General features: G+C 41.8%; 3 protein-coding genes and 1 pseudogene across 6 annotated transcripts; 3 read left to right on the top strand and 1 right to left on the bottom strand.

Annotated features, from left to right (window-relative positions):
- Positions 1-33,997: 33,997 nt before the first annotated feature.
- KDM7A (lysine demethylase 7A) lies at positions 33,998-118,175 on the top strand. Its single transcript, XM_067536035.1, has 20 exons — positions 33,998-34,369; positions 65,854-65,939; positions 74,559-74,676; positions 75,586-75,746; positions 84,228-84,369; positions 84,630-84,816; positions 85,398-85,560; positions 87,115-87,202; positions 87,937-88,043; positions 94,724-94,815; positions 98,192-98,281; positions 99,060-99,269; positions 101,801-101,925; positions 102,591-102,751; positions 105,414-105,511; positions 106,868-107,013; positions 107,166-107,371; positions 110,517-110,602; positions 111,847-112,123; positions 112,847-118,175. The coding sequence occupies exons 1-20, from the start codon at positions 34,251-34,253 to the stop codon at positions 112,939-112,941; spliced, it is 2,757 nt and encodes a 918-aa protein (XP_067392136.1). The 5' UTR covers positions 33,998-34,250; the 3' UTR covers positions 112,942-118,175.
- LOC137145353 (cystine/glutamate transporter-like) lies at positions 112,771-142,889 on the bottom strand (annotated as a pseudogene).
- A 1,095-nt stretch (positions 142,890-143,984) lies between these two features.
- Positions 143,985-169,121, top strand: LOC137145352 (cystine/glutamate transporter-like). 3 transcript variants are annotated; one of them, XM_067536037.1, is made up of 14 exons: positions 143,985-144,400; positions 149,320-149,446; positions 151,332-151,644; positions 156,051-156,177; positions 156,990-157,105; positions 158,030-158,155; positions 160,593-160,692; positions 160,805-160,849; positions 161,047-161,170; positions 161,539-161,642; positions 163,271-163,367; positions 164,185-164,334; positions 167,250-167,424; positions 168,955-169,121. In XM_067536037.1, the coding sequence occupies exons 3-14, from the start codon at positions 151,449-151,451 to the stop codon at positions 169,017-169,019; spliced, it is 1,425 nt and encodes a 474-aa protein (XP_067392138.1). In that variant the 5' UTR covers positions 143,985-144,400; positions 149,320-149,446; positions 151,332-151,448; the 3' UTR covers positions 169,020-169,121. The 3 variants fall into 3 exon arrangements, with proteins under 3 accessions (XP_067392138.1, XP_067392137.1, XP_067392139.1); XM_067536036.1 differs by having other exon boundaries at positions 149,320-149,449; positions 151,333-151,644; XM_067536038.1 differs by lacking the exon at positions 143,985-144,400 and adding an exon at positions 145,035-145,241 and having other exon boundaries at positions 149,320-149,449; positions 151,333-151,644.
- An 11,856-nt stretch (positions 169,122-180,977) lies between these two features.
- LOC137145377 (protein mono-ADP-ribosyltransferase PARP12-like) lies at positions 180,978-196,728 on the top strand. Of its 2 annotated transcripts, none has more exons than XM_067536081.1 (8): positions 180,978-181,109; positions 183,306-183,458; positions 185,145-185,265; positions 186,270-186,366; positions 187,637-187,715; positions 188,727-188,857; positions 193,028-193,179; positions 196,364-196,728. In XM_067536081.1, the coding sequence occupies exons 2-8, from the start codon at positions 183,399-183,401 to the stop codon at positions 196,642-196,644; spliced, it is 921 nt and encodes a 306-aa protein (XP_067392182.1). In that variant the 5' UTR covers positions 180,978-181,109; positions 183,306-183,398; the 3' UTR covers positions 196,645-196,728. The 2 variants fall into 2 exon arrangements, with proteins under 2 accessions (XP_067392182.1, XP_067392181.1); XM_067536080.1 differs by having other exon boundaries at positions 181,018-181,113.
- Positions 196,729-217,699: the final 20,971 nt, after the last annotated feature.

Here is a 217,699-nt window from a genome sequence, read left to right as displayed (position 1 = left end):
CACAAACTTAATGACTCTTGGTCTAAGGTACATAGAAAGATTAGTTAACTATTTCAATCTGTACTTCTGGCCTTACCCCACAGTATCAGATTACACACTGGATACTGCCCCCGAGGAAGTTGTGTAGGATGGGAGGAGCAGACAAGGAAACATGCTGGAGAAGAGCTGGCTCGTTTGATTGTCTTCACTGTGCTTGGGTGAGGTTGCCCCCAAATCCAGGAATTCTGGCGACTAACAGCTGAGTGACAGGAATGTATCACCACTGAAAGCCGTGTGTTGAGGCTGAAGTTAGTATTGTTCCGCTAAGATGCCAACCGTTCTAAACAGACATGCCCACTGTATCATTTTGTTCCTTGGGGGCTTGCCTAGTAAACTGCTGCTGAATGGGGAAATCCACAAGCATTGTTAACAGCTAGACTAATGAAGTTCAGCCAGTGCTGTTCCTGAACAGCAATTGGAAAATAGATGCACATCACAAGTACCTTATTAAACCTGCGGTTTCTCCTGAAAGGGAAACCTACATAAAGACGTCTCCTTCTCTCTCTGTCACTTTTTCAACTGGTTGTCCTTGGACTTTATATAAAATTCAGAAAAGGACTCACCTGCTCTCTTCCCAGTGAGGTGGCTGGTTTCCTGTATTATGTAAAGGAAGATCATTCTTGATTTATTATATTTTTGTAGATTGGTGCTATGCAGCTTAATGTACTCTTTTCCCTATAGAGTGTGTGTGTGCGTGCTTGTCTGTGTACTGTACTGTTGACTTACAATAAACTTTTAGTTTTAAAACAATGTTTTTGGTGTAATACATGAATCACGTGTTCCTTCCTTCAAGACATTATCTCCTCTGGCTGAGAACGTATGGCAGTCTGAAAGCATATATGTGTAATGCCACTTTCCTTCCATCGGATGGAGACAAATATTCAAGGCTTTCTGCTGCTTCTGCATTTCCCTAGTATTAAAAGGTCAACAACTACCCTATGTATGTCCATTATTAGCACAGATTTATTTCCCAATTAAACTGATACACTGGGTATAATGCCAGTATAAATAACTGAGGCGCTTTCATTGATTTAATTCTGTACTGAAGAATCAAACAGGGCTTATGTTTTAACAGTGTTTCAGGTTTCATTTGCTGACTTTCTCAAGAAAACAGAGAGATGAAGCCATGTGTGCAAATGTGGGTGTGCGCTGATATTGGAGTGGCAGCGAGCGGGTAGAGCAAGTTTAGCTGACAATCCTGGGGAAGAGCAGGAAGTGGTTTAGGGAAATGAGACTGTGAGTAACACAGTGTAGAGGTGACACATAATTGTTCTCACGCTAGAAAACAATATGTACAGTACACCCAGAGAAAGTGACACACACATAATACTGAGTTCACACGCTGCATTTAAAGGGACTCTGGCAAGGTTGTTTTTTTCCCCCCCGATGAGTTTAAGACACAAAACATAGATTGACCTTTCCCTACAGCTTGGGTGTGTCCTAGCTTGCACAGTACATTAAGAAGTACTGTAAATGTGAGAGTTTTTTATTACTGATCACCTCCCTCTTCCCACAGATCTGCTGGGGCAAATAAGTACAGTATATGTCCCACATTCAAATATGGAAATATACAGCACAAGGCTGTAGGGTAAGTGGCAAGGAATGCTGCTGATGCCCTCTTTCCCCTGCCTGTACCAGTGTTGCTGCTATCGATCTAGAGAGGCAAAGTGCGGTGGGCCTGAGCCAAAGCCGACTGATGTCAAATAATGAGTCTTGCCATTGACTTCAGTGGGGTTTGGTCAGATCTTTTAAGTATTTATTCTCAAGTCTGCACACAAGGGCAATTCTGATTGGACTGGCGGCTTAAGATCCAGCAAAGAGCATCTTGCAGGTGAGGCAAGTTTACCTGGGCATGGAGAGGAGGACCTCTTTTGGCTCATGTGATCCAGCTGTTGCTCGCAAAGGACCAGGGACCCATTTTGACTTTTGGCTGCTTTGATGTGTTCACAGGTGCCTCCGCAAGGAACGCAGCGGAGCTGAAAGCTTGATCCAATGAAAGGATAAGTACTTCTTGAGCATGCACTGTAGCTTACTTTTAAACTGTTAATAATGAGTCGTTTTGTTTCTAAATTTCAAAAGGACTAAGGTCAGAGTAAGGGGTCAATGCACGTGGGGAATTTCCATTGCGGCTAATGGGAGTTGTGGATGTATATCAGCCTTTGCAGAGACTAATGATTAATACATAGCGCTTTAGCCTTTTAAAGCACCGTGCAAACATTAACTAATCCGCTCAAGACAACTGTGAGGGAGGGAAATATTATACCCCTTTTACAGGTGGAGAAACTGAAGAGGACAAGTCAAGTGACTTGCCCAAAGCCAGAGAGGGAATCAAAATGGGGATTAAAATTCAGGAGTTCTGTGTGTCTTGCCCTGGGCTCAGATCACTAAACTAGGGGGGGGGGGGGGCCACTCATCAAAATTTTGTGTTAGAATATCAGTGTGGTGTGTAGGGGGCAATGAATGAGAAGGCCAGTGAAATCCAAGAGGAGTCCCCAAACAGTTTGTCATTTGCGCACCAATATGTTGCAGTTGTAGAAAAGTGCTGAGCTCCAGGTATGTTGCAGGGTCATCTATGATCATAAATGAGAATTAAATGTCTATTCAAGCATCGGGAAGGGGGAAACTAGATTTTTCAGGAATCTTGAAACATGCGTGAAAGATTTCATTCCATTTTTAAGGTCAACTTTAAGGCAATGGGTAAGTATGAGAAGTAGCCGGTAGATTCCAATATTGTCCCCCTGCTCATTCATAAACCTGAGACTACTGGAAGATGTGCCTCTCGGGCTTACACCAAGCAGCCATGCTTTAAAATCAGTGATACATGTGGGCTGCAGTTCTGGGTTTGTTTATTTTTAGGCTTTACATAGAAGATACAATGACAGGAGGTCTTTTGTTGGCGGCTTTCGAGGGAAAGCTGAGAACTAACTCCAGTCAGCCTGAATTGATAAAAGCGTTTGTTTTTATTGCCGATACCAAGCTATGAATTTGCCTTCCAGCAGACAGTGGGCTATGTGATGAGCACACAGAGGGGTGTACATGGGTGTGGGTAGAGGGCATCATGTAAGGTTGGGCAATTATTTCTCGCTCTTTTTTTTTTTTTTTTTTTTTTTTTTAAAGGGACTTAATGAAAATGTCTTTTCAGGGGTTTGGTGTTCTGGATATGCTCTGTGGAATTTGCCAGTATGCCCTTCAAGGCTGGGCATTCTGACCACATCCAGCGTGCCTGTTGTTTCATTGCACTACTCTTATTGTCAGCGCTCTCTCTCGCCAGTCTTCTTGGAGCTGTTTCCCCCACCCTCCCATTCCGGTGGTACTTTTGTAAGTTTCACTACCCTTTCATTTATTTATTTATTTTGTCATCCAAGGCGCTGAGCCTGTCAACACTGAACGCACATGAGTAGCCGCACTTAACTCAGTGGAATGACCTGTGTGAACAGCTACTCGCATAGGTGTTTGCAGGGTCAGAGCTGCAATCTGGGAATATAAATTCACTTGGAAAAATGTAGGTCTGAGGTATTTACAGAACAGTCTGTGACGTTCTGTCACTCCAGAGCAGTTGCAGTCAATTGGACTGTCCTTGTTTTTCACCTGTGATTCATTCTGGATTAGGTAGGAGGCAGAGCATTGTCTGTGACACTGCCTCCCTTAAGGATGTTTATCAGGCTCCATCTGTTTTCAGAACGCTCTGGAATGCCTCTCCATTTGATTCCAGGGCCATCTAACTCCCCCTACTCCCCTGGATTACTCTGCTAGGGAGGGGGATGAGTGGAAGGCTGGCTGCTATGTTTAAGTAAGCTGGGACACGGGGGTAGATTTGTATTTTTTAACTAAATTGCTGCATAGCACCCTGATGTCTTTTCAGCAATGGAGGCTTCATTTTTTACTTAAAAAAAAAATAAAATTCCTTCCTGACCCTCTCCTCAGGCTCCATATTCCAAGGGTGCTGAAGATTGTGAGCTTTAATTTAACACTTGTAAAGCACATTCTGATCGTTAGATGTGAGATCTTATAGAAATGCTGAACACTATCCATGCCCTGAATTGTGGTGATGTTTTTATCTCCCAGTTCTTTACTTATTAGCCAGACTAATACATATTGTGGCTTCTGTCTCTCTTTCCATCTGCCTGTAACTTCAGTTTATTCACTGTTCTGTAGGTATTGTACAGTATTCCATTCTTTTAGTTAACAATTGCTTTGGAAAGTTTCCCTTTGATGGTTCTCTTTTTCATTTTCTAGATTTCATTGACAATCGGGTGCTATGCATGTGTTTCCAGTATATACCTTAACCATCTGCTGTATTTCATTTCCATGGTGTCCAGGCCAAATTCCAACTCTGGTAATTACATCCTACGTGCCCATATTCCCTCTGCAGTTTTAACCAGCTATGATGTCTCTTTCACTTTCTGTCCTAAAGTACTGTGTAGTTTTACTTCCCCGTTTTATTGCAGCAGGGATGGATTTGGTGGTTGCTTTTCAGTAACGAACAAAATGATCACAATCTAAAAGTACGTTCATGGGGAAGAGATTTCTGATAGCAGATGACTCTTTCAATCAGAAATAGGCATGACAAGATCCAATGGCTGGAAGCTGAAATTAGATAAATTCAGACTAGAAATAAGGTGTACATTTTTAATAGCAAAGGTAATTAAGTATTGGAATTACTTACCTATAGATGTGGATTCTCCATCACTTGAAGTCTAAATCAAGACCAGATATCTATCTCAAATATATGCTATACTAGCACAAATAGAGATTCTTGACTGGATGCAGAAATAATTGCTGGAGGTTCTTTGGAGGAGGTCAGACTAAATGATCATATTGGTTCCTTCTAGCCTTAATATCTATGTATTCCTGTACATCGGTTAAGGGCCCAATCCATATGGGTGACCTCTGTGCCCATAGGAACTTTCATTGATTTCAGTAAGGCTTTATATGTGTGGTACGATATGTCAACACAGATCCAATCGCACAGTCAGGTGCTCTGCTCCTCTGTTACTGGAGCCAATGTGAGGTTTGGCAATTGATTCAAGGGGGGCAGAATCAGACCCTTATGGTTGTGGGGGTGAAAGGAATGTACTTTAAAAAAAAAACAAAAAACTGGGCTCTCATCTTTGAAAAGTCTTATGCTCAAAATTAAAGTGTATTTTTCAATACTGTCTTTTTTAGTATGGAAAAATCCCTTCTCCAGACTTTCAACCCTATTATTCTGGCATGATTTAATGCCACGGTTAGTTGGGAGTGGGCTGACGATAGCATAGAGGCACTGCATTGTGTAGTTTGTCATCTCTGGCTATGATTCCTTGATGTTAAAACTCTAGTTGTGATATTGAGTCAGGTACATGAATACTCCATGTCTGATGGGTATTTATGCTCTCCCTAGGTCTATTGCTTGTTAATGGTTAATAATTAATCTAATGACTGTCTTACTATAACAATCTTGTTCAGGCTGGAGTAAACAATTGACCCCTATCCCCACCCCAATAAGGTTAGTTTGTTAACTTGTTCTGTTTGTCCAATTTGGGATGACAGCTTTGAGAAATTCCCTTCTAATCATCTTCAGGAGCGAAGTTTACAACACAGATGCAGAGATTTCTCCCTCCCATTAATGTCCTCAAGAGCATTAGAAACCTAGAATGCCAAATTATCTTTGGAGGCAGCCACTCCTCAGGCTTGCAATGAGTATGTATTTATTCTACTTGTAGGCAATTTCTATGGTGCTCATCACCGTAGAAACTGAGTTGGATGAATAGTAACAATTTCTTTGCTGAAAGGGATAGCTGAATGCTCTAAGCATCAGGTCTGAAATTCCTAGGCGCCCTTCAGGAGCCTCAAATTCTAATCCTGGTTCCATTGACTCAACCCTTTCATTCTCTGAGGTAAATACATGGAGTTCCTGCAGATTCCTGTGAGAGAGTCTTTTGCATCAGACATTAAAACCAAAATACTGCCTATTCTGTGTGACAATTAAAGATTGCAGGACTCATTTTCTAGGAGAAGGGTTTTGCCCTGGAGTCCTGGCCAAAATTTAACTCTGTTTCCCCTAGTGTTATGCAGTATGTTGGTTGTTTATCTGGCTGATGTCCTCCACTCCAAGGTGAGTTTATCCATGATCATTTAACGTCTCCTGTTTCCTTTCCATTTACCCTTCTCTGCAGATTGAGGGGTGGTTTGGGTTTGGGATTTGGCCCGTTTTATGCTTTTTAATTATTGGTTCTATTTATATTGATAAGTGCCTTTTTAGTTATCGACACTGCATACATGTATTTACATATTAGCATAGCATGTTTTATTTTCAAAGCATTTTGCAGACATTAACTGATACTCCCAACACTCCTGCAAGGTAGTTATATTAAGATAAAAAAAAACCCTGTAATAGTACCTATCACTTTTTGTTGGATTGTTATCTTCATTCTACAGATAAGGTGTAAGTGACAAGACCATAAACAGAGTCTGTGTCAGAGCTGGGATTATAATTTGCAGCACTCCTTACCTTGTGAGCAAATTCTCTACAAGGCTTCAAGCACCTTGTAGTTTCAGTTGGTTTGGAAATACGAAAGGAGGAAGTGGGACTGTGGGATTATAAGGGTGCCACAAAAAGTCTCTGGGTCTCTACTGAACCAAGGAAAAAGACTCCTAGCCCTTGTCTCAGCAGACTTCCTCTCACTCTTTCCTGTATGGTAATTCATGGCCTTCCTTTAATACCATTAAGTTGCCTACCCTGCCACTATTTTGCAGTTAAGGGTGCTATATTAGCTCTATCAAGCAGGAAGATCAACCAGCGGCTCAGAAAAGAAAGAAAAGACTTTGAGGAGTGAATGTATTAGACTGCCTGCCTGAGCAATAACACTGTGACAAAGTTCAGTGTGAAGTAGGGTGACCGACCTTGTAGGTCCACATCTGATCTATGATCTTTTATTATTTATTTGTATTCCTGTGGGGCCTAAAGGACCTCACTGAGATGGTGCCAGGCTTCATGCTTGCACACAGAAGAGATTGTCCCTGAAGAATTTAGAATCTAAATAAACAAGATAAGATGGATCATTATTCCATTTTACACATGGGGAACGGAGATTAATGGCTATCTTTTAAAGGTATTTAGGTGCATTAAAGATGCAGATAGGCACCTAATAAGATTTTCTTAAGTGCCTGAGCACCTAATTCCCAATGGGGCTCTGGATGGAGTATTATCCAGGCCCCCTCTGCTAGAAGGAGGGTAGCTGCAAGAGAAGGCCTCTGAGGACAGTCAGAGCACACAGGAGGGAGGGAAATGGCAGCATACTCAAGTCTCCCAAGATCTTCCCTATGGGGGAGCAATAGGAAAATGAAGGCTGAAATGGCCCAGAGAGAGAAATGTCCAAGAGAAAAGACTCTGGGCCCCATCTACTCTACAAAAACAGAGCGTAACAAAAGACCAGTTGTTGCTCAAGTATGATGTAAAATGGTTCAGCCCAATCAGTGTGGCAGGGCCCAACTTATTTTAGAACAGGAATTTTAACTCCTCCCGCAACTCTCTGCCCAAAGTCTCCTTGGGCTAGATGCCAGTTTCTGAACCCCTTTGTTGTAACTTTGTTAGGCCTCCTCAACGCAGGCCAGGGCAAACTATTTTAGATCCTGCTTGGGCAACAACTGCATTTAACAGAGTTGCTGACCTTTGTGGTTTGTGTAGGGCAGGCGGACCCTTAAGATTACAGAGCTGAAAGCCAATCTCCGAAGAGCAGAGCTGTTCAGTGCACCGAAGAGTTGAGAAATAGCAGAGGTGTGAGCTGGCTGAACGATAACCGGAGTTGCTGTCTTACCTCTAGACAAAGTCTTCCTGCAGCCCACGACTGAGGCCTTGTCAGTGCTGAGGATTTGCCCCAATTCCACTGCAGTTATGGGTTTGCCTTGGTGCTGCTATGTTGGTAACTGGCCCAGAGTGGGTGAAATTTGAGCAAATCCCCAAAGTAGACAAGTCCATAGACTGCCGTTCCCTGCTCTGCACTGTAATACATCTGAATGCAAGTAATGGTATTTGTTGTTCCAGGTCAAATAGCAGGACAGCAGCGACTTGCTGATTCTCTCCAGCACCTGAAGTGTTTAATGATCAAATTATTTCTATTGTTTTTTACACATTCCAGGCCAGTGCCTTGAAGTGTTTCCTTTGTAACATAACCTGTGATTTACAATGCACGACTGACACCCAACCCTAAGCACACATGTTAGGCCCCAGAGGACACTGCTCAGCTACTTTGCCCAGCAGCTCTGGTGTAAAAACAAGACAAAACATTGTTATTAACCAGCGGCTTCTAGGTGGCACATTCCAAATCCTGCATTTTCAGTCATAAGCATGGACGTTGTAGGCCATTAACTTCAGACTCTGCCTGAAACGCAATAGCATGGTGGGCAACTGTTTTTAGACAATCCATCATGCCGCATATCCATGCCAGGCATAAAGGATTTAATATCCAATATGGGGCAGCCACATCTCTTCCTTTCATTCCTTTAACCCCTGCCCATCCCTATCAAAGCAACAGGCAAGATGCCCATGAGGTGGCAGAGGCTACCAGGTTCTTTGGTAGCAGTGCACAGATCTTTTGGATGTGTAGGAAAGTTGTTGGTAGTGATCTTTCTCCTTTCCTGTTCCCCTCCCACCAGCAGGATCATGAGAAAGGGCGGCTGTTAGCTGTCATCACCTCCTGAAGACCACAGGATTATGGTTAGGTGTCAGCTCTTTTCTAGAGACACCTTCTCCAAACGATCCTTTTTTTCTCCAATCCGCCTTCCCCCGCCCCAACACTTCTCCAAGAGAAACTTGCTCTCTCATGAGCACATCCTGAATCTGCTGAAACAGAGATGGAGTAGTACGATTTGTACACAGCTGATGGCTGGAAAAGAATTGTCACCCCAATGAGTTTGATCTCTTTAGCTAAGTCAAATGGAAGGCTTTACTGAGAATTCTTGACCCTGTTAGATATGCAGTGTTTCTGATCTTATTAAATAAGTCCTGAACCTGAAGTCCTGTAGGTTGGAGATTAATGCTGTGATAGGCAGTTCAAGAGACGACAGAAAAAATCAAACTTTTAGAGCGCTAACTCCATATGTCCGCTCACGTCACCAATATCCCCTATGTTGTATTCCTTCTGTTAAGGTCACCATTATGAGTGTGAATACTTACAGAGAGATCTGAGTGGCCCAACTCTGAATTAAGTATGTCCACATAATAATTAGTGTCAACCACTGCTTTGGGTCATTCGTAAGATGTCTGCACCAATTGAAGAAAGCTACAGCCAAATGGCAAGCATCCACAAACCGCAAACTAAGTACATGCTCTGCAGTGTCAAAAGCACTCTTAAAATTCAAAGAGAAAACCATCCTAGCTGACCTCCCCATCATAGACAGCTCAAAACATGGAGAAGTCTCCTAACGCATAGGATACAGAGGTACTCCATTACAGACACCTTCCAGTCTGCCCTCAGAATCAGGAGAAGAATATCAGAACAGGAGGCCAAAATATGTACTGTTAGTTCAATATTAAAATGAATGAGGGAGATGGTAGGATGCACAGCTCTTTGGCTCTCCATTTGGTTTCAGAGTTATGGAAATGCATCCAGTGCTGGAGAAGATGGACAGGGTGGGGGAAGGAAGAGGATGAACTCTAGTCAGTGAATGTTCTCAGAAGCAGGGTCATGAAGCAATAAGTTTATAAAACTCCATTAGAACCATCTGAAGTCCTAGCCGTGCCTAGCCTGAGCTGATTGATGGAGACTAGGATACGTAGCGTTCTACCTATTCAAAGCACTCTACAAATGTTACATCTGACCCCGCAGATTAGTTTTGTTGCTCTTTCTGCTGTTTTATACAGTATAAAGAAGCCTTGAATTTTTTTGTGTTTGAACTTTTTTTTAAACTTGGAATATCAACTCTGGTTTTGCTTGCACGGATGTATACTGTATACTGATAGCTCTCACACGTTCATTGAAGGGGCAGGGTATTGAACTGTAACAACAATTTCCTTTCTCCAAAGTGTGAATTATTCACTGAGGTCAAAGAGGGGTTATGAAAAACAGCTGAGTTAAGCAGCTGAATTAAAAATCCCTTTCAGTTGCTCAGCCTCCTCTCTTGTGATGTCACCATTTTGATCATTCTCCAGTCACCATAGAGTCTTTCAGGCTAGACAGGACCTGGCTTTCTAATATAAAAGACAAGCGGAACCCTCTTTACTCCACACTTCTCTTTTTGGGGGTGGGGATAGACAAGGGTTTATTAAAATGGTTCTGATATTCTTTATTCATCATAAAGAAGTAAAAAGGGTGCAAGCCACTTTTTCCCATACACAGATCACCTTTAATTTGTAAATTAATCCAGCCAAGGGAGATGTTTCCCTTCCCTCAGTGCTTAAAACATTGTAGTAGAAGTCTAGTCTTGACTGAACCCTTATAGCCTTTTTCTCACCCAAGTAGAATAGGCTCTATGTCTGTATCTTAGAGAATTCAAAGATATCAAGGCTCTCTGACTGCCCTCCACCTTTCTTGTCTTCATTGTTTTCTGAATTTTCTTGCAGTGTCCTTTTTCCCCACTCATTTCCCAGAGATTGAATCTTTATTTGAGGTCCAAGTTCCTCTCTCCTCTTCTGAAGTAACTGGGAAGCATGAACCCTGGCAAGCAAGCCAAGTAGGGAGATTTAATTAACAAAAAATTAACAGAACAGCCTTCTGTATGTTCAGGTACATGGCTGTAGAAGTGTAAGTCAAATCCTCACTCTGATTTAAACTTCTCATTAGAAGTGTGGGAGATAGGGAACATTTGTCCCTACAGACACAAAGTACAATTAGAAAGGTGATGAATATGTTATAAACAATCCCATTAACAATATACATAAAGAACACAGCTTCGAGCCTGTTCCCTTAGACCTGCCAGTTGATTAAGACTGATTAAAAGTCCACATATTATGTGCCCCCATGGGCTTGGAAATAGGCATCCTAGTGACTATCACTGCAATTAGCATCTAATTTAAACAGGACTAAAGCAATGGCCCCTGCTGGATCCAAAGTAAATGATACTCGGACGTAATAATTCCATCAAAAACCTGTTAAAAGAATATTAGGCTGCACGGGTGTACACTCAAAAATCAGGAACTGGCTAATAAGGCTTGGTCTGCACTTACCTCTGCAATTCAGTGGCAGTCGAGGGGAGTTACGCAAAGAACTTGCGTAACTCCCGTCGACTTCTGTGCTTCTCTTCTGCGCGCCATCTTCACTGCACTGCGCCGATGGGAACCGCGTTCCTGTCAACGCAGTGCTATGACACTTGTGGGGGTGGATTAATAGCGTTGACTTCTGGATCGATTGAGCGGGTCTTCACTGAGTCGCCGCCGTCAGTGTAGACATAGCCTAAGATAAGGTTACATGCACACCTTTAATTCTGTCCTTCTGCATGTGTGTATTGCAAGAAGCTATTACTAGCATGATCACATACTCTCTCCGAGATCAGTATCTTTGCACAAGCGAAGACACACGTATAGTGTCTTGTAGGACTATTGACTACTCTGCATGCCTGACCAACAGGAACCATGAAAAGCCACTGGTGTCCAAGATGCATAGTGAATGTGGATGTTTGCGAGGCCGTAGAAAAACTGCATGGTGCAGTGTATGTGAGAAGCAGTCTGAGATTACTTAAACTGTGTATCTTAGGGCTCCTGTACAAGGGGAGAGAGTTAAGCTTGTGTGCGCAGCCTGAACTTTGTTTTTTCCAGAGCCGAAGTGATAAAGCTGCAGGCCCTAACACAACCCAGGGACAATAAAGCAGAACAATCATGATTCAGTGACCCCTAAGACAAACAGGACCAGATCTGCCACCCTTAATCATTCTGAGTAACTCCTTACCTTGGAGTGGTCCTGTTGCAGTCAATGGAACCAGTGTGATTAGGAGTAGCAAAATCTTGCCCTGAGGACGTGGAGGTATTGGATTTACCTTGCGTTCCAGTTTTGTTGCTCTTTCTTTTACTGCTTGAAGGAGAAAGTGGTTCCCCTGCCTCAAACCAATGGGAGGATAGCAGCTTGGGCTTCTGCCTTCCAGAAACAAACTGTACTAGACCCTATGAGCCAAGGACTTAAATAATTACAATAGCTAATATTTTGGTAGAGTCTCAGTCTCATAGTGGAAGCCAGGATTCAAAACAAGAGACCCACTCGTTGACTCTGTGATCTGTCAGAGTCTCCTGGATGCCCAAATTTAGCCTTGAAGCTTTGTTTTTCTTAAGTCCCTCCCCCTTAAATACTCCTCTTAGAATATCAAGTTCACAGGTTCATCCATTAGTGCTTCTATCCTAACTTAGAGCAACAACTAACCTAGCATTCTCCTCCTTGATTCGGTTAATAAGTAGTCTATTGACACCCAGATTCCCCAGATTTATCACCTAGGATGTAGGTAACATATTTAGTCATTTTGTTAATGATCTGTGTATTGCCATCATGTGCCGTGGAAAGTCACTGGAGGTGCCTATAGTCTATTTTCTCCTGTATTTGCCGCAGTTCACTTAGGCCATTCTTTTTTATTCCTTTCTTGTACTCAATGATCCTATGTCTCTTTGAACCATTTGAATCTAGACCCACTGCTGTAAATGTCCAGGAAAAGGTAGGTGAAAAGAATAATTTGCACTCAGCTAGTATCTTTCATCCGAGGCATTGGGTCCAGATCCACAAAGAGACAGGTACTGCAAAATCACAGGAACAACACTGCAATCCACAAAGCCTGAGTTAGGCACCTGGGCTCCCTGTACAATGAATGAGGAGAGAGAGACACCTTAGAATGCAATCCACAAAAGCCAGCCATGCTAGGTGGGGAGCTGCCTAAGGTAGTTGATGGGAAATGCTGACGAGTGGGTGTGTCCTAAGCGAGGGTCTTGCAACGTTTTTCTTTCTGTGGCCCCCTCAACATACTGTAAAAACTCTAGGGCCCAGTGGGGCAGGTGACTCAGGGCTGTAGCTCCGTGGGGCTCAGGGCAACAGCCTGTCTAATGCCAGTCCTGCTTTGCAGACCCCCTGAAACCGGCTTGCAGCCCCCTAGGGGGCCGCAGACCCCTGGCTGAGAACCACTGTCCTAAGCCTTGCCGTTTTGACAGAGAGAGATGCCTACGTCTGCTTGTAATCCATGAATGGGAACCCATCTCCTGGCATCAGGCAACTTGGGCACCTAAGTCAGTTCTTGCAGGAATGAGTTAGGTGCCTGCCTTGCTCCACACAAAACAGCTGGAGCAAGTGGTGGTTATAACGTATAGCCCAGTGGTTGGAGAGATGGGGTGGGGGGAATTGCATCTGGGCTTGCCACATCCCAGGTGAGCGCTCTAACCACTGAGATAAAAGTACTAGGCTTGGTACCACCACTGGCTGCCGCTGCCACATTTTGAATGGGATGCAGTCCTGCAGCCAGGCTCTGAGCACAGACACCAAATCAGGCCCCACACATGAGATAGGGTGGAGCCCCCCAGTTTGGGATTGCTCTGGGGCTTAGGTGGGAGAAAGGCATCAAAGCACCTTGAGTGAGGCAGCGGGGCACATGGCCAGCGGCAGAAACACAGGCGCTGAGGGAACTTTTACCTTGAAAACATAGGCTTCGAGCGAGTTCAGGCACCTACAGGGGTCAGTATGACTTTTGTAGGTCACCATGGAGACACAACTGGGATGTAGGCAACCAAGCCCCAGATTAGGCACCTCAGGACCTTTGTGGCGTAGTGTCTCACAAACAGCACTGATGAAACTCACAACAGACCTGCGAGGTGGGTAAGTACTGTTATACCCACCAGTGAGAACAGGCTGCCCTAGTGGTAGCAGGGCTTGTGTTCTTTGTGGAATGTTCATACACTCTGGATGGTGATGCACAAGTTAGCCAGTAGAGGGTGACATGGTCTTTCTGGTGCTCTCTCAGGCAGGAGGGATTCCATCCAGTAGCAGGGTAATCAAGTTGTGAAGCATCCCAAATAATTCTTTCTCTTTCTCTATTAAGGAGTCATTCCCGTTGGCTTAGTGGTTAGTACAATATGTAGACATACGCAGAGTCTCTGGTCTCTTAGCTCTGAATTTCTAAAGTAGATAACCAGTCTGTGGGGACTGAGTGGACCATTAGGTTACTGACTACAGGAATCACAGCTGGCTTCTTGCACACGACAGTACTGAGCTCCTGGGAGAAACAGTCTGTTCAGCCTCATCTGATGTTCAGATCTGTGCTGGCTAGCCCCTACTCGTGTAGGGGCACGGACGTTCATTTTCCAAGTGACATCGTTTGCTGAACATTCCTGTCTCCAAATTAGGGCACTGGAGACATGGTTCTATTTAAGGCTATCTCCCAGGCATAAAGGAAATATTAAAAATGTACAGCATTTCCGACTTGACAAATCCGCTCTGCTGATTCAACACCAAACAAAAACTGCCTTTCAGACAGACAATTTCCTACTGGGACCATGGGCTGTTTCAGGCTTTAATGAGGCGCAAAGCTGCTTTGTTGTGAGAGAAAAGGGGTCCAGCCACGCCTGCATTGGATATATTGGCTGATGTAAATGACTCCAGTACCACTAGTGGAAGCTGATTACATCTGAGGGTGGCTAGGTAAATAAACAAGATCCATTTACAGCACAAATAGAAGGTTGTAAATTAAATGTGTCTGGGCTAGTGGGGATGTGGGGAGGTCATGCTTTCCCCAAAAAAGTCTTTTTTATTCTTTGAAAGCTGTGCAATGTGCTTTTCAAGTCCCAGTTAGTTCCTTGATCCAGAAAAGTGCATAACGTGCTTAACTTTGATCACAGGGGTATTCTCATTGTTACGTTAAGCACAACTTAAGTGCTTTTCTGGACAGGGATGGTAAATTCCTTGCTTCTCAGTAAGCTATCCCCCATCGTACCTAATTTAAAAAAAAGAAAGAAAATGGCCTCACTTTGTGCCGGTAGCCCCTTTGTTCCACCAGATTTTGTCTTCTGCTCATGCTGTCAGCTCATCTGTTCCACTCTGGGTTGTAACAACCCACCCAACAGATGTTTTCCCCTTTCAATTGCAGGCAGGAAGTAATGTATGTGGAAATGCCAGCTTGCTGCCGGGAAAACAAGGCCAGGCGCAGAAAGAGAACAAGAAGAATGCCCTGGCAAGCATCTTTGCCTTGAGGGCTTGACCTTTCATTTGAGAGGCAGTGTGTTCTAGCAAAGAAAGCACAGGACTAGGAATCAGAAGGCCTCAGTTTATTCCCAGGTCTGCCACTGACCAGCTACATGACTATGAGCGAGTCACGGCTTTTTAGACTGGAAGATCTTTGGGGAAGAACTGACTCATGAAGAGCGTGTCTGTACTGTGCCCATCACAACAAAGCTTCCGTCTCAGCTGGGACTTCTAGGAACTACCATCACTATTAATAATAATATAATCTTCTATTTCTGGAGTATGCCTACCACCCCTTGATGTCAGCGGAAGTGTTGGGTGCACTTTCTGACCGGGCTTTTAAAGAACTTCACTGAGAAGTTTGAATTTTAGAAGGAATCAACTCTGTTTATGTGCACAATTATTTCTATTCCCTTGTTTTTTATGCAGTGGGACATGAAAATGGAATTTTTCAGTTTCTTCTTTCTCATGATGCTTATTCTAAACCAAAAATTATAATCCACTATGACATTATAGCCAGTTGCTATGAAAAGGCTTTTATGTCACTAATGAAGGATTATAGTTGCATTATTTAAATTTTAGTCATTTAAAATATATTTTCATGTAGCTCAAAAGCAGCAAGGAGAAGCTGAACTTTACATCAGATTTCATGTTGATTTACATTTACAATGATTTACATTGATTTCATGTTGTGATGGAGTGGACTAGCCCCAGAAGCTGCCATGTTCCTTCCAGGAAAGGAGCAGTAGAGGAGTCCTTCAAGCAGCCAATCAGAGATTGCAGGGAGCAGCCAATCAGGGCCCAGAAGGCCCATATAAAAAGGAGCTGCAGTGCCAGAGACAGTCAGTTGCAGTTGGAGGAGTGCAGTTGGTGCTTCTAGTTGGCCAAAGGAAATTGCAGCACTACAAACAGCTCAGTGCTGGCAGGTATGGGGGGAAGTGAGGAAGAGCTCCTGGATGACTGCTGGGCCTGAATTTAGGTGAGCCCTGAGATAAGGATGAAGCTTTGGTGAAGGCTGGGGCTGTGGGAAAGTGGCCCAGGGACTAGAAGGCAGTTTTGCTAAAGGGATGCAGTGGCATGAGGCTGCTGTTCTTAGGGTCCCTGGGCTGGGGCCTGGAGTAATAGACAGGCCTGGGTCTTTTCTTCTCCACCCCTATTGGTTACTGGGGAAGTAGCCTACAACTGGACAGCAGACACTTTTTACCAGAAAGGGGTGCTTGTGAGAGGTGTGTGCTGTGCTGTTACATGTGTAAAATCCTTAGTATAAGAAAAATCTGCAGGGGGGAAAAAAACCATCATGTACCTGCAGAATGATTTCAATGAGCAAATTCTAAAAGGCATGAAATATTGTTTAAATAAACCAGCTCCCACCCCCTAACACTCCACCCCACGTGTGCCCTTCCACCTTCTGCTCACCCCTGTGGTGGCCTATAAAAAGGAAGTGAGTGATCTCAGATCAGTTCCCCGTGCACACAAGCATCTACCTCACAAAACCATCACAACTGGTGTCCCATCGGAGATGGTCTTGGAGACCAAATTGGCTTCTCACTCAAGGGGGTAGGTGGATATAGGCCATGTGCTCCATCACGTACAGTTTATTTCCTGAGGAGCAACATTTCCTATGGCATCTGGTAGATTCTTCCAAGTTGGGCCCCAATCTTTTAAATACTTAAGCATTTAGATAGTCATTCATGTGAGCGGTTCTATTGATTTCACTGAATGAAGATGTCAAAGAACAAAGTGTATGCAGAATGGGGGCCTTTTTGATCACGCTGCATGCAATAGCCTACTCCAGCAAATACTTGAGAAATTATTGTCATATTGCAGCCAAGGAGTGATGCTGAAAGATTGCCGTGCAACTGAGGCTCTGTGCTAGGAATTGGAAGAGCCGGGTTCTATTCCCAGTTCTGCTTCAGACTTTGTGTGTCCAGGGGCAAATAACTTAATCTCTGTGCCTCAGTTCCCCCATCTGTAAAATGGGGATAATACCTCCTGCTCTCACAAGGATGTTGCAAGAATAATCTAGGAATGTGTGGGAGGTGGTCATATAGAGGGGTGCTGTGGGGGAAGGGGAGGGTATCTCACCAATACCCAGGCTTGGTCTACACCTAAAACCTAGGTTGACCTGAGAGACATAGTTAAGCTGACCTAAGCCCCACTGTAGACAGCAGTAGATCCACAGAAGAATTCTTCCGCCAGCTTAGCTACTGCCTTGTGGAGAGGTGGATTTATTACAGTGACAGAAGAACGCCTCCCATTGCCGCAGTAAGAGTCTGCGATACAAAAACGCAGTTACAAATCTGCCGCTGTGTGTCTGTAGTATTTCTCGTGAAGACATGCCCTCAGATGGCAAAAGAATCAGTGTGGTTTAAAATATTTTTTTTTTCCAAACTGCTTGATAACACCCCTGTGCTCAGTCAGAAATGGCCCCTCAGGTCAGGCCTGAGGTACGTCGCCATGGCAGCACGAAGAAGCTTGCACTGCTGCAGCCTTTGCTCTACCTGCTCCATGGATAACAAGAACCTGAGCCTTTCGTGCGGATGAAATGTGCCAGACTGACGGCGCTAACTTCGCTATTTAAAAACCTGTTTTAATAGAGGGGTTTTTGGACAACACTTCCCATCCTGCTTCCGCCTTTTGCATTTCCTCGCTACAGTCTTGGTTTGGAAGCACAAAAGAATAAAAACAATAGAGTCAAAAGAGAGCATTCCTTAAAACTGTCTTAGCAAACACACGAGTTTGTTTTAGCCCCTGCCTCCCTCCTTTTGGCAGTTACTGTGGCCCCCTTCATATGGGTCCTTTGTCCCTGCTGTGGCTGTCTGCCAAGGGTGAGACAGGCAGGTGAGTGGTGCACAAGGGAGGAGTCTGCTGACATGCTATAGCAGATGCATATTAATAGATTCCCCAGCCTGTCACCAGGTGTTTGATTTGATTCAATCCACCCCCCCCCAGTCTCGAGGGCTATGGTTTAGGCCTGGGATGTGGATGATGCCATTGTCTGCTGGATCTTGGCCGGCTGCTGCTGCTGCCTCTGCCTCTACATCCATCCAAGAACTTTGCACCTTTGCCCAGTGCCTTAACTTCCTGCCTAATAAAGGTGTCTGTGTTTCCACGGCAATAAAAGGAGGAACCTGCCAATCACTATACACTGCACGTGGTGCACGTTCCCAGCCAGGCCAATATCTTTGCTGCTGCATTAGACTCTGCAAAGAAAAGGAGATAGGCAGGCAGCTTTGTGACCATAATGTGTCGAAGTGCAAAAGCAATTGTATTCCAACTGCAATGCGCTGCATTCAAAAAAATGTTTCCTGTGTAAATGAAAATGCTCTGATACTCCAACTTTAGTGGCACAGAGAAATAAAGTATATGAAATTCTTTCAATGGAAAAATGACTGACATCCTTATATCCGGAGCCAGTGATTTTATAATGTTTGGAATTTGAATAAACTAAATACACAGATTGCGAGAAGAGATTCACCAAAACAACTGACCTTTCAAAGGTAATAAATGCAGGTTATGAATAAGATTTGTTACATTAACTTTCCATCCAAGTAGTATGTTAATAATGAAAATAAAAAGTTAATGAGAAACTTCTATCATGATAGCAGAGTCCTTGATAGTAAATGCTTTGCTACAGATGGGCTAGTTCATATTCATCAGACTCTGTCTTCTGTTTCCCTCATCCCAAAACGCACAATCTCTTAGCTTCTTCAGGAGCTGTTGATATTTGGGGAACAAATATGCTTGAGGAAGTGGGAGCAGAAAGAATATACCCTGGTAAAAGGATTCTAACAGAGAGGGGGGCTGCCTTCCCTGAGTACAGGGAGGGGCATTCAATGAAGAGACCCTGACTAGTGGCATTTTGCGTGTCAGATTTCATTTCTTACTGCTCCTAGAAAAATATTAAGGATGTTTCATAAAAGTTTTCCAACAAAGTAACTTTCTTGAAATATTTTGCATTTTCAAAATGTTTTTTTTCCCATTTTTTGACACCTCCCCATGCAATTCCCAGTTTTAGTTTTTGATTTTTTCAGTTTCCCTCCCTAGATGAAGAGATGAACTAACTGAAAAAAATTAAACATTTTTGCTTTTTTTGTCAAACGGGAACATTTTGAAAGAGTGAATTGTTTTTAAACTTTTTTTTTAAAGGACCACTCTATCTGACTCTGTCCCTGGGCGTTTTGGCCTTTCCTTGGGCCCAGGCTCAGAGGAAGGCCACAGCGCCTTCCTACAACGACTCCACAAAGCCATGTTTTATGGATCATTGAAAATGGGAGCATGTATGGGGGAAGGCCAAGAAATGCAATACAAGGACACTTTCTCAAAGCTCACCTAAAAGCTGGCCAAGTCTACCCAACCATAGGAGAAGCTGCTCCTGCAGACAGATCAGGATGGCAGCAGACCTGCTGGCCTGAACTTAAAGCCATCAATATTAGCAGAACAGAAAAAGCCAAAGAGAAGCATGAGGAAAGAAAGCAGGCTATTGTAAAAACATCCAGCCATGTCTGCCTGACATGCAGATGCCTCATTGGCTTACATTCCTACAAGAAGAGGAGATGAAGCAAACTGACTGTCATATGTCAGTCACGGGGGGGAGGGGGGGAATCAAACAGCAACAACCCTCTTCTGCAAAGCTGCAAATACTGCTTGATTCTCAACAACTGACACAAATGTCCGTGTACTCAAAAATATTAAAACTCGAGACCTGTGATTGCCATGGGTGAGGACAGTTTGAGATGCAGAGGCCTTTCCCTGCAGCTGCCAATGAAGTCTGGAGAATGAGTCTTTATTTGCAAATTCTAGGGAGCGGAGTGGGCACAGGAGAATTTGCAGCTGCCAGATGAGCAGAGGATGCCTGGAACTGAGAGCTTTTTATTTGGACGGTTTCAGCCAAATGACCTTCCCCACTTTATAAGTTGCCAATAAATGCTCAAGAAGTATGTGTGATGGTTGCCCCTTCATAAATGGATCAAGAAGTTATCAGATTTATTTGCTCACCCACTTTTTCATTTTCAACAAGACAATGTTCAACTGCTTTCAGCTGAAACCAAAGAAGTGGAGGTCAAACGTCATTTAGAATCAATGTATGGTGTTAAATCCTCTCTAATTTGGGTTTCATGAAGGGAACAGTTTGCTCATTTGGTGACAAATTCAGAATTATTGGAGAGGGCTATTTTTATGTAAGCTTAGTTGGGAGTCTCTTGTATTTGGGGCCAGACTTTTGTCTGTTATGAATCTGAACAAATCAAAACACTGCAACTACTTAACTATCTGGCTCAAACCTTCACTCTGTACTGCATGTGGTTATTGAACGATAAATAAATAAATTGGTTTTAGAGAAGTAGTGTCAGTCATCTTGTTCATGATTCTTCCTCTGCTGCCGACTGTCAAAGCTTGTTCTGTCTTTCTGCAAGTTAGTGAAACTCCTTGTGTTTTATTTACAGAGTACTGGAAGCATAACTGGGTGCCTTTTGCTCTGATTAAAATCATGCTATGTAAAAGATGATACAAATTAAGTGCAGCCCTTGGGCTCCTGACAAGTTTCAAATGCAGCCTTCAGAACGGCAAAGATTGTGGTAACTCTGCTGTACTCAAAGCACCATTTCCCCTTTCCTCACAAGCTGGAAGTGGCTTATGCCACTTGGTTTGCTCATTAATATTTCAATAATCTCCTTCCATTAAAGGAGGAAGCGGTCATTCCAGCGACAGAATGAACTTGCTTCTCCCTGCTTGGATGAGATAATTAATGTAATATTATACCTAGAAAGAAGGTAAAAAGGAAGTAGTTTCTCTTGTTAATGATTTACTAGTCAAATCCTGGCATTTGTACAAACACTCCCAAATCATTACACCGTGATGACTGACTTTAAACTGAGAGATACTGAACTGACATATATGTCCATAGTGGTGCTTTTAGTACCTAACTTTTCAGTTCAGGGAAGCAATGCTGGGTATCATGGTTTGTTTCTGAAAGAAGTGGATGCTTTGGCCATCTTTTAGGAATTGTTCCACAAGTTCACTAATTCTCCCAGATTTAGAAGTACAGGATACTTTCAAGCCTGCCCTGACTTTTTGAAAAGTCCAGTTTGTAGAATCCATGACCTCGTTGGTCTTGCCTTACAAAGTTTTTAGAGTTTGTCTTAATCTCACATGAAGCTGCAAGTAACATGTTAATTTCTGGCAAAAAGCATTTGATGCCTTCTTCTGGGCACACCCACTAAAAACAATCAAGACCCAATAGTGAATGAGCTCAAAGTGACATTGTTAGTTTCAAGTAATGTGTAGGCAGAACGTGGGTGGGGGGTTCTGTACGCAGGGAGTTCTCTAAAGGTCTCTGAAGCATGAGGCATCACTGAATGGTTTGTATTTTCTTCAAATGACGAGTGGGTGAATCTTTAGGCTGCTTTTATTTTTGTAAGACTTGTGTGGGTGGACAACATGACTCAGTATTTTCTTTGCAGATGCAAAGATCACATTGCCAAGGGTAGATGCATGCTGAGATCTGGAACATTTCAGAGCTTTGCTTTTTGGTGCATCTTGAAATGTCTTGATTTAAAAAAAATCAAAATGCAGTAATTTGGAAAAGGTACAAAATACATTGAAAACCTATTTAGGAATGTGAATCCTTTTTCACTCTTTTCCCAGCACAATATCCTAAATCTCTTGATCTTCTGAGTATGTTACCTCCAGTATTTATGTGTAACCAGTGCTCGCCTGCCAGCCCACACCACTACTGTCTAGAGGAGTAAGGCCCTGATCCTGCGAACTCTTACTCACATGCTTAATTTTACGCATGTGCTTGACTAACCACAGTAAATGTTTACAAAAATCAAGGCCTAAATGAGGACCACAGCTAATTTGCCTAATTATCTACTTATACTTCTTACGTGCAATGCTACTGGTGTGAAATTTTATTGTTTAAATGCATTTGATTAAATCGTTAAACAAATGCTACACTCAGTGCTGGAAGTATATTAATTGAAGGTGTTTTTCAAGTCTCCTACTTTTCACCTATTGTGTAATCTTGGCCTTTTATATCCTTTTTGCTGAATATTCATGTACTTTCCCCAGCTTTGTTAGACTCTGACAGACAGAAGGGAGCTGTGAGAGCAGAGCAAGAGCTATCTTGGGACCATTTTATTTACCATATTTTATACTAAATAAACGGGTTTTTTCTCTTTAAGGGGCTCCCACCAATCACCAAGATCTTCTCAGCCTAAATGATGACTCAATGAGCAATGAAATGCTGTTTGCAGTAGTAGTCAATAGCCCTAGATTACATAATGAAGAGATGATAGTCTCCTCATGGTTAAGGTTGTAAATAAGTTCAATTATAAAAACCCTAAGGAGTTGTTAGGGGCCGTCCAAAACTTCTAAGCCCCATGTTGTAGTAGGGGCTATGATAGCTAGATGGAGGGCCCTGTGGAAAGCTGAAAGGCACTGATGGCCCAAGCCGTGCCTCCGCATCTCCAATCTCTGCTGCTTGGGCCATAGACACTTGTCTATGACGGGCTGAACTCCAGTTATTGCCATCCCTAGCACTAAATCAACCAATGCTGAGCCCACCCACAAACAAACCAAATCCTGCCGACATAATAAATGAATGCTAAATCCATTTCTGCTCTCTCCCACCATAGGCCCTCTACTGGAGTGATGGGAGAGGTGGATGGGGCCCCGCACAAACAGAGCCCTCTGTTGGGATTGTGACTATAGGGTTTCTTTTCTGGACCAGACCCCCACTCACCCCAAACAAGGAAGCAACAGGCTAATGAGCAGAGAAGTCCTGGCCTAGCCTACCTGAAGATCAGTGGTAGCTAGCACCTACCTGCCATCCGAGTGGTAGACCACTGTTGGGACTCCTCCAACCCTACCCCACCAAGTAGAAAGCCCTGTGCGTAAGGTTCCTTCTATTACCCCAGTGGGGCCCTCTGCTTGCATGGTGGTTGTGGTGGCGGGGGGACCCCTCATTCCCCATAGAATGGGAGTGACTGGAGGCCCCCACATGCACAGTCTTCCACTAGGGTAACACTGGTCCCCTGTTTTGGGGGTGGAGGTGACAGCATCCACTCCTACTCTTGGACACTCTACTCCTCCAAGGTGGTCCTCATTATGAAAATTTGAGATAACCTGGTTTTAGAGAATTTTGGAGACTTCTTTATCTCATGAGTAGGGATTCATACTTCAAATGGTACACATACTCATACATAATAACAACTCTAACTTAAAGCTGAACTGGTTTTTGTTGGTCTGTTAGTAGTATGATTATGCTAGAATTGCACTTGCAGGATCTTGCAGGTCCAACCAGTAAAGTCCAGCTATCTATAACTTGTTAGATAAGCATTGGGATAAGGGTCATACTTTAATAATTATACTGTTGATGACTACTTATAATAAACCCTTAGGGCTTGATACTACCATTTATTTCCCTACTGATTTTTTAAAACATGTATTATGTTCACACTAGTTTGTTAGAGGAAGATTACAGGTTTGTGGGTGTGTATGTGTTCTAAGATGATGAAATACAGAAATATTTTGCAGAAGAAATAGCACCGAAGTGACTTTTAAAAACACCCCCTCATAGAGTTACATATGCTTTGTAACAAAGTCAAATTTTGGGCCAGCTTCCTTTAATCATTGTTTAAAATGTCCTATACTTTTCCTGTATTTATTTCCCCATTAGTTCTAATTACCAAGAAACCTGTATGTTGGGTTTTTTGTTGTTTGTATAAAAATGCTTTGCTGCCCAATTTCTTCAGTGATATAACAATCTAGGGTTACCACCCTTTGTAAATATTAACATTAGCTTGTCTCACAACAGCAGGCTGCAAACAAAACATTTACTGTAGTGTTTCCTACTCACATGCAAGCATAGGAATTCTTGAAGTTGCTGGTGATGTATGAAATGGGATGTAAACTAAAAATGTTGGATACATGGCTATTCTATAACCATAATGATCACCGTTATGTAATTGTTGTTCTATTTACTTACTATAATTATTGTGGAAGATAAAACCATTGGGGCACGTCTTCCCTGTGGAAACATAATCTACAGCCCCCCTGAGATGCTATCTGCCTGCAAGCAGACTAAAAAATACAAGGTTTTCCAAGCAGATGGAAAACCAGGATTAGTGAAAATACCTGAAGAATTTTCAAGTGCTTCATTTACAGAGCAGTAAGAACTATAGGAAACCGGTGATTCCAAGAAATATTTGGATATAAACAACACTCTTCCCTGGAGAGGCATATCTGATGTCAACATTTCTTTGCTGCTATGAAATGAAGGATGATTTTATAAAGTATGGAATAGCCTTGAAAACATACACTGGGTATTCCACAACAGTTTAAAGACATTACAAAACCATCCAAACTGCACAAAAGCAATGGGCCTTTCTAGTTTACTTTATGAGTTCGATGTGCCCCAGAGCTCTCAGATCTCCCAAGGAAAGGTTGGAATGGCAAACCTATTACAGCCATATAATGGTCCAAAGACAATTCTTTCTTGGGTCAATGGGCTCTCCAAAATACAGTGTTTCCATGACCCTTGGCTAGCTCATCAACCACTTCCCTTGAACCCACGGGGCGAACAAATAATTTGCCATTTTGTGAAAATACTTCTGTCACAGTTCAGGACAACACCACCTGTATTCCCCCTCCATTGTCCAGCAAGGGCACCCACTCTTAGGCTTCTGGCTCCCAGTCATTACTTGTCTTGGGCACAGACCCACATCTTTCTCTCTTAACTGGGGATTTTTCAGGCTGCACAGTTCCCTGCCTACACTGAGTTATTCCCCGCAAGCCAAACCGCCTAAACAGGCCAGCATCTGCACTTTGCTCTTTCTCCAGAGACTAAAACCAGCATAATTGCTCACAGCTCTTTCTAAACAAGCACATTAATTCTTAAGGTGAAAGCATTACAGAGAAACGATATTAAAAACAATAAAAGAATCTACACCCACAAGCTTACCAGAGATCGCCCCTAACTCCAGCGTGGGCTTTGGTAGGAGTCAGGCCTTCAAACCTCACCAAGAGTTTTTTCCTGTGATTACAAGCTCATCGCAACCTCAGCTCAGAATACGCGCACTATCCATAGGTCAGTCTTTCCTTTATGCAGCCTGAGACTTTGATCTGCAGATTCTGGGAACAGGTAATCATTGGTCCCTTTCTCAGGGCATTGCTTCAAAAGGCTGGGATTTTGCATAACCAAGAATGGGAGCAAAGGAATTTGCTTTTAACTCCCCCTAGATATTTCCCAGGAAATCCACTTTGATCAGAATCACACACACGACTTCCCCTTACAATGTTCTAAACAAACAAATTCTAATAGACATGTAAGTTTAAAAATTGCTTTTTGGTAGTAATCTACTCACCTATATCCTAGAGCCAAAATTGGATTAACACACAAGTGCAAAGTGGGCACATACCTAAGGCCCAAATTCATGGGGGGGAGGGAAGCTGTTTTTTAACCAATGTGCATTTGTGTGCAAACGGAAAGAACTCTACTAACTGACATTCCAACCATTGCGCCAAAGCAGGGGCTGCAGAATGCTGTTAGAAGTGTATGTGGTGGCATAGATGTGCTCCAGGTCTCAACATCACTCACTCAAATTTGGACTGGCCATCCCCCTGTCATGCCAGAGCTGTGGCTGGGTCAGACCTGAAAGGCACTGTGACTTCATGCCTTGAGCCAGGCCTCGGTCGTGTGTTATGTAGGGTGACCAGATGTCCCGATTTTATAGGGATGGTCCTGATATTTGGGATTTTTTTACTCCCTGGTCACCCTCGTGTTATGCTATATTGAGCTGAAATGACAGGCCTTGACCACACACAAGAGCATCTTGCTCTGAGCCGGTACAGGTTCCTGGTATAAGAGGTACATGTCACCCTTCCGTGCCTAGGGTAGCCACCTGAAAATGCCAAGATCAGGGCAGGCTGCAAAAGGAGAGCAGATTCTCCCAGCGCTGGTGGGTGGCACTAAAGCCAGACTTCCCAACCAGCCACAAACTGTGCTTCTGAGGCCCCCAAACCGGTTATCAAGAAGCCAGTACACTAATACACACAGCCCTCTTTACTGCATTCCAGTCTCTGGCTCCCAATCAGCCACTAGGTCCAGTAAAGAGACCAATTATTTAAACTCTATGCTCTTCACTAAAAAGGTTCCCTCTGACCCTAAAGGGTCAGCCACAGTACCAGATCAATGTAAGTTTGGATCTTACCCAAAATACCACGCTGCCAGCCAATCCTTTAGTAACTAAAACTAAAGGTTTATTATAAAACAAAGGAGACAAACTATGAGAGAAATGTTAAAGGATCAAAGCAAATCAGATACATACAAATGATTGAAAGTCCATATACATCAAGTTTCTGGGAGAATTGTGGAGTTGCAGGCTTGTACAGTTCCTCCGGTATACATCCAGAAATTGGATGAGCCTCAGTCCTCTGTTTCACAGCTTCAGTTCAGTTGTAGATGAGCTGATCCAGAGGTAAGTTGGTAGTTGAAGCTGAATCCTGACTGAAAGACAAAATGGTTTTCCAGATCTCCGCCTTATATACCCTCTGGCTCTGGCCATGCTGTCTTGTGGAATTTCACAGGAACCAAAATGGAGTCCAGAGTCACATGAGCAAGTTCTGGTGACTCATTAGGTGATGCTGGCTTCTTTCCCTGGGCCTCTTGCACCTGGGAATGTCTTAATGGGCCATTAAACAGGCTATTGTTCTGCAGCCATCCTGTCTGGGGCGTTACCCAGCCAGCACAATTTGAAATACAGATATATCAACCATATCCATAACTTCCATTTTACATATAACACATGAACATAAACATCATCATCTTACTTAGCACATTATAGCCTTTCTAACAGTACCTGACATGGCATCTTCCACACGGATTATGATGATTTTGACATACTGATGTCAAACCATATAACAAATGCCCACTCCCTCATCCAACCAGCCTGACAGTAGAGTCTCATTTTGAGATGACAGGACTTGTGGCACACATGATATCACCGTGCTTCAGGACAACCAGCCACAGGTGCACCAAGGCTCCTGGTGGGAGATGGGATTTCTTGGTGATCCGTGTGTACCAGCTTGGTGCTAGCCTTGAACCAGGCCCAGTGCTTTCCCTCCTTGCACCAGTTCCTGTAGGGCTGTGCTCACAGGCCTCCCAGTAAAGCTGGTAATATGTCAGGAGGAGAACGACTTGAGTGTATTGGCTGATTACAGGATGACTATGAGCTGCCAATGTGATGTGTCCATGAAAAGGGCTAACGCAATCTCAGAATATATCAGGCGAAGTATTTCCAACACGGATAGGGAAGTGCTAGTACCATTTTACGAAGAACTGGTGAGACCTCACTTGGAATACTGTGTGCAATTCTGGTCTCCATGTTGAGGAAAGATGAATTCAAACTGGAACAGATGCAGAGAAGAGCTACAAGGATGTTCAAAGGGATGGAGACCTTACCTTTATGAGAGGAGAGTTAAGGATTTTGGCTTATTTAGCCTAACAAAATGAAAATTGAGGGGGGGGGGGGGGGGAAATATGATTGCTCTCCATAAGTACACCAGAGGGATAAACACCAGGGAAAGACAGAAGTTATTTAAGGTAAGGGCCAATGTTGGCACAAGAACAGATGGATAGAAACTGACTGTCAATAAGTTTAGGCTTGAAATTAGATGGTTTCCATCCCTCAGAGGAGTGAAGTTCTTGAGCGGCCTTCTAAGAGGAGCAGTGGGGGCAAAAAATATAACTGGTTTCAAGCCTAAATTTGTGGAGGGGATGGTGTGGTGAGATTGCCTACCATAGCATATGGCCCATCTGCAACTGCTAATAGCAAATATGTCCAGTGGCTGGAGATGGGGCACTAGATGGGGGGAGGACTCTGAGTTATTACAGAGAATTCTTTCCCAGGTGTCTGGCTGGTCGGTCTCATTGCCATATTTGGGGTCTGAAAGGACTCTTTCCCCCAGGTCAGATTGGCAAACCTTGATGAGTTTTAACCTACCTCTGCAGTGAGGGTCATGGTTTGAACTAGGGTAAATGGTGGATTCTCTGTAACGTCAAATCTTTAAATCAAGATCTGAGGACTTCAGTAACTCAGCCGAGGTTATGGACCTACTACAGGAGTGCGTGGGTGAGGCTCTGCAGCCTGCAACGTGCAGGAGGTCTGACTAGATCATGATGTTCACATCTGATCTTAAAGTCTGAGTAATGAGGTTGCACAGGGCAGGACAAGCCCTGTGTGTCCCTATAGTGCCATGCCCTATAGGCTTCCTAGAAAACACCCTATGCTGGCCAGCATCAGGCTCAACGTATCCCTATAGCACCATGCCCTGTGGGCATTCCAGTAATAATTATTGCCCTGTGCTGCCTGACACCAAGCCCTACATGTCCCTATAACACTGTGCCCCTCCTGGCAGATGCCATGTGTCACCTTGCGCCAGGTCCTACGTGTCCCCGGGGTGGATTGATTTAAACCAAGACTACTTAAATCACCAAGTGGACAGCTTCGATTTAAATCATCAATTTTAATCAACTTTTCCTTTTGTACTGCAGTTATTTTCTAAGGAAAGGTGCATTCACGTTAGTTGAGAACCATCAAAACATGCTGATTAACAACTAAATCGAGGCTTTACACTAGATTTGGTATGTCATTTTGCTCCTTGAGAAGGTGCCCTATAACTATATACATTTATTTAAGTAGCGATATAGCTTAATAGTTTCAGATTCTTATTGTACATATTTAGTATACTAGAAAATGGTGAATCTCTCTTATTGACTAGAGAATTAAATTTTTGTTCATGATTTGTGTCAAGCTGCGTTTGCAGTAACAGGAATTTGTTAAACATACAACAGCATATAACATTATTTTTATTAAGCAAAAAACCTTAATTGTTTTGGATACATAAACTTCTCTTTTTTCAGAACGTTTCACATTTGCAACTAACTGACATTAAAAGAACAGAGAGATTAACTGTAGTCATTGAATTAAACTGATTATTTCAGGTCAGCCTGGGAAAATTTTCAAATATGCCTAAGTGAAAGTGATTGTAGCTTAAGTTCCTACTCACCAAAGTTTCTTGAAAATGAGACATCAGTCTCCTAAGTTATTTAGGCTGTCCTTCAGAATTATAAAACTAGTAGATCCTATCCCCTCCCTCTTTATTTGTAGACTGGGAGACAAGTTTTCCAGCTTTTTCAACTCCCAATTGATTTCTCAACTTTGAATGAATTAGTCCAAATGAAGAAAATAGGCTTTCTGTGCCTGCAGAAGAGACTATTGCTGTCAAAAGCTGGTTTAGCACTTCAACTAATTCTGGTTCCAGGTGCTTAGCTAGTGACTTCCACTAGTTCAGTCATGTGACTTTCTTTAAACCATCATCAGCAAACATGTACTGCTTAAGTGGTTCACCACCAGCCATGAAATTTAGTATGTGATGCTGTCTGCCATATGAGTGACCATTTATAATATTACGGATACCAATATTACAGAATTTCAATAAATATTGTATAGGATATGCCATGCAAGGTACTGATGGAACATGGAAAGGAAAAATCATGATTTGCTAAGATTGATAAGCATGTTTATATGTATGTATCAGTTTTGTATTATAAGTTCTAAATATGTATGGTATATTTTTATTCCAAACTTGTGCTGTGTTTCTGAGTGACATCCCCAAAAAGGATGGCAGCAGCACTAAGCCTGCTTATTGGCCCATCAAGGGAACTCAAATGTACAATGAATCCAGTCAAAGAACTCAGGGGCTACACCTCATGAGTCACCAGGATGTGTAAGAACATGCCTATGGTCAGGGGACTCTGAGGCTGTGTTTGGGACAAAAGAAGTACAAGGCTCATGGCAGAAACTATACAACGCAGCTGCACCACCTCCAATCCCATCTTGTCTTTATTCCTGCTTCCTACCTCTGGATCAACTAATCTAGAACTGAAGCTGTGAAACAAAGGTCTGAGACCCATCCAGGTACTGGATGTACACCAGAGGACCTGTATAAGACTGCAAACTCCACAATTCTGCTGCGAATCTGAGATATATATCTATATGGACTTTGCAGTCAGTTGTATGTATCTGATTGCTTTGACCATTTAACATCTCCCTTCTTATTTGTTTCTTTCCTTTTATAATAAACCTTTAGTTTTAGTTACTAAAGGATTGGCTGGCAGCGTGGTATTTGGGGTAAGATCCAAACTTATATTGATCTGGCAATGTGGCTGACCCTTTGGGGAGCAGGAGAACATTTGGGTAAAGGGAATAGAGTTTTAAATAACTTATTTCTTTACGGGACCCAGTTGCTCATTGGGAGCCAGAGACTGAAATGCAACAAAGAGGGCTGTGTATTTCTTCTTGTAGCTTCTTGATAACCAGTGTGGGTAATCAGGAGCACTATTTGTGACAGGTTGAGGAATGTAACTTCAATGTTACCCACTAGTTCTGGGAGAATCTGCTCTCCTTTTGCACCTGGCTCTTGGGATTTTCATGTGGGCTACCCTAGGCATAGGCAGGTCACAGTATGGTTAGCATGACTGATAGGTGACTATTAGCCGTCCACATCACAACAGCAGCATCTACCCTGGTACTTTGGGTTGAGAACTCTGACAAGGAAATGAGGTGGCATAAGTGCTTGAGCCATTCACTTCTTTACTGCCTGCAATTTAACTTTGTTGTTGGGTATTTTTTTTCAGTGTCTCTTGAAGTTCTCTCCTATTTTCAACAGCCTCAGCAACACAGCAGTAATCTTCCTAGAGTTTGTCCAAGGACACGGAAATAAATTTAAGTAAATTCAGCATATCTTCTACATTTCTCTTTAGTCTGATGTTGACTATGATAATTCCATCTATTTTGTCAGTTTTCTTCTCAAATTTTCATCAGAATGGGCCACTTCTTAATAATAAATAGCTCAAAACACTCAACCACTGAATTCCATCGTACATTTTCGGAGAGAAGGGGTTTGGCACTCCCCCTGCCTTCTTCAGGGAAGCTGAAGCAAAGTGGTTGTTACAGAAGTACTTTGCAGTTTTAACACTTTCTTTTATTGCTGGAGTTGTACTTAAGTTTTGGCTAAAAGATGCATCAAATGAGCACTGCACCCATATATGTTTCAGGTTCTCTACATTTTTTCTTGATTGGCTGGTCCTGATTACAAACTCATCTATGGTTTTACTGGATAAGTCTTTTTTTTAATACAGGTAATTTTATTATGTATGTTTAGTTGCAGCCTGCTGGTGGTACCAATAGATGAATCTGAAATTGTATTCACTGCAGATGACCCTTATGTCTCAGTAGGACCCTGAAACAAAATGGTAAAAAAGATCACTCAACAAGTATTACTCAGTACACTGCTTTAAAATAATTTAAAAAAAAAAAAGATTGCTCCTCCTGCAGTTGTTTGTACCACTATTTAAATGATAATTTATTCTACACCCAGTTTCATAGGGAAAAATAATAAATCGTATGAATTATGTGAATCGATTTAAGCTCTTATCTCTCAAAATATACCAAACAGTTCAATTTTTAAAAAAATATTAAAATTAATAAATGCCTAATAAAACTTTATTTTTTACAGGAAATCTTCACCTAGGATGTTTTATTATATTGCACAATAAATCATTTCAGAAATCCACCAGTAACAGTAAAAATATAGTAAATCTTACTCTTACAAACAAACACACCTATTATATTTTGAAAACAAAAACTTTGTCATACATAATTCACGCAAAACACAAATGTATTACAGTAATTTGTTATAATTCATTAGCATAGTAAGATATGATTGACAGTCCATAAGAATGGTGCAAAAATGAATTTATTAACCAGATTGTTCAGACATGTCCACATACCATCTTCAGAATAATTACCTTCTGAGGAGCATGTTTCACAATGTTGTTGTTGCATTTTGACAACCAGGCCTTACATCTTTGTTGCACTGTTTACATTTGGCATGTGTTCTCTTTTTACCCAGAGGTACACGATTTCTTGAAAATATTCCCAGATATGGTTTTTGTTTTTTTTTTAATAAAGGAGCTGTAGCCATAGCAGTTTTTTCTCCAATTTCCAGGTACTGAAATCAACACTAGAGGCTGCACTCTGAAGAATGTTGTTCCTTCTTCCCACAGGGTCATGTTTTGACACCAATGTTGCTCCTTTCTGGCTCCACACTTGGCTTCTTTTCCCGTGTTAAATAACTCTTGTATCACATCTCCACCCCCAGAAAAACAAAAGAACACAACCATTCAAGACTGCTGCTAGTGTAACCCACATATCTTTTGCTCTGCAGTATTTTATTTGTGGAGAAACCGAGGGAGGCAGTTGAGAAATTAATAGATTTCTGTTTATTTGTCTTTTTGTGTACACACCTATGGAAACAGAGCAATGCCCTTTGCTTGCAGTGGCCAGAACCATACAGAAGCAAGGGTTGCTAGTTACCAGGCAGATCAGCGTTTTTTCCATCAGTTGGAAAGAAAGTTTCCAGGGTGGATGGAGCCAATCAGAGATCAGGTGCGGAGCCACTATCAAACTATTACAAGAGGATGAATGCACCCAGGTGGACTCAATGGATGATACTGACGAAATGTATAATGGTGTCTCCTGTAGTCAGAGGCCAGGTACTTATGCCTGGGATGACGTTAGCAGTTTTTCCACCCAATAGCGCAGTCCCTGGCTCCTCCACAAGATCAAACCCTTACTACAATACGTGACCTAGCGTGCTGAATTTATAAAGCTTGACCTCAGACATTAGACGTCTCCCTGCTTCTTCCTTTACACAGAAATGCAGCCTTCTCAAAGCTTTTGATGCTGAATCTGTGCGTGTCTATCTTTCTTTACACAGAAATGCAGCCCTCCCAAAGCTTTTGATGCTGAATCTGTGCGTGTCTATCTTCCTTTACACAGACATGCAGCCCTCTCTTGATACGGGCTCACGGAGTCAGCACCTTTTTAATGTCATGTTCTAAGAGATGATAATAATCGCAGGCCCGTGTATTAAATTCCAATTTCGTTTTAAACAGTTCGTTGTGCAAAAGAAAAGTGGCAGTTTACAAAACCCACTGTAAAGAAATATTCGGGTTATATTTTTCAAATTTAAAAAAAAAAACCCCAAAACCCCCAGTGTGTGTGTGTGTGTCCCTCACAGGGTTGTGCCCTACAGGTCTCTGTGCAGCTGCCCTCCGCCAGGCCAGGCCAGGCCAGGCCCGGCCCTCTGTGTCCCCACAGCAGCCTGGCTGGGACCCCTCTGCTGCCTGGGGCCGGGCCCCACGTGTCACCTGTTCCCTGTTGCACCAGGTGTTGTACCAAACGTTCTGCCGCGGCCAGGTCCTCCCTGTCTCCCTATAACGCCAACCCACCCCTCCCCCCCCCAGCAAACAGGCTGGGCTCCCCCGGGCCAGAGAGTGGCCGCCGACCCCTCAGTCGCTGCGGTGAGTCAGTGGCATGCAGCCCGCCCCGCCCCCCGCGCTAGGGAATCCCCGTGTCATTCAGAAGCCTGAAAAACAAAGTCTGCCGCTTCGGGCAAGTCCGGCACCTGTCGGCACTTTCCGTAGAGACACTTCCCTCCCCCCGCTCCGGTCTCTGTCCCGTTCGGTTGCATAAGAGAGACGCTTTGGCTCCTCCTCCTCCTCCCAGAGCTCGAGCTCTTTCTCTCTGTGTCCTCGCGGAACCCTTCTCTCCCCTCTGTTTCCCCTCCCCCCCCCGCGTGACAGTTCCGGGCGGAGGAGGTGAGGGAGGAGGAGCGAGCGCGTGCCCGGGCTGCCTGCCTGCTCCGCCTCCAAAGGGATTTGGGGCACGTGCTTTTCCGTCGCTCACCCAATCAGCGTAGAGCGCTGGCGGGCACGCTCGAGTTTCGCATCCGCTCGTACGCCCGGAGCTGCCTCTGCTCTCAGGAGGTGAAGTTCCCCGGCGCGCATGCTCAGTGCGGGAGCGTTCACTCTGAGGACTTGTGTGCGGGGAGGGCGCGCGCGCGCGCTCTCGGGCCGCCCGTCGCGCGCGCTCCCGTGGCGCTGTCGCGCGTGCTGTTGTTATTGGTGCCGCTGGCGGCGGCTGTTGGAGGGGGAGGGTGGCTTAGTCAGGGAGTTCTTTAAAGATGGCCGGAGCGGCGGCGGCGGCGACCGCGACCCCCGTGTACTGCGTGTGCCGGGAGCCCTACGACGTGAGCCGCTTCATGATCGAGTGCGACATCTGCAAGGACTGGTTCCACGGCAGGTAGGGTCCGGGGAGCCCGGCGGGGCGAGCAGAGCCCCCGCCCGGGCCGTTGTGGGGGCGGGGAGGGGGGGGTGGAACAACCGGGGGTGGCAGTTACCCCGGTAACAACAACCCCCACCGGCGGGGAACAATGGGGGGCGCCGGGAGCCCGGGGACCCCTCGCCTCTCTGCGCCGGGACCTGCGGCAGCTGCGAGCCCCCCCCCCCCCCGCTAGCGGAGCGGGGCCGGCTCCCGGCGAGCCTCGCGTTCTGTGCCCTGCTGCCCTCCTCGCCGCCGGGCTGCGTGACCCGGCTTCCCTCCCTGGGGAGCCGCGTGCGGGCCGAGGGCTGCGTACGGGGCTCCTCGGCCGGGGGGAGGGGGACAGGGGGTGTCACCCAGAAAAGTAAAGCGAGCAACAGATGCGGGGCCGCCGGTCCGGCTGCGGCGCGGGGGGCAGGAGCTGCCCAGAAGTTGAGTCCGCCCGGGGTGCGTGTGAGAGAGTGTGTGGGTGGGGGAGTCCCCCAGGGCTGCCTCCCCCACGCAGGGGGTTAGGAGACGCCGGCCGGCCGGTCGGTGCGGGAGAGGGAGGGAGAGAACGTCCCCTTGCCTAGCAGCGTGCCCCGGGGAGCTCCCAGCTGCGGCCGTGTCCGGGCTTCGTGCCCCGCTCGGTGTTGTGGGTCCGTTCCTGCCCTGTCTGTGTTTGACGTTTCTTGGCCGCTCTCAGGCGGCTTCCCCCGCCGCCGGCGGCTCGTGTGTGGTTGGGGAGCGGAGCGTGTGCGTGAGAGAGGCCCGATGCAGCGGCCGCCTCCTAGTGTGTGTGTGCGCTGGGGGGGGGGGGGGAAAGAGCATTCACGGGCATTTAAACAAAGAAACAAGTTGGGGGCTCGGCGGCCCAAGGAGCTGTCGGGCTCTGGCCCCAGCTGCCCGGCTCAGGTTTGGAGACGCTGTTATTCGTAGAGACCAAGCGCAGGGATATTTACTGAGGAGCTGGCTGTGATTGTGGGAAGTCTGTTTTGATTGACAGCAGGACATTTAAATACCCCCCATTTAACAAAAACAGACTCACCATGTAGCAGGCTAGACAGCCGAGTCTCCCTCTGCTGGATGTGGGTGGGAAGTCGAATTTAAAAGAACAAGCACATGCGTTTAGTGCTCAGTTCAATTGTGTAGATTCAAGGAACATAGGAAACTGTGACATGCCTAAAAGTTATCCATCCAGCCAATTAAAAAATCAGTCAATTATTCTGCTGCATAGTCAGCGCTGAAACTTTTTCTGTGGTTTGTTTGACATTGCAGGTGTATTTGTTCCTCATATCCCCAGCATGTGGTCTTGTTGTAAGCAGGAGTGCATTGACAGTCTGACAGCAGGTCTGATAACAGTTACTGGGTGTTGATTTAGGCTCCATATTTGGGTTTTGTTTGAAAATGAAAAAAATATTTGTTTTGGTAACTTTTTTTTTTTTTGGCTGGGCGGAAATATTAATGGTCTTTGCAATCGTTTTTTCATTGAGCATGTATTGAGTGAATTCAGTCAGACTTCACTTATGAATGGGCCTTTCACACAACAGCAAAGGACAGAAAAACACAGAAAATTGGCAAGTGTAATTCTAAAACCACACGAGGGATTCGGAGAAGATGTATGGTTTGAAATTACTTTTCAAACGTTTGACTAGATTTCAAGTTGATAGTGATTACATCTTTATTCTCCAGCACATATAGGATCTGTTTAGATTTGGAATTGCAGCTGTACAAACCGTTACATAATATTTTATTTGCTCTGCACTCTTCAGAACACAGTGGGATTGGAACTTACTTTTGCCTACCTTGTTTGAGAAGTTTGTATTAAGCTAAACAATGCATCCTGACATACAGACCTTTGAGATTTATTTTTAATTTGGAGGTTGGGTGGGGGGGAAAGAGTCTTTGTTCTGTTTTTTAATATTTCTCCTTAAATGGGGATGTACAATGTTTGCTTGATACGGTGAAAGGCAAGCTCTCTTCTCTCTGTACTGATCACATCTCAGGCAGCTGTTAGCTGATGAAGTATTATGGTAAAGGAATGGGGTTTTTTTTTTTTTAATCCACACAAAGATATAGACTACCACCATGAAAAATTTGTTATCCAGCATCAAGAAGTAGCTGTCTCTTGCTGTTACTAACTGAAACATTAATAGCATATGGAAAATAGCAGAATATTGTATGTCCCCTTTCTAGCTTCATAATCTATTTGGGCATACTCCACCTAGACCAGTGGGCAGCTCCTGCAGATCCCAGTGAGATGCCCTGCTCAATAAGTGAGCTGCTGCGTTCTGCACCAGCTTCAGTCTCTGGTTCTAAAGTATAGCTTAATTCAGTCTAAGATTAGACTAAAGGTTTAATGGAAGTACACAATTTTAATTAAATCTTAAAATGCTGTTTTTAATAGCTGTATTACTGCACTCGTGCAATTGAGTATTTGTGTTTAATAGTTTTTTAATATACTTACTGACAAAAGTAAAAAGTTGCTGTCCACTTACCCCCCCCCCCACCCCCCCCCGCTTCCTTCCTGCATACATCCACTAGAGCCTCTTTGTAGCTGTCTTAAAGAGAGAGTGCAAACAATGCTTTTTTGATTCTTGCCATATGTTTCTTACCCATTTTGGCCTCTGTATCCAGAAGGAAAAATTGGAAATGATTTTTCTACATTTTTTTAAATGGCTGGGTTTTGGCCCGGTTATATTGTATTTGTATTAAAACATACATTTGCGTGAAATGCTGTTGGTTTTTTATAAAGCCAAATATTTTACATACTCCATGATATTGCATTCTCTGAAAGCCTGTTTATACATTATAGGTTCTAGTGATGTTACAACTGGATATTAACCTTGCTTCTGTACTTAGTATTATTTGCACTGAGCCAAAGATAAGTGTGAATTTTTTGTTATATTATAGGCTAGTTCATGACTTAAAAGTTGTAACCGTGTAGGTCTCAGGCTATTAGAGAGACAAGGCGGGTGAGGTAATATCTTTTATTGGATCAACTTCAAGCTAGCACCAGTTTGTCTGTCTGGACTAGAATGCTCACTCACAGCTGCAGTGTAGACATACCTTCCATGCCTGAAACCCCTTTTTGTACTTCATCTGCAGTGTTGGCATCTTCCTGCAAGCCTCTCCTCAAAACACACTTTGCAGGACCTACACAAATCCTGTTCTTTGAAGGTCTCATCAGGATTAGAATTCAAAATAATTGACAACTTGGAGAATTGGTCTGAAATCAATGAGATGAAATTCAATGACGATAAATGCAAAGTACTTCACTTAGGAAGGAAAAATCAAAGTGGAGAATAACTGGCGAGGTGATGAATAAGATGTGGGCTTTGTAGTGGATCACAAATTGAATACAAGTCAACAGTGTGATGCAGTTGCAATATAGGCTACTGTTACTTGGGCAGTACTAACAGGAGTGTCGTAGGTAAGACGTGAGGTAATTGTCCTCCTCTGCTTGGCACAAGAGAGGGCTCAGCTGGAGTACTGTGTTCAATTGTGAGTGCCACATTTTAGGAAAAATGTGGACAAATTGGAAAGAGTCCCGAGGAGAGTAATAAGAATGATAAATGTTTTAGAAAACCTGGCCTACGAGGAAAGGTGTTTTTTAAAAGGTGCATTTTTAGCTTTGAGAGAAGACTGAAAGACTGTTATCAGGTCCCTCCCACCCCCCCCCCCCCCCCCCACCCCCCGCCCCTCAATATATTGAGCATTGTTATAAAGATGACAGTGATCAATTGTTCTCCATATCCACTGAAGGTAGGAGAAGTAATAATAGGCCTAATCTGCAGCAAGGGAGATTTAGGTGAGAAATTAGGAAAAACTTCCTTACTATAAATTAAGCTCTGGAATATGCTTCCAATGGAGATTGTGGAATCCCCATCAAAGGTTTTACAACAACACCTGTCAGGGATGGTCTGGGTTTACTTGGTTCTGCCTTAACACAGGGGGCTGGACTTGATGACTTCACGAGGTCTCTTCCAGCCCTACATTTCTATGATTATGTCTGTACTCTTACAGTCGTGCCTGTGACAACAGTTACCGCTGTGTGCACGTGTATAGGATAGGCTTCTTGCATTTCCTTAGGGCAGGCCTACATTATTGCTGAAGTCGATCTAACTTACATCACTCAGGTGTGAAAAAGACATCCCCCTGAGTGGCGCATGTTACAGCAGCCTAAGTGTACAACTAGCGCTACATTGGTGGGAAATGCTTTCCTGCCGACAAAGCTTCCACCTCTTGTGGAAGTGGAGTAATTATGCCAATGGGAGAGCACTCTTCCATCGGCATAGAGCGTCTTCACCAGACGCACTATAGTGGCGCAGCTGCACAAGTGTAGCGCTTCTAGTGTAGACCTTCACTTAGTGTTTGTTATGTCCGTCACAGATTTAGATTGTAAGACTTAGTGCTTTTACTTTATTTCTACAGCATCACAAATATACAGGACACTTTCAGGACTAAAAAAAAAAAGATGAAGTCTGTGTCCAAAGAAGTTTACAGTTTTCTCTGCTTGTTACTTTTTGGGTTTGTAAAATTGTATAATTGAGACATAACCAATATTAGTTCTAAAGGGGCACAGCCAACTTGGTCAATTCTAAAGTTAAAAATAGTTTGATATTATACCTGCTCTGAGTCTCCTGTCCATTTTTTTGGTTTTACAGTGACTTTTCCTGTTTTTTTGTCGTCTTGTTTTTGGTTCTCAAGTTGCAACAGTGCAGACCCACTGTACATAGGCTGGTATCGAATTCTCAAACAAACTGAAATTGAGGTATAGTAGTCTTAGGTTTAAAAACAGGTAGAAGTGTGATTTAAGTTGACACTGTTCTTATAAAACTAAATTCTCCTAGTGGAAAGTTCTGGGAGTTGTACTATGAGGAAAAGGCTTCTTTGTTAAGAACATAAGAACTGCCATACTGGATCAGACCAATGATTCATCTAGCCCAGTATCCTGTCTTCCGACAGTGGCCAATGCCATGTGCTTCAGAGGGAATGAACAGAACAGGTAATCATCAAGTGATCCATCCCGTGGGCCATTCCCAGCCTCTGGCAAACAGCAATCCCTGCATATCTTGGTTAATAGCCATTGATGGACCTATTCTTCATGAATTTATCTAGTTCTTTTTTTAACTCTTTTATAGTCTTGGCCTTAACAACATCCTCTGCCAAGGACTTCCACAAGTAAACTGTGTGTTGTGTGAAGAAGTGCTTCCTTTTGTTGTTTTAAACCTGCTGCCTATTAATTTCATTTGATGACCCCTAGTTTTTGTATTCTGAGGAGTAAATAATCCTTTCTTATTTACTTTCTCCACACCAGTCATGATTTTATCAGACCTCTATTATATTCCCCCCCCTCCCCATATCATCTCTTTTCCAAGGTGAAAAGTCAGGTTTTTTTATTTCTCCTCATATGGAAGCTTTTCCATACCCCCTAATAATTTTATTTGCCTTTTTCTGTACCTTTTTAATTCCAATATATCTTTTTTGAGATGGGGCAACCAGATCTGCATGTAGTATTCAAGATGTGGGAGTACCATGGATTTATAAAGAGGCAATATGATATTTTCTGTGCCATCCATCCATCCATTCAGTTGCTAAACAGTCTTAATATAACTGATCTTTGAAATTGTTTGAAAATCCCTTTGTGTTCTTTTTCAATGTTAATGGTATTGAATAGTGTCAGTTGATCATCCAAAAGGAGATGCCTATTATTACAAACTTCATGCACTTCACAACTGAATGTATTTCTTTCTGAGTCTGTCTTAGATTTAGAAGTTTACATCTATGTCTGTTTAAAATGCTCACAATTTTACAAATGGAGACAATCTTGGTGATCATATTTCAAAGTGAGCAAGTTATAGAGGATCATGAAGAAGAAAACTACAGCACTGTTATGTGCATAATGAACATTACTTTTGATATAAAGTAAAATCTTAAGTGGTTAAACTTCAGTTTTGGTCATCTCTGAATTTACAGCATTGATTCGCAGTTCTCACCCTCAGAAACTTAATTCCATATTTAATCTAATCTGCTGAAAAGAAGTAACTTCATATTTGTCCTGGTGAGAATTTTTACCAATACAGAATTCTGCCATTTAGTTTTCAGTTCTGCCTAAGGTCTTTTCCAAATGTCTCTGTGGTGACAGTTCATTTGAAAAGGTAGAATGTTCATGTATTTTTGTACTTTTGAGGAGTGTTTAGTAGAAGCGCAGATTCTCAAGGTCTCTTCTGCCTTTTAGAAGACTTCCTTGTATCAATTCTTGGGTCTAAGAATAAATCGAGATTGCACTTTATTTTAACTTGTAAAAAATTATATTAATTAGAGTAAGTACAGTCTAGTGACTCTGAGGATGGTAAATATCTGCTTCCAGAGTTTTAAGATGTTCTTGGAACCACTCATTTAATACAATATTGACCTCAAAACAGAGGCGTGTGTGGGAATTTCGATTCTAGTGCTTTTGGGGGAGCATGTTCTGTGCCCTCCTACCCAGTTCGGGCCCGTCGGAGCTGTCAGCCCCCCTCCCCCCCATCCTTCGGGGTCCTGGGGAGCATGTGCCCCTGCCTTAAAACCAGTTTTGTGTGTTCCTGTGGCTGTTAGGATTAACAACATCAGATTGGAGATGAGACTTCTTCATTCCTGGTTAAGCAGAAAGAACATTATGGTGATTATTTCTTCTAAAATCATTGTCTGCTATGAAGGACCAACCTGCAGAATGCAAGGTGGTGGTGGGGGTGCCTTTTGGAATGGCATTCATTCTATAGCCTGTCATGGATGCTTCCAAAACAGGCTGTACATTCATCTGTATCCATTCTGGCAATTTACAATTTGTGGGCACAGACAAAGTTACAAATAAATTTATGAAAGGAGGTGTTAAATTGGCTGGCAAAGGTTCAAACTGTGTGGTTATCTGGTGTGATTACCAGGATGGGATACGCTAACTAACTTTTCCTTCCGGTAATTACTGCTGTTGAATAGGAATGTTACCTTACTTTTTTTTTTTTAATTTAAAATTTAAATTGAATCACTTCAGACTTAGGAATCTTTAACTCTCAGCTAAGTTTTCATAACCCACATTTGTTGCTGTAATCAACAAATGAGTTTTTGCTTTTAGCTGCTGACTGACTTTGTTTCTGTGGAAACTGAGGTTAGACCGGCAAAAGTAAGGTGAGGGAAGGTTTCTTAAACTTATTTTCTATAATTTAGCACAATTTCCATAGAAGCAAGAGAGAAACTCCCACCTCTTTTGTAGTTCCGAAAGGCTACATCTGTGTCTCTCTTCGCCCTCCAAATAGTAGTTTTCTCTTTGGTTTACAATTTTTAAAAAACAAGCCTCTCTGTTTTAACAACAACACACCTCTAGGTAGTTTGGTTATACTAAGAGGAAGGGAATGGCTTTGCGGTTAAGACACCAGACTCGAACTCAGAACATCTGATGTCTAATTCCAGCCCTGTCACAAATTTCCTAACTGACTGTGAACAAGTTGTTCTCTCTGCCTCAGTTCCCCTTCTGTGAAATAACTTCTCTTGTCAGAATAAACTCATTAATCTGTGTGAAGTGCTCATATACAACTGTGTTGAGTGCTATAGAAAAGTCTGATTCTTGGAACAGCTTCATAATACTTGGAATTGTGTGGATATCTGTTTTGAGTGTGCAGTTGTCTTGAAAAACTGGTGTTTAATCAATTGAACGCATGTGCTGTTCTTGAAGGCAATGGATTCTTTTCCTTCAGATCAATAATATGTTTCCAATTGTGATATTTGATCGTTTTTTTAAAGCCCCAGCTCCTTGAGTCATGTGACCATGGGAATCTCAACTTCCCTTTTCCAAAAAATGTAAGCTTCTAGCTCTCATGGTTGTGGGGCAATGTCTGAAAATATTAACACTAATGGCTTAACTCAGAAGGTAAATAAAGACTCTGAAGTTCATTTAAAAAAAAAATGATGACTTTTTTAAGCCACTCATGACTTTGAAGCCTGACTCATAATTTTTTAATCCTTAGAGTAGGTAATAATGTCTACCTGTTTCAGTGAATGTTTTTATATTATCATTCTTAAAATTATAGTAGGAGGACAATAAAATGATTTCATCATGCTAAAGTAGCTGATGATTAGTAGAGCTCTGCGTGGATACAGAATTTGTATCCTCATCCAATCTGCAAATGTGGTCTGCAGATATAAAGTGGATGAATATCTGCAGGTTTGCAGGGCTCTAATGATTAGTTAGAGACCTTGAGTTTTTAATAGTGCCTTCCATCTAAGAAGAATCAAAGTATCTTGTGTACATAGGCATCACTTTATCCATCACTGAATGTTCTGCGGTGAAATACAGTTGCTGTTTAACAATGTACAACAATGCATAATTTAGGACAGGAAGTGAAGAATACTATATCTAATTAAAATCTGTTCGAGAATCTAGGTAGGCAGAACTCGGTTTTCCAGACTAGAATAAGATCAGGACATATTGAACCTATGTAAATGTGTTAGAACATTAGTAGTATGTAATACAGTACAAATTAATTATCTAAATAATAAGATTCCAGGATTGCCACACTCTGTGTCACTCTGAAGCCTAGAATGTCTGAATCAGTGTGACGTGATGGAAACAGCTACAAGCATAGTTGAGAGTTCTTTGTTCAGAAGATCGCCAGCTTCAATTGTTACAGGGATTCATGGTCTGTTATTGTCCAATTGTTAAGTTCTGAGCCATTTTCTGCTTTTTTACACTTTCTGAATTGCACTTGTAATGAGTTTTCACCTAGTTAACTATACTATGCTACTTAAAAGATTTTAAGATTTAGAATTAGTTATTGAAACAGTTTAGTTGTAATCTATATGATATTTAATTGCTCTGTATCAACCCTATTGTTAGCTTTGCCTGCTTAGTGTACCCATTCGAAAAAAATAAATGAAGCATTCTTTAACTTGGTGATCACTTCTGGCAGAAAATGTCAAGTGAGTTAGTGAAGACAGTTCCTGTAAGGTGCTAAGTATGAAATTTAACTGGTTAGTAGAGACTTTGTATTGCATCACCATCTAGATAAGTGACAGAAAATTTTCCAATACAGTAACTTCCAGTTTGATTTCTTTGACACACAGTTAATTTGACTGAAGAATTGAAGTTATGATTTATAAGAGGTGCTCTTATTTTTGTGGATGTAGGTCTTGTTGCTTTTTAAATGAATCTAATATTTTTATGTCTTTAACTGTGTATGTAATAGAAACCCATGCCGGATGGTCCTTGATTCTTAGGGTAGAGCCTTATGGTTGGAAATGCAGTTATAGATCATGATCTGGACTTTTAACACCTAGCAGGTATGAAGTGAAAAGTTCCTAGGTCTTCACGTTTATGTAAATTATTGACTGTTTACTAAGTGAGTTTCCTTAGCATATGATAGTAAAATGGGTACGGTGTTATGTGGCATTTTATTCTTTTACAGTGTTTGCTTTGTTCATTGGCTGTTAATTATGTTTTCAGGACTTAATTTATGGTTTCTAATATTTTCTGAGCACTGATTGTATTAGAGAATGATTGGATTGTAAGTAGTAAATATTTCAAATGCCTGGTAGAATTCTCTACTCTTTCTTTCGAAAGAGAACAGAATGTACTGTGCCCATTCCCTCTTACATGTCAGTTTGCCCACATGTACTTAAGCAAACACCTGCCCGTCGTACAGATACTTGTACTTTTTAGTAGATTGTTCTTTCTTTTTAGAACCATGTCTAAACAATTTTGACTAACTTGTAAAGACTTTCATATATTCAGTTCACAGGCTAGAAAAGTAACATTTCACAATCTAAAAAAAAATTTATTCATTTAATAACAAAATTCCAGTCAACTATGAGACAACAGCAAATTGCCATTGACCTGTTAGCGGAAGAACTGTTAATTATTTTGGTGATGTATTTAAGGAATTTATAATTGCGGAACCATTTCTCATATTTAATAGTCTTTATTCCATATTGTGATATTGGCCTATGAATACACAGCACTAACTTACATTTTAGACGTTTCAAGTGTCTTCAGATGTGTTTCTGCTTCATGCCACTAACATGGGTTTAAATGGTTAGTTCTGTCTTTCTGGGTCAATTCTGCTTTGAATTGAATTAATATTTAATAACTTTTTTCCATTACTTTGGCATTAAATAAAGTAGATTTTTAAATTGGCCTTTCTTGCTGAAAATGTTAAGTTCATTCTTGCTCTGCAGGACATACAAGTGCTGAGGTTTGCCATAAAAGCAAAAAGCTTCTATAGAAGATCAGTCCATATTATTGTAAAAGCCAAATGCAGTGAGAATCAAAATGCTCTAAATTTTTAATATGTTGTAGTATTAAATCTATTTATTTTCATTTGAAACTGTCCGTTGCCAGACTGCAGCTAGCTTGCTAAACTCATTTTGTACATTTAATTATGCTGGGTCTCTTTACATTAATGTTTTATTTTATTTACTTTAAGGCTGTCTCAAAAACACTATGCATGAAAGTGGGGATGGGAGGGGAAAGGTAACATTTTGAGAATTGAAGTTTTCAGGTGTTTTTTTTTTTTTTTTTAAGAAGACATAGATTTGGTCTGATCTGGATCATTCTAGAAGGTGAGCACTTGACCCTTTCCAAACCAACTTGCATCCATAACTTTCAGATGTTAATTTTTATAGGGGCTAAAAATGAAGGAAAAACCGCCCTGCTCCCCAGATTATAGCCTCGGCCCCCAGCTCCCACAGGGGCGTGGACTGAGTAAGGGGTGGCACAGACCAAAAGTTTGGGGACCACTGATCTAGGGTAATAGCTCCAGTACCTTTTGCTGCTGCTCATATCTTTGTCATGCACTAGCACAGTGAAACCTACATGAATCTAGGCAATTTCTCAGCTGCCCACAGGGCTCTGAATAGTTGATATAATTTTTTTCAATTTTTTTAAAAGAAAAGTTTTAATCTCATTCAAAATTTCACTTTTGTTTGTTCTCAAAAATTGAGATGCCAACTTTGTTTGTTTTCCTTTTTTTTCCTCTCGCTTTCCTTCCTCCTTTTCCCCCCCTAGAAAAGTGGGATATGGGGGGAAATTTTTGTGTAGCAGTGAAACCTAAGAGCTGTCTGTATGAACACTTGAGGTTTGCAGTAAGCTAGGATGTAAATCTACTCAGTACTAGTTTGCCAGGCTGTAAGTGTCTGTGTGGACCCAGCTGCCATGCACTAGAAGTTCCCCTGTTGGGCTTTAATCTACTCTGCTTTGAAACAGGAATAAAGAGCATCATATAACTTCTAATGTGTGGCAGCAGAGTCCACACGGACACTTAGTGTGTGGGCTCGCTAGTGTGAGTAGATTTACACCCTAGCTTGCTGCAAACTATATTCACGTAGGCAAGCTCTTATTAGTTTGTCAGCATTACACTTGCTATTTCAAAAAGCTGTGAGTAGCAGCCTAGGCACTCCTAAACCTCACAAGCTCAGTGTGGTTGGCTGTAAACTCCAGGTGCTTGACTAACATACTAAAGACTTGAAATCTGTGATTAATACCGACATCAACTTTCAAAATTGTTAGTGATTGTAATGTCTGTGTTGGACCATACACACCTACTTAAGATGTGCATAAAAATTAAAACTTTCAAAAATATAATTGTTAAATTTAAAAAACACTCAAAGGCATTCGTTTTTATCAGAGTAATAGATTATGTCCAATTTTGAAATTCTAGGGCAAATTGATTGTTATAAAATAAAAATATTGCAATATTTTTTAAACCATGAAGAAATGAAAATTCTGTTTTATGACTATTATGTCCAGTTTACTTTCTTGCTTTGCTAAAAATATTCTGTTGGCAATGAAATGCTGGTCCACATAGAAGAGAATCTACAACAACAATCAGGTGCTCCATTAGCTCGAATGGTAGAGTTCTGTGCTGTGGATCTAAAGATTCCAACCATGTTCATAACACCTTTATAGGGCCATTATTGTTTCATACAGTGAAATTATTTTGTTGGTTTTTAAAAAACCAAGAGCATTACATAAAAATAAACGTAAGTTTTCAAAGTCAAACACTCAGAAGTTATGAAGTGCCAGAATTAAGGTTGTCTGTACATCCTTAATTTGGCTCGCTTGTCCGTATGCATTATGAGGCAGCCTTTAGTTCCAGGATTACATATTTTTTCCATGGGCCCCTGCCTCATTCAGTGCACAGGATGAATGGTGCTAAGGGAGTGCATCAGGCTTGTGTAGTGAAGGAGGCGTTGTCTGTAGGACCAGTGACTTAGGCCTGGTTTACACTAGACTATTTTGTTGACCAAAGACAGCTTTTTTTTTTTTTTTTTTGGACAAAACAATGCTGGTGTACACACTGCAATCACACCTCTGCTCCCCTGCCCAACTGACAAAACCGCCCTGTTTTGTGGACAAAATAAAACCACCTCGATGAGAGGTGTAGAGCTTTTTTTGCACAACTTAAATCAACAAAGCATAAGTGTAGACACTGTGGTTGGTTAGGTTGTGGTAAACTGTGTCCCATGATGTCTATCCTGACTGCGCTGGCCATCAGTTTGAAATTCCCTGCTCTGCAGCCACCTGCCCCTCCCTCTTTAATGTCCTGGGAATTTTTGTAATTCCACTTCCCGCTTGATTGGCGTGGAGAGCTCGCACTTTTCTTCCCAGCTGACTTGGGTGGCTCCACACACCAAACACTCTTCCGCTTGTAGCATGCCAGAGCTTCTGGATCTCATTGCCATTTGGGGAGTCTGCTGTGCAGTTCCAGCTTAGCTCCAGCTGAAGGAACTTTGATACCTATGGCCATATTTCTTGTGCCATGGTGGAGAAGGGCAATGAATGAGAGACACTGAAGTGCCGAGTGAAAATCAAGGAGCTGCGGCAGAGCTACCAAAAGGCCAGAGAGGCAAACAGTCGCTCTGGTGCACAGCCAAACACCTGCCACTTCTATAAGAAGCTGGAAGCCATCCTCAGTGGCAACCTCACCTCTGTCCCCAAGAAACCCATGGATACCTCCGCATGCCCAGAGGCAGCAGACACCAGACTCGACCCTGACGAAGAAGTTGCTGACGATGAGGTGGAGTTGGATGAGGAACTGGAGCCAGGTACCAGGTCATTTGGTGACATGAGGAGTCAGGATCTCTTTGCAACCCTGGAGGGTTCCAGCCAGTCCCTGCTCTGCAGCTCTGGTGTGCAAAAGAGGGGAGCTTTGGTAAGTGTTTTTCGGAGCTGATGCTGTTTGTTTATAGGAGCCACGGGGATCCTTTGCTTTGCTAAATGATAGAGATAGTTGAAGGGATAGAAATGCACAAGAGTAACTGTGTTTCCATGTGCTTCCCATTCCCTTGCACAGCATGGCTGAGAAGCATGTTAATGTATGCCGAGATTTCACAGCTGTCCTCCAGTGAGATCTCTAGGAAACTTTCCTGCAGGTACTAGCCAATCCTCTGCCTCAGATTCCTCAGCGGAGTGACTTTGTTTCTTCCCCCGTTGTAGGACACTATCCCACGCCAATTGGCAGTCACTTGTGCAGGAACCAAGGCAGCACACAGACGAGCAGCATAGGGGCCCAGTTTGAAGCTACTCGCTTGGAGGAGATGCACCCCAGCATTTCTGTTTACTCTCAGGAGTGAGATATCTGCTTCTATGGCCCCTGCCTGTGGAAAATGGTGGCACAATTTGAAATTTTGTCCCTATTTACCTGCATTTATGCCCCAAGCAACCACCCACCCAGAACCTTTTCCCAGTATGATGCCTCCCTTTTGCTTGGTAAAAGTCACCAGGCTCAGGCTGATCATGGAGTAGTGCTTTTCTTAGGGGACAGTGAGAGAGGTGTATTTAACAGTAATGCATCTATAGTGTTAAGGCACCCACAGTAATGCTTCTGTTCATTGTTTTCTGTGCTTCTATAGATGTGGCCTTCACAGCAAAACACCACACACATGTGAAGTGCCTCTGGCTGATAAGGAAGTGACCTCGGAGAAGCAGAGTGCTCCTTGCTGCTATTCACATTGCCCATATAAGGCTTTCATGATCCTCCTGGCATTAAGGGGTAGGCTAGGTCTCCTAGGATCACTATGGGCATCTCAACATCCCCGATTGGGATCTTTTGGTCTGGAAAGAAAGTTCCTGCTTGTAGCTTCCTGTACAGGCCAGTGTTCCTGACATGCACCTTCCCTGACCAACCTGCATTGTCAGTGAAATGCCCACAGTGATCCACAAGTGCCTGCAGAACCATAGAGAAGTATCCCTTTCTATTGATGTACTCCGTCACGAGATGGTCTGGGGCTAAGATTGGGATATGCGTGCCATCTATCGCCCCTCCCATATTTAAGGAATTCCATTGCCACGAAGCCATCCACTATTTCACGAACGTTTCCCTGAGTCACAGTCCTTCTGTATTCTCAGTTAATGGCCCTGCACGCTTGCGATAACACAATTCCAACGGTGGACTTCCCGACTCCAAACTGATTAGTGATCGACTGGTAGCAGTGTGGCGTTGCCAGCTTCCACACGGCTATCGCCACGTAGTTCTCCACTGAGAGGGCAGTTCTCATTTGTGTGTCCTTGCACCGCAGGGCAGGAGTGAGCTCTGCACAAAGTTTCATGAAGGTGGCTTTGCACATTCGATAGTTCTGCAGCCACAGCTCATCATTCCAGACCTGCAAAACGATGTGATCCCACCAGTCAGTGCTTGTTTCATGCATCCAAAAGCTGCGGTGCACCATGTGCAGATGCTCTGTGAATGCAAACTGTAGGTCAGGTACCTAGTATTCCTGTTCCAATTGGGAGCCCATGATATACTGCTCAACCAGTGGAGAGCAGTGCAGAGCCATCCTTTCAGATAGAGATGGTGGGCACTCAGGAAATAGGGGGCCATTGAAAAATGCCGTGAAACATAGTCGGGAATGCAAGGAATGACCAGATGGAAATCAGTGCATCATGGGATGTTGAGCCCTCACCCATGATGCACTGTGATCCTCTCTGCCTTCCCATAACTCCTAGCAGCAAAAGGTGGCGAGTTGCACAATGGGATAGCTGCCTACAGTGCACTGCTGTCACTGTCGATGCTAAAGCACCAAGTGTGGACGTACTTTAGTGACACAACGAGTGCTGTGTGGATGGGCGCAAGATTTGTAATTAGTGTTTTTGATCACCGATGTAACTTGCATCGACAAACCTTTCTAGTATAAGCAAGGCCTTATTTGTTGCAGAAGTTGGAAGGTGTGTAGTGAATGAGATAGGGGGATTGCAGGATGAGAAAGGATGGCTTTTGAAGTAAGGCAGTTGAATGCTGTGCTGGATAACTGAATTTTATCCCTGTCTCTGCCACAGAGTTCTTATATAATGTTGGGCAAGCCATTGAAGCCAAAATTTTCAGAGTTGGCCACTGTGCCTCATTTTATGGGTGCCCAGCTTGAGAAACCTGGTCTCTGATTTGTAGAAATGCTATACAAATGCTCAGAACCCCTAAAAATCAGGCCCTACACATCACAAGTTGGGCACCCAAAATTCATAGGCATTTTTGACACTTCCATTCCTCTCTGTAAAATGGAACTTAATACCACCTTATCTCACTGGGATGTTGCTAAGATAAATCCTTTTATGTTGTTGAAGCACTTAGAGGCTGCAGTGATGAGCAGCATTTAAAAAAAGAAACTAATAATTTGCTATAGGCATAGGGTAACATATTGAATGAGGAGTAGAAAAAGAAATATTGAATAGCAGTACATTAATGGCCACTTTTTGTCCTGTATACTAAATGGAGCATGTGTCTTGGGGGGGAGATATATAGTCATGGAATTAAAGACTGTATCATACATACTGCATAAGGGGGGCAAACTAAGACACTGTCATGAACACTTAGTTTGCAGCAAGCTGAAGTGTAAATCCCCCCCACACTAGGCTTCTGCACAATACATGCCCATGTAGACCCTGCTGCTGGGCACTGAAAGTTCCTGGTGCTCTTTAGAGTACTCCGATTTCAAAGCTGGATAGATCAGAATTCACTAGGGAACTTTCAGTATGTGGCAGTAGGGTCTATATGGCCACTTGGGCTATGTCTACACTGCAGCTAGGCACACATGACTGGCCTATGCTAGCTGACTTGGGCAAAGGAGCTTTTTGCTTGCAGTTTAGGCGTTCAGGCTTTGGCTGCAGCCCAAGTGCTGGTATCCTCCCAGGGTCCTAGAGCCCAGATTCCAGCCCAAGCCCAAATGTCTATAGCCTGAGCCCAAGTCAGTTGGCACAGGCCAGCCATGGGTTTTTAATTGAAGTGTAGACATACCCTCTGTGTGAGGGCAGTGTGGGGTAGATTTACACTTCAGTTTGCCACAAACTTAGTGTTTGTGAGGAAGTGAGAATTTACTATAATATTTTTAGAAGCCTAGGCATGCCTCACTTTCCTTCTGTATGTTGCATTGCCACCCAGTGGATGCAAAAGAATAAACACTGCTCCTGGAACAGTGCAGGAAGCAGGTTTCATCTTGCTGTCTGGGAGGGGGAATATAGCAATTCAAGAACTGGTTTTAAACCAAGCCAAATCAACAGAGGGTACGTCTACACTGCAATTAATAATTCATGGCTGGCAAGACAAAGATGTTCCAGCAACTGATCTATCAACACCAAACACAGGAAATCCCACCAGGAAGGACTTGGAAACTGAGCAAGAGTTGTCAGATGACTGGAAGAAGGTGGCTTTGTAGAGGAACTCCAGAACCCTGGCTAGTCAAGACAGAGGGGAGAAGAGAGAGCGCCAATGATGGAGTCATTACAACTTGGCTGGCTCATCAGGACATTAGTTTGACTGAATGGATTATGGCTTAATTTCTACCTCACTTTAACCTAAAAATGTTCAGATTCTGTAGGACAGGTGACTAATAAATGACTATCAAGTTCTGAAAAGGCTGCTGATGTTGCTATAAATACTCACTAAGAGCATTGTGCTCTGAAGTGCTACAGTACATGCCTCCCGCAGGACTCTGGTTTAACTGGATTTGCTGCAAGGAGCCATGGAAACTTCAGCACCAGCTAGCCCTGTCTTGGAATCTGGTAGTCCCTGGGCCTTTCTCTATGGAACTGTAGGGGACTTTGGAGCCCAGCACACTAAAAGTGTTACTTCCAAGAGACTTGTTACAGGCTCTGGCATAGACCAGACCCTGTGACTCCGTGACAGTTTAGAGAAGCCCTGAGGTTCTGCGGGCTACCGTAATTCTGGCATTTCCTAACTTTTGAGTTATTTTAACATTTTAACACTTTTGGTATGTTAGATAACTATGTTCTGGGTTGGAAAAAGTAAAAATTGAGATTTATACTGTAAATTAAATCAGAATGTCTCTGAATTGATGTGGTATTAATTGCACTGTTGAAAGAATAGCAATTCCATCAGAAGGGCCGACAGATTGCCTTGGTTTCTCCAGTTCTGTCGTTAAAATCTCATACAGCATCTCTCTTTTCCCAGAGCTGTTAGCATGAACAAATTAACTGAAATATAACTTGTTCTTAAATTGACATTAAAGCCAGATTTGAAATAAGATAACCTCATATTTTGTATTCAGTGAATCATTGATTTCATTAAGATTATGTATGAGATCAGTGACCTCTAAATCTGTATCTAGGAGATGCATATGGTGAAGACCTGGATAGTAGATGTCATGCAAAGCGCATATTAGCTTTCGCTAATTATTCAGGAGGAAAACTTTTTGAGAGAGCCTCATGATACAGTAGCAGAGTATGCAGAAGAACAAAACATTCTTTGCCATCTGCAAAATAGAATAGAGGCTTTAAGCCTTGTAATAAAAGTAGACATTACAGATATGCCAGACATGAGTCAGGTTTTAGAGAAATAAGGAAAAAAGAATGAGTGGAAAATGTAGACTCCCCCTGCGCCCTGTAAAGAAAAAAAACCTGAATAATTTATCCTGTCCTTAAAGTAGGTACGCTGGTAGGTAGTTCCTGGGTGGGCTTTTTGTGTTCTTGAAGTATTGAAAAAAGAAAAGTTGAGCATTGAGCATTTTCTTTCAAAGCCCCAAAGAATGGCAACCATATGACTTGTACATGCATACATTAACTTCATAAGGAACCACCCTAATTCCAAATTGCTTTCATTTGAAACTACAGATTAACAACATTTGTTAGTTTAATCCCCTGCATCCCCTGAAAAAATATTGGAAACAGATACTCAAACTAATTTAAGCAAACCAAGAATTGTTATACATTTTCAGATATCAAGAAGCAACAAGACATGAGAAGCAATATTCTGTTTTATAGATAATTTTTTCAAGCCCTGTTGTATTTACCCTTTGTCTTCAGGCTTAGTAGGTGAAAAGGTATGTCTACACTGCAGTTGAGACGTGATTGCAACTCAAGTACACATACCCATGCTAGCTTTAATTTAGCTAGCATGTCCACAAATAGCAGTGAGGCCACAGTGGCCCATCAGTACAGGCCCTGGGTATCCAGGATTCTTGGTGGGCTAATCCAAGGCACACTGAAGGCTGTGCTGCTGTGGCTTTGCTATTTTTAGCCATGCTATCTAGATTAAGGTTAGCATGAATATGTGTACTTGAGCTGTAATCCCATCTTCAGCTGCAGTGTAGTCATATTTACTAGTTTCTCAGGTGAAAAATACTGTTGTGCCCCTGCAATTTAAAAGAATAAAACAGCTTTATACTGTAATGATAGCATAATCAACCGTAACATTTTTAAAGTTCTAACAGAATGAACTGTCACCTGTGCTTTTGCTAAATTGTCTCTTCCTGGTTTCACTCCACTCTTTTCTCCTACTCTCACGTGTCTTTTTGTATTTGGTGTGGTGTTCTTTTCTTCCTACCCCACTCTCCTAAATCTTCCTTGTTATCCCTGAATTGTGTTGAGTTCTCTTCCTTTATCTACCTTTTTCATGTACTCCTTCAGGTCTTGTCCACTTTTGAAAGTTGTACTGGAATAACTGTCAATGAGGGTGCAATTTTATTTTTTTAAACAACCATAAATATACTTTTAACCCCTAGTGTGGACACAGTTATACTGATACAGAAATGCCCCTTCCTGTACTAGTATAAGCACTTTTGTACTGGCATAACTGTCTTCACACTTGGTGGTGGGATTTGTTCTGCTTAACTATATTTGTGTAATTAAAGTGGCGTAATTTATGTGTAGACAACATCTCTTTGTCCCTTGTCCACAATCTCACTTTTTCCTCTCTACCCCTGGGATTGAAACTTTTCTTGACAGCTGTTAATTCGAAGGCTAAGTCCTTGTGTACATGCAGAAGTTGCACCATTTACATTAAAATGTTTTAAAAAACTGATTAAATTAAACTTATGCAAAAGATTCTGTGGATGCTCTTATTTTGGCATAAATCAGGCTTTTTTCAGTTCAGCTATTGATTCAAGGTAAACAAAAGAGATCCTCATTTAAGCTAAAAAGTGCGATACAGTTTTTTTTGTATCAGTTTAACTTAATCAGTTTAAAAGAAAAATTAAATGGTGCAACTTCCTTGTGTAGACAAGGCCAAAGCCTACTACTGTGGATGAAATATATCTGCAGAGCTGTGTCCCTAAAGACAGTGCTATTTTCTTTTGCACAGACATGTCTTTTCTCTTTCACCAATAAATCTACTTTCTGCCCATGCTAATCAATATTGATGCTCCACAAATAAAATCAGTTCTGACATTTTCCCCTCCATCACATACAACTCCAATTAATCCATCCTGGGCTCCTTCTTAAATAAAAAAAATTCTGAGTTCTTTATCGTAACTACACCCCAAAATAAATTAAATCTGGACTCTCCCTTATTTGTCAATAAATGAACCCAAAGGGCCCCCACCTTTCCTTACAAATAAAGGAATTGCTAAGCCCCTCTCTTTTTTTCATGGTTCTGCTGCTGTTACCGTTGTGGACCCACTGGAGGCACAGTGCTTCTGTTCCATTTTTTCATATGGACTGTTACTTTTACCCAAGGTGGGTTGCTGTGCTCCTGTTGTCGTAATTTAGGTTGTAAACTGAGGTAAGGTACTGTGTTCAACTGTGTTTTTTACAGTTCCCAGAACTATAATGCCACAATCCCGATTAGGGTCTTGGAATGCCAGTGTAGTCAATAATGTTAACTTTAGTGCTTCAGCTGATCTCAGCTGTTGCAGTACAGAGGTGGCACCAGCCTCTTCCTGGTGGGGTAGCTGAGGTGGGCTAGACAGAAAATTGGGGGGGCTCTATCTGGCTAGGAGCTTCCTCTCTTCGGCTGCCCAGCTCTGAAGGCACTGCAGCTAGTGGCAGTGGAGAAGTAAGGGTGGCAATGTCATACCATGCCACCCTGACTTCTATGTAAAGTTTGACCTTTGGGCTGGGAGCAGTGGCTATTGGGGGGACGGGGGGAAGGAGGGGGACAGCGGGCTAAGGCAAAACCCTCCACCAGTGCCGCCCTTGTTACATACAGTACAAACCAAGACAGTTGCTCTTTGTGGTACTCTGAACACAAACCCTTTAGACATTTATAAGTTAAGGACATGTTAAATTGCTTCCAAAAAAAATTGAAAGCTAGTGCATATAATTGAACACTATAATTTCTTTCTCCAAAAGAAGCTTTCCGTCAAATGTGTATATAGTTTTATTCAGAACACGTTTCCAAATTTCTTTCAAATTTCTTGATCTGCTGTTCTGTCACTAGGCAATCAAAATAATCTGGAAAAATTCCATCTTCTTCCATGCTGAGACTTCCAGAATATTAATATTCTTCAAGCTTCCCTGATGTGAAATAAAATTGAAACAAAGACTGGTAACAGGCCCTTTAGCTGATTTGCCAAACTCAACCAGGCCCCCACATTTAAAAAAAAACAAAACAAACAAACAAAAAAAAAACTTACCATATTGTCTCTTGTCTGGATATGTCTCTAGAAGGAGTTCTGAATAGACCAGTGTGCAAAGATCAGCTAAATACCAGATCTCCTGAGCACCTCCTATCATGCACCTTACTGGTACTGGTACATCCTGTTAGTTTCATGAACTCGTCTTTGTGGTTGACCAAGGCCTTGCAGAATGATTGTGCATTTGTGGTTCACATAATCCTTTTGGTGGTCAGACTATGAGCGCATGAGAGTCTGATGGTTCCAGTGCATTTTGGGAAGCCCATTCTCTGAAAACAGCATTATTTCAGGCACATTAGTTGTGTCCACCACCTGTGAGTAAACCACATTATTTAAGTGATTGCACATGTCCATTTCACTTCAGGTATGTGAGCGCCCAGTACAGCAGAGTCAGAAATTTTTCCATTAGCAGTACCTGTTGGGATGGCCTATAGAATCTTTGTGACAAATGCCATCATCTGTGCCTCCAACAGCTAAGAGAACCAAGAGAAGGTATCATGTCTGTTCTGAAGGTTATGAACACTTTTACACTCCTCTTTTTCCAGCTTCATTTGTTGTCCAGATAGTGAATGAAAGAGAATGTCAGAGATGACTGTCTCTTACCCAAAAGGACAAAGGCATGAAGAAATTAGACCTTTTTGGTAGAAAAATGTATTCTGCATCTAGTATGCAACTTCTTATTGCTAACCTACAAGCCTTAATGGCCAGATACAACTTCTCCCTCTGGGACAATAGGCTGAAGTTCTCAAATAAGTTGCCAGAGGATACCAGACAGGAATTCCAGGCCATATTAGACAAGGGCAAGCTGGTTATAAGCTTCCTTAGATGGGGCAGATATTCATGGTTTCAGTCCTCGGGTCTCCCACAAGAGGTCCAGCAGGCTGTCGAGAATCTTCCCTTCAAAGGCTCTACCCTCTTCCCGTAGAAGATGAATGAGATGATCTGTAGTCTCAAAGATTTGAGGGCCAGATTTGAAATTAAGAATTTACAAGCCTTTTCCTAACGGACAGCATTTCTACCCTCAGTCTGTACTGTGATGTCTGGTTTTTATCCATCTAGGCATCCTGACCTTTCAAGAAAACATGGGAAAAACCACAGAAGACCATCTTCTCCTCAGTCTTCTTCTTTGTTGTTTCTTCAAGACAGTTGGGAAATCCTAAGCAGGCAGTTTGACTGTCTTGATGGGAACAGAATATCAGACCATGATGAACCAGTTTCTCCCTCCTCTGTATTTTCTAACTGATTATCCCACTTCATATGTGCTTGGTCCTATATTATCAGAGATCAATGGCTCTTAAGTATTGTGGAACAGGGATATACTCTGCAGTTTATTTCCACTCCCCCCTCCTTCCCTGTTTCTCTTCAGGAACCCCTCTCTTGAGAATGTTCTCCTCTGAGAAGTGCAGTCTCTTCTCCATTTGGGAGCTGTAGATGAGGTCCCCCTCTCCATCGAGGGGAAGGGTTTCTGTTTACAATAGTTCTTGATTCCAAAGGTGCAAAAGGTCTCTGACCCATCCTAAATTTGCAAAATTTTAACACTTATTTTCTTTATATATGGTTTCACATGGTCATCCTGGCCTCCATCATCATCATCCTCACTGAATTGTGGTCACAGGTGCATTGCTGGACACTTGAAGGATGTATGTTTCCATGTGTCTGTCCATCAGGAAATTCTTAAGATTTTATGGCCAACACACATTATCAGTTTACAGTTGTACCCTTCATCCTGTCTGCTATCCTATTAATATTTATAAAATGCATGGTGGTGCTAGCGGTATTCCTAAGGAAAACACGTGCAAATATTTCCTTATGTGCATGACTGGCTGGTATGAGGTTGACCCAAGTTAAAAGTACAATTCAATCTATCCATGATCTAGATCTTCAGTGTTCTGAGGAGTGTGTTGATCAACAAGGACAAATCAATCTTCTCCCCAGTTCAGAGATTATAATTTATACTGCATTCTACAGTAGCCAAAGCGTTTCTACCTCAAGCCAGGTTCCAGACTGTGTTAAACATTTCCATAGATCTCAGAGCCCCATCCACTTAAAACAGTAAGAAATTGTCTGAAGCTATTGGGGCACATGGCCTCCTGCACATACGTGGTTTGATGTGCAAGGCTTCATCTCAGAGTTGCAGTGCTGGCTAAAGTCAGTGTACTCTCCAGTTTCTCACCCATTGGATATGGCGATTAGAATATGTTCAGGAGTACTAGCTTACTTGGTCTAGTAGACAAATCCTGCCAACATGTGTAGGAGTTCTCTTCTACCCTCCCTTACATGTATTGATTCTGGTTATGGATGCTTCTTCTCTAGCTTGGGGAGCTCATCAATGATATGTATGAACTCTAGGCTGTAGTCTCATCAAGACTTGGCTCTCCACATAAATGTGGGAGTTGTGAGCTATCCATCTGACCTCTTGGGCTTTTCTCCCTCATATCAAGGAAAACTCTGTGGGTCCTCACAGAAAACACTGCAGTAATGTTTTAATTTAACAGATGGTGAGGGGCCTGATCAGACTGTCTCTGTCAAGAGGTAATAAATCTTTGAGAATTTTGTGGTACCAGTGCAATTCATCTCAAAGCTTCCCACCTTCCTGGTATTAAGAACAATTTGGCAGATTGCTTGAGCAGATAAGAGCATAAGAATGGCCATACTGGGTCAGGCCAGTGGTCCATCTAGCCCAGTGTCCTGTCTTCTGGCAGTGGCCAGAGGTTTCAGAGGGAAAGAACAGAATGGGGCAATTATCAAGTGAGCCATCCTCTGTTGTCCAGTCCCCAATTGACAGTTCGAGGTTTAGCGACACCTGGAGCATGGGTTATATCTCTGGTCATCTTAGGTTCATCAATGGCTATTACCCATCTTCTACGAACTTATTAATTCTTTTTTGAACCCAGTTATACTTCTGGCCTTCACAAATCCTATGGCAATGAGTTCCACAGGTTGATAGTGCATTGTATGAAGTGCTTCTTTCTTTTAAACTTGCTGTCTAATTTCATTGAATGACCTCTGATTCTTGTGTTACATGAAGGGGTAAATAATACTTCCTTATTCACTTTCTCCACACCATTCATGATTTTGTAGACCTCTATCTTATCTCCCTCCCCCCCCCCCACCTTAGTTTTCTCTTTTCCAAACTGAACGGACCCAGTCTTTTTAATCTCTTCCATATCACTAATTTTTTGGTTGCCCTTCTCTGTACGTTTCCATATCCTTGCACGATACTCCTAGCATCAGCTCTGCCTGACCAGCATTGGTTCTCCAGTCTGGTGAGCCTCTTTGCCAGGTCTCTCTTGACATTCCCCACATATCCCGGTCTGATCTCTCACAACCGTGATTGACTCCTGCTCGCAACCTGTCTGCTCTCTGTCTTCCTGCCTGGGTATTCAAAAGTTAATGCCTGAAGACGGAGTGTTTGGGAAATATGCAAAACGTTTTCCTGAATAGCAGGAAGCTGTTAGTGTTTATCTTCAAAATGCATGCAGGGCGGGAGAGATTCCGGAGGATTGGAAGAGGGCAAATACAGTGCCAGTCTATAAAAAAAAAAAAAAAAAAAAAAAATAAGGACAACCTGGAGAATTAGATCGGTCATCTTAACTTCAGTACCCGGAAAGATAATGGCGCAAATAAATGAGCAATCTGTTTGCAAACACATAGAGGATAATAAGGTGATAAGTAACAGTCAACATGGATGAACAAATCACATCAAACCAATGAGCCTTGTGGATGGGGGGAAGTGGTAGATGTAGTATATCTTGACTTTAGTAAGGTTTTTGATGCATGATCTTTTCATAAGCAACGTAGGGAAAAATGGCCTACACGGAGCTACTGTAAGGTGGGTGCATTAGTAGTTTGCAAAACATTCCTAGAGAGTAATTATCAGTAGTTCAGTCAAGCTGGAAGGGCACATAAAGTGGGATCCTGTAGGGATTGGTCCTGGGGTCCAGTTATGTTCAATATCTTCACAAATGATTTAGATAACGACAGAGTATACTTATAAAGTTTCCAGATGATGCCAACCTGGGAGGAGTTGCAAGTGATTTGCGGGATAGGATTAAAATTCAAAATGATCTGGACAAACAGGAGAAATGGTCTGAAGTAAATAGGATTAAATTCAATAAGGACAAATGCAAAGTACTCCACTTAGGAAGGAACAATCAGTTGCACACACACACACACGGGAAATGGCTGCTTAGGAAAGAGTATTGAGGAAAGGACTCGGAGTTATAGTTGATGACGAGCTAAATATGAGTCAACAGTGTAATGTTACATCCCAGAACGATGTTCGCTTTTTTTGCATCGGCAGGAATACTATAAGCAACAATAAAGTACACCATCTCTTTCCCCCTCGCTTCCAAAAAACCACATAACCTGATGATCATGTCAATGCACTGTGCCACTAGACTGAGGGTTGCAATGGATTCAGAATGGGGAAGGACGGAACCAATACACAAAATACCAAGATGTTCATTTTTTAAGATGTTAAATACCACAATGATCATATTAAATACATCATAGAGAAATATCTCTCTCCGTCACTTATTGGTATGTTAGCTGTAATATTTTCATTGTAAACAGATATTTGTTTATTATATTATATTAATTGCAATATATAGTAATTAGCTGTAACTGAAGTCATGCAGTGATGAAGTTATGCAGTGTCATGACTTGATTCAATTTGCTAATGTTTCCAGCTTTAGGATACATCTTTTGAGTTTGTGTTTTTCGGGCAAGATGGCTGAATCCAGGTGGTGGTGGTTGTTGTTGAGTCTATCTTACAAGAACATGCCACTTGCTGACCTTCATACCCACTGCCATAAGTGCCTGGAAGAAGGGCAGTTACTTGAGAGAGAAACTATTTATTCTAGCTTTCTTTCCCATGGAAGGAAGGAAAGCCTGTGTATTTGCACTGTGAATTGCTCTTGTGTCAAACTTGGCCAAGTTGACACTGTTTGTTTTCCCTTAGGCTTCTCAACCTGGATGTAAATTGAGTATGGAAGAGCTTTAATCTGGTGGCAACCAGGAAGTCTGGCACCACCAGAAGGCCTGCTGATCCATCCGAACAATTTATAAACCCACCTGCATTTTTGCATAGCCACATGCTTTACCAGGGGAAAGTAAGCAACATAGTTCAGAGATAATAGAGGGGCTTAGAAGTATCTAAAATAGACTGAATCTATTGTACGCTGGTGTCTTAAGTTGTTGGGAACCATCTCTGTGCTTCCTTTGATTATCTCTTTTCAGCAGTTTGTCTAAATGGAAGAGGTTTTGTAAATAATCTGATAGGACTCTGCAAGTTTCACAGTGCTAAGGTATGAGAACAAACTTTCCCAGGTCTAGAATGACTTCCTTAGCATGTCTGAGTGACATCTGTCAGAGAAGGTCTGAATTTTGTTCATACCGTTACATACATTACATTTTTAGTAACTAAGTCTGACGCCTATTATGAGATCCTGTGATATTTAATAAACTAGTATTTCTCGGGCTTACTTCTTTGAGAGCTGGGAGTGCATTTTCTAACAATGGGGAATCTATCAGTTTTAACGTATTTGCTTCTGGTAGTGCCTGCAGTGTGCTAGGTATTGCACAAACATCTTGTCCCAAGATATTAGATTATACTAGCAGGAAAGAAGGAGTATTACTTAGGTAACTGCAATTCTTTGTCTTGCACACCTTGAGTGAATTTATACAATCTTTTTGAACTATGGTTACTAGTAAGTAACTCTTTTTTTTAAAGTTTTTGTTGTTGTTTTGTTTTTTGTTTTGGGCAATGGATAAATTTTAAGGAGAAATGTTCACTGGCCCCATATTGAGTAAGTAGTCTGTTCTATAATTATGCTCCCCATATGAGGAACTACTTATTTACCTAGTTCATAGCAATTTGGCATACGTTTAGGAAATAAATGTCAGCATAATTTAATCAACATAAAAGCAGAATGTTATGAGTTTACTAATAATACAGTATTGGAATGACACTGGACTATAGTAGGACTCATGGATAGCTATTGGTTCCTTTTATTTGAAGAAAAAAAATTCAGTTTGGTAAGTTCTTAGTAGCATGATTAAAAAATGAACATCTTTTGAATCCTTTGTGTCTAAGGCTACTTTTTTGTCTGTCAATTTTAGCTTATATCTAAGGCTTAAATTACTTAGTTTTACCTCTCCTGAATATAAATGTTTCTTAGTTATTTTGATTAGCTTTCAAATACAAGTAATTTTTCAGTTTGCTTTTCCTCTACAGAAGGAAGTGTTTGTATCTGATGACATTTTCAATCTGTTTCTCGGTCTTCATCTGTGACTCAAGTTCTAAAATCTTTTGATAGTTTAAATTTGCTGTCTGAACGAGTGACAAATTGTGACTTCTACAGAACACTTTCTGCCTACAAAATATCTCTAGAGCCATTTGGCGGGTGGGGACAGTGACATCTTTAGCACTTTCTGTTGTCTGAATCTTCAGATTTTGCTTACTTGGCATCCTTTTGACACTTGGAGACAATTGACTTGAATTAATGACTAGCCAGACTTCCATGGGATCTGACAAACTGATTCGCTACCTCCATCTCCCTTCCCCTGGATAAAAATGCTCACATTGGCATTCTTTTCTAGTGATAAGGAGTGGGAGGATTTATTCTTTGCTTATCTTGCTGTAGTTGAAAACTGGTTCCGCTAATAAAGGCACAGTTACCTTGAGTGTTCAGATGGTATGTTCAACCTAGATACAAAACTTAGCATAAGAACTGTAGGTTATGTTTTAGTCAAAATATAATGCAAAAATTTGCAAAATCTGTTTAATAGGAAAACCTTTTATATAGTAAATCTGGAAATTCTTCTTGATTTGTGATAGTTTGAAAATTGGCAATAATACCTTATATTTAAAAAGGTATGCTATTAGTCTTTAACATGCACATAACTAATTGCAAGCACAAAGTAGCAAAGATGGGGATTTTCCTTCCTATTGTATAGAAGCATCTTTTAGAGAGGCAAAATGATGTGGTGATGTTTTCAAAATTAGATACTTTAAAGGGGCTTTAAAATTTATTTAATATGCATTCTATTCATTTGCATAAGGCTAAATCATTTTGTTTTAAGGTTCTCTTCATTCTTGTACAAAAAATTAACCTCCATATAAACCCTTTGTTAATATAACAATAATATGACTTATTTTGAAAGGATTCTATTACTGTTGGTAGTGGGCAGTATTTGTCATCAGTTGTTACAAGTATAGTTCTAGTATTTCACTGTGCAAACACCTCATAGAAACTTCATTAAACAGCCTTGCAACTTCAGTTTTGTACTTCATTTCTGTAGTCAAAACTTTGGTCCTAAACAGCTTTAAATATCTTTTTTGGATGGGAAAGGAGAGGAGAAACTGAATAGGAGAGGGGCTTGAAAAACAGATGAATCAGTTTGGTGTATTCTCAAATGTTTTGTGCACATGTTTTGTTACCCCTGTTCTTTCATGTCCACGATGTTGAAGGCACTGAGCCCATTGGTATGGCAGACAGAGGAGAGGTATCTCCAGTACTGACTTCATCTCGCACTCAGGGAGGACATAGGAGGGCCATAATACTCCTGACAGGACCACTCTGTCTTTGGAGGAGATGCACTCCTTTTCCTTCTCCCCAGTTCAGGAACAGTAGGGAGTCTCTGTATATTCACCCTTCCTTCTTTCCCTTGGGAGCACAGTGGGAGTCAGGGATTCTGGGGAGGGCTGTATCAGCAGAAAATGAACTGGGACTCCCAAGGAACATCCTTTGTAATGCCCATATCCTTATCAGCCATGGCTCTATTGGATGCCCTGAGATGCGCAGCTTTATTCATGTAAGCTTTCATCTTATGTCCCTTCTGGAAATAGATCCCTCTTGCCAAAGAGGCAGTATAGATCAGGCCAAGTAGGAGAGTTCAGATCATAGAAAAGGGATGGAAAATGAGAGAGAGTAACATTTGCAAAGGGAATAACAATTTCTCTCTGCTGTGATCTTATCCTCCCTAGTGAGGCAGTAAATCCTTCTGCTCCTTCACCAGTCCAGTGATTTTTAAGACATTCTTAGACCTCATCAAGTGCATGGTAGAGACACTGGATGTACCACTGGAACAGGGGCAGGAAGACTCTCTCAGGTTCCTGGATATCTTGTACCCTTCTATGCCTGACAGGCTATCCATGCTGCGATAAATGAGAGGTTGTTGGAGCCTGCAAAAGATCTATCACACATGCTAGCATCGATACCAGCCACATCAAGCATGCTGGCAAGAGGAACAAAGTCCTGTCCAGAGAGGTTGAGAACTTTTACTCACACCCAGTAACAGGATCGCTTGTAGAAGCTCCTGTCCAAGAAAGGGCAAAGCAACAGCGGCCTCACAAATCCACACCCAGGGAGAAACACCTGAAGAAACTACCTGTTTGGATGCAAAGCCTGCTCATACACCAGTCTCCAGATGCATGTGGCTAATTACCATGTGCTTCTATCGAAATATGAGTATTCAAACTGGGGTAAACTGTCTTGATTGTGGACGTTACCTCAAGTACATTGAGAGGAACTAAAAGTCGTGATGCTGAAGGGACGGTTGATAGCCTACACCCACACTTCCCTACAAATAGTGCTGGAGGTGTCTGACATAGTGGCACACATACTAAGACCACATCTATGGTGATTTAAAAAAAATATTCTGGCTTTAGTCCGTTGGGATATAAACAATAAAATAAACATACATGTAAATATAACTATTTGTTTTGAATGCAGAGCAGTTCAACTTTGATGTAATTGTGATCCATGAATACAAACATTCTAACTTCTTATACTACCATATGTAAACACTGCTAAAAGCATAGTGAATAACAAATGTAACTGCCTTCCTTGCTTACACAAAGCCACAACACTTTCATCAAGACATTATATGTTGGTAGACTGCTCCTGCTGGCTGTTGGAAATATTTACCCATTTTTGTCTTTATGCCGTTTAGTGCATACTTTCTCTGCCACTGTTAGTGTACTGGAGTGGATGTTATAGTGACAGGCACTTTCTATAAATGCAGATACACAGTAGGAAGCCAATGAACTTTGCATTTATTTTCTGAGTCTTGCACAAGGGCTACTGGGGTTCACAAATTTGGTTGGCATGATGATGAATATGCTATAAATAAAATTATCCAATAAAATACAGCTGTTCCAAATGAAAATTTGACCTCTCCTGTGTTTTTTTTGTAGATACTCCAGAAGCTAGTTGTGCTTCTAGGATAGTCATCCCCAAGTGGTCAAAAATGACAAGATTGGCTTAAAAATAATTAAATATGTCTGTGTATGTGTATTGGTTTTTAAAATCTGTCTTCTGGTTGTCAGAGGGTCTGTTCCTTTAAGTCAATTGGATGAGCTTGGGGCTTAATTTACATGGCAGTAGTACTGGTATTATCTGTTTCCATTGGATTTATTAATATGAATGTTTAATCTTGTCTGTTTTGTGAACTTTTATGATATAAAAACAATTCTCTTAATTTTTCATCATTATTGATGAACAAGTCACATACTTTGAAGCGAAAGGAATTCTGCCAAAATTTGGATGCCTATCAGCAAAGAGTATTTAAACAGTAAAGCTTGTCTTGAGAAAATTCTATATAAACACTGCCTTTCTAAATCATTAATCTTTAGTGATTCAAAACCTGAAAAATATCACTACCAATACTTAATTTCCTATTTTGAACAGACTAACTGACCTTTTCTATCTCTGCTGGGTTTTTATAGCTATCCATATGTGTTGGTGTAATCTTTCCAAGAGAGGAAATAACCTGCTTGGTCTAAATATTGTATTTATAAATGACCTAAATGTAGGTATTTCATAACAAGCATTATTTAAAAAAAAGTTTACAGTTAAACTAAGAAAAGAGTGTTTTTAATTTAATCTGGGAAAAAGTGTACACTAAACAAAGTATTAAGTCTTTCAAACTCTCCTTGAACTGTGTGTATTTATGCAAAAGGATGCATATATTTTGCAAAGCAGAAGAATACACTTAGTGTGATCATTTTTACATAGCTGCTGTTGCAAGGGAAGGTATGAAGAAAAATGAATAGTGTACCTTATTTCCCTTTGATCTTTGAGATAATAGCTGTCTGTCTGTCTGCATCACCTCCCCTCCCCCAATGCACTACTGAAGATATGTATTGCCACATGGGAAGCAATAAAGCTTCCTTGATGTCTTCTGTAAACTACCAGCACTTAGACTTCATTAATACATTTTTCTCTTTGCTTTTATAAGGAGAATTGCTTTAATTACCTTGCACACCATGCTTCTTGTAATTAAGATCAAAGCATCACTGTTTCTTACATTCTGTAGTTACACTGTGCACTCAGATTTTAAGTCTGAAAGAATGTACTGCCATCTGGTTACTTTTTATCAGCCATTTTAATGGTATTCGCAATTAAACTTTGATTTGCATATTGTTAAAGTAGCTATACAGACATTGAAAGTGACCAATATAGTTTGATGGCTTTAGAGTGGAGTCTTGATGTATGTAGTTCTAACTGTGTAGAGCTGCAGTGAGTTCTGGTAAATGTTGCTAGATTTAACTTATTTTCTTCTCTATCCAAAAAAAAAAAAGGACTTGAAGTCTTGAGATTTTTTTTGTTCATTCTCTTGAGCATTTAAAACAATTATTTTCTTTTCAGCTGTGTCAGAGTAGAGGAGCACCATGCTGTTGACATTGATCTGTACCACTGTCCCAGCTGTGCAGTTCTGCATGGACCATCCCTAAGTAAGTACTGAATGCTGAAACAAAGATCAAGGGTGTAAATGACTATGTATATTCTTTCCCCAACCTAAAACTTGAAAAAAATTGTTGGGACGGACATTCAAAATTTAACAGACAATTATTTATTTCTGGCTAAATTTAAGTTTTAAAAAATAGTTGGGGAGGTTAACATGATGCATGACAGCATATATGTTAAGTTGCAGTACTGATCTACTTTTTCATAACTGCCACTATCACATAAAAATATAAACCGCAGCTGAAGATCAAACAGAGAAATTTACATGAATATTTGGAGAGTGACTGGAGTTTGAAGAAAACCAAACTCAGTTGAAAGGGAGAGATCATGGTGGTGGCTTTTTAAGTGACCGAAGTGTGGGCAATGATGCTGTATCATTCTTCTCACACCTCGTAGGATACTGGTGAAAACAACAGGGAAGTGAAAACTGACAAAATCCTGAAGGACCCCATTATAAAAATTTTGTCAGGTCTCTAATACTTGGAAATTGGGAAGCACTGAAGATTAATTTCTAGTTTCAAATCCTGAAGAAGCCAGCAATTGAAAGAACAGGCTGGCAGGGTCTATGTCTTCCCTTTCTTCCATGAATAGCAGGCTGCACACAAAGAGCAGTCCAAAGAAATCTGAGAGCTGCAACTTCAATGGGGATCTATCCTCTTATGTCTTTGTAATTGTTTTCATTGCCTGTCTGCATTCCACTTCCCTGATTTTATAAACAAAGCCCCACACCTCCCTATCTGAACCTAAATCTTCTAGGAATTGGAAAAGAGAGACTGTCATTCAAACACTGTGGCAGCAGAAACTACTTCTCCATCCATTCCTCTTCATTAGATCCATTTGTGGTACACAGATCATAAATAAAAAGATGAAAAACTTCATTTCATTCCTTGCAAATTTACTTGCAAAGGTTACTTGCAAATTTCAGTGGACAGATTTTCTGAGCAAGTAAAGCAGAGAATTGTTTGCTTGCAACTTAAGTTATTGACAACAGTAGCAGATTCCATTGCATATTTTTGCTAAGAGTTGAGCCAGTTAAAAGCATAGGTTATCAGAATAACCAAGTGCCTTGAAGAGTTGGACAACATAGCTAGAAAGCAAAAATCCGAAGATTGTCTGCAAGTTGGCACTGAAGGCAGGTTCAGTTCCTTGATTTCCCCCGGATATTCAGTCTCTTCTCCAAGGCAAGGCAAGATGAAAATCAGCATGTCCTGTTTTCAGGATTCCCATCCAATAGTGAACTACGATTCATCCCTGAAAAATAAAGGACAAGTTCTACCTGCTGTACCCTCCCAAGTTCAAGGTAGTCTATGATAGGTCACTTTGTGTGTTTCGCCTGAAGATAAACAGGGATTTCTGGTTATGGATTAGCCAAATTGAATCTGTTCAGAGTAGCTGGATTTATTTCAAATATTTTCTCTAACTTTATTTTTCTTTGCTACCTCTTGACTGGGTCTTTGTGGATTATAGATTGTGACACAATATCCTTTTTTTTGTTAAGGAGTAAGTTTGACCAATTTCATCCAAAATTATGCTATTATATGGCCATATTATCGGATTACACTGGAAATAGTATCATTTAGAATATTGTGTCCAGTTTTAGGCCCCCCACTACAAAAAGGATGTGGACAAGTTGGAGAGAGTGCAGCGGAGGGCAACCAAAATGATTAGGGTGCTGGAGCACAGGACTTATGAGGAGAGGCTGAGGGAACTGGGCTTGTTTAGTCTGCAAAAGAGAAGAGTGAGGGGGGATTTGATAGCGGCCTTTAACTACCTGAAAGGGGGTTCCAGGGAGGATGGGGCTAGGCTGTTCTCGGTGGTGGCAGATGACAGAACAAGGAGCAAGAGTCTCAAGTTGCAGGGCAGGAGGTCTAGGTTGGACATTAGGAAAAAGTTTTTTACTAGGAGGGTGGTGAAGCACTGGAATAAGTTATCTAGGGAGGTGGTGGAATCTCCATCCTTAGAGGTTTTTAAGATGAGGCTTGACAAAGCCCTGGTTGGGATGATATAGCTGAGGTTAGTCCTGCTTTGAGCAGGGGGTTGGACTAGATGACCTCCTGAGGTCCCTTCCAACTCTCATATTCTATGATTCTATGATTACCATGTTTTTTGCATGCACCAAATTAAGGTAGAAATCCTAGTTTCTGCAGCTCTCTGAAGATGAATGTGTGGGGTTCATGTTTAATGAAGAAACTTATTTTTTTTTTATCAATGGGGAGAAACGTATCAGAGTTTGTATTTTTTTCCATTTGTGTTCTATTTTTGCTGAGACAGGAACTGGGCAGGGAGGGATTTTAAAGGGGGTCAGTCTATTTTGAAGTAAAGGCTCATAAATTCATCTTACTGCAGGGTTCACCCAATATTCCTTAGAGCTTGATTTCTATGTTTGATAACTTTTAAGCTTCGTCAGCATGTTGCATAGGAATTTTGGTATACGACACATACTTCGTTATGCTGTTTGATTCTTACCACATGATGGGTTTTAAATATTTTGGTTTTTTCCCCTTAAAGGGATGACTTCTGAATACAGTAAAGTTTGTATAATTTCTTACCCTAGCTTTCTGGGAAACTGGCTCCTATTAAACTTTTATTTGGTCTGTAGAAAATGTTCAAAATGAAATACTCTGGATCATTAAATCAGTTCCTCTTCTTGTAATTTAATGTGTTGGGATTAAATTTGTTTTAGAGGAACATAAAAGGCATTCAAATTCCTTTCAAAAGAAAACAGTAGCATCATTGGAAGCAAACTGTATATATGCTTTCCTTGTCTGAGCATATTAAAATTTCACAGACAAGGGATAGAGCAGGTTTTCCTTCTTCATTCAGCCCTAAGAGCAAAGAGGTATGTATCTTGGTGCGTAATGCTTAAAACATTTTAATAATGGAGAGAGAAGAATATTGAATGGCGAAGAGTAAATCTTGTGTAATGCTTATGTACATAACCTCCTGATTTGGGTTTTTTAAAGCCTAACTCTCTTGTTAAGATCTCACCTAGGAAGACATTTTGGGTGGCGTTATGAATTGTATTCTAAAATCTTACCAGCATTGATTTCCTGCCCCTTCCCCTCTTCCACTAGTTTCCCAGAGGATATTTGAGAGATTGCTGAGAGGTTGGGTAACTGATCTTTATCTGGATGGTATATGGATATTACATCCTAAGAATCCAGCTTTGCCTGCCTTTCCTAGAGTTTCTGATCTGTATGGATGAGACAACTGCTCCTCAACTAACAACATTAGAGATGAGTTAAAGTTGTTGCAGCTCTGATTGATTGTTTTGGAAAATTAATCTCTTTTATAGTGTATAGGATAACTTCAGGATTAGCAACTGTTAATTTAAGGGCTAAAAACCATACCTTTTTAAACACTTGTGGTTATCAGTTCTCTAATCTTTTATCACTGTGCACCTGTCCTATGGATCAAAATACAACACAGTGTACAGAAATACCCACTAATCTCCTACAACTTTCTCCCATCCTCTGTCTGAATGTGTATGTGTATGGTGGCTTTTTTTTTTTTTTTTGCAGGGTGGGGTAAGGTGGAGAGGAAAATGGGCTTTGTAGTTTACCTAGACTGATAAATCCTTGCTTTGCCAAATCAAGGAGGGGGGGAAAAAGTTCCAAACTGAAGTACTCCTTATGAATGTCCGGCTGTGACAGCCCCATTCTTAGAGCTCTGCAACCCAACCTAAACACAGTGAGACTCAACTACAAGTGTCAGTCAGGTCTGGATTGGATGGGAACACAGCCAGACCCACTAGGGTCACATCACCTCTCCCTTCTGTCCGTGGGGTCAACACAGTGGCAACTGTGTGCCCTGTTTCTGCCAGCTGTTATCACTTCTGTGTGCTGTGGAGTAAATGTGTGTAGGAGTTGCAGCACTTCTCACCACACACAGCATAGCAGGCGGTGGCAGTCAGCAGACTGTAGATGCAGATTGCTAATCCGCTGCTACACTGAACCCATGGGCCGGAGGAGGAGAGTTGACCTAACAAGCAGGAGGTGCTGGCAGTTTTGTCTCAGGTTTTGGAGGGAAGAGTTTGATCGGAAAATGACCCAACCTTCTCTGTCTTGGGTTGGGTGGGCTTGGGTCTGGATTGGGCCTAAAAATTAGGCCAGAGCAGATGTCTATTGCCCTCACTTATATTGAAGGGATTACAGCTCAAGCACCTCCACTGAACTCTAGTGCAGGAGTATGACATAGGGATAAGGGTGAACTTTGCATTGGAAATCCTTTGAAAGAGAAGAAAATGTAGGGTAAAAATTATCCTGGTTGCTTCACATTGTTTCAAGTGGGTAAATCATCTAGATTTATTAGGCACTTCAGGTGAAATCTCTATTCTTCAGCACATGGCTTTTGTTTGTTGGAGCTGAAATCTTCATTTGGCCTTTCAGTTATTGGATCTAATGTTATAACTGATGAGCAATCAGCTAGGAGAAATGGCTGTTCTTTTAAGGTAGCCAGCACTCTAAGCATCTACATTTTAAGTGGGAGGGGAAAGACGGATGATGGGGTTCCTTAAACAATGTTTTGAAAGTGCTACGTTCCCTATTACTTGAAATATGTTTCTCCAAAGTGTTTTGAAAAAGGCTTAAACGCAACTACAGTCAGATTAAAAGGCCAGGTATATCAGCAGTTCCGGGGGGTATATATGTTATGGATATTTTCCCACCTAATCATTACAAGTTTGTTCATAGCAATTTAACTTGTAAGACTAACGGTATAAAAAAAGTGCGAACTCCATATTACCAAATGTCAGTTAAGGCTGACTTTCAGCCCACTGAAGAAGCCATTATGCTAATGAAGGCAGACTTCAGCATATAAAGGAACTCTGCTGTGTAGTTAAAGATCTAAAGATCAAAGTTACTAATATCAGAAAATTACTCAATTTACTTTTCACATTTCAGCCAGAACTAAATCAGCTTCTGATGCTGAAAGAGCAAGCAATAGGTCAACAGTGGCTTCATCATACAGCCATGTATGTAGGAGCCCAAACTTTCAAGTGTGTGCTCCTGGCTTGACAATGCACAATGTACAGTTTGAGTATCCACATGGAACCTAGATTTGTTCACTTATCAGATTTCATATTTGTTTTCGAAAATGTGGACCACCATATCATATTCCTATGCCTACTCTGTAGCATGTAGAGAACTGCAAATGTGTTGGTTGAGGGATGTATTATGGCCAACCTGAAACATTAAAAAATGAGTAATCATGAGTGCTTAAAGTGTTTTTTAAAATTAATACATTGAGGGCTCTTTTTCTTTGCATACTGTTTTTGGAATCTTTAGGATACACTTGTGTCATGATTCCAGGCTTATCTCCATAATCATGAGGGCTCGAACCCTTTCAATTATTATTACAAGAAAGCCAAGACTCTCATGTTGCCAATTGACTGCAGGAGCTCCAAGAAAAACACTAAATATCATGCATGTTGGCAACATGGTTGGCATGCTACTTTTTTCATCTTGTTTTAACCTGCTCTCAAATCCCATAGGTCCAAGCTGTTTCTGTTGCGGTAGCACCTAAAGACCCCAAACAGGGTTAAATCCTCATTGTACAAACAAATTACACTGACAATTCCTGTCTAAAATCTAGGTTGTGATTTTTCTGAGACAATAGGAAAAGGTCAAATGAAGTAATTGGAGGGTAGGTAAGAATAGTAAAGGTGTGTTTACATAAGTTAGTCAGAAGTGGTTACTGGCCTGGTGTGCAGAATGTAAAAATTTTAATTAAAACAATTAAATTAAAATTAAAAAATGCTTTCCCCTGTACTATCTTAAAATGAACTTCTGGCCCATTCTATGTCATTCCTTTTACTAAACCATCTCTGCTTTTCTAATGGATTTGCTTCATCTGTTTTTAGTGTTATCATTGTGGGCTGTGCCTTTCTTCAGTTTGCATTGGTGAGGGAAAAAGATGTTTTCCTTCCACTTCTTAGAGCTGAACCTTTTTACATAACATCCATTCTAAATCACACAAATCAAGAAATCTGTTTTTTAAACAATGAAGTTACTTATTTTCTTTCTTGCTTTTATATTGTTCCAGTGTGTCTTGATTTTACCAACTGTAAAAAGTAACTTGACAGTTAAATAAAGAAGGTACTTTTCATCCTGCTTTGTATTCTTTTGCTTGAGGAAGCATGATGTACCTTCCAAAGTACCAAGTGGTGAAAAAGAATGAACTGAAATAAAATTATTAATTCCCAGCTCTCAAATGTTAACAACTAGTTTTAAACATCAGTTCTGCACTGTAAAAATAAATGTATTATGCAACTTCTGTATTATTTCAGTTGCAGTGTATCATTCCATCTCAGTGAATTTCAGTGGAAGAGCTGTATGTTGCAAATCAGAGTATTAGCCACTAATTTGTTGCATTACCAAATATTTATGAATGAGGAAGTAGATTTGGAAACTTAATTAAAACTTGGCTTCATTATTTATGAAGTACTATTGAATATTATTTGAATAGTCTCCTCATTAAGTTAGCTCTAAAACACTGATTTTCAGGTTAGCAAATCACGATAAACGTCACATGTTTAATTGAGTCAATTTATTTTCCTAAGTGTCTTTTAAAGGGTACAGTTTGTTGCCTCTACAGAAAACAATATATCATTAGGAATAATTACTTGTCATGTGTAACAACTGGGAGATGCAAATAGATTAATTAGCTGTCAGTCAGTTCTGGACAGCAGCTGGTGTTTCTGAAACAGTAGCAGCAAAAAAATCTAGAGCTTAAAAAAATCGGTCTTCACTTTATTAATATAATTGTGTCGTCTTGCTAGGTTTTATTGCAATCTGGATGCAATATGAACTTTTTACAAGAGCTCATCCGAAATTTATTTAATGTTTGCAATGGGAGTTAATTTGTTTTGGATTGAATTAAGATCCAATAATATCATGTTAATAAAATGGTTTAGATGTCCGATCTTGTTAGCCAGGCTTTTTTGTCTCAATTTTTGAGACACTATTTGTGTGAGAAGGCAAGTAACGAGCTTTTTCCTATTCAGCAGATTACATTGCAGACTTGGTCTCAGTTATGTATCTTGGGGAAAGCTGTCTTCATTAGCAGTTATCAAATACTACTGAGCACAATTTGGCATAGTTTTTTGTTTTAGAATTAATCAGAATAAAGTAAGCATAGCCTGAGTTTTAAGTTTTTTTCAACTTCCCTCAAGTGGTGGTCAGTACATTACAGATTGACAAAAAGGCCATGAAAAACTAGGGCTAAACTCAACAGAAGTTCATTCCAAGCTGATGCAGTATGATCCTTTTTGCTGAGAATGTAGTTGGAGTTCTCAGCCTCTGAAATGATAGAAGCTGAGTGCAAGAGAGAGACAGTATTGTGTTGGTAGAAAGTGCTACTGATGTGTTGGTATTCTTTGCCATCAAATTCATGGATGAACTTGTGTTGCTTCTAAAGGAAGCCATAGCTTTACATCTGTCTGAATTATGGTGCCAAGTGGTTGATAGAAATTAAGAGTAATTCCTGAAAAGATTAAATGGGTTTGAGGACAAGTGCTATTAGATCATTTTATGTTAAAACCGGGAAGCTTTTAAGATTAAGTAAATTTATCTATTTCAAAAAAGATTGACGTGGGAGACTGCATACAATTCCTTTGTGACTTTGTAATATTTTTTTCAGTAACGTACCTGTGCTTTGTAATGGTGTAACTAGCAAAGCAATTTGTATGGAAACTTCTAGTTTACATTTATTTTTAGTTCTAGAAGTCTAAAGCCTTTGTATGAATATATCATGAAGCCAGTAGAAGAGAACCAAAGTCAATTGCCCAAAACTACAAGAGAACATCTATTTATCATTTTTTTTTATTAATATAAAATCATACACTTGGACATCGATGATTGTATGTTGCAGTAGCACCTAAGGCTTCAACCGAGTCTGGACTCCTTGTGCTAGGCACTGTACAAACATAATAAATCCCTACCCAAAAGAGTTTACAATCTAAAAGACAAGATGTAACCAGTGGATGGGGCAAACAGATCGGGGTGGAGGACAGGATGAAGTGGATGAGGGTTGAGTAAAAAAAATAGCAATTTTAAAAAATAGCCAATGACTGGATTTTCATACGTTTATACAAACTGCTTGCATATTGGAGCCCCCAGTCAGGATTATTGGGATGTATTGGTCTATGGGATATAAATATTAAGTAATAATAATTGAGTTATCTTGAAGATGTAGGAGGATATTCTGATTAAAATGTAGGATTGAGCATTAGGAAACCTAAATTATATTCCTGTTTCTGCTGTAGGCTTCCTCTTTAATTTTCTGGGCAAGTTTCAGGCTGTCAGTGTTTGTATTCCCTTATTACAGGAGTGTTGAATCTGAAATAATTATTCATAAACTGCTTTGAGATTCCAAGATGGAAGGAGCTATAGAAATGCAAAGGATTAATATTTTATTATTACCACAAGAATATTTTAAAGAAGACTTTGTTTATGCAACAGATGAATTCAACTGAATTAAAAATAAAGACTGCCAGTCTTAATAATGTGATCAAAGGCTTACCTGATTCATTGATGGAACAGCAACCAGTCTGACCCATGCCATAAACCTTGACTAATTTTAAATTTAATCCTTTAAAAAAAATGTAGTGAAGAAGAGGAGGAACTGGCACAGACATGATTACACAGAATTTGATGATGGTTCCAAACCAGTCCAAGCTGGGACACGGACTTTTGTTAAACAACTACGGGCTCGCTCATTCCCAAGGTATGGAAACTTGCTTAGAAGTCAAATCCCAAAAAGGGGGAAAATCTTGGGTATTGATCATGTCCAAAAGGTCTTTCTAAGATGCCTCCACAAAAACTCCACTCCCAAAAAACCCTTGCTCCATACCTGAGATCTAGTTTTTTTTCATCCAGTGTTTCATATCCATATATATATGCCTTCAAGGCACCTTGTTGAAGCATCCATCAATCAAATTACTACATATGGGTGTAATTTCCTATGGAGTCTATCATTACTACCCCACATTGCTAGGTGTATTGCTTCTTCAACATTTTCCTGGTCCAGGAGACAAGAGACTCAGAAATCACTTCCCAGTTTCTCTCTCTAGTGTAGATCACAAGCATAGGGACAGTGGTTTATCTAGTCCCAGATTGGCTTCAGAAGAAGGTGACGAGAGATCCTCTGGTGTACAGCTATGTAATAACCTGGTCATAGAAGAAATTTCATCTCTATTTCAGCAGCTAAGGGTTGCCTTACTCTCTCAGTCATGATGACTTATCCTCCTTTTAAAAGAAAATGCTTTTTATCCTAATATACTAGTAAGTTGTCATTATCCATATAAGTGCCCTTTTTTGAATCCTCCTAAACTGTTAGCTTCAATGACATTTTATGGCAATGAGTTCCCCAGATTAATTATGCATATAAAAATGTGCTTCTTTGATTGGTTTTAAATTTGTTGTCTTTTAGTTTAATTAAATGTAACCAGCAGGCTGGACTTCATGTTGAGTGCTTAATTTAATAAAATTGTATTCACTTAACTTAATTTGATTTATATTAGCTATATAGCTCCAATAAGATGTTTCCTTGAAACCTAACAATTTTTTTGTTCATTTCTTTCAAACAGATTTACTGTTTTTTAAGTGCTAATATTTTGATTTTTTTTCCCCCCAGTGCTGATGAAATCATTTTGAAAATGCATGGCTGCCAGCTGACACAAAGATACCTGGAGAAACATGGGTTTGATGTCCCTATTATGGTTCCTAAATTAGATGGCCTAGGGCTCAGACTCCCTCCCCCTACTTTCTCTGTTTTGGATGTGGAACGATATGTAGGTAAGGGACTCCCTGAAATATGTGTGAATGCTTTAGCATGGTGAATTAAATACAACAAATATTTGCACAGCTACAGCAGTTTAAGGATGCCATGTATGTAATCTAAGTTGAACAGTTATTTCCAGAAGGCTGGCAAGGGTAAATTAGACCTACCAACTTTGGTTTCGTTTATAGGTATGCATGTGACAGATGTGTGCCTGTAGCACTAACATTCACATCTGCTATCAAAATGCCTATCAGAATGTGTGACAAATGCCTGAAATGTTGGACAGCTGTTTTTGTTCTGTAACACATCATAAAGAACAGATTGTAATGTTTTTTTGAAGATGTTTTCTCACTGTGAATCAGATAAGCAAGTTTTGTAATCTGTAACAGTCTAATGATGGGAATGGGGGGCTTTCTGTTACAGATTTTAAAAATGGTTTGTCATACAGTGAGATCTGTTGCTGAGGGTGCATTGTAGAACAAAGCTTTCGGTTATGTAGGATTTCCTACCCGCGGTGTCTAGGGTGTTGGGAAGGAGGTCCTTGCCTGAGCTTCTTGTGAGGTTCCAGGGGGTGTGAACTTAAGGAGAGAGGGCTGATATCATCTCAGGCTGTCCCAAAATACAGTCCCCCCACCCACCCAGTTAATACATGGAGATTATAGCTGCTGCTTGGGTCCAAAGACTCTCAACTATTGCATCTCTGGACCCACCTGCTCTTCTCTGCTCTTTCACCTCCAAGAAGCAGAGCAGCCTGAGAAGGAAGGAGAGAAGCAGACCCTAGGCTTCAGATGGGAGGGGTTAAGGAGGGGCAGAGCTGCTGAACAGAAATATTCATAGTTGGGGGGACGAGGGAACAGAACAAGACTGGAAGCTCACGGTCAGATCAGTTTCCCTCCCTCCTCACCTCTCCTGTATCTGTAAACTATTGCCTCCTCTGTCTGTTCTATCCTTCCCTTGATAAGCTTTTTTTCCTGCTCTTTGGAGGAGTGGGAGGAGGAGTTCAGGGAGCACCATAGCTTCAGCAGCAGCATTTTGTGTTCCATCAGGCTTGCTGGGCAGTCTCTGACCACCTCAGTGCTGCCTGAACGTGTAGTTCAGTGAGACTGAGCCAGCTGCAGTATTGCTTGTGTGTGCACCTTGCATCATCTCTTGTGTTCTTTGGGTAGCATATTGAACTGCACTACAAACAGGACTTTTTGTGCTGATCAGCATTTTAAGACTCCACTGGAATGCAGGATGGTCAGTATACTGAATGACCTGACCATGTATTGATTACCAGCAAGCTCAGTCCCCTTATTGATTGCTCATGGTTGCTCAGAAGAATAGCTGGTATTTCAACAATTCTATGGCTTTATTTTAGAAGTCTGGCTATTCAGGGGCAGAAGATAATCCACCCCCCCACTTCCACACACTTTGGCCCATCAGTTTCCCTGGTTCTTCTTCAAAGTGTCCCTGTGGGTACTCCACAGGGTGAATGTGTGTCCCTGCACCTCTGATTGGAGAATTTCAGTAGCATTGCCCATTTGGGTCACATGGGTGCTCTCCCCATCTCGCGCCATTCTTGGCAGCTATGTAGCACTCTGCGACCAAACTGCCCTCAGTTCCTTCTCAACCTCCCGTGGCATGAGTGGAGCCACAGCAGCGCCTCTTTGCTTGCTTCAGACTTACCTCTTAAAGTCAGTGTTAGTATGGCTTGAGTAGAGTTAGTTAGCTATAGCTACCCTTTTCTCTCCCTGTTTATTTTCTTAATTTTTTAAATTATTATTAGTTAAGATTCTGTTCGCCCTTTATAGTGTAGTGTAACTTTAACCTCCTTCAGCTGGGGGAATGATAGTGAGAGGGGCACGCCCATGTTCCCAGGATTTAAATGATGCCTTTCTTGCCAGGAGGTAATCCCTGTGACAGACATTCTCGGTGTGTCCGTTGTTTGGACGAGATACACATACCTCAGAGGCCAGAAAAGCAAGAGACTTAAGTTGAAACTTATCCTGATGGAAAAGTCACTGCTTGTAGTTTCTGACCCCAGACCCTTCCCAGACCCCAGTCTCCACCAATTCCAGCGACAGCCTTCAGCAGACATTCTCCACCACACTCAGAGGAAATTGCAGTCTTAAAAAAAAAATGTGGACAAAAAGCAGGCAACAACCTCCCCTACCATCTAAAAAGAAGTGGTCCCCAGTTTGTCCAACACTCTCGGTACTGACTGCGGTGTGGTTGAGCACCTCCAAGTCAGTGGGATCCTCTGGTACTGCGAAAGCCAAAGACCCTAAGCGGGCAGGCTGCAAGAAGAGTGGGAAAGAGAAGCTTACATCCTCTTTCATGATACCGACTGGAGCCGCTTAAGCATGTGGCACCAGGCAACTTGGCATCGCTGCAATCTATGGCACCACCTACTGGTCACATAGCGTATAGCACAACCACATTGGTACCAACAACTGTTACAACTTCAGTGGCACCACCTGCAATGTCGTCCTTATACTGATGGTCACACATGCAATAATTCTTTTTCCACAAAGACCTGATAGTCTCTGCACCCCCAGACTGTCCCCTTCTTGCTACTGATGTTACTCTGGCACGCTCAGTACCATACCAATTTACACCACCATCCAGATTGGCCTGCTTTTTTCCCGTGAGGAAGATGATGATGAGGAAGGGGACATTTACTCCTCATGCCACTCTTCACCCATTCAGACAACCACCAGACCAGGTCCACTGGAACAATCCAGATATCACCCCAGGGGTGACACCCATGAGTGGTATTGACATCCATGAATGCCATCATCAATGCCATTCTCGCCTCAGTGGTCTTATTAGGATCTCTGGGCTGTGTAGAGGCAACAGCATTCTGTCGTTTCCTAGTACCCACAGGGAGAGACCAAGATGCTCCCCATCAGCCTCGGTAGGTGGACCCTCCAAGCCTCCAGAGGAGACTTTGGATCAGTAGGTCACCTCACCAATCAATATCTTTGTCCTTTCCGGACAAAGCCATCATACCTCCACCACCCACAACAGCTGATGACTTTATACAATTCCAGGAGCTGTTTAACAGGATTGCTGTCTTGCTCGAGATAACCTTGGAAAAGGTTGCAGAATCTCAACACCAACGGTTGGACATTTTACAAACATCAACCTCATTGAAGATTGTGCTTCCCTTAAATGAAGCATTCATGGACCCAGTGAAGATCATCTGACAGGCTGCTGCAATGTTACCACTGATTTGTAAGAGTGAACAAGAAGTACTACATCCCCTCTAAGGGTCTGGATTTTTTCTTTTCACATCCCCCACCGAATTCATTGGTGGTAAAGATCGTGAATGAATAGGACAATCCACACCACTCCACAACCACCCCATATGGCCTATTCGTCAGTGACTTTGCAATTCAGAATCTAAATTTCAACACACTGATGGCCAAATATAATATCACAAATTATTTTAAAATGTCTGAGTTTATTGATTACGTCCCTAATGGCAAAAAAGAACAATTCAAAGCAGTCATCTCTGAGGGTCGTCATCTTGCATGGATGACCTTACAGCTTCATTGGACGCGGCAGACACAGCCACACAATCCATTGTTACAGCCATAGTTATGTGACGGGCTTTGTGGTTCCACTTCTCTGGGTTTCCGAAAGAGGCATATTCTACCATTGAGGATCTTCCCTTTGAGGGCCTGAAATTGTTGGCACACAAGATTGGCAAATCCCTCCATATCCTAAAAGATTCCAGGGCACCTCTTTGGTCTTTAGACATTTATACACCTACACAAAGAAGGAAGTCAGGGAAATATCACTCAGCACAATGAACAAGCCCTGCCCCATATGTCCAATCATAGAGATAATATGACCCACAAAATTGTAGACAGATGCCTACAAGATGTAGACCACTCCCGTTTCAGCCGTTCCAGCAGCCCCCCTCGAAACAGCAATTCTGAGGGTTTGGTTGAGGGCCTGAGCTGTCTGTCACATTTCTAACTGCTGAAACCATCAACAACCATTCATCCTTTTGTAGACCATCTGATCCTATTCCACACAGTATGGCAGACCATCACCTTGGACAAATGGGTATTAGATATTATCGACACAGGTTACTCAATTCCATTTACCCCCTCCCTTCCTGTCCCTTTCAGGGATCCTTCTCACAAGCACCTTATATGACAGGAAATAAACCACCTGCTGAACTTGGATGCTGTAGAATCAGTACTGACAGAGGAAAGGGCTTTTATTCCCACTACTTCTTAATCCAGAAAAAGAGTGGGGGATGGAGGCCCATTCTCGACCTATGGGAACTTAAGTTTGTGGGGGTTCAACAGTTCAAGATGATCACGTTAGCAAACAAGAATCTCAGCACTGAAACAGGTGGACTGGTTCTCGGCCCTTGACCTCCAAGGGCGCATGTTTTCACACCACCATACACCCATCACACAGGAGATTTCTCAGATTTGTTCTGGGACAGGATCATTACCAGTACAAAGTACTGCCTTTCGGCCTCTCTATGGCTCCCTGGATGTTTTCCAAGGTTCTTGCGGAGGTGTTGGCCCACCTCTGCAAGCAAAGGGGTCATGATATTTCGTACCTGGACGACTGTCTACTCAAATCCCACTTCCCAGGAAGACGCGTTAGAAGCTACTTAAAAGACAATGGCTCTTGTCTCACAACTTGGGCTACAAATAAACATGCAAAAATCAACGCTGATACCCATACAAAAACTGGAATTCATTGGGGCCCACCTTGATGTAGTGGAGGCCAAAGCCTCATTACCACTACACAGATTTGTTATACTAGTGAATCTGATTGCCACAACACAAACCAGCCCACAGACATTGGCCAGGACCTGCCTACAATTATTAGGTCATATGGCAGCAATCACATTTGTCATAGGGCATGTCAGTCTATATATGCATTGTCTTCAGGGTTGGCTCAGGGCAGTATACATACTGCACAGACACAGTCTGAACAAGTGTCTCATGATGCCACTCAAAGTAAAAAGTTCTCTACACTAAGGGACTCAACCCCACAGTGTGTGTCAGAGTTACTTTCACACAACTCCCTCTGTCAGCGATGCTTACAATGGACATCTCTCTTTTAGGTTGGGGAGCACACTTGCACAATCACACAATCCAGGGCAGGTGGTCCCCCTAGGAGTCAACATTGCATATCAACCTACTGGAACTGTGAGCAGACCGCAATGCATGCTCACACTTTTTACTTCTGATCAGGAACAATACCATAAAGGTACTGACAGAGAACATCGCTTGCGTTTTTATATAAACTGTCGAGGAGCAAGGTCCCATACCCTTTACATTGAAGCACTAAGATTATGGAATTGGTACATCCATCACAACATCAACATATCAGCTACCTATATACCAGGATGTCAGAACACCACTGTGGATGCACTAAGCAGAAAATTGTCTCAGGACCATGAGTGGGAAATAAACACCATGGTCCTACAGAATATATTCAGACACTGGAGTTTCCTGTAGATACACCTTTTTGCTGCAGCCCAGGATGTCGAGTGTCCACAATTTTGCTCAAGAGCAGGATTGGGGTCCCGATATCCAGGCAATGCTTTCCTCATCAAATAAGATGAGCTTCTTCTGTATATGTTTTCCCCCTATCCCCTGTTATCTTGGGTGCTATAAAGATAAAGGCCAAATAATCTAGAGCCGCCTTGATAACTCCAATATGGCCCAGACAAACTTGGTCCCCTTACCTGTAGAAGATGGTAGTATGCCCACCAATCACTCTTCCACATCTCCTGTCTCAGGATGCAGGCCAGGTCTGCTACCTGAACTTGGAGATCCTCTACCTGAAGGCATGGCTCCTCATGGTTCCAGGACAATGAAATGACCTGTTCAGAAGGTATAAGGGACATAATATTAAACAGCAGAAGTTTGACTACAGGTTATACTTACCTGCACAAATGGAAGAGATTCCATGTATTGTGCTAGAACAGGCAAGCCACGACTTTTACCTGCCCCTTACCACTAGTACTAGATTACATATTGGAGCTAAAGCAATCATGGCTATCATTGAGCTCACTTAGAGTACACCTTGCAGCCATCATTGCTTTCCATCACAAAGTTGATAGGTTCTCAATCTTCACCTATCCTATCATTAAACTATTCCACAGAGTTATTTGGAATCTCTTTCCTGAAATACGAGCTCCCACCCCACTCTGGGCCCTGTCTCACTGGTCCCCTGTTTGAACCCATGGCGACACATTCACTCATGCACCAATTGATTGAGGGTGGCCTTCCTTGTTGCCATCACATACGTGTGATGAGTGAGAGAATTAGTGGGTCTCATGGCATGCCCCCCATATACAATCTTCTTCAAAGACAAGTTCCAGAGGGGTAGCCGTGTTAGTCTGTATACAGCAAAATCAACGAGAGTGCTGTGGCACTTTAAAGACTAACAAATTTAATTTCAGCAGGCATAAGCTTTCGTGAGCCTCAACTCACTTCCTCAGGTGCAGCCATTTCTGTATCATTTCTACCTACTGCATCTGAGGAAGTGAGCTGAGGCTCACGAAAGCTTATGCCTGCTGAAATTAAATTTGTTAGTCTTTAAAGTGCCACAGAACACTTGTTTTTTCAAAGACAAGGTCGCTTTAAGACCACATCCTAAATTTTTACCTAAAATACCTTCCTTATTCCACTTGAATCAACCCATCTACCTTTTGTCATTCTTCCCTAAACCTCCTGAGAACAAATGAGAAGCAATGTTCCACACTCTAGCTATTAGACAGGTATTAGCATTCTATCTTGAAAATACTAAACCTTTCAGAAAGTCACCATAGCTATTCCTTTCTGTTATGGAAAGATCGAAAGGATCCGTCATATCCAAGCAGAGACTCTTGAAATACATTTCTGGGTGCATTCATATTTGCTATCACCAATATAATCTGTAACTCCCACTGGAGGCTTGAACACACTTCATCAGATCGCTCTCCACTTTGATAGCCGTCTTAAACAATGTACCCATCATGCACATCTGTAAAGCAGCCACCTGGGCATCAGCTCACACATTCATTGAGGAATATGCAATAGAGGAAGACTAGACCTCGGATGCTCAGTTAGGACTTGCTGTCTTATCACTTTCAGAACCAGTTTTGAAGCCCCATTCTTCCAATTAAGGTCACCAGTCAACAGTCACTGAAAGTGGAGCACCCACAGGGGACACTCCTAGAAGAAGTAACAGTGCAGTAACTGAAGTTCTTCGAGATGGGTGTCCCGGTGGGTGCTCCACTACCCGCCCTCCTCTCTTCTACTTCAAAGTTCAGGTATGCATTCTGTGGTGGAGAAGGAACTAAGTGTGGTTTGGTCATACAGCTATATGTAGCCGTCAGGAGTGGGGCAAAATGGGGAGAGTGCATGTGCGACCCAAATGGCATTGCTACAGAAATTCACCTAAAATGGAGTGCCCATAGAGATACCCATCTCAAAGAACCTCAGTTACTGTACAAGGTAAGAAACCCTCTCTTCAGATGTGAATTGGAATACCATATATGGTATGTGCCTGTTACTGTGAAGCCAAGAAATAGAAAAGCTGTCTGAGTATCATTAGCACTAGAACACATCAGTGCGCTTTGTTAGCTGTGTGCGCATATTTACTGCAAGAAATGTAAATGGTGTCTGTCTGAGCATCTTCTCAGTGTTGTTAACAGAACTATAACACTAACTAATGGAACTTTAAGTATCTTTCTCAGCCTCTACTATTTTCTGTTTAATGGCCCTTCACAATGCAGAGTTATGCTAACGCTTTTTGGGCTGAGGCTCACGGGCAGCCTTGCCTTTTAGAGTTAAAATGTTCTGTAATATGCCATGGTGGTAGTTAAATGTGTCTTTCCTTATTTACTGATTCTGAAACTTGATCATTCATTACTTGCCTAGTTCCACAAGATATCACTACAAATACTCAGAAGAAAATCCATAGACATAGTGCCCAATCCCGCAGATAATTAAGCATGTGTGTAACTTTAAACACAGAAGAAGTCCAGTGGGATTACTCCATGCTTAAAGTTATTCATATGCTTAAACCTTTGCAGGATCAGAGCTATAAACGTCATTATTGCTTGTAGAGAATTTGTAGTAGACGTTGAGTTGGGTCCTCACATACTGTGGTGATAACCACTTTAGAAATATATGCAAATAAATGTATTCTTGATAATATCCTCCTATCTTCCAAACTCTTCTTTTCTGTGACAGAAGCCACAAAACCAAGTATATGAACCAACCACAATCATGTTAGGCTCTTCCTTTTCCTTTTGGTTAACCACAGAAAAGATAGCTTATTTTATTTTTAGATTAGCTTCAGTTATATTCCTAAGCAACATAACCAAAATCTTATCAAGATCTAACTTTACTTTTGTCCCTCTTTGTTCTGAGGAGGGGTGAGTAGTAGTGGAGTTTATTTGTGTAGAAATGGATTGTCATATCTCACAGAAAACTTTAAATATCTGTCTTGTTAAAATGTTAATTTTCTTATATTTACAGGTGGTGACAAAGTGATAGATGTAATCGATGTGGCAAGGCAGGCAGACAGTAAAATGAAGCTTCATAATTATATTAAGTATTTCATGAATCCTGATCGACCAAAAGTATTAAATGTGATCAGTCTGGAGTTTTCAGACACAAAGTGAGTAAATGACTTTGAGACAACTTGATTTGGACTCCTTTGAAGTAGAAAGTGGTTTTGGCTAAAACAAAGAGTAAATTTAGAAGTGTAAGTAAATAGTACTCTAAAATAAATGAAATGGTCTCTAGTAGAAAATTGTGAGTTGGGATTTGGGAACAGTATGAAATCATAGAAGTAAACATTTTTACAGTTTAGTGGTGATTTAGGAAAGGTAAACATTTAAAGCTGTTTCTCACCGTTGCTTGCACTTACTTTTTAAGGATGTCTGAATTGGTGGAAGTCCCTGACATAGCCACAAAGCTTTCATGGGTGGAAAACTACTGGCCAGATGACTCCGTCTTCCCCAAGCCTTTTGTTCAGAAATATTGCTTGATGGGAGTTCAGGACAGTTACACTGATTTTCATATTGATTTTGGGGGCACATCAGTCTGGTACCATGTTCTGTGGGTAAGAAAGTCCTTACTTCCTGAATTCTTGAAAAAAGATTCTGTCCTGTGTATATCTTCTTGCCACTAAAGAAACCTGTGCTTAGGGATTTCCTCATGTATTTTGAATGAAATTATTCGCTTGACAAGGAGGCAGAGGAGGATTACTGTACAAGTTGAGCCCTAGAATGAAAATGGCAACCTTTGAGCTTTTTCTCAGATATATGGATGCTATCCTGAGCATTTGGTAGGAGAAAATGAATGACATTACAAACAGAACTTTTCTCTAACATTAGCTCACACAGCTTTCTGAATTGCTGCAGTCATGTAGCTGACGATGACTGACACAACTTCCTCCAGAGCTAATAAATTGTTCCTTAATGTGGCATTTTCCTTGTCCCACAATCCCAAAAAGGGGGGAATGTACTACAGTGTTAGCTTCTGGCAGACCAAAGAATTAAATGCTAGGGTTGGAAAACCTAGGGTACTCACATGCCATAGGGTATTGCCATTAGATTACAGGGCTTGCCTGACAATAATATTGTTTCTGTAAATGAGTCCAAAGTTATACTATACCTCATATGGGATTTTTTTTGTGTACAGGGTGAGAAGATCTTCTACTTGATCAAACCTACTGATGAAAATCTGGCTCTCTATGAAGCTTGGAGTTCCTCTGTCACCCAGAGTGAAGTGTATTTTGGGGACAAGGTAGACAAATGTTACAAATGTGTGGTGAAACAAGGACATACCTTATTTGTTCCTACAGGTAAGATTTTTACCTTTTTTCCCCCCTCAGCAATTTGTGTGCTTATATTGTGTCAATAGAAAATTCAGGATATCAAGAGATATGCGTTAAATTAGAATATCTAAAAAATGATAAAGTTTGAGGAAGAGATTTTCTTAAAAATACTTGGAATTGGTACCCTAAAAGAGCAAAGTATCAGCCCTTTAAAATGTTTAACAAGAATTGGACAGTTTAAGAAATTGACTTGGGGTTTTGTTACTTGATTCATAGAAGTAATGTTTAAGGAAACAAAGACAAGATTGGAGTTAGATAACTTCACAGCACGGATAGAGATTTGCCAGCTATTTCTGCAGCCAAACATTGAAAATGTTTCCTCCAGTCCAGTCACTTTTAATACTTCTAAGGATGTGCAACATTTTGGCCATTTCTGTCTCTCTGTCCAGGTACAAATGGACATGTCCTGTGATTGTTAGATGGCCTCCAAAATATGTTCACAGATGGAGTGTAATTCAAATTTAAACTTGCATTTGGATAAGTAGCATTTAATGGGTATGCTCCAGGGCATCACTTGAACATAGTTCAAGACACCATTCTTGCACAAGGAGCAAATAACAGATATGAACTTCAAAGACTGAAATTAAAAGTTGCTCACAGATAAGTACTTGAAGAGATTAAATGGTTTCCCTAATATTTAGCAGCAAGTCTGGGAACAGTTGACTGAACTTCGCTGAATTGATTCTACCAGTAGTACACACCTATAGATTTGAATGATTTGGGAAGAGGGAAAATGAGTTTATGCTGCTTATTTGAATTAAAGCTGTTGAAGGCGAACTTAAACTAAATCCACTTTTAAATAGGAAGCTATAGATATATACGTTTGTGTGCTTATTTGAAGTTATTTATGAGCTTCAGTAGTAGCTAGCTAGAAATGTATAGCATTATTGGCCTGTGCACATGATATTAAATTGTGGTGTTATGAGAACATTTTTTCCATTATATGACAAATTAGTACTGTAAGAGTAATTAGTCTTGGTTTTAATTTGATCATAGTTTCATTGGGCTCTTATAATGGCTACGGTTTAGGATAATTAGTGGAAGTACATTCTAATTCTTATCTGAGTAACTTAAATAGGGCTATAATTACTTGTTAGATAAACCAGTGCTTTTGTCTGAATGTTTTATCTACTGTTATAAGTAACACCTAAGATTACAATGAACTGAAAGATTAGAGAGAAATAATTTTTTCTTTTGATTACTTTGTATATAATCTGTTAAACTAAAGTCAATTTCCTTTGTTTTCTGGGCTTGTCACACAGGGGAAATGTTTTTGTTCTTAATAGGGATGTGGTTTTAAAACCAAAAAGGTCTTGGACAGGTATAATATCTGCAATTACTATTAACTTAAACACAAACAAACCTAGATTTTAGATTTACATTCAGATTTGCATTTTGCTGAAATGTGAATTGTCATGCTCTGGCATTGTATACACACAATTGATATCTTTGTTCCCTACACTCAGGTACAACATTTTGTAATGTAGATGCATATTAAGTTTAATGTTTTTGTTAATTCAGGCTGGATTCATGCTGTGCTCACATCTCAGGACTGTATGGCTTTTGGAGGGAACTTTTTGCACAACCTCAATATTGGCATGCAGCTCAGGTTAGTTTCAACTGTCTGTTTCAACTATAGCTTTTCCTCCACAAGCAGGGCATTCTTCTATTTAATAGATAGTTTTCATTGTACTTGTTAAATACGGTTAAATGGAGACAGGCTCTGGTAATGGACAATACTGACTTTTTTTAGTTAGATTGTGCCAGAAACAGACTTTGATCTATTTCACGTCAACAAGAATGGTCTCCAAAGCAGAATGAATGGTCTACCCACATTTAATTATATCCTAAAATCAAACAAGCTCTACTTTGGATATTAGTACAAAAGAGAGAGAGAGATACTAAGACTGGTCAAACTCAGGTGTGAAATTCTGAGCTGAAAAGAGCAACCTTCAGTCAGGATTGCTGTCAAGACAGCTCTATTAGTTGTTGTCTAAGATGTGGAACTGTCTTCTAAACATATTGTTTTTATTTATTGCAGTGGAATCCTGATAAAATTCCATCTGTTAAAACTAGGATACAAATTCATTGTGTGAAGTACATCTTTATTTTTGCGAGTGCAGCCATCAAACTTGATAAAGTCAGAGCCTGGATAAGATCATAGTTCAGTCTTGTCCGAATATTGTCATGGTGGGGCTTGGTTATGTGGTACTTGGTTGGTTTGGTTTTTCCTGGACTGTTTGTTTTATTTTTCTGATCATTGTACGAGTTGGATAGTTGGATAATGCATTGATTAATTCTAAAATGTACACATACAGTAATCCTTCTAAATTATTTGTTTAGGTGTTATGAAATGGAGAAAAGGCTAAAAACCCCAGATCTTTTCAAATTCCCTTTCTTTGAAGCCATCTGTTGGTTTGTGGCCAAAAACTTACTGGAAACTTTGAAAGGTAACTAATTTCATGTTTTAATAAGATTTTGAGCATCTTGGCTTTTTCTTTTACCTTGGGAAGGTCATGGTCTCCATCTCATGACAAACATGCAATCTAAGGAAATCTGGTGAGCTGGGGAACCTAGTTTTTGCGTAGCTTGAGTTCCTAACTGGGAAAAGCCTGTATAATTTCTTTACCAGAATCTGTTCTTTTGATTTTGAAAATGCTGCAGTGTTACAGTTCTTGATCTAATCATTTTTACTTTCAGTAAATGGTAATTCTGAAAATTACTGTGAAGATTGACTAACAGTGGAACTTGCAGTATAGGTGTATAAATTGATTACTCTTGCATATTTTTTTAGTATCTTAACTGAAACTCAATGTCGAATTTTTTTTCAGATGCCAACAGCATAATTGGCCAGTGAAAATAAATTTCTCTAAACAGTATACGTTTTAAGTTTGAACACACTGGGTATCTAAGATCCTGACACAATACGATCTTACTGGGAATGCTAAAACTAATCTAATAGAATTAGTTCCCTGCTCTCTGAAAGGACCATGTTAAACCTGAGGGTTGTAGAATGTGTTCTAACTCCTCTGGCTTGCCTCGGTGTGAGGTACCTTCCAGATACTGAGCACTTGGGATACATAACATGGATTATATATCTCTGTAAATCTCTTCCCATTGTCTGTCTTGATGAGATTCTCGATTGACTTTGACCAAAGAGACTTAAGAAGTCAAGGTTTCACTTTATCATCTTGAAGTGCTTATTGTGGTAACTAAGTGCTTGAGAAGAAATTTTTGATCCAGTGTAACTCTCTTTAAAGAGCTGAAGTAACTTGCACAGAATATTGTTTTTGTTTTTCTGGTGACTGTCTCTTTGCTTTGCAGAAGCAATAAGCTCCACCTCTAGTGACACAGCCAGCACAAATTTATTTTAAAAGTTTTTTGCTAGCTTTCTTGGAGATGTCACTTTTACAAAGTCCATTTTTTTCACTTATCCTCTTCTATTGACATTTTCCCCTTTCATGGGAATCCATTGGTCAGCCAGGTTCTCCTATCTCAAAATTGATTCACTCTTCTTGAACTTCACCTTTGACTGCCCTCATGCTAAAATATAAAATTTTTTTAAAGCACTTAAGTGATTTAGGAGCCTAAACCCATTGAAAGTCAGTGGGATTAAGCTTTTAAATTATATCAGCACTTTTGAAAATTTTACCCAAGATCTTGTTCCCTTTAGATGAAACAGTATTCTCACAATTCTTTGTGGACTGCAAGTTTGAAAGAGCTTGTAAGAGAGGAGCCTAGGATCCTCATCCATTCCTTTATCTGCTGAAGTAGCATTTATTGTCAACTCATATGACCCTGTTAATCAATCACTCCTTCATATACTCTCAGAAAAGATCCCGTCACAATTGGAAAGAGGGATGCGAAGAAAAAGCTGCCTTCTGTCACAATATTAGGTTGCATCTGCAGAGCTTCCTATGATATCAGTTCTCTGGCAGGTCCGTATTCTCTAACACCCTTGGACAAATGTGTGATTGCAGGTTTTGGTTCATCTCTTTCAAGAGAAACCCTCTTCAGGCTTTCTTTGAGGGTGAATTATTTTGTTGAGACTGTAGAAAAACTTAGAAAGATATATTAGTCTTTATGTCTAACTAAATTTATCTAGAAATGCTAGAAGGGCTTCATTCATTTAGCTGCAGTTGCAATTTCCAGTCATACTGGAAATCAGTCTTACTTTCATGCCAGTGTGGTTATGACATTCTCTTACCCCATCTTCAACACCACCCAGAGGGGCAGTCTCAGATAGACATTTCCCATAAGACAAATCCTTCTGACTCAGGGTCACTTCCCTAAGAGACTCAAGAACATCTTTGAAATGATAGTGGCTCAGGTTTTAAACAAGATCTCCTTCAAAGATTTTAAAGAGCCCGATCTACTAACTTTGAAGAGCTAATGAAAAGGAAAACTATCCTGAACAGTGACACAGAAGTTCTTTCCCTTGGGACAATCATCCACTCAGTCGAAAGAGAAGCTTTAGTTTCTGCTCCTGATTCTTTGTGGTGGTAATAATAATAATAATAATAATTAATAAAAAGAGGGAGGTGGAGGGTGTGGGTGGATGGGTTGGCGGGGGGTGTTACCTGACTCTGGACGACATACCCATTCTCTGAAAGTATGTGTACACAGCCTGCGGCAGCAAGCCTCCCAGCCCATGTTGACAGGGCTAGCAGAGTTCAGGCAGAAAAGGCTTTGAAGTTGGGGCTTGGGCTGGAGCTCAGGCTATGAAGCCTAAGGAGGTGGGAGGGCTTCAGGGCCTGAGTCCTAACTTCAAAGCGTCATCTACACACAGCTATATGTAGAGCACTACCATGAGCCCCGGTAGCCCAAGTCTGACTATTTGGACTGAGGGGAGTACTCAAGACTCCATTCACAATGGAAATTCTTGCTGTTCTGATCCAAGAGACAGACCCCGGGATTTCTCGTTTCATAGACCTCCTTGGTCCTCTGTGTAGTAGAGATCAGATCACAAGGACTGCATCTGCACTTTCCTGATCAATTACATATCACCAGCCACTACTCAGCTGTATAACCTTCAACCTAATTCCTTTGTGACTGTCAGAAAGGAAGCTTCCTGAAGGAGTTATGACTGGGGGTCCTGTCAACGATTGCTGCTCCACTCTACCTTTGTCTGTAATCAGACCTCCACTCCTTTGTCTCCCCACTTTCTAGATGGCCTTTTATTGAAGTGGCTAATTAATCTTTTACTAATTATTATAGAACCCCAATGCATGGTATGTGCTTTACACTGTAAATAAAGAACCAGGTCCTTGCCCAAAACACATACAGTTTTTGTCATTTTTTTATGTTGAAGCTTTGGTTTAATCAACTGCAGTAACATCCTGGAAGCAAAAGTGAGAGGTAAGCCCTGTGTTTTGCAGACTAGGAATCCATTTTGGTGCTGCTTGTTTCAAAACAGTCCAAGATGTCTGCTGAATTCAACCAGCTTAGCTTTGCCTACAATTTTGAAGTAACCTATGCCATCTACATTGAAGCCACGGTATTGAAAATTTGTCCTTGCTTCATCCCCACAGCATTTATGACATTGCTTCAGCAAAAACACCAGCTGTAGGAGACAGAAATCCAGCTGACTGCTACACATCCTTTATAGACGCCGGAGTCCAGGCAGTTCCACACTGAAAGCATCCCTTTTCACCCCAGTGCCGCATTTGAAGAGGAACATGAGGCATCTCAGTGGCAACAGTAAATGTTGATTGAATTGCTTGAGATCTTCAGCTGAGACTTCATTGCAAGATAACAGTAGTATCTTTGCATAGTACAATCCATTGCTGAAGTCTGTCAGAGCTCCTTTTTGTGGAAGTACTCTTTGTGACAAGATGGACATCTGCACCCTGGATAGTGAAATTCAGTGGTGCAAGCAGTTATTCCCTGCCATGACACTGTTGCAGCTACAAGCTTAGAGTTTTAGGACAGCCAGTGTCAATTTTTATTGATATATTAGGCTCTTGCAACCCTGAAGGTTGAATCATTTTGAGTAGTATTTCCTGAGGTTATGGTGCTTGCACACTGGTGAAGATTCATCTGAGGCCAAATATATTTATATAATATTTATTATACTATATAAAACTAGGCAAATATCTGGATGACTTGATATACCCCCTGGAAAACCTCTGTGTACCCCCAGGGGTACACGTATCCCTGGTTGAGAACCACTGTTCTAGATTACTTCAACAAAAGGTGCAGTGACTTGCTAATACCATGGCTAAATGATGTTGCAGCTCCTTCTATTTGCATTCTTTATCTCTAATGCTATCTTTGAATTTCAAAGTCCTGTTGGGTCTTCTAATAGTGCTCAGGAATTTCCTTGGTAAATTTTAGTGCATTCTTTCTTCAGCCCCTTTTAGGCAAGCTCCCTCTCCTGATTTCTGAGGATTCAAATGATGTGCTAGTAATGGAAAGAACATAGATCAGAGAAAGGCAGAACTACTGCATGATCTCTCTTGGAATTCAGTATAGTGTTAATAGGTATCAGATCATACTTGCTCACACCCAGAGCCATCAAACTTTGAAGAAAATGACTTATCTCCTAAAGAAACCCCTAAATCTTGTCTCCAACTTTTCAAATTTTTCAAATATACATCCTGAAAGCAGACCCTCAATTGAACTCCTCCACTGGATTCTGTTGACACTGGTTATGTTCACTGAGACCCAGCTTACCTAGTTCTCACAGATCTGCTTCTCTGGTTGTCTTGAAGTGCTCTGTAACCTCTTGCATTGGAGAACTAGATGCAGCTGATGCCTCTGCTGAGGTACTCTGTACTTCTAATTCCTCAGTCACTTTCTCGTGAGCCACCAGAGAGGGAGCTGGGTGAAGAGACTTGAGCCTGATGGCACCTTCTTGGACTATGATGAAGGACTCATGGGATGCAAAATACATTCCCACTCCAGAGGAACAGCAGGACAAGTGACTGTTTTGCAAGGTCTGACTCTTCCCCAGTCGTTTAAAAAGACCAGGAGCCTCTTTTGGATAGACTTTCAGTGCCCTTGAATTCCATTCTTGGGTTGGGTAAAGTGTAGCCGACACTTCTTCACATTTCTTACTGCCTAAAGCAACAGACAATAAATGTTTTGCTTCAGGACACAGCAAGAGAGGTGGAGATTGAAGACTATGGCTAGAGGGAAGACTGGTTGAACCCTAGGTCCTGTGGCTTGGAAGTCTGAGTTTCGCTGCTGAGACTCATTTAGATGAAAGGTTTACCAGTCTGAAGCCATCTTATGAGCGATGGATTACTAGGCCTACAGTGCAGGCTGATTTGTGGAAGAAAGATATATTTTTCCTTGCAACAGTAGTGAGACCAGTGTACCAAGTGGACATTGGAAACTTGTCCATCCTTTAGTGGATGTCCATCCTTCAGTCTGAGAGCAAAAAGATGATTGGGGTAGGAGAAGATCCCAGTGTAATTGGGTCTGAACCAATTAAAAAGGTAAAGTGTTTAATAGCGTGACTAGCAGATGGTGTGCATAGGGAGAATGCTTAGTTTCTACAGCTCATTGGCAAACAAGTGGTAATTAGATAGTGACTGAAAGTAATTTTTGGGGCTTGTTTGTGTGAGATTCAGGCCAGTGAGCAAAAGGTAGAAGCACCTTTTGTATCCCATTAAAATTCCTTTTGTGAAAGAACAGTGTGCCATTGGGTATGAGGTTCTTTTTGATCTTTTGCCTTTTCATGGATCAATATTACTAAGATTTGGTAAGATTCACATTCTTCATATATGAAGCTTATTCCGTCATTGCTATGACAATAAAAACATAGTTTCAGAAAAATGAGAACACTACCTGAGCTGAAATCTTTTATGCCAGGTTTCAGTGCTAAACTAATTTGTACAGCTTGCTGGACAGAGGTACTTTTATAATACTTTTATAGTACTATAGTACTTTTATAGTGCTGCAGCATGCGTTAAACTGATCTCCGTCATAATCAGAACTGTAAAATGATGGATTGCTCTCAACTGTACTGCATTATGCAATACATTGTGCATTTTTTACATCACATCTGGTTAAGGCAGGCTCCCTGTGCTGCTGCACCTTGTTCTCAGGGGATGACTGATGGGCAGAGATGTTCCTGCTCTGCCTCTGGGGCCCCCTGTTCTTTTCCTCCTCACCTCCACCCCTCAAGGAGGGGAGAGCATCCTGGGAAGGAAGAAACAGCTGCCTTGAAGCTGAAAGGAATTTTTCAGATCGGGAAGGGAAGAAGAAAAAACCAATGGCTGAACCCACACCTTATTCACAGGAGGAGGGAGCAGAGTGAGCCCAGCAGTTCTAGACCACATCTGTTCATTTCTTCCCCTTGAAGGTTTTGGCCCAGTAGCCACCTCCCTCCTTACCTACTCTCCTATTTGAAAGGGAGGAGGAACCTGCTGAGTCTTTCTGATCAGCTCTTCATTCTTCACATGCATTTCTGCTACAGGGAAGGGAGTGAAAGGGAAGATTGAGCAGTGACTCCCAGGAGCTGTAGCACCTTTTGGGAGTCCATGCATCCCAGCAACAGCAGCTACCATCCTTAAATGAAGAAGAGGGTTGCAGTCACTTTAGGGGAGACTGTATTAATATTGTGTGTGTACATGTGTGCTGCATTAAGTGGGAGGATGACAGATTTGGGGGTGGCAGAATGCATCTGGCTTAAATTGTATGAATTTTATGTGGCTGAAGATAGGCTGCATGAATTTAGTTGAGGCATTTTGTACAGAGACCCTCCAACTACACCATACGTCTTGTAGCCCCAAATAGTAAAAATGTGGAACACCTGAGTTGTGGTGAACTAGAAACTACAGATTGTTTCAGCATAAAATGTCTTCAAGGATTTTTTCTCTAAACCAATTCTGCAATCTGTTACATGTTGTTCCCCCTAGCCCTAAGCAACCCACAACACATTGCAAAACTCATGTAATTGTTTCACACAGTAAGAAGCTATCCTTGAAAAGCAGATTCTGTACTTTAAAACATTCTTTCTTATGGTTTGAAGTGCACAAACATATAGGTACTACATTTCAGTTTTGTCACGTTTTGTTTTGTTGTGTAATACATTGGCAGGTTTAAAGGTTGAGAGGTATGCATCTGATTGTGGTTTTACATTCCATATGCTTATAAACTGAAACCTCTGTGTCCTTTTCAGAACTGAGGGAAGATGGTTTCCAGCCCCAGAACTTCTTAGTGCAAGGAGTGAAGGCTTTACATAGTGCTTTAAAGTTATGGATGAAAAAAGAAGTAAGTGGGTTGGTGTGGTGTTTTAGTGAATTGTTTTTAATTTTAAAACTACATGAAAGTTTGAGTCCTTTTAAAGTGTATTGCCATTTTTATAGATCTTTCATCCATCAGTAAATATTGGGAAAACTTGGTAGAAATTATTGTTGAATGGTTTGGGGGAAAACTGTTTGAGGTAGTGGCATACAACATAAAGCCATCCGTCATTACAGATCAATTACTGTATTTAACTTTTGAGATTGCAGTGTAATCCTGCTTTGTCCTCCCAGTTTATGATAAAGGAGCTAGATGGCAATCACATGCAGCTTCTCCATGATCAGCAGGATTTATTGCATATTGACAAAATATACTTTGTGTCCACTGATATCATCTCTATACCGCAGAGAATATCAGAATTTGTTTGAAATGTATCCTGATTTAGAATTTGCTTTTGTTTGCCTCCACATTTGGTACCTGGTGCACAGTAACTTAAGCTTTAAGGCTGTTAGGCCTATTTATAGAAGTTGTTCCTATAGGTGCTCTAGAGGAGATTAAACCGTCCAGAAATGAATATGGGGGAAGACCTTAAATATAGTAATAGAATGGGAACCCCTCTGAAAAAATACTTTGTTAGCCCAACCCCTAGCAAAGTTACTGTGGAGGGGCGGGGGAAAAAGGAAAGAGATATTCCCTTCCTCCTAATCATTGAGATTTTGTTTCTCCTTCCTTTTCTGAATGATTTAATCCCCCCCACCAATTTAGTTGAAACCAGTCAATCACACACTTCACTCAGGTGGGGGGAAAGCAAATACAGCACAGCACTTTGTTAAATATAAACTACTGAAAAGAAGGAAAAAAAGAGAGAAAAGGAAAGCAGCATTTTTCTTCTGCATAGTAAAGTTTCAAAACTGTATTAAGTCAATATTCAGTTGTAAAGTTTTGAAAGAACAACCACAAAGTTTTGCTCAGAGTTACAAATATTTCAGAGTTATGAACAACCTCCATTCCCGAGGTGTTCGTAACTCTGAGATTCTACTGTTATGAAGAACAGGTAGAGCTGTGCATCATCTGTATATTGCTGCATATTGAGTCCATGCCATCTGACCAATTCACTTAATGGCTGCATAGAAATGTTGAAAAGGATTGGAGGGGGAATTGACCTTCATGGGATTCCACAAGTGAGGCATCTAGTGAGGGAAGTGTAGTTTTTCATCGTTACTTTTTAGGTGTGCCCCTCTAGGAAGATCTCAAACCATTTTAGTGCATTATCTTGGACTCCTGCCACCTCTGTTAGGCAAAACAGCAGTATCTGCTGCTCAACAATGTCGAATGCTACAGAGGAGAAATCCAGGCCTCTAACCTGTAGTATTTTCTTAAATCTCTGTGACCCCCTTATTAAGACTTGCCAAATGTTCATTCACTTGGATATATTTAAAAAAAAAAAAAAGAAGAAAAAGCTGATTTGAAGACAGCATCCATTGCAGGCTTTATGATCTTTTTTTTGTAGAATTTACAAAGTTGTTGCTTGAAGCCCTGCACCTCACGGAGGTCTGTTGTGGGAGGGTGAAATTGTGCTCATTTTCAATATTTGCTTGATCTGCTGTCTACAGCTGATTTTGCTTTTTTTGGCAGATTTGCAATCCCGGTTTGCAGCTCATGAGCCCATTTTTCTAGGGGGTTGTGCTGCTTGTTCATCTCCCACAAGTGGGAATATGCAGAGGCCACTCAAAGAAGAAAGAGAGGTTACTTCCAGTAACTGTTGTTCTTCAAATATTGCCTCTGCATATTTATACTTAACACTCGCCTTTCCCTCTTCTTTGAAGTTGTAGGCCTGGTTCTACACTTATGTTTTGCTGACATAGATTTATTGGTTAGGGGTGTGAAACAAATCACGCCCTTATCTGACAAAACTATGCCAGCAAAAGCCCTAGTGTCGATGCAGTTACATTGGTAAAGAAGTCCTTTTGCTGGCATAGCTTATTTTGCTTGGGGAATTGGTATAAGCTATACCGGCAAAAGAACTCTTTTGCTGGTATCAACTTTCTTCACAAGGAGTGTTTGCTGATTATAGCTGTACCAGCAAACACTTTCTAGTGTAGACTAAGCCTCAGGTAACTAAATGTGAAATTAGCGAAGGAACTGAAGGGCAGTTGGGGCTGCTCCTCCTTTGAATCCTGGGGGCAGGTGAGGGTGGAAGGAGTGAGTAGCCCCAATGGGCACTGCTTGCTCAAAGAACTTACTGGTAAGTAACCTCACAGCAGTCAATTTAATATTTTCCGTAAAATCCATGATAGCGATATTAAAACCGCTTTAACACTACTACAGCTGTGTGCTTCATCATCTGTTAAAGGAGAGCCTGCACTTTCCAACTATTGAAAGAAAACTAGATTCTCAGAATGGTGCCAGAAATTCAAAATCAGTACAGGCTGATGGCTGATTGTTCCATACAGAGCATTTTGTAAGGAAAGAAGGCATCAGTTCTCAACTAAGGGGGTCTCTGATTTCATCCCAGTCATTCTGTATACCATGCTTTTCCCTAAATGTGACTCTTGGGACAAGTTAGGTAATACAGTTTAGATTGTAAGCAAGTTCTTAGTTACCTAGCTAGAATTAAGCCATCATGTAGGTCATTTAAACTACATATACTGACTGAGGATAAATCTATGGGGAAAACCCAGCTATGCTCAGATATTATCTAAATGGATTAAAGTGAATATACACTATTATTATGGCCTTGCAGGCTTTTCAATACTATAAGGCCTTGGAGTACGCTTTACCAGATTTAAAACAGGCTCATCTAAGAAGTGTTTCCATCACTGACCTGTACCAGGATGCTGCCTGGAGATCAGTTCATGCATTTACTCAGCATTGCTCTTGATTTAGGCTTTTAGATCTGAGGTTTGATTCAGATTAGTGTTGTGATCTTAATGTAACTGAATTCTCTTCAGACCCACCTGCTTTTAACGTTGTTACTACTAGTAATCTCCCAAAATAGGGTTACGTACTGACTATCCTCAAAGGAGAAAGAGAAGTTGTTTACAGTACCAGTGGTCAGTCAAATAGATTGTCAGTATGGCTTCCTATCCCCACTTTTTTAGATTCTTTTCTAAGGATTCTGAGAAAGTGGAAAATGCTGAGAGATAGTTGATGTTGCACTTGCTTCAGTATCCTTGAGACCAAACATGCAGTGCTGCTTTCTAGAATTCTGATTGGATTCCCCCCCACGTGTATATATTCATTCATACTGGCAATCTACTCTAATTATTACTAATAAGTACCCTGGCCTAACTGAATAGATTTTATTTGGATTGAGGCTTTCTATAGTTTCATCTACTTCATAGTAGCCTTGATTTTTATCTTAGTATAACTTACTTTATCTTTTTCCACCCTTCACATACAGCTTGTAACAGAACATGCCTTTGAAATTCCAGACAACGTTAGGCCTGGACATCTCATTAAAGAACTGTCTAAAGTGATTCGCTCTGTAGAGGTAAGATTAGAAGACATTACTTAACTGCACACAGGTTACTGTATTTCTCTTATATCCTCAAATTATTTTAAAAGTTGTCATATTTACAAAAAGGGTATTTGATCACTTTGATCCTTAGAGCTTTACAATAGTTGCAGCTATTTTGGGGTGTTACTTTCTTATTGTCTTAGTCATTTATTTTTGAAAGTAGAAGGCCAGGTGGAAAATTATGGAGGGTGTCTAACTGCCAGTATTTCTGATTGACCAAAATCATGACAGGCCAAACCTGACTAGTTCTGCAACTCCATTTGCCAGGTTGCAATGCCATTCACTCAGATTTGGCCTGGCCATCCCCCATCATGACAAAAAGCAGACAGTCCAAACATGAGTGGCACTGTGACCGCATGTGCTAGGTCACAATGCTTGGAAGAGGGAACTGGGTCCAGTCCCATGGGATAGGAGTTGCTAGGTGGGTTTTTATTAAAATCACAGACACAAGGAAATATCAGGGACAAACAGAAAAATCACAGTATCTGACATTTTTAGCCTGATTAAAATCGTGCTGCCCTAACAATCCTGGTGGTGGTGGTTATATTATGATAGTACCTAAATGCCCCAATTAGGCAAGGGGTCTTCTGCTAGATGCTGTACAAACACATAGGAAGACACACAGTATCTCCCCCAAACCTACAATTTGGTCTTTATGATTTTTTATTTGTTTGTTTGAATGGGAAACTCTAATTAAATATGTGGACTTGTCCCTAACTGAGCACTCTAAAATGTTTCTTTTCAATTAAAGGAGGAGAACAGCAAACCAGTTAAAACTCAGGGAATTCTTGGTGTGTGCCCAGTTTCACGATCCTCACATGAAGCAACCTCTCCTCACCATTCCAGAAGAAAAGTGAGGAAACTACGAGATCAAACGACCAAAGCTCCTTCTAATCTGGATATCCTGGAGCTCCATACAAGGGAGGTACTCAAAAGGCTGGAGATGTCCCCATGGGAGGAGGCAAGTATTACATTTTGTGGACATAAAAGACAACCTAGAATGTATTAAAAAATTTAAGCCATATATTAAGATGGGAAAAACAACATAAGAAATTGAATAAAAAATGTATTATAATGCCACTGTGTGAATTAGGTAATCCTCACCTAAATTATTATATCGAGATCTGGTCATACTATCTCAAAAAGAATATAGCAAAACATAGGAGACTGAGAGGATAAAAATAATTATGGCATGAAAGGCCTTCTAAAACTGAAAATATTGGGAATATTTAGTTCAGACAGGAAAGATTGAAAATGTTTGTTAAAAGTATGCAGAACAGTGAATGTCACAAAGAAAAGTGAATTTGGGTGCTCTTATTTGCCTTTTCTCATAATACAAGATCAAGAGGCATTCCGTTAAAGTGAAAGGCAACAAGTTAAATTTAATTTTTACATAAAAATAAATAACCTGTGAAACTCATTGCCACAAGATGTAATTGAAAAGGAGCCTAGAAGGATTCAAAAATATTTTTCCATTTGTATAGATATTGAGGACATAGTTTTTCATTTAATGTAATTATGTATTTTCTAAAATGGATGCAAACCCTACTGTTTCAGAGGATAAACAATCCTTGGAGTTAGGAATAAAGTTCAATTTATAGGCAGGTTACTCTACGTTGTGGGATTTTTCATTTCCTCTGAAGCATTTTGAGACTGATCAGTGTCAGAGATAATCTAGCAGGTGTGATGTTTTGAGGTCCACCCAGACCCCAGTAAGGGATGCTGTCATCATCTGCCCCGTAACTTTGGGGGCCCTTTCGTCCTGTACAGCAGTGGTTCAATTCCCTGACACCAGTATGCCCACAAGCATAAAGTCTCAATCTGGCTCTCACCCGCCTAATTATTCTTTGCTGGGTGATACTAATAATCCTTCTAATCCAGGTCCCCACAAATGTCCTCCCCAAGTTCTTAATTACCAGACAACTGGACCATGGTTTGTTACCCTCAAGGCATGAAGCCAGCCCCATCCCCACCCCACCCCCAGGTTATCAGCTTATTTTGGCATTTACATGCTCCACACTGTTTGCACACCAGAGACCTGCTTGGGATAAAAATAATGAAGTTTTTATTTAATAGAAAAACCACAGATTCAAAGATGAAATAGTAAGGAAAGCAAACATATACAAGTTACATAGAAAGTAAACAGAGACACAATATCAGGCTTTACACTTTCATATTAGGTAAAATTTCTTTTCTAATAAGAGTTACCTATTGCCTTAATTTTCCCAGAATACATCCTAGCTACTGGAAGGATCCAACAATCATGCACAGTCTCCCACCAAAAGATTTTCCCCTCACGTTCTGGAAACAATTTAGTTCAAACCTCTTCCATTTTAAAAGAGTTTGCAGAGGAGAAGGGTGTTTCTTCAGTCACTATAGATATTCAAAATGTGGAAAATTCCCTCCTTTCTCAGGCTATGTCTACACTAGCACTTTTGTTGGTAAAACTTTTGTTGGTCAGGGGGTGTGGGAGGAAAAAAAACACACTCCGACCGATATAAGTTAAACCAACAGAAGCACCAGCGTGGACAGCGCTATGTTGGTGAGAGATGCTTTCCCACTGACCTAGCTACTGCTGCTCGGTGGGGGTGGTTTAATTTTGGTGACAGGAGAGCTCTCTCTCGTCGGCATAGAGCTGTTATATGGGAGACCTTAAAGCAGCGCAGCTGCAGCAGTACAGCTGTACCTCAGTCAGGTCTCTAGTGTAGACATAGCCTGGGGTTTTCTTTTCAGTTTGAAGCTGTTCTCATTTGCTTTGACGGTTCCTCATTACTTTTTCCTGGGCTGGATGATGACTAGGTGTTTGAAGCCAGTCTCATCTATTTGGAGAGGTAGCCCCTCCCTGCCTGGTTGCTTCACTGCTCTGTTGGGAGGTGTAGCTGAAGTTGCACCACAGTTAAAACTACAATTTTTTATGTATACACAGATGCCTTCGTAACCGTAACCTATATACTTAGCACATAATGACTATTAAGTTCAGTTCATTACAAGCTTTCATAAAAGATCTTATCCGATATACTGTTAAAGTAAAATAACTTTATTTTGCTGGGTTTAAACCTTCTGTCCTACCCTTCGGGTGTGTGGACCTGATTGTCACAGTAGGCTAGATAGTAGTTTTCATACCAGTTGCCCACTCAGCCTTTGATTTGCATCACTCTGTTGCTGTTCTATGATTCGAGAACAAAGATAACTTCTAAAGAGAGTAGCTTTCAACATACTTGTCTGGAAGGATGTTTTTTGAATATGGGAATTGAGGGTGGTCATAATAAGCAGAAAAAATCCCAAGGTAAGGGAATGAACTCAGCAATTTTGTATTGTTTATATCCAAACTTGTTCTATCCAAGCCACTTCAGCCATTGATAGCTAGCTTGAGCTTATATTTACTATGATCTTTTGGGGAGAAATGTTGTTGTGAGTTGCAGAGAAGAGAAATTTTGTGTAAACAATTGTCATTTGAGGAAATAATAAACAGTCCTGCTTTTGATTCTTTAGGACATAACAAACTCTAAACTGAATGGAAGATTTAACAAGCCCATTCAGCCATCTTCTACAGTACCTGAATGGAGAACAAAGGACAATGATCTACGCCTTCTGCTTTCAAATGGAAGAATTATTAGGTATTAAAAAGTTGCTTATGGATCATTTGGTCCCAGTCATTTTGCATTGGAGTATCCTCATTTTGTGACAGACCTCTTCCCTTCTACTTCTGGTATCTTGTGTCCTGTCTTCCCTCACACTTACCATAAAGCTTCATGCTGGAAGCAGAGTGGAGAAGGATCCACTAGCACTTCTGTGCTTGCTGTGATCGTAGGGATCAAAGGAAAGCAAGAGGAGGTGTCTTGCATGTTCCTTTAGACAGCATTAAAATCAGTTGATTGATTAAACTTCAAACTGTAAATGTTTTTAAATCCACAGGTTTGTTACAGTGGGATAAAGCAAACACTCTCCAAATGAATAATTCTCATAAAAAGTATCAGAGGGACAAATTTAGCATGTTCAGAGTGTAGGTTCCAGAAAGAAAGTGAATGAGCTAATAAATCTTCCCAAAAATGTGCTGACACAATTATGATTGACAAAGAAGGAACTAAAATATAAAACCACATGGCTGTTGCGACAGCTGAAATGCAGTGAAAAAATGTTTGATAAAAGGAGAAGAAAAGGGCAGTCAGTGTGAGAATGTTACAATCTTGCTTCTAAACAACTATTTTATGTAAGCCTCTGTAAATAACGATATAAAATTCAGTAAATAACCTTTGCAACTTTTCAATTTGTTGTGAAATAGAGATGAGCGGCGACCATTTACAGATCGGAGTCTTTACACAGCAGATAGTGAGGATGAGGATGACAGGACGAGGTCAAAAAAGACAAAGACTATTAAGATGGAAGACCAGAGCTCAGGGTTGGAAGGACAAGGGACTGCAGATGCCCAGAAACCACTGAATAGTAAGCTTGTTTCTGTTTGAACCGAGCAATTCATCACCTTTTATGTTCAGAACGAAGTCCACTTGTACCGTGAACCTTGTGTGTGTAACTTTTTGTATCTGATGGAATTTTTGCCATGAGCAACGTGGATAAAAACCCAAAGGTTAGAGGGAGTAATTCCAGGAGTTAAATGACCTTCATGTCAAACGGTAGTGTATCTACTGAAGAAGCTACCAACCAACTGGAACAGGGCTTTCCATAAAAGCATAATGGTTCTATGCTTAGGTTCATTTGGCTAAGTGTGTGATATGTATGTAGGTATGTAAATAATTATGGACCAGAAACTGATGCTTCCATCATTTAAGGTTGAGTTAAGCTTTTCACTTAAAGCAGGGATTTATTACAGACGGAAAAAATATAGGGCTATCTTTCCCAAAATTACAGTACTTACTCGGAGTAAAGAATGAATTTTCTGAAAATGTACAAGTAGACCTGGTAAATAATTTAAGGAGTAAAAATTAATTTTAAAATGGATCCTTTAAGAAATTTAGCACCTAGTGTCAAAATTTCTCTAGTGATCTTAATTGAATAATAGACTTCCCTTAAAGTTAAAACTTACTTATATTATGTGCATAGGCTGCAGCTGAAGAATTTAAGGCTTATGGTAATTTTTTGCCACTATTCTTCATAACTGAAGTTTTATATGGAGTCTGAAGAAAAGTCTCATGCAGAGAATTCATGAAGAAACCGACCTCTTTAAAAGAGCTGCCATCTTCCAGTGCCCTCAGTAGGCTAAGGCAAAGATTGGCCACTATCTCCATTCACTTGTTCCTCAATGTTTCCTTCTGCCTCTTGACAGCATAAGGAGTCATCTTCCCATGAAGGCAGATTTAGCTTTATTCTCACAGTGAGAGATGGTGACAACTTTGAAAGAGGGCAGTTCTTTGTGAGTTTCTCTGGAGAAAATGTTATGCACTAGTTTCTGCTGCTTAGATTACTTTTCAATTATAAAAAGTAAAAAACAAAACAAAACACCCCCACAAAAAACATTTAACCTTAAAAAATTGTTTTCAGAAGCTATCCATTGTACCACATTTACTTGCTGGGTAGAGCAGGAGGGAGGGGTGAAATAGGTATATGTGGATGTATGCATGCATATGAAAGTTGTTGGTACAAGAGAGAGGAGAAAACTGGGGCAGGTCTGTGCAGGGGAATGTGGAAAACAGATGGGAGGGAGGAATTTGGGATGTGTGCAGAGGAATATAAAAAGTTGCAACAGGCAGTGGGAATTTGAAAGACAGGAGGGAGAAGGAAACCAGGATGTACATAGCTGCTGCTTTGCACTGCTCTTGCAAAACAAAGTAGTGGTAAAACTAGCTGTTATGCTGTGGCTGCTTATAGGAACATAGGGACTGCCATACTGGATCACAGCTGAAATCTGTGTAGTCTAGTATCCTGTCTCTAACAGTGGCTAGTACCAAAAGCTTCCAAGGAAGATGTAGGGACTGGACCCCACAGTAGGCAGATGTAGAATATGTCCCCCACATTATGTCTCATCCTCATCTCTTGTAGTTAAAAATTGGCTTAAGCCCTAAAGCATTAGGTTTAATATCAGTACTAAAATGTTTGCTAGCATTAACTATGATAATTCTGGATATTTTTTATCTAAATAAATGTCTGATCCCTTTTTGAATAATGCTATGTTCTTGGCCTCACTGATTTCCTTTGGCAATGCATTCCATAGTCTAAGTACATATTGTGTGATAAAAGTATTTCCTTTTATCAGATTTACTACCTTGTAATTTTTTCCAATGTCCCCTCGTTCTTCTGTTATGAGACAGTGAGAACAGAAGCTCCTGATCTACCTTCTCTAGACCATTCATTATTTTATGTACATTTATCATGGCCCCTTTTGTTCATTTCCTTTCTAAGGTGAACAGCCCGAGTCTCTTCATCTGAGTTTTTTCCATGCCCCAAATGTTCTTGCCATCCTTCTCTGAATGCCCTTCCAGATGAGACTGTACCATAGATTTTATATAATGGCATTATAATTTCCATCACATTCCTTATCCTAAAACTTTGCTATTTTTCACTGCAGTTGCACATTAAGCAGAGGTGTTACTTGAGCTGTCTACTCTGACACCCAGGTCCCTTTCCTGAGTTGATAGTTTGGAACCTTATAAAAGTGATAAGTAGCTAAAATGTCGTGACACCCTCCCCCCCCCAATGTGCATTACTTCACTATTATCAACATTAAAATTCATTTGCCATCTTTGTTGCTCCTTCACCTAGCTTAGTAAGGACTGAAATCATTTTTGGTCCTGATTAACCTAAATTGTGTGTGTTCATATCTTCAAATCATTAAAAATGTGGCAGTATTCTCTTTGAGATTCTTGTTTAGAGTTCATGTCTGAAATTTTTAATTAGAAACAACAAGGAAATTCCAAGACAAAAATTGTTAAGCTGTATCAGTTATTTGGGGGTAATTGCATCTGGTGAAAGATCTCTCTGAAAAGGAAAGCAGCTTCATTACATAGCATAACATCAGATTTTATAGATTAATTTTTGGGCATTTGAGTGGGCTTTTGAAACCAGATGTTGAAAACTAAATATGTGTGATTGTTTTTTGAAGACTAATGTGAAATGATAGATTTAAGAAATATTTTTTGTCCTTTATTTCCAGTGTTCTTTGAAAGTGTGAAATCAGAACTCAGGAATGGATCCTCAGAGTACTCTGATATTTCTGATTCAGAAGAATCTGAGCCTGATTGCACTCTCCAGGTAAATGCTAGAGAAGGCCAGAGGAATTGATCAAATGAAAATTTAAAGTGGTATTTTATTTACTTATATTCATGTATTTAAAATCCATCCATCCAAACCTTTGGGTACATATACAAAACAATAATTTAAAAAATCCATTCATGTGCAAGTTGGGCCAATATCTAAAACTAAAAGCTATCCCAAATTTAATTATGTATCTAATTCTCCCAACCGCTCCAAAACTGGAGTGTCATTGGCAAGATATGATTTCTTGAGCAAGGGTCTTTGAGAGTTGGACTGCTAAGGGGGTTGTGATGGGTAACAGGGAAAACAGTGTATGAGCTCTGGTGAGGGAGGTATGTAACAGCTTGGCAATGTTTGTACGAAACATCGCATCCCAGATGTTGATCTTGCAGGGAAAATGTTGTGTGGTTTGGGGCAGGTGGCTTGTTATCCCACCCTGGTAAAAAAATGCAGGTGACTAGAGAGAGGATATGGGATATGGTCTTGAACACTCCTGAGGAAGGAAGTCTAGAAAAAGCTAAGTCTGGAGAAAAGTTTTAAGCTTAGTTGCTTTAGCTTCTTTGATGATAAAGCCAAAACTCAGGAATGGGCATAAAAATCTTATCACTTCCCTTTTCACAGATTTGAAATTAAAGCTTAAGGTTTTATAGTACCAAAAATAAAAGTGTTCTTGTAAATACTTCAGAATTTCAAAAAATTAAAAATTCTGTCCCTGCAGTAACCTCCACTGAGGTTTTGTTCAAAAAAGACAAACCAATTCCAGATTTTTAACATCCTTGATTTCTATTCATAAAGGTGTTCTTCCTCATCATCAGCACATCAGTTTTTGTCATATTTCTGTATGTTAAGTATCCTGAGATTTATATTGCTTTAGTAATCTTTTGTTCTATACTCAATAAGGAATATATAAATTCAACAGCAACAATCCAGTAGCATATTTCCATTACAGAACCAAACGAGGGCATAATTAAGATTGGATGGGCACTATAAGTCAATTCAGATGATTGATGGGTCACCTGATAGACAAACTGGATGGATTCCTTAACTGCCTATTTTCATATTTTAATTTTTGATGTTTAAAAAGTTTAGAGTTTTTGTAAGACAAACTGGGTTTTGGAAGTGTTAGTTGTATTTCCCTGAAACACACTTTCAACATTTTTTGACCAAATTTTCTAAAATCTGATGTGTATTAGACCTCTGTGTGTTCACTATTTAACTATTCTCTGCCCTATTTACTATTTCTGAAAAATGAATTCACAGAAGGATGGAGAACCTTTAAGTGTAGATTAGAATAGTAATTATATCTTTAGGATTGATGATGTTCACTTTATGTACTATTTACTCTTGTTCTAGCAAAAAAATTCCTCTTCAGAGGAGTCAGAAAGCTCAGGTGATGAAGAGAAACAGGAAGTAACATCAAATTTCAAGGAGGAATCTAAGATAAGGAACCTCTGTCAAACTACCCAGAAGCCATCTAAAAATGAAACTCCAAGTAAAGGGTGAGACAAATGATGTGGAAGGTCTTGTTCATAAGTTTGTTTGGAAGTTCTCATATCAATTTATTTGTAAGCCTTTGTTTAATATGAATATAAAAGTAATTTCCTTCAGTGAAATTAAAATTCCCTTCTCTACTGTCTAATTTTTTTCCTAGGGAATGTCCTACCTCGACAAGTACAGAAGAAGAAGCTATTCAGGGCATGCTTTCTATGGCAGGATTGCACTATACCACATGTTTACCAGGTCATACACAAAGCACAGACTGCACAGATAAAAGAACTTCTCACCAAGAACACAGAAGTTACCCCAGAAGTAGGCATAAGGATAGGCAGCCATCCCAGAGCCATAAAACAGAATGTGGTAGGTACTTACGTTAACTATCATTGCCATTCTGCGTTGTTATACGAGGGCTAAAATTTTCAACAATAATTGTCTAAAGTTAGGTTCCTAGATGAATAGTCAAGTACCTAAGTAAGTCTGGCATACTTTCCAGAAGTCAATGAGATAAAAGAGCGCTCAACATATCTGTAAACCAGGCCAGACCTATTTAGGAGCCTAACTTTAATAAGGCCTTAGCTGTCAACCTAAACATTTCTTCAGCATCTATCTGCTTTCCAAGAGTTGCACTGGTATGGATGGATGAACTGAAAGCTATAATTCCCTCCAGGGGAAAAAGCTGAAAGCAATAGTTGATCTCCCTAGCTGCTAGTTTCATGGCATATGCCTCACTAGATAAACCTTGGGTTCTCAGTTTGCTTGATGGATTCTAATACTGTCTCTAAAAAGCACATCTAGATTTGTTTCTGGAATGCAGGTGTAAAGGCCAGATAGTTAATGGTAGCATCCATGTTCTCATAGGAGAGCAATTTGGTGAACCTTAGAAAATGCTATATCTGAAACAGCTGATAAAGAAAATTTTTACCTTCGGAGAAATGAAAAAGGAAAACTCAGTCTGTTGCAGGAATGGAGAAGTCATTTTGTAGTCCACAATATTCAGATACCTACAAAAATAGTTTGGAAAAGGAGAAAGTCCTGCAGAGTTAGAATAGAAGGTTATCTTTAGAGGTAAATACTCCTGTCCAAGTTTAACTCCATACACACAAGCACAATGTGACTAGATGTGGCCTTTGCCCAAGGGTGAAGCTCATGGAGGGATGACACTAAAGATTTTATCCATAGAAGTGAAATATCCTGAAGAAATGAGTTCTAGACATAATCTAGCCGGGGATATGTGATAGAATTAAGATGGTCCCAAATATGCAGAACAGCATCAGAAGTTTAAACAAACAAACAAAAAAAACACTAAAGAAGAAATGTAGGAAGGAAGCAATAATAGAGGCACACCGTTCAGCAGAGCTCGAAACTGGAGATTTCTCAATACTTTTTTGTGGTGCATGAGTGCTTCTGGGTAGGTGGGGAGGAGTCTGTGCTGGTACTGGACAAGTGTAGCAAGAAAATTAAAATTTCACAGGGAGACTTTGAAGTCTGTTGTATCAGCAAATTCTCTCAACATCAATAGAAAAAAAAAAGAAATATATGCCTATTCCAGATCTCCACATGAAATTCCTCCATTTTTCTCTTAACAATTTGTATTTCCATTATAAATTCTTGTGGTTGAGATTATTGACCTGACCCATAATCTTCTCAGATGTCTTAGTGGTAACACGTCACATACTGGCACCACAGACCAAAATAAAAACAACAATAATTAAAAATAATACGATATAAGCATACTTGTAAAATAAATTACACTAGAAGGTTTTTAGAAACTATATGAAATTATTTTTATTTGAAATTGTAGATTTCCTTAGTGAGGATATTGTTTTTCTTTTCTGTGGACCCTCTGTAGTAGCCTTGCGGACCACCAGGGGTCTGCAGACCACAGGTTGGGAACCACTGCCCTAGACTATTTCTTTTCATTGCATAAAGATCCAAAGGCTCAGCTATATCAGCTCAAAGGCTTTCCGAGTGGGTCTCGAACTGCATTAAACAGTGCTACCAAATTCATAACGTGATCCCTCGGACTCGTTCTGTACACATTCCATGAGATCAACCTCATCTGTTGTCTTCCTTAAAGACATGTCCATCTCGGAAATCTGTAGAGCGGCAATATGGGCGTCAGTCCATATCTTCACAAAACACTGTTTTATTAAAGTTGTTAGTTGTCTCAGAAAATAACCCCACAATCTCATATCCTTTTCCACCCATCTCCTATTTAACCAGAGTTACACACAATATCTAAGTGGAAAAGGCTTCATTATCTTAATAAAACTGTACTGACCAAGAAAAGTGAGATTCTCCAGGCAGATGTAGGTTAAGTCCTTCTATTCTGCTCCCAGTCCACATTGGTTTTCCTCAGCGAAGTCCCATCATCCATTCAAAGCTGACTGAATTGCTGTCCTGCAATGCTCTTGGGCATGCTGTTTATAAATAAAAAATGTTGTCAGTTTTCACTGTCCTTCATATGGGCATCTGTTTTGTGTCTTGTATAGTCATAGAAATATGGGGCTGGAAGGGACCTTGAAAAGTCAAGTCCAGCCCCCTGTGTTGTGGCAGGACCAAATAAACTAGACCACCATCTCTGACGGGTTTGTCCAACCTGTTTTTAAAAACCTCCACTGATGGGGTTTCCACAACCTCCCTTGGAAACCTATTCCAGAGCTTAATTACTCTTTTATAGTTGGAGAGATTTTTCCTAATATTTAACCTAAATCTTCCTTGCTGCATATTAAGTCTATTACTACTTGTCCTGTCTTCAGTGAACATGGAGAACAATTGATCACTATCCTCTTCATAACATCGCTTAACATTTTTGAAGAGTGTTATCAGTTCCCCCATAGTTGTCTTTTCTTAGGTTAAAAACAGGGCATATTTAGTCTTTTCTTCATTGGTCAGGTTTTCTAAACCTTTTGTAATTTTTGTTGGTCTCCTGTGGATTCTCTCCAGTTTGTCCACATCTTTCCTGAAGTGCGGCACCCGGAATTGGACACACTACTCCAGCTGAGGCTGTCCAGTCACAGCACATCAGCACTTAAAAAAAACCCAAAAAACAACAATCCCAATTATGAATGTGAGTTGTGGAAGGTTTGCACCTTTTGTGGACTTTCTTACAAGGGGCAGAAAAGTCAAGAAACAGATATTAAGGAAGCATCCACCAGGCATATTTTGATGGTACCGTGGTAATGGAAGGCAACTGTCTTCAACATCAGTACTTTCAGATCCACATGGCTGTGTTTCAGACTTTTATATGGAGATTCAGCAGAAATTTGGGCTACTATGATGTGCCAAATAGGTATGGGTGAGTGGTGAGAAATCTTGACATTTCTGATGTGTGAGAACCGTGTTAACACATATATGTGTTATGGGAGGAGTTTGTCTAGGAAACATCTTTTGCAATACTTTCCTTCTGTTACATCTCAATTGTAGGTTTCAAGCTTTTGAATAACTTCATTTCACAGTCACAATTAAGAATTTCAAAGTTTCAACTCGCTAAATTTCTTTTTAGGTAAGCACATGAGGGAAGAGGAAAGAGGCTTGGGGACTTCAATATGGGCAAGACAGCTAAATGCAGCTTCCAGGGTTACTCCTCAGGTAAGACAACATATTACTCCTTGTTATAGAAGGAGGAGTATGCAGCAGTCAACAAAAACCAAAACCAGTAAACATGATGATGGTATCTCCTCACTGCATGTCTGGTAACTGATAACTTTGGAGCTGGTAGGCATCAGTTATCTGTATCATGTTTTCTCTGAGCTGTTCTGCCTTTCTGGATGTTTTCGGAAACCTGAGTATATTATAAAATTGCTACAAAGACACTAGGTATCTTAAGAAAAAGTGGGATTTTACTGTTCATGAAAGGTTCCAGTTCGATGAGCCACACTCATGAAGTCTTACTTCAGACAGAGTAAGTTCTAGCTTTCCCGTATTGCCCAGTCAAACTTTATTTGGAAGCATCACCCTCCTTGTTATCTCTAGTCAGACTGCCAGCAAGGCTGTCAGTTGCGCTGGTGGTTTCTGTGATGTGGACACTACACTTGCTCACTGGAAACTGGACTGAGGCAGCTCAACTCATTTCACATAGGCTACTGAACAGCCAGTAGTTGGTGTCATTTTTGAGTTCTTAATCTGGGCTGTATTCAAGCCAGAGCCCTAAAGATGAAAGACTCTAAAGCCTATCACCAATTCTCTGAGCCTTCCAGTATTTCCTGGCATCTTAAATGGTGTCTGTCTTGTGCACTAGAAATGTTGGTAATACTTCAAGTCGCAGGATACTGATACTATTTAGTAATTATATTTTAATTGAGTGGTAGCTTAATATTCTACAGGAATATGTTATTACATGGTATTCCTTACGCTTTTATAGTTCCTAATTTAGAACTGTCTGTGTCTCAGCTATAGAATATTCAAGACAAATTGCCAATTTAAATATTTACTGATTGTGATATTGTTCGTTATAGTTAGGAATAGTCTGTGAAATCCAGGACATTGTTTTCACACTTTGGTCCCTGCAAAATAACAAAAGTGAGGGTCTTTTTGTGGTCCTTCCTTCCCTGTATCTGTACTAGCAATAGTTAATTAGTTTATCACTATTCTAGTAACTTTAATAATTGCATGGGAAAAAAGTTACACAGAAATATTGCATTATTTTTGAACAGGCATATACTGTAGAGAAAAGGACAGGATGCTAAAACAGACCTGCTTTATTCCTGTTAGAACTGTATATTCATTCAGAAATATTTAATTTGTCCAGTAGTACAATGAGAAGAATTAAAAGGCATTTGCATTCAGAAACCATGAGTTGTCATGTGTGATTGATTTCCCCTCTTCTGCTCTAGGATACAAGTAAAGCTCAGAAATATATAAAGAAAGAGGGTGCATCGGAAGCAAGTCACAAGGTTCAGGAAAATAGAAATTTTATACACAGCAATGGCTTGCGCTTCCAACATGGCAAGTGCACGCGGGACTCTAGCCTGATCCAAGGGGAGTGCCGGTTGAGTGACGGCAGCCTCAGCCCTGATAGGCCATATGGTGAGACGTCCTTGTCTGTACCCCTTCACCCAACGAAGAGGCCAGCATCAAATCCACCCCCTATTAGCAACCAGGCCACAAAAGGTAACATTTTCTTTTGTTGTCCTCTTGTCACCAAAAAAACTGGTTTCCTTTTTGATTATCTATAATCTTAAGAAAAACTTGTCTGAAACAGAAGCTGCAACAAACAGATGTAGATTTTGAGGGGAAAAAAACAAAAGCACATCCTTGCAGTCAAATTTTGGTATGGAGCAGTTGTGTAGTGGAAAAAGAGGGATTTAATGGAGTTATGCCCATTTTGAGTTTTCCCCTTGTTAGTGTTGCCAACCTTTGCAAATTTATCAGCTGTGAAGGACATCTCATTTAGATTAAGCATCTGGGTTTTTTCCTTTCTCTTTGAGTATCTTAACTCAGAAAGTATGAGGCTTCAAAAGGCATCTTGATGACCTTACTAGTTATTTCCTTAGATGTGTAATTTACTTGACTACAAATCTGAGGGAAGTGCACAATTCAGGGAGCTAAGATTAGTGAGTTTTCCTATTTAAACTAGGAAAATCTGGAAATATATAATACAATTCTCTCTCAGAATGCTGACTGAAATGAAGGAAAAATATATGAAATTCATATATGTCCATTATGCCCATTGCTTTGATCCAAAACCAGTGGATAGAGAAGAACTGCAACATAGAAAGAATTTCATCTGGAAAAGTCACTGACTCCAGGAGAGAATCTGCTTTCCATTTGGTTTTATCTGATTTTACAAAATCTGTTCTAAAAATAACTGAAACACTGATTTCAATTTTCCAGGCAAGCGTCCAAAGAAAGGAATGGCAACTGCCAAACAGCGTCTTGGGAAGATCCTAAAGCTGAACCGAAATGGCCATGCACGCTTCTTTGTTTGATGTAGCTGCTGCTGCTGCTACTACTGCTGTCTTTCCTTCACAGCCAGTATTGGGGGCAACAGAGCCTGGAGCTGCTGTTATTCCTCTGACAGAAGCAGACTTGCATGTTTCACATAGAACACTGCCTGATGAACAAAAAAAACAAAAACAAACCAATGCTGCATTTTCACTGTGCCACACCCGCTCAGCAATAACCATTTGGGAATGGGGAAATCTTCAGAGAGACAATGGACTGGGAAATGGTCTCTCATCAGGGCTTGAATATCACTTATTTGCTGGTAGTGTCTGAGCTAATTCATGAGGGGGGAAGATGATAAAGGTGGTTATCCATAATTTATTTCTGACAGATTTTTACAACTTTTAAATTCATTTTTAACTATTTATTTGGAAGACTTTTTTTGTGGGGGTTATTAATTTAGATTTAAGAATGTGAAGGTTTTAATTGTTCTTGATGATGTATGTTTGGTGCAGTGGAGAGCCACATTAATGGTGATTAGTCTGGACTCCTAAATTTGATATTCAGGTTATAGTCTTAAACAGGGATGTGATGCATTATTAATTATTTTTAAATTAAGTCATATGGAATCTTATTTTATATTTTTCTGCTCTTTATAAGCTATTGGTTGGGCTTTTGTTGACTTGTAAGGTGCATGCTCTCTGCCAATTTAGTCACCTTAGTCTCTCCTCTATTCTGTACACATTGCTGACTCACCAAAGTGGAGAAGCAGAGTCTCTTCTGTCTTCAAGAAGAGCATGATTATTCAAGTTCAATAGTTAACATGTCTTAAACTGCACCCCTCCCTCAAACTTTGGGATTTATGCTTTTCGTCCTGACATGGTTGGTATTCAGTCCAGGTAAGGGTGATTTTCTCTTTTAAGGAGAAAATAAAATGGTTCAGAGAAGTTTTATTCCTACAACTTAATTTAAATGTTAGTACAGAGAAGAGCAGCGTTTATCTTTTCCTGAGGGATGGGAGAGAGTGCAATATGATGGGCTAAGTTTCGGATAAATTGTATTGGTTGAAAAAACAATTCTGAAAATATAAATTGCAGAATTAAGATTTGGCAGATTTGCGAGGGGTGAAGGGAGCACTAAAACCAGCGATAATCATTAGTATACTTTAAAAATACATTTTACTGAGGAACTAAGGAGGCAGTTGAACATTGCTCCTTGCAAGACTGCACAGGACAGCCAATCTGAGTCTTAACTGGTGCATATGTAAGTGTTGAGTTTAGTAGCTAGCTGATCTCAGAATGATCATTTGTGCCATGCTTTACATAGAGCTGATAGTAAATGCCAATTCTGAATTACCTGTAAATAATGTTGATTTTAAATTTGTATTTTTCTGTAATATAAAATTAAATATTTAAATTTCAGGGTGGGGGGGAAAGGGGAACATCTTTACTTGATTCTGTAAAAAGGGTATTTTTCAGGGTCCAGCCAAAAGTAAAACACTGATGTGCTAGGTATACCATCTTTGATTTTTTCCTGTTTAGTGAGAGTGAAAAGGCTTGGCTTAGGAATCCAATTTATTGATTAGTCTTAATTCCATTCACAGTTTGCCTGCCCTCCATATTCTGTCCTGGATAGCTTCTTCCTGCTGTACTTAAAAACAAATTCAGTTTTACCTTCCAGATTTACATGTAGATATATCCATGTATACATCTAGATTAGAATAAGAATAATGCCCTTGGAAATATATGCTGGCAGGATTTCCTGATTATTGCAAGGTCAGAACTATTTAGCTGAGGTCAGCCAATTTCTGAATGGGAAAATATCAAAATATAACATGGCTACATATAGGTTAAATAGCATTAATGATTTTTCTTCTTCCAGACCTTGCAAATTATTGCTTGTTTCTCTCCTCCTCAGCCCAGCTTTTGGACTTGATTTGAAGTAGTGTATACATCAGAGTTAGTTGATTTTGCTAACCCATAGCCAAAAACACATTGGATGAGTTCAAGCTCTGTTGGCAGACCATTTTTATTTAATACATGCTACCTGCCTTGTTTAAGGTGCTGGGGGAAGGAGACAATAAAAGTGATACTTGCTAATTACCAAGAACAGAAGACAGGGAGCAGTTACTCTACAGGTTCTGAAAAGTGACCATAAGTATTGTTGTCAGGCAACAAATTTTCCAGTCATTGATGAGAGGAAAGAATATTTTAAACATTCAGTATGAAATTTAATTCTGTCTTGTGATACATTCTCATGGAAATATTTGATAAACTTATACCATGATATCAATACTGTTTTAAATTATTAGAAAATTATTAGAATTATAAGGAAAAAACTTACCTCTGAATTGTTCATGTCGATTCAAGGAAAACCAGGTCATATCTGCCAGGCTTTGAGTAACTGGTTCAGTTCTGGCAAACCTCTTACTGGCTATCTTTCTAATTAATTAAGAATATGAGGTATCCCAAACAGAAGTAATTCCTAAGGGACGTCAAGCAGAAATGGAGGGGAGTGAAGACTGACTTTATTTTTTAATATAGATTCTGAGAACTGCATAATGAAACAGAAATATACCATTTTGGAATATGGAGCATATTGTGCTGCTGTCCCTCTGACTTGTTTGCAACAGGTCTGTCTTCTAAGCCTCTTCATTAACAATATCTATAGTTATTCTCTTATTAGTGGAAAAAGTACTTGGCTGGACCCATACATGTTCAATGGTTATTTCTAGTTTTCTTTCTTTTTCCCTTTTCTCCCACTTTTTCAAGGTGGCTCTCCATTGTAGTGAGTGTACTAACGTCTGTTCATAGGCTGTCAAAAGGCAGAGGTTCATTTCCATTTTCTCCTGATTTTCATGCTTCCAGTAGAAGTCTCTGTAAGAGACTTCGACTTTATTTGGGGTGAGAGGAAACCTCAGTCAATCAGTTCAAAGGAAATTGATAACAAATGAGTCTCCTTTTGGTAGCTTCATGAAGAGGATATGTTGACCTCACTTACTCAAGCATTTGTGTGTTGGGATGTTAGTATATTGTTGGAAGAAAACACTATTGCACCAATCTTTTTATAGATGGAATGAACCTGGTGCTATAGAGGTGGAGAGAAAAAAAAACCTGTCTTCTTTCACATTTCACGTTTTTGGGGTCAGAATGGGGGGAGATGGATAGGAGCACTGATAGGGGGCAACCAGGAGACTGAGTCCTACTATAGGAACTCATTTTCAAGGTGGATATTTAAAAAAAAAAAAAAAAAAAAAAAGAGAGCGAGACATGAATTTGAACTTAAAATTATTGTACTTTAAAAAATATCTTAAATTTTCTGTAGTTAGAAAAATGATGAAACATTTGGGGAGATGAAACATTTGGGGGTTTGCCCTTCTCCAAGTACTCAAGTTCTTATAATTTTTCAAAAGAAAAATATGAAAATGGAAAGACCACCTAGAAAATTATATCAAAGACTCTTCCAGCAACTTTCCCCTTTCTCCCTATACTATACTTGCTAATAAACCCTGGCTACAAGGTAGCCTTTAATGACCTCTGAGGTAGATTACCTATGCAACCTATAATATTCTACATGAAATAATTCTTGAAGAAATCATTTCAAAAGGTTTCGATGTTAAGAATGAACAGTTGTTACTTTCTGGCCACATGTTTTGGTCTTTTTTAGCTGAAGTACCTGTATTCATTTTAAGAGAGGTAAGAGAGCACAGAGCGATGGCCTCCCTTTAAAGAGCTTCAGCTTTCCCAAGCTTTGTTATATGGTATAGGCTGCTTTCATTCACTAGGACATGAAATCACAAATGTTGAAGCCTTTGCATGAGTATAACCAAGGGCTGAGTCATTATCTTGCTGACCCTTGGTTGGTAATTGTGGGGACCGAGCAGGGCTGAGGTTAGAACCAAACCGAAGCTGATGGCCCCCTCTAGTCTCCATGCCACCAAAAATCTGAGTGTCTTTTTAAAGCTTATTTACATAATACTTCCAGCCCATTAAAGGCTGTCCATAGCCCTGGGACTAAGCAAACTTAGAGCCTCTTTATTTTGCAGAAGAAATTATAAATGAAACCAAGGCCTTACTGTTTGTGGTAAACTGAATTAAAAAGCTGCAACATCCATTTTTCCAAAATAGAAACTATTTCTGGGTGCAAAACAAGTGATGAATCATGCAGTGGATAGGAAATATGAATAGCACTGATTAGGAAATGCACATGCTTCTTCATAAGCTGCATTTCCTTTTGGAAAAGGACTTTTTTCTACTTTTAATAAAAATTAAGCCATAACAGTTTCATGCTGTGGGAAGGGAGTGAAAGGGATCACTTTAAGAGATTATATTAATATGAATTATCACTTCTGCTGGGAAATGTCTAACTTTGCCAGTGCTTTGGCAGTAATTTCTTTTTTTTAAATCCATGAAATTTGAAAAAGGGGATAGTTCTTGGCTATATTTACTAGTTTTGTAGTAGTGTTTTGCTGGCTCATTTACTTTTCCCTCTCCCTTTTCTACTCTAATTCCTTTTTTGAACATCTGTGGAAAATACTAGCTTGTCTGCCTGAATAGGGGTGTCTGTGTGTATGCGTTGGGGGTGTGTGCGCGCGCGCGTGTGTGTGTTTTTACAGAAACACACTACAGTGTTGAATATTTGGCTGGGAAAGGGGATGCTGCAGCTTTAACAGCATTTTTTTCAATTCATAACAGTATTTCCCATCCTCTTTTGCCTGCAGGCAGGGAAAGTGTATGTACAGTATTTATTTTTGTTTCAATTTTACTTTAAATTTGTAAATTTCTATAAGTAGCTCACATTGGTTATTCTAGGGAAGGACAAGTGGCTTGTTTAAATTTGTATTTGATATTCATAGTTTCCAGTTTCTGTACTTTAAAATATTGAAATTAAAAAGTTGAATTACTTACGTTTTGATTTTAGCAATCTATAGTGTTTAATTGCTACAGGTTTTTGTTCACTTGCTTAATAATCCAAATACAGAAAGTTGTACAGAAAGTCTTATGAGGAAAAAATGCTTAATTCTGTTCTAGGTCTGATTTTTGTGCCTGATGTTTTACTTTTGATTTTGATGAAGATGTGCTGGAGAGATGTGGGGAATGCAGCACGTTCTCTTACTATTTTAAAGTGTAAGTTTTTTGCTTTTTATCAAAACATTTTCTAGGAGCTGGGTACGTTTTGTGAGAATGTATAAAGTCTTTTTTTTACATCTAAATGTAAGTAGAGATGGTTGAGACTTCCAGAGGTACATCACTTAGTAAACTTCAAGAAATTGATCCAATTTGGAAGAGTTTTAATGCTAAAAGAAGCTATTTTTTTCTTCTTGTTTCTTCTTTTCATATTTTTACTTTTTGGTCAAGTTTGCCTTATGCTCCTGATGCCTCTGGCCTTTTGGGGAACAGCTCTTCCTGTCTGTGACTGACAAGAGGTACTGTTTCTGATAGAATGGGTTTCTCTGTCAGTCACACACCTTTTTTTTTCCTTTACCCATATTGTCATCTTTCCTTTTATTCTTGCCCACTTTTCTGTCCATTCTGCTTGCAACTGCATCCTGTTTCATTTCACAATCATCTTGGTCCCCAGTTTGTATTCATGTGTCGCCACACCACTGGGAAGAAGAAGCACTGCCATGCTGCATTTAGATTTAGTGTCATGCTTTCTCTTTCCCTACAGAAATAGTGCTGTGTGCTGCTGAACGGCTTCAAGTACTTGCATGGGCGGGGGGGAGGAGAGACACTTTCTCCCTCATGTAAATGATGTGCTCCAATACCCCAGTGATGGTCATGGTATAAAAACTTTAGATGGTGTGTCAATGGATTCAGGAGAACAGGATGGCAAAAGCTGTTATTTTTGTTATTTTGTATCCTGTGCAGCTGGCCAAGTTACTTAGTCCTCAGGCTGGCTCTCAGCTTACTGGGAGAAATTTATTTTGTATTTGTATTACTGTTGCACCTAGGAACCCTGGTCATGGACTAGGACCCCAATGTACTAGGCAGTGTACAAAAACAGAAAAGAGAGTCCCTGCCCCAAAGAGCTTGCAGTATATGATAGAAAGGGTCCAAAAGTAAATTAACAGGCTCTTTGGTCCATGTGTTTAAAACATACAGCCCTCATAATGTTTCTGAGCAGGAGTTTCTTCTGCACTCACTTAAAAAAAAAACAAAAACACCTTCATATTTGAAGGGAAGGCTCTGATATGAAGAATATCTTAATTTAAGTAAATGGGGCAGAGATCTCAAATATTAAAATGTCAATAATTAACTTCAGCAAGTGTGTACTTCACATGTCTTTAATAGTTCTTTTTAACTTCACCTAGTAAAACTCTTCTAAAATTGTTCAGCCACATACACGGAATCTCAAAATGTTAATCTATCAAGTAAACACATTTCAAAAAGTGTTCAGCGCACTTACGCTGTCTAAGAATGCTTCAGCAAGACTAGATGATCCCACCGAACAGATCGGTTGCATCACATGCACCAAATGACTTTTCATACTGATGTTCTGATTTTAAAATAAAGCAGGAGTGAGAAGTGGGAGATAATAGAGGCACTCGCACTGATTATAAGTAGTAAGCTGCATGGCTATATAGAAGCTTGCTTGGAGTACTAATCTATTGCTTTTGGAGGTGAGTGTTAAGAAGAGATCATATGTTCTTAATGCCTTTTCCCCCTTGTGCCTTTTACTATCGGTTTTTGCCTTTATCAGTCACACTCCATTGCAGACTGAACAAGAACTACATGTAAAAGTGCCCTGTGCATAGGATATTATAATACAATATCCACGCTTACATAGTTAATAAATAACTGAATGGAAACACCACTGGATGGACCTTTGCACGTTTTCTACAGCATGTTCTTATTCCCTTTAACACAGAAGGGTTTTGGGGGGGAAATATACATTCTCTTTTCACCAGAGAGGGTAAAATTTTAAGGCTCTAAGATTGTACCAAATGGGCAAACATCTTAGTTTTCACAGTTTAAGAACTCACAAGATAACCTCTTCTGTGAAGAGAGGTTAGGGTAGTTCTCATGGTTAATTCTATACTGCATATTTGAAGCCTTGAGCCATCCATTGTACAATCCATTGTTCGCTTAGCATATTGGCCTTGTCTTCCCTACTGAGGGTAACCTAAGCTGCTCCATAGGGTTTACCCTTTCCTGGTAACATTTTAAAGCTACAATTGCCTTGTCTACACTGGGATTTGAACATGTTAGTTAACAGGATGTTAAACACATACCTTTTTTGCTAGTGTTTGTCAATGCTACGGGAAACAAAGGCACAAGGATGGGTATGTTGGAATGTGCCATGCTGAATATTCATTCCTGTAGAAGTACTCTTCCCTCTGGGAGATCTTGGAGCTTAAGCTTTTATGATTGGTAAGTAATGCATGAGCGCTCCCACAACAAAAGTTAATGAGGACTGGAATGGAAATGTTGCTATACCATTTTTATTCATTTTAAGAGTGCTGTGGAAATTAATGCATTTAACACACCAACTAATTAGCAATTAAAATATAAACAGACAGATGGTTTATATGTGAGAGAAATCACTGATTATTCTCCACTAGTGGTAATTGCTAAGAAGGATAAGGAGCAAAGTCTCATCAGTCAGAATTCTTATTGTTCCATCTGAAGTATTCAGTGTTGTTCTAGCCATGTCGGTCCCAGGATATTAGTGAGACAAGGTGGGTGAGGTAATATCGTTTATTGGATGCACATCTTGTGGTGAGAGAGACAAGCTTTTTGACCTGAAGAGCTCTCTTTGTTTGAAAGCTTCTCTCTCGCCAACACAAGTTGATCCAATAAATGATATTACCTCACCCGCCTTGTCTCTGTTCCATCTGAAGGCAGACTCATAGGCCGGTGTGCTTTATCTTTACTACCTAGAGTCTTGAAGCCATGTTATACTGAGACTTTAGAACAAGTGCTGCAAACTTCTAAAGAATTGCATTTGGATTAATAGCTCTATCTGTACTACTCAGTACTCCTGCTGTATGTGCTCTGGTTTTGGAAAATAACCTTCGTTGGAACATACAAGCTAACTAAAAGTACAGTACATGGAGTCTGTGATGCTTTGAATCTACCACAAAGGGTTCATACTATCTCTTACTCCTCCCCAAGATAATTTTAATAAGAAATAATAGTTCCCCAGTTAACTTTGTGCAATTATTTGGAGTGTTATTTCCACCCAGGCCCAGAGATTTAAACTGTTGTACACTTGAAATAAATACTTGTGATCCAAGTATATACCTTGGTGATAACTTGTGAATTGCAAGTCACACTTGCGTAAAGAAGTCAACAAAACTGAGAACTGCTAATCCAGTGTCCTGTGATGAGAGGAGTGTGAGCAAATTCCTAATTAGTTAATGCTAATCCACATTTTGGAAGCGATATTAAACTTCATGCTTCACTCTTAAGCCACTCTGTAATTAGTAGGTATTGGGTGGCTTCTTTCACCTTCTGAAACATTTGGTGTTGGCCACTGTCAGAGAGGATACTGGACTGGATGGCCCATGGTCTGATCCGGTATGGCAATTCCTGTTTTCCAATTAATGCTATGGGCTAAGTTTTCAGATTTCTGCGGTTTTACCTGCATGATTTTAATGAGCTGTTGCAGCTGGAAGAATTGCACTGAATATTTGGTATACAGTTTTCACTCAACTTTTTTGCTGCATTTTGCAGTGCTGCTGGGTTAGTGGGAGAGCATCATATGGTCATTTTCTAGACTGCAGGTGTTACTTGTAGTGGGTCAGTAGGAGCATTTGCCTGCTCCAATACAAAACCTAAATAAGCAAAATCAGCTTTTTTTTTTGTCTTACCACTGCCACTAACTTCAGTTCTGAACTCCTTCTGCAAGCTATGCTAATAACCACTGGGCTGCAATTGCTGCTATTCTACAAGCAGAAATAAACTAGTCACCTTATCCAACTCACTATAACAATAATAGTTTGCCATTTGGATTCCTTGTCTCCGGATGAAACAAGTACAGAACATGGGACAATCATTTAATCTCATGCAGCTAATTCTGTCAACCAAGCATGGAAGGACACCTCTATTCTTTCGGATCTAAACTATTCCTTTTTTAAAATCCTCACATTGTGTTTTTTGTTGCTGTCGATAGCTGGATTTCCTCTTACCTTGAAAGGCCTTGATATCTCAGGGTGCCGATGATGTTTCATGAACCCAAGAGTCACCAGTCCTATGAAGAGCTGGTGTGAAAAGCTATAGAAGTTCAACAGGCCATAGAGATTGCCAATCAATACCATCAAGAAGATCAGAGGCAACTGAGACACAGACAGAAATGCAGTATTAAGTACTGTAACAAAAACCTAGGGAAGAAGCTTTTCCTTTCCATCTCTGTTACTTATATAGGCCTTACAACAGTTACACAGTGCTATTGCCGTATGTTCTTTGTCTTCCCGATGATGATGATGATTTTCCTCAACATGTGCAACTATGGTATTAACTAAATCACAGGGCCTCCTATAAGTGAAAAGAGCAGGAGACTTAAGTTCTCTAGGGCCATCACTAGGCAGATTTAATTTGCTTGGGAAGCTCTTAAATACCACGTAGATAGTGCACTATAGGAAACCCTGTTTTGGAAATGTTTTTTTAATTTAAAAAAAAAAAAAAAAGTTAGAAGGAAATTTTAGAAGAACAAATGGGAGTTGGGTTTCCAATTCCCCCTGACTGTCAATGGGAATTAGGTGCCAAAATGCCCTTTGAGAAATGTCCTTATCATGTGAAATAGATGAAAAGCCAACCTTTTCCTTTGATGAAAAGTCTCCCAAAGCTGGAATTTGAACTCCTCCAAGAAGTATTTTAGTATTAGTCTCTGGCTACTTGATGCCACAAAGACCTTTTTTGAAGCTTTTTATTCTATTGTGTTGACACACTGAGCCACCAGGGTCCCATTGTGTTAGATGCTGTGGAAACAAACCTTTACATAGCTCCTGTCCTGAAGAGCTTACACTTTAATATGAAACAAGGCACCTCAACTTCATGTGACCCGCAAAGGAGGAAAGGAAGTGATGTGAAAGGCTCTGAAATTGGACCACTTGTCACATGGATTAGTTATTGCACAATTGCATTCCAAATATGAGTTTTTTTTCTTCCATAAAAATGTGTTCATGTAAATTTAGCAGTCAGAGAGAGTGGTAGGTTTGATGGTGTTGTCAGCTGATGTCTTCTGTCTAGGCAATGAACAGAGACAACGTGGGAAGTAGCAGTGCAAGCTTCCCCTATGCTGCCCCACCAAGGTGTCTCCAATCCTGCTCTGGAGAAGGTAGTTCAGTCAGCATATCCATTGTGTTCTCAGACAGTGCCAGTTGTGATGGCAGGGGTTTTATGTGGAAAGTGCAAAGTCCACTTAAGAATTCCAGTCTGTTGGGGCAGATGACCAGACAATACCAGCTGTTCATGGCTAGGCAGGGGGGAGTTGTGACCACTGCTAGTGGCTGCCTGAGAAGTACACTCACAGCTAGTCTGCACAAAAAACATTATTAGTGCTACTCTCTAGCCTTCCCGGGTCTCATTCACCTGTGTTAGCCTCAGAGACCAGGCATATGTCAACACAGCACATTGCTGTCAACAGCAAGTAGCTACACACCGTCATGAAAAGCGGGCTGCATCCATGCTGCGGTGTGTAGCTACACGTGTCAGGGAAAGGCTCCGGCAGAGGGGAGGCAATGAGGAAACATGCCGACAGCCTTTCCCTGCTGCGAGTAAAGGCTCCAGCAACAGGGAGCTGGCGCAACCTTTCCCTGCGAACTCCTGCAGCTAGTGCCTTTCCCTGAGGTGGGGGGAAGGCTACAGCAGCAGGGAGGCAGTGGGGACGCTACAGTGCGAAAAATAGCAGTGTCGATGGGGAGACGTGGTTTGGATGAGTAGGAAACTGGTAGAGTATAGACTTAACTACATACCCACACCCTTCAGGTGTGTCTACTCTATTCACCTGTGTTGTGCCTCACCAGATACACTGCTGTTTATACCCGGCCTGGGGGGGTTACATAGATTTGTACTCCACACACCGCCAAAAAAAGCGTGCAGTGTAGAAACACCCTTAGACGACACCCTTAGACTGTCAAGTGTTTGGGACAGGAGCCATCATTTATGATACATTTGTACAGTGCCTGACACAGTGAGGCCTGGACATGGTTGAAGGACTCCTAGGTGCTACCGCATTGTAAATGGTATATCTTAGTTTTCTGTAATATTTTCTTAGTGCGTTGACCAAGTAGGACGAGTGGGGAGGTAGCTGAGTCATTCTCTAAGAATGTGAGGTTAAAAAAAAAAACCTCTCAAGCCTCATTCAGAATCCAGAAAGCTCCGCTCACCATTAACAAAAGGCTTTGTCTATGGATCATGGAGAAGAGTGGAGGCCACTGTCCTTCCCGGGAAGCTGTAAGCAAACATCTTATTAGAAAGAAATAGGTAGAAATGGGTGGAAAAAAGCTAAGCATATTTTGTGGTTAAAGTGTGATTTTTTGTACAAAATTTTCAATTACATTTTGGGATTTTTTTTAATGAAAATATTTCTGAAGGGATTTTTAAAAACTTTTTATCCACTTTTTCCAGAGGGAAAAAAAATAAAGTGGATATGAAGCTTCATTGTTTTCAAGTTTTTCGTTGTGAGGAAAAGCTTTTGGTTAGGAAATTTTTGACCAGCTGTAGAAACAAAGGTAGATACAATATTACTCGTCACCAGCAAGAGGAGCTCCTGATACAGCATGTTTGTTTGTTTTTTTTTGCAGCTCTCAGGTTCTTGTTTCACCTTAAGCTTCAGGTGTTCACATTGGACAATGAAAGAAATAAAACCACACTAGCAAAAGGAAAACCACCAGAAAAATACAATATGGATGGTAACTTAAGGTGTGAAGCACTCGGATGGTATGATACTTGTTATCGTGATGAAGTGTCTTCAGTCCATTGATTAACATGAATGTTTTTATCAGATCAAGGGCTGCAGAAAGTGTTTGAACTAAGATTAGCTGTTTTTAGTATGGAAGAGATGTTTGGTTTTAGAAAGGACAGGCTTTTACCTTGCAGCTGCTAAGATTCCTCCATTCAAAGAACCAAAGAAGGACATAGCAATTAGGATTGAAATCTACAAAGCTCTAGCGAAAAAATAGAGAACCCAGTTATTCAGGATCAGTTACCCCATCTCACATATCTGTTTCTATAATTGTGCTGGTGGAGAATCCAGATTTCATCATCACCTCAAGATAATCCCATCTCCATTATTACTAAGGCAAGAGAACCTTAAATGCAAGCCAACAGGTGTCATTTCAGAAAAATTGCTTCTCCCTTCCAGCAAAGTGTGTCAGTATAAAGAACTTTATATAATGCTATAGCCTGCAAGACTGGAGTGCGGGGGACAAAAAATGGAAGGCATACTGGATCATACCAACTCTATGAAAAGTTGGGGAGGGGAAGCCCTGCAATCCAGTGGCTGTAAGTATATTTCTTCTTGCTAAAGAAGACAGACTCCTTATGAGAGCTATGCTATTCCAGACCATCTCCTTTATACTTCTTCCTTCGTGCCATATGTGGAAACAGACCTCTGCCCGAGGCATAAGAATCTGCAATCTGTTCCGTACTGTAATGAATCTCTGGCCTCTCTCCAGTAGCCCCACAAGATAGTTCCAGATGTGACAACTATCTATGTTACACTGAAAATATCCAATAAAAACAAAGGATCACACTCAGCACAGCCACAGCCTGGGCGGCCAGCGCTTCCTCCACTGTCAGGACCGTGTAGTAGGAGACATTACTGAGGTGGTGCCCTAGAGTAACAATGAGCAAGGACACTATCATACTCAATGGGATATTCCTACAATAGATTAATAACAACTCCTTTATTGCGCCTCTCAGCTGTCCATCAGGTTTACCTCTATCCCACATCAATCTAGTAGAGTTGGTTGTGAATTTGCAACAACACATTTTTTTCACTGAACAATGCAGATTTGTCAAAATCAGGACATTTGTGGGGAAGGGTTTTGATGAATTTCTTAATCTTGAAAAAGTTTTGGAATGGTCGAACCATCTAATTTTGATACTTCCGAAATGGAGGATTCTGGTTGTGGTTTGGAACCTTAAGCTAATTATAGAGAAATAAAGGCAAAATGGAACATTTCAAAATGGCTAAATGAAATGTTTTTGATTGATCCAAAGTGAAATTGAAATTGTTTTCCAATTGTTGGGTCATGAAAATTTGAGATTTCAACTTTTTGTTCTGATTCAGGACAAGAAAATCTGAGATTTTGAAAAAAAAAATTTTCGGGATGGGAAAACAGTGTCCTGCCCAGCTCTAGGACTGCATTGCATCTCTGATTATTATTGTAGGTTGCTGCTGATGTAAATGCAGGATCGTGAGAATGACGTTATAGCAAACAGTACCAATTGTTAAATTCCCTTGTGATGGCATTTTTTTCTTGTGGCTTTCAGTTCAGACCTTTTTCCAAAGAACCCACACTTGTTCTGGGCAGACAAGAGGTGTGCCTAAAGTAATACTTCCTGATCAAGAGGTACTAAAGGCTAAATGGGAGTAGGTCCTCTTTGTCCTCTGTTGCATCAAGAAGACAGTCTATGAAAATCCAACATTGGTAGGCTAAAGCATGTAACTTTAGACACCCAGTTGCTGAGGGAGAATTGCTATGAGAATTGGAGCTCATTTGAGATCCCTATCTTCACAAAGAATAAACCTCACTGTAAACGGAAAACATCAAAGGACTCTTCATTTGGATTAGCCCTAAATATCTCATCTCCCTTTCTCAAAAAGTCACCCCCCCCCTTTCATATCCACTGGCAATGGGATGAAATTCCTGCATTGGCACTCATTAGAGAGGCAAGATGGCTGAGGTAATATCGTTTAGCGGATCAAGGTCTTTGGTGAGAGAGACCCGCTTTTGAGCTTACAGAGAGGTCTTCTTCCGGTGACCTCTCACCAACAGATGTTGGTCCACTAACCAATTGCCTCACCCACTTTGTGTCTCTAGTATCCTGGGACTGATACGGCTACAACAACAATTGGTGCTCATTGTAACTTTGCTTTAAAGAGGGTTGAGTCAGGCTATGCTGTACAGCACAGTGTGAGAAGTGTTGAGAACACTAACCAAGCCCAATTCTCAGCTAGTATGGTGATTGTGGGACTGATCCTGTTGGCTAACAACTTACGTCTTCCTTTAATGAAAGTCAAGAAGAAATTCTGCTCCTCCAACGTAGCCTCCATCACTGAACCATCAGGCTCACTACCATCACCAAAGCCAGGCAACAGGACTTGATGGGCCTGTGGTCTGATCCAATATGACAACAGCCCAGTATGTGCATAAATGAATTGCACCCAAGTCAAATCTCAATATGAAAAATATTCCTACTGCTATGAATCTGCATGTTGTGCTGAAGTGAGCTTTACCCTTTAACATCTTGTATTGTTATGGTGTTCCAGCTTTGGGGCACAGAAATCCCCATTCTCTTTAGTGGTTTGTTTATCTACCGGAATGAATTCAAGCAGCTGGCTGTGGCACTCATCTTTCAGGGTTTACAATTTCCTTAGTTACAAAGTTTACATAAAACCTGCAATTAGAAGAGAAAAACGTCTGGACCTGAGATTCCAATTTTTTGTGTAGGGCTTGAAGAGTGAGATTGAACAAGTTATGCATCTGTCACCATTCCCCAATAGAGGGGAATCCTTTCTTAGGCCATTTGTCTTACTACATAAATATAGGCAGACTTTCCACAAAGAAAATCAAATGCTTCCCCTTAGGGGTGATGGTGAGGCAAGAATCCCTTCCTAGGAAAATCAAACTGCTTGGGATTAGGGGTCCCTCCTCTCCCTGCCCCCCAAATGTTAAGGATGTAGGTGTTCTGAGTTGCACACGGTACAATCGTTGGCATCTTTACTTTCTGGGCATTATCCTAAATATTACAAAGGAAACTAGAGCAGAGGTACTCTTTGGAGGTCCCTGACATTACTTCATTTGGCACTTGAATGATGTGTTTTGCCTAAGTAAAATGGTCTCAATTCAGTCTCTAGGAGACAAGTCAACAGCAGCTATAATGACTTGGCCGTGGCTCATCCAGAGTGTATTTGAATCTGTAACTGCGATGAGACCGTTCCACACAAGCTCTGTACTTCTGTATTTCGACCTCTGTGGGACTTATCTGGCTTTCATCAGTGACTGGAATAGACGTTGTCCAATATAGATATGGAAGCCTACCAGCCTCATTATGCAAACATTCCAGAGTAAAAAGCCAGAGGCCGCTTGTCCAGAGGCAGCAAGCTCGTGTCAAAAGCATTCTGGAAATTCTCATAGTGACCTGAGGGAAATACAAAAAATAAATCTGATGGTTTCTGAGAAGTTGGTACGAAGAATTCAATCAGCAAAGCCATTGCCATAGCTCTGACGGCAAAGTACTAGCTCAGAGGGACTCTACAGATCCAGTCTAAAATGGCTTATCAAATTTCATAGTTTTTTAAGGACAAAACGACCATTATGATCATCTAGTCTGACCTCTTGCATAACAAAGTACAAAGAATTTCACCAAGTAATTAATGCAGCCAGCCCAATAACTTGGGGTTGAGTTAGAGCACATCATTTAGAAAGATATCCCATCTTTCTTTTAAGATACCATGTCCCTTGGTAATCTGTTCCAGTGATTAATTGCCCTGACTGCTAAAAAGATAAATTCAGACAGAAAGTAAGTTATCTAGCTTCAGCTTCCAGCTGTTGGATCTTATTGTGCCTTTGTCTCCTAGATTAAAGATGCCTCTCTGATCCAACATCAGTCTGCAGAGAAATAGTATTTTTAAATGATGTGCAATCCATCAATGCCAGAGCTCTACTGCAAGCTGAATATGCCTCCATTTAACATTTTTTTTCAGAAAGAAAGACAGACGAGTCCAAATCTGCAGTGAGCTAGCATGGAACATTTCAAGGCCCACATTGTCCTCTGGACTAGCAATTGATTCAATACCCACTATGACATGCAATCTTCATCTCCTTCACCTGGGTGGGAAGGGGTATTAGCCACCGCCCTTCTTAGGTGATGTGGGAGCAGTGCAGCTAAGTACCTGTTGTGTGACTTGGGTTTTGGAGAGGGGGCAAGCACTAGACTAAAACACCTATTTTCACCATGTGCCTGGGTGGTTGCAGTTCACGTTCTGAGATGCTGTACTTCCCATTTTATTGCTGATCCTGATACAGTAACTTTGAAAGTGGTGACTTGGCACAAATGGACTAAGAAGTGGGACATGGGTAGATATGTCTGCATGTTGACCATGCTGCTCCCGTTTCAGATGTTCTTGTCCTGCAAGTGATCAGAAATCCAGTCAAACAACGCAGCCAACTTTGTTCAGGTTTGACTCCCTTAGCAGATGAAAGATGAGCTGAAGGGCAGTGCAAGAGAAATGGGCAGAAGGCAGGACACAGGTAAGCTTTTGTTTTTCCTGTAGTGGTTTTCTCCTGGCTAAAATTCTTAAGCCCCCTCTCTCTCTTTCTGGCCTATCTTTCTGACTCTATGGTCTCTACTTTCTATTTCCTTTCTTATCTGTCTGTGCCTCTTCCTAGGTCTCCTCTGCCTCTGTTTGTCTCCTGCTGTCTGACCTTCAGTTAGTGCCATCATCTCATGGACAATAATCAGGCCAACAGTGACCATTTTGAGGACTGCAAGAACTGTCTGTATATTTGCAGACCAGCTGTGACTCCAGCACTTCAGAGCAATGGAGGGAAGGAGAAGAAGCAGAAGAACAGTGTTATTCATGTGAATTGAATTCATGTGGCCCGCATGGTGACTTGCCTGCTGGGCGCAAAGATCGTGGATCTCTCGAGACATCTAGTCAGACTTTTGTGTACTGCTGGGGAGGAGCTGGTGGTTGTGGTACATGTAGGTACCAATGACATAGGGAGGGATAGGAGAGAGGTCCTGGAGGCCAGATTTAGGCTGCTAGGTAAGAGATTAAAGTCCATGGCCTCCATGATAACATTCTCTGAAATGCTTCCAGTTCCATGTGTTGGGCCAGTTAGACAGGCAGTACTGCAGGGTCTCAATGCATGGATGAGATGATGGTGTAGGGGTTTAGATTTATTAGGAACCGGGGAACCTTTTGGGAAAGGGGGAGACTATACAGGAAAGATGGGCTCCATGTAAACCAAAATGGAACCGGATTGCTGGCATGTAAAATTAAAAAGGTCGTAGAGCAGTTTCTAAACTAAGGGCTGGGGGAAGTCAACAAGTGCGGAGGAGCATGTGGTTCGGGCAAAGATGTCCTTTAGAGGAGAATCTATTAGTGGAGATTCTCTCTATCTTAGTGAGGAGAGGATGGATGAGGATAAAATATGGGTAGGATCTGATAAGCAATAGTCAAATGAAAGAATCCCATTCAGTTACATCACATAATGGCAGACAGCTAAAAAGTGACAATTTTAAGTGTTTTTATATAATTGTTAGAAGCCTAAATACTAAGATGGATGAAATTGAATGCCTCTCATTAAATGAGGGTGTTGATATAATAGGCATCACAGAAACTTGGTGGAATGAGGATAATCAATGGAAGACACTAATACCAAGATACAAAATATATTGGAAGGACAGAAACTGTGCCATAGACTCTCTATGGATAGTAATTCCATGCTCGAATAGTAAGAATATAGCAGTAGGGATATCCTCCTGACCAGGATGGTGATAGTGACTGTGAAATGCTCAGAGAGATTAGAGAGGCTATAAAAATAAAAAACTCAATAATAATGGGGGATTTCAACTATCCGCATATTAACTGGGTACATGTCACCTCAGGATGGGATACAAAGATAAAGTTTCTTGACACCTTAAATGACTGCTTCTTGGAGCAGCTTGTCCTGGAACCCACCAGAGGACAGGCAATTCTTGATATAGTCCCAAGTGGAGCACAGGATCTGGTCCAAGAGGTGAATAGAGCTGAACTGCTTGCTAATAGTGACCGTAAAAAAAATAACATTTAACATCCTTGGGGAGGGAGGTGGCACCAAGGCAGCCCACCACGGTAGCATTTGACTTGGGAAAGGGAAACCGCACAAAAATGAGGAAGTTAAACAAATTTTAAAAGGTACAGTGCCAAAACAACAAAGTGAAATCCCTGCAAGCTGCATGGAAACTTTTTCAAGACATCGTAATAGAGGCTGAATTTAAATGTGTACCCCAAATTAAAAAATATAGTGAGAGGACCAAAAAGGCTCTTAAGCAAAGTAAGCGGTCATGGGATATGAGGGAAGGTCCTCTCCTGGATCAGTAACTGGTTAAAAGATAGGAAACACAGGGTAGGAATAAATGGTCAGTTTTCAGAATATAGAGAGGTAAATAGTGGTGTCCCCCAGGGGTATGTTCTGGGACCAGTATTGTTCATCCTGTTCATAAATGATCTGAAGGGGTAGACAGTGAGGTGGCAAAATTTGCAGATACAAAACTACTCAAGGTAGTTAAGTCTGAAGCAGACTGCAAAGACTTATAAAGGGATCTCACAAAACTGGGTGACTGGGCAACAAAATGGCAGATGAAATTCAATGTTGATAAATGCAAATTGGAAAACATTGGAAAACATAATCCCAACTATACATATAAAATACATACATTATACTATACATATAATATGATGGGGTCTTAACTGTTACTACTCAAGAAAGAGATCTTGGAATAATTGTGGATAGTTCTCTGAAAACATCCACTCAATATGCAGTGGCAGTCAAAAAAGCTAACAGAATGTTGGGAATTATTAGGAAAGGGATACAGAATAAGACAGAAAATATCATCTTGCCTCTATATAAATCCATGATATACCCACATCTTGAATACTGCCTGCAGATCTGGTTGCCCCATCTCAAAAAAGATGTATTGAAATTGGAAAAGGGACAGAAAAGAGCAACTAAAATTATTAGGGGTATAAAACAGCTTCCACATGAGGAGAGATTTAGACTGGGACTTCTCAGCTTGGAAAAGAGATGACTAAGGGGGGGATATATAATAGAGGTCTATAAAATCATGACTGGTGTGGAGAAAGTAAATAAGGAAACATTATTTACTTATAACATAAAAACTAGGGGTCACCAAATGAAATGGGCAGCAGGTTTAAAATGAACAAAAGGAAATATTTCTTCACACAACGCACAGTCAACCTGTGGAACTCCTTACTAGAGGATGTTATGAAGGCCAAGACTATAGCGGGGTTCAAAAAAGCCTAGGTAAGTTCATGGAGGATAGGTCCATCAATGGCTATTAACCAGGATAGGCAGAGATTGCTGTTTGCCAGAAGCTGGGAATGGCTGATGGGATGATCACTTGATGACTGAAACCTGACTTGAAGGCATTAAGCAAAGAGTGACAATAAATGGCAAGGTATGGATGTGTGGGAAGGTGTTTAATTGAGGTACAGTAGAAACTAAGGTTGGATCCTGTCTTGTTTAACATTTTCATGAATGATCTGGAATAAAGTGTAAGCACAGCTGCATATTAATTATGTTTTTAGAGGATACTGAACTGTGATATGTTGAAAACACCAGTGAGGATAGAAATAATACAAAGGGATCTAAAGAGATTAACAACTTGGGGAGGAAATAATTAAGATGAGAGAGAAGTTTGAAAATACATCCATCTAAAATAATCCAAAACCCTGATATTCAGGACTAAGGGAGAGCGGGAATAGATGAGGTGAAAAGGACGTAGGCAGATTTATGAATAACAAATCCAATGCGAGCTTGTAATGCCATATGGCATCAACAGTATTGAAAGCCAGTGTAACCTGGAGTTTCATGTACACTGGCAATCCCCTCAGGTAAGAGGGACGTAATAGTTTCTCTCTCTGGCCCTGAAAAGCGTACCTGGAATATACTGAATTCACTTCTGGGCAGGGCTAGTGTGAGGCTGATATTTTGTTCTATGACCTTTAATCTGGGAACGTCCTCTTTAGGGAGCCTAGTATCGATGTTCCCCACAATGGGACAATTATTTTCATGGGGAATCCAGTACTGGGCAGTTGTACGAAGCCCCTATCTTAGATCACTGTAAACTGGTCTAAACAAAGTACTAGTCCTCTTGGCAAACATGAGGGGAACGTGTAGTGTGCGTGTTTGGAACTTATAGTGTAATCTCTCACATGACCCCAGAGAGCAAAGCCTGTTTATGATTAGACAGATGGGTGTCCTGTTGTAACTGAACGTTACATTCCACGCAGGGAGGAGGGGTTTGAGTCTTGTTTGTTATGGGGGAAATTTTCAGTCACAGATATGAGTGAGATGTTCAGTTGCCATTGAGACAAAGGGATTTGGGCCTCTACATTTCTTACGCTCCTTTGAAAATACTGTGCCAGCCTATGTGCTTTATGTACATACCGTGTCCTTGGCCTTTACTGCACTAGCTTTGGATGTGTTTGTTTGTGTTGTTGTAACACCGAGAGGCCCCAGTCATATAAACACATAGGAAATGACACTTCCTGCCCCCCCAAGGAACTTAGATTCCCCACTTACTTAGACTAATTGAAGTAAACACTGACTATTCTGAGAGGGTGCAGTTGCAGGATTTTGATGATTTAGCACAGGGAGGGTGACAGATAAATATTTATAGAGAGTCACATTGCTTTGTATGGAGCTTGACAGACATGGAAAAGGACAGTCCTTGCTGACAGGCAGAAACCGAGATAGGGAGGAATAATACCAGGAATAGCCAATCAAACCTGCTAGTTCTCCTTCCTCAGACCTGTCACTTTGCTCTGGTTGATTTTGAGGGTTACTCACAGATGCCAGTGGTGGCGACCGGCTTCACAGCCAGGACAGGGGGCATAGCAAGGGGCAAAGAGAGGCTCAATTAAATAATGACCAAAAACCAAGGACGTCATGGCAGTGTTGGCAGGACTGGAAAGCAAAATAGAAATTCAAAGCCTGGTAGCCAGGGGAAAACACTTGTTTTTCCTCTGTCCACATCGTATCCCCTTTCCTATGACCCTTCCTTCCTCCGCCCACTCATCTCCTTCCTCGAATGCCTTTTGAAATCATCATTACTTAAGGGAGGAATCTTGATATGAAAATGAACAAATAAACCGCTTCCAGCTTTCAAGGAATCCTCCTGAATCTCCATTTCCTTAGCAATAGAGTCCAATGCTCCATCTCTGAAATAAGACCCTGTCTGTGCAGCTATCTCTGAGGCACAGCCGTCTCCCCCGGTTACCAGCCCTTCCTGTGGCAGGCCTTCCCTCCAGGCAGAACAAACCTGTCAGGTGTGTCTAGTTAGGGCTTGCTAAGCTCATTAGCTTCCTCCTCCGTAGCGTCCCTCACAGATGGGATTTGGAGGAAAAAAAACATCCACGGATTTCTCGTAACGCTGGTGAAAAGTGGGGAGCTGGCGACGCTCTTCCCAGAGCAGATGCAGGTATTTCTTGAGCTTTGTCTGTTCATTTTCTCCCTCGAAGATTGGAGGAGATGGGATTTCTCATGCGGTGGGAGGTTAGGGACAATTGACGTCTTTGTCTCTGCAACACAAAGGGTATGCCTAGACTTTGAGCTGGGGCTGTGATTCCCCGCTCACTGAGATTTATCTGCGCTAGCACGCTACAAACGGCAGGGTGACTGCAGCAGTGCCAGGGGCAAGCCCCCCTGGTGACTATCCTGTCTGAGATGCTACGTGCACATGTGGAACAGCTGGCCGCTCACTCTGCTGCGACTCCACTATTCTTACCACGCTAGCTAGATCAGAGCGGGCAGGAGTGTATCTACTCAAGCAGGGAGGTGTAATTCCCAGCTCAGCTGTGCCTTTCGGATGCCCTCTTTGCTCTCCCTGAGCACAGACCTCGGTTGAATTTCTTTCCAGCCCCTCTTTTCAGTGAACTTACTACTGCTGGAAGTTGCCAGGCCGACAGCTCTGGAAACTGAAGTCCTTTGTCCTCTGAACAGCTTGCTTGCTCTGCAGGCTTCCTGCGCTGTCCCACCAATTACCGGAAGGGACCTCCGCAAGGGGGAAGAGGGACAATGTCTCTATGGGCCATCCAACATTTCTGCTGACTGCCAGTAAGACAGCTGATTGTGTGGGCAGTCGTTCTGGCCATCGATCTATTTCATGTACGTATGTCCCCCGTTACTATAGCATCCGAGTGCCTCACAACCTGTAACGTATTGGGCCTCACATCACCCCCGGGAAGTGCGACTATCCCCATTTGGTAGCGGGGGACTGAGACACAGAGTCCCCGTGTCCCACAGCAGATCTGTGATGGAACGGGGTATCAAAGCCAGGTCTCCTGAGTCGAAGGCTAGTGCCCTCACGGCAGGACCATGGTTATTTTTTGTAGGAAATGGACTGATAGGTTAGTCGTATCACAATCGGGTCTCTGAAGAACCATTAGAGTGGGACTGTTTTTCAATCACTAGGAGAGAATTTGAATCGGTGACCTTGAGGTGAGGGTCGGAGTGCTTCTCCCCACCCCCCGCCCCCCAACCACAGAAAGAGAGCTGGAGATTTTGGTCTAAAAATCCTTTTCGGCACTACATGAAGGACTTGCTGTCCTGTGAATACCCTTTGATTTTCTAAGCTTTATTTGCTGCATGCTTTGACCATTCTGAACGGTGCTGCTGTAAAGTGTGCACACACTGCTGTGCTGTGACATCCAGTGCCCATAAAATAAAATGTGTGGGGCCGTGGCTGTGCACACCACCCACACCCCCTACCAGTGCACTTCCCTCCCCACCCAGACCTGGAGCTATCCCTTCATTGCTGCTGGGGGACTGTGTAGAACCTAGGCAGAGGCATAGATAGGCACGAAAAGGATATTTCAGACTCCATTTCCATTCAGCTTGTGACCTCTCTCATTATGTTGGCTATAAACCCAGGCAGGGTCAACAAGCTAAACAATGTGGGGTTTTTTTATATTTGTTGTACACTTAGTGTAGGGGGTTGGTTACTTTGTCCCAGGGCTGCCGGGGGAGTTCAGTTGCGTAAGCTGTGATCTCATTCTCCATGGGGGCAGGCCTCACTGCCGAGACCAGATGTGCGGTGGGAGACATTTCTGTGTATCCAGCAGCTATTGGAGTTGGGGCATGGAGAGAGAGGGAGACAGGAGGTGGTCACATATCAAACAGATTTTTAAGGAGCATGGAGCCTTTTTCCAGAAAGGCCAGATGAATTGGCAGATTGCAGGGAAATGCCCATCTGTCTCATTACTATGTTTGCTGCAAGCTGTTCCTTGTTTTTCACTTTTATTCTCCATCTCACTTTTTATTTTACCTTTTACCCTTTCAGTTTCCCACTCTGCCTCCTTTGCCCCCTCCATTTCCCTGTCTTAGGTTCTCTCCCTTCTTATTCCTCTATCCTCTCTCTAGCCATTTGGAAGTCCATGTGCTTGCTTCTGTGGTGTATTCACCAGCTGGCTCCTTCAGCCGCACAGCTGGAATCTGCCCCAATCAGAGATTTAAAGAGAGGAGACTATAAATACAAAATCAACAGCAACGTATCTCTCCTGTCCTTACACACCTATGGAAAGCAGAACTGTTCTTACTGGGTCATAACGAATTCAGCCCACAATATTAAGAAGGCTGGCAAAGGCCCACGGGTTTCTAGGAAGTAGATATAATGGCCCCCCGATTTGTGATGCTTGTTCCCAGGTCTGCATAAGACAGAGTGCCTAGACTCAAAATAATGAAGAGAAATTATTTATATTAGTCGTGCCTATGGATCCTAAATGTACAAACACCCACTGACAGTCCCTGCCCTGAAGCACTTAGTCTATATAAAGAAGGGAGGAGCTCCCAAAGAACTGTCACGGCCCAGGTGTTGGTCAGAGAATACAAGGTCTTCTAGCCATGGGACAAAGACCACGATGAAGACCCAGAAAAAGGTGGTTTGAGAGGCTGAAGGAGGACTAGAAGAAGGCTGGTGTTGGCATGGAAGAGGCGCTCGACAGTAATGCTTGGAGACCAAGAACGAGCTGCTGCGCCTGACTAACAGGAGAAGATGAAGAAGAAGAATGGAGTATTCCAATCTCCACTCAGAGTTGGTGAACAGAGGCAGAGAGAGAGAGACTGTGACTTCAATGCTAAGGTCACACAGGAAGTCAATGGCTTGGAACTGAACCCAGGCCTACTGCATCCTAGTCCACGAGACCACCCTTCCTCTCAGATAACAGTGCCTGCTAGGGAGGACTGGGATTTAATGACTGTACAGAGGTCACATAATATACAACAGCCAGATTACGTACAGTGCTGGCTGGTGAACTTTGGGGCAAGTGGGGCACGTTACCTGCACAGCTGGGTGGAGTTGGGAGGAGCAGAGTTGTAGTGAGGAGGCAAGACGGACAGGAAGGAAGATAGAGGCAGCAAGAGAGCTGGGGGTGGCTCAGGAGTTGACTCCCTACAGAGCCAGTCCTGTGCCAGGATCCTGCTCACGGCAGGGGGCTGCACTACCTGGGTGGCCCTGCCCTTGGCTACTGGTGGCTCGGGCCCCCACGTTCCACTGCCTGGTCCTGGCTGCTGCGTCCCAACTCCCTCTGCACTGACCTTCTACCACATGCCACCCGCCCTGGCCTGGCACTGCTGGGGAAGGGGGCGGGGGGGGGAAGAGGAGGAGAGGTACCGGATGTGATGTCTCCCCTTCCCCTCCCCCCAGAGAGGCCTGAAATGATCAAGACGACTTCTCTGTGCTCTCACTATGTCTAGGGGGTGGGGGGAGGAAGGGGAGTGTCTTCCTCCCCCTTGTATGGTGCCCCTGCACCTACCTGTCCCCTGGAGTCCATCCTGATGACTGGAGGGTTGTAAGTTGTAGAGCACTCAAGAGCGTTGCATTTTAACTGTCTCGTGTAGACCCTGCTGGTGTGCTCTGAACAGTACCTACTTCACCAGCAGGGTCTACATAGGGCAGTTAAAGTGCAACACTGTAGAGCTTTCTACTGTCACTACCGCCTGTGGCTTAAGCAGTGGGTCCGTATTTTTCCCTGGGTTGTTTCTGTCTTTGCTGTCAAGAGGGCTTGAGCCACATCCAGGTGATGATGTTACGTAAAGGCAGGCAAAGGCTGGCACTCAGCAAGTTTTTACTGTGGTGATACTTAAGGCTACGATTATTCGCATTTAGTATTTATTTACAGCAGCTAATGTGGGCCTGGCATTATACAGCAGCAGGACCCTGAGCCAGCGGTGGGGTTCATTAAACGCGCTGAAGGATTCTGAATCTGCACTAGAATCTCTAAGCTGTCTTCAGGGTCCTGCAAGCTGAGTACAAATAACTGGAGCTTAATTTGTCCCCTGCCATCTCAGCACTGTTACTACAGACTATACCACCAGATAGACTATCTTAACCTGGGACTTCAGTTCCCCAAGAGACTGGGCTGCCCAATGGGATAATGAGTTAGTATTGTATCTCTGGAAGCATGTGTTCAAATCCTCCTTGTGTCCCAAATGAAAGTAATTTTTCTTTCTGGCTTGCTCTGGTCTCTGGAGAGAATTTTTATCTAAATCAGAGGGCCTGCTCTAGCGTGAAAAAACCCGGACTTCAATGAGCTTTGGATCGGTTCCAAAATTGCCACTTAACTGAAAGCTTTACTTTGCAGCTATGGCTACAATTTTTTTTTACCAAATTTCCTTTTAAAAAAAAAAAAAGAAAATGACAAACTTCTAAGCTATTCCATCACCTTGACCCCATTAGAGTTCTTTGTACTATACAACAAGTGCAGGAGTTTGCCCCTCTCCCTGCACACCTTCAATTAGGGTTGTAACCTGGATTTCTTTGTTCCTGATTAGTAGTTTAAGAACAAAACACAAAACCAAACTGAATTCTTTAAGGTTCAAGCCTCCAGTCTGGTTACACGTGATTTAATTTAGTGAAGGACTGTGAATGACCATGATGAATGATACAATTATACTTTATTTAAAATAAAACCGTTAGTTAAAGCAAACAGGCATCGCAGTGACTCTACACTGTGTTGATACTCCCATGCGAAGATGGAAATGATGATCCCTGCATGGTAAGAATGGCCATAATCCTTTTTCTAATGGTTCCTTACTGGTGGATGGGTGCACATAATTTAAAATGAGGGTGCTACCCTTTTTATAATTACTAATAAAAACACCCAAATTAATTTGCATTAAGCCTGCCTTTTACCATATCTATATTTCTACTACCATAATTAAAATACTGTCTACTCCCTCATTGGGTATTTAATATTAAACTCATCTTCAATTAACAGCTGTGAAATGCCAGACCAGTAACTCTGATCATATAGAGGGCATTTTCCATAACATTCACATTTTATCTAAAACTCTTGTGAAAACCAGTGAGGGCCAAAGAATGTTTACCCCATGCTCTAGTTTATCTCTAACTTGCCTCTTAATTGTCTCACTTCACTTTACTCATATTTTACTACGTCTTGCTTGACTATTGTCAAGCTTATTTTTAGGAAATAGGTTTTGGGGCCTATTTACATTTCTATATAACATATGCAAGCATCATGTCTATAGGTTACAGGACCTCTGCACCAACCCCATGTCGGCAAGTGTGGAAGACAGAGAGAGCTGTGGGTTAGAGATGGAGCACGGGTGGAGCTGTGGGAAATGTGTATAGAGATCCAGTGGACCATTATCCCAGGCACCTGGTGCCTGCAAAAACATCTCAAGTCAAACTAGTGAAAGGTCGGTGATGATCTCATCATAACCCTTTCCACTGCATCCACTCGCTGAATCTCCAAGCAGGCTGCAGGGGTGCAGCCCAACTTTCCTGGTTATGGGTGCAAAGAGAGAATAAGGGTGCACGTTCACAGGGTGATCAAGTATGAGATTTAGGAGTCTAATCCATGGGCAAGGGCAGCAGAACTGGGGTCCAGGTGTAGCTGGTGCTTCTGCAATGAAAATATTGCAGGGGCTCTGCCCCCATGTAAATGTATGCCCACTACTACCCCAAGCCTAGGGGCTTGATTCTCCACTGCCTGGCCTCTCTGTAATAGTCCGATTACTGATCCTGAGAAATCTGGATCACTTGGCGAGCTGGGCACAGGCCAACGCTCTGCGTTTTAATAGGGGGTAAGTGTATCAATCTCACAACAAAGAATGCAGGCCATGCTTACAGGCCAGGGCCCTCTACCCTGGGAAGCACTCTGGAAAAGGAGTTGGGACTGATGGTGGATAATCAGCTGAAGGAGAGCTCCCCGTGGCCAAATGTGTCAACACCATCCTGGGGTGCGTAAACGGGGGCATCTCAATCCCTGCAGGCATTCTACTACCTCTGTCTTCGGACTGATGTGATGGTGCTGGAATACGGTGCTCAGTTCTGGTGCCTACCATTCAAGATGGATGTTGAGAAACTGGCAGCGGTTCAGAGAAGAGCCACAAGGCTGATTAACAGATTGGAAAACGTGCCTTTCTTTCCCACCGCCCCTCCCCTGGCTTCAGAGCCTGAGCTGCAGCATCGACACAGCTATTTTTGGCACGCTAGTGTGAGTCCTGCTAGCACAAGTCTGTGGAACTGGGCGGGGAGGTTCACTCCCAGATACCATGTAGATGTGTTCACAGTGATCAACTCAAGGAGCTCAGGCTATTTAGCTTAAGCAAGAGACGATTAAGGTGCAACTTGGTCACCGTCTATAAATACACAGGGAACAAATATTTAATAACGGACTCTTCAGTCTGGCAGACAAAGGTCTAATGATCTAATGGCTGGAAGCTGACGCTAGGCAGATTGACTGGAAAAAAGGAGTACGTTTTTAGCATTGACGGTAATTCCATGTGCCGTAGGAATATTTTACCAAGCACTGTGGTGGATGCTCCATGACTGGCAAATCAAGACTGGATGTTTTTCTAAAGGAGACTAATTCAAACAGAATTGAATTCAGAGAATACATATGACCTGTGCTATACTGGAGGTGAGAGCAGATGATCACAATTGTCCCTTCGGGGCTTAAAATCTATGACTCATTTACATTGGTGGACAGAGAGTACCAAGTCAGAATGGTATAGTTTTGCACCTCCCTTGCGTTCACTTTACCATGGTGCGTAGGACTCCACAAGGTGTAAGGAAGTGAAGAATCAGGCCAAGTCTTTTGACTTAGGATACATCTATCCTGCAACTGGGAATGTGCTTCCCAGCTGGAGGGGCCAGACACACATTGGCTCTGCTTGAGCTCGCATGCTAAAAATAACTGTGTAGTCAGTGGTAGAAAGGGTGGGGGCTCAGGATACCCAGCTGGGTACAAACCTGCCTGGAGCCTCTGCCTACATACTCAGGTGGCAAGCCTGAGCTAATGTGTCTATCTACCTGAGCTGGGAAGCCTGAGCTGCCATGTCTACACAGCTATTTTTAGCACCAAGCTGTCAACCCAGACGCTGGGACTTGCTGCTGCTCACTGTGTAGACATGCCCTTAAGGTATTTAGAAAGGCAATAAAAGACGTGTCGCACGGCTGCACCTGGCCTGGGTTGGCTGACTCAGGCTCATGGAGCTTGGGAGGCTGGGCTATAAAATTGCAATGTAGACATTCGGGTTCGGGCTGGAGCCTGGGCTCTGGAGATGCTTCCCCTCCTGGAGTCTCAGGGCCCCAGCTCCAGCCTGAGCCAGAACATCTGCACTGCAATTTGTAGTCCTGTAGTTCAAGTCTCAGGAGCCTGATTCAGCCAGCCTGGGCTCGGAGTCTCAGTACGGTGAGGGGTTTTTGGTTTGTTCTGTGATTATTTTTGTTTAGTTGCACTGTAAACATACGCTTAGAGGCCAAAGTCTATTCCTCTCTGCCACAGCCAGATGGGGAAGCTGTGACAGTGAAGATAAATGATTTCACCAACTCCACACTGTTGGGGTCGTGTCAGAGCAGTGATTGGAATCTCCCTAGACAACTTTCTTACTTACACTGTTAGCTGCTTATTCTTGTTGCCAGGCCCCACACTAGGGTGCCCATATCACAAGTGTGAAAAATTGGGGCGGGGAGGAAGTAATGGGAGCCTATATAAGAAAAAGCCTTGAATATTGGGACTGTCCCTATAAAATCAGGACATTTGGTCAACCAATCCCACACTGACGACTAAGGAGAGGAGACAGCTCAGCTATAGGTAGGCAACCAGTTGCTGGGAGGAAGATTGTGGCAACTGTTTGTGGAAGGACCTTGTGATCATCTCCCTGAAATAGATTAATTTGACATTCTGCAGAAAATTGCAACTCCACATCCCATCCATGCCATGGGCGTAAAAGGTCAGTCCTGAGCAGGGAACATGAATGCTTCTAGTTCAAATCACCTTTGCAGATTTTTAATCCCAACAATTGTTTTATATTTTCCTGGAAGCCCTTGCAAGGAAAAGGGCTAGAAACTAATTTTTTTTTTTTTTTTTTTAAAAAGGGGATAAGCCGAGATAAGCCATTAAATCCCAAACACATGAGGTTGCCATGGCAGTATGCTTTGTGGGCTCTGAAAGCTGGATTTTCCCACAGCTGAGAACCCCAGTTAGGCCATCTAGTTCCAGTAGGCTTTGTGCTGTGGAGCCAGGATTTAGCCCAGAGATTGTCATTTCTCATTTTTTAATCGAATTTGGATTTACGGGACCAGATCCTCAGCTGATGTGGATCAGCACAGCGCCATTGATTCATGGAGCTTAGATTATACAGATTTACATCTGCCAAGGGTCTAGCTCATGGTACTTCAGGTTATTTTCTACTTAGTTGTTTTGCAGTCTCTTCACAATTCATTGCTGATATTTTTCCTCTGTGTTAATGTGAAAAATCTATTCAGCTCTAGAATACGTACAGAAGTTCTGAATTTTGTAACATTCTCGCTGGATCACACAGGAGAATGGGAAAAGCAACTCACCAAACAGAGAGAGGACCTCACAAACCAGTCAGGCAATCAAGGAGAGACTCACATTGCTGGAGTTTTTCAACACCCCTTTTGGAGCGATAAAGATGCCACTGCTCACCATTGTGCCGATAGTCAGTGTGATAGCCGGCACCAGGGTGGTGATCTTCCTCAGGAACACTGCCTCTTCTTTTTCCTCCTTCACATGACTTTTTTCTGCAGAATCCCATTAGCTCTGTCTGTCTTCTCTGTGGAGTCCTGCAAGCAGAGGTCCTCCTCAGAGCTCTCTGTCTATCACCCGACTTTTAGGATTGACACATCCTTCCCAGTTCTCTTCCCAGCCCTGGTCAGGCTCCCCTCTCTTTGTGCTTGCATACTGCCAGAGAACAGCCTTGGCTGGAATCTTTTAGGCATAACAAACATGAAGCATACAAACCAAAAGGTGAGAAGGTGAAAGAGATTAGAATCCTTGGGAGGGAAGGAAATAGGTACTTCCTAGCCTGCGCGGAAGGGGGAGATTACACGGGTTACATTCTAAATTTTACAATGTAAATTCAGCTTGTGGACTCGGTGTCCACAATAAACAGAAATTCGTGGAAGCCCGTGACCTGTCCCGGACTTTTACTAAAAATAACCACAACATGGGGCTGAGTGGGCAATGAGAGCCAAAGCCTTGCTGGGGGTGTGAGGGTCCAGCACCAGCTGCCCCTGTGGCTGACAGCTCCGGGACCCCTACTGCCCGCAGTGGTTTGGAGCTGTGGGGCCTGGCTGGGAGCTTTGTGTCGGTGGGTCCCCCACTGCCTGTGGGGCTGGTGGTTTGGAGATGGAGGGGGGACCTCCACCACCTGTGGCGACCGGGAGTTCTGGGTCCCCTGGTCACCGTGGCTGCTTGGAGCTGCAGCAACTTGGAGTTGTGGGGACTGCCCACAGCAGCTAGGAACTCCAGGGATCCCCTCACCCACGGCAGCTCAGAGCTACAGGGCCCCCCCAATGGCTGGGAGCTCTAGGTCCCTCCCCCCCCAGTGGCTCAGAGCTGTGGGGCCACCCGTGATGTCTGTGAGTTCTGTGTGTGTGGGGCCTGCTGCCCACAGCAGCTCGGAGCTCCTGGGCCCCCTGCTACCCATGGTGGCTGGCCACTCCGGCCCCGCCACTGCCCCAGGCATGAAGCAGAAAATGTCATGGCGGTCTCTGGAAGTCACGGGATCCGTGACCTCTGTGAGATAATCGTATCCTTAATGTTGATACTTACTTCCCTACCTTACCAACATCAACTAATTCGTCTCTTGTGCTTTAGTCTTCTGTGCGTTGTACAATCTACGGGATCCACAACTGCTGGCTGTTGTATCTGAAGAATGTGTTAATCCTGTTACTGTCACGTTAGCCTCCGCATGGGACCTGAGTGGGATCTGAACAGGGAATCTCCACAGCAGAGCTGTATGAAACGCTGGGTGAAGTTATGTCCAGTGAGCAGCAACTAGCAGCAGCCCGGCAAGCGTCGAATAAAAGAAAGAAAAGCACCAAAGGGTTAAAAAGAAAATGTGTTTGCTCGGCTACGGTTGTGTGTTTTGCTTGTATGGTAATAAATCGATGACAGCTGAGCTGCGAGGCACTCGAGAGATCGGTTCTGAGGAGAAGTTTGCTCTGACAGGAGCTAGGCGCAGCACGGAGGGAATTAGTGCATACACGCTGTAGAGTAATTCTGAATTAGGCGTCTGCACTGGAGCCGAGTCAGCGAACAGAGGTGAGTGGCTAACAGAGGTTAGATTCAAAAGAAATTGTCTCTAGGCACAGGGCAAAATGCTCAGGCTCTGAGTTAGAATGCGGCGGGTGCTGGAGAAAGCTCAGTCCAGGAAGGTAGATTCAGAGACCATGTGTATCTCTTGGTGGTGGTGGGGCACGAGACCACCCCACATGTCAACTCTGGGCTGAGGAGCGGTAGCAGAACCAGGAGCGCCTGGGCAGCGGTGAGCGAGCGCCTTGGAGAGCATCTAATGGCAGTTGGGCTCCGCAGGCAGGGGCCAGGTCCAGGGGTGTTGCCACCCAGAGCTAGGCTCCTTCGGGGGGAGAGGCAAGAGCGCATCCAGGGCACAGCTTGGAGTTGTGCCACCCGCCCTACCTGGGGAGCATCCACCTGGCCATACAGAGGTGACCTGGCTTGGGAAGCAGGGCAGGGAGGGCTGCCAGGCAGCCAACCAGCACCCTGGCCCCCACAGCGAGGAGAGCCAGGGGCTGAAGCAGGCTGGGTGGCTCTCCCCAGCTTCCAATCTGCTGGCTTCTGGCAGGCGGCGACAGTTTTCAAACTGTGCGGCTGAAAACCTCTGTGCTAAAGGGAAGGCAGAAATCTGGGGGGAAGGGGGGCTGTGCATCACCTCTGTGTAGATCAACAGCAGTTTAATTAGATCAGCGGTTCTCAACCAGAGGGTTGAGGTACACAGAGGTCTTCCGGGGGTACATCATCTCATCTAGATATGTGCCTAGTTTTATAACAGGCTACATAAAAAACCCCAGCGAAATCAGTACAAACTAAAATTTCATGCAGACAATGACTTATTTGTACTGCACGATATACTATCCACTGAAATGTAAGTACAATATTTATATTCCAATTGATGTATTTTATAATTATATGGTAAAAATGAGAAAAGAAGCAATTTTTTAGTAATGTTCTTTGACACTTTTGTATTTTTGTCTGATTTTGTAAGCGAATAGATTTTAAGTGAGGTGAAACTTGGGAGTATGCAAGACAAATCAGATACCTGAAAGGGTTACAGTCGTCTGGAAAGGTTGAGAGCCACTGAGTTAGATTAAGGGCACGCTTAGTGTAAAATATGAGGGAACCCGGAACAGAGCATTCCAGTGTATGTAACTCTAGGCTCTGAGTGGATAAATGGAAAGAATGAAGTGACACAGAGCTAAAATAGAGTGAGAATAGGCAGATGATCTCCATTAGAAGTGACCCATCTTCCAATAACAGTATAGTGCAGCAGAGGAGGGGGATGATTTCTCTCCTACAAAGAAAAAGTGGGCCCCCGCTGTGCTAAGTAGCTGTGTAAATTAATTGACAGTGGCACGGAGTTCAGTCTTTGAGTGTATAGATGGCAGGGTGTATGACAGCTTTTGAAACCTACTGGGTAATATTGTTGGCTCTCACAAGACAGAAATTGCTGGAAATGTTTGAACTACTTTAGGAATTAATTTGCGGGTGAAAAGTGCCAGACAGTTCTGCAGGCTGGAGTCCTTTCCCTAAACTACAGGTACGGCATGATCATTGCCCGTGTGCCTCAACAAACTACTACTTCTGGAGGTGTGGGAAGGTAGGTCAGCCTCCATGCCCATTCAGCTCTTGGCCTGTAGGAGGGGCTAATGATGACGATTGCGCTTGTGAGGTGGGCGCACGGCCCCTGGGAATTGGACTGAAACCACCAAGGCACTTCCTATAAGCCACCAAACAGCCATCCGGCATTAACAATTGTTATCACTCCCACCATGGGCCAGATCTGACCCCAAAGAACTAGTTCCAGCAGGAGTTTCTCTATCCGGATTTAGCCCTGATGGGCCTTAGCATTGCTCAGTGCTAGTTCAAAGTTTTAAACAAACAATCTTCTAATTGTATATGGCAGTGCTGTGACTGAGTTTTTGTTTTGGATTGACGTGTTTAAAGGAACCAGAATTTCAGTGCTCTGCTTTGAAGGAAGATCGGACCCCCGCTGGGGGGAGATCTCTCTGCTGGGAATGTTTAGATTTATTTTTATTTTGTCTTTTTGCAGCTGAGAAAATAATTTCAAAACTGGACAAATAGTCTTCTTCCCTGCATGAGTCCAGTTCCTGTGGGTGGAAGGAGTGTTGTGTTGTTTTGAGTGTTATCAAAGGACAAGTCACAAGGGACAGTGTATCAGGTTCAGTGCACGTGCAACTTTTGCTACAGCTCATGGTAGCATCCTATAATTGATATTGTCAAACCAGAAATGCTAATCACTGGATGCCCCATCTACATTAGATGACTTGCCTTCAAGTTGGCTGTGTTGTCTTGAGATTAGAGCAGCAGACTGGCTGCCAGGAATCCTGGATTCTATTCCCTGTTCATTCCATAATGGCAAGTCACTGAACCTCTTCAGTCTGTTTTTTACAGCCCCTGTAAAAATGGGGCTAATATTTAACTACTTCACAGGGAAGCTGTACAGCTTAATATTTGTCAAATGCTTTGAGCTTTTTTTAGTAGCACATGCAATAGAAGTGTGGTGTGTTCTTTTTTCATCTGACACCCTCCCCTTTTACGCTGCCTTTTTGCTAATACAGTGAAAGAGTTACAGTGCTTGAACTAGAGTGACCAGATGTCCTGATCTGATAGGGACAGTCCTGATTCTTGGGCCTTTTTCTTATATAGGCGACTAGTACCCCCCACCCCGTCCCAATTTTTCATACTTGCTATCTGGTCACCCTAGCTGGAACGTTTGTGAAAAGAGTCCATATTAAGCAAATATTGCGTAATATTAATGGAAAATGAAGTATTAGATTACCAAAGCAAGTTCTCACTGACATGAATTTAACATTCAGAGTTACACTTTGCCAACTGAGAAACAGAAACAACACCATGTGATCTATATGGCCAGTGAAATTTGATCAGTACAGCTAGAATTAAAATATTGAATACTTGTAATGGCCTGCTTGATGGATTGGGTTTACTCAAAAATTTTATGTTTGATGTAGAATAGAAATTCTGGTAAGAGGCCACTATACACAAATGTAAATACTGCTGCTTTAAAGACAAACTGAGTTTACTTCAATCTCTAGCCAAGGGAGGTGGGTGATTGGAGTCTATCCTATCTTGGGTTCTTCGTTAAAAGGTCACAGACTAAGGAGCCTTCTTGCAGAAGATGTGATGTGCAGGACACACAGGAAATTCTTAAGGACCAAGGTCAAGGGGATAAAGGTGACACAGCTCAAGGATAATCTGCCAAAATTACTTGGCAAGTAATTTTAATTAAAGAAATTTCAGAAAATTCCAATCTAAGCATGGACAATTCACAACCAGAAAGAGGTGGAAATTTCTTAAATAAATGATTCATTAAGAATTATTCACTCAGCTCTACTATTGAAGCTCAGGATCACATTGGGTTTTATTACCAGCATCTGGCACTACAAGTTCATGTCTGATTTTACTAGCTACTACTGTATTCCTCCATGTTTTTTAATTTGGAACAGTAAACTAGGGAGTCTGCTGTAAATAAAGAAAGCAAAAAGTAAGTTTATTCAGACTTCTCTTCTTTAGCATTCTTTCTTGTGTTCATTACAGTCTTGTAAACAAATTCCTTTCAACTTTCCTAAATAGATTTTCTAATTAGGTACACAGACTACAACACCACCAGTACAGTTAAGATTATCCACATTACTTTAATACATTGAATGAACAAGCTTTTATTCACGGTTGGTTTTTAGTTGGACCCATCATCTTCCAATGAACATTGAAACAGAGTGATGCTTTCTGGCAGTAAAAAGGAAGAAGCAGGTCTGTTTAGCACAGATCAGAGACTACATCTTTTATTGCATGAAAAAGAAGGGGGACGTAGTTAAAAAGTTCTTGGTGGTGTCGTTTTAACTAAGACCTATACAAAGAAAATATAGGTGGAAGTAGTTTGGGATATTCCTTGGAAATGATGCATTAGGTTTGTGGACATAATTGGATACATATTTATACAGTTTTTAGTAGAGAGGAAAGAGAGTCTTGAGGTTAAGACTGTGGGCTGGGACCCAGGAGATACAGGTTTAGTATCAGCTGTGCCACACATTTCCTGTGTGGTGTTAGGCTTGCTCTGTACCTCAGTTCCCCCAACTATAAAATGGAGATAAGAATATTCCCTTTGTCTGTCTTGCCTGTTTAGATTGTAAATCCTTCAGGGCAGGAATTGTCTCTGTATGTGTGTGTGGCTGGGTGGGTGGAGTCCCTAGCACAGTGGGGTCCCCATCTCAGCTTGGATCTCCAGGTTGCACTATGGTAATACAAATAAATAAAGCTGGTTAAGAGGAAAACTTTAGCTTTTTCTCCATCTCCACCCTATGCCAGGCTTTGGGTCCTGCTAGGTAAAATGAGGAGCATTTTAATCTGTTCTGAAAAGTTGGTAAAACTGTTTGAAAGCACTGGTGTGGAGTGCAATCCGAAGGGCTGAAATGTTAACCAGTACTGTCGGTAGCTGCAAAGGAACTGTGTTTTGGAAGGAGAAGGATTTGAGCCAGCAGCCAACGAAAAAGGTGAACAAAAAGCAGCTTTGTACATTTTTTTTTTATGCTAAGCACATTGTGCATATTCTTAAGCATTGCCATAAGGATTAACATATCTGCATTTTAAAGTGTCAGGCGCAGGAATTCAGCTAGAAAGCAGAGTTAGAACACTCTGTTCAGGTGCTGCTCCGTGCATGGTATCTGTCTGAAGTGGTTTGCAATTGCTCTCTGTTTCTTCCCCCCCAATAGCCTGTGGAACAAATCCCAGTCGATTTCACGTTTCTGAAAGCTCTGGTGTTTGCCTGTTATGTTTCCAGGTATTCCTGGTGGGTATTCATGTGATAGACCATTTGGTGAAACATGTAAAGTTCAGGAGTTACTTCAGATCCTTAACCTTGTCTGTAAATTTTGTTTTACATCCTGTTTCTTTTATTTACCCTATAGAATTTCACAGCCAGCTAAAAGAAGCTACTGGTCTCTGTCCATCAAACTGCTCTGAGACTCCAGCAAGGGATGAGAGTCTGGGAAGGATTGTAAACGTGTCTGCTTTGTCCAAAACCAACCAACCAGATAAGTGCACTTTTTAAGTTTTATCAATAACATTTGTGCTAAAAAGAACTCCTTTGTTTTGATTGATTTTTAGAAATCTTTAACCAAGCCTACATTTGACTATCGGACCCATGTGCTTTGTAGCTCTACTTTCAGAGATGTGACACATATCAGACAGTAGCTGATTCACACAAATTAGCTGCATAGGGAGTAAGACAGTCCACTTGTAACATCAGTTATATGTTGCAATTCACAGCTACGGAGCCTCAAACCTAGACTCATCGGTTCCAGCCACCCTTCTGAGCCTTAGGAGACTCATAAAGTTACTCCACACCCCTGATGAGCTGTAGTACAATGGTTCTCTAACTTTTTGCATTAATGACCCCTTTCACACAGCAAGCCTCTGAGTGTGATCCCCTGGCCCCTGTGGATGCCTGCCCATTTCCCCAACCCGTATGGGTTCCCCAATCCCCCTTCGCGCGTAACCCCAGCACTCTCCTTCCTGCGCCCACTTGGAGAAACTGCCCTGCAAGTATTGGGCAGCTGGTATTGCTGCTCCCTGCCCCCTCCAATGCTGCTCCTCTGTGTACCCCTAGAGGGCTGGGAGGAGGGGGAGTGAGGTGCAACTCCAGGGCTCTCTGCATCCAGGTCATTTTCCCCACCTGGGTTGTGTAAGGGGAGGGCAGAGAGCAGCAGCTCCTGATGCTTGTCTTGCAGCACAGCCCAGGGGGGGAAAGTGAGCTGGATGCAGGGAGCCCTGGTCTTGCTCCTCACTCCTCCTCCTTCCAGCCCTCTAGGGGGGCACAGAGGAACATGGGGCGGTGGGGGAGCAGTATCTGTGTGTCACCGGTCACTCCCTGCCCCATGTTCCTCTGCCAGGAGGAAGCAGGGAAGCTCCCAGCCCCGTGCCTGGCTGGGCTTGGGGCTCCCAGCTCGCAACCCCCCCATAACCATGTCACAACACCCCAGTTTGAGAACCAGAGCTGTAGTAGCTCCCCTGGCCTGTCAGAAGCCCAAAGAATTTATATGGACTTTTTTAAGGCTCAGTAGACAATTTTGGCTCTAAAGCAGATGCACTGGACAAGTTCGTACAAACTAAACCCTTTACTTAACACTGTTGCCAAAGAAAAAACATTTTTAAGGCCAAGAATGTCAAAAGTGACTCGTGATTTTGTTGGGCCTACATTTGTAGGTGCCCAGTTGGAAGCATCTTAAAGGGGGTCTGATTTTTAGTGCAGGCGCTCAGCGGTTTATGAAAATCGAGTTCCTTGGAGGTGATTCAAGCCGGACACCGAACTGCAGTGGTTTGGGGTGCCTCTAATTACTTTTGAAAATCTTGGCCTAAAAGGCTATCTAAAGCCGACAATGTGTTATATGCTCTGTTGCAGCAGGAGGAGCAACAGTTAACTCACCAACCGTATTCCCAGAGCTGTGTTGACATAAGAGGTCCCATGGTTGTGTAGTTATTTACTCTCTTTGTTAAAAACCCCCAAAAGTAACCCACAGACATACTTAGTGACGTTCCCCCATTCCCATATACTCCCTTGTATCTCTTAGCGCCCACACCATCACCCCCCCATCCAGGACCCCGCAGCTTATCCCTTGTTGTTCTCCCCAGACTTTCAACCACTCCCCATGCCTCCCGATAACCTGCATATTGTCCCTGGATGTCGTATAACTTTGCCCCTTTAAACTCTATGGGTTACCTGTTTGTTGTTATTTGAAACATTTACTCAATAAAAAACTTTAAATCTGTTTTATGCAACTGGGGTTTATTTGCCCAGTGGAATCCAACGAGTGAGGAGAGTCGATCCAGCAGATTTTGATGGGTTATTGATAAAATGGCTTTAACAGTCATTCCTGAAAGAAGCTCCACAAATCTCTGACTTTCTCTCCCCCCTACCACAGGTGAGCGCTGTTGACTGTGGGATTGAGAAGGACCCATATGGTAGTTTGAGTCACACCTCGTCCTCAGGAATGCTTGACTTCTGAATGCCTGCCCCTGCCCTGAAATTGTAGAGGCCATGGGAAAAGCCAAAAAAGAAGAGGAAGCTGTTTTTCTGAGGAAAAAGATTACTTTGCTGAGGGCTTTTTCACTCCTCATTGGCAGCATGGTGGGCAGCGGCATCTTTATCTCTCCAAAAGGGGTGTTGAAAAACTCCGGCAGCATAGGTCTCTCCTTAATCGTCTGGTTTGTCTGTGGGATTCTCTCTCTGTTTGGTGGGTGGTGAGTTTCTTTAACCTTCTTGTTAACCTTTTGGTGGGGGGGGAAACTAGCAAATAATATATGCTTACAACAAAGGCCTAACTTTGCTTCCCTGGGAAAAATAAGTTGGGAACACAATGGATCAGAACTCCTGTCTCCTAATGCCATAGAACTGAAGCAGTAACAAGCTCCAGTGTCCACAAGGTTCCGAGGATCTGTTGTTTAGCTGGTGTGTCTGAGGGACTTGGGGAAAACCTAAGACTTAGGATCTGTGAATGTGGTGCCACATGTGGGCACAGACATGGGAATAGTTCTCTTGTCTCATGGAATTGCGTGGGAGTTTAGGCCTCTAGCTAGGGTGCTATATGGAGAATCACAGAGTTCTGTGGACCTGGGAGACATGCTGTGTGTTGATTTTGGTATGTGACTTTAAAGTTTTTTCCTCCACAGTTAGAAACCAAACAAAGCAGGAAAATTAGTGGGGAAAAAAAAAACCCCTGTGTTGTTGTAGAACTGTGGTTGAGAGTTTTAAAAAGCCACAAGAATCAGGAAATTCAATCATAGATCCTACAACAATTGTCACTTTTCCTTCTAATGTATATCATATGTAATATTTGGTATCAGTGGAGATGCTGTTTAAACTTATACCTTACTGTATGTATACCATGGCCTAGCTGAGATTGCCATGCAAACGTCAACTTTTGAATTTTCACACTTCTGTATATGTAAAATCTCAAATCACAACATCACAAATATAGGTTTCTTTTTAACTGAAGAAGATAATAAACGACAAGGTATTTATTGGTCAGCTAGCCAAACCATCTGCACTTGTGGAGGATTGTCCTCTTAGCTAAACCCCTAGAGTATATTGTGTATTCTTGAAAACCTCTACTGATGGCATCCAAGTGGCTTTCCTTGTCAAATTTATTAAAGAACTTCGTTCTTTCACTAGTTTTCTCTAATGTCCAGCTTGAAGATTTCCTTTTATCAGTGTCATGTTGTTGTTCTTTGTTAACGTGCCTTAAATAATGCTTATCCCTCTTTGTTTTCCCTTTAAATGTCAGACTGATGCATGGTTATGGCCCCAATTCAGCAAAGCACTTAAGCATATGTTTAACGTGAAGCATATGAATAGAGCCGTTGAAATCAATGGGACTTCTCATGCATCGAGTTAAGCATGTGTTTGAGTGCTTTGGTGAATCAGGGCCTATCTTTCTTTCATTGTCTATTCTCTGAGCAGGGCATGTTTCAGAAATTTGTTAAAATGGGACCAAAAGGGGAAAAGTAGAGATCCATGTTTATAACTTTTATGCCTTAGTTGAGGGTGAAATCTACCCCTGTATAAGCGGCCAGTATTAGGTCTCTGCACTTCTTCTTAAACCATGATAGCAGACCCACACATTTGGGTGAAATTCACCTCAGTGCATTGTGAATAACTGACTGGACAAATACAACAAGTGCATAACTTGTGATCTAAATCCATGTCAAGTTCAGTTATTAAAAAGAAGGTATTTTTGATTTATCTAAACACCAAAGTGGTGTTTACTGGGTAAAAAGATCTCTATTTTCACACTTGGATAGCCAAAAATTGCCAGATAGGCTTTTACAACACTTTCCACTGGGTCATCTTTGAGCTGAGAATAAGCTTGAGAAATATTCGTCCCAAGGGCATTTTTTCCCCAGAAAGATGATGGCTGAAAAGAGGAGGTTTTAATGGAAGTGCCTTGTAATGAATCCATGTCCCAAAAAATACAGATACCATGCATGCCACTTAAGCTGTACGTGTGCAACCTAGAGACTAGCACCTTGGACTTTTAGCTCCAAACACAGACCTTTCAGACTTGAGTTAAAAATAAGATGGTCTGAGGCCATATATATCCATCATGAGGCCCTTACGCGGTCACCATCGATACACTACAGCCTCCAGGCTCAACTGTAACTTTGATCATCATGCCATGTGACATCGGTACAGGTCATTCTCATTCAACTATTTTATTAAAAAGACAAGTGTATGGTATGGTGACAGAGTGAAACAGACAGAAAAAGATTAGCCTGTCGGTCATATGACTCAGCAGGGGATTGAAGGAAGGGGACCAAGTGTGTCCTTTCTCCAAGGACAAGGGGAAAAGGCCTCTGGGGCCTGCAGCCTGCTTTAGTCAGAGGGGTTGCTTTGGTTTTTTGGGTTTTATTTGTTACTGCTTGAGTTTTTGTGTTTAAATTGTGCCCTGAAACAGACTCAGGCAAGACCCTGATCATTTCCTGGACTGGTGAGACAGCCCACTAGCATCCTTCTCTAGGATTTAATTTGCTGTCATGTTGAAAAGTTGGTAGTTTAAAAGGCTAAGCATATACAAAGTGATTCCTTTCTGCTTGACCTCCTCAGAGCCAATATAGTCTCCTGGTTTCACATTTCTCCAGCCTTGTCCCTTAGCAAGTTCTGTTCACTAACTGCTGGTCACCTATCCTATGGGAATTATTGTCCATTGGGTCTCATAAGGCTGCTTCTATAGGTTATATAATCCCCAGAGTTATATAGCAACAAATTTGCCTGGCTCAGGGGAAGATTCATGCTGTTTTACTTAATTTTGGTTAATCCAGTCTTTCAGTCATGGATTTTATTCATCTAGGGTTAGACAACAAGAATGGCCTGTGATAACAGTTTCTGGGACAGTTCTTCTTATGTGCTTTATTTGTAGCTCTGCTCGCTCTCCACCCGTTTCTGCAGGGTATTGATCTAGCTGTGCAATGCTACCTGCTTATAGTTGCACTTTTCCACGCCTTTTAATTGTGGCTTGTGAGATTAAATCCTTGCATGAGAGCCCAAAATTTGTGGCTGGTGGTTGGAGGTATGCCATATCTTCTCTGCAGTTTAAAGAAGATTTTTGAGATTTTCAGGAGCAAAATCAACAGAAGGCACCTGTGTCTCACAATTAATTTAGTTATTGCTGCTGCTGTTCCATGCTGAATGGTGGTATATGTCAAGGCCTTACAGATTGGTTTCCTCTTAGAGGAAAAATCAGGGATGCAAACTCTGGTTATTTTCTTAACGTAACTTATATTATTTAATCATACACCAGTCCTTAGACCGAAGTGGTCAAAAATAGCATGGTGGCAAACTTCTCTCTCCAAACCTTCAACCACATTGGCAATGCCCAATTTCCAGAAAGCAAATCTGCCTCCAAAGAGTTTACTCTCATTAGAGAGATTAAGAAAGACAGCAAACTGGCCTGCTGTTTGTCACAGCTTCCCCCCAAAGAGAATGCATCAGAAAACTAACAACAATACAGCATTTTTTCAGACTTTCCACAGTTTGCACTCTGAGAAAAAGAACTTGTAAGACTATATATAACAGCACCATGTGTTGACATCCACCATGATATTATTTATTATTCAAAATATATTGCACAGAGACCTCAATCAAGATCAGTGTCCCACTGTACTGACTGGTGTACAAAACTTTTATGAAGACATGGTCCCTGCCCTGGAGAATTTTCAATCTAAGGTCTTGTCTACAACATAGGACTGAAGATTTTGTAATGGAATCAGTTGCCTTCCACTAGTTTAAGCACAAACACTTTGTGAGTCTGGAGTACTGTAATTATGCAGACTTGTGTTAAAACACTTTCAAGTTTACCCAGTCTCCACTATAATGGTATCCTAAGCCATTTTAGTTGTAGTGTCCTCGGTGTTTCTATCCTAGAGGTCCAGGCAATGCTCCAAGAAGCACTGCTTTGTGGATAATTCTGAAAGGTCCCCAGTGCACTGTGGGATAGTAGTGGATGGGTCTGTTAATTGAACTGCTTCATCTAACTTACATTGATGAATCACTTTCAAAGGTTCAGGCTGATATGCTATTACCCCTGTTGAAGCATATCCAAACAATGTTCGACCACTTTGTGTGTGGACTTGTGAATGGCGGTGAGACGTTTTACAATCGGTTTGGGTAAATAAATGGTACTCAGCATGGTAAATGAATCTAATGTAGATAAAACTTAAGATTCATTTCTGAGTGTTATAGTGGTATAACTAATTACTGAGCAGAGAGAATTCCCCATTTGCATTTTCTTGAGGAATTAGACGCATAATTGTTTCCACTGATTTGCTTAAACATCCACCCAAAATTTGCGAATTCCTGTACTACTTGTTTTGTCCAGGACTTCCATGGCTATTGGTTCTGAGGAGTTTGTTTGGGACAGAGGTGGACAGTTTTAAAATCTATTACATAGATATAGGAGGAGATAGAGAGAGTATTAGAACCACTTGATTAGACATTCTCTACATTCTTCTGTGCCAAGGGTGGTTTTCCTTCTTCTTGTGTAGCTTCTTCATGGCTCTGATCAGAGAGATGTTTCCATGTCTTTGATTCACCTATATTCTTTGGGACAATTTTCTAAATGCATTTTTACTTTAACTGTTCCAGGTGCTTTGTGCTATGCAGAACTTGGAACAAGAATCACAAAGTCTGGAGGGCATTATATCTATGTTTTGGAGACACTGGGGTCTTTGCCAAGTTTCTTGTATCTGTGGGCTGAGTACTTTGCTATCAGGTAAGATTTCTTTTCTGCTGCTGGAAGTGAGGTGTTAATGAGACCTGGAAAAGCCATGGAGCTGGATAACCAATTTATATGATTTTTAAAAAGGCAAAGTGAGAAACTATAGACATTACTTCTAAAGCCTTATAAAAGAAGGCAGAAAGGCTAAATAGCCACATTGTACATGCTGGTACCTGTGCACAAAAACCTCTCTTCTCCAGGACATTTGGTGCCCTCATTATAGCATCATGATAGCAATGTTATAATTGAAGTTAGATGCTAGTTTAATTGTAAGCCCTCTATTTTCAGTCACTTTAAACTTTTTCTTGTTTATCTTGTGCTGAACATTCTCTGGTTTGGTCCAGTCCTCGAAATAAATCATAATTTTGGAAAGCATAAAACAAATAATTTTTTTTTACTTATGATCATGAAAAAAATCCCACAAGGGAGGTGAGATAAATATGACACGTGAAAGATCAAAACCTGAATTTTAATACTGGCCCCCACAATATAACTAATATCAACTTTTGCTTGTTTTGATGTTTAAAATGACTCTCTTACATGGAATTTAGATGCACAAATAGGAATTAGCGTTTTGTTTTACTATATATATTTGTTGTGGGGTCACTTAAGGCTTCTACTGAAAGGAAGCCTACATGAGTACTGGCCGAGTTAAGATTGCTCTGAGAATCTTAAGTCTACATTTCCTGATTTTCGTCCAGTTTAAATTTTCAAATGTTAACACTTTTAATGTAGCTTCTTGCATATAAAATAGCTCACCACCAGAAGGTCTCTCTCTGACGCCATGAATCCATCCCTCCTGCTAGGCCAGCCAACAGTGCAGTGGTTTCTTTGGCATTTGGACGTTACATATTGGAACCATTTTTTGCCCCCTGTGCAGCCCCACTTCCTGCTGTGAAGCTTGTAGCTCTCTTGGGATACTGTAAGTATAAATCGGAGATGGGCGGAAGCCACAAATTTTAATTCAGCTTTTGAATCCCTTCTCCTCAAATTCAGAGGTGTTTACATCCAGGGTTTGGGTTTTTCCCGTTATAGATAAAACCGTGAAACTTGGATTCCATTTTAAATTCTGAGCCACCCAAAGTTCAGGATTTGGGGTTCTGGTTTGGGCCTGTGTCTGGAATAACGGAAAAAAGATGAGGTGACAAAGCTGATGTGAATGTGTCTCTGGATTGTAAAGCTGGCTGGAGAGTAGAAATCATCACTGACCATGCACTGCTATTAGACAGCCTGGGAAATGAAACCAGAGTTGTAACCGGCAAGTTTCAAAGCCCCTTTTTCATTTATGGTTTAGTGTTGGCTAGATGCTCCATCAGGCTGGTGACATTTTGGAAGAAGGGAATTGGAGGTGGTTGGGTGTAGAGATTCTGAATATGGTGTAAGCTCCATCGAAACATATCAGCATATGGTTCAAACGTGGTGATGCCAACTAGTTCACTTGACAGGTGAAAGCTTCCATGTCTTTCCAGTCCTGGTGGATTCAAATGCAAGGACCGCTGTGAGGCAGAGAAGCTAAGATGAAATGGCACTCATGGATTATTTCACCAGCCAGGAACATAACAGGAAATGTGGGGGAAGTGAACCAGATTGTGCTCCACTCTTTGTAAACTCAGCTACCCCTTGAAATGTCATAGTCTTGGTCATGCTTTTATGGTCTTAAAATAGCCGTCACTCTGAACATGCTGGTCATTAGGAATTCTTCCCAGTACCAAGGGCAAGGGAGTGTTGCTGTCTCTGTTCAGTGTACTCAGGGCAATAGACTGAGACAATGGGAAAAGCATGAGAATAACATTCTTCTTCTTTATTCTGAGTCCCAGCCACATACGGTGTCGTTTGCCTTCTCCAGATGTAGTTCTCGTCCTGAACTCTTGGAGCGTCAGCTGGAGTGCCAGGATTCAGACTGTCCTATCCGTCATCAAACTTCTGGCTCTCGTGCTTATCATTGTGCCAGGGATGATGCTTCTGGCCCAAGGTGTGTCTGCTCAGTTGTGATCTGTGGGAGGGCATTCACTGAGGGCTTGTCTACATAGGAAGGTTTTACCATTATACTCCTACTTTACTGTTCCTTATTCTTCCTGCCCTTCAAATCTATCAATCCACCTTCTCAGCACCTTCTCACCTTCCAACCGCCCAACACTTCACACAGGTTCCCCTCACTTACTTCTTACAGCAGCACCCATTCTATTGGCCTTCTTGTTTGTATTGTGCCTGCTCCCAGCCAGCAGCCATTAATCCTACTCTAACATTCACCCCCAAAGAAAGATAGTTCAGAGACTCAGAAACTCTTGTCTGACCATGGCAAGTGTCTTTTTTTTTGAGTTAGCTTAAACCCCTTCCAAAGCACATAAGGTAAACTGAAAGAAGACGCTCATACCAGAACAAAAGTGCGCCCATTGGGAGTTACACTATATTGGTTTGAATTCACATCTTAGCTTATGTTGGTGTAACTTTTCTTTGTAGACCAGCCTTGCATAGTGTTCAGTCAGGGGATAATCAGTCTTGTGTCCTCATTTTGTATCTTCCACTGAGAACGTAAAGGGATCAGGATGGACATTCATATTTCTGGTTGACATATGGAGCTGGCGTCATGGGACATTCAAAAAGCCCATCAGCCCGGCAATGCTTCTGAACTGAAGGATTGCTCCATAGCCAGAAAATCCTCAGCAACTATTGTTCAGAATGCCTTCAAATGACACTCTGAACACATGGCACCACACCTTTGTAAAAAGAGGTAGTGCCAGTGACATCTGGGAAGTGTGGTCACTAAGAGACCTCAGAATTACAGGTTGTACATAATGTGCATAATACAGGGTTTGTAAATCATTCATTAGTGTCTCAAACAATAAATCCTTTTATTATGTAATAACATTTATCAGCAAGCACTTTAGAAGATACATAACCTCCCATAATGTAGGCCACTTTCTCCATTATACCCCCTTACTATTCCATTTATTTTGCTGGAGAATTTTGCCCTATCTTCTCTCTTCCCTTCTGTTTTGCCTTTTTTTCTGTCCTTCTATTGTAGATACCATTTAAGTATTTAAAAAAAAACACTTTCCTTTTTTTCTAGCATCTTTAATACCAGTTTAATTTGCTGTTTAGTTTTCTTCAACTCCAGCTTTCTTTTGATTTCATGAGCTTCTTTTTTCTTTCCTTATTTCTCCCCTATTGTCTTTCCCCCTTCCACTGTGTTTACTTACAAGGCCATTTAGGCCAACCTTTTCAAACCTGGGTGCCTAAAGTTTGGCTCTGAAACCCATAATTAGGCATCTAAATAGAAGTGACCAGATTTCCAGAGAAGCTGAGCACTCGCTGTTCCCACTGAAATTAATTACGGAAGCTCAGCACCTCTGAAAATAAAGGTACCTCTATTTAGGATCCTAAGTATGGATTTAGGAACCAGGTTTGAAAATGTTGGAACTTAATTCTTTTATAGTATTTTCTTCCTTTTTTCCCCCCTGTGTCTGTTCTCTTCCTCTGAAGAGAAAATATCTGGCTCCCCTTTGCCTTTCTAGGTTTTGAGGAGTTTGATAAAACATGACCTTTACCTAAATAGTCTCTGACTTTGGTTTTGTTAAACAAGTAAGGTTTTAAAACCAACCCCTCGCCCCATTTCTGGTTGAAATAAAGCAGGGCCAGCACTTAAAATATTTTTCTCAGTCACTCCCTCTATACATTGGGGGAATCTAATAAAATGGGATCCAGATTCAAACCACCTTTGTTTTGGTTCATCTCAACTCTGGCTCTTCAGTTTTTCCTTCCTCTCCAACAGTCAGTGGAGCAATAACAGGGAAGTTTAGGGAGAAAAGTGTGCTTTCCTGAAGCTGCCTCAAAGGACCACTAATTCCACTCTTTGTGCTACCTCCTAGAGCTTTTCATCTTGTGGTTCCCATGTTCTACACAGCATGAGGCTGGGGTCAGTGCTACAGCGGAGTTAGTTTGGTGCACAACATCAAAGTAGAGCACACATGCAGAATTTGGCTGCTTGGAGGTCAGAGAGCTTATTTCAGGTCTAGAAAGAAGTTTTCTGCAAGTAGAGACCATCCAAGACCATCTTTGGTCTCTTCAGCTCTGTGACCTGTGTTCTCTAAAGCAGACTGTGTGAGGGAACCAATCACCACTACCCTCCTTTCCAAAAATCTCCCTATGGTAGAGCTTGCTGGCACGCATCTCCTGGTGTATAGTGCATTAGCAAGTCAACACAACTCTATGAATTCCAGTAATGAAACAAATCTGAAATTAACAGATTTGTTAAAATAATTGAAGATCCCACAAGCACAGACTCTTGGGGTTGTATGAGAGACAGAGAAAAATAGAATTTCTTCTGCATATTTGTTTCAACACTAGAGGGGAAGTTCCTGTCTCCAGTGCTTCCCTACTCGGTAACCCTGATTCTCTCCTATTTTTAGGCCACACTGAAAATTTCCAGGATGCTTTTGATAGTCAATCACTGGCTCTGGACAAGCTGCCCTTGGCTTTTTATGCTGGGATGTTCGCATATTCAGGCTGGTATGTGCAGTCATGGTCCTCCAACGAAGGGCAGAATCTACATTTAAATCTACAGCACTCTCCTGAACCATCATTTAAACTTCGCTGTAACTTGTCTTCTTTCGCTCTGCAGGTTTCAGACTAGCTTTGTGCGAGAAGAACTGGTTCGGCCTGAACGGTAAGAATGGGAAAGGAATCTTTTATCATCAGCCACTGGAGACAGGATTATTTCAAAATAAGTTGCCTTTTAAATGGGAAGAAAAATGAGTGCCAGATCTTCTAACTGCCTGGAAAGGTAGTACTGATAGGTGAATAAAAATCAAAGGAGAACAGCCCTACTCATTCGCACTCTGTCTCTCTCTCTCACTTCTGTAGAAATAACCCACTGGCTGTGATAGTGTCCGTGGTCACTGTAGTTGTGGGCTACATGCTCACCAATGTTTCCTATTATACAGTCTTGACAGCAGAGGATGTGCTGGCTTCCCCAGCTGTGGCTGTGGTGAGTTGTAAGCCCCATTATTAGTTTTCTTCCGAGGGATCAATTTACACGAAGTGGGGAGGGGTGGGGGAAGCTTCTAGGGAATGGACAGTAATAATGGATTTCACAGCAGAAAGGCCTTCGGTGTTGTCACTTCTCACGAGTATCAGCAAGTAATAACGTCTCTGAGCCAGGCCTGAGGAGGCGGAAAAAAGAAGTAGAGATCAAGATGGCAGTGGGGAAGAGGATTAGGTAGTACTCATTTGGGATGAAGTGGAGTTCTATTCTGAGCTTCAGTGGAAGGCCATTTAGCTATTTCCATGAAGTCTGATGCCACTCAGGGATTACCAGGGTGTTTCTGATCCAAAACGTGTGTGTTCTTCCCCCAGAGTTTTGCACAAAAAGCTTTCCAAAGACTTATCTCAGTGGTTCCCATCCTGGTTGCCCTGTCCTGCTTTGGAACCATGAACGGGGGGATCTTTACATTTTCAAGGTCAGATTCTTTTAAATCTTACTAACACATTCGCAGTATAAACAGGAGGCAAGCACTGGTAACGAGTCTGTCGGCAACATACATGTAGATATCGCTCATCAGCTAGTTGGCACATAAGCAATCCTGCGACACAACTCAAGCCTGCAGCTCCAAAAATGTAGGCCTTATTGCTTCAGCTTGAAGAGAATCTCCCTTAGCAGGCAATGAATTTTTCTTGCTGTCAGTCAGCCACCATGGGGCAGTGGTACACACACATACTGGCCTGTACATTAGCCATCCTTATAGGGTCCTTGAAGAAATACAAATGAGAGAGAAGGCCGTCACCTATGCTAAAGATGGTTCCTATCTCCACCATAGGTGTTACTGGGGAATCCACTGATTTCTTTTGTCAGGCTCAGTTTTACAACCTTGATACTGAAGGACAAATCAATTGACAGAAAAGGCATGGTTCATATTGTTTGTTATAGTGCTCCCAAGTAAAAAATAAACGTTGTGGTAAAGAGTCTCCTCTGTGATTCAGCTACATGGGGATTTTCCCTTGGGTAAGGGGAGTCCTGAATGGGGCAGAGCTTATAGAATCATAGAAGACTAGAGTTGGAAGGGCCCTCAGGAGGTCATCTAGTCCAACCCCCTGCTCAAAGCAGGACTAACCCCAACTAAATCATCCCAGCCAGGGCTTTGTCAAGCCGCACCTTAAAGACCTCTAAGGATGGAGATTCCATTAGCTCCCTAGGTAACCCATTCCAGTGCTTCACCACCCTCCTAGTGAAAAAGCTTTTCCTAATATCCAACCTAGACCTACCCCACTGCAACTTGAGACCATTGCTCCTTGTTCTGTCATCTGCCACCACTGAAAACAGATTAGCTCCATCCTCCCTGGAACCCCCATCAGCTAGTTGAAGGCTGCTATCGAATCCCCCCTCACTCTTCTCTTCTTCAGACTAAATGAACCCAGTTCCCTCAGCCTCTCCTTATAAGTCCTATGCTCCAGCCCCCTAATCATTTTTGTTGCCCTCTGCTGGACTCTCTCCAATTTGTCCACATCCTCCCCGTAGTGGGGGGCCCCAAACCTGGACACAATACTCCAAATATGGCCTCACCAGTGCCGAATAGAGGGGAATAATCACTTCCCTCAATCTGCTGGCAATGCTCCTACTAATGCAGTCCAATATGCTGTTCACCTTCTTGGCAACAAGGGCACACTGCTGACTCATATCCAGCTTCTTGTCCACTGTTACCCCCAGGTCCTTTTCTGCAGAATTGCTGCCTAGCCCGTCGGTCCCCAGTCTGTAGCTGTGCATGGGATTCTTCCGTCCTAAGTGCAGGACTCTGCACTTGTCCTTGAGCTTTATTTTTCAAAATCTCCCATGAACAACCACACCAGGAAGCTGTGCCAGGGACTGTGGAATAGGTAGCAGAGGACAGTGCAGTTACAAGGATATAGTCAAGTACAAGTGTGGACTTGGGGCAAAACTGCACTCTAAATAGCATGGCTAATCTGGACATCCTGTATTGTTGGTACTTACGCTGACTTTATGCCACCAGTCCAACTACCAGTGATTCAGTTCTCTAGTGCAGATGCAGGAGACTGGAATTCAGATTCTTTACTGCTCCTTGTCTTCTTTCAGGACTCTGTTTGTGGCATCAAGGGAGGGTCAGTGGCCTCCGCTGTTCTCCATGATCCACATCCGAAGACACACTCCCCTTCCAGCCGTCATGTTAATGGTGAGGAGATCCAGTTTTAAAACTGGAATTTCTACTGTCCTGCAGTTCTGATTTGCTTCTTATTTTACATGTCACTATGCAGGGGCTTGATAGGTGTGTGAGCTTTAAAGGGAATCAAGTTACCCTCAGGTCTCTGAATAGTAAAAGAGGTAGAATACTGCAAAATGCTTTCCACGGATATTCGTTCACACTTGTAAACAAGTTTACATTGACTGCATATTGCAAATTATTATGGAAGTCACTTAGTGAAAGAGGTGGGATTTAAACTCAAGACTTCCTGGCTCCCTGTTCTGAGTTTAAAATCCACTTGACCATGTGGCCTAAACTAAGAGGGTTGCTGCCACCTCTGCCTTCCACAACTGCTTCTCAAAATTATCCCACAAAAATGTCTCTTCCAGATTTTGTCTGCTTTTTGGGGGACTAATTCAGTCCTTCAAATGTTGCAAACACTGACGTTTTGGGGAGGGGCTCAAATCACATGAAAATGAATTTTTGTGCAAAATATTTCACCAATTTTGCCTGGGCATTGTTTGATGCCTTCTAACGCCAACAGTGTCTTCTTTGATTGAAGAGGTGAAATTTGCAATTTATTTGCAAATGCAGCCTTTTACCTACCATGCATTCCCACCCTGTAGCCTGAAGTGAAGAGACTATAATGGTCTCAGCTCAGCATTCAAATCAGTCCCTATCTCAGAGTGCTAGCTTTCTCTTACTGCAGCTGACTGTAAATGGGAGTTTCTGGCCCATCCATGTTGTTTAAATTGCTCAAAGGCTGAGATAAGGATTTAATGAATGTGTTTTATCTTTACAACTCCAGTTCCCATTGGTTACTGCCATGGTGTGCATTGGAGACATCTACCACCTACTGAATTTCTTCAGCTTTTCCCGATGGCTCTTCATAGGACTCGCCACACTTGGACTCATCATCCATCGTTACCATCACCCTGAGCTCCCCAGGCCATTCAAAGTAACACGTGGCTGATTATTGTTATAACAGGCTTCTCTCCTCATCGTTTGCTGAGAGCTAGAGCATGCAGCACATGACCTCAGATTCATTTAGACATAGGGAGGGGTTTCTACACCGGTAACCCAGCAAGGTGTATGGGGGACTTTTTGTCTAGCAGCCATGCCACTGGAATGGTCGACCAGCTGGCCTTCAGTAAAACTGTGTGCTACCCAGGCATGAACAATCATGCTTAATTAAGAAGGCAGCGTAGCCCAGTGGGTAGAGGGTCAGACTGGGAATCAGGAGATAGGGTGAGAGTAGACAGTCCCCACCCCGCTTTCTGTTGGGTGGAAATTTGGTCTTTAAACCACTTCTGAGAGTTTGAAAAGAGACAAATTGAATAGAAGAGACGACAATGTAGACAGGCTTTATTCTTCTGCCTGAGGAACTACCTTTCTGAAGGAGGAGAGAACAGTATAAATGTGATATATACAGATGCTGCTCTCTAGTGGCCGTAGAGAAAAATCCTTACTTTTGATATTCTCCCATTTATTTATATAATTATTATGATGATTCATTTTTATCTGTAAGATTTTTATGCTTAAAAATAATGGAAAACAGACCAAAAGCAAGATGCTCCATCTCTTGCCCACCTCTGATCCGAGGTTCAGCTCTATTAGTAATTGCACTGGAATAAGATCCTTGATCTGCAGTTTGAATCCCCACTCGGTTTGGCTGCCATGATCTCTGTTCCCACACGGGGTTCAGAACATAAGGAAGATACAATGGGTTGAGTTTTTTGATTTAACTCCCAACCAGTTGTTTAATTTCTTCCAGGTGATTGCTTGCTTGGCTTTTTTTCATTCCTTATTTAACTAACTGATATGTATGCTAAAATGTGCTGACCTTGAAGAACTCTGACTAGGAGAGAGAACTAAACAAGCCTGTGAGTTGATCAGTTGTATATAGCAGTCATGGCGTGAGCAGCAGATCAGGTTTTTTTTTCTTCTTCTTCTTCTTCCACTTTTCTGAGTCATAGAGTATTCCCTGAGTAACTCTGTTCCCTCAGCCCCTTTTCACCAATTCCAAACTCTGGATGATACTGCCAGTTCCGTGTGCTTTGTGTTTGTTGACCATGACTCTTTCTTTGAGATGGTGGCTATATTGTAGAGCTGTCCACAGGCTCAACAGACACTGTCCCTGATGCCACTGCTAACTGGAGAAGCCCTGTAGGCCTTCCATGCAATGAATGAAGAACTGGTAGAGGGATTTTTATGGTGGTGGTGGGCATTTTGAAAGCCCCAGGCAGCAGTTCTGATAATCTATTTTACTATTGCTAGAGATGGCATGGGAAATACCGGGGTGAGAAACAGTTTAAACCTTAGCTGATCTACCACAGGGATGGAACCCATTTAATTTCAATGTAAATGAGTTTGCTTCAATTTTAACCTACCCCTGCAGTTTGTATGTGTGGAATCCACATACCATAGTATTATGTTAGCGCATGACAGCCAGAAAGCTACCTTGAAACATGTGAAAATGATTAGTTTAATTTCTGTTTGTAGTGTGTTATAGCTATGTTAGTCCCAGGATATTAGACAAAGTGGGGGAAGTAATGTCATTTACTGGACTAACTTTTGTTGGTGAAAATTTCTGGTTTAATTTCATCATCCAAGATAATGGAAAGGTAAATAGAAAAGCACATGAGCTTTCTTTAAATTGGCCTGACACCAGAATAACCCCATTGACTTCAGTTTTACTCCTGACTTACTCCCAGGATAAGTGGACCTAATTCCAATCTCATCTATTGTAGTTAGCAGTTTTAAAAGAATGTATATTTTGGATAGGAATATAAGGTGCAAATTATTAAAGAACCCAGTTGTCTCAAATATATGTTATATGCACTTTCTCTTGTTAACTACTTATCCACATGGGATATACATTACACACAAAATTAAGTTACTATTAGAAGGGTGGAACATAGAGGAAAAGTTTAATAATATATTACATCAGAATTCCTGGTTATTGGCAAAAAAAAAAAAAAATCATCTCTGATTAGGAAAGACTAGAGTCTAAAAGAACTTGAAGGGAGATTGTTATTTTAATTTAATTTAAGAACTAATTTTAGGTGAGCAATCAGATTTCTCCAGCGATTAGGATCAGATTTTTTCCATTGGATTGCATGGAAACTGTCTGGGTGAGATTGGCTCCACGGTCCATAAAGCCTCTTTGCAGTGCTATTAGGATATGCTAATTAATCCCGAACTTTAAACAGCCCAGGTCATTTGGCTTCCCAGAAAGCTTTCTAAATTACAGTGGGTAGCTACTACAAACTATACACTGAAGGATGGTGCTGCTAAGCTTGAGAGACTGCTTCATCCTATTTGGCCTCCCCAAGCCTGAGGCAAACTGGAGACTGGTCAAAATTAATTACACCATCACACAAGCACATTGAAAATCCTTTACGTGAAAAAGCACCTGCTACTCATGGTTGTGGATTTTCCATCAGCAGCATCGACAAATGAGAGCTAAGACCAGTGCGTAATAAATTCAGAAAGCAGCTGGGGCATGATAAACTTCTGTCTCCTGCTAAATGCCTGACTGGATAAAGTGTTAAGTTTTCTGTATGGCCACTCCTGAGATAGTCACTAATGTCTGCTTGTGTGCCGCATCAAGAGAGGTCAGAGTATGCGCTGGTGGTGTTACTGTAATGAAGTAGACAGCAAATTTTACAATATCAAATAGAATATGCATCCCACTTGCTGGGGATAGACTGTACAGAAAGATTGGACTAGCCAGATTTCTTATCTTCTGGACGCAGGAGTCTAGTTAGTGATAAATATTTGTGTACAAGCAAATACAGTATGTGTTTGGACAAATTAAGACAAATGGCAATGATCAGATATGAATAGAAAGGTCTGTGCTCATTTCCCCAGGTTCCTCTCTTCATTCCTGTCTCCTTCACCATCATCTGCCTCTTCGCAGTGGGAATGTCTTTCTATTCAGACCCAGTATTTATCAGCATTGGCTGTGCCATGGTTTTAAGTGGTTTTCCAGTTTACTACTTGGCGGTGTGCAGGCCAATACCCAAGTGTTGCCATTCCATATTCTGTGAGTATAAATTTCAGAAAAGGAATAACCTTAAACATAATGTAGTATTAGATTCTATTCAGGATTCATATATCACCACCTATTAGAGCAGGGGTGGCAAATATCCGGCCCCTGGTGGCTGGATACAGTCCGCCAACCTTTTCGGTCGGGTCCTTGGTGGCTGCCACCGAAGGGTAGGATGCCGTGAGATTTCTCAGCGGTGGGTGACACCGCGTGCTGCTGCCGAAAGGTAGGATGCTGTGAGATTTCTCGGCGGCAGGTAAGACGAGGGTATGGCCCACTTGAAGTACATTTACTTCCGATCTGGCCTGCCATAGGAAGTGAGTTTGACACCCCTGTATTAGAGGCTGTCACTGCTGATTCTGGGTTTAATACAAGGAACCGTATAAATTAAAATGACCCAAGCTGCAGTGATTGGCCCCAGATCTGAATGTCACCAAGGTTCAGGAGCGTTTGGCTCTAGGGTTTTAATCTGGCCCCGTCTGTAATAAAAATGTATTATGGTTAGGAGTCTACTTAAACTGGGGAGAAATCGCACCATTTTCACGGGCTGGTCATGGCATAAATAGCAAATTGCACGGATGTGTGGCCAAGCCATGAAAAATGTGCGATTTCTCTGCAGCGTTACTCAAACTAGGGGCCTAGACCTAAGAGGGAGTCACAAGCCTACTAAGGGGTCATAGTGTTGCCACTTTCACTTCTCGGCTGAGGCTGGCGGGCGGTGCTGCCTTCAGAGCTTGGCACGTGGGCAGCAGCCGCCGCTCTCTGCTCTGCCTTCACAGCTGGTCAGCTGGAGAGCCGTGGCTGCTGGCGGGGCGCCTAGTTCTGAAGGCAGCATCACCTGCCACAGCAGCAGCAAAATAAGAGGCCTGGTGCCCCCAGGCAGCTGCCACTGCTCTCCACTCTGCCTTCGCAGCTGGATGGCCAGAGACCAGATTTCACGGTCTGTGATGCAATTTTCATGGCTGTGAATTTGAAAGCTGAAAGCCTGGGGAAAGGGTTGATAGGAAGAGAAGGGAAATATATGTTTTCTCCACTTCCCAGTGTATGCTTGTAAACATACAAAGTATACATGGTGGTCATGGAGCACCAAGATTTTATCCTGTCTTAAGAAAAGTCTTAAGAAGTATGTATGGACAAGGGCTCTGGAATAGAAGTACAATACATTTCAAGAGGATTTCCCTATGTGCTATCAAGCACAAAGTTTCAGGGGTAGTTCTGCCATCGGTGTTTGTCTCTCCGATAAAGCCTTGACCAAATCTGTGTTTTATCCTGACATCTTTACACTTGGTGCATTAGGAAATTGTCCTTGGTTCTGTACTGTCTAAGTACAGAAAATTGAAAATGTCTAAGTAGGAAAGGCAGCAGAGATCATGTCTGGCTAAAGAATAGGCTGTAGTAGACATGGTTTCAGTTGTACTGAAATAAATTGTTTCTTCACACAAAAAACACTCCATCCCAACAACACACTTTTAAACATAGAAACATCCACAAACTAAACATTCCTCCCTCTTTTTTCTCTTGTGACAGATTATCTGACATCCAAACTTCAGGTACTGCTGGAAGTAGTCAGACAGGAAATCAGGACTTATTGAGGACCACATCTTATTGGAGAAGATGCACAGTGGCTTGTCCAATGAAAGCCACTAGTCCCGTTTCTGATCATTTTGGCCCTGCTAAGAGACCAGGATGCACTCTTCATTTTGCAGTCAGTGCGGTGCAACAAGAGATGGTCCAGAATAAATAACCTGGATCTAAGCACTTCCAAGCTTTGATAATTGGGATCTGGATCAGAATTTTGTGTCTGCTTCTATCTTTCTAAACCAAAACTCCACATCTGAACATCTGACTTTTGCAGGTGTTCAAAAATCGGTATTCAAATTTTGTAGGTTGGTCCATCTCTGTGACACGAATGATTTTTGGTTTCCTAGGCCTTGAATACTAGCAAAGATAAGGTGAAAAAGAGTGCCTGTTGCACAATCCAAATATCATTCAAATGGACAGATATGGAAAACAAGTTAAGCTTTTACATGGAAGTGTTATGGAGATCTGAAGTAGTGTGCTGAGGCTGGTCAAATGCTTTTAAGATAAAATTGGGGAGAGGAAGAGTAAATAAGAGAGCTACTTAAGATGAGTAGAATGGCAGGTGAATTCCCATTCTCCTTCCATTAGACAAAATGATCTTTGGGACTTAGAGTTCAGTTTTACTTTGAAAAAATGACTCAGAAATGCCATGTTATGTCTCAGTGAGTTCCAGATCAAATTTGCTGGGTTTACAAGAAAAAATCCTATTAGTTTTTTGATGTATGTGCCCAGCCTGAATTCTGAAAGTCAACTTTTTTTTCCCTATTTTTCAAGCAATATTAGTAGTAAAGATTCTTCAGGCTAAATTCCAACCTCACATCTATGCAGCCCCATTGTTAGAAGTGGGGTTGCATAGGTATAATCAAATAAAATAGTAGAATTTGGCCCTGCAGAGGTTTAATTTATTCTGTGAATGATGCATATGCTAAACCAGAATACACTTCTCTTTCACATAGTTCTTCACAGTCAATGCACCTAACAGGAGTAAATACTAGAATCTTTTGTCACTAAAAGTCAGCACTTATGACCCTAAATTCACACAGGGAGCAGGTTTGAGTGAGCAGGTGTAATTTTTGTGTCACTTTTCAGGGTATAACTGCATTTTAAAGGAATCTCAAATGTAAATCATTGGTGAGTTAAAAGCAGTGATTTTAATAAACATATCCTTCAATGCAGTGAGAATGCATGGATATTAAGATCTTGATTCAGCAAAGCACTTAAGCATGTGCTTTAACTGTAAGCACATGCTCAAATGCTTTGCTGAATCAGGGCCTAAATGGTCATTTGAACAAAAATTTTATTTTAAATTAATATTTTTGATTTACAATGTAATATTGATGTTGCAAAATTCTGTCCAGGTGCTACAATAATCCGTTATTTACAAATACTTTTAAGAGTGTGATTCAGATATGAAAAGAGGAGAATCACTATTTGTCCCCCCAGCCCTCTGAAGAGGGGAAAGCCAGAACATGAAGCATTTTAAGTATTTCATGTTAAGCCTCTAAGTATTTAGATCAGAACCAAAGTAGCATTTACAGAATTGTAACGTAGTCAGTCAAAGCCCTGTTAAATGTAAAGCAAGACTTTTTAAAATAAAGTTTTTGGATGTGATTGAGAGTCATTCCTTTTACTGAGTCTGGCTATTCTCACATTGAAGTGGAACTACAGGAACAGACTGCCACGTTGCAGGGTTAGCTGCACCTCTGAACCATCCCTGCTCTTGTGAGTACATCCCTTCAGTCTCAGAACTCCCACCTTTACTTCTCCTGGGGTGGGATCATGTGATTCTACCACTCTTCAAATGGATCCTGGGCTACGCCACACTGCGAATTGATTGTGTTTGTCCCAAGGGCTGGACTGGGATAAGTACCTGTGGTTTTTCCCTTCAGGAGCTTGTGCCCAGTGGTGTACAGTGAGCAGGCAGCTTTCTTACACCAAAGTATTACAGTATGAACAAAGCATGACATGAGAGGATTTTAAAACAACAAAAGGTCTGTCTGCATGTCTATATTATTTAGAGTCCTGTCTCCTTTGGTAGGGACCCTAAGCAGACCTAGATTTCCCAGTTGCCTCCGTGTTCTGGGTGTCACTCTGGTTCCCTTTAACTCGCTCTCTCCCTGCTTGATGGGGGAGTCTCCTTTTAAATCTAGTCAGGTCTCCTGTGTTCACAGATTTAGACTCCCCCTTGACAAACCAAGTCTGCTGAGCTCAGGAGGGGGTCAGAGGTAGAACATAAAAGTGAATGGCTCTTGTATTGTCCCAGGAGTCTTGGTAGATGGTGGCTTTGGAGCCATTGTTCCGTTTCCTGCCTGTTTTTCCACAGCCTGCTATTAAACTAAACCAACATTCATACAGTAAATATCCCAATAACCAGCTCAACATTCCTAAATTGCTAGAGATCAGTTCCATCTCCTCCACACCAAGGAAGCCCTCAATGGATGAAATAAAATCTTTTTCCCATATAGGGAAAAATGAACAAGAATTGAGTTTCACGTGATGTGCCTATTTCACTAATGTTCAGATCATGTGTCGTCTTACTGAATATCATTTACAGATGACAAATTAGTCGCTAAATAAAGAAAACCCCGCTCCAATTCAATGCCTGACAGTCTGGTAGTGCTCCAGAAATTCTCCCACAACACATGAGGCAGATTATCAGTCCTTGGCTACTTCATAAAAAAAGAAAATAGTTCACGTAGCTGTTTTTGACACCGTTTAGACAATGGGCCATCTCTGTGCCCTTTTGACACTAGAAATCCATGGGTGCAAAGGTCTGCTCCCATCGATCTTATAGCAGCATGGAGGCCTCAGTTTTGATTAAAAGCATCATTTATTTAAAAATTATTTGATGTTCAACAGAAAATAAACACCAGGATAGGGTGAACTCAATCATTGCAATTTGTGGCAACTTGCTTCTTTTAGAAAGTGAGTGAGGCTGTTCCTGGCAAGGACTGGAAGAAATTTTCCATCAAATGAGAATATCTTGTGGGAATTGACACCTGGCACCAACTTCTTGCTCTTGGTCTCAGTTCAGGAGAATCTTTTGCCAGTAGCTTCCCTTTTTGAAAATGAGACTGCAGCCTCTTAGAGAGACAAGGTGGGTGAGGTAATACCTTTTATTGGACCAACTTCTTTTGGTGAGAAAGACAAGCTTTTGAGTTTACACAGAGCTCCTCTTTAGGTCTGGGAAACCTTCTCAGAGTGTCACAGCTTGGAACAGATTGTTTAGCATAAGAAATTAACTCCTATTTCCAAGGGACCATTCAAGGTGAAGTGCCCCATTAACACCCTTCCAGTCACATAGAGGAAAGGAAGGGATGGGGGAGAGGGAAGCAGTGCAGACTGGGGAGGTGTCTGTGGGTTACAGATTGTTGCAATAAGCCATAAATCCAGTGTTTCTGTTCAGTCCATGATTTTAAGTGTCTAGCAAAGTTATGAATTTAAGTTCTTAGGCTCATCTTTTGAAAGTGTGGTGCAGGTTTCCCCACAGACCAGACGCACCAACTGAAAGTGGCAACAGACCCTGCCAGAACAACAGATGCAAAACCTACAGACACATCTCCACTGCTACAATGGTGAACACCACCCACCTTTCAAGATCCATGGTTCCTACACTTGCCTATCACAATATGCAGTGAACCTCATCCAGTGCACTCACTGCCCCCACAACAACTATGTGGGTGAAATCAGACACTCACTATGCTTCCGAATGAACTCTCACGTGAAAATGATAAAAGACAAAAACGCCCCATCAAACACTTTTCACAAAGCGATTACTCTTCATCTGACCTTTGTCTTCATCCTTATAGGTAACCTCCATAACCCTTTCAAAAGACGAGTCTGGGAGCTTAAATTCATAACTTTGCTAGACACTAAATCATGCACTGAACAGAGACACTCGATTTATGGCTTATTACAATAAACTATAGCCCAGTAACACCTTCCCCACCCTCCAGTTTCTCCCCCCCCTTGACTGAAGGGGTGTTAACTGGCCACTTCACCTTGAATTGTCCCTTGAAATATGCATAAACTCCTTATTCTAAACAACCTTCTGTTTAGTTGTGACACTGAGCATGTTTCCCAGAGTGGAAGAGGAGCTCTGGGTAAGCTCAAAAGCTTGTCTTTCTCACCAACAGAAATTGGTCCAATAAAAGATATTATCTCACACTCCTTGTCTCTCTAATATCCTGGGACCAGCACGGTTGCAACAACATTGCAACATCTGCCACTTCACAGCTCATTGGTCAAATAAAAGGCTAGAGTTCTGGAAACCAAAGAAGTGATAGAGCAGTGCTGTGGGAAAGGTCCTGACCACTGTAAAAAGTTACATGCAGATGAAATAAAAAACAATCTGTACACTGACATGCCTTGTAAACTATTTTACTTGATCCTTATATTGGCTTTTTCAAACTGTGCCCTCCAGATGCATTTGTAACACAAACTAGCCGTCGCAGAAACTCAGACCAGGGTTGCATGAATCTCTGTGGTTACTCGTTTGGTCTGAACAACTTAATCAAAACAAATTATGTATTGGTCAATTCAGTTGAATATAATTGGAAAAAACATATTTGTATCTGAGTGGGTATGTGTAACTGATGCCACTTGAGCTGTTGGTGGGGTTTGAACTTGGGACTTTTACCCCTAAAACCTGAACCTCTACTAGCCTAAAGTTCTCAAGCTGAAGATGAGTCATTGATCTCTTATATAGCTCAGCCACTAGAGGGAGACAAATTCTCCTAGAATGAATTATATGTGCTCAGTCAGCTTGCATGGGTCAGAGTTTATTATAAAGTTTGGTGAAAGTAGAGGACAACTCAAGGGATTGATGACAGCATGCAGAACCTTTCTGCTTTATTAGGTTGCTGCCATGAACACAGCCCAGGCCTGTAGTATCTCTAAATCCATCCCAGCTGATGGCCTTTCTACAGCCTGTAAAATGACTTGGTGGTTTCAATGCACATTTTAGTACATAGGGCCCATATCACAAAAATATCTCTGAGGGTTGGTCTCCTCTTCGGTTTCTCTGCTAAAAACCAACAACAGAATGAGTGTGGGGACTGAACCACTGCCACAGAGTTCTGTTTAGGGATGGGGGGAGGGGACCACAATCCAGACCAATGGTGGGGGGCAGTGTCACTGCCTGCCCTGTAACCGTAGTGCCTCACAGTGCTTTGCTGCTGTATCTGCCAACCTGGGCTGCTCAGAAGCAGCCTACAGGTATGCAGTTCACAGCCTGAGTGTGTGTGTGCTAGACAGCCCTATGTCAGAAGCCTGTGTAGAGCCCCATTCTGGCTTCCACCAGCCTTGGTTACAACCAACAAGATGACCCCAACCCACTCCCAATCCCAAATGTTCCCAAACTCACGTAGTCTGTAATGTCCAGTCCTCTCCTGAACAGTTCAGAGAAATAATAAGGGTTGTTTGTTCTTGTAAAGACACAAAACCCGCCAGTTTATTAATTTAACTAGGGTGAATACACTCTTTCATTTAAACACTGCACTGAGTTGGTTTAGGGAACACGCCCTCATTTGGCTCAGAGTGTTCAGATTGAAACCGCAATCTCTTTATTTTTTTCCTCCTCCCCCCCCCCCCCCCAATCCCCCAAGCATTATGGATTGCAAGTGAGATGCAAAACTGTCAGTATGAAACCTGAAACCCTCTGTCTAGCCATGGAACAGGTACAACCATCAGCACAGCAAGTTGCCTAATAACATTATGGTGACATAGAGGCCCATTGGTGGTTCTGTGTCAGCAACTCTTGTCAGACCTGACACCTGACAGACTCCTAGTGAGAAGAAATGTGGGATTGAGCCTAGTGAAAAGGGAACAAAAGTGAAGTCAAAAGACAACATATATTCCCAGGAGGGAAAGAGCTGTAATAGAGAAAGGATGGAGTTAGACAGAAACAAGCAGAAACTTAGAAATTTAAATGTAGCAAAGCCACAGTGAGGGAACTATTCATCCCAGGAAGAAAAAGAGACATAAAACCAAGACAACAGAGTAAGTTCTAAAAAATATGTTATGAATCCAGTCAATCTCTTTCAATATAATTTGTTCAACATGAAATCTTTTTTACAGCCAGTGGAAAAAATGACGTAGACCTCTATGCATATTTTCTTCACAGAGGATGATTGCAATGCCCAGATATAGACCCCTTGCTCTTGTGGAGCCAATGGGTTAGTTACCATGTTAATGAAGCCATCTTGGGGCACTATTGTGTTGCTAAAGTGCAGTATAATAAGTGGCTCAGGGCTGTATGGGTATCTCCTTGTGAGATCTCTACCTCTAGTGTGTTATTTCTGTACCCTTCCGCCAGATGTCCATGGCAGCAACAATAGTTGGGTTCAAAATGGCTAGGGGTCCTTCTTAGAAAACAACTCAAATGATCGTTTGAGTCCTGATCCAGAATCATACTTTTATTTCTGAACTGGGAAATAAAATAAAGCTTCCTTGGGTGGATGTTCCCCCCACTCACAAGCACCTGAGTCTCTTGGATTAAGACACAAAGAAATATTTTATTGGAGGAAAACGGCACACAGACAAAAGACCATGGAGACCTCCGTGTATATAAATTCCTATACCAGTTAAGGAACCCAACTATAAGTGTCAGGAGTTTAGTCAACTCCTCTTCTCTTCCTCTTCTCTCAGTAAGTGTCCAGCACCTAGAATTTCCACACCTTAACTGCACCCATGTGAAACTCTACTCACAACTTGAGTCCATCTCAGAGATAGACAAGGGCATCCTTGGGCAGCTCTCCTATGCTATGCAGCCTAGTCCCACACTCAGGGTAAGTCTACACTGACGGCGGCAAGGTGGCCGCCATCAGATCGACCTATCTGAATTGACTGAGCGTTCAGGGAAGACCTGCTCAGTCGATCCAGAAGTTGACACAGTTAAACCAGCCCCTCAAGTGGTGTAGCACTGCGTCAATGGGAACGCGGTTCCAATCGGCTCAGCGCAGTGAAGAGGCCATGCAGAAGGGAAGCACAGCAGTCGATGAGGGTTATGCAAGCTACTCTGCGTAGCTTGCGTAACTCCCATCGACTGTCGCCGAATTGCCCGGTAAGTGTAGACCAGGGCTCAGTCACTTACCCAAGCTCTGTAATTCAGTTCATCTCTACCACCTAGATGGTCTAGAGCCCTACAAATTCATTTCAGATGGCCCTGCTGTGGAGAGCTTCCTCAGACCTCATAATCGCTACTTGGGGAATTAAGAGCAATATACGACAGGGATGGCCAAATTTACAGACTCAGAGCTGCGTACGATACTCTTGTTGAGAAGTTCGAGAGCCGCAAGAGACACACAACTTTTACACAGGCATTTTTAAAAATATGAACATCCTACTTATTGTGTCACAGCCAATTACTGCTCGAGCTAGAGGCCTTGTGGTTCTCCATCCTGCCTTGTGGTGGGGAGGGGGGCTTGGGGCTTCCATTCCCCCCCCCCCCCCCCCCCGGTTTCCTTCACTGTTGGCTCCCCTCCTCCCCCACTCACAAGAGATATTGTCTGAAGTGAAGCAGTCACACTCGGAGAGTCAGGGCCAGGGTAGAACAAAGCAGGCTGAGGGAAGGAATCCTCATCCTTCAAGCCAAATGAGCGCCACTGCTCCATCTCCTCTCCACGTGGCCAGCCACAGACTCCCCCCCTTGGCGCGTCACACTTTTGCCACTGGTAAAGGCTGGTCTAAAGTTTGGCCCCTCTCAGCTCCTGCTCCCAGCAGCAACGAAGGCTGCTTCCGCCCCATGGAAAGTGCCTGCTGGGGCTCAAGGTCCCCAGCCCCCGGCAGTTGGCTCCGAGCCCCAGCAGGAGTGCCCCGTGGGGTGGAAGCCCTGAGACCTGGCAGGCAGCTCTCATAGGGCTGAAGCCCCCAGTCCTCCCTACCCACCACAGAGCAGAAGCCCTGAGCTCTTCCCCAGGCTGGTAGGCAGAGAACGTGGGGAAACATGGGGGGCGGCTCTGTGAGCCGCACTTGAGCTGTCAAAGAGCTGCATGCAGCTGGTGAGCTGAGGTTTGGCCACCCCTGGTATCCGACCTAATCCCTACCTTTTGAATCAAGGGCTGTACTATCTAAAGAGACAGCCCTTTCCACATTGCTTTGCTGGGGCCAAGTTCACTACTCAGCCGAGTCCAACTCCTGTACAGTCAGGGTGAGCTGGCACCCAGGGCATATTTGACACAATGTCTATGCCCTTTCTTGAATATAATTGGAATAATTATTTAGTAGATTTACACTTAAAAGAAAACAAAATAAAACTAAAAACCGCCAAATTTGTCAGGTGGAATTATGAGTAAGTAACATGGAAATTATCCAACCACTGCTGTCTTTCCCTCTTCTCACCAACAGAGAGTGCAGTGAACGCCATCCCACTAGGCCTGCTAGCCATTGGACTTACCATGTTTCCTTGAAACCAGATTAATACACTACAGTGACCGTGACAAATCCTCACCCTCCTGAAAGCGTCTTTTATTCAGCGGGAACTGAAAGCAGACATTACTATTGTGTGAGCGCCTGCTCTAGCAGGGGGGAGGACTCAGTTTTTTCTTGTAAACAAGAGCAGTGCTTTCTGGATAACCAGGCCATAAAGGAGATGTTAATAGATACCAATTATTCATAAAATAAAAAAGACCCAGCGCCTGACATTTTGTAATTTGTAATAACCAGAGTATCGTGTTACCAGCTCAGCAGCCCCAAAACAGTACATCTATGCTTTAAACCTGCTATGACTGGTAATGCCATTTCACATAGGGGTTGTCTACAGTTGTAGGACCCAATTCTGCAGTTGGATCAATGTAGAGTATCCGCCCATGTTATTCCAGCTGCAGGAGTGGGGCCTTGAGGCCCAACCATGCAAACACTTACGTATTGTGTAATTTTACCGACTGGAGTGGGTCCCCTGGGTTCATTACACATGTGCTTTTAAATGTTTCTAAGACTGGGACTTCAGAGAATATATCTTTTGGGTAAGACGCTGTGCAGATTAACAGTTTAATGAGAACGCTGGATCTGCGTTTTACCTAATTTTCCCTGGCCACAAGGCCCTTTGGTAGAGCAAACAGCTCTGGTCAAACCACTGACAGGAACATAGCCCTTATTCTTCCTGTTCTACACCATTTGCTGGCTTCTAGATTGTTCTCCTTTGCTCAAACTGTCTTCTCAAAGCAACAATCCACTCTCGCTTGCCAAATAGACTATTTCTTGAAGAAGACCATCTTCAGAGAATTACTATACTCTTGTTTCTTTCTTTAAATGTTACACCTATCGCCCCATTGGTATTTGGAACAACAGTTAGAACTGGAAGTGTTAGAAAATAACCCTTCATTTTAGTAAAAGTAAGAAAATAATTGAGTTGAATTGAACGGGTACTGCACAAGGTGAAAAAAGAGAATTCCATTTTGTTTGGTTCCACAGAAACTCCACCTCCATCAAAACCTTCCAGCAGGGTTTCATGGTAGGGATGTAAGCCAGTGTCTGAATGAGCTTTCCCCATGCCGTCTACTGATGAGCTGGGGAAAAGACCTCTGGAGTCAGCTGTAATTGTCTGTTTTGCCAAAGAGACCAATTTTGGCTGTTTTGGGTTAAAATTCACTTTAGTCTTGAAATGTTGTTATCCTGATTGTCTGAGTAAAGGACAGCAAGACTGTACTTAATATGTCCTAACTCTGTGTGTGTGTGTGTGTGTGTGTGTGGGTGTGTGTGTGTGTGGGGGGGGGTCATCCTAAATGCAACCTCATTTGCTAAGCAGGGGGTTGTGATGCCAAATCCATCTAAAAGCCAGAAGGGTATAGGGACACGTGTTTTTATATGATGGTGAAGAGTCTATTTACAGAGTCTTAGACACCATTTAATTATCTCCCTTCAATGTTTATAGACAGAGGTGATCGGATTAAATTGAAAGATCTTATTACTGGTGCTGAAATCATTGAGGAGCAGGTCGAAGGGGCTAAATCTCAGATCTGGTGTGGGGACACTGTGGCAGCGAAAGCCAATGCAGAGGCTGGTGCAGTAGTGGGGGTTTCCCACTACCTGATGAAATCATTGAGAGTTAAAATCACTAAAAACTGGGCCAGGTGGTGGAACCTTAGAAAACATGGCATCATAGCTAGAGACAGAGGAGGCAGAGACGGTGGCAGCGACAGTAGTCTGCTGCAGCAGAGACAACAGTAGCAATGGGGACTGGAGGCAGCAGAAGCATAGCTCAGACTGCCCCCCACCTTTGAGGGGTGGCAGGTGAACCCATGAGAATGCACCCAGAAATTCAGGGACTTTACTGTCTTCAGACAACCAGCTACAAGTGGGATGAAGGGGAGAGAAAGGGAGAGGGGTGTGTTAAAGGGAATTCCGTGTGTTGGACTTTCACATCACAAGGTGGGAAACTGAGGTAAAAGATTACTGCCCAAGATACTGTGGGGTGGGTGTTTATTTACGGGTTGCATACTTTTGAATCATTGTTGTGATGTTTCCCCAAATTAATTCTGAGTTCCCGCTCTCTTTTAATAAAAGTTCTCTTTTGTTATACACAGACTTTGTGCTGCTGAATGAGGGAGCATTGCCTCTTAGAGGCACCCAGGGGTGGTGTTTAGTTTTCCCAGATTTCTGGGTGAGGGCTCGAGCCGGTTCTGTTTTGTAATGTTAAGAGGAACACCTAAATATTGAACTTGGCCTTTGTTGCTGCTGACACAACCAGGCAGAAGGGTTACATGGGCATTACATCATCAAACCAGACTCTCTTTGCGTGATCAGATCCTGAAGGAAGGGCACAGTTTGGAGCACTCTGGAGCCTTTTATAAAGTAACCCTTTGATTTCAATTACTCTCTGTGAAAAGGGGAAATAATTCATGCTGAATAAGAAGTGTATTATCAGCAAAGTGCTGGAGCCAGTGATCTGGAGGTCCTCGGAAGTTCCATGGAAAATAATGAAGACTGATCAAAACACTGATCAAATATTTAGACAAAAGCCCAAAGGATATTGAAATTGAATCTGAATCTGATGACAATACAGTTATTGAAAATGGGTTTTGTTGGTCTGAGGAGGAGGTATCTGAAGATACTGGGGAATGTAAAAGTGCAGATGAGGGAATGGCAGAAGAGCAGGCTGTCAAACTATTTTTAACACATTTTATTTGTGGGGAGGGCTGAATGCACTTCCTTGCTACCTAGAAATAATTGTAAGGAGAAGTGTGGTGCATGTAACTGTAATGTTGCAAACAGGGCTACTGGTTCTGCAGGAAAAGAGCGAATTTTGGCTTTGTAAGTGTTGGAGAAATGAAGTTTGATAGGACACATTCCAGACAAGAACCTCAAAGGGAGAAGGTTCCAGAAAATTCTAGATCACTTGTGGAGGGGGGGGGTATTAGACTGAGACAAACACTGGGTGGGGGAAGCAGAAATCAAATGTCAAGGATAATTAAGACTAATTGATTGGAGTGTTGTAGTGCCACTGATGATAAAATGATACAGTTTATGTCCTGTGCCTGAGTTCTCTGTCTGGTCCTGGCCTTTCCTGTTCCTAATATGAGCTCTTTGGGCAGGTCCAAGCCCCTTTTTACATTTCGAGCCCATTATAGGAGAGACAAGAAACAAATAATAAAAGTAAAAATACTGACTTATGTATGGAGACTGGAATCAACATATCCGCCAAAGCCATCTGTCCCCTCTGCACTTCCTTCTAACACCAGAGTACGTGAACGTGTACGTGTACATGTGTGTGACAGTAACTGCAAGGAAATGTTATTGGCTTCAGTTTTCTAAGTACTACAGTCTTAAATATAAAAGATAGCCTAGCATCTCTGATTGAGGAAACACCTGAGAAAAGGCAGCCATCTACAGAGGTGTACTTAGGTGGAGAGTAACAGATTGGCAGTGCTTTTCTGGAACACTTTTCCCAGGCTGCAAGTCTTGAATCTGCTGGGAAGGGGTTAAATGGGTTCTCTGACTCAGAGGCAGGTGACTAACACTCCCCACCTGGGCATAAGGATGGTGGGAGTGGCTCCTTGTCTAGAGGCTTGTGGCTGAATAGTCTTTAGACAGAAACCCTCTGGGCACCTAGGTTTTGGGAAAATAGGTTATTCTGGGTTTTGTCAATAAAGCCAATCCAGGAGGTGGGTGAGTGTTTGCATTTACACAGCATGTGAACTTTGCTATGATGTAATCTGGGAAATGCCTGCTGGTAGCGAGTAATGTAATGATCTGTGTGTTAAGATACTGTAGTTTCCTTAACTGCTTGTTTTCTACTCCTGTCTCTGAAATCTACTCTCAGTAAGAAATGTACCGTCAGATTGCTTTTTATGTGCACAAGATATGATAGCATAGAAAAACTGCTAGAATGAAGGGAGAACTTGGCTTTCTGATTGAAGAAGATCCCTGTACTTGGTTGCTGGTGGGCTTTACTAAAAGCTGAGGGATGTCTATCTATTGAAGTGCCCCCAAAATGAGAGAGGTTTTTTTTTGTGATCTTAAAAGAGCCATTTAAAACTGTCAATTTGGGCATTATTTTATAGTAAAGTAAAGATCTGAGGAACTTGAATGATGGGGCACCTTTGGAAAATGAAAATGAAAGTCTTGTACAATTGCCACCCTGTAAGGCTTTGACAAAGAGGCCAGTGCTAATATAAATCTGGAAATCCCCTGCAATGAGATTTTGAATGAGAACAAACAAGGGTCCTCTTTATAGGACTGGGCCTCTTGCATATTAGTATGGCTTGAGGAAGAATAATGCAGGGGAAAGAATCTGAATAAAGGATTTTGTCAAGGTAATCAAAAGAAGAGAACTCTGATCATTCCACAAGCCTCTTAATTCCTGGGATTACTCGGACTCGACCTTTATGCTCTAATCTTTGTACGCTAATAAACTTAGACTGGGAGCTTTTTTTTTTTTTAAATACAGTTTTTAAAGTGCGTGATTGGTTTTCTTCTTCTTCTTCAGTAACTTGGCTCTTGAAAGTTGCTCTTGGAATCCTTTCAGACCTAGAAGTAGGTTTAGTGGAATTTTTAAAGCCTACTAAGAGATTGAGAGGCTCAGTTCCCCTTGGAACTGGGTGTCCAGATTTGTTTGGCAGCTTTGACCTTTGAAAAATCTCAGCCACAACCTATTGTAAATTTGCATTCTAAGCAGATGGGCACTTCTTGAATGTGTGTGCAGCTAGTTATCAGGACAGGTTGTACGGGGGATAGCAAAGCACCAAGGCACAGAGAGGATATTAACTTGTTTGGAGTTGTAAATTGAGATCGTGGAGTCAAAAACCCCAAATTCTCCAAATAGCAGGAATATTAACATTTGGCTGATGGATCGTCATGTTGCTCATCATTGGCCTGCTGCTACTAGCTTCTAGATATGGGCCCAAACCCTGGATCCAAACATGCCCGAGCTTTATGGGAGTCTGATTCACATCCAAACTACAGAACTGAGCTTTATGGAATGGATTAAACCCAATCCTACACCATCTCTCCCCTGCTAAGCTGGCTTTCTCCAAAGATACATTTTGGACCTATAAATGCATAAACACTTCCCTGATTCTTCCTGTGCTCCTAACTGGCTTGGTGGGGAGTGTGGGGCAGGGGGAAGAGTGTGAGTGTGTAAAAGTAAGTGTTTAAAAGAAATAAATCACTGCACCTTAATCCTCAGGCCACTCTCATGGGATGAACTTCGACTTAAGCCAGTTTTTACTAAGGAGGACTCCTGAGGATACGCATACCTCATTAAATGGCATGGATATACCATGGGCCAGTATACTCAGCCAGGGTACACCCAGCAGAGGTCTGCAACTGGATTTCTGCAGACCTCTGTCACAAGCCAAATAGAGCCCTCTTTTTTTAGCACACCCCCCCCTTCCCCCCCCCCCCCCCCCCCGATCCTGCTATTGCTGTGGAAAGAGCTCTTGACAAGCATACGATCAGCCTTGCTTTGACCAGGCTCTGTGCTGAAGAACAGGCTGCTGCTTGAGGCTTCGTGCCAGAAAGACACACTTTCCCCTGTGCTCCCCTGGCAGCGGCTGATACCCTTCTATGGGGCCTGCCTGCTACTGATTCACTGTAAGAGGAGGAGAGGGCAGGACAGGGAGTCTTACAGTCAGAATTTCTATCCTGGGATGGGAGAAGAGAGGTCACACTTAGCATTCGCTGTAAGCAGGAGTTTTGACCTTGCCTGCCTCCCACTGGCCACAGACACTTCCTCTGTCTTGCCCTATCTGCACTGGCCTCCCCAAAAATCTGGGAACTGGCCATTTCCCTCCGAAGATTCCAGCTGAAGAGTTCTGTTAAAGCTTTGTGTTAAGTCTGGATTTCTCTCTCAACCCTAGAGTGCAGGAAGTTACCTGAAGCTGATGTGCGCTTTTGTTCCGCTGTGACATCTCTCTGCACCATCTGTCCGGCGTTTGCACGCCATTGTCTGAATGGAATACATCTGGTACTGGCTGGATGGATACGGGCAGTGGATTGAATATGGGAAAGAGGTGAGCTTCTGTTCCACAGATGCCCAGCGCTCAGAGCCAGTCACCTCCGGAGGGCAATATTTGGAGGCAGCCCATTCTACCTGTTGCACAGAACTTTTCTCTATGCTCTTTAGATGCCCCAGTGCATTACTGTATTCTCAGTTGTTCCTTGGTGTTTTAGTTCCTCAATATTTCATTGATACTGCATAGACGCTTGTGAGGAGTAGCTCTAAAAACTGGTGTATTTTTCTAGGGCTGGTCGTATAATTTTGGTCAAAAACTGTTTCAGCTAAACAAATTGTGTCACGAAAGGTAGCTGCTCTCCAAGGGAAATGCTGATATTTCAGTGGGAAACTGAATGCCTGAAAACCGAAGTACTGCAGTTCAATTCAAAATGGTACCATGGGAGTTGTAATTTGAATTTCCCATTCTCATTGGTGGGCTGGGCTTTCCGGATGTACATCATCTCCTAAGATGTGCTCCCTCCTCCCCACCAAGAGGGAGAAAGTGGGGCATCACTGGTGATGTAGTCTGGCCAGACAGCTTAGTGAATGGTCCATAGAACAAAATGGGAATATAAGGCCATGTCTACACTAGCGAACTTACAGTGGCTTAGCTGTACTGCGCTGCTCTAAGAATGGTTGTATAGCTGCTCTATGCCAACGGGAGAGAGCTCTCCTGTCAACATAAGTAAACCACCTCCATGAGAAGCGGTCACTATATTGACAGGAGAAGCTCTCCTGCCAACAGAGTGCTGTGCCCACTACCACTTATGCCGGCAAAACGTACGTTGCTCAGGGGGCTGGTTTTTTTCACACCCCTGAGTGACATATATTTTGACAACGTAAGTGGTAGCATAGACATGGCCTGGGGCACCCAAACTACAATTCCCATGTGGCACAGCAACGCCCTTTTGAATCAAAATATTTTGGTTTTTGATATTTCTCTGAGAAGTCGAAATCTTCTGCAGAAAATTGATGAAAACAAACCAATCATTTTTGTGAAAATTTTCCAGAGGGAAGAAACCCGTGTTTTGATCTGCTCTAGTGTTCTCTATATCCCAGATCTTCAGCTCATGCCTATTTGAATGAGTCCTGTTTGGCTTCTCTTGAGTAAATCCTTGTGCACTAACTCAACCTTAAACCAGACTAATAGTCACTGGAAGGAGAGCAGTTCGGTCTTCTCAGTGGTCAGAGGAAACATGCCAGGCTGACCTCATTCAATACTATCATTGACTAAATAAAAACGAATAGATTCAGGGGTTCCCAAACTTTTTTTTGTTTTCTGGGACCCCCTTTGAAAATATTTCAGGCTGTGATGACCCACCCCAAGAAAGTGACGTGTGTGTCGTCCCCCCCCCCCCCCCCCCCCCCCATGACATGCCAACCCCCATGACCTGCCACCCTTACTTCTGCACTGCTGCTGGGGGCAGCGCTGCCTTCAGAGCACCTGGTAAGCAGTTGCTGCTCTCTGGCCACCTAGCTCTGCCATGGTCTGGCTGTCAGCCATGCACGGCATGCGCAGGGGCTGACAGCTCGCGGACCACCCCCAAATAATAACCTCATGACCCCTTGAGCGGTCCCGACCCCCAGTTTGAGAATCCCTGGATTATAGGCTAAATTGTGCTCTGTTAAATGCATACCTTGCTATTGAAGCCAAAGGGTCCATTTGTAATGGGTGTAATTTTCCCATGCTCTCATTCTATAGCATACAGACAATTGTGCTGCCACAGTAACTTCTGCCGATCTGGAGGCGGCATTTCTAGCTGACCGAAAAGGCACTGTATTCTTTCAAGCTGGTTCTCAGAAGTATGAGATAAACTTTCAAGGTAATGTACCTGCTTGTGTAAAGTTTAACACATTACAACATAATGGATTTTAACATAGCTTCCTTCATGCATAGTGTCTCCAGATACTCTAGGCTGACAAGTAGAATAGTGAGTGAACTTTCTCTGAACTCTGGGACACTCACTCTCATGCAAGCAGAAAGGGGGAAATAAAAGGAGAGAAATGAACCTTAAAAAGTGGTGAAGATGCAAGGACCAGTGGGTATTCTTGCAGGCTAATTACAGTGAGGGAAGACACAAAGGATCCAGCAAGGGTTGGGGTCAGTTGCTTGAACTAAGGTGAAAATGGAAAGAAAATGAACAGCAAATCCAGAGAGAGAACTTTGTGTTTGTGATTTAGATACATGTTGTGAACTAAATGAAAAGTGCAACTGGCTTTCCAAGATCTCAGAAGTATTTGGTATCTGACACATGAACAAAACTGTGGGCTGTGTGCCGCCCTGAAATGCATGTAGAACCCTTCAACTGCCATCATCTGTATTTCACTGCGAAGGGGATTGTGGTATTACAGAGCTTTATCTGGGAGATCCGTACAGGGCCAAAAAAGCAGCAAACAAGGAAGACGCTTTTGTTTAGACCCTAAGGACCAATCCCGTACTGTCAGGAAGAATGGACTAGAATGACCTAATGCGTCTTCCTCTTTCAGTATATATAATTCCATAAGCAGAAACGTAGATGGTAGGAGGAGCTGCAGGGAAACCGGTGATGGGATAGCATTACAGCTAGTCACATACAGTTAAAAATGTCCCACATAAAGTTCTAATTACAGTGAAACAGAAGAACTGCAAATGGGTCAGAATAGCGAAAAGGGCTTCAAGTAGGAGTGGAACAGGTGAGAGAGTGACCCCTGACCGTGGACCACTGAAGGCCATAGTAGGAGCGTTGCAGAGCCGTACTGGATCTTTATTTAAATGGCCAGAGTTCCCAGATGGTGAAGGTTTTTTAACTCCTCCCACACTTTTTTTTTTTTTCTTCTTTCTTTCAAGACATGTTCCAAAGAAACTTGTACTATCAAACTCGGAGAAAAGTCTGTAGGAGGCCAAGATCCCTGTTCTTCGGAGGTGTGGACAAGAGTGAGCAAAGGTACTGGATAGTGTGTTCACTACTTTTTATTTTATTGCCAGTGTCCTATATGGGATGTCTGGTCACAGTGAAGTCTCTGACATGTGACGGTTCACTTGAGATACATTTAGCTGATTGGGTTAATGCTAGGCTGCGTTGTGGTGAGTGTAGGTTTCCCAGCACCTGCAAGATATGGGCTTTGCTGGCACTGTGTGGCTACTGGTGGCTTGCAGATAGCTGGAGCAGTTGTGTAACCTTTACTGCTATTTGAAATATTTTCTCTCTGTTGCTTGAGGAGGCATCTATTTGTTCTTTAACATACGTGACTAAAGGTGCAAAATTATTTCCCTCATACAAAAATTAGGAGCTGGGGCATGCCACTCTGCACATCACAGCATCCCTGGGCCTCCAAAGACCGGTTCCCTTAAAGGTAACCAGACACACTGATTTAAGGAACTTCAGTTAATTTGAGGAAGCTCAATAAAGTTAGGGATAGAGAATTTAAAGCATGATTTGGTTAAACAAAATTTAGGAGCCCAGCTGGGAAAACAAGTGTCACAGTGCCTAGTCTCTCTTTACACAAAACAACAAGCTTCTGGAACTCATTGCCACAGGATATCATTGCAACCAAATGTTTCGGCAGGATTCAAAACAGGATTTATGTGGATAAGAACAAACACAGTCATATTAACTAGCATAAACTAATTGTATTTTGGAAGGGCTATTTAACACCCTGAAGCATGAGTGTTTCATAACTACCTGGTGGAGGTTAGAATAAACTTTCCTTATGGACGTGTTAGGTTATAACTGTCCATTTCAGTTTCTTGTGCCTCCTTCTGAAGAGTGAGGTACGAGATAGTGGACTAGGCAGACCACTTGTCTGATCTGACATGCCACTTTGCCTTGGGGACACACACCACCCACACACCACCCACACACACACACACACACACACAGCTATTGGAACTCTCTCTGGAAGCATTGTGTGAACCATCCTTGAGATTAAGCTTCAACAGCTTTCCTGCCTATTCTACCTCCTCTTAATTGTGCTGTCTGAATCTCTTACCAGTACCCTTTATCTCTCTGGCTACAAGTTACCTCTAGTTCCTATTCTAGTCGGTCACTATAATATGCGTGATTATCCTAAATTGGTAACTAGTGTTACCAAGATAAAATAGTTCATGTGGCTTGTCTCTCCAAGACAGCATTTAGAGCTGATTGACGCTCCAGGGCAGGATAATCAGCGTGGAAGTACTATGCTATTCATTTTTTTATTGTTGTTTGCAAACAGCCAATGGGAAACTGCTTATCCACTTCATCTGTTTCCTCCAAACTGGGACCAATCGGCGCTGCCTGACATAGGGTACAAGGTACTCTTTGACCTGTTATCTACTCAGGAAGAGATCTTTCCTGCAGTGGTTCTTGTGAACGATAGTCCACTTAAAATGCAACACTCAAACTCAAGGGATAAGGTTCATGTGGTGTTTCCAGTGACATGTGCAAGCTGGAAATATACAATTGGCACGTTTGACATATTCACGTCCACTGGGAAGTGAATTGAGACCACCAACTTATTCCACGAGTGCACAACTGAACTGCCATCAGATCATAATGACTTTTTGATTACTACTGACGTGATCTGGACCCTAGCTAATGACTTACAGGGTGAAACTCCAGATCTCAAAGCTGATTTTTTTATCCCCAGCAGTATTTTTCTTTAAAAATGAACACACTGCATAGTGAGAGGAATTCTAAGGATTACCGAGTCCATGTAAAAAAATTATGGAGAAACTTCTATTGCTTTCCTCATTAAAATGTCTGCAACTATGGCTACACAATTATTTAAATACTTTGCTACAGTAAAGTTAGTGTTCTTCTCAAGTTGGGGGTGGGGGGGAACCTCTAAGGGTGGGCTCTGGGAAAGTTTGAACTATGAGCAGAGCTAGGTTTTGTTTTTTGTGTTTTTAAAATATTTGGTCAATTTAAAACACACGCACATGTGGATGAAACTCACCCAAAAATAACTAGAATGAAATGAAAAACTTGACGAAAAATTAATTTTGAGTTGAATCAAACATTTTGATTCAAAATTTGCAGAAAAAAATTTGGTGTCAATTTGAAATTTTTTAAAAAACAGTTTTTTTTTTTTTGGTTTTGTTTTGTTTTTTTGTTTTTTTGGGGTTTTTTTGGTTCAGATCAAACCTGTTTTTGGATTTTTTGGTTCAGGGGACAAACTGAAAAATTCACTCAGCTTGAATTGTGAGCATATTTGCAAGGTAGTTCCATCTCTAATACAATGTGGTTGGGTGCTTGCTTTCTTTGAAAGGACTGGGGAGTGCTATTTGAAAACACTTGATTTCTGCTGTGCTTAACATTTTTAGTTGGTGGAGATCAGTAACACTACCAGTGAATACAAGGAAATCAAGGACCTATTTGATAAGACAATGAAAGGTTATAGAATCTACAGATTGCAGAGAATTCAGAACCCATCACTTTGGCAAGTTTTCCAATGGTTTGTATCCATTTTATTTCATTAAACTGGTTGCAGCAGAGCAATCCTGATAATTCCAAGGTCTATTCTTTCTCATTAGGTGCTGATGATTCTCACGAACACTAATCAAAAAGAAACTGTTCCCCCTAAATACTGTATCATAAGTGAAGTAGATCAAGACTATTTTCTCATGAATTGCAGTTCTGGGTCCCTTTTTATTAAGGTTATGAGTCGGTGATGTTTTCTACTGAACTTTGCAAGCCATTCCTAGCTTCATTTGAAATGTGTCTGTAGATCTTCTGGTCAGAATACAGTTTACACGGCTTTGTAGGATCTGAAAAGGATCGTGTTCCTATGAACCTGTTACTTTATGGTCGAGTCTTGTGGTTAGATGCGTTCGCACAGGCTCAGTGGAACTAGACGTGGGGCTAGTGATCATTAATAGAAAACACTATGACTTCCTCCATGTGACTTTCCCAAACAAACATAATTAGAGCATGAAATTCTCTTGTGTTCACTAGCACCCTAGTGCCCAGACAGAGAGAGAGAAATTCACACAAAGCTTTGACTTAGAGTCCACTAGGGGTGTGTGGTATTTGTTAGATGTATTTTGTCTCACTTCCTCTCCCTGTTACTGAAAGCCACCGGATAAATCTGGACAAGGTGTTTCAACTTTTAAAAAAACAACAACAACAACAAAAAAACCCTCTGCACTTAGTTACATATGCAGATCTCCCAATTACATTGATGGCAGAATTTGGCCCTTAAACATCAGAACCCTAAAAGAGGGGACGTAACGTGGGCTAAAGAGATGTTTCATCGTAGTACCCTGGTTGAAACGAAGAACAGCAGCCACGAGGAGGAGGCAGCACAGCAGCTGGACCAGGAAGACCAGATTGATCTGCCAACCTCTAGGTGGAGCAAAGCCTAATGCTAGGAGAGTTGGTTGAGAAAAACAATAATCTGAAATTGCAGAGCTTCTAAGGAAGATTTGAAGCAGTAGAGATTTTTATTAGTGCTTCAAAGGGTCTTAAGCTTCTGATTAATCTGCACATGAGCGTTTAAAGCAGATGCAATGGTTGTATTAAGAAAAAAAATGAAGCTTTGGACAACAGAAACTGGTAACCTGCAGCTCTTGGGGAAGGGTGCTGGAGGGTGTAGAAAGCACAACTGCGAAAGCATGTGTGCAGAAGTGTTCCTGGATAAGAGCAAGGTTACACTTTGGGCTTTAATCTATGGTCCCTATCCCTGTAGTAGGTGACAGTGTTTGTACGATGGAGTGGATGTAGCTTCCTTGCCTCCCATTATAACCCTGTGTTTTTTTTTTTTTTTTTTTTTTTTAACTTCTCCCTTTTTTCCTCCACCAGAATGAACCTATCTTCCTGAAATGTTGCATGTTCTACTACCATTCCAGGGTCAAGTTTCTCTGGAAAGCTTAGTTTTTCAAAACACCATACTGACTTTTTTTTTAATTTTTTTTTTTTTTTTAAACTTTCACTTGGAAGTCTCTCTCTGTTTTGGGATACAGGGACTCATAATATCTCCAAAACAGTTCGTCTTAGAAACATCAAATGCATTTCATTTTATTGGCTTTTGCTGGCTTTGTTGGTTAGTGTTTTAATAATGTTTTGTGGTGGAGGGCATGGGGGAAAGGGGAAGGAGAAAGGGGATGATTAGGCAGAACAAGTCAGCTTATGTAACAAACAGCTTTTGCTTCCCCACGCTAATGTAGGCAGGGAACGAATGAATTAAGGGTTCATCAAGGCAGGGGTTGGGTCCAACGGACTACTGTAATAGGGTCCCTAAAGGGAAAATTAAGTGCATGCTTAGCCCAGTCATGTCACGGGAAACAAGGAGAAATAGGGAAACAGAGAGCCTATATTTTACTTATGTTCACAAACTAAGGACTACCTGGGTATTTCCCTGCCTGAAGCTCTAAATTATCTGATGCCTGGGATTGAGGGTTGAAAGTATTAGTCAAAAAGTTAAGTTTATGTGGGCATAATAAATTGGATGGGGTTAGAGTGAATGATGAGATTGAGAACTGAATGGATCCCTTAACTGTTCATTGCCAAATGTTCTAACTTTCAAGACTTTGATAGATACAGAGCTTCTGTAAAATGTTGTATGTTTGGATGTTAGCTGGACTACATGAAAACACACAATCCGTTTTAACAAACCTTCCTGCTATTTAATATACTTATTGGGTGTGGGCCTGAGCTATGAACTCCCAATCTGGATTCAGAACCAAATCTTAAGCATTCCCAAAAGTTAGGGTGTTTGGGACTCAACTAACCATAGACAAATACTTAAGCTGCTGAATTCAGATCTAAATCCAGATCAGAAATCAAATCTCCCCCACCAAACTCTTTGGGGGCCAGAGAATGTTTATGGGGTGCAGATGCACAGTTCCAGTTCAGGCCTCAATGCGGCATGTGCAAGAGTTTAAGGTGGAGGGGTGCAAGGGAGGGGAAAGAATGGTTGCAGGTTTTTTAATGTACATGGGTTTCTGCTGGCTAATTCCAGGTGATCAGAAAATAAAAGCCGTCTTAAAAGACGGCACATCTTTTCTTATGCAAAAATATTCATTCTAGGGACAGTAAAACTGATACAGAAATGGGCTCTAAATCCCATGGCTTATTAGACCTGAGTACTTAGTTAAGTTGGTGTTCTACCTGTTCATCAGTACAGGTTAGGACTCCAGAAGTGAGCACCTTGGGTGGAAAAAGTTAGAGGAGAATTAGGACTTCAAATGACTGTAGGGAGCATGAGGTGAGCTACAAACAGAGGCTATTGTGTTTCTAGCTGGCAAGTCCAACAGGAAGAAAGAGCAGCAAATCTTGATGTGCCACATGGAAAGTTTGGGAAGGATAAGCAAAATGAGACAGTTACGCTTTCCTCGCTCATTTGATTCCCACTCTATATCTTATTTGAGTGGCATATTAGAACTTCTTCAGGGCTGGAAGTGTGTGGGTGTATGTGTGTGTGGGTGCGCGCACAATGACAAGTGCATTGTGGGAGCTACCCTAGTGTAACTAATAAAAAGGAGGGATTCCTACCAGTGTGAAGCCCTGTATGTGTGTGATAACTGTTCCTTAAATACGCTCCACACCAAGCTAAAGAAACTTTAGTCGTCTCATCTCTAGCCCCCCAACAAATATCAGAAAATCACCAGCTCTTGGCCAACAGGTTTCTGTACTCTTCTCTCACCGTACAGTTATATTCGTAATTCCAAAGCCAAGAGGGGTCAGCTGTGATCCTCTAGTCTGACCTGTGCAACACAGGCCAACAAAGTGGGTTTCTGCCCACGAAAGCTTATGCCCAAATAAATTTGGTAGTCTTTAAGGTGTCACAGGACTCTCGCTGTTTTGTTAAAAACAGACCAACACGGCTACTCCTCTGGAACTCATCAACAGGCCATAGAACTTCCCCCAGATAATTCCTGTTTGAACTACAGCATAGCTTTTATTAAAAAAAAAAAAAAAAAAAAGGGGGGTGGGGGGAAGAGAATTGAAAAATTGCCAAAGCTGATAATCCACCACAACCAATTCACTACAACACTTGGTAAAGTGTTCCATAGGCTAATCACCCTCACCATTAAATGTACACCTTGTTTTCGGTCTGAATTTGTCTAGCTTCTACTTCCAGCTGTTGGATCCTATATTACCTGTAAACTCTCTCTTCTTAGTTTATTGCTACATCAATTTTAGTATAAGGAAGCTAGGGCAAGGGATGAAGAGACCTACAACAAGAGATCTTACTAGCAATTCTGGGTCATAGTCTCTTCTCCAACCCACTTCTCCTACATCCTCTTGCGGTTCATTCTTCTGTGATGGTATTTCTTTCTTTGTACTCCATGTGTTACAATACCTATGTTCAGTTTCTAGACTGAAGTGGAACTGGCGGCAGCCTTCTTGCCTTATATTGTCTTGACTGATGGCCTCCTTGTCTTGACTGGTAGGTGGAGCTATAGCACTCAGCATAAGGGATCTATTGGATAATGTGGAAAGAGGAAAATGAAGGCAAACTCACTTACCCTTCGGTGTTTCTTTTGTTTCTCTTTCTATGTTTAAGGTCTAACTGGAATATGGTTGAAGCAGAGAGGAAGATTGGAAACCTTGTTTTTCCCTTATATAAATATTTTGGGGTTTTTTTTGTTTTGTATTGATCTTCACACATTTCTGTCACTAGGCAAAAGGAGCAGATGAGGAAGACAAACAGAGGGAAAGATGTAGATGAGAGGCTCTTATTCCATGGAACAAGTACGTCCCATTTGCATGCCATCTGTGAGCAGAATTTTGACTGGAGAATCTGTGGGACCCATGGAACATCTTATGGAAGAGGTATAGAAGTAGTTTATTTACATAAACCATGAACTCTCTCTCTCTTCCTAGAATGTAATGAAATAGACTCAAATTAATACTGCGGAAGTCAACATCTTACATACTGGGTCTGACACTATTGTTTTACATCTTTTGTGGCCATTCTTACCAGTGCAGAGAGTGCAAAAGGCTATTGAACTGGCATTTTATATCTACTTTTTACAGGTGTAAATGACTACTCCAAGTGCAAAGATCTATTCTACCCTCCTGAAATCGAATCCTGTTATCTTGCTCAGTTTAAAAACTCCCACTGATTTTTTTTTAATGGGACTGTGTTTTAATCTTAATGGAAGTTAGCCAGGCATATCAAAGGGCATGTAGAACATGTGCTTGCTTTCTAGAAACAGGGTTGGTCTGTTTCTGAGTTTGGGAAGTACTGTCCTGCCTTTTCACATAGAATCACTAGTTGTTTTGTTGGTATTTAGAAATATTGAAAGGATTCTTGCTTTCAGGTAGGGGTTCAGTGAATAGTTAACTGGGTTTTTGGGATTGTTGGGTTCTATATAATTTCTGAGCAACCTTATCTATTATTACTAGGTTTTATTGTGCATCACTTTAAAACGCTAGCTTAGTCTTCATGGTTTATGATGTCACAAGACTCCATTATTGGAATATTAACCCCAGAATTCATAGCTGACTGCTGCTGCTAGCTTGTTTTTATTTAAAAAAACCCCAAAACCCCTGATTGCAAACCCTCTTGTAGAAGCTCTCTTTCTTTAAATCCAAAGAAATAGAAATTTGTCATATACTGTTGAGGCAACCAGGAAATCAGTGTTTCTCAATGACCGGTCTGTGGACCATTGCTAGTCCCTGGGTTCTCCCTGATGAAGTTTAGGAAGGCAGCAAGCCGGTCCCTGGCATCAAAAAGATTGAGACACACTGCTTTAGACACTATTCAAAAGCACTGCTGCTTCTTCTTCCTTTGTAGTCACCAGGAGATTGGCTATTGACTGGGGCTTGTCAAAAAAAAAAATGTTTCTACAGAAAATTGGGGTTTTGACAAAATGAGAACTTTTTTGCAGAAAGCAACTTCTTTTCTCTGAAGCAATATCTATGCCTATAGAGCTGACGTTGACTTTGCCACATAGGTATGTCCCCTAGTGTAGACAGCATATGCTGACAGGAGTTTTTTTTCTGCTGGTATAAGAATACCACCTCCCTGTTTGGTGTTAGCTATACTAACAGAAACACTCTTCTATCATCACAGTTGTCTACACTGAGGGTTTTGTCAGCATATCAATGTCACTATGGATGTGGGGTTTTTTTATACTGGCATAGTTATGCCAATATACGTTCTTAAGTATAGGCTAGACTACAGCTGGGTTTGGGTTTGCGTTTGCATTTGATTTGTTTTTTGCTTGGTTTTTTTAATCTGAAAAGTAAAAGTCCCCCAGAGGGGAAAGAACTAGTTTCTGACCAACTAAGGTCTGGTCCATGCACAGATTTAATACTGGTATAACTGCATCAGTTGGGTGTGATTTTATTTTATTTAAATACCAGCCCAACTCCTAGTGTGGACATAGTTATGTAAGATACTATTATACCTATAGACGTGCATCCATACTTGGAGTTGCACTGGTATTTGGGTAAAAAGTCACACCCTTGACTGACGCAGTTATATCAGTATCTTATACTGGTATAACTTATTCCTTTTCTAGTACAGAAATAAGTTACATTGGTATAAGAGGTGATGCTGGCTGGATTAGAGGCTGTAAAAGGAGAGCAGATTCTCCCGGCACTGGTGGGTGACACTGAAGTCAGACTTCCCAACCAGCTGTTAACAGTGCTTCTGATTCGCCACACTGGTTATCAAGAAGCCAAAATAAAAATATACACAGCCCCCTTTCCTGCATTTTAGTCTTTGACTCCCAATCAGCCCCTAGGTCCAGTAAAGAGATCAGTTATTTAAAACTCTAGGCTCTTTACCAAAAAGGTTTCTCCTGACCCCAAAGGGTCAGCCACAGTATCAGATCAATATAAGTTAGATCTGACCCAAAATACCTCGCTGCCAGCCAATCCTTTAATAACTAAAACTAAAGGTTTATTATAAAAAGAGAGAAACTATAAGAGAAGTGTTACAGGATTAAGGCAATCAGATACATGCACTTGATTTGAAAGTCCATATATATCAGGTTTCTAGTAGAATTGTGGAGTTTGCAGGTTTGTATAGTCCCTCTGGTGTACATTGAATACCTGGATGGGTCTCAGTCCTTTGTTTCACAGCTTCAGTTCAGTTGTAGATGAGTTGATCCAGAGGTAGACGGTAGACTGAAGACAGACTAAAGACAAAATGGATGTCATGCAGCTGCCTTTTATGTCCTTTGGCCTTTGCCATCCTGCTTGTGGAATTTTACAGGAATAAGATGGAGTCCAGGGTCACATGTGTAAGTCCTGGTGAATCATCAGGTATATCCCTGGCTTCTCCCCCTGGGCCCCTTGTACCTGTGAATTTCTTAATGGGCCATTAAGCAGGCTACTGCTGCAGCCATCCTGTCTGGAGTGTGACCCAGACACAGCACAATTTGAAATACAGATATATCAACCATATCCATAACTTCCATTACACATATAACTCATGAACATAAACATTATCATCTTAGCACATTATAGCCTTTCTAATAGTACCTGACATGGCAGATCTCACTTGAATTATTATGATTCTGACATATTGATTTTAAAAAATATAATAACCCCCCCCCCCCCCCCATCCATCCAGCATGACACAAGGTACCAACTGTACCTCTACAAGTGCATCCTCATTAGAGGTTGATACCGCTTTAACTATACTGGTATAGTTAAACACTTCTGTGTGTGAAATAGCCCCAATATTGAGCGGGATGCAGCCCATGAAGTAAAATGTATATTAAAAAGCCAAAATAGTTGCACTGCTTAGTTAATTAACTTACTAATTATGGTGCCGAGCTTTGGGTGATAGAGGGTGTCTTACTTAAAAAGCCTCGTTAGATATAGGCCTTCTTCATAGTAAAGATAATGTGAGAGTATATGATTAAGGAGATAGCTATAGTTACCTGGAGGTACATGCATTGTTAAAGGCACTTATGAGCTAAAGCATCAACTCTTATGGCAGTTGTAGATACGAGCATAAAATAAAATCTACAGAAATAATTCTTTTTCTTCTTCTTAGGAAGCTACTTCGCCAGAGATGCCGATTATTCCCATCGTTATTGTCAGTCTGATACCCGTTCCAAGGCCATGTTTGTAGCTCGCGTGCTAGTTGGGGAGACAGTTCAAGGAAGCCACAACTACCTTCGCCCTCCACCCAGACCTAACGATCCAAATCGCTTTTACGACAGCTGTGTGGACAGCCCAGTGAATCCCTCTATTTTTGTCATCTTTGAGAAGCACCAGATTTACCCAGCATACATAATAGATTATGCAGAATGGTACAGCTGTGTGATCCTGTAATGGACAGCAATATCGTTTTCTTAAATTGTGACAGGCAAATGTTTTTAAATATTTCTTATTTTAAAATATATTTATATATTAGAACTGCTGTTGTGGTTTTTTTTTTTTTTTTTTTCCTTCCCATGTTATGGAATAGTTTGAAATGCAACAAAACAGAAATAGCCACTCCCACTTGTGCACTAACGGGAGAGGAGCTGCATTATGGAGAAGAAGGAAGCATGAAGGGAGCCTGTTTCCCATAACGCATAGGAGTATGCTGGAAGAGATGAATGGGCTTCAGTTTAGTCAGGCCCCCACTTTCACAAAGGGGGATATCTTGCACGTTGGAGATGTATTACTGCTCCTTGCCCCCACAAGAAGACCAGCTCCTATGAACACCCAACTCCAGCTGACATCTACTGGCGCACATGTAGTATTGCTTAAAAAGCAGCGAAATATGCCCCACAATACAGTATCTCTGCTTTCAGCTGAAATACTTCATCAGCTATTTCCCACAACGGGTTGTCTCTGCTCTCCTTTGCTCCAGTGGCTAGACCAGGATTGGGCCATAAGAAAAAAACACGAGGAAGTATAGAACGTGGAGCAGCCCCTGGGCAAATGTTCCAGAGTACAGAACGTGCCTTAAACAAGGTACAGAATACTGGAGTGGCTTTATATTAACCATATGATAGCCCAAAATACTTATTAAAAGTTGGTCAGTATCTCCTTGAACCGAGGGAGTGTTGTAACAGACGGTGCACTCTAGTGTCAGGGTTACAATTGTCCTTCTTGTGGTGCTGGTGGTGGTGGTGATCATGTCTGAAGAACAGACAGAAGCAGAATCAACATTTCCTCAAAATCTTCACTCTTAATCCCTAGAGAAGGTACTGTATAAGAAGATGTGTCCACAGGCTGCACGATCTACTCTTGCATAGGGGAGAAGTTCAGCTTCCTAGCAAAGGGTCAATTGATTTAGGGTAACTAACAGTGTGACTTGCATGCAGAACTCTAAAACAATCAAGTATGAATTTTTCTGTACTGGAATATCTCGGCTAAAGTCTCCTGGGACACCTGATTTGATACTGGTTCAATATTCTCTGCCTGAAAGTTTAATTTGGGATCATGCCGGCATACAATAGATTCTGCCTATTAGCAGCCCATTGGTTGCCAGGAAAAAAAGTTGCTATTGTCCAGCAATTGCTAATAAGTACAAGGCCTTCTCTGGGTGGAAACACCCTGGCAGGGCATAGCCCTGAGAGAGTAGGAAGAGATACTGTGCAGCTCCTGCATCTGGCTTCCCACCCTGCTAGTGCCCTTCCCCCTCTGTGGGCTCTGTGCACATGCAGGTTTGTGGGGCTGCAGCCTGGGAAGGCACATCCCAGCACTGCCTTCCCTGGCTGCAGCCTCTCAAACCTGCCTGCGACGGGGGCCATTCTTACAAAAAACTTAAACAGGTGGCGTGTCACGGCTCGTATCCAAACCCAATAACATGAAAGTCAGTGGGACCGATTGGTTCCCAGCAAAGTGCTGTTAACAAAAAGCTGTCAGTATACAGGTTGCTGTTAAGCAGAATACACTGTATATAAAAAATCCTTTACAGTATTCTTCAAAATGCTGTAACTAAAGTTTTAACAAGTTTATAAGTCATTGTCATACTAGCATCCGCAAAACAGCATTTACCACGACAAAAATGAGCTCCTTTACTCCAGTTTACACCTTTTTCAATTGTGAAAAATTCATGTGGGAGGTATAAGATATAAATGGTGTATCTGTGTCTGATAATTTTGTTCTTTACTATAGTTTCAACCAATTTGCTTGGTTCTGGAGTTAAGCTTCCTGGCCTGTAATTGCTAGGATTGTGTAAGTGATTTAGGAGACTCAGTCCCATTTTCAAAAGTGGCTTGAGCACTTATGGCCAAATTATTAAAGATGTTTAGGCATCCAAATATGCAGAGAGGAGCCCAGTGGTACTTTTGAAAGCAGCTAAGCACCCAATGGTAATAATGTCCATCTGTCTACATCCTTGTAAATAATTTTCATTAATGAACCAATATTTAATTTAAATAGTGCTCCCACTTTAGGTGATAGGCATTAATGCCTTACTATCTAAGTTGTTCTCCACTAATTTTCAGTTGGCATTTATCATCTTTCAAATATCTTTTGGAGCCAAGTTATATAGTATTTCTGATTTACAGTAGTTTAATCTGTACCCTGATTCCTCACCAAGAGCTTCAATTATTTCTTGTGATAAAAGGGGCAAGTTCCCCATGCACAATGACTTTAAATTACAATAAAAAATGAACCCAACCCAAGATGTCTTAACTTGCCCTCTCCTCACCAGGAGGGATCCAGTTGCTATTTCTCCACATCCATTCACCCTCTCTCCTTTTCTGTCCCAGAGCCCAGGTGATAAGCCCACCATTACACACCAAAGTGCACCTACTAAGTCAAGCCTGTCCTCTTCAGGCTCCATTCTTAGGAATAATAAGGCTTCTAAATGGTTTGAAAAAGATCTGCTAAAAATCTAAAGGAACTGGTTTCCTCCTCTTTGTCATAAGGTTGACTCCTCCTCCTCTAAGTGCTCCCATGTTGAATCCAGAACCTTCACAAGGGGGACACTGATAAACTGGGTCTGAAAATTGTGTTCCTTGCTATTCAGGATGGAGGTAGCCCTGGGCTATAGCTACACTAGAAACTCTACTGCAGCCCAGCCACCGTATCACAGACACTTACTACTGCGATGGAAGGGGTTCTTCCAGCACTGTAGTAAATCCACCTCTTTGAGAGGTGGTAGCTAGGTCAATGGAAGACTTCTGTCAACCTAGCACTGTCTATGCTGGGGTTTAGGTTGGCACGCGCACACACACAAATCAAAGGACAAGCAGGCAAGATTTGGTTTTATCACCTAAAATAGACACTAAAAATTTTCTCCTTGATGAAAAGAAATATTCCAGTAGAGGGTGCTATTGCCTCTACACAACCAGCAGATAAAAAGCTGGAGAATTTGCTTTAGAAGGACTGATGCTACCCTCCATGATTTTATATTTCTCTGGGTCCTTTACTTCCATGGTTGTCATGGCTTAAAGTCATCAATCAGGGTAGATTTAAAAAAAAAAATCATGATTTAAAAATAGAGTTAACATGAAATAATGATTTTTTAAAAAATTTAATTTATTTTTTAAAATATATATATCACATTTTTAATTTACAGGTTGCAGGTTCTTTATTTTTCTTCCCATAAAGGAAGTGTTTTATATTTGCGTCTTTAATTATAGAATCATAGAGTTATGGAAATGTAAGGACAGGGCTGGAAAGGACCTGGAGAAGTCAGTTAGTTCATCCCCCCGTGGTCAGGCAGAACCAAGTATACTGTCTTAGACCATGCTTGACAGGTGTTTGTCTTCTAACCAGTGCTTAGAAATCTCCAATGATGGGGATTCCACAACCTCCCTGGGAAGCTTGTTCCAGTGCTTAACTCTCTTTATAGTTAGAAAGATTTTCCTAATAACTAAACTAAATATCCTTTGCTGCAGGTTCAGACGATTATTTCTTGTCCTACCTTCAGCTGACATGGAGAATGATTTGAAGACTGTTAACAGGTCCCGTTCCCGCCAAAGTCTTCTTTTCTCAGTGCTAAAAACGTGCAGTTTTTTTTAACCTTTTCTCTTAGGTCAGGTTTTCTAAACATTTTTTTTTTAACTCTCCTTTGTACTCTCTCCAATTTGTCCACATCTTTTCTCATGTCTTACATAAGTCACGCCTGTTAATACCCACCAGAATATCAGCCTTTTTTGCAAATGCATTGGGTTGTTGACTCATATGCAGTTTGTGATCCACTATAACTCCGTGCTCCCTTTCAGCAGTATTTCTTCTAGCCAGTTATTCCTCACTTCAAGGGTGTGCACAAGAATAAAAATTTGACCCCTTTTGGAGGGGCACATTCTGTGCTCCCGCCGTAGCCCTGGCACGGGAGGCGCTTGCTCTCCCCCTGCAGCCCCCCTGAGAACCCTGTGCTCCTCCTCACCTCTTCCTTGCCTGTCCCCCCTCCCTCCCCCAGAGGCTCTGCTCCACTGCCCCACTATGATTGGTTAGGAGGATTGTCTCACCCTGTGGTCTCTGGAGAATGCTGATTGCTGGAGGAGGGGATCTGGCTGCCAAGTGCTGCAGCGAAGATCTCTGTGTGCACCCCTCCAGTATGTAAATCGGGAATGGGGCGGGGCAGGTGCCCCCCCACCATCCCTAAATGGCATCTCTTCCCCAGGGCCAGAGAATCTGTCAGTTCCTACGGCGGCACCGGGGGAAAGCCAGAGGAGTTCTGTGCCCCCGCTGATTACTGGGGGGAGGCCTTGCTTCTGCTTGCCTTCCCCTCATGTGCATGCCTCTGCCTCACTTTGTGTATTTGATTTTTCCTTCCTAAGTGTAGTACTTTGCACTTGTTGATATGGAATTTCATTTTACCGATTTCAGACCATTTCTCCAATCTATCTAGGTAATTTTGAATTCTAATCCTGTCCTCCAAAATGCTTGCAATCCTTCCCATCTGGGTGTCATCTGCCAATTTTATAACTGTATTTTGCAATCCATTATTCAAGTCATTAATGAAAGCACTGAACAGGACCAGATTCAGGACAGACCATTGTGATACAGTCTTTCAACCAGTTATGCACCCACCTTATAGTAATTTAATCTAGACCACATTTCCCTACTTTGTAGAATTTAGAGTCCTTCAATTAGATTCCAAATTGTTAGTAGAAGTCCAGATTTTACATATATTTTTTAATCCACTATGAAATTTCATACTTAAAAAGAGCTTCTATGTTGTGAAAGACAAGTGCAAGGTTTCATCAATATCCTTTCTGTGAAAACAACATAAGCTGAGACACAAAACTGATAAGCAAAGAGCCCATGCTATCCTTGCAACCAACGTCACCTTCCAATGGATTGAACTTCCCCAAGTCAAGAAAGCTGAAATGGTTGATCCGGCTATATTCCTCCATCAGCCTGTGTAATTTGTAGTCAATGAGACTTGTGCTTCTAACTCACGTAGATACTCTTGAAAATCCCTCCCGTAGATGCCTAAGTATGGGCTTAGGATCTTAATGTTAGGCTGCCCTTTTTGAAAGTTTTGGCCCATATGTATAAAATGTTCACCAACTTTATTGAAAGTCTAAATAGTCAGTGGAACTATTCATGTGAGTAAAGTTAAGTACCTGCTTGTTTGCTGGATCTGGACCTTAATTTTCACTATGTCTTTTGCCTTGTAGTGTTTTTGTAAAATTCAATGTTACTCTACCACTAGTAGCAATTTTTACAGAAAAGCTTTTATAATTTAGTTCATTAAATTTTAATCTAAAGTTGCAATAACACAAATTTTTAAGTAGTTTTACAGACCCTCAACCTGATTTAAACTAAGTTACTTTGTGTAAGATCAAGTGATTTTAGCTTGCCTCGATTTAAATTAGGGATGTAAAAAAATCATTTAATGAATTACAAGTTGCTGGGACTCGGGAGGCTGCAGCCTCCCAGCTGGGACAGGGGACGGGAGGGGAGAATTCCCCCCAGCACTGCTTTGGCTGGGACCAGTCTATTTGTGTTCTGGGAAGTGCTAAAGGCCCCCCCCCCAGCCTAAGGGGAGGAGTCACCGGACCCGGAACTCAACTGATTGTGTGAACAACTAATGAAAAAACAGGAATGGGTATGGGGGTCACAGGGAGGGAACTGGAAGGGGACACCAAGCAGAGAACCCCGGACAGTTGCTGTGAGGTAGTGAAATAGCATTGTCCTTGTTTTACAGATGGGGAACTGAGGCACAGAAGGACCAAGTGACTTATGCAAGGTCATATAGGAAGTCTATCGTAGAGACTATGAACCTGGGTTTTTCAAGTCCCAGGATAGCACCCTAACCCCTGCACTAACCTAGCCCTTTATCACCACCCTGCCCCATCCTGGCCTGGTTGGTGCTGCATGGAGCCATACTACTCCTGCAGAGCACGGCCTCAGAGCCTAAGCAACAGGTAGAGCTTTGCACACTGTGGCTCCCCTAGGAGGAGCATAACGGGGTCTAGCCATCCAGGCTGGAACCTCTATGCTACTGTAATACAGATTAGAAAAACCGCCATGTTTATGGGTCTCCTTCAATCTGACAGTCAACGATCTGTAAATAGGATAGTTACATCTGAAATAGGATGATTTCAGTAGTTAAGCAGTACGATGTATATCATAGATTCAAGTCTGCCACTTTGTCCTATGGCCTTCGTCAGTGTGAGGACTTAGAATGTCCACTCCTCTTTATGGGGCAGAAACTTTCTTTTGCAGCGTGGATTATTGCTTTCACTTGCACAATCTGAATACGTAAGGACACTGAATTCTCTCCAGGTCAGACAGTTGGGAGGTAAAAGCAAAAGGAAAAAAAGCTCTATAACAAAGCCAGAGCAACCCACGAGAGGGAGCCCTTAATATTCACACACTGCAAGGATACTAGCAACCAGTGTCAGGTTCTTGCTTTCGAAATAATTTCACTTTATTTTTTGTACTCCATTGTTTGTGCCACTTTAGATGTCTGAACAGAACTCTTTTGTGGGTGCTGTCCGCTGGGAAAACATGGCATGGTAAACTAAGGGGTGGGGAATTTGTTCTCAAATGAAGCTTGACAATAACATCACTTATTTATTTACTGCTGTCATCATCATCACCAGCCACATGACAAAGACAGAGCTGCAAGCTCAGAGCGCATAGAGATAAAATACATACACCAAACAGTTCTACTAGAGAAAAGGAAAACTTAAATACACACACGTTGTAGTTTCACCAAGTTCAGCGGCCTTACTTCTCCCAGAGCCTTATCTCCACCGTTAGCCTGTCTTAGAAATGTATGACTGTTTCCTGCTGCAGTTACCTTTACAACACCATTTCCTCACTAATCGATGACAGCTGCACCTGTGACTGCTTCAATCAGCTGCAGCTGGGCTGACTATAGCCTGAGCATAGCAGATTATCAGGAGCTAACTGACCCCCTCAGTCTCTCTCTTTGGCTCAAACTGGTGAGGACTCGTTATTATTGCACCCTGACTCTCTCAGGTAAGAGCCTCTATCTTTGGTGCTAGGGGGAAAAGGAGAAGCAAATTAAATGAATCAAGGTTCTTCTAATTAGGTGGAACTACAGCCGCAGTGCCCCTTTCAGTTAGCTCCTTATCTAGAATAACCGAGGGAGAAGGGAAATTGGTCCCTTTCTACTCTGAGGTAGAGCTGGCAAGATTTAAACAGAAGAGGGAAAGGCAATAGGTGAATGCCTTCCACACAGTGTCCACTCACAGTCCTTGCTTCAGACACAGTGCAAAAGAAGAGATTTTTCAGAGCCAAGAGAGGCTGAAATGTGAAAAGAGAACAGCCCCCAGGGACTTGGAGAGTAAAGGGAAGGGCACTTCCTTCAGCCCCTTCTTGGATTTCACCTCTTAGGGATTCCTTAATAGAAAAATTTAGGGGACATATCTATCTAAGATACTTATATGGCCTCCATTACCGTAGTATCTGGGCACCTCCTGATTTTTTGATGTATTTACCTTTACAGTGCCCTGGGAGGTAGTGCAGTGCAACTATCCCCATTTTAAAGGCAGGCAACTGAGGCACAAAAAGAATAAGGTCCAGAGCCACAAAGGTATTTAGGCTCCTAACTTCCATCAGTGGGGGCTGGGCTAAAACCCAGACCTCCAACTGCAAGACTAGTGCCCTAACTGCTGGGCCATCTTTCCTCTCTACATAATGAAAACCTTGGTCTCAGCTACGCAGTTCCTTGAGCATTCTCCTTCACCAAGGGTACGTCCACCCTGGGTTTTAAAACCTGTGGCAGCAAATCTCAGAGACTGGCTACAGACTCCGGCTTGCACTGTGGCACTGAAAACAGAAGTGTAAATGTTCAGGCTCGGGCTCTGAAGCTGTGGGTTTTAGAACAGTGTAGATACATCCCACGTGTGACAGGGTGGATTGTTCAAACGTCTGTGCTGCTGTTTGGAATAAATGACAATTTCATTTATTGGAATTTGTTTCCGGTGCATGAAACCATTTGGAAAAGTAGGCTTTTGGATGAGCAGGGGCAGTGATTGGTGAACATGCTCCGGTCCTGATCCAGCCAGCTGTCTCGTGTGCGTTAATCCACAGTGTACAATCTGATTGAAGCCAATAGGGCTGAACAGAAGTGCAGGGCTCTGTCCGTGTGGAACAGCTTCCAGGAGAGGAGTTGTGCTTGGAGGATGTAACCAGGCTGCACTTCACTAGGAGTGTGGGTTGAACAGGATATGGATTAACGAGACTTTGTCACAGTGTAGTAGTTTGCTGTGGTCAGGGGTGTTTACAAGCACAGAACATGGGCATTGTTTTGTTTTGTTCAACTCCTTGTTTTTTCTTTATGAATAGAAAAAGCATAAAACACTTCACCAATTATTAAAATTGTGGCTTAATATTGATTTAGAACCCAAACTCTTATGTCTATCCTCTTTTTAGAGCCAGGCCGTGTTTCCCATCACATTATAACAATTTTACATACTGGGGTGCTAAACCGCTTTAATGGTATTTCTTTGAATACAGAAGGGAGTCTTGAGTATCTTTAAATTGCTGTGCCTAGATAGTCACAATTATATGGCAGATTTTTCTGTACCTGGGTACCCGAGTGTGAAGCATCAGGGGCTCCTTTGGGAATTAATTCTAAGCGTCAGCATCTTTGTAGGAACACTTTGCAGAATGCTGCTCTGTAAAGAGAGTGGGATCCTTGGAAAGTGTAGTACCTTGTCACCTCATGAGAGCACAGCAAAACAAAGGGATGGCCTGCACTACATGTGTATGCCCATGAGTATGTATGTTAGGTCACCCAGCTGAAAAGCTATGTTTCTATATTTCAGCCCTTGTTTTGGAGCAACAGAGGTTTTTGAGGAGGAATTTTTTCTTTTAAAATGGTATTTTTACAGTATGTGGCTTTAAAAATGCATCACACACAGGTTTCACTGGGCCATCATCAAGCGCCCAGCAATACCTGGTCCTTGAGAAGGGGCACCAACCCCCTTTACTTGTCTACCAATGTAATTGAATAATGCTATGCATGGGGTAGCATGGGAGAAAATTCCTCCTTGAGTCCCATAGGATTAGCTCCATATATTATCTGAGTCTCAAATGTTATTAGTGACCTTTATCCACTACTTTGAAAATTGCAGTCTCAACATTTGGCACAGTGACATTCTGTAACAGTGAATTCCAGATGGGGCCCTTAACGTACTATAAAGTAAGATTTTCATTGATTTGTTCTGCTTTTACTGCCCTTCAGGTTGTAGGAGTATTCCTTTCTTCTTGTCTCATGCAATAAGTTACAAAGGAGAGATGAATCAACTCTTCCTGAATCACTTCAATCAAGTCCCCTCTATGTTTTTCTCCTTTCCATTCTAAATAACCCTGTACTTTGTAATCTCCTGTTCCCGTCACCCTTGGGTGAGACTTCTCACTCTCAGCTATGTCCAGTGCCCTGTGTACTCTGGGGTAAACTGGACCTATGCCCAGTGATAGGCTTATAAGTGTCTCTTTCAGACTGAAATTCCATCTTCAAGGTGTGGTTTTACTCTAAAAAGGCGCCTTCTTATGCTATCTCTTGTTTCCACATAATGTTGTGCTTTCCAACACAATCAGGCAGCCAAGTGTATCTTCCTTGGGAGTATGTTGCAGTCTCTGTACTTCAGGAACCCAGAGTGAGAGCATGACTAAAAAGTTTAAACCACAACTTTCCTTTTATTAGATGCATAATAAGTCCTGCAGACTCTAAGCACAAGCCCTGACAGCATCTGCATCATATGGATGATTAATTTTAAAGAGACCGTAACACAGCAGCCTGGCTTTAGTGTCGCTTTCTGGCTGTCATGTACTAGCAATATTTGGGTTACAAACACTACAGGGAGAAATATTTCAATCCAAATAACCTCTTTTAACGGATCTTAAATTTCGTAAGAACTGGGAAGTAGCTCAGATGGGGGTGGATGTTCTGGGAAGTAGGACAGGTCAAACTCTTGTCCTTAGGGAGGGGGGGAGGAAACCAAAAGATTAGAGACAGTTGGCAGACGCAGTACAGCAGGGAATAGGTGTGTGTGATGGGGAACTTCCTGTTGGGGAGAAACAGAGACGACATGCAACTGTTGATAGTTGGACAGGGGGCACAATTTAAAGGTTCTGGTGGTATGCAGCATGGTTTACGACCGAGCATATAAATCCTGGCAGAAATCTGGGGTGGCACCTGACCCTGTATGCCCCCCACCCTGCCTCTGGGAAACAAGATTGATTGGAATGGAGATCCAGGTACGTGGCAACAGAAAAGAGAGCAAGTAGGATGGATGGAAGCAGTTATCTGGCTTGGGGTTGAATTGGAATGAGATTTAGGGGAGTCAGGTTGTAGAGCAAATCCAGCATTTGTGGGAAGCAGTCAATTTGCAATGGGTATTGGATCACTGAGGACTGAGGGAGGGTTGAGCATTTGAGTATGGGGGGTTCTTGTTAGAAGTAGGGGCAATTGCAAATGAATATATAAGGTACACCTGTTGGTGTAGTGTCTCAGAGCAACTTGATGGGGAAGAGCATTCTGCTAGGCAATATTTTAAGGGTTAATGTTATCATAATAATAAAACCTAAAAGGAAAAAAAATGCAAATCCACATATTAGTATTTTGCACCACTTGATAACCAATGTTAAGCCTGCGATACAATGAATATTTGCAGTCACTTGCAATATATAAAATATTACATAAGAAACAGTGGATGACTAGTTCCAGGCAAACCTTTTCAGTAGACCTTCTTCTGTGTTTACAAAGCATTTGGAACATACACAGAAATAGCCTCTCTGCACATGCTTGCTGGTGTTTTCCTAATCAACAGAGACTGTGTGCAATTACCAGCTTGCCAGTGACGGCCTTTGCAGCAGAAACATCTGCAGGCACTGTCTGGCTTGTCTGCTCCACATGCTATTAATCGGTCAATTTAAAAAATAGTATGTGACTTGAAAACTGGCTGCTGTGACCGGTGACAATTAGAGAATAGTAACCTGAGACGGTTCAGCCGCTGCTTGCCTGAGGTTCTGTAATAAACAAATCAAACATGTCTAACACATTACACAGCTGTCAGAGGTATTATAGAATGAAAACGTGGCCACTGGGATGGAAAAGCAGGGGAAAGGCAGGTGCCACTGCAGAGGAAAGCTTTGAAAGTCCAACTGAGAGATGATGTGACAGCTGTGGCTTGCCAGGACATGAGGCACCTGTTTGCAATGTGTTCAGCTATTTTCAGCCCTCTCTCAGGCCCTACCTACACGGAGGACATTCACATCCGTGTTATTACATTAATTGGAGCATCCGCCTCTTTGTACTGGTGCAGAGTGTCTGCATTACAGGTTGGCACAAAATTTCAGCTGGCTACATCAATGTAATTACATTGCTGCAAACCTTTAATGTCGATGTGCAGTTCCATTACAAAGTATGGTTTATGCTGGTGCATTTTATACCGTATGTTACTGGATTAAGTTACACCCATCTAGATACACTGGTGCCAATTCCCTCCACGTAGATGGGGCCTAGGAGAAGTATGGTCTAAGCAAAGGCCTGGGAGCCAGAAAATCCTGGGTTCTAATTCCAGCACTGGCACTGATTCCCGCCGGGAGTGTTAGGCAAGTGTGACGGAGTCCCCCAGGAACCGTGCTCTGGAACCGCTCGGGGAAAAGCCAGTTGGGACTCTAGTGCTCGGATTCTGCCCCCCGGGGCTGCCACACACCAGTCAGCTGCCTCCTGAATCTGGCCACAGATGGTTTAGCACCCCTGCTCCTCCTGTGAATCCCCTGGATGGGACTCTGGGGAGCTCCTACACACCCCCGAAGGGGCCATGCACCCTGCCTTGCAGTCAGAAGCGATTCCCAGCCAGCGTGGAAATCAGAAGGGTTTATTAGTTCTCCGGATCACAGCATAGAAAGACTTTGGTAGAAGATTAATTAGAGGTTGCAGCAGCAACCAACTAGGGAGCCTCAGGCCCATTCTCAGGCTCTGCTCCCAAGATCCCTTATGGGGGACTGCCTTTCCAGCCAGGAACATCCCCCTGAGCTATCCCCTTGTCCCTCCCCAGTCCTTTATCTCCTTCCCGGGCAAGGTGGCCACTCCTGCTGGTCTTTGCCTCCTGCAACCTGTTGCAACTGGTTGACCGGGGAGGGCAAAGGGGTCTGGCTGTTGTTTGTGTACGTGTGGCTGGTGAAGGCCCATACACCCTCTAGTGGCCTCTGCAATGATCACCCACTCGGGTCCCATCACCGAAATAACATATGGGGGAAACTGAGGCACATACAGCACTCAGAGAAAACCCCAAGAATATCTCCTCTTTGTCACAGCAAGTCAGTCAGAGTGGGATTTCAAAAGCACCTAAGTGATTTAGGAGCACATTTCCCATAGAAAATGAATGGGACTTGTGCTCCTAAATCCCAGATGTGTTTCTGGAAATCCCACCCTTAACTTCTCTGGTTCTGTATAATGGGGATAATAATACCTGAGAGGGGTGTGGTTTTGTTTGGATTTCTGAACTATATCCAGACGCTAGAAGCACCTATCCAAAAGCTTGAGGCACCTTTGATGTGCATTAAAAATACCAAGCTCTTTGAAAGGTAAGGCTTTCTGCACGTAAACTCTAAATACTATTTGTCCAGAATTGGGATTATGACAGTGCCTCGCATTGCAACAGCTCCAGTGCGCTAAAGTGGGCAGGGGGAATTCTTGGACTGCATATTCCTTGGGACAGGAAACATGGGCCAGATTCTGCTTTGTTACACTGATGTAAGCCTGGAGTAATTTTGCTGAAAGCAATAGAATTGCTCTGAATTAGAGCAGTGTAGTGGAGAGCAAAATTCTGTCCAGTGTCCTAGGAATGCAGCACTTGCACAAATAGCCCCGCTTCATGCGTGTGGCCAGTGGGAGGGAGGCTTATGGGAGTCCGCATGTCCTTTGTAAATGATGGTGTACTTGCCTCGAGGCAGGATTTGCATCCTCTTTGGTCAATGGTCTCTGGTTGGTTTGATGTTCTGTTCGCTTTGAAGTCTGTGGAGCAAAACCTATCAGTCTTGTCCTGCTGTGTGTGTATGTGCGTTCCCTCTGGATATCTCTTTTCCGTTCTGCTCTGCTCTGTGTTTTCTTTGTGATATGTTGTCCTGCTGTGAGTATTGGTCATAGTTATTTTTGGCTAAAGCCCATGGAATTTTGGGCAGTGGGCACTGAAAAATTAAAAATGATTCTTTTTTTGCACATTTGAAAGCCCTTTATTGTGAACTAGAATTCTGCTCCCGGGATTGGCAGAATGTTGGGAGGAGCTGAAACAAGACACAGCTGAGAATCAGATTAGTATAGAGGCTGTGGGAGTGGAGTATTGTTCTTAGGGGCCAGCCTGCCAATCCTGGTTTAGATCGCAAGTGAAATGAATATGTTGGCTCTCATGCTACTCATTACCAAATCACTGCACAATTATGAATCTCTGCTCTGAAAAACCTTTGGACTGTATTGCCAGGCGGTGCTGCTGAGCAGAGCTGATTGCAATAACAGAATATGTCTAGGGGTAGGACTCCAGTAACAGTGTGTTTCATGTCATGCTCATGGTGCATTGACAGTTGTGTAGGGGATGCAATGCCTGTCCACACTACCCCTGATTTAAACCAGTGCTAATTACTTCTCACTTTCATAAATGTAAGTTTGTGTACACAAATTCTGGAAATCAAAGCACCCCTATATGTGTTTGCTGTTCAACCTCAGCACTTTTTTTTTATACAGGAGTTCACTGAGAGTGTATTATGGACTTTCACTGTGTGATCCTGAGGTTTTAATTGGAAGAACTAGGGCTGTTTTAAGGGTTACACAGAAAAAATTGTGAGTCCTTTCGTGCTAGATAGTTGTAGGAGAATAACAGAAAAGGCAATTAGCAAAATTCCTGACTCCCCTTGATTTGTCCTGAGATGGATTCCATCCTATTTGTTTGTCCTTCCAGGATTCTTCTAGGTTGTCCTGGAACAAACTACAATAGTTTGTCCCATCAGGACTAGATCAGTTTGTCCTCATAGGAATTCAGCTCAAACTTTTTCTTGCCAGGAGCCGTATACTGTAAGGTTAGCCTGCTAGGATTTCATTCCCATGTTTTGTACTGTGAGGAATCCCATTAGCCTTTGTTTCTAATAGGAATGTAACCCCTTTGTTTGTCTCCTTGCTACAAGGGTTCTTTGTGGCTTTCCCCTGTGTTTACTGCTACTCCGACATGGCTCTGGCTTTCTTGGGAAGGTTCCACTGGTGGCCTGGGGAATCTGCTGACTAATCACTTAGCGTACAGGCAATTGTCCATAACTCGTTCTGCTTCTGCAGAACCCTGTGTGGAAATCATCCAGTTAAAAAACACAAACAAATATGGAGACGGGGTTAGCCTGTTTAAAGATGCTCTTGGGAAACAAGCCTGTCCCAACCCCCTGAATCTGAACACCCAAACATTGGGAGAATTCAGAGAGGAGTCTAGTGTTTGGGCCCATCCATGACTATCAACCAGTCTCCCCTGCTCCCCAGTTTTATTTCTGGGAGGGAGAGGAGATTTCCCTTCAAAGCACAGTTGTATGAAGAAGAGTGCTCAATATATTTGAAATGTATTTTAAGGGAGGAAGGACGCTGCATGATGCATCTTAACCAGCGTTTCACAGATAACGGCCCTGCCCTACAAATGGCTGGGAAAAACCCCCAAAAGATGCAATTCATTAGCTGTCTAAGGGGGAAATAAATGGTCATAGGAGAAAATAGCCCTTTAGATGTTTTTTTTTCTTTTAAATCTTTCATTACTTGGTAAGGCCACTACTCTCTCATCCATCAAATTCCTCTTCTAGACATACTTCTGCTGTGATGCCTACAAGAAATCATTCAAATACTATCTGGATTGAGCAGCAGTCAGAGTTGCTGATTTTATCCATTTAATTAAAAAAAAAAAAAAAGGAAAAAAAAGAGGGGGAAAAAACACCTTTCAGGTGATTTGGAGTCATCCAGTTGTGCCTATACTTGCCAATGTAGCTAAACGATCACATTTTTGTTACCATCCCCTTCCCTCCCCTCCTGCTGTTTGTCACATGTGCTTCCCTCACTTGGTGCAAGTTAGTTTGTAAGACCTTCCTGTCTTCCTGTATTTGTACAGCATCCAGGACAATGGAGTCCTGATCCTACCTGAGGCAGCCTTTGGGCCCTTTCACAGTGGAAAAATACTGTGATTGGTTGACTGTCCTTCCTCTCACAATAACATAGCATATCTCTCAAGTGTCCCACATTCTGCAGGCATCCTATACCAGGTCCAATTTGTTAAAGTTATCGTGGGGACCTTGCGGTGCTCTCTAATAGAAAGAGCAAGGGGAAATTGTAAAGCTTTCACTGAAATGGAAAAAGGAGCAATCAGCGAAATTTACGTACACATCTGACGAAGTGAGCTGAAGCTCATGAAAGCTTATGCCTGCTGAAATTAAATTTGTTAGTCTTTAAAGTGCTACAGAACTCTTGTTGTTTTTGCTGTATACAGACTGACACAGCTACCCCTCTGGAACCCTTCTACATACAGAATGCTTTTAGTACACAGAATCACTGTCTAGTTCTGTGATAAGTTCCAGGTTATTTGCATGCTTGTACTTTTTTTTAGAACTAAAACAAGTGTTCAATAAACAATTTGATGTCCCTCATTCTGAGGTTCACTACCCCTCATTTCAGAGTCTGGGGGTTGAGAGCGTAGGTTCTAATAGGTTATAGGTTCTAAAAGGGATAGATTCTAATTTAAAAGTTTGTATACTAAGAACTACTGAATTTACTATGGCTACACTCACTGCATGAATAGCATCTATTTCATGCATTTGCAAGGTCTTTTAAGATAGCGCTGGTATGAAAGGTGTAATATAAAATGAAAAGCTATTCTGTTTATAAGTTTGTGGGATGTGGACACAGTCCATCCCACACTTTGTCTTTTGCTAATTTCCTAATTCATAACTCTCTCTCTCTCTTTCACACAGTCCCATGCAGTTTTGTTCCTATCTGCCTCATGCTTTGTGTGCGGGAACAGATGCATAAAAATTAAGGTAGAATTTATAAAGGAAATCCTTCTCAAAGTTAGACTCCTGTGGTTTGAAATGATTTCAGCTAAATGAGCAGCTTAGAAGTACTTCCTTTGCAGTGACAATATTAGAAAGTTGCATTAACTGCTTTAGAAACAATGCTTGCTTTAAAACAAATTCTGTATCATTAGGGCAAAATTACAATAAAACGTTAACATATTTTATTGTACATTACTTATTCAGGATCAGGTTAGTATTCAAAGAAGCTGGCTAAAGATTCTGGCTTAATAGCTGGGAAGCACTCCTCTGAGTACACTAAAAAAGGTAAACAAATATCTAAATAACTGTCCTCTTTTTGTGCTTCTCTTGTGTATATAGTTGGTGTGAAAGTTTTTCCATTGCAAGGTATTTTTCTATACCACCGTTCCACAGGAGAAGGGTTACATTTTTTCCAATAATGCGCAATACAAAATGTAGCTGCTAATAAACAGAATGTTTAACTTCGTTTAAAAAGGTAACTTCTTTATGGAGCATTTAGTAAGCAGATCAGGGGATCTCTAGGAAGCTGGCATTGTTATCATACGATGAATCTCTTTAATAATTTTCTCCCAGAATTGTCTAATTCCTGGACGCTATTACTGCATATGCAAGTATGTTCTCCTTTCCCTGCACCCCTCCAACAGATCACCTTCTAGTAACAAAAATATTATCTTAACTGGAGTTAAATGCCACTTATACAGTAATATATAAACATTTTCTCTATGTGCTACACAAATTTATTGTATATCCCCTTTCACATATAGAGACTCACGGATCCAGATCCATTTCTTTATTTAAATCCCTTTCCATCTTTTTATCTGGGTAGTTTTCTTGACAACTTTTTTGATCAAAATTGTATATATCTTAAACCTTTTGTTCCAGCTTGCTCCTGGGTCAACTCCTCAACTGTGAGTAAAGGTCTAGATAGAGCTGCCTCAAATCCAGATTTCACCATAAAATGTTTGACTTGTAAATACTGAAAATATGGGATCTTTATATTATTGACATTATTACTTATCTCCTGCTATGATTTCAAATCAGGACCCAGCAACAGCTCTCCAAATTGTGTAATTTCACCTCTTACTCTCAAAAAATAATTGCTTTGATATTTTCTAGGGATAAATTCCTGATTATTAATGAAAGTAGCTAAGAGAAAGAGAGCCTTGGCTACAGGAATTTAGAAAATTTGTTCAAAGCTGCTCAGCTGTTCAAAGCTGCACTAGGAATATTTGGACTCCAGGCTTTGAGTTTTACCCTGTGTTTGGGTGGTCCATTGTTAACCCATCTGATCACATCTTTTCATTGTGATGCATAATAATAATGACCCAGATTAGGGAAAGCTAGTCAACACCACTCTGTAGGCTTAGACGGATCTTCAGAACTCACCCTTTGTTTTCTGTTTCCCCAGATGAATTTTAATAATGCATATTGCCATATATTTACTGTCATGTCTGGGTTACTAACCCTGCACTGAAACAAAAATAATAACTTTTGGGGGGCATTCACCATTACCGAGGCTACCCTGTCAAGACAAGAAAGCTCATATTTATTCCATTCCTCCAAGTCTTTTTATTATTTTATTCTGTAGTGGAGGGTAATTTGCTTTAAAAATGTGCATATGTTTCCCTACAATATTTATTACTAAATAATTTAAAGATTCCTTTTCCCATTTACGTTTATGTAGCTGACAATAGTTTGTTTTGACACTTGGGGGAATATTATTTCCTAAAACTGCAGATTTATTGTAGTTTATTTTGAAGCCTAATACCTACCCAAATGCCGGAGTCAATTGTTCTATAATTTTTAACGAAGCTTCTGGCTCCTGCAAATATAACAAGACAGTGCCAGCATACAAAGCTATTTGTGGTTCTAAATCAGAAGACATTTTGATGCCCGTTATCGAGGGGCTGTTTCTCCTATTTATTACAATGGCTCTACTGCCAAAGCAAACAACAGGGGGATAATGGGAAATCCTGTCTCATACCCTTAGAAAAATTAAGAGGAGGGAACTGGTGACCATTAACCAAAGCAGATGCTTGAGAATGAGTCTATAGGGTCATTATGCCCTAATAAAACTAATTTCCAAAACCAAACCTTACCAAAACCTATCTGAGGTACTCCCACTCCAGCTGGTAGATGGTTTTCTCAGCATCCAAAGAAAAGTAGTGCACAGAAAGAATAGCTAGAAATAACATTATGAATCAAATTCAGAGTTCTCCTGATATTATCAGATGCCGGCCAGCTATGAACCCATGATGGTCAGGGTGAACATATTTGAGAAAGATAACACTTACTGCTAGCACCTTGGCATACCTTTTAGCATCCAGACTGGTCAATAAATAGGTCTTAAATGATGCACAGTTGGTCAGATATTTTCCTTCTTTAGGAATGACCACTTTTTTGCCTCTTTCCGTTAATCTGGAAACTCATTTCCCTTCTATATACTGTTAAACAATTCAGTTAAACTAGGGACCAACACTTGCTTTAGAGCTTTGTAATATTGCCCAGAAAACATTCAGGACCTGGAGCCGTATTGGATTTTAACTTCTTAATTAAATCTTCACCTTTCTTTGCAGCAAATTGCCCCTCAAGAGCTGCCACATCATCCTCTGAGAGCTGAGGTAATTTCACACTTCTCAAATATCTATTAATAGGTTCAGGATTTGGATGTTCTGACACATACAAAGTATGGAAAAAGTTAGCAAATGTTTCCGAGATCTGTTTGATGCCAGTTACTAAATCTCTTTTTATTTCTAATAGGATAAATCAGCCATCCCTCTTATCTGCTTTATTACCCTTTTTCATAATATTATTATAATATTTTGCTATATGTAACATCGCCTCTCAGTTATTTTCTTATATACTCTTAGATTTGGTAGATTTATGTTTACCTTCCAAAACAGAAAGTACTTTAACCAAACCCTCTTCTTAAAGAGCTTTCAGATTTTTGTGGTATGTTGCTTTATTTATAGGGATTCCCCCCATTACTGCCTCTCCAGCATACCAGAGAACACTTCTATTGATCTCTTCTGTATCATTTTCTTCTGTATACTTCTGGAATTTTTCTTTCTGGCCTTGAATTCTAAGGGGATCATACAACAAAGCTCCATTCAACCGCCAGGCCCTTTGTTTTTCCACTGAGTTCCAATCTTTTAATCTAATATATGCAGGGGCATGAGCAGACTAAGTTATAACTCCCAGATGTCTTATTTAAAGAAGAGGCACAAATGTTAGACAGAGCTCGCATCTGGCTGGGGTGGGAAGGGGGAGCTTGCTGATTTTAACAAAGGGTAATCTACTGGGCGAGAGCAGAATTGGTACTCATGGATTAGTCCATTAATGTCATGACTGTTAATGTTAAGGGGACGAATGATCCAACAAAAAGCAAAGAGGTATTCTGCTCACTGAAAAGATTGTTGTAGTATAATCTATTTACGGGCAACACACTTGAAGAAAAATTATAAATACTGGAATACTTCTTGGATAGAGTTACCCTATGTCACTCCAGGGGAATCTAATAGCAGAATGGTGGCAAAGCAGTTTGCTAAACACATCCTTTTTGTTGTCAACCACTCATAGTTAGAGGGCAGATATATTTTAATTAAGGGGTTCCTGAAAAGTAAACTTGTCACCTTACCCAATGTACTCCCAATCAAGGGTAAACTTTTTTTTTTACCAGTTTTTTTTTTGTTGAGGTTATAGACATTTTGGGGAAAGGGATATTATTCTAGGGGGATTTTAATGAGGTGCTTAATCCCACTTTGGATCAATCGAATTTACACAGAGGGCATGAATCAGAAGGAACAAGTGCGAAGTTGCTGCATCACTTAGAAAATGTGGATCTGGTGGATGTCTGGCAGGAGATGAAGCTGGACATCAGAGCCTAGACATATTATCCTGCTACTCGTGAATCTTGTTCCAGGATTGATAAGATTTTTGCTTCTCGGACCTTTCCAATTTCTGTGCTTGTTTTCTACACTCTTAAAAGGGCTCAGCGTCACAGCCCTGCAGCCAGACATTCTGTTTATAGATCAAGTGCAGCAGCAGGGGACTCTGTCCTAGGCTGATCCTCAAGTATACCAACCCTCTAGAAAACAACGCCAGCAGTAGGGATTGTTTCTCTGATGTGGACACTTGTCCACTAAAATGGCCTTTTTTTCATACTGGCCCCTGCATAGCAGTTCTTAGGTCTGATCTGCATGCGTGTTTTTTTTTTTTGTTTACCTGAGCTGAACACACTTGCTAATGTTCAGCATCATGTTAGTTAATAATGACTATGTGGTGTGGTGTCAGCTGACTGTTCGGTTACACCCAGCTAATGCAATTGCTGAAACGTTCAGACATAAGATTTTTGTAGTGGAGAGCAGGCCTCGGGAACCACTAGATTTTGCTGAACTTGTGGTAGCACCCTCGGAGGTGCAAAGCTCCACCTTCCCTTATGAATCCCTCTGAGTCACCTCAGTTGTGTTTCACTTTTAACGTGAAGAGTTTATTGTGCTGCTCATGCAGCTGAGAGAGAGGAAGTTTTATGCTGTTGGGCTGATTGTCCTTTGTGCGCTATTGGCGATAAAACCATTTCAAACATGTGAAATTGTAAAGTAGACATCTCTGGCCTGGTTCTCATTGTGTTTGAGCTCAGACGAATATTTGGCAGTGGTCAGCTTTACTGGACGCAGTAAAAGTGAACAAGTTTTACTGGTTCATTTTAGGTCTGCTCTTTTTACCTGTAATCACCATTAGAACAGCAGCCGCTTAAGCCTCCCAGGGCCAGGGCTGGCCTTTCCGCTTGGAGCAGAGCTGCATGAAGCGCTCAGAAGCAACATACTTCACACCAGGCAGGGAATTAAACTGCACTTTGAAATGTTTTATATGCAAGTGTATTCCGTGTTCAGCTTTTTTTTTTTTTTTGTGCAGCAGCGGCTGGAACACATTACTC

The sequence above is a fragment of the Emydura macquarii genome, unplaced genomic scaffold (assembly GCF_026122565.2).
Source record: "Emydura macquarii macquarii isolate MOO-44397 ecotype Brisbane River unplaced genomic scaffold, CSIRO-AGI_Emac_v2 contig_3530, whole genome shotgun sequence".
NCBI classification, from domain to species: Eukaryota; Metazoa; Chordata; order Testudines; family Chelidae; genus Emydura; species Emydura macquarii.
This window is presented reverse-complemented; position numbering and strand designations above follow the sequence as displayed.

Excerpts from the sequence above, each read along its gene's own strand:
- KDM7A (XM_067536035.1), top strand. The coding sequence starts at position 34,251 with ATGGCCGGAGCGGCGGCGGCGGCGACCGCGACCCCCGTGTACTGCGTG. Across the intron at positions 98,282-99,059 it reads AAGTGATTCGCTCTGTAGAG|GAGGAGAACAGCAAACCAGT; the intron begins GTAAGATTAGAA and ends TTTCAATTAAAG. Across the intron at positions 105,512-106,867 it reads AGCCTGATTGCACTCTCCAG|CAAAAAAATTCCTCTTCAGA; the intron begins GTAAATGCTAGA and ends CTCTTGTTCTAG.
- LOC137145352 (XM_067536037.1), top strand. The coding sequence starts at position 151,449 with ATGGGAAAAGCCAAAAAAGAAGAGGAAGCTGTTTTTCTGAGGAAAAAG. Across the intron at positions 158,156-160,592 it reads GATGATGCTTCTGGCCCAAG|GCCACACTGAAAATTTCCAG; the intron begins GTGTGTCTGCTC and ends TCCTATTTTTAG. Across the intron at positions 161,643-163,270 it reads GGGATCTTTACATTTTCAAG|GACTCTGTTTGTGGCATCAA; the intron begins GTCAGATTCTTT and ends GTCTTCTTTCAG.
- LOC137145377 (XM_067536081.1), top strand. The coding sequence starts at position 183,399 with ATGGAATACATCTGGTACTGGCTGGATGGATACGGGCAGTGGATTGAA. Across the intron at positions 183,459-185,144 it reads GGATTGAATATGGGAAAGAG|CATACAGACAATTGTGCTGC; the intron begins GTGAGCTTCTGT and ends CTCATTCTATAG. Across the intron at positions 185,266-186,269 it reads GTATGAGATAAACTTTCAAG|ACATGTTCCAAAGAAACTTG; the intron begins GTAATGTACCTG and ends CTTTCTTTCAAG.